The sequence below is a fragment of the Eschscholzia californica genome, unplaced genomic scaffold (assembly GCF_041429995.1).
Source record: "Eschscholzia californica isolate CP2 unplaced genomic scaffold, dmEscCali1.0.p SCAF_2, whole genome shotgun sequence".
NCBI lineage: Eukaryota > Viridiplantae > Streptophyta > Magnoliopsida > Ranunculales > Papaveraceae > Eschscholzia > Eschscholzia californica.
This window is the reverse complement of record NW_028238309.1, coordinates 61087138-61372712: the sequence shown is the minus strand read 5'-3', so window position 1 is coordinate 61372712 and position 285575 is coordinate 61087138. Positions and strand designations below refer to the sequence as shown.

General features: G+C 36.4%; 26 protein-coding genes, 1 long non-coding RNA gene and 4 pseudogenes across 38 annotated transcripts in view; 20 read left to right on the top strand and 11 right to left on the bottom strand.

Moving 5' to 3' along the window:
* Window positions 1–1239, bottom strand: part of LOC147559920 (mogroside I-E synthase-like) — a 1853-nt pseudogene extending 614 nt beyond the window's left edge. Inside the window, exons 1-2 of the transcript XR_015234683.1 lie at window positions 472–1239; window positions 1–371 (exon numbers count right to left, since the gene is read on the bottom strand). The exon at window positions 1–371 is cut by the window's left edge and continues 614 nt beyond it. The product of XR_015234683.1 is annotated as a mogroside I-E synthase-like (transcript). The remainder of the gene's footprint in view (window positions 372–471) is intronic.
* Window positions 1240–8606: 7367 nt separating this feature from the next.
* On the top strand, window positions 8607–11213 carry LOC147559919 (F-box/kelch-repeat protein At3g06240-like). The gene has a single exon (XM_086661877.1). It carries the CDS (start codon window positions 9688–9690, stop codon window positions 11008–11010), a length of 1323 nt encoding a protein of 440 aa, XP_086518003.1. The 5' UTR covers window positions 8607–9687; the 3' UTR covers window positions 11011–11213.
* Window positions 11214–12379: 1166 nt separating this feature from the next.
* On the bottom strand, window positions 12380–17744 carry LOC147559918 (mogroside I-E synthase-like). The gene is made up of 4 exons (XM_086661876.1): window positions 17367–17744; window positions 17171–17286; window positions 13269–16209; window positions 12380–13183 (listed from the first exon to the last, which is right to left on the bottom strand). Exons 3-4 carry the CDS (start codon window positions 13944–13946, stop codon window positions 12443–12445), a joined length of 1419 nt encoding a protein of 472 aa, XP_086518002.1. The 5' UTR covers window positions 13947–16209; window positions 17171–17286; window positions 17367–17744; the 3' UTR covers window positions 12380–12442.
* A 7681-nt stretch (window positions 17745–25425) lies between these two features.
* Window positions 25426–26963, top strand: LOC147559917 (F-box/kelch-repeat protein At3g06240-like). The gene has a single exon (XM_086661875.1). It carries the CDS (start codon window positions 25426–25428, stop codon window positions 26758–26760), a length of 1335 nt encoding a protein of 444 aa, XP_086518001.1. The 3' UTR covers window positions 26761–26963.
* Window positions 26964–27800: 837 nt separating this feature from the next.
* Window positions 27801–29893, bottom strand: LOC147559916 (mogroside I-E synthase-like). The gene is made up of 2 exons (XM_086661873.1): window positions 28864–29893; window positions 27801–28778 (listed from the first exon to the last, which is right to left on the bottom strand). Exons 1-2 carry the CDS (start codon window positions 29536–29538, stop codon window positions 28038–28040), a joined length of 1416 nt encoding a protein of 471 aa, XP_086517999.1. The 5' UTR covers window positions 29539–29893; the 3' UTR covers window positions 27801–28037.
* An 11963-nt stretch (window positions 29894–41856) lies between these two features.
* Window positions 41857–43080, top strand: LOC147559915 (F-box/kelch-repeat protein At3g06240-like). Its single transcript, XM_086659233.1, has one exon. The coding sequence runs from the start codon at window positions 41857–41859 to the stop codon at window positions 43078–43080; it is 1224 nt and encodes a 407-aa protein (XP_086515359.1).
* A 7593-nt stretch (window positions 43081–50673) lies between these two features.
* Window positions 50674–55227, top strand: LOC147559914 (uncharacterized). Its single transcript, XM_086661872.1, has 5 exons — window positions 50674–51001; window positions 53081–53182; window positions 53850–53991; window positions 54065–54114; window positions 54713–55227. The coding sequence occupies exons 1-5, from the start codon at window positions 50915–50917 to the stop codon at window positions 54926–54928; spliced, it is 597 nt and encodes a 198-aa protein (XP_086517998.1). The 5' UTR covers window positions 50674–50914; the 3' UTR covers window positions 54929–55227.
* A 747-nt stretch (window positions 55228–55974) lies between these two features.
* On the top strand, window positions 55975–72312 carry LOC147559912 (beta-glucosidase 4-like). 2 transcript variants are annotated; one of them, XM_086661871.1, is made up of 13 exons: window positions 55975–56117; window positions 56544–56610; window positions 56722–56780; window positions 56937–57012; window positions 57275–57349; window positions 57445–57532; window positions 57672–57897; window positions 57972–58090; window positions 58380–58615; window positions 69976–70010; window positions 70097–70199; window positions 71670–71775; window positions 71875–72312. In XM_086661871.1, the coding sequence occupies exons 1-13, from the start codon at window positions 56043–56045 to the stop codon at window positions 72092–72094; spliced, it is 1485 nt and encodes a 494-aa protein (XP_086517997.1). In that variant the 5' UTR covers window positions 55975–56042; the 3' UTR covers window positions 72095–72312. The 2 variants fall into 2 exon arrangements, with proteins under 2 accessions (XP_086517997.1, XP_086517996.1); XM_086661870.1 differs by lacking the exons at window positions 69976–70010; window positions 70097–70199; window positions 71670–71775; window positions 71875–72312 and adding exons at window positions 58699–58733; window positions 58816–58918; window positions 59257–59362; window positions 59460–59919.
* LOC147559913 (beta-glucosidase 4-like) lies at window positions 67292–68800 on the top strand (annotated as a pseudogene). Its single transcript, XR_015235391.1, has 6 exons — window positions 67292–67419; window positions 67824–67890; window positions 67999–68057; window positions 68194–68269; window positions 68531–68604; window positions 68700–68800. The product of XR_015235391.1 is annotated as a beta-glucosidase 4-like (transcript).
* Window positions 72313–73023: 711 nt separating the features above from the next.
* On the bottom strand, window positions 73024–99622 carry LOC147559910 (putative UDP-N-acetylglucosamine--peptide N-acetylglucosaminyltransferase SEC). 2 transcript variants are annotated; one of them, XR_015234682.1, is made up of 30 exons: window positions 99221–99622; window positions 96821–96966; window positions 96419–96517; window positions 96208–96258; window positions 95747–95863; window positions 95616–95672; window positions 93702–93821; window positions 93322–93384; window positions 93154–93232; window positions 92204–92313; window positions 92064–92117; window positions 91881–91948; window positions 91693–91795; window positions 91188–91390; window positions 90990–91086; window positions 90134–90205; window positions 89960–90036; window positions 89755–89868; window positions 89591–89675; window positions 89215–89382; window positions 88505–88615; window positions 88331–88417; window positions 87611–87738; window positions 87427–87509; window positions 86814–86919; window positions 86566–86712; window positions 85151–85271; window positions 84736–84868; window positions 78525–78758; window positions 73024–73212 (listed from the first exon to the last, which is right to left on the bottom strand). XR_015234682.1 is itself a non-coding variant. In XM_086661866.1 (28 exons), exons 1-28 carry the CDS (start codon window positions 99402–99404, stop codon window positions 84755–84757), a joined length of 2964 nt encoding a protein of 987 aa, XP_086517992.1. In that variant the 5' UTR covers window positions 99405–99622; the 3' UTR covers window positions 84360–84754. The 2 variants fall into 2 exon arrangements, 1 of the variants encoding a protein (XP_086517992.1); XM_086661866.1 differs by lacking the exons at window positions 73024–73212; window positions 78525–78758 and having other exon boundaries at window positions 84360–84868.
* On the top strand, window positions 73457–83377 carry LOC147559911 (beta-glucosidase 4-like). 3 transcript variants are annotated; one of them, XM_086661869.1, is made up of 13 exons: window positions 73457–73642; window positions 79849–79915; window positions 80023–80081; window positions 80219–80294; window positions 80554–80628; window positions 80725–80812; window positions 81001–81226; window positions 81331–81449; window positions 81764–82005; window positions 82084–82118; window positions 82216–82318; window positions 82687–82792; window positions 82892–83377. In XM_086661869.1, the coding sequence occupies exons 2-13, from the start codon at window positions 79873–79875 to the stop codon at window positions 83112–83114; spliced, it is 1395 nt and encodes a 464-aa protein (XP_086517995.1). In that variant the 5' UTR covers window positions 73457–73642; window positions 79849–79872; the 3' UTR covers window positions 83115–83377. The 3 variants fall into 3 exon arrangements, with proteins under 3 accessions (XP_086517995.1, XP_086517994.1, XP_086517993.1); XM_086661868.1 differs by having other exon boundaries at window positions 73457–74678; XM_086661867.1 differs by lacking the exon at window positions 73457–73642 and adding an exon at window positions 79295–79432.
* Window positions 99623–111436: 11814 nt separating the features above from the next.
* LOC147559909 (peptidyl-prolyl cis-trans isomerase FKBP62-like) lies at window positions 111437–115038 on the top strand. Its single transcript, XM_086661865.1, has 12 exons — window positions 111437–111915; window positions 112011–112097; window positions 112359–112619; window positions 112717–112791; window positions 112891–112971; window positions 113262–113453; window positions 113548–113810; window positions 113915–114037; window positions 114129–114275; window positions 114380–114507; window positions 114591–114711; window positions 114809–115038. Exons 1-12 carry the CDS (start codon window positions 111735–111737, stop codon window positions 114866–114868), a joined length of 1719 nt encoding a protein of 572 aa, XP_086517991.1. The 5' UTR covers window positions 111437–111734; the 3' UTR covers window positions 114869–115038.
* Window positions 115039–120194: 5156 nt separating this feature from the next.
* On the top strand, window positions 120195–120506 carry LOC147559908 (uncharacterized). Its single transcript, XR_015234681.1, has 2 exons — window positions 120195–120263; window positions 120361–120506. It is a non-coding gene; the product is annotated as an uncharacterized LOC147559908 (long non-coding RNA).
* Window positions 120507–123257: 2751 nt separating this feature from the next.
* Window positions 123258–131348, bottom strand: LOC147559906 (protein JINGUBANG-like; annotated as a pseudogene).
* Window positions 124034–126710, top strand: LOC147559907 (uncharacterized). Its single transcript, XM_086661864.1, has 3 exons — window positions 124034–124317; window positions 125467–126288; window positions 126396–126710. Exons 1-3 carry the CDS (start codon window positions 124308–124310, stop codon window positions 126428–126430), a joined length of 867 nt encoding a protein of 288 aa, XP_086517990.1. The 5' UTR covers window positions 124034–124307; the 3' UTR covers window positions 126431–126710.
* Window positions 131349–136122: 4774 nt separating the features above from the next.
* On the top strand, window positions 136123–139960 carry LOC147559905 (peptidyl-prolyl cis-trans isomerase FKBP62-like). 4 transcript variants are annotated; one of them, XR_015234680.1, is made up of 4 exons: window positions 136216–136640; window positions 136737–136824; window positions 136907–137651; window positions 139691–139960. XR_015234680.1 is itself a non-coding variant. In XM_086661861.1 (3 exons), exons 2-3 carry the CDS (start codon window positions 136418–136420, stop codon window positions 136976–136978), a joined length of 465 nt encoding a protein of 154 aa, XP_086517987.1. In that variant the 5' UTR covers window positions 136123–136175; window positions 136380–136417; the 3' UTR covers window positions 136979–137112. The 4 variants fall into 4 exon arrangements, 3 of the variants coding, with proteins under 3 accessions (XP_086517987.1, XP_086517988.1, XP_086517989.1); XM_086661861.1 differs by lacking the exon at window positions 139691–139960 and adding an exon at window positions 136123–136175 and having other exon boundaries at window positions 136380–136640; window positions 136737–137112; XM_086661862.1 differs by lacking the exon at window positions 139691–139960 and having other exon boundaries at window positions 136737–136811; window positions 136907–137721.
* A 19812-nt stretch (window positions 139961–159772) lies between these two features.
* On the top strand, window positions 159773–171135 carry LOC147559904 (amidophosphoribosyltransferase 1, chloroplastic pseudogene; annotated as a pseudogene).
* Window positions 171136–175261: 4126 nt separating this feature from the next.
* Window positions 175262–176553, top strand: LOC147559903 (uncharacterized). Its single transcript, XM_086661860.1, has one exon. The coding sequence runs from the start codon at window positions 175362–175364 to the stop codon at window positions 176397–176399; it is 1038 nt and encodes a 345-aa protein (XP_086517986.1). The 5' UTR covers window positions 175262–175361; the 3' UTR covers window positions 176400–176553.
* Window positions 176554–187985: 11432 nt separating this feature from the next.
* On the top strand, window positions 187986–197282 carry LOC147559902 (signal peptide peptidase-like 2). Its single transcript, XM_086661858.1, has 13 exons — window positions 187986–188361; window positions 188695–188853; window positions 189513–189624; window positions 189776–189895; window positions 190573–190730; window positions 192111–192287; window positions 193304–193495; window positions 193845–193898; window positions 193973–194065; window positions 194148–194290; window positions 194901–194971; window positions 196615–196698; window positions 196814–197282. Exons 1-13 carry the CDS (start codon window positions 188224–188226, stop codon window positions 196915–196917), a joined length of 1605 nt encoding a protein of 534 aa, XP_086517984.1. The 5' UTR covers window positions 187986–188223; the 3' UTR covers window positions 196918–197282.
* A 1994-nt stretch (window positions 197283–199276) lies between these two features.
* Window positions 199277–204787, top strand: LOC147559901 (protein NRT1/ PTR FAMILY 4.2-like). The gene is made up of 6 exons (XM_086661857.1): window positions 199277–199519; window positions 200841–200952; window positions 202095–202312; window positions 202558–202962; window positions 203080–203174; window positions 203942–204787. The coding sequence occupies exons 1-6, from the start codon at window positions 199517–199519 to the stop codon at window positions 204678–204680; spliced, it is 1572 nt and encodes a 523-aa protein (XP_086517983.1). The 5' UTR covers window positions 199277–199516; the 3' UTR covers window positions 204681–204787.
* Window positions 204788–207714: 2927 nt separating this feature from the next.
* Window positions 207715–209764, top strand: LOC147559900 (pirin-like protein). The gene is made up of 7 exons (XM_086661856.1): window positions 207715–207932; window positions 208032–208081; window positions 208173–208211; window positions 208467–208495; window positions 208582–208644; window positions 208973–209076; window positions 209227–209764. The coding sequence occupies exons 1-7, from the start codon at window positions 207823–207825 to the stop codon at window positions 209708–209710; spliced, it is 879 nt and encodes a 292-aa protein (XP_086517982.1). The 5' UTR covers window positions 207715–207822; the 3' UTR covers window positions 209711–209764.
* Window positions 209765–210331: 567 nt separating this feature from the next.
* Window positions 210332–213960, bottom strand: NS2 (asparaginyl-tRNA synthetase 2). Its single transcript, XM_086661855.1, has 8 exons — window positions 213177–213960; window positions 212719–212955; window positions 211883–212464; window positions 211574–211759; window positions 211435–211499; window positions 211206–211335; window positions 211048–211106; window positions 210332–210757 (listed from the first exon to the last, which is right to left on the bottom strand). The coding sequence occupies exons 1-8, from the start codon at window positions 213597–213599 to the stop codon at window positions 210574–210576; spliced, it is 1866 nt and encodes a 621-aa protein (XP_086517981.1). The 5' UTR covers window positions 213600–213960; the 3' UTR covers window positions 210332–210573.
* Window positions 213961–214971: 1011 nt separating this feature from the next.
* LOC147559898 (disease resistance protein RPP8-like) lies at window positions 214972–220934 on the bottom strand. The gene is made up of 3 exons (XM_086661859.1): window positions 220656–220934; window positions 215888–218701; window positions 214972–215454 (listed from the first exon to the last, which is right to left on the bottom strand). Exons 1-3 carry the CDS (start codon window positions 220684–220686, stop codon window positions 215384–215386), a joined length of 2916 nt encoding a protein of 971 aa, XP_086517985.1. The 5' UTR covers window positions 220687–220934; the 3' UTR covers window positions 214972–215383.
* Window positions 220935–226188: 5254 nt separating this feature from the next.
* LOC147559897 (Lactoylglutathione lyase / glyoxalase I family protein) lies at window positions 226189–227750 on the top strand. The gene is made up of 2 exons (XM_086661854.1): window positions 226189–226671; window positions 227240–227750. The coding sequence occupies exons 1-2, from the start codon at window positions 226367–226369 to the stop codon at window positions 227454–227456; spliced, it is 522 nt and encodes a 173-aa protein (XP_086517980.1). The 5' UTR covers window positions 226189–226366; the 3' UTR covers window positions 227457–227750.
* Window positions 227751–230613: 2863 nt separating this feature from the next.
* LOC147559896 (putative lipid-transfer protein DIR1) lies at window positions 230614–230928 on the bottom strand. The gene has a single exon (XM_086659229.1). The coding sequence runs from the start codon at window positions 230926–230928 to the stop codon at window positions 230614–230616; it is 315 nt and encodes a 104-aa protein (XP_086515355.1).
* Window positions 230929–234137: 3209 nt separating this feature from the next.
* Window positions 234138–237668, top strand: LOC147559895 (prolyl 4-hydroxylase 1-like). The gene is made up of 11 exons (XM_086659228.1): window positions 234138–234146; window positions 234237–234327; window positions 234424–234476; window positions 234685–234750; window positions 234954–235028; window positions 235223–235297; window positions 235494–235564; window positions 235655–235706; window positions 235837–235929; window positions 236675–236767; window positions 237382–237668. The coding sequence occupies exons 1-11, from the start codon at window positions 234138–234140 to the stop codon at window positions 237538–237540; spliced, it is 837 nt and encodes a 278-aa protein (XP_086515354.1). The 3' UTR covers window positions 237541–237668.
* A 2142-nt stretch (window positions 237669–239810) lies between these two features.
* Window positions 239811–241840, bottom strand: LOC147559894 ((S)-N-methylcoclaurine 3'-hydroxylase isozyme 2-like). The gene is made up of 2 exons (XM_086657925.1): window positions 240892–241840; window positions 239811–240621 (listed from the first exon to the last, which is right to left on the bottom strand). The coding sequence occupies exons 1-2, from the start codon at window positions 241750–241752 to the stop codon at window positions 240016–240018; spliced, it is 1467 nt and encodes a 488-aa protein (XP_086514051.1). The 5' UTR covers window positions 241753–241840; the 3' UTR covers window positions 239811–240015.
* Window positions 241841–256084: 14244 nt separating this feature from the next.
* On the top strand, window positions 256085–259636 carry LOC147559893 (uncharacterized). Its single transcript, XM_086659227.1, has 6 exons — window positions 256085–256682; window positions 256782–256862; window positions 257223–257998; window positions 258143–259132; window positions 259279–259337; window positions 259601–259636. The coding sequence occupies exons 1-6, from the start codon at window positions 256576–256578 to the stop codon at window positions 259634–259636; spliced, it is 2049 nt and encodes a 682-aa protein (XP_086515353.1). The 5' UTR covers window positions 256085–256575.
* Window positions 259637–263239: 3603 nt separating this feature from the next.
* Window positions 263240–267271, bottom strand: LOC147559892 (uncharacterized). Its single transcript, XM_086659226.1, has 12 exons — window positions 267188–267271; window positions 266710–266796; window positions 266494–266580; window positions 266278–266364; window positions 266065–266148; window positions 265849–265935; window positions 265633–265719; window positions 265417–265503; window positions 265187–265273; window positions 264283–265095; window positions 264060–264197; window positions 263240–263758 (listed from the first exon to the last, which is right to left on the bottom strand). Exons 1-12 carry the CDS (start codon window positions 267269–267271, stop codon window positions 263240–263242), a joined length of 2247 nt encoding a protein of 748 aa, XP_086515352.1.
* A 2679-nt stretch (window positions 267272–269950) lies between these two features.
* Window positions 269951–274842, top strand: LOC147559891 (uncharacterized). 2 transcript variants are annotated; one of them, XM_086657923.1, is made up of 13 exons: window positions 269951–270414; window positions 270573–270713; window positions 271105–271191; window positions 271321–271407; window positions 271537–271623; window positions 271753–271836; window positions 271964–272050; window positions 272180–272266; window positions 272396–272482; window positions 272626–272712; window positions 272804–273616; window positions 273702–273839; window positions 274141–274842. In XM_086657923.1, the coding sequence occupies exons 2-13, from the start codon at window positions 270573–270575 to the stop codon at window positions 274657–274659; spliced, it is 2304 nt and encodes a 767-aa protein (XP_086514049.1). In that variant the 5' UTR covers window positions 269951–270414; the 3' UTR covers window positions 274660–274842. The 2 variants fall into 2 exon arrangements, with proteins under 2 accessions (XP_086514049.1, XP_086514050.1); XM_086657924.1 differs by lacking the exon at window positions 271537–271623 and having other exon boundaries at window positions 269966–270414.
* Window positions 274843–278423: 3581 nt separating this feature from the next.
* LOC147559890 (uncharacterized) lies at window positions 278424–281996 on the bottom strand. 2 transcript variants are annotated; one of them, XM_086657922.1, is made up of 5 exons: window positions 281699–281996; window positions 281217–281324; window positions 281037–281117; window positions 279901–280676; window positions 278424–279756 (listed from the first exon to the last, which is right to left on the bottom strand). In XM_086657922.1, exons 2-5 carry the CDS (start codon window positions 281321–281323, stop codon window positions 278717–278719), a joined length of 2004 nt encoding a protein of 667 aa, XP_086514048.1. In that variant the 5' UTR covers window position 281324; window positions 281699–281996; the 3' UTR covers window positions 278424–278716. The 2 variants fall into 2 exon arrangements, with proteins under 2 accessions (XP_086514048.1, XP_086514047.1); XM_086657921.1 differs by having other exon boundaries at window positions 281217–281996.
* Between the last annotated feature and the right edge of the window lie 3579 nt (window positions 281997–285575).

The window sequence follows — 285575 nt, the reverse complement described above, 5'->3', positions numbered from 1 at the left end:
TCCAATTGTTTACACCATCTAACTACTAATCCTTTTTCGCCCGTCTCTTCTATAAAGTTGCTTAGGAGTTTATCTTCCTCAGAAGCTCTAACTACCCAGAGGAAATAATAGTTGCTTTCTTTAAGACCCCAAGCTAGTTCTGCCATTTGATCTTTTCCTAGATCAGCTATGCTCCCAAATGATACATAAACAACTGACTCGTCCTCTTTCGTGTCTAGCCATTTCATGATGCAAGTGTCTGATTTTGGCTTAAAGAGATGAAGCCCGTAATCGTTGTCACTTTCCACACGGTTGTCTAGATACATCGATGGTACGGTTGGTCCAATCGTGATCATTTTTGTTGTTGTTTGGCTCGCCATCCAATTCACTACCTGTTTGAAAAAAAAAAATTGTATCAAGAGTTATATACATCCATAGTAAGACTCTAATAAACACACCCATCCACAAACTAGTCTATCTATCTCATATTACCTCATCCTCTAGCTTATAAAATGAGTTAACAAGGAGCCAATCTGCTTCGTCGATGTTCGAGAATTGATTCAAGACTAGGCTTAATATAGATGGGTAAGAATCTATTTTGTAAACGAAAGACGGCAAATCATGAGGTTGAAGCAAAGGCAAACCGGGAAGTGATATAGTTGGGTCTTGTATAGGTGTGGGTAATATTCCTTTAACTACATTGTAATAGATAGCATTGACAGAGTTTGATTGAGTACAAAATATAGCTGAAATTAATCCAAGTTGTTTAGATAAACTCATAGCCCATGGAATAACAGAGTCATATATGAGACACTTTAGGGTACTCAGATTTGTTTAGCTTCTCAATTAGTTGTTGTAAGTTTTTGGAACCAACTATTCGAAACCGTTCCATATACTCGTCGCTCCCTTGTGGTAAACCACCATCATCACAACCATCGGAGAAGTGTTGAATTGAGATATCGGGTCCGAAGAAGGAGTCGATGATGTCGATTGTCGGGACCGGGGCCTTGGATGGATTTGGTAGTGAAAGTGGTGGTAGCAAGTGTGACTTTGAGTCCTTTGGAGGCTAAACGTTTAGAGAATTGGAGCATTGGGTTTATATGACCTTGAACAGGAAAAGGAAGTACTAAGACATGACCCCCTCTTTTCAATTCTCTATCTTCTTCTTTACCCATTTCTTGGAATTAGCTTTTGGATCTCTCTCTCTTATCTTTCTTCCCTACATGTGTTCACAACAAGCTATATTTATAGATAAGATTATAGTACAATGGATCTAGAGTCAAGGAGGGACTATAATGTAAGGTTACTGAGTTGGCTCGGCTGAGAATATCTATTTTAACCGGTTTCTAAACACTTCATCTTAATCTTTTCATTGGGACCATCCGCAATACAAACAAATTAACAAGAGACTTCTACCGATCCATCAAATCAAGATAGGTACCTCCTAATTAATGCATGCCATGTTCTTTTTTCACCGTATTTTCTTCGTATTTGTTTTCGGCTTTGGGTTGTCCATCTAAGGTAGAGGTCTATTTATACTCACTTCAGACCAAAAAAAAATAATTGTATACTTAAATTTATAGAGGACATTGAAATAACGTTATGTGAACTACATCTATAAATGGACGATGCTACATGTGAAGGAGATGTTCTTCGACCAAAGATGCAATGGAAGCAATTTGTCGGATAGGACAATTGATGAATTAGATCATCAAATACGGATGATTTAGGGGTCGTTGTGTTTAGCTAGAATCAACTACGATCGTCGGATTGCGAAGCTATTCGCGACTAACTTCGTCTGGATCCTACATCTGATTACACAAAGAGTGTCAACTTGATCGGAAGATATGACTAGAGGGACGAGACATATATACATATGTGCAAGACCTATGAATATGTCCCAAAGGCCTAAAAGAAAGTTAGTGCAAAAGACCCGAAAGAAGGGTATTTAGGTTGGGCACCAAATGAGTTGTTTTGGAGCCCAAAATGGGACGACCATGCTTGACCGTGTGCCCCTATAGGGGCCGGCTAGATCTGCTCAAGTTTGCCATGATATGGTCGGCCAAGGTAAAGAAAACAAGGAAATAGCAACTAGTTGTCTGAGATTCCGCTACCAATATTGGGAGACCACACAACCCAACAACATGAACCGTCCAAACTATCTGCGTACCTCGCGGCTCAAAATTATTATTATTATTATTATTCATATAACATAGACAGTCATCGTAAGCCGGACATAAATCATTTTTGTATCAAACGCACCCCATAATTTTAGTGATACATTGTAAACTGTTAGAGATATAAATGGAGTTTGAGTTAGAGAGAAGAGAGGTTAGTGTAATAAGAGTGTAAGAATATAGTTTGAGTTAGAGAGAAGAAAGGTTAGTGTAATGAGAGTGTAAGAATAAGTCGACCAGGGTTATAATGGTCTTTTCCTCTTTTTCATTTTCTGTTATAATGAGTGAGAAAGGTTGTTACTTGGATAACAAACTTTCTCTCTCTATAACAACCTTCGTCTTCTTCCATTCTACTTGTATATAAGGAGAATCTCTCTCTTTGATCATTAATAAGAAACTACAACTTCTCTCTCTACCAATCTTTCACTTCTCACATGGTATCAGAGCGTCTGGGTTTTCAATTTGCTTCCGCATCTATAATCTAGAGAGAAACAATCGAAATTCATGGCGTCGTCTTCATCATCTTCACAACCTTTAACATTCAATATTACTAATTTCATCTCAATTAAACTCGATGAAAACAATTTTCTGGTTTGGCGTGACCAATTTGAATCTATTTTGATCAGTAATGATCTGATAGGATATGTTGATGGATCGATTTCGCAACCTGAAACTTCTATTATCGATTCAGAAGGAAGAGAGGTTATTAATCCAGCCTTTCAAGCTTGGAGAAAATATGATCATTATGTAAAATCGTGTTTGAAAGCTACTTTCTCGGATTCAATTTCAGCTGATGTTCTAGGGCTTCCTACTTCACACAAGATCTGGAGCTATCTAAATGAGGTTTATGCTGAGGAATTTGAAGCAAAACAGGACTTTCTTCGAAGGCAAATTCAGAATATTCAGAGAGGTAATGCTTCTATCAATGATTATCTTCGAAGAATTAAATCATTAGCTGATTCTTTAGCTTCGGTTAATGATAAAGTTTCTGAGAAAGAGATGATTCGTATTATTTTAGCTGGATTAGGCAAAAAGTTCAGTCAATTTGTTATAGCTATTGATAATAGAACAGATAGAATTCATCTTCCTGAGTTAAGATCAAAGCTGCTTCATCATGAACAATGGCTTCTTTCTCAAGAAACTGTTGAACAAACAGCTTATTATGTTAATCAAAGTACCACACGAAATCAAAAACCTTTTAGACAAGGTTCATATCAATCCAAATCAAATCAGAAACACAAATCTGATTCTGTGCAGACGAAAAGTCTTAAAAATCAGAATGAGATTCAACAATCTACATCAAATTCACAACAACAACAGACTAGACATCCACTTATGAATAAGAAGGCAGTAAATTTTGATTTCACTTCCATTCCTTGTGGTATTTGTCATAAATGGGGTCACTTAGCAAGTAAGTGCAGATTCAGATATACACCATCAACACCTCTGAATTCTCCAAACTTTGCTGGTCTTCATATTGAAGATAATACCAATTCTTCCTTACCAAGTATGGAAGATAATACAGAATCATCTCAAGAGGAGTGTAATGTTGCTATTGAAGAGTGTCATATGGCTGCTACTACTGTTCCTTCTTCCAAAATCTGGCTTGCTGATTCAGGAGCTTCAAGCCATATGACAAATGATTCTAAGGTACTGGCTCAAACTTCTCCTTATCTTGGTCATGAGTCAGTTATGGTAGGAAGTGGCTCTTCAATCCCTCTAGTGTGTACTGGTAATGCAACATTGAATACTTCAGATCATGATTTTGATTTACAGAATATACTAGTGGTTCCTCATTTAAAGAAAAATTTACTCTCTATTGCAAAATTCACCAAGGATAATGATTGTTCTGTTGAGATTTTCCCTTGGGGATATAGCATCAAGGATCTCTTATCTAGGGATATCCTTACAGAAGGTCCAATGATCAATAATCTTTATCCTATTGAATGTCAATCTGAAGATGTACCATTGGGACTTACTGCTGTCTTATCAGCTTCTCCCTCCTTATGGCATAAGAGACTTGGTCACACTGCTAGAGGTGTATTGGAGAAACTAAATTCAAAAGGGCTTATTCAATTGGACTCCACAGACTTTGTGAAAGTCTGTCACTCTTGTCAACTAGGCAAGAGCAAGTGTCAGCCCTTCTCTCTATCCACTAGTAGTTCTTCTTTTCCACTTGAGATGATCCACTGTGATGTCTGGGGTCCAGCACCAGTGGAGACAGTTAATGGAACAAGATATTATATACTATTTGTTGATGATTTTAGCAAGTATTTTTGGATATATCCTATGAGGCAAAGATCAGAGAGTGTGGATTGCTTTAAACAATTCAAAATTACATATGAGAAACTCTTATCTACTTCTATTAAGATGTTTCAAAGTGATGGGGCACCTGAACTCTCTAAAGGTGAATTCAAGAAGTATTTGGATGAGAATGGGATTTTGTTAAGGTGTTCTTGTCCTTATACCCCTCAGCAAAATGGTACTGCTGAGAGGAAGAACAGACAGATTACTGAAGTTGGTAATACCTTCTCATTTCAAGCTTCTCTTCCAAAATCATATTGGTTTGATGCTTTTGAGGCTGCTGCTTATGTGATCAATAGGCTACCTTCCAAGGTTCTTGATCAAAAGTCTCCTTATGTGGTACTTTTCTCTACTCATCCTGATTACTCTTTTCTAAAAGTATTTGGTTGCACCTGCTATCCTCATTTAGCATCAACTAGACAAGATAAACTATCTCCCAAATCTGTAAAGTGTGTATTTTTGGGTTATAGCTTGATTCACAAAGGGTATAAGTGTCTTGATCCTTCTACTTCTAGAATTTATATCTCAAGACATGTGACATTTGATGAGGAATCATTTCCTTTTGCTGAGCAACTTGTTTCAACTCATTCTAAACAACCATCTCTTAAGTCAGCACAGGTTGTTCTACCCTTTGTTACTACTGAGTTCCCTATCTCATCTTCACCAATTCCTCAAAATCAGCCTCAGGGACATTCTCCTTCACCTTTTTCAAATTCAATACATCATATAGGTGAGAGTAGCACCACTAATCCTTCTGCTATTGCTAACCCTGCTCCTATACATCCTATGACAACCAGATCAAGGACTGGTGTTCTAAGGCCTAGACACTTAGAAGATTTTGTCACCTATCATTCTGTGTGTCATCCTTTGCCTCAGTGCTTTCTAGCTTTACTTGAAATACCCACAGACCCTACTTGCTTTACTCAAGCTTCAAAATCTCCTGAGTGGATGCAAGCAATGAAAGATGAAATTGAAGCTTTACATCATAACAACACTTGGTCTTTAGTTCCAAAGCAAGATTCTATGAACATCTTGGGTTGTAAGTGGGTTTTTAAGACAAAACTCAAGTCAGATGGTAGTATAGAAAGGTACAAGGCTCGACTTGTAGCCAAAGGGTTTCATCAATTAGATGGTCTTGACTATTCTGAAACCTTTAGCCCAGTTGTGAAATTTTCCACCATTAGAGTTGTTCTCACCATTGCTGTCACAAATCAATGGTCTATAAAACAGCTAGATGTATCAAATGCATTTTTGCATGGTGTATTAGATGAGGATGTCTTTATGGTACAACCTCCTGGGTTTGCAGAACATCTAAGAAGGATTGGGTATGTCATCTTCACAAGTCCTTATATGGCCTAAAGCAGGCTCCAAGAGCCTGGTACACAAGATTTGCTAATTTCTTGCTTGATTATGGATTTCAAAAGAGTGCCACAGACCACTCAATGTTTGTGTTTCAGGCCACAGGTGTAACTTTGGTCTTACTTCTCTATGTAGATGATATAATCCTAACTGGATCATCTACTGACTTGATTAATTCTTTAATAATGTCTCTACATAGTGAGTTTGCCATGAAAGATTTGGGAACACTTCATTACTTTCTCGGAATTGAAGTTACAGGCAGCTCCTCTTCTGAGTTGTTACTTACTCAAAATAAGTATACTTTAGAGCTTCTTCAGAAAGCAGAGCTTCTTGAGTCTAAACCAATTGCTACCCCAATTCCATTTGGGAAGAGACTCTCTCAGGCTGATGGTGTTCTCTTAGATGATCCTACTCATTATAGGAGTCTTGTGGGTGGTCTTCAGTACCTCACAATGACTAGACCTGATATAGCTTTTGGAGTGAACTATGTAGCACAATTTTTGAAGGAACCAAGAGATGTTCATCTCCAAATGGTTAAGAGGATTTTCAGATACATAAAAGGAACTCTTGGTTCTGGTATTTCAGTCAAGTCAGGGGATATTACTTCTCTCACTGCTTATTGTGATTCAGATTGGGCAGGTTGCCCTGATTCCAGAAGATCTACATGTGGCTACTGTGTTTTTCTTGGTAGTACATTGGTGGCATGGTGTTCTAAGAAACAGCCTACTGTAGCTCGATCAAGTACAGAAGCTGAATACAAGGCTCTAGCTGTGGCTACATCTGAGCTATTGTGGTTATCATATGTTTTGGCTGAATTGGGTATTTCTGTTTCCAAACCATTTGTGCTGAAATGTGATAACTTAGGGGCTCGTCACTTGGCTACAAACCCAGTCTTTCATGCTCGCACGAAGCATGTGGAGATAGATTACCACTTTGTTAGAGATCTGGTTTCTTCTGGTGCTCTTCGACTTGATTTTGTTCCATCTCATCATCAACTTGCAGATGTGTTTACTAAAGGCTTGTCTAACCCTCTGTTCCTCTCTCTCATTAACAACCTGATGAAGATCACTCCTTCTTCAGCTTGAGGGGGAGTGTTAGAGATATAAATGGAGTTTGAGTTAGAGAGAAGAGAGGTTAGTGTAATAAGAGTGTAAGAATATAGTTTGAGTTAGAGAGAAGAGAGGTTAGTGTAATGAGAGTGTAAGAATAAGTCGACCAGGGTTATAATGGTCTTTTCCTCTTTTTCATTTTCTGTTATAATGAGTGAGAAAGGTTGTTACTTGGATAACAAACTTTCTCTCTCTATAACAACCTTCGTCTTCTTCCATTCTACTTGTATATAAGGAGAATCTCTCTCTTTGATCATTAATAAGAAACTACAACTTCTCTCTCTACCAATCTTTCACTTCTCACATAAACCAAGGAAAGTAGGATTCCCATACATGATATAGAAGACATGTACAGTTTTTGATGACTTCATTACCTACGTATTTTCTGTTTAAGAAAAAATTAAAGATTGATTTCGGAGTGTTTCGTAAAGAAGATAGAGATACCAATCCATCACGTGAGACCGATATCTTATGAAGCTATTTTGTGTGGTAATGGATGTTTCATGTTTGACATTTTCATTTTATTTTGTTTTGGAGTTCAACAATGTGTTTGTGTTTTTATTTGAAATTACATAGGCAATGATGTCATCACTCCTTTCGGGTGCTCCTTAACTAACACCAAATTGTATATGGATTGACATTTTCACTATAATTTATTACACGCCCAGTCGGGCTCACAAGAAAACTGATTGTTGGTGCCCGGACTTGATTCCCCCCACTATATGTCATTAGTCGTATTATAAATGTTCTACGTGGTATATATTGGTAATATCATATTATTGTATGTCTAAGGTATCATTTTAATATGTTCTATGTTAAAGTGGACTAAGAGTTACATAAATTTTGAATATAACGAGTGTTTCTAATATTAATTTTACAGGAAATTCATGTTTTTATTTTTTTCCTGTCAAAAAGACATTATCTTTTTCTTCTTTTAGACTTCATGAAAACTTTAGAAATAGACTTCAAGGGCAACTTTCATGTTGCTTACAGACCTCTTGTATTAAGGGTTCACGAAAATTTTCAATTTCTATACACCCCCTATCGTAGTGCCAGTTCTCACATTTATATTTAAAAAAGTTCAGAGTTTTGGCTAAACTACATCATTGTATCCATATTTATCTTTTATACAAAATAGACATTATCGGGTTTAATACTAATAGGAATCATTGTGAATGTTAATATACGAATTAAACCTTAAAATAGTGAAGAGACTCGAACACACAACCTCATGGGTAAAAACCTTTTGCCTTACCAACTGGACTGCTAAAGTGTTGGGTTGAAAAGCTTAAAGCAATGTATAAGTCAGATGGGAAGACTCGGGCTACATCGTAAAAAAGCCAACACAAGGTAGAAGTTACAAGTGGGAAGACCCGGGATGCAGCCCGGCTTAGCCCACCTATAGCTCCGCCCCTGTTTACACTGCTTTGCAATAAGGTCAGTTTGTCTTTTCTCTATATTAGATAATTTACAAAAATGCCACAGGGATCTGAAGTCTGTAAAAAGTTGATAAATCTTTTTTAACCAAAGGCCAAATTTTTTAGAGAGTTTTGGCCAAATTTATCTTAATTTTAGCGTAGCACTCTAAACTAACTTTTTTGTAAGAGAAAGGGCAAACTTGGGTTATGACACTGGGTAAGATCGCGTCAGGAGTAATACACTTCGCTGTGTCTTGTGTAGTATGATTGAGAACTAGTACGACTGTATGACTTTTAGTTTACCAGTAGTAGCCGACACTACGAGCTTCAGAAGACTAGAATGATTCTCACTCTCCACTTTTGGTAATTCTGCAAAGATGTACTCTGCTTCTTCAAGACTAACACATTTGATGTACGATTTCAGGTTGGACCTCTTCTAACAGTCGACCACCTAAGACAGTAAATCTAGCCACTTTTGTTTGGATTCTTTTAGCTTCACTCTTTTCTTCATGTAATTCGATCGTCATTGGCTAAGTATTGGAGGATAGTGGTCAACCAGTATCAAAAGAGTCTTTTAGGACTAAAGGAATTTTTCCTTATGACAGGCCATTGGCTAAGTAAAGGAATATTCATCATGAGCATGATAGGAACCTTTGAGCTGGTTGATGATAGGTTTTATAGTTTGAAGTAGTGATGCTTGCTTTCACTTGGAAATGACTCACCACTAACCTTTCCTCCCAATTTGCTGCACATAAAATTTGTGTCTGTCAACACAACTTTTAAATGTACTAGGATTTTTAGAAACTCTAGGTTTAGCATTGTGAGGCTTACTATACTTGGATCAGTGTACATCCACTTAGAAATTATCATGATATAAACTGATTTCCTTTTTCTTTTGTGATTTCTAAATCAATTGACAAAATTATGCATATGAAATGGAAAATAATATTTTGACCTTAATTTGGTACATAAATTCTACATAAATGCATATATCTTAGCCAATTGTCCACAAAATTATTTCTATTAATGACACTTGTGTGTTACCTCGTAGCTATCGCATTATGTTGTTTTTTACCTACTAATTAAGTGGCCATGCTTTCTTATCAACGAGCGGCCCAAGGTTTTGCTAGTCCTGAAGTAAAGAGTTTTATTGGGATTGTTGAAATCTTTGATGTGGTTGTAAGTAGAATCAAATAGATTTCTTCCGCATCTCATGGATTATTACATTAATTACATAATGCTCAAGCAAATACGGAGAGTTGATGAAATCCTAGACTATAAAAATTGTGAACCCTAACTCTCTCGCATTGCAAATAGTAGTAGAGCAAAAGGAGCGGCGCGATGAAGTTTTTGTGTCATATTCCTGAAGATATGATTGCCAACATCCTCTCCAGGTTACCAGTAAAACCTATACTGCGATTCAGGTGTGTATGTAAGTTCTGGTCAAATCTAACAACAGATCCCAATTTTATTAAAATGCATCTTGATCAAGCTATTAAAAACAATAAGTTTAGTCTATTCATTAATCCTTTTAACTATGGGCCTCTAGGCGAAATAGCTTGTGTAGATGAGGACCCATCATCATCATTAGCACAAGAATTACCTTCACCATCATCATTCTCATCGCCATCACCATTAATATCGCCATTGCCATTACTTTTGCCGTCACCGTCGTTATCACAATCCCAATCACAATCACAATTACCTATTTCAGTTTCATCCATATCCTCACAACCATATTTCCAAGTGGACCTACCAACATCACATGTGGAAGCTATAGAAATAGATTACCCATTTAAGTACTCAAGAAGCAATGTTGAACTTTTAGGTTCTTGTAATGGGTTGGTCTGTATAAAGTGGTATAAGGGAGAATATCTTTGTGTTTGGAATCCATTTACAAATGAATATAAAGAAATACCAAAACAACTACCAACTCAATTTCCTCGTGATTCTCGTATCCATGGGATAAATGCATATGGGTTTGGTTGTGATTGCAATAACAAAAATTACAAGATAGTAAGGATCATAACCTCTGAGTCAGAAGAATATGATTCTGAAGTTCATGTCTATACATTCGAATCAGATTGTTGGACCATTATTCAGCCGACTCCGTTCGGAACTCAAGAAAGACTGAGGGGTATGCTTGTCAAAGGGGTCCTTCATTTTCTATCTAAACACACCAATGTCATATTTTCTTTTGACATTATAAGTGAGATATTCTATGAAACGCCAATACCATACCTCTTGGAGGACCCCTTTGCCACTGAAATTGGTGTGCTCCAAGGGGATCTTTCTCTAGTTGGACATTGTTATCAAATTCGTGTTGACGTATGGATAATGAAAGATTACGGGGAAAAAATTTCTTGGTTTAAAATATTCTCTATTAATCAACCAAGCGTTCTTCGTTCATTAAATTATCGGAGGCCGATACAGATTTGCAAGAACGGCGAGATTCTAATTGAGGTTATATTTCAAGAAGAAGATGATTATGGTTTAGTTTTATATGACCCAAAGACTGAAAGTGGTAGATTGATTAAGATGTGTGGCAGTACGGATGGATGGAATGATGTACAAGATTACGTGGGAACCCTGGTTTCACTTAAATCGGGTACTTATTGTGGGGGAAGAAGAAGCAAACGAAGCAATCGAGGAAGTGGGAAATAAAGTAGAAATCTATCATGGTTATGCGAGTGAAGCACAGCTAAAGGGGAAAGCTTTGAGCAATATAAAGATGCGAAGAAGCAAAAGAAATGATGTCCTTGGCTTGCTACTATTTCATTGCCATAAGGTATCTTTTTTCTTTTAAGAGTTTGCCATAATGTATCTAAATAACCAAAAGGTAAATTCTAGCTAGCACCAATTTCTCATGTGTCTACTTTTTCTCTTTCAAATTTGAGTATTTTTTTTTTTGTTTTTTTTTTTTGATGAAGAGAGTATTTTTTTTTTGTTGAACTTTCAAATTCGAGTACTTTGATGCAAAAATTGGGTTATTCTTAGTTGGATGTAATTACACTTGAAAACTTTTGATGGAGGCTCCACCATGATAAGCCGGAAGAATGGCAAAAAGACCGTAATCGGAACATATATAAAATTCCTTCCTTTGTTTTATTTAACATAACTAGAAAGTGAGTGATGCTAGAGAAAAGGAGAAAGTAGACAGACTCTAGTCAATGATTCTATGTGACTTGCAGTGATTTGCGACTTAGTAGATCAAAATCATCGTAACCACAAAACATAACCTTAGACTCTACCTAGTTTTTCTACTTTAGTGTTAAATGCGCTTTTAACAAAAAAAATTGTGTGAGAGTGAAAAAATGAGTGCGTTGGACATAAATGGTGGCCTTTGAGCAATAGATTTATTTAGGCCGCCGCTTTTGTGGCATCCGAACTAAGTTCGGAGGATAAATACTAGGTCACTTAGATTTGACACAAGAAGTAACCTTCTTTTGAGTTCAAAGGTCATTTGTTTGTTTTATCCCTAATCTTCATATCCCTATATTTGGAGAGAGAGGGGTGAGGTAGAGAGGAAGGAGAAGGAGAGAGAAATTATGGTGGTGGTGGTGGTCGGAAGTAATGTTGAAGATTAGTGGTGATGGTCTTTATCTTCTGTGATGAAGGTCACAGCGATAGGTGACCACCCGACCGTGTGCTTTGACTGATTTTGAAGAAAGAAAGATAATAATAGGAGAAAAATACATTCGAAATAAATACCTATAGTTAAAAAGATTATGTCATGGTCTTGGGGAAATAATTTTGAGGTACAAAATTTTGAGTGGAATTTTTTATTTCTCTGTTGCGTCCCTCCATCCCTACCACCATTCTTTTTTCACTCGGGTAATATTTGAAGGCAAACTGTCATTACAAGTAACTTTTAATTTTTTCCCAAATCAATATAATTTTCTTCTTTTCAACACAACCCGACACTTCCTCCCGCCACCATCATTTCTCTCTCTCCCTTCATTTCTCTCCTTGCGCTTCTCTCTCTCACCTTTCCACTCTCTATCCGTTCTGGCCAGGCGAAGAAGAGGAACCATTAAACTAGAGAAGATAGATATAGTCATAAAGCAACCAAAAAAACAGATAAGAACTAGTATTTTTAGGTGTATAAAATTCCAGACACAAACTGATCAATATTGTTATCAGAGCTTCCACCTTCATCAACTGCTTCCTTAGCCAACTCTTTCCACTTCACAGCATTTTTCTTTATCTCTTCTCTTCTCTCTCCTTCCATAACTTTCTTTAAGCATCTCATTACTTCCTCTTTCCTCACCGCCGCCCCATTCTCTTCGTCAACTCTACTTGCTCTTACTCCTACTCCCCACACATCCTCGACGAACTTCGCATTTGTCGTTTGATCTGTCCATTGTTCCATTACTACCATTGGCACACCTAAACTCAATGCTTCAAGTGTTGAGTTCCATCCACAATGTGTTATGAAACAACCTACTGCTTTATGTGCCAATACCTCCAATTGTTTACACCATCTAACTACTAATCCTTTTTCGCCCGTCTCTTCTATAAAGTTGCTTGGGAGTTTATCTTCCTCAGAAGCTCTAACTACCCAGAGGAAATAATAGTTGCTTTCTTTAAGACCCCAAGCGAGTTCTGCCATTTGATCTTTTCCTAAATCAGCTATGCTCCCAAATGATACATAAACAACTGACTCGTCCTCTTTCGTGTCTAGCCATTTCATGATGCAAGTGTCTGATTTGGGCTTAAAGAGATGAAGCCCGTAATCGTTATCACCTTCCACACGGTTGTCTAAGTACATCGATGGTACCGTTGGTCCAATCGTGATCATTTTTGTTGTTGTTTGGCTAGTCATCCAATTCACTATCTGTTGAAAAAAAAAGTATAAAGAGTTATATATATCCATAGTAACTCTAACCCATCCACAAACTAGTCTATCTATCTCATATTACCTCATCCTCTAGCTTATAAAATGAGTTAACAAGGAGCCAATCTGCTTCGTCGATGTTCGAGAATTGATTCAAGACTAGGCTTAATATAGATGGGTAAGAATCGATTTTGTAAACGAAAGACGGCAAATCATGAGGTTGAAGCAAAGGCAAACCGGGAAGTGATATAGTTGGGTCTTGTATAGGTGTGGGTAATATTCCTTTAACTACATTGTAATAGATAGCATTGACAGAGTTCGATTGAGTACAAAATATAGCTGAAATCAATCCAAGTTGTTTAGATAAACTCATAGCCCATGGAATAACAGAGTCATATATGAGACACTTGATAGGGTACTCAGATTTGTTTAGCTTCTCAATTAGTTGTTGTAAGTTTTCGGAACCAACTATTCGAAACCGTTCCATATACTCGTCGCTCCCTTGCGGTAAACCACCATCATCACAACCATCGGAGAAGTGTTGAATTGAGATATCGGGTCCCAAGAAGGAGTCGATGATGTCGGGACCCGGGCCTTGGATGGATTTGGTAGTGAAAGTGGTGGTAGCAAGTGTGACTTTGAGTCCTTTGGAGGCTAAACGTTTAGAGAATTGGAGCATTGGGTTTATATGACCTTGAACAGGAAAAGGAAGTACTAAGACATGACCCCCTCTTTTCAATTCTCTATCTTCTTCTTTACCCATTTCTTGGAATTAGGTTTTGGATCTCTCTATCTTATCTTTCTTCCCTACATGTTTCACAACAAGCTATTTATAGATAGATTATAGAACAATGGATCTAGAGTCAAGGAGGGACTATAATGTAAGGTTACTGAGTTGACTCGTCTGAGAATATCTATTTTAACCGGTTTCTAAAGTACACCACACTTCATCTTAATCTTTTCATTGGGACCATCCGCAATACAAACAAATTAACAAGAGACTTCTACCGATCCATCAAAATCAAGATTGGTACCTCCTAATTAATGCCTGCCATGTTCTTTTTTCACCGTATTTTCTTGATATTTGTTTTCCGCTTTGGGTTGTCCATCTAAGGTAGAGGTCTATTTATTTATACTCACTTGAGACCAAAAGATATAATTGTATACTTAAATTTATTGAGGACATTGAAATAATGTTATGTGAACTACATCTATAAATGGATGATGCTACATGTGAAGGAGATGTTCTTCGACCAAAGATGCAATGCAAGCGATTTGTCGGATAGGACAATTGATGAATTAGATCATCAAATCCGGATGATTTAGGGGTCGTAGTGTTTAGCTAGAATCAACTACGATTGTCGAATCGCGAAGCTATTCGCGGCTAATTTCGTCCGGATCCTACATCTGGTTACACAAAAAGTGTCAACTTGATCGGAAGATATAACTAGAGGGACAAGACATATATACATGTGCAAGACCCATAAATATGTCCCAAAGGCCTAAAAGAAATTTAGTGCAAAAGACCCGAAAGAAAGGTATTTGGGTTGGGCACCAAATGAGTTGTTTTGGAGCCCAAAATGGGACGACCATGCTTGACCGTGTGCCCCTAACCCAAGTTGGCCATGATATGGTCGGCCAAGGTAAAGAAAACAAGGAAATAACGTCTCCAGGATATTCAATCCCTTCATCCTACTGACTTATTACTAGAAGCGGAGAGTTCAATTCAAGAAGAATTAATTCATTTAGAGGAAGTGGAAACGATGAAGGCAGAACAAAGGGCAAAATCCAACTGGACTCGTAATGGTGATAGAAACACCCGTGCTTTCCATGTGGCAATGACTTCTAGGAGACAAAAGAATCAAATTCACCAACTGACTCTAAATTCGGGGGAAACTACGACTAATCAGGAAGTTATTGCTAATGAACTCATCAACTTCTTTCAGAATTTGCTCCAGGTTGAACCTGTGACTCAACCACCGATCGAAATCTTGAATGCATTTAAGGTCTTATCGGCAGAAGCCCTCCACGACATCTCAAGGACTCCAACCCAGGAGGAAATCAAGGCAGTTGTGATGAATATGGGTTCTCTCAAAAGTCCAGGCCCAGACGGTCTTTGCTGTTTCTATTTCCAACACAATTGGGCGATAATGGGGCAAGACCTCACAAGCTATATTCAGAATATCTTTCGCTCAGGTTGTATCGATCCTTCTCTTAACTGCACAACTCTTGCCCTGATCCCTAAGGTCAGAAATCCGAGTTTCGCTTCGGAATTCAGGCCTATAGCCCTTTGCAATACGATCTACAAATTCATCACTAAGATTATTGAAAATAGATTGAGACCCTATTTAGAAGATTGCATTTTATGGACGCAAAATGCGTTTGTCCCTGATAGGCAGATTATGGATAACATAATTATCGCCCAGGAACTTATTCATTCTATGCGAAAATCGAAAACAAAAAAGGGAGCCTTTTGCCTTAAGATGGACATGGCAAAGGCTTACGATAGAGTCAACTGGGACTTCCTCCTTTTAGTTTTGAAGGCAATTGGCCTAGCTGGTCCAATTCTGGACCTTATCATGTCATGTATTACTTCTCCTACTTTTAAAGTAAAGGTCAACGGTCAACTTTATGGGAATTTCACTTCCTCTAGAGGACTGAGGCAAGGGTGTCCACTATCACCCTACCTCTTTATTCTTACCTCCCAGGCACTCTCTCTCCTCATTTCTCATTATGAAGTGAATAATAAGTACATAGGATATCAAATTAACAAAAATAACCCTACTATATCTCATCTCCTGTTTGCAGACGATTTAATCCTTTTTGGTGCTGCATCAACTCAAAATCTGGAATCAATTATGGAATTAATGACGCAATATTCCAACTTCTCGGGTCAGTCAGTGAATTTTGATAAGTCCTCTCTCTTCTTTAGTACTGGTGTCCCTCATCATATCCAGAATGAATATATTACCACGTTAAATGCTCCAAAGATGACGAATCAAGCTAAGTATTTGGGAGCATTAATCCTAAAACCAGGAAACAGGATACATAGTCATGATTGGCTACTGGAAAAATATCAAAAAAATTTATCGGGATGGAAACAAAAGCTCATATCTCAAGCTGGAAGAACAGTTCTTATTAAATCAGTGCTTAATGCGTATTGTACATATCCTTTCAGTTACCAATTAGTTCCGAAACATACCCATAAATAACTCGAGCAAATGGAACGAAATTTCTGGTGGGGTCATTCTACAGAAGACAGGAAATTGCATTTTGTAAGATGAGAAATAATTTGTAGTCCTAAACATCAAGGTGGTCTTGGCATTCGAACATTATCAGAAGTAAATGAAAGTCTCATAGCCAAAATGACATGGAAACTCATAAGTAATAGTTCAGCTATGTGGTGCAAATTACTCAGATCAAAATACTTAAAGAATGAAGACTTTTGGAACTCTACAACTACTTATTCAGCATCACCAATCTGGCTTTCAATTTTGAAAACCAAGGAAACAATGAAGACAAATGTATTGTGGGTAGTAGGAGATGGATCCACTATCAAGATAGAAACAGACCCATGGATTCCACAAATTGAAGATCACAAACCTAGGATGCTATTACCTCTACCACAAAGTATTAATTTTGTTAGAGATCTCATGCTTCACAATCCAAAAAGATGGAACCTAACACTCATTACTACTTATTTTACCCAAGAATCAGTTAATGCTATCAAAGACATAAACATTCATGACAATTTCAACCTCGACACTTTGATATGGAAACCCACAGAACAAGGTAAGTTTAACACAAAATCTTATTATACTCAAATTAAATCAATCCCCACTATGGCAGATGACATTAGATTATTTCCTTGGAAAAAGTTTTGGATTCAAAATTATATGAACCCCAAAATACAAGTTTTTATCTGGAGATTGGTTCACGATGGGTTACCTGTTCTTAGTAATATTGGCAAAAGAGTCGCAGGAATACCTCAAACATGTAAACTTTGTGATCAAGATGACATCGAATCAGCTGCTCATTTGTTTGGAGAATGTCCAAAATTGAAAGAACTCATCAACATCACTCAACATCAAGATCTCATCAACCTGTCAACAGATCCGGTTAGAAATCTTAAGGAAATACTCGAAAAGGGTAGTATAGCTACGTATACATGGAAGATATATACCTATTTGTTATGGGATTGGTGGAAACAGAGAAATGATGTGGTTATAAATAACCAGACCTTAGATCTAAAAAGATGCTGGTTATCAATCAAAATGGAGTTTAGGTTTTGTTCTTTTCCCTTACCAATTTTTACTAACCCTAAGTTTGTGCAGGATGAAGAATGGATAGCACCATTTCCAGGTAAAATAAAAATCAATGTCGATGGAGCTTTTAAAGAGACGCAGGCAGCAGCGGCGGCAGTGGCAAGAGATTCGACCGGAGTGATTATTCAGGCGAAAACACAGGTCTTTGAACCAAAATCGCCATTACATAGCGAACTTGTCGGCTTCAAGTTAGGGTTTCAACTTGGAGAAGAGATGGGTTTGGAAAATTATGTTATAGAAGGAGATTCTAGGGTTATGGTGCTTCTTATATCGGACGATACACAGACTGCCCCGTGGCGATTACTGGGTAAAATTGAAGATCTACGTGCTAAATATAGAACCACACGTGTCACCGTCCAATATTGCCACCGAAATTCAAACCAAGCTGCTCATTACCATGCAGTTTCAGCTTTAACCCCTTGAGTTATTCCTTTTGTGGCGTGTTAATCATTTTTACGTTAACTCTACTTTGATCCTTTTACTTTCTTTATTTCTGTTCTATGGATCAGGTTGTACTCGGTTTATTCCATTTAATAGAATGGTTTGTCCTCAAAAAAAAAAAAAAAAAAAAAAACTAGTTGTCTGAGATTCCGCTACCGTCCAAACTATCTGCCTACCTCGCGGCTCAAAATCATTATTATTATTATTCATATAACATAGACAGTCGTCCACCACCCTTTGGTGTAACGGATGGACACCCCTCTTAAGACCATGAGGTCGTGGGATCGAATCTCGGTGGAAGCAGTTGCCATCAAGATTTATCCTATGTAATTTAGGCTATGAATAATGTAATAATTTGTCGGGCTTTAGGCCTCTTCGTTGTCGGGCTTTAGGCCTCTTTCATTCTCAGTTTAAAGTAGGCGGTTATCGTGCTCATTACATCTCCATGATGCATCAATGCCTTGTAACGACTAACGTAGACCGTAGTCGAATTCTCAAAAAAAAAAAAACATAGACAGTCATTTAAGCCGAACATAAATCATTTTTCTATCAAACGCACCTCATAATTTTAGTGATACATTGTAAACCAAGGAAAGTAGGATTCCCATACATGATATAGAAGACATGTACAGTTTTTGATGACTTCATTACCTACGTGTTTTCTGTTTAAGAAAAAATTAAAGATTGATTTTGGAGTGTTTCGTAAAGAAGGTAGAGATACCAATCCATCACGTGAGACCGATATCTTATGAAGCTATTTTGTGTGGTCATCAGTGGCGTGGCCGAGAATTCGGGGGCCCTGTGCGACAAAATATTGGGGGCCCTTTGTCCAATAATGATAGAAAACAAATTTCTTTTCCAAATATAATGCATTTAGAAAAAATCCAAATAAATTAAGCTAGAAATTTTTTTCTTATCTCAGATGAATCTAAGTTGTCTATATCTTTTCTCCCTAAAATTTCTTTAAGCAAAAAATCGTACACATAGAACTAAATTTATTCAATGAAAAAAATTAACAATAAGTATCATACTTCACAATTAGTCTTTAAACAAAACTAGTGATTTATCTATGATTAATAGTTGTTATTACTATTACTCGTCCGGGAGAATAATGCGTTGAGATAATAAACAAAAAAAATTGATAAGGGGGGAGTGTATCGAACTCGAGACATACTTGTTGTGCAAAATATTAACTAACTAAGCTACAATGCGCTTTTTGAATCATTTTATATTTTCTTGTTTTTTTTTTTTTTTTTGAATGGGGTGATTGAATTATAACGAAAAGAGGGACAAAATATGTACAAGCCAAAGCGGCACAACCGACAAAATATTTTCTTGTTATTAGACTTAATTAAGATTTAGGGGACTTATAGTCTTTAAGAAAGGAGGAGTGTAAGAAAAAGAAAGATGACATGAAAGAGAGGAAAAAAAATTGAAACATTATATATCTAGTTTTGTTCTTTTAGTTTTACCGCCATCTAACGCATCTAAATAAACATGTTTATGAAATAATAATGACATATCGTTAGAGTCATGGTGGAACCAACTTACCGCATATCTACCTAAAATATCTGTGGGGGCTAACAAAATATTAATATTGGGCCTTATGACATCATGGCCCAAACCAAGTCTTGTTGCCCCATAAAACACAAAAACAAAGAAAAAGAACATAAAATTGTAGTCCAAGGGACTCGAACACAGGATCTTCATAGCATGGGGCAAGGCACAAGCCATCGGAGCTAACCTGCTAACATATATTACATTGGCTTTTAAATTATTATATATAGGTTACTCAATTTGAATTCAGATATGGGGCCCTTGGGAAGAGGGGGGCCGGTGCGACCGCACCGGTTGCACCCCCTCACCCACGCCCCTGGTGGTCATGGATGTTTCATGTTTGACAATTTCATTTTATTTTGTTTTCGAGTTCAACAATGTGTTTGTGTTTTTATTTGAAATTACATAGGCAATGATGTCATCACTCCTTTCCGATGCTCCTTAACTAACACTAAATTGTATATGGATTAACATTTTCACTATAATTTATTACACGCCCAGTCGGGCTCACAAGAAAACTGATTGTTGGTGCCCGGACTTGATTCCCACCACTATATGTCATTAGAGCATTTCCAATGGGACACTCTAATAAACACTCTAAAAATTTAGTTGTCAAGTGTCAAATAAAGATTCTCTTTCCTAGTGTCAATATAGAGACACTCTACATTTGTTTGGTCTCCAATGGAGATCTCTAAAATCTCTTACTTAGTACACATGTCCCTCTTCAATTCAATAGATAAAAAGTAGTTGAAAAGCAAAGTTTTCTATTGGTTGCAATAATAAAGTAACACTTAGAGAGTCTCAAGTAGACACTCTCATTTTAGAGATTCTCTCTCTAGACACTCTATAATAAATGTGTCCAACTCATAATAGAGTGTGCAACAAAGTGTTCCATTGGAGATGATTTTTTAACAAAAACTCCAAAGAGTCATATGTGGCACTCTAAGTGTTAGAGATTGAGTGTCCCATTGGAGATGCTCTTAGTCATATTATACCTGTTCTACGTGGTATATTGGTAATATCATATTATTGTATGTCTAAGGTATCATTTTAATATGTTCTCTGTCAAAGTGGACTAAGAGTTACATAAATTTTGAATATAACGAGTGTTTCTGATATTAATTTTACAGGAAATTCATGTTTTTTCTTTGTCGAAAAGACATTATCTTTTTCTTTTTTAGACTTCATGAAAACTTCAGAAATAGACTTCAAGGACAATTTTAAAAGCCCCCTCATTTTTAATACCTTGAATAACCTTTGTATCTGGGGAAATTACCAAGAAATCTTGAGATTTAGAATTGTCCAAACTTTCTAAGTTCAGAGAAACAAAAACGAGTGAAAGTGGAAGCTAGCCGATTTTTGTATCTAGGGTTTCTATCGATTTTTGCCTATCAAATCGTCAATTTAGTTTAGGTTTAGCTTTTTGAATCTCAGTATTTGGTGTGTGAGTTGATTTTTATGGTTTTCAATTAGTTTTTGAGAAAGAAATCTAGAGGAGAAAGTACAAATTGATTAATTATGGGACGATTTTGCTAGGGTTTTTACATTGTTTTCTTCCTAATTGGACTCTTAGACAATAATGGAAGGAGAATCTACTATTATTTCGATGTATAATTTTACTTCTTAGTTATTTGTTTTGTTAGGTTTATGTTGAGATTGCGAAGCTTTGCAGAACTTTGCAATTCCGTTTGCACTGCTGCAATCTGGTTTGCCTTGCAATGACTTTGCAAAGCTTTGCATTCTGTTTGCATTACTTTGCAATAATTTTGCAATCTGATTTGCACTCAGCGGCGGAGACAGGAATCCATATCTATCTTTTATACAAAATAGACATTATTGGGTTTAATACTAATAGGAATCATTATGGATGTTAATATACTTTATTGCTAGTTAGGGAACTAGTTTAAAATAGAGGAGAAATATACACAAGAATTAAACCTTAAAATAGTGAAGAATTTTATTTATGTTATAGTTGTTGATGTTAATAGTTGTGGATGTTTTATACGAACTAGTTAAAAAGAAATTGCTAGTAAGGGGACTCGAACACACAACCTCATGGGTAAAAACCTTTTGACTTACCAACTGGACTGCTAAAGTGTTTGGTTAAAAAGCTTAAAGCAATGTATAAGTCAGCTAGGAAGACTCGGGCTACATCGTAAAAAAGTCAACACAAGGTAGAAGTTACAGGTGGGAAGACCCGGACTGCAGCCGGCTTAGCCCACCTATAGCTCCGGCCTTATTTGCACCGCTTTGCAATAAGGTCAGTTTGTCTTTTCTCTATATTAGATAATTTACAAAAATGTCACAGGGAGCTGAAGTCTATAAAAAGTTGATAAATCTTTTTTAACCAAAGGCCAAATTTTTTAGAGAGTTTTGGACAAATTCATCTTAATTTTATCGTAGCACTCTAGACTGTTATAACTAAAAGTCGCGGAAACTATCGAACCTACCCAGAAATTGATCCGATTATGAAGATTAATCGAAAAGCTAAGCCAAAATCAAATATGCGAACAGAATTTAACGAGGTTCGGCTTTAAAGCCTACGTCCTCGGGCGAACAAGAAATCTTTATTGAAGGATAGATGAAGACGACTCACACAACCCGCAAGTTCGTCCCAAGATGGTACCGTATAGTAATAACCTTCTATACTAAATCTTCGACGACCGAGAAATTTAACACCGCTCAAAAACTATGAAAAATTTCTCTCACTCTTGCTCTCTCTCTAGCTCTCTAAAGAAGAGTTGTTGTTGAGTAGTTGTGTTGATGATGATTAGAAGCACTCAAGACCACCTATTTATATAATAATATAAGCCGACCTAACCTCCTCAAATCAAACCGCCTAAGCTACAAATTGGGAACCAATTGAAACCGCCTACTTGGAAACCGCCTTTAATTTGAGCCAATTTGCAAAACCGCCATTAATCAATGCCAATTGCAAAACCGCCTCCAACTCCAAGAAACCGCCACTTACAATTCTCCACCTCGTACACAATTTGATGTACTTCAAATTTTGGACGAACACCAGGATACTCCTTGTAAGATATATCTGCTTCTTGTAACTTCATCCGACTGCGCCATATGACCATGACTGCCTACGTACCCTTTTACAGGATCAAGCCTACCGTAGTTCTACCAATCCTTCACAAAAAGATAACCTTGTCGCCATTACGCCCTTTCGGGCAACTTATCACGAGCCGATTTGTAGCAATTCCAGACAATGCTGAAACTTGCTACATGTTACCACTTTAGTCAACATGTCCGCGGGATTCTCATCTGTGTGTACCTTCATAAGAGAAACATCACCTTCCTCTATGACATCTCGTACAAAGTGATACCTGACATCAATATGCTTAGTACGAGCATGATGAACCTGATTCTTCGCCAAGTGGATTGCACTTTGACTATCACACCATACATCTACGCACTCCTGCTTAATCCCCAGATCGTCCAGAAGACCCCACAACCACAATGCTTCCTTCACACCCTCGGCCATAGCCATATACTCGGCCTCCGTAGTAGATAACGCAACTGTAGATTGTAACATCGATCGCCAACTAACTGGAGCACCATGTACCCTAAATACATAACCAGTAGTAGATCGCCTTCTATCTAGATCGCCAGCATAATCTGAGTCAACATAACCGCTTACCTGACATGTGTCTCCACCAAAGCACAAACCCGTATCAGTAGTACCCTTCAAGTACCTCAAGACCCACTTCACAGCTTCCCAATGTGTCTTCCCCGGGTTTGCCATAAACCTACTAACCACACTGACCGCCTGTGAAATATCTGGACGAGTACACACCATAGCGTACATCAAACTGCCAACTGCACTAGCATACGGTACACGATCCATTTGATCCTTCTCCACCGTAGTAGTGGGAGATTGTTTTCCCGAGAGCCTGAAGTGTGGTGCCAAAGGTGTTGACACCGCCTTCGCATTCTGCATCCCGAATCGAGAAACTAATCGTTCGATGTAACCTTTCTGATTCAAGTACAGTTTCTTACTTGACCGCTCTCTCTTAATCTCCATTCCCAGTATCTTCTTTGCAGCGCCCATGTCTTTCATCTCAAACTCTTGACTGAGTTGAGATTTCAACTTATCTATCTCCACCATGCTTCGAGAAGCAATAAGCATGTCATCCACATACAAAAGGAGATAAATAAAGTCACCTTCGCGAAGTTTCTTGATGTATACACAACAATCATAGTCACTTCTGCGAAAACCATGCTTTAGCATGAAAAAATCAAATCGTTTGTACCATTGGCGAGGGGATTGTTTTAATCCGTAAAGAGATTTCCTCAAACGACATACTTGATTTTCTTTACCCTCAACGTTGTATCCCTCAGGTTGAGCCATATAAATTTCTTCTTCCAAATCTCCGTGCAAGAAGGCGGTTTTAACATCGAGTTGTTCCAGCTCAAGATCCCTGTGAGCAACAATACTCAATAGCACCCGAATAGAAGTATGTTTCACGACCGGTGAGAAAATCTCATTGTAGTCGACCCCTTCTTTCTGTGCATAACCCTTGACCACTAGTCTTGCCTTATACCTTGTACCCTTGATTTCGGAAGAATCCTCTTTCTTCTTGTACACCCATTTACAACCAATAACAGACTTACCTTCGGGCAATGGGACAACCTCCCATGTCTGGTTCTTGTGAAGAGACTTCATCTCTTCTTGCATAGCAACCAACCAACTCTCTCTTTCCTCCGCGGTAATAGCTTGTTTGAAGGTGACCGGCTCGTCATCTTCCACCGAGAGTGCATATTCAACCAGATTTGCCTGCCCGTAATACCTAAGAGGTTTGTAAGAGAAAGGGCAAACTTGGGTTATGACACTGGGTAAGATCGCGTCAGGAGTAATACACTTCGCAGTGTCTTGTGTAGTATGATTGAGAACTAGTATGACTGTATGACTTTTTTAGTTTACCAGTAGTAGCCGACACTGAGAGCTCTTAGAATGATTCTCACCCTCCACTTTTGGTAATTCTGCAAAGATGTACTCTGCTTCTTCAAGACTAACACATTTGATGTACGATTTCAGGTTGGACCTCTTCTAACAGCCAACCACCTAAGACAGTAAATCTAGCCACTTTTGTTGGGATTCTTTTAGCTTCACTCCTTTCTTCATGTAATTCGTCATTGGCTAAGTATTGGACGATAGTGGTCAACCAGTATTAAAAGAGTCTTTTAGGACTAAAGGAATTTTTCCTCATGACAGGCCATTGGCTAAGTAAAGGAATATTCATCATGAGCTGGTTGATGATAGGTTTCATAGTTTGAAGTAGTGATGCTTGCTTTCACTTGGAAATGACTCACCACCAACCTTTCTTCCCAATTTGCTGCACTTATCATTTGGCAACAAACCTTACAAATGTACTGGGATTTTTAGAAACTCTAGGTTTAGCATTGTGAGGCTTACTATACTTGGATCAGTGTACATCCACTTTGAAATTATCATGGTATAAACTGATTTCCTTTTTCTTTTGTCATTTCTAAATCAATTGACAAAATTATGCATATGAAATGGAAAATAATATTTTGACCTTAATTTGGTACATAAATTCTACATAAATGCATATATCTTAGCCAATTGTCCACAAAATTATTTCTATTAATGACACTTGTGTGTTACCTCGTAGCTATCGCATTATGTTGTTTTTTACCTACTAAGTGGCCATGCTTTCTTATCAACGAGCGGCCCAAGGTTTTGCTAGTCCTGAAGCAAAGAGATTTATTGGGATTGTTGAAATCTTTGATGTGGTTGTAAGTAGAATCAAATAGATTTCTTCCGCATCTCATGGATTATTACATTAATTACATAATGCTCAAGCAAATACGGAGAGTTGATGAAATCCTAGACTATAAAAATTGTGAACCCTAACTCTCTCGCATTGCAAATAGTAGTAGAGCAAAATGAGCGGCGCGATGAAGTTTTTGTGTCATATTCCTGAAGATATCATTGCCAACATCCTCTCCAGGTTACCAGTAAAACCTATACTGCGATTCAGGTGTGTATGTAAGTTCTGGTCAAATCTAACAACAGATCCCAATTTTATTAAAATGCATCTTGATCAAGCTATTAAAAACAATAACTTTAGTCTATTCATTAATCCTTTTAACTATGGGCCTCTAGGCGAAATAGCTTGTGTAGATGAGGACCCATCATCGTCATTAGCACAAGAATTACCTTCACCATCATCATTCTCATCACCATCACCATTAATGTCGCCATTGCCATTACTTTTGCCGTCACCGTCGTTATCACAATCCCAATCACAATCACAATTACCTATTTCAGTTTCATCCATATCCTCACAACCATATTTCCAAGTGGACCTACCAACATCACATGTGGAAGCTATAGAAATAGATTACCCATTTAAGTACTCAAGAAGCAATGTTGAACTTTTAGGTTCTTGTAATGGGTTGGTCTGTATAAAGTGGTATAAGGGAGAATATCTTTGTGTATGGAATCCATTTACAAATGAATATAAAGAAATACCAAAACAACTACCAACTCAATTTCCTCGTGATTCTCGTATCCATGGGATAAATGCATATGGGTTTGGTTGTGATTGCAATAACAAAAATTACAAGATAGTAAGGATCATAACCTCTGAGTCAGAAGAATATGATTCTGAAGTTCATGTCTATACATTCGAATCAGATTGTTGGACCATTATTGAGCCGACTCCGTTCGGAACTCAAGAAAGACTGAGGGGTATGCTTGTCAAAGGGGTCCTTCATTTTCTATCTAAACACACCAATGTCATATTTTCTTTTGACATTATAAGTGAGATATTCTATGAAACGCCAATACCATACCTCTTGGAGGACCCCTTTGCCACTGAAATTGGTGTGCTCCAAGGGGATCTTTCTCTAGTTGGACACTGTTATCAAATTCGTGTTGACGTATGGATAATGGAAGATTATGGGGAAAAAATTTCTTGGATTAAAATATTCTCTATTAATCAACCAAGCGTTCTTCGTTCATTAAATTATCGGAGGCCGATACAGATTTGCAAGAACGGCGAGATTCTAATTGAGGTTATATTTCAAGAAGAAGATGATTATGGTTTAGTTTTATATGACCCAAAGACTGAAAGTGGTAGATTGATTAAGATGTGTGGCAATACGGATGGATGGAATGATGTACAAGATTATGTGGGAACCCTGGTTTCACTTAAATCGGGTACTTATTGTGGGGGAAGAAGAAGCAAACGAAGCAATCGAGAAAGTCGGAAATAAAGTAGAAATTTATCATGGTTATGCGAGTGAAGCACCGCTAAAGGGGAAAGCTTTGAGCAATATAAAGATGCGAAGAAGCAAAAGAAATGATGTCCTTGGCTTGCTACTATTTCATTGCCATAATGTATCTTTTCTCTTTTAAGAGTTTGCCATAATGTATCTAAATAACCAAAAGGTAAATTCTAGCTAGCACAAATTTCTCATGTGTTTACTTTTTCTCTTTCAAATTTGAGTACTTTGATGCAAAAATTGGGTTATTCTTAGTTGGATGTAATTACACTTGAAAACTTTTGATGGAGGCTCCACCATGATAAGCCGGAATAATGGCAGAAAGGCCGTAATCGTAACATATATAAAATTCCTTCCTTTGTTTTATTTAACATAACTAGAAAGTGAGTGATGCTAAGAAAAGGAGAAAGTAGACAGACTCTAGTCAATGATCCTATGCGACTTGGAGTGATTTGCGACTTAGTAGATCAAAATCATCGTAACCACAAAACATAACCTTAGTGTTAAATGTGCTTTTAACAAAAAAAATTGTGTTAAGTGCGCTTTTAACAAAAAAAATTGTGTGAGAGTGAAAAAATGAGTGCGTTGGACATAAATGGTGGGCTTTGAGCAATAGATTTATTTAGGCCGCCGCTTTTGTGGCATCCGAACTAAGTTCTTAGGATAAATACTAGGTCACTTAGATTTGACACAAGAAGGAACCTTCTTTTGAGTTCAAAGGTCATTTGTTTGTTTTACCCGTAATCTTCATATCCCTATATTTGGAGAGAGAGGGGTGAGGTAGAGAGGAAGGAGAAGGAGAGAGAAATTATGGTGGTGGTGGTGGTGGGAAGTAATGTTGAAGATTAGTGGTGATGGTCTTTATCTTCTGTGATGAAGGTCACAGCGATAGGTGACCACCGGACCGTGTGCTTGGGGAAATAATTTTGAGGTACAAAATTTTGAGTGGAATTTTTTATTTATCTGTTGCGTCCCTCGATCCCTACCACCATTCTTTTTTCACTGGGGTAATATTTGAAGGCAAACTGTCATTACGAGTAACTTTTAATTTTTTTCCCAAATCAATATATTTTTCTTCTTTTCAACACAACCCGACACTTCCTCCCACCACCATCATTTCTCTCTCTCCCTTCATTTTTCTCTCCTTATGCTTCTCTCTCTCACCTTTCCACTCTCTATCCGTTCCGGCCAGGCGAAGAAGAGGAACCATTAAACTAGAGAAGATTAGTCATAAAGCAACCCAAAAAAACAGATAAGAACTAGTATTTTTAGGTGTATAAAATTCCAGACACAAACTGATCAATATTGTGATCAGAGCTTCCACCTTCATCAACTGCTTCCTTAGCCAACTCTTTCCACTTCACAGCATTTTTCTTTATCTCTTCTCTTCTCTTTCCTTCCATAACTTCCTTTAAACATCTCATTACTTCCTCTCTCCTCACCGCTGCCCCATTCTCATCGTCAACTCTACTTGCTCTTACTCCTACTCCCCACACATCCTCGACGAACTTCGCATTTGTCGTTTGATCTGTCCATTGTTCCATTACTACCATTGGCACACCTAAACTCAATGCTTCAAGTGTTGAGTTCCATCCACAATGTGTTATGAAACAACCTACTGCTTTATGTGCCAATACCTCCAATTGTTTACACCATCTAACTACTAATCCTTTTTCGCCCGTCTCTTCTATAAAGTTGCTTGGGAGTTTATCTTCCTCAGAAGCTCTAACTACCCAGAGGAAATAATAGTTGCTTTCTTTAAGACCCCAAGCTAGTTCTGCCATTTGATCTTTTCCTAAATCAGCTATGCTCCCAAATGATACATAAACAACTGAATTGTCCTCTTTCGTGTCTAGCCATTTCATGATGCAAGTGTCTGATTTGGGCTTAAAGAGATGAAACCCGTAATCGTTATCACCTTCCACACGGTTGTCTAAGTACATCGATGGTACCGTTGGTCCAATCGTGATCATTTTTGTTGTTGTTTGGCTAGCCATCCAATTCACTATCTGTTGAAAAAAAAAGTATAAAGAGTTAAATATATCCATAGTAACTCTAACCCATCCACAAACTAGTCTATCTATCTCATATTACCTCATCCTCTAGCTTATAAAATGAGTTAACAAGGAGCCAATCTGCTTCGTCGATGTTTGAGAATTGATTCAAGACTATGCTCAATATAGACGGGTAAGAATCGATTTTGTAAACGAAAGACGGCAAATCATGAGGTTGAAGCAAAGGCAAACCGGGAAGCGATACAGTTGGGCCTTGTATAGGTGTGGGTAATATTTCATTATGCACATTGTAATAGATAGCATTGACAGAGGTTGATTGAGTACAAAATATAGCTGAAATCAATCCAAGTTGTTTAGATAAACTCATAGCCCATGGAATAACAGAGTCATATATGAGACACTTGATAGGATACTCAGATTTGTTTAGCTTCTCAATTAGTTGTTGTAAGTTTTTGGAACCAACTATTCGAAACCGTTCCATATACTCATCGCCCGCTTGTTGTAAACCACCATCATCACAACCATCGGAGAAGTGTTGAATTGAGATATCGGGTCCGAAGGAGTCGATGATGTCGGGACCGGGGCCTTGGATGGATTTGGTAGTGAAAGTGGTGGTAGCAAGTGTGACTTTGAGTCCTTTGGAGGCTAAACGTTTAGAGAATTGGAGCATTGGGTTTATATGACCTTGAACAGGAAAAGGAAGTACTAAGACATGACCCCCTCTTTTCAATTCTCTATCTTCTTCCTTACCCATTTCTTGGAATTAGCTTTTGGATCTCTCTCTCTCTCTCTTATCTTTCTTCCCTACATGTGTTCACAACAAGCTATATTTATAGATAAGATTATAGTACAATGGATCTATAGGTAACTGAGTTGACTCAGCTGACAATGTCCATTTTAGCCGGTTTCTAAAGTACACCACACTTTTCCATGCCAGCTTGTATTATATATATAAACAAAATACTAACAAGAGGCTTCTCCCACCGATCCCCATCTAGACAGGAACCTCCTAATTAATGCTTGCCATGTTTCTTTTTACCTTATTGTCTTGGTCCTTGTGTTCGGCCTCGGCCCTCGGGTGATCCATTTAAGTTAGATGTCTATTATATCGCCCACTTCTAATTCAAAAACAGATAGAAAATTAGATTCTTAAGCTTATAAAGGATAACAAAAAGAGTAAAGGACAAATTATCAAAAGGGATTTTGCGAGTGTTTTTGCTAAATTTTTAGGTAAATGCATTGTCAAATCTCATCGCGAGAACTCTTACTAAACAAAAAAAATCGATTTAAAATAGTTGGAGCAGAAAAAACATGAAATTGTTTCTTCTAATTGTCTTAAACTCCGTAGACGATTTAACATTTTATTTGAACTATTCTTAGGGGCTTAATACTTTTTTTTTTTTTTTTTGAACTTTAGGGGCTTAATACATGTGAGAATAGTTTCACATGGAGAACTGACACTCCAACAACTAAGAATATAATTTGTAGGTCATTTTTATTCACTGTCAATTAGTTTTGAATTGGATAATTACAAACTTAACATGCTATTAGAGCTATGTCCACGCGAGATAGGTTTATAAGTCACATGTACTTCTAGTCACCAGAAAAAGAAAAGAAGACCTATATTGAGTTTAAAAAACGACACACGTGAGGAGACGTGTATGTAAGAATATTGATTTTAATTATTTTTTGAAGTGACATTCTGCGAACGACAACTCCAAATTATCAAGACTCTGCGGAGGACACTGAGAACGACAGATCATAATGGTGACACGCAACACATGAAAGTAGGACTCCCCCATAATAATATACTGTATATAATATGATGTATACAAGACATGTACAGTCAGTTTTAGATGACTTCATTGCCTACGTAATTTCTGTTTAAGAAAAATTAAAGATTGATTTTGGAGTGTTTCCTAAAGAAGATAGAGATACCAATGCCATCACGTGAGACAGAGATCTTATGGAACTATTTTGTGTGGTTTGAAGGCCATGGATGATTGACATTTTAATTTTATTTGAAATTACATAGGCACTGATGTCATCACTCTTTTGGGGTCCTCCTTAACCAAACCCAAATGTTATATGCATTAATGTTTTCAGTATAATTTATTGTTTGCTCAGTCCGGCTCACGATAAAACTGATCGTTGGTGCCCGACCTGATTCCCACTATTTTCGTCAGTCGCTATGAGTTATACTGGTAATATCATATTATTGTACGTTTAAGGTAGGGGTGTGCAAAAATAGACCGAACCAATCCAAACTGGTCCAGTCGGCTTTCAAACCAAACCAAACAACGAGTTGTTTGGTACGGTTCTAAATTTTCAAAAACCAACTGGTTTGGTTCGGTAAGTGGATGCACTTTTTAGGAACCATTAAAACCAAACCAAACCAGTCAAGTTCAATTATTATATATAATTATATATTTACATAATTTTTTCTAAAATACATCTATCATATCTCTATAATTTCATACAAATACATATCTTTCATCAAGTAACTACTACCCATACAAAACAACATCACTACTACAATATAATGTTACTAGCTAGTAATAGATTAAAACAATTCATGTATCATTAATGTTACTAGCTACTATATAATATTTTGGCGGGTGACCTGCGTATGTCTTTCATGTTTCAAATGTTTTTTCGATGCATTATGTTAGTTTGATTGTTTTTCCAGGTTTTTCAAGAGTGTTGTCTTAATTTTATACGTCAATGTATGAAGAAAGTAACTCAATTCGCTGATTTTCATGGAGAACAAATTGTGTTTTATGGATGGTTTGGTATCTAGTAGTACAGGGCCGTGCCTGAGAATTTCGGGGCCCCGTGCGAAATTTGGTTCTGGGCTTGTCGTACAATAAAAAATTGTGAACAAAATGCAAGATAGTTGCGCAGTAGATAGATGAAAACTACAGAAGAATCCAAATGTATTTTGAAGAAAATAATCGTAAAAAAATTTTACTTTTTTAATATCATTTTATAAGAGATCTAGTCTAAAGATCCACTATCACTTGTGATTTGTGAGCAAAAAATACATATATTATTCTATCTTAAATTATACTTATAACTACATTTAACGTAATGAAATTCTAAATTTTCATAGAATGTTTGGATCTTAACATAAAACCATATTGAATACTGAGTTTCCAACTTATCTAACATGACTAGGTGTGAACGAAGGATTTTAGCAAGCATATCAACGTTAAAACGATAGAAACGAAATTATATCTTATTACAATGTAAAGTTTAGAATCTAAAGGTGATTTTTCGAACATGGAATCTTTCGTATCATGATTTTCACACACACACACATATATATATAGACCTATTGTTGAAATTTTACAAAAAACTCCACTATTTCTTAAAATCACTTTAGAAGATTAAAAAATGCACCTAAAATGACAAAAAAAAAAGTGCAACGGAGCAATAACAGAGGTTGATTTAATGATATTGCTCTTAATAACCTCATAAAAATAAAAGAATTTAAACCACCTTTGATGGTGGTGAGACTCGAACATGTATCACTTGTGTGAAACTTGCAGAGTTTACCAGGGGAGCTAGCATGCGTTATATGTATCTCAAGCCATCCACACCTATATAACATCTTTAGTCTTTTTGGAAAGTGGGCCCCTTGGTGGTGGGGGACCCAGTGCGGGCGCCCTGCCCGCACCCCCCACCACACGGCCCTGTAGTAGTATCCAAACCGTTTATGATGGTTTGGTTAGTAACGGAACCAAACTCTGACCGGTTTGGTAACGGTTTGAAAAATCACTAACCAAACCATGAGTGGTTTGGTAACGGATGACACCAAAATATCGGATACCGAACCAACAAACACCCCTAGTTTAAGGTATCATTTTAATATGTTCCACGTCATAGTGGAATAAGAGCTACATAAATTTTGAATATAATGTGTGTTTTTACATTAATTTTATAAGAGGACACACTTGAGGTATGGCCCTGGGTAAGATCACGTCACGAGTAATACACTTCCCAATGTCTAGTGTAGTATGAGGAATATTCTGGACCAGAAGAGTCTCTAGCAACGGTTTGTGAGATTAAATTTTTCTCTATGCCAGGCCATTTTAATAGGAATAAAGGAATATTCTGGACTCTTCAGTCTGAATGGAAAAGCCAAGATTTGAAAAGGCATTCACATGCTTGTTCCTAAGCCGATGTACCTTTGCTATGTTCGTTTCTTCAAAGCAAGCTTGCAACTCCTTAGCATAGACAAGAAAGCCGTGGCGGATCTAGGATTTCGTTCAACGTAGGCTAAAACCGAAGTTAAACATTTTCAAGCAGAAATATTTTGTCAAATAAAAAAATTATTGAAAAATCACGTTTTTATCTCTACAAACCACTTTCTCTTGTTTTTTGTTACTACTTTTAATAGTTTTTGGTAAAATTTATTTTCTCTTTACCGTAACCTTCAATTGATAATAATTTTGTTTCATCTGAACCCCCAATCAAGAGTTTTATCTCTCTTTTTCTCTCTAGAGTAGAGAAAAAGAACAATGGAGAGAGAAGGGAGACACGAAGAGAAAGAAAAAAAAGACAAAAAAGAAAACATTGTAAGTGATGTGACTCATGAGATCCGTCAAATCGCTCGGATTGAGGGAGGCAAGACCCGAACATGTGCCACAACGCCAGTAAGTTCATTGTTCCGACATTCAACCAGTTGAGCTGCTCGTGCGATGTGCAATTGTATTAGACAGTTAACTATACATATGTTCAAGGTGGTCTAAAGTCTCATTTTCAGACATATTTTCAAAAGAGAGGGTAGCTAGCCCTATACTAGATCTGCCGCTGCAAGAAAGACAACCGTTTTTAAAGTCACGACCATGATTGGTACCTTTGAGCTGGTTGATGATAGGTTCGGATGCTAATTGGATCTCTAACTTGTGAACTCCCATCTCCTTAGCAAGGAAGATTATGTCATTTAGTCCCTCATATTTTGTTTCATTGTTTATAGCTTTGAATCTGCATTTAGTTGCTCTTTTGGACTAAGTTCCCTTTTGGGAAGGTGAGGACGTCAATGCCTAGTTCGAGCCCTATTTATGTTGTTGGGACCGTCTTCTTGATGGTGTTAGCTTTAGCTGACTACGATGATCATCGAGGCAAAGTAGTTTCGTTTGGGCTTGGACCAAAGTATTATGAGTGAACTCTCAACAAAAATGTGAGATAGAGGACCTGAAGGAGAAGGATCAAATGGTGAAGGCCTGAAGGAGAAGGATCAAATGGTGAAGGATGGTTTTGGCTTAACTGAATTAACTGTCTCTTGAACTGAGTTGGTGTGTGAATAGTGCGAGACCTGAGTTAAGCTACATTGAAGAAGTCTAAAGGCACTCCACTCACACACACGGCTCACACGTTTTAGTTAATTAGATTAGTCTGTTAAGTGTTTGTTAAATGTAACTAACAAGTTAGTTAAGATTACTTTCTCTCTCTATAATCATTCTCTATCTCTCTTTGCCTTCGAACTGAATGTATAAATAGAGATGATAAACTTCTTAATAAATCAGTTTTACTTTCATGGTATCAGAGTCCTAAGTGTTTTCGATCGAAATTGAAAAACCCTAAATTGGGACGAGAGTGAAAGTAATCATAAGAGTTGGATTGTCTGTCATCAAAGAATCAGCAAACCAATCTCTTCTCAAACGAAATTAAAATTGAATCATCTGTTATCAAAGAATCAGTCATTAATTAGGAATTTAATCAGCAAATCACCAAGAAAGAAGAGGATTCATCTTCTGTATCACAGAATCAGAGAAAGAAATCACTCATGATGGAATTCGCAAGCCCTAATTCAGGTCAGATCTCCCATAATGCTAACATTACCAATTTAATTTCCACTAGATTAGATGGATCGAATTTTCTAATTTGGAAAGATCAAATTGAAAATGCTCTCATGGGTAATGACCTAATATGTTATATTGATGGAACCTTAGAAGAGCCACCTCAATTGACTGTCATTGAAGGTAAGGATGTGGTTAATCCAGCCTTTCTTCAATGGAGGAAGAATGATAGCTTTGTAAAGGCTTGTATTAAGGCTACTATAAATCAGTCCATTGCTTCAGATATATTAGGATTGAAAACTGCTAGAGAGATTTGGAAATACCTAGAACTCATCTATCTTCAAGAATTTGAAGCCAAAAAGTCCTCTCTCAGGAACAAGCTTCAAAACATAAAGAAAGGGTCTTCCTCTATCTCTGAGTTCTTGAGTAAAATAAAGAATCTTGCTGATTCTTTGGTAGCAGTTAATGATCGAGTTAGTGACTCAGAGTTATCTAGGATTGCATTACAAGGTTTAGGAAAAGAATACTCTCAATTTGTGATAGCAATCCAAAATAGAGATGCAGTTCTTAATTTTGCAGAACTTAGAAGTAGACTCATACACCATGAACATTGGCTAAAGGAACAAGAAATCTCTGCAGAAACTGAGTCCTATTTTGTAAAAAAAATTCCAATTAAAAGTGGTTTGAGATCACCATTTCAAAACAAAAGAATGGTGAGTCAAAATCAACCATTTGATGGGAATTACCCAAGAACCCAAAATAGGCAACCTGTGAGGTCTAATGTTTCACAACAAAAAAACCCTTTCTTTGATTACACAACTGTTCCCTGTGGAATTTGCTACAAGTGGGGACACACAACAAGACAGTGTAAAATGAGGTTCAAGGACTTCTCAGAAGGAACCTCAAGCAAACCACTCCAAAGGAATTTTGCTAACTTACATTTACAAGAAATTAAAGAGAGATAGAGAATGATTATAGAGAGAGAAAGTAATCTTAACTAACTTGTTAGTTACATTTAACAAACACTTAACAGACTAATCTAATTAACTAAAACGTGTGAGCCGTGTGTGTGAGTGGAGTGCCTTTAGACTTCTTCAATGTAGCTTAACTCAGGTCTCGCACTATTCACACACCAACTCAGTTCAAGAGACAGTTAATTCAGTTAAGCCAAAACCATCCTTCACCATTTGATCCTTCTCCTTCAGGCCTTCACCATTTGATCCTTCTCCTTCAGGTCCTCTATCCTATGCATCTAAGATCAGATTCTTTGAAGTGTTTTCAACATTTTCAAAGACACTATGAAAAGCTTCTCTCAGCCACAATAAAATGCTTTCAAAGTGATGGAGCTCCTGAATTAGCAAAAGGGGAATTTCAATCACACTTAAACAAATGTGGTATTCTATTCAGATGATCTTGTCCTTATACCCCAGAGCAAAATGGGAAAGCTGAGAGGAAGAATAGACAAATAACATCCATGGGTAACACCTTGCTGTTTCAAGCTTCTATGCCAAAGAGCTTCTAGTTCCATGCCTTTGACACAGCTTCTTATATTATCAATCGAACTCCTAGCAAGGTTATCCTATCAAACTCCTTATGAGGTCTTATTTCATAAGAGTCCAAACTACTCTATGATAAAAGTGTTTGGGTCAGCATACTATCCTTACCTAGGTGATATTAGACATGATAAACTAAGTCCTAGGTCTGCTAAGTGTGTCTTTATAGGTTATAGTCCATCTCATAAAGGTTACAAATGCCTTGACATCTCTTCTCAAAAGGAGTATGTCTCAAGACATGTAATTTTTGATGAATCATGTTTTCCATTTGCTGAGATCACAACCACTACCTCAGCTGCACCATTAGAACCCTCATCAACCTACCAAATATTGCCCTTACCATCTCTTTCCCAAAGTCCATTGTTATCAATTCCTTCTTATCATACAGAATACTCCCAAACTGATCAGGAGGTCTCTTCTGCTGTCCCTTCTTCTCTGCCATCCACTTCCACTTCCACACCCTCCTTTCATATAGATGACCAGCCCTCCACATCTGTTCCAACTCCAACCTCACCCTCTGATGTGGTAACCTCTCCTATTACAAACAGACACCCTATGCAAACTAGACTCAAAAGTGGCATCACTAAACCAAAAGGGATTCCAGACCATGTGTCTCATTTTACTATCCCTCATTCCCTTCCCATCTCATATATAGCTGATGTGTCCTCTATTATTGAACCAAAAACTTATAAGGAGGCTATCAAAGATGAGAATTGGATGCTGGCTATGCAGTCAGAATATGATGCACTTATTCACAATAACACTTGGACCCTCACACCCAAGGAGTCTTCTATGAATATTCTTGGGTGTAAGTGGGTGTTTAAGGTTAAATATAAGTCTGATGGTACTTTAGAAAGGTACAACGCAAGGTTGGTGGCTTTGGGTTATAACCAGCAAGAAGGACTTGATTACCAAGAGACTTTTAGTCTAGTAGTGAAGATTCAAACAATCAGGGTTGCTTTAACCATGGCAGTCACTCATGGGTGGTCTATCCAGCAGCTTGATGTATCAAATGCCTTCCTTCATGGAGACTTGAATGAGAAGGTGTATATGAAACAACCTCCTGGGTTTGAGGATCCTCATAACCCTGATTGGGTTTGTCTTCTAAATAAGTCCCTCTATGGGTTGAAACAGGCCCCAAGAGCCTGGTTCACAAGGATAGCCTCTTATCTTCTCCAATGGGGTTTCCTACAGAGTACCTCAGATACTTCCATGTTCATCTTTCACTCAGGTGATCACATTTTAATTTTTCTCCTCTATGTGGATGATATCATCCTAACTAGTTCTAGTAACAATCTTATGAAGCAACTTATTGGTGATTTGGGCAAGGAATTTGCCATGAAACAGTTAGGCCAACTTAGTTATTTTCTAGGCATAGAGGTTCAGCATTTCACTTCTACCTCCACACTTCACCTCACTCAGACAAAGTACATAATTGATCTACTTCATAGAGCTGACCTCCTTGATAGCAAGCCTAGCCTTATCCCTGTTTCTCATGGAAAGTGGGTCTCAAAATTAGATGGTGAATCTATTGATAACCCACTGTTCTTCAGGAGCATTGTTGGAGGCCTTCAATATGCCACCATGACAAGGCCAGATATCACTTTTGCAGTTAACTATCTAGCTCAATTTATGCATGATCCTAGAACACCACATCTAGTACTTCTCAAAAAGGTCTTAAGGTACCTCAAGGGCACCATTGGTGCTGGCACTTTCATTTCCTCAGGAGACTTGTCAATTCTGTCTGGGTATTCAGACTCAGACTGGGGGAGTTGTCCAGATTCGAGAAGATCAACCAGTGGGTATTGTATTTTTCTTGGGTCTTCTTTAATATCATGGTCCTCCAAGAAGCAAAGTGTGGTCTCTCGATCCTCTACAGAAGCTGAGTATAGGGCTTTGTCACTTGCCACATCTGAGTTGCTTTGGGTCTCTTATCTCTTGAAGGAATTACATGTTCAGCTTCATCTTCCTATGTATCTTCACTGTGATAATATGGGAGCACAGTACCTGGCTTCTAACCCAGTCCTCCATTCTAGAACTAAACATGTGGACATTGATTTTCACTTTCTCAGAGACTTGGTAATGCAAAATACTTTGAAGATTCAATTTGTCTCCTCGGAAGAAAATCTGGCTGACATCTTCACCAAAGGTCTTTTACATTCCAGCTTGGTCTTCATTAGGGACAAACTCATGGTTGTTCCTTCCTCTCCCCATGAGTTTGAGGGGGGCTGTGAGATAGAGGACCTGAAGGAGAAGGATCAAATGGTGAAGGCCTGAAGGAGAAGGATCAAATGGTGAAGGATGGTTTTGGCTTAACTGAATTAACTGTCTCTTGAACTGAGTTGGTGTGTGAATAGTGCGAGACCTGAGTTAAGCTACATTGAAGAAGTCTAAAGGCACTCCACTCACACACACGGCTCACACGTTTTAGTTAATTAGATTAGTCTGTTAAGTGTTTGTTAAATGTAACTAACAAGTTAGTTAAGATTACTTTCTCTCTCTATAATCATTCTCTATCTCTCTTTGCCTTCGAACTGAATGTATAAATAGAGATGATAAACTTCTTAATAAATCAGTTTTACTTTCAAAAAACAACCAATATTTGAGTTTAATGATGGTTTGGGGCTGGTAGGAGATGTCGTGGTCACTTAACTCTACAACTAACTTATATACTCGTCGAAAGAATTTTGACCGTGAAAGACGATTTTATTGAGAAAGTTGTGATCGCCACAATCGAATGACAGTAAGACTAAAGTTTGAGCTTCCAAGTTGAACGTCTTTGATATTGTCCAAGAGGCCAGGGATGTTCAAATTGGACTTGGTTTTGTTTGGCATTGCTTTATTTCCTCTTTTTGTCACCGAGTAGCCAAGGAACTTACTTGAAGACAAACCCAAAAAAATAGATAAGACTTGAAACCTAATCCATCTAAGTGTTTTTTTGATGTTCTTAAAGGTAAAGACATAAAACCTAATCCACCTAATAGCCAAGAAACCTAAGATACATTGTTTGAAGTAGTGATGCTTGCTTTTCACTTGGAAATGACTCACCACCAACCTTTCCTCCCAGTTTGCTGCACTTATCAACTGTCAACAAACCTTAAAAATGTACTGGAATTTTTAGAAACTCTAGGTTTAGTGTCATAATTTTATGCATTGTGAGGCAGTGGTGAGGCCAAGATTCTTTTGATGGGAGGCATATTTAAGTCGAAAGAAATATTATATTTTATCTATCATCGTGATTTCTCCTAAATTCTTGTTTTTGTTATTTTCTTGTTAATTACTACGAAACTTCTCGAGTTGTGATGATGATTCATTTATAGTATTTTGCTTAAAATATCTCTACATGACTGTTTCGGAGCCAAACATATATGTAGATTTTGTTTATGAAGAATAAAATGAAAGTAAAAGGTTTACTGTGTCGCATACCTTTAACTAAATTGTTGATTGTTCTTACCGATATCTTTTTCATGGATCAAAAAATTGAAACATTATTAAAAAGAATATTAACAAACATCAATCATAAGCATATAGAAACATAACACTATTACTTCAAAAATAATAATAAATTAAAATTATTTAAAGTTAATCTATAAGAAACTAATCAGTAAAATATTTTGCAACTTACAGATAAAAATACTTTAATTTTGAATGAAACAAAATAAAGAAATTATGACCTTCAATTTAATTTCTTTTGATGTCACGGCCCAAGAAAAAGATGAGATTGTCGCGACTTCATAAACAACATGATTAGCTACCTCAATTTATAACTTATGTGTCCTTGTTTGTTTCCTATTTGCGTTGGAATAAAATTTAAATTAGTATATGACGGTGGAGTGAGAAGCTAATTTCGATTAAAATTGAGACACTTAACTTTAGTTAGAACAGAATAACAGTAGGGTGGATAACTGGATGGGCAGTTTTCTATCTTGTTTGATATCGGTCGCGGCTTTGGGGCATAAAGAGTAATCTTCAGAGAATAAATTTTTTAGGGAATCCATGTTTTTATGTACATTCTCGATGGAATATTATTTTTAACCCAAAAATTAACTTGATCGAACATTGCCCCCTAATCTTCATCTTCTTCTCTATCACCACCACAACTTCCTACCACCACCATTTTGACCACCATTGTCTCCTCTTCTTTCTTCTCTCTCCTCTCTTCTCCTCTCTCACTTACTGTTACCCTCCCTTCTCCTCTCTCACTTGCTGTTATTCTTTCTCTCTCGGTCTCTCCCTCTCTTTCTCTCATTATCTCTCTTTATTGCTCTCACTATTCATGTCTCTCGATCTCTCACTGTTTTCTCTCAATCTCTCATTGTTTATTGATCGACCTCTCATTGTTGTTTTCTCTCTCACTCACTCTCTCTCTCTCTCTCTCTCCCTCTCAAACAGACACTGATCCAACGAAGGAAATTGTTCCCTTCGCCAGAACCAGACCTCGAGAAACGTTTTTGGCGAAGGGTGTGGTTTCGAGGATTTCGTGACCGTGGTCACGAAAACATTTTGTGGCCACAAAACGTTTTGTGGCCCTGGCCATTTCATTGCCACAAAATGTTTCGCGGCCACGAACTCTGTTATCTCCACAGACAGATCTATACATACTGCAAGAGAAAGAGGATGAGATAGAGACTGAGAGAAAGAGAGATAAAGATTGCGAGAGAAAAAAAGAGAAACTAATCCACATAGAGACATGTCTACACCGAGAGAGATGGGAATGATCTACAAAGAAAGAGAGAAAGATAGATCTAGAGTGAGAATGGCAAAGAGATAGTCAATGAGAGAGAAAGAGATAGCGACAACGAGAGAGAGATAATGTGGGATAATGGGAGGGAGAGAGAGAGAGATAGTAAGTAAGAGAACCAGAGAAAGAGAGAGAGAGAGAGAGAGAGTAACTGATGGGCTGGCAAATTTGTCGGATTATTAACTGGGTGGGTTATTAGTAATGAGCTGGCAAATTAAATGACTAAAGTGTACTTAAAGGACACGCTACCTCCTTCAAGACTCAGAGAACTGTTACTGTATGCATTTACCATTTTTACCTGCCACACTCACATTTCCATCGACTTCAACAAAAGTTACCTTAGATGTGAGTGTATATAACAAAAATGTTAAGTTCATTTAAAATTTCCCCTACAAGAACTCACACATGGGCCCGTAGGGGTACGTGCCCTCATGGGCCCCTATGTGGGCTCCATAGGGGCTTGCCCCTGATGAGGCTTACTGTACTTGGACCAATGTATATTCACATGGAAATTATCATTGTATAAACCTTTTTTTTTTTGATTTCTAAATCTATCAATTGACAAAATTATGCATATGAAATGGAAAATAATATTGACCTTAATTTGGTACATAAATTCTACTTAAATGCATATATCTTAGCCAAATGTCCACTAATGACACTTGTGGGTGTTACCTCGTAGCTATCGCATTATGTTGTTTTTTACCTTCTTAGTGGTCATGCTTTCCTATCAACTTAAACGAGCGCCCCTAGGTTTTGCTAATTCTCAAGTAAAGAATTTCATTGGGATTATTGAAATCTTTGATGTGGTTGTAAGTAGAATCAAATAGATTTCTTCCGCATCTCATGGATTATTAGATTATTTACATAAGCGCTCAAGCAAATATGGAGAGTAGATGAAATCCTAGACTATAAATATTGTGAACCCTAACTCTTTCGCATTGCAAAAGTAGTAGAGCAAAATGAGCGGCGCGATGAAGTTTTTGTGTCACATTCCTGAAGATATCATTGCCAACATCCTCTCCAGGTTACCAGTAAAATCTATACTGCGATTCAGGTGTGTATGTAAATTCTGGTCGAATTTAACAACATATCTGAATTTTATTGAAATGCATCTTAATCGAGCTATTAAAAACAATAATTTTAGTTTATTGATTAATCACAAATATTGGCCTCCCAAAGGCTACCTAGTTTGTGTAGATGAAGACCCGTCATCATCATTAGCACATGAATTACCATTATCATCAATATTCTCATTACAATCACCAGTAACTTTCCCAGTGGACCTACCAACATCCCATGTGGAAGCTAAAGAAATAGATTACCCATTTAAGTACTCAACAAGGGGAGTTGATAATTTAGGTTCTTGTAATGGGTTGGTTTGTATAAGTTTGTCTTATGGGGAATACATTTGTGTTTGGAATCCATTCACAAATGAATATAAAGAAATACCAAAACAACTGCCAACTGAATTTCCTCCTGATTCCGATATCCATGGGATAAATGCATATGGGTTTGGTTGTGATTGCAATAACAAAAATTACAAGATAGTAAGGATAATAACCTATGAGTCACAAGAACATGATTCCGAAGTTCATGTCTATACATTCGAATCAGATTGTTGGACCATTGTTCCATCGACTCCGTTCGAAACTCAAGAAAGGTTGAGGGGTATGCTTGTCAAAGGGGTCCTTTATTTTCTATCTAAACACACCAATTTCATATTTTATTTTGACATTGTAAGTGAGAGATTCAATGAAATGGCCATACCATTACCATACCTCTTGGAGGACCCTTTTGCCACTGAAATTGGTGTGCTCCAAGGGGATCTTTGTCTAGTTGGACATTGTTTTCAAATTCGTGTTGACTTATGGATAATGAAAGTTTATGGGAATAAATTTTCTTGGACTAAAATGTTCTCTATTGATCAACCAAGCGTTCTTCGTTCATTAAATTATCGGAGGCCAATACAAATTTGCAAGAACGGCTCGATTCTATTTGAGGTTATATTTGAAGAAGAAGATGATTATGGTTTAGTTTTATATGACCCAAAGACTGAGAGTGCTAGATTGATTAAGATGCGTGGCAGTACGGATGGATGGTATGATGTACAAGATTATGTGGGAAGCCTGGTTTCACTTAATTCAGGTACTTATTGTGGGGGCAGAAGAAGCAAACGAAACAAACGAAGTGATTAAGAAAGTGGGAAATAAAGTAGAAATATATCATGGTTATGCGAGTGAAGCACCGCCAAAGGGGAAAACTTTGAACAATATAAAGATGAGATGAAGCAAAAGAAATGATGTCCTAGGTTTGCTACTATTTCTTTGCCATAATGTATCTTTTTTTTTTTTATCGAACTTGCCATAATGTATCTTTTTTTTTATCGAACTTGCCATAATGTATCTGGATAACCATTAGTATAAGAGTTAATTCCTATATGGCCCCCTACTTTGTGACCAGCTTCCTTTATGGCCTCCTTTTTTTTTCGTAAATTCAAATATGGCCACCTATTTTCAAGTAAATGTCATTACTACCCTTCTTAATTCTAAATTTAAAACATTAAAAAAAAGTTATTTCCACCTCACCCATCTCTCTCTCCACCTCATCTCTCCCTACACCTCACCCCTCTCTCTCTCTCTCCAATTCACCTCTCTCTCTCTCTCTCTCTCCAACTCACCTCTCTCTCTCTCTAACTCACCTCTCTCTCTCCAACTCACTCCTCTCTTCTCCGGCAAGGTGGAGAGATTTTAGAGAGAGAGAGAGATAGGAGAGAGTTTTTTAAAGAGAGGGAGTTTTTAGAGAGAGAGTGGAGAGATTTAAAAAAAAAAAATTTAGAGAGAGATAGGAGAGAGAATTTCTTTTTTTAGGTTTGAAGGTGGCCGGCCGGAAAATTTTCCGGCCGGCCACCTTGCCGGAAAAGAAAGGGGTGAGTTGGAGAGAGAGAGGTGAGTTGGAGAGAGAGAGGTGAATTGGAGAGAGAGAGAGAGGGGTGAGGTGTAGGGAGAGATGAGGTGGAGAGAGAGAGAGGTGAGGTGGAAATAACATTTTTTTTTAATGTTTTAAATTTAGAATTAAGAAGGATAGTAATGACATTTACCTGAAAATAGGGGGCTATATTTGAATTTACGAAAAAAAGGGGGCCATAAAGGAAGCTGGTCACAAAGTAGGGGGTCATATAGGAATTAACTCTTAGTATAAATTCTAGCTAACACCAATTTGTGAGGTACCTACTTTTTCTCTTTCAAAATTGAGTATTTTGATGCAAACATTGTGTGATTCTTAGTTGGATGTAATTTCAGTTGAAAACTTTTGATGGAGGCTCGGCCATGATAAGCCAAAAAGGGTGTAATCAGAAGATATATAGAATTCTTCTTTGGTGTTATTTAAGATGACCAACTCACCAAAATGGCCCCCTAAAGATGACCAGCTTCTATTTTGGCCCCTTTTTTAAATTTTCTGTTAGTCAACTTTAACAGTCAACATAACTTTTACATTTTTACCCTTCTTTACTTATTCATAGGAGATAAGGTCACCGTCGATGGCCGACCGATAGCTCTCCGGCGACCCCATCACCTGATAAAAGAAAAAAACTTATTTTCTTCTTGTTCTTCCACTAAACAACCACCGCCATCAAATCTCTTCTTCCTTTCTCTTTTATTCTAGCCTCTCTATCTCTTACATACTCTCTGTCTCTCTCTCTTATTTATCCTCCCAAAACCCAGATCTGGAATTCATCAGACTATGCTTTAACCACGAAATGTTCAAGATTGGTGAAAGAACAAACAATTAGATTTTATATAATGAGGCTTTCGTTACTATGCTTATCTGTTGGCGTATTACTCTGACTCTTGAAAACACCTAAAATATAGCTGCTTACGTATCTTCTTCTCACTTCTTTTTCTTATATCTGCCAGATGGGGTTGGATCACTATCAATTCTTTATATTTTCCTTCCATTAATGAACAAAGACTATTTACATATTTTATTCTAATCAGTTAAAAGAAGCTTCACTCATACTGATCTTCAATTTTGACCAATACCCATTTAAGATTTCGTTTTCTGTTTTCCTTTTCATGGATCTAAATCTTGTAACATTTCCAAAATTTCAAATCATGTGTCTGGATCTTTATTTTCTTATTGATTTGTATTTGATTGACGAGTACAGAGAGATAAAGAGAGAAATAGGAGATTCGTTTCAGGCAGGCAAGAAACCGTGAGTTGGTAAGTCCGGTGTGATTTCGTTGTGGTTTAGTTTATTGGTAGAGAGAGGTGGGAAATTTTTTGATTTCTCTGGTTGTGATTTTTGAATAGTTTATTTTCAATATCACTTGGACTAAATAGAAAACTTATCTTGGGAGTTTTAATTTTCACTCAAACATGCATTAATACATGAACTGAAATTTGATAAAACATATATAATTCACTATTATTTAGTACTATTATGAAAAGGTGGGGTTTTAGTAAGAGGGCAAGAAAGTAATATTGAAAAATGAAAAGTTAAATATGACAGAAATTCCAAAAAGGTGGGGGTTTCAGTAATTATAAATAAAAAGTGGGGGTTTCAGTAATGTGCATTATGAAAAGGTGGGGGTTTCAGTAATTGTCCCTAAATTACATGATCCAATCTCTACAAATCTAAGGTTCTGCATCTTAAAAATCATGCTCAGTGTACAAACCTGACAGCTTTATATCACCTTCACTAGAAATAGATGTGGTACTCCTATCCTTACCTTTGGATCGCAAGGAAAACTTCCCAGATTTCTGTGGCAGAAAATGATAAGATCCAACATTAGCTAAGTTGGGGTTATCGATGTGCGGGCATGAAGGTTGAGCTTGTGAGTTGCATTTGCCATCTGATGTGGGATTAACATCTCTATCATGATGATCGAGTACAGAAAACATTGTGGATCTATAGGAACTTATAAGCTTAAGATCTTTTCTTTTCACCTGTTGGTTCTTTATTGTCCCCACAAATCATAGATCTGAGAATGAGAGAGAAGAGGTGATAAAGATAGGAGAGAGTGGAAGAAGAAAAGAGAAAGGAAGAAGAAAAAGAAAATAAGTTTTTTTTCTTTTATCAGGTCATGGGGTCGCCGGCGAGCTATCGGTCGGCCATCGACGGTGACCTCATCTCCTATGAATAAATAAAGGATATGAAGGAATGGTTTTGACAAAGAAGGGTAAAAATGTAAAAGTTATGTTGACTGTTAAAGTTGATTAACAGAAAATTTAAAAAGGGGGCCAAAATAGAAGATGGTCATCTTTAGGGGGCCATTTTGGTGAGTTGGTCATCTTTAGGGGGCCAAAATAGAATTAACCCAAAAAAAAAATAAGCTGATTCCGAATAGAAATTCTATGTGATTTGTCGTGATCTACTACTCAGTGGATCAAAATCATTGTAATCATGAATCATAAGCCGCATAAGATCTACCTAGGTATGCTTAGTTTTTCTATTTTAGTGTTAAAGGGCATAAAATTGGTTACGGATTTTTTTACTAGAACTTCAAAGTTCCGAAATTTGAAGTTTCGAGAACTTTCAAAAAAATTTGTGAGTGCCCAAACTTTAAAGTCTTAGAACTCTAATGTTCTTGTTCCAGAACTTCCAAGAACTTTGGTTAAAAATTAATGGGTCCATTTCAAATTTACGTCGTTCAAATTGATGGTTCATGCTACACGTTTTTAAGATCAAAAGTAAAAAAATTTGTTGTTTACCCATCATTTTCAGCTTCACCACCACCACCACTTCCGACCAATAACAACAATGAATTGCTCGAATTACATACACACATGTTTGTCACATTTTTCTTGACGCTATTATAGTAGCACAAATAAGTTATGTAATATGTCTCACACCCGCGCACCTACAGACATTACGGTAGGAGAATAGAATGTAGAAAAAATTAGGGGTGAGTAAAAACTGAACCAATCGGCCAAACCAAACCAAGTCGAACCGCACCGATCGGTGTTTGGGCCGAACCGATCACCGTTCGACTCGGCTCGGCCAAAAAATCGAATAACCCAAATCGGTTTCGTTTGACCTCGGCTTGGGTTTCTATAAACCGCTCAAACCGAACCGATCGATCCTAAAGAAAAAAGAAAGAATAATTCTGTAAAGTTAATAATAATTCTAAAGTTAGAAAGTGTTAAACGAAAAAAGAAAAAAAAAATTAGAAAAATCCTAATCAAGTCTTCCAAGTCCACTGTCCGTTCTCCTTACTAGTTGTTGTTGTCAGCTTTTTCAACCGCAACCTATTCAACTTGCTTGAAAGGTTTTAGAGGTAAGTCTTCACTGATTTTCTATGTACCACAACCTATACTTAGTTAGTTACTTAAAATTTTAGATTTTGCATTCGCACTTATATATTTTTTATTATTATAGTGGAAAATTACGATGAATTTTTAATTTTTAATTCTTATTTTCGGGTATATGTAATGGTTGAAAAGTACGATGAATTCTTAATTTTTATTTTCGGTATATGCAATGAAATGAATAACATTAGTTTACCATATTCTCTAAATTGTGTTCGGTTAAACCGATCAATCGAACTCAACCGAGTCGAACCATGTCGGTCGACCGAATGATCAGCTCGACTTCGGCCGACGATTTAATCAAACTGCCGCTTATTGGTTCGACTTCGGCTCAAGCCAAAATCGAAAAAACTGACCGTTGCTCACCTCTAGAAAAAACTAAAAACTTAGGGTGAGTAAATCTCAACCACAAGATTTTAAAGACTTTAGGGGGGGGGTAGTGGAGCAAGACTTTCGCGGACTCTTGAGAGTCCGCGAAAGTCTGAGGCATTCAAATCCAGACATTTGAGAGTCCACGAAAGTCTGAGGCATTCAAATCCAGACATTTGAGAGTCCACGAAAGTCTGAGGCATTCAAATCCAGACATTTGAGAGTCTATGAAAGTCCGAGGCATTCGATTGTAGACAAAATATGTCCCAGACTTTGGTGGACTTCATAGTTTGATGAATTTGTGAAGGATTTGGGACAAATTTGGAAGCCAAAATGTCTTTCAAAAAACAAGAGACATTTGAAGTCCATCATGTGATCAAAAAACAATAATAGTATTAAAATAATAAATGTCTACCAAATGTCCACAAATATTCACAGATGTTTACGAAAGTCGAAAAATATATTTTTGAAATGTTAGTATAAATATATTATTTCATGTGATTAAACAATAATAATAATATTAAAATAATAAATGTCTACCAAATGTCCATCGATGTCCACAAATATTCACAGATGTCTACGAAAGTCGAAAAATATATTTTTGAAATGTTAGTATAAACATATTATTTCATGTGATTAAACAATAATAATAATATTAAAATAGTAAATGTCTACCAAATGTCCATCAATGTCCACAATATTTACAGATGTCTACGAAAGTCGAAAAATATATTTTTGAAATGTTAGTATAAATATATTATTTCATGTAATTAAAAAATAATAATAATATTAAAATAATAAATATCTACCAAATGTCCATCAATGTCCACAAATATTTACAGATGTCTACGAAAGTCGAAAAATATATTTTTGAAATGTTAGTATAAATATATTATTTCATGTAATTAAAAAATAATAATAATATTAAAATAATAAATATCTACCAAATGTCCATCAATGTCCACAAATATTCACAGATGTTTACGAAAGTCGAAAAATATATTTTTGAAATGTTAGTATTAATATATTATTTCATGTGATTAAATAATAATAATAATATTAAAATAATAAATGTCTACCAAATGTCCATCAATGTCCACAAATATTCACAGATGTCTACAAAAGTCGAAAAATATATTAGATGTCTACAAAAGTCGAAAAATATATTTTTGATTAGCACAAATATAATATGCATTACACATTTTGTCAATGGACTCAAGATCTTAAAATGTCCCCAGGACATTTTGTCTATAGATCAAATGTCTTGAAATGTCTATAAAGACATTTTGTCTACAAACTCTCAATGTCTTGAAAATGTCTATGAACACATGTTGTCTATAATAACTCATCCGAAATGTCTTGAAATGTCTACGGGACATTTTGTCTATGAAAGTCTGTGAAAGTCCCGCTCCACTACCCCCCCCCCCCCCCCTAATCTAAAGGTAATGAATGAAGTATAGTTCTATCATCCATATATATAAAGAGACTAAAACTTTATACGAGAATCATTTATATAACAAAGATAAATAAACCTCTATCCTTTACACCTCATCATCATTTCATACCATGAAATGAAATTGGTTTTGAAAGAAAGATTAGCGGAATAAAGAAAAAAATTCTTGGAGTTTGAGATAGGATTACTCGACCACAACATTGGTTCGGTGAGGAAGTGGGGAGATGTGACAGAGAGAGAAAGAGAGAGAGGGAGAACTGGAAGGGATAATTGAGTTATTTTTACCACAAAAATTTGTTATGTATACCTATTTAGGTGGAACTTTGAAATGGACAAATTGTTTAGTAAAGTAGTCGTCAAAAATCCTCAAAGGTTGTGGGTCCCAATTTTAGGTTAAAAGTTCTAGATTTCTCATAAAAATGAATAACCCGCCACTTAGAAGTTTTAAAATAAAGATTTGAAACAATAACGTTGAACCTTAAAGTTCTCTAAGAAAGTTTTGAACTAATAACGTTGAACTTCAAAGTTCTTAAAAAGTTCTGAACCAATAAAATTTGATAAAGGTAATTTTGACAAAAAAAAAAGAGGGGAGTCTGAAGAAAATTGATTCCGTTAATAAAAATGGGGCCTTTAGCAATACATTTATTTCGGGGATGCGCCTTTGAGGCACTGAAACTGTATTCTGGGGATAAAGACTTAGTCAATTAGATTTGACCTAGGAGGCAATCTATCTAGAGTCCAAAATTGACTTGTTTGTTTTTACCCCTTAATATTCGTTTCCCTTTTTTTTAGAGTGAGGAAGAGAGAGAAACGATGGCAGTGATGGTGGTGGTCTGGAGTGGCAACAGTGGTTGGAGGTAGTGTTGCAGATGAAGACCTGTGGTGGTGATCTTTATTCCAACAAAAAAAATTTGTTGACGAAGAGTTAAATACTTTTATATATGAGATTTCCTTTTACGATTGTGCACAAAATCAATTATTTTCTCTGATGAAGCTGGTGACAGGTGGTCGCCTGCCACGACAAGAAAAAAAAAAAACTAAATGGTAGGAGAAGAATACTTTTGAAAGAAAAGATAAATATATCTATTGGACATTGCTCTGGAAAAACAAAAAAATACAGGGTACAAAATTTTGAGTGACATTTTTCGGATTTTTTTGTTTCTCTTTTGCTTCCTCTTAATCCCCACCACCATTCTTTCTCCAATCTGGTAACGGTTGCTGACAAATGACTATTGGCACTGACTTTTAAAAAATAAATCAATATCTTTTCTCTTCTAACCACCTCCACCGGTTTTTTTCTGTTGAAAGAACCTCCATCGCTTCCTCGGTTCCTCCCACCATCATTTTTTCTCTCTCCTCCTTTAACTTTCTCACCCCTGCCCTTCTCTCTATCTGTGCCAGCTATCCTCTTCTCCAGAAAATGACTATTGGTTGAGAACTATCTACTCGAACCAGATCAGTTTTCCAAATGTGCAGACGCCCGCTCGTGAAAATTCATCGTGGCGAGCGGATAGTGCATGCCTCAGGCCTCGGCCTTCGGGCTAGTTTACTAGCCCATCGGACTCGGGCGTTCCCGACGGGTTTGGTTTCTACCTCCACTTCCCCCAGGAATCTCAATTGGATCTGGGCTTATATATGTTTGGGAACATGGGCTTCTGTCATCAATCACTACTAGATAGAAATACTCTCTCTCTCTCTCTCTAAACCTTCAAACCTCGAACCTCTCTCTCCCTGTTCTCTTCTCTTTCTCTCTCCTTCCAGTCTCCCCCCAAACAATTAGGCATATTCTTTCCCCCCCAAATCACATTCCCTTCATTAATCCTTAAGAGTCTCATCTATTTCTGAATAGAACTTCCTTCTTTTCCAATTTAATTTCTAATCTATAAATTTCTACCACTATGGGGAAAAATCAAGCTTACAAAGCCATGCAAAAGGCCAGATTAGGGTCGAGCTCAGCTGGTCCAGATGAAGTAGAAGACGGCATGGTTTGTACCCTTTCATACTATCTTCTTCTATATTCAAATTCTCTACTTGATTTCATTTGCTTGTACCTCTTCTAGGTTGTTTCCGGAATTTTTCTTCTCTCTTTGTATTCGGGTAGAATTAAAAAAAAAAAAAAAAAAATTTTGAACTTTATAAGCCCTTTGGTCGATTATGTGTTTATTCATGGAAATTGTTACTTGGGTAAGTTTGATTTTGTGAAAAGGTGTTGGATATTATGTATTTTCATAATGATTTATGATGTTTCTGGTGCCCTAATTGACAATATGACATTACATGAATTAGCTTTACTTAAGGGTGTTCGTTTGGCATTACTTGTAAATGGTGTATTTTGATATGTACTACGACATTTGTTTTTGTATCGTATAGGATTCTCTTGGTTAAACCTGAACTCCATTAATAATTTTTTTGTGTGTTAAAACTTAGAACAATAAGCTCCAAGTCTGAAATTATTATTCTGTACATACTTTAATAACACTTGTAAGTGTGTAGCACTTATTAGGTGCGAAACAAAACACTCTAAAGCTAGTTACCCGCACTTAAAAAGTGGAAAAGACTTATAATTGCAGGAAACAAACGACAATTTAGTATTACAATAATTTAAGTTAAAAAAAATCTCGTACTCATCCAACCGTTTTTAACAGATTGAGCTCTCTTTCAAGTTTCACATCCTCTTGTAGTATTTGAGGTGGAGTAAGATATGGAATTTAGCTATTCACTGAAATTTCAATCACTGGGAGGTTGGGGAGGTTGGGGAGATAGGGAAGTTCGTGGGGATTTTGGATGGAGTATCCTTGTCAGTAGAGGATGATCGTAGGTTTTGTAATGTAGTCCGGAGGGGATTTTCTTGGTTAAGTCTTATTCTGAGACTTTAGATCTAAATAGGGGAAAGTTGCACGACTTAGCAGTAAATTTATTTAGACATTATAATTTCTATGAAGATTTGCACTTTCATTTGGATGGCTAGATTGTAAAGAATTCCCACAATAAATAGCCTTAAGAAAAGAGGAGCTGTGTTGGTCAATAGGTGTATATTGTGCAAATGCAATGAGGTGTTGGTTGGGGACCTTCTTATATGCTGAGTTCTTAATTGGCCTACTCGGTGGTTCTTTCAAAACTCGTTCGCAAAGGAACGTGGATCTTCTTTTGTGGGAAGGGGAGCGCATCTCTCAGGGTAGGCTGATTTGGAGACTCATTCCACATTTGATATCTGGCCTATTAGGTAAGCTGATTTGAGGACTGAGCATAAATCCATCTTCAAGCGCGAAGTGACCTTTTGATATACTGTACTAAATTCGTGATCAACTCAAATTGAAAGTGCTACGTTGTTGTATTTTTTGTGAAAGAGTCGCAACCTGTCTGGGAGGTCCTCATTGTTCTAACTTCTAAGGTGATATCCCTCAGTATGTTGCTGTATCTATATTTTCTTCCCTTGCTTGGTGGCGTCTTGGTTGTCGTATTCTTTCTTGGACATAAATTTGGGTTTCCCATTTTTATTTTTTCCGCTTTTGAAAAATAGTACATTTTATTTTAGAATACTATTGGAGAAAATGCAAAACTCAACCAAGATACGAAGGCGTTTCTGGAAGCTATTGACTTGGGGCTGTAAGATACTTTATTCTATTGGAGAAAATGCAAAACTCGACCAAGATACAAAATAAATCCTTTAAGAACATCATCTTAAATTGGAATCCCTTGGTCATTGCCCGTTGGTTCATACAGCATAATTAATCTTGTGTTTCTTGGTGTTTTTGTTTCTTGGTGTTTTTGTTTCTCGGTTGATCTCATTCTTTGGAACACCTTGTTTTGTATATGATGAATGTGATTTAACTCTCGTTTTAACTCTCGTTTTAACTCTCGTTTTAACTCTCGTTTATACTGTTTAGCAGTTTAGATTTTGATGCATATCTTACTACTCTTTTGTGTTCTAAGACAAAAATAATCTGTTGGGAACGCTTATTTACTCGGCTATTGTATGGGACATTTGCTACTTTTAGTAGCATGTATTAGATGTTGTATTATGGTGGTATTTCCTGGACTTTTATTGACGAGGACCGTCTCAGGTTGATGGTTCATTTCATTCACCAGAGTGGCATGCTGCTCGTTTGGCCAGCCTCAAAACTTCTCACACAATAACCTGGGAAGAGTTCAAGAAGAAACAGAAGGTAACCCACTCCCCTTAATATTAACTAGTTATTGCTTAATCATCAGTCTACTTGTATACCCTCGTCTCTTTATTTAGTCTTCCTCATTTGTTATTTTCTAAATCCTCCCTGTGCATTGCCCATATTACCATATAATGTTTGTCGTTTACTGGTGATAAGTTTAGCATGGCTATAGTTGAAGTGTCAAACTTAGAAGGTGTGTTTTAGCAACAAAATTTGGTTACTTTTCTTTTGTATTTCGGGGAAACTCGTTGTGTTGCTCGGACCCAGATCATTAACACGAATCAAGAAGAGGGAAGTATAAGACATGTATTGGTAATGAAGTGGAATGGCTAAATTTGAAGTAGCCCATGGCTTGTAGAAGTGATGTTCTTTTTTACTTGAAATGAAAATGATTGGGTCTTGCCATCTCATTTTATCTTTTACTGGAATTTAAAGTCTGAGAAGATGTTTCTATCAAATGGATGGCTCATTGGTTTAAACCAACTTGATAAGACCCTCACCTCTAAAGAGACCGAGGGTTCAATTACTCCACAAAAGAAGAGATCTCAAACTTGTTGAGAAAGAAAATAAAGGAATCAAAACTGAACCACTGTTTGTTTAGCTACAGTTTTACTATTTAACCATGTGGTGTATCCTGTATTATTGGATGAGTTTATTTTTGTAGGAAGATGAGCTGAAAAAAGGGGAGCTGGAAGCTGACAAAGATAAGATGATGAGAGAGTACAGGGCTCAGTTAGATGCTGAAAGGGCAACTAAACTTGCCCAGGGGAGAAACCACTCCACCGGTAAAGCTAGCCGTAAGAAAGGTAAGCATGCAATCACAGAGTCTATAGTTTTAGTTGCTTCTGTCTCCCTGACCGAGACGTATAATACATGCAGATAGGAAGGATAGGGATGTAAAGAAAAGGAGCACCAACAAAAAACGAAAGGTATCTCCAGCACCCAGTAAACATATTCTGCTTTCATCTTCAATTTCCATTTCCTTTCTCCTCCGTGTGGTACTTGCAAGTTGCAATGTCCTGCCATGTAACATGGATATTCCATTTCAATATTTTCTGCTGATAAGAGTATTTGTATCCTACGTTCGGACATATACTTGTTGGTTACTAGAATTCACTTCTATAGGAATAAATAATGTGAGATTTTTGTATGTACATACTTGCAGAAAAGTGTGACAGGTCTGATGATTATAAAATATAACTCTAGGTTAATGTCATTTCTGTATTACTTAAAACGAGTCAATGGTTGATTCAAAAGAAAAAAAAAAGTTGGTAGTAAACATAATGGATATTTATGTGCCAGGCTGTGGCCCCGTATTAGGATATATAGGGTGTTGTAAACCGAGATATAGAACAGGTGTTATGATACGTAGGAAAGTAATCGCTAAAATTTCTATAATGATATAAAATGTTCTTCATAGTTGTCATATAACATTTTGGGCGTGTCCATATGGACCGTGCTTGGAGACAGGAAATGATTCCTTTCGGAAGCATCTTATGTTTGGTCTCACTTTTGATTTATATCCAGCGATCGAGAAGGAAATCCTCTGATTCAAGTTCGTCAAGTTCATCCTCAGAGTCATCTAGCAGCGATGATGAAGAAAGGGAAGAAAGGAGATCGAAGTCGAGGTCAAAGAGATCGAGAAAGGAAAGAAGACACAGATCAAGAAAGAAAGAATCTCATGACAGTGAAGAGTCTGATGGTCCTGTGCCACTTTCCAAGTTCTTTGGCAATGGAAAGTGAATGATTTTCATTCGTATAGCAACTGCCGAGAGACTCCCTTTGGGCGATTTCCTTTCTTTCTCCTACGAAAAGAATTTGTGTCTCTCTGTCTCCCTTTTTCCCCTTCAGAGTTGAACAACATTAGTTTGTATTCTTTTTCTTCTTTGTTTCTTGAAAGCCTAGAATAGAAGTTAGGTATTATGTGAAATTTGAAATTACTATTAAATGTTATCAAATATTATGTCAAGTCTCTGTAGAAAGATATTCTCTGTTTGGATGGTGAAAAATTCTAAAAAAAAAAAAAGGAAGTTAGTCCCTAATAGGATGTAGTAGTCCTATACGCGAGTTTGATTCCACCTGGGTGGTCTTGGGCATCAGTCATTCTAAAAACTAGCTCAGGAAGTGTGGTTTTTCCTCACACTAATAAACTCACCCTATCTCCCCCTCCACAACCGATGTGGGGTTATCCTAACGATCCCCTGTATCTTGCACTCTGGTACCAATGTTGGGTGGCCGGGCGAACTCTTGAAAACAACATGAAGGTTCTGAGTTATGGGTCCATTTGGTTTGAACTTGTGACCTTTAAGGGAGGAGTCACAGTGTGGTCACTACAGAGGAGATCTTAACATCAAAACAGATTCCATCGGCTGGATTGCATCTAATTTACCAAAACAAGGGCTCTGACAGTTCTAGCTACGATGCACATGTGCGCCTCTAATGAGCCCTAAATGCCCACGTATCACTCAAAGCATTGTACCAATTCTTACTCAACACTTAAGTATAAGTGAGGACTCCGTGTAGGACTAACTTAACTAGCTTTTATATTACAAGTTATAACTCAAAACTTTGAAGATTAATTTCTCACCCACACGACCCCATTGATGATTATTAGGACACAATAAATCAAGTTTGCTTCAACTTTAGTTACAAGAATAAGTAAACTAAGAGTGAAAATAAAGAATATCATAATAATAATAATTAAAGAAAACCAAATTGAAACAGTGAAAAAAACTGTTACTAGCTAGCAGCCTAGCAGTATAAATAGAAACAACTTAGCACTTCAATCCACAAACCAAAATTTCCCTAGTCATCATCATCATCAATCTCTAAACCATTTTTTGTAATTCTCTGAATAATGTCGTCGAAAGAAGTCACTCGTGACGATTTCCCACCCAAATTTTTATTTGGTGTCGCTAGTTCTTCTTACCAGGTAAACTGCTCTATCTATCATAGACATGGGCCAAAATACTGTCATTTTCTCAGTCCATTGCCGATTAGTTTTGTGTTGGATGCTTTCGTAAGACTTAATATGGTTTCAATACTGGCTAGGCTAACAGGTGATAGGCCTAACAGCTGCTTGTGTTTCCCCTCACCCAACAAAAATACATATTTTAGATTCAAAACAGCGACACACGTAAGAAACATACTTGTGCATGAGAATAGTCTGACACGGACAAAGGCCAATCTTATTACCAAGTATATGATATCTAGGTCCTCTCTTTTCGATATCAATTGGTTTTTAGTAGGAAGATAGAATGTTCAAAATTTGAGACATATTAAAACTCTGTATTTTCGTACATAATATTTTTCTAGTATAGTTAGGTATAACAAACCAACTTTATATAATTCCTTCCAGGTCGAAGGGGCTAGAGATACAAGAAAGTTTGAAAATATTTGGGATGTTTTTACACATCAATCACCTAGTAAGTTATTTCTCATTACATAGTCTATTATAGACAATTTTTGTTTCCAGTTCCATATATTTGGAATTGATGGAATTCAAGTGTTAGTTAACATTTCAATCTTGTATTTAGGCAAGATTATAGATGGAAGCAACGGAGATGAGGCAGTTGATCAATATCATCATTTCTTGGTATTTATAAGACTTTTATTCTTTTTTCACATATATATATATATATATATATATATATATATATATATGGTTTAATACGAGTCCTCCAGAAAATCTTTCACTGTGCTTAAGTACAGTAAATGAACACCGATCTTCTGAACTTCTTATATAATGTAGGAAGACGTGCAAATTATGTCCCGTTTAGGGTTTAAAGCTTACCGCTTTTCTCTATCTTGGTCTCGTATTTTACCAGGTATATTCTAACACTTATCCTTCGAGTAATGCTGGGGAGCAAGAAACTGAAGCAGAAATCATATGGACTTGTCTTGATTCGTAATTCAGTGGATTGGAATCATCGAAAGCACGAATCACGACAAGTCACGTAAAATATCTGCTTAGAGTTGTCTTGTTTGCTTTGTTTTAGTTCTCTAGCATTATTCATATCCTTTTGACAAACTAACACCTCGAAAAACTTGTTTCTACTACTTACCAAATATTTCAATTAATGTCCATAGATGGTTTGGTCTCAAAACTAAATGATGATGGCATTGCTTACTACAAAAATCTCATTAAGGCTATACGTGATCATGGTGATTATGTTTCTCTTTTCTTCCCATTTTCGATTTTTTCGACTCTTTAAGGCTTATTAGTATCTCATTAAGGCTTATTTTATACATCTTTACAGATATGGTGCCGGTTGTAACACTATATCATTGGGATCTCCCTAGCATTCTTGAACAAAAGTACAAGGGTTTTTTGGGTGAAGAATTTGTGTAAGTTTCTTAGAACTTACTATAAATTCTATATCAAAAGGTATACATTACATAAAGCTTAGAGATTAAGTCAAATGAGTCTATATTGGTGTTTTGTTTGGTTAATAAGTTTTTGTTTTCTATGTACGGACGGATCCAGAAATGACTTTGCGATCTATGCTGATACTTGCTTTGAGAAATTGGGCCACGATGTAAAACACTGGATTACATTTAATGAACCGATTAACACTGTGTTAAAAGGATATGGTACAGGACAACACGCTCCTGGAAGAAGTGAACATTACCTTACAGAACCCTATATAGCAGCACACAACTTACTTAAAGCTCACGCAAAAGCTTTTTCTATATACAAGAATAAATATAAGGTAGTAATAGTATTACATTTTGATAAAAAATAAAAAATACTTATAATATTGCTATTAATGTGTGTACTATATAGGCATCACAAGGTGGCGAAATAGGTATATCACCTAATTTGGAGTGGGCAGAGCCTTATTCTCAATCAGATTTGATGGATGTAAAAGCTACCAATCGATTTCTCCAATTTCAGATTGGCTGGTATTTCTTTTTGCACTTACATGATCCCTAGTAGTACTAGCAATATTTGGAGGGTGCCTCTATATGCGCCCTATCTTTTTGCTCATGGTCCGCCCCTCTCGTGGCACTCCCCGTGGGCCTGGAGTCCGTTTTTGTTTCAGCCGAGCACGGATTAGCCCAAGTCTGAGTGCCCTCGGATTGCCCGGTTGGGCAACCCACTTATATGTTGTTGAATTGTCAGTGTCAATCAACATTTGTAAAACAGATAGAATGGCATTTAGATTTCTAAAATTATTCTGATTTGGCAAAGGTTCTTGGATCCAATATTTTTCGGAGACTATCCTGCAGTCATGCGTGAGAGATTACTAGATCGGCTACCAAAATTCACTGAATCGGAGAAAGAGTTGCTGAAGAATTCGGTGGACTTTGTGGGGATTAACCAGTATACGGCAAGATATGTTGAATACAAATTTGATCCAGGATTCATAGATCCAACCCGTTTGTACCCAAATTTTTTCTACCGAGAAGCGGAGATAACACTTGATGGTAAGTCAGTTACCGAAATCCTCGACTTTCTATCTTTCATCATAAGCTATTTTTTTCCCGTCTCATTCTCGTTATCTTTTCAGTTAAAAATTCAGAAGGAAAAGATATTGGGAAACAGGTATCTTGTCATTTATGCTCTCCATGAACAAATGCATATTTTCTTTCTAAACTCGTGGATAAATTTATCTCATCACTTGCAGACGGACCTCGAGTGGCTCTATTCAGTACCTTCGGGCATGCGAAAATCCATAAATTATGTAAAAGAAACCTACAACAACCCATCTATATATATTACAGAGAACGGTATGAAACATTACACCTTTAATGATTTAATACATGAATTTAACGCTGATAAACCACATCCTTAATTAAAACATCTAATTTATTTACTTTTAGTCTTTTACAAATGAGAAGACAAAAAAGCGTAGTTTTCCACAAAAATTTACAACACCTTTGGCAGTATGCAAAATGAGTCTCGAATTCTAAGCGTCACCAAAAGTTCACATGATCACTTTTACTTAAATCTATGAACGCATCCAGATCTGAACTGTTCATTATGAATATTGTCAAAGTTTTTCAAGGAAAAAAAAAGGTGCATTGGCTGAATAGGCTTACTAACCCTAGTACTTGTGGATACTTAGGAATGGGTTACAAAACCATTTCCCACTCAAGAGAAATAAAGCTACATGACCAAGAAAGAGTTGATTACTATAAGGCCTACCTTGCAGAAGTAGCAAAGGCTGTCAAGTGAGCTTCCAACAATACCTATGGTTTTCCATTACATAAATTAAATGAACATATTAATCGAAAAAGTTACATAAACCTTGAACATATTCATTCATAGGGATGGAGCGGATGTGAAGGGTTATTTTGCATGGTCATACTGTGACAACTTCGAGTGGAACATGGGCTACACGGCTCGTTTTGGTTTGGTTTTCATCGACTATATGGATGGTAAGCTCAGCCGCCACATAAAGGATTCAGCCAAATGGTTCTCTCATTTCCTGAAACCGGGTGAAAACAAATCCTCAGAAGATAACGTAAAACCCTCTATCGGGTTTTAGAATCCTTTTACTCCATCATTACCTGAAATACTCATTCTGGTGGTTAAGCTCTCCTATCCTTTGGAAAGCCAACCATGGATGACAATATTATACGTGTTTGTGTGTGTATCCTAACGAATAAGATCCGGTAGTTGTTACCTAGCTTGTTATATGTTATTGTAACAAAGTTGATCGTGCAAATCAAATCATAAATATGTAATATTTACGTCACGTCGTATATATATCATTTCATTTCCGGTTTGCTCTTCTTTTTCCTATATCTTCTTGTACTTTTTTTTTCTGAATGGTTGTGATATTGGATCTGCTGGGTATAAAACTCTGACTCCTTACAATAAGCTCAGTCCAATCATATTAGACAGACCATGGGCTAGCTCTCAGCTCTGTTCCGATGGGTTAATTCCAATTTGACTCTCAATATGTGACCTAAGGGAAATATTTGGCTTTTATGTGTTAGACGACCAAATTTGGCGGTAAGAACATAATTTCGTTAGTCAAACTTATCAGTAACAATTCCCACTGGAATATTTGCCTGTAACTACTTTAGACATTGGCTATAAAATCTCCCACAGAAGTTTGTGACTCGTAAGCTTTACTAATATGTTTGTCTTGGGGGGGGACGAATTGGAATGTCATATTGAAATCAAAATTTCCAGTTACTCACAAATTCGGAGTCTAATTGGAACTAACCCTTTTCTTAACAGGTTTTCTCATAATTCATCTTCATAATTCTAACCTCACATTGGAAGGATTTCCTCAAATTTGTAAACACTAAATCCCATATTTTGCAACTCTAATCCCCAATACAAACTTCCTCTACCACAACAAACAATACCATCTGATTTTCCATAAGAAAAGGTCGGTTTTCTTCCCCGCGAAAAAAATCGCTTCATACAACCTCTATATTTCAAGATGTGTTGTCTGGCTTGTAGATTGTTGGTTCAAACCATTGAGTCTCTTTGCGAGACTTGAAACTGTGAGAATAGTCCCACATGGGAGAATGGGTAACCAGCAACCAAGAATATAAAGTATAGGTCCTCTCCACTCATTGCCAATTGGTTTTGAGTTGGATGACCACAAACTTAACAGAAACCACAACATCTCATCAAGAAGCCACGCTCTTCAACCACTGAGAAACATAATGGTTTTTAGCGTACCAAATTATGCTGTTACCTGTCGGATCGCATCTACTGTACCAAAACAAGAGGCTCTCAAGCTCCTAGCTAAGATGCACATGTGCGCCTCTAATGCGCCTTAAACGCACATGCACCATGCAAAGCACTAGTTTCCATCTTCCCAATTATAACTCAAACTTTGAAGATTAATGTCTCATTCATAAGGAATCTGTGCAAACCTTAACTTGAAATTCAAGCTCTCGACAACAGTACACGTCTTGAGCTGTTTAGACGAGTTACATTTCTTGAGCTATTTAGACGAGTGGATCGCACTCAAATCAGCAAAAAAAAGTCTTCAGATTTTGGGTCTGGTTCATGCCGAAATTAAAATGCGCCTTCTATTCTCGTATCAAAGCAAGAGAATTTGGGCAGGTCTCATTGCTCTGAAATCTGTCTGATGACTTAAATTTTAGTTTACACTCAACTTAATCATATTAAGCTCCTTCAATACTTCAAACATAGGTATCTCGTTCGTCCAAAATCGGATTTGAGTAAGTTTAGCTCTAAACTCAAGAGATCGACAAAAAGAACTGACCAGTATGAATAATGTAAGTCATCAAATGATTGTAGTTTATGACTTTTGTTAGCCAATGCTGATATATACTTATATAGAGAAGCCCCCATGCGGTGATGGGTTCTAGCCTTCTAGGTGTTGAGAAAAATAACCACTCCTTATAGGTGATCAGTCTACTTAGAGTTTTTCTCTAATGCGGAAAACCAGGATCTTGGATGAAATGGTGAATAAATCAAACATAACCACGAAGCAAATGAAGGATAATGACACACAAGATTTATAGAGGTTCGGAGCAAGTCCTACGTCCTCTTTAGCCGCACCGAGCAAATCCACTATGAATATGAAGTTACAACTTACCCGAGTTACCGTACACAAAGTCTAGTGCACTCCCCGGTTACAAATCTCACTACAACTCTCACCCTCTCACACTTACAACTCTCTTGATCTCACACTCTTTCTTTTACCTCTCACTTACAGAGAACTTCAAAGAATGGGATGATGATGTTGAGAATGGGTATGGCTATTTATAGCCTTCTTACCCGTAAGATCAGATTGCAAAGCTTTAAATGCTTGGCAACAAAAGTCTTCATCATTTAATGCATGGGAAAGAAAATCTTCCTCAAATCCAGGGAATGGATGGATTTTCTTCTTCCATCTGTTTTGTGCATGTGAATTTCAAACCCTAGGCTCATAGCCTTTGATTTTTAACCCTGACAATTAATGGGAAGTTGTATTCTACTTGACCTCACCATATAACAATCTCCCACTTGGGGTCAAATAAACCTGTGACTTGGAGTTGTAGAATATCTACTTCTCTTTCAACTTGGATTGGTGCTAACGTAACCTTCTTGATGCGGCTATCCGGCTCTCTCAGACCGAGAGACCTACTGAAGCCTTGCAGAGCTTCAGCTTCTCAATTGTGACCCCTTTGGTTAACATGTCTGCTGGATTCTTCGAACCAAGAATCTTTTCAAGTAGTAGTTCACCATCTTCCAGAAGCGAACGAATGAAATGGTAGCGAATATCTATATGCTTTGTCCTTGCATGATAGACTGAGTTCTTGGCGAGATGAATAGCACTCTGACTATCACTGTACAAAATACTATTCTTCCTCTCATGCCCCAACTCTGCTAATAAACCTTTTAACCATATCATTTCCTTACTTGCTTCTGTCACTGCTACATACTCTGCTTCTGTTGTTGATAATGTCACCAGCTTCTGTAACCGTGAGTTCCAACTCACTGCAGTCGATCCCAAGGTATAAACATACCCTGTCGTACTTCGTCTTTTATCAAGGTCACCTGCGAAGTCTGCATCTACATATCCGTTTAAAACAGAATTTCCCCGTCCATAGCATAAAGGTACATTAATGGAACCTCTCAAGTACCTGAGAATCCACTTCACCGCTTCCCAGTGTTGCTTACCTGGATTGCTAGAATACCTGCTCACTACTCCCACTGCATGGGCAATATCTGGTCTTGTGCACACCATAGCGTACATAAGACTCCCAATGGCTGATGCATATGGCACACTTGCCATAAATTCTTTTTCCACATCTGTCACAGGACTCTGCAACTTGGAAAGCTTGAAATGACTTCCAAGTGGCATGCCGACTGGTTTGGCACCTTCCATATTGAACCTCTTCAGAACCCGTTCAATATATTCAGCTTGACTAAGCATAAGTGTACCCTTAGACTTGTCCCTGCTGATTCTCATGCCAAGAATTTGTCGAGCTTCACCAAGATCTTTCATGGCAAATTTACCTGCCAACTGACCCTTCAAGTTCTTGATTTCCTGTAGAGATGTTCCAGCCACTAACATATCATCAACATATAGTAACAAAATGATGTAACCAGAATCAAACCTTCGAACATAGCAACAATGATCTGCGTTACATCTAGAGTAGTTGTTCCTGAGCATGAAGTTATCGAACTTCTTGTACCATTGCCTCGGGGCTTGTTTCAAACCATACAAGCTCTTTTGAAGCTTGCATACCATCTCCTCCTTCCCTTCTATAACGAATCCAGCTAGCTGCTTCATGTAAATTTCTTCATCAAGGTCTCCATGAAGAAATGCTGTCTTTACATCTAGCTGTTCAAGGAAGAGATTTTCTGAAGCCACTAGACCGAGTACCACTCTGATTGTTGTCATCTTCACAACTGGGGAGAATATTTCAGTGTAGTCGATACCTGGTTTCTGCTGAAACCCCTTGACTACTAATCTCGCTTTGTAGCGAATGTCACCATTTGCTTCAGACTTTCTCCGATAAACCCACTTGTTCTCCAATGCCTTCTTACCTCTTGGTAATTTTGCCAACACCCATGTGTCGTTCTGAACAAGAGAGTACATCTCGTCTTTCATGGCAAGCTCCCACTTGCTTGAGTCCTCATCCTGTAGTGCTTCATCAAAATGTTCTGGCTCACCATCATCTGTCAGTAACAAATGATCCATCACATTAGCATATTTTGGATTCGGCTTTGGTACACGTGATGATCTCCTTGGGACGAACACCGTAGATGTCTCGGTCTGAACACCTGACTGGTCCTGTGGAGCTGGGGAAGAAACTCCCACTGCTTGTGGAGTGTCTCCCTGTTGCATCTGAGATTCCTCTTCACCTGGAGCCTCTGCTTCTTCCACCACTCTACTTGTCATCCCTGTAGTATTACCCATGTCAACATATTTTTCTTTGTCGACTTGAGTAATTGATCTTTCACCTATGACTTGTGTTGCATCCTTGTCCTTGTATAATACATCTTCATTGAAGGTTACATCCCTGCTCCGGATTGCCTTGTGACTTTCATAGTCCCACAATTTATATCCAAATGCATCACCTCCATAACCAATGAAAATGCATTTCTTTGCTTGTGGCCCTATCTTTTTCCTTTCTGTAGGATTAAGATGAACATAAGCAACACATCCGAAAACTTTCAGATAAGAGAGGTTTACCTTCTTGCCGGTCCAAACCTCTTCTGGAATCCTCATATCTAATGGACTGCTGGGTGTCCGATTGATTAAATAAGCAGCCGTTTCTAAAGCTTGTGCCCAAAAAGCTTCAGGCAACCCGCATTGCAGTCTCATGCACCTTGCTCGTGCATTTAGTGTCCAATTCATACGCTCAGCTACTCCATTCTCCTGTGGTGTCCCTGGGAGCGTCCTCTCCATACGTATCCCATTAGTAGCACAGAGCTGTAAGAATTCCTTCTTGTCATACTCACCACCATTATCTGACCTTATACATTTTAGCTTCAGACCAGTTTCTGTTTCAACCAATGCCTTCCATTTCTGAAATGCATCAAACACATCAGATTTATGTTTCAGAAAATAAATCCATACCTTTCTCGAGTGGTCATCGATGAAGGTAACAAAGTATTGAGCACCACCATGAGAAGGGACATCAGCTGGTCCCCATACATCTGTATGAACCAAGTCCAACTTTTCTTTTCTTAAGCTTTTGCCGCCTCTGTTGAAACTCACCCGCTTTTGCTTTCCCAGAACACATTCTTCACAAAAGTCCATTTCTACAGATTTTACCTCCGGCAAATGACCCGCCGAATGCAGAATCTTCATGTTCTTCTCACTCATATGTCCCAACCTTTTGTGCCATAATCTGACATCTTCAACACTGCTAGCCACTGCTAGAGTAGGTCTTTCTGAAGCTCGGTAGAGAGTACCATTTCGAAGTCCTCGAGCTAATACCATAGCTCCTTTGGTCACTTTCCAATTTGTCTTAGAAAAGTGAACCTCACAGTCGTCGTCACAAACTTGGCCCACAGAAACCAAGTTCCTCGTCAAATTTGGAACATGTCGCACATCTTTCAGCTTCCACGTCGAACCATTGACTTTCACGTTCACATCACCTACACCGATGATATCACATGCTTCACCATCACCAAGGAAGACTTGGCCAAAGTTCCCTTCCTTGTAAGAGGTCATGATCCCCTTATTTCCTGTAGCATGGAAAGAAGCTCCTGAGTCTACTATCCAAGACTCGTTCATACCGTCCTCGGAGAGTAATAGGAAACTCTCGGTGATCACATTGTTGTCATTAACAATGAAGACTGCATCGTCCTCTGTAGCTGCAACTACATGGACCTCTTGATCACCCCTGTTTCCCGTATTGTTAGCACCCTTTCTTTCTGGACAGTCTTTCTTCATGTGCCCTTCTTTATTACATGTCCAACACACACCTCTAGGTCTAGATTTTGATCTCCCCCTAGATTTACCTCTAAATTTACCTTTAGATTTATCTGAATTTTTATTAAAATTCCTGCCTCTTTCATATTGCATGCTTAAGACGGATCCTGAAGAAGAGCTAGAAGCGGTGTAGCCTCGTTCTAGTCTCCTCTCTTCTTCACCAAGTATCATAGCCGTTACATTTTCCAGCATTAGTTTTTCACTACCCGCCGAGTTGCTTATAGACGTCACAGCCGTATCCCAACTCGACGGTAATGATGATAACAACCTTAATGCTTTAACCTCATCCGAAAATGTAATGTCAACCTTAGAAAGTTGGGAAATAATTGATTTAAACTTTCCAAGGTGAGCAGATACTGTCTCGCCTTCATTCATTTTTAAATTAAATAATTGTTCACACAACATAATTTTACCTGAGGCTGACGACTTCTGATAGAGTCTCTCCAAAGTGTCCATTAAGTCCTTTGTTGTAGATATTTCTTCGACATTGTTGTAAACTTCCTCCGTAAGACACCTACGGATCACGCCAACACACTTGCGGTCAAGAATAGCCCATTCTTCATCATCGAGTTTACCCTTCTTATCCACTCCATGTAATGGAGCATGAAGATCTCTCTCATATAAATAATCCTCCATCTGTGATTTCCAATATGAGAAATTTTTACCGTTGAAAACCCGAACCCTTGCAACGTTATCTGATTTATCATCCATAGTTCCAACACCGATATAAACACTATTCACGGCGAAAACACTATTCACGCCGGAAAACACTATTCACGTCAAAAACACTATTCACGTGAATAGTAACTCCGTCCACCGACAACAGAAAAATTCAGCAATTCCTAACCCGGAAGCTCTGATACCAGTTGTTGAGAAAAATAACCACTCCTTATAGGTGATCAGTCTACTTAGAGTTTTTCTCTAATGCGGAAAACCAGGATCTTGGATGAAATGGTGAATAAATCAAACATAACCACGAAGCAAATGAAGGATAATGACACACAAGATTTATAGAGGTTCAGAGCAAGTCCTACGTCCTCTTTAGCCGCACCGAGCAAATCCACTATGAATATGAAGTTACAACTTACCCGAGTTACCGTACACAAAGTCTAGTGCACTCCCCGGTTACAACTCTCACCCTCTCACACTTACAACTCTCACCCTCTCACACTTACAACTCTCTTGATCTCACACTCTTTCTTTTACCTCTCACTTACAGAGAACTTCAAAGAATGGGATGATGATGTTGAGAATGGGTATGGCTATTTATAGCCTTCTTACCCGTAAGATCAGATTGCAAAGCTTTAAATGCTTGGCAACAAAAGTCTTCATCATTTAATGCATGGGAAAGAAAATCTTCCTCAAATCCAGGGAATGGATGGATTTTCTTCTTCCATCTGTTTTGTGCATGTGAATTTCAAACCCTAGGCTCATAGCCTTTGATTTTTAACCCTGACAATTAATGGGAAGTTGTATTCTACTTGACCCCACCATATAACACTAGGTCCAGACACACGCTCCCCTACCCCTCAGGCCACACGGCCCCATTGATGATCAGGACACAACAAATCAAGTTTGCTTCAACTTTAGTTACAAGAATAAGTAAACTAAGAGTGAAGATAAAGAATATCATAATAATTACAGAAAACCAAATTGAAACAGTAAAAAAGAACAGTTACTAGCTAGCAGTATAAATGGAAACAAGTTAGCACTTCAATCAACAAATCAAAATTTCCCTCATCATAATCATCAATCTCTAAACCATTTTCTTTAATTTCTTGAATAATGTCGTCGAAAGAAGTCACTCGTGAGGATTTCCCACCCAAATTCTTATTTGGTGTCGCTAGTTCTTCTTACCAGGTAAACTACTCTATCTATCATGGACACGGGCTAAAATACTCATTCCACTGCCAATTAGTTTTGTGTTGGATACTTTCAAAAGGCTTAACATGGTTTTAAAACTGGCTAGGCTAACACGTGATAGGCCTAACAGCTGCTTGTGTTTCACGTTACCCAACAAAAAAGCATATTTTAGATTGAAAATAGCCACACACGTAAGGAAACGTACTTGTGCATGAGAATAGTCTGACATGGACAAAGACCGGTCTTATAACAAGGTATATGATATGTAGGTCCTCTCTATTCATTATCAATTGGTTTTTAGTGGGAATGTAAAATGTTCAAAATTTGACACATTCTAAAACTCTGTATTTTCGTACATAATACATAGGTATATTAAACCAACTTTGTATAATTCCTTCCAGGTCGAAGGGGCTAGAGATACAAGAAAGTTTGAAAATATTTGGGATGTTTTTACACATCAATCACCTAGTAAGTTATTTCTCATTACATAGTCTATTATAGACGATTTTTCGTTTCCATATATTTGACATTGGTGGAAGTCAAGTACTAGTTAAACATTTTGATCTTGTATTATAGGCAAGATTGTAGATGGAAGCAACGGAGATGTCGCAGTTGATCAATATCATCATTTCTTGGTAATTATATGACTTATTCTTCTTCACACATATATATATATATATATATGGTTTAATGCGAGTACTCCACAAAATCTTTCAGTATGCTTCAGTACAGTAAATGAACACCAATTTCTGAACTTCTTATATAATGCAGGAAGACGTGCAAATTATGTCAGGTTTAGGGTTTAAAGCTTACCGCTTTTCTCTATCTTGGTCTCGTATTTTACCTGGTATATTCTAATACTCTTATCCTTCGAGTAATGCTAGGGAGCAAGAAACTAGGCAGAAATCATATGGGCTTGTCGTGATCCGCAATTCAGTGGATTGAAATCATCGAAAGCACGAACCACGGCAAGTCACGTAAAATATCTGCCTAGAGCTGTCTGCATGCTTTGTTTTTGTTCTCTAGCATTATTCATATCCTTTTTATACACTAACACCTCAAGAACTTGTTTCTACTACTTACCAACTATTTCAATTAATGTCCCTAGATGGTATGGTCTCTAAACTAATGATGATGGTATTGCTTACTACAAAAATCTCATTAAGGCTATACATGATCATGGTGATTATGTTTCTCTTTTCTTCCCATTTTCGATTTCCGGACTCTTTAAGGTGTATTAGTATCTCATGGTGTATATATCTTATACATCTTTACAGATATGGTGCCTGTGGTAACACTATATCATTGGGATCTCCCTAGCATATTTGAACGAAAGTACAACGGTTTTTTGGGTGAAGAATTTGTGGAAGTGTCTTAGAACTTACTATAAATTCTATATCAAAAGGTATACTTTATACATTACATAAAGCAAAAGATATTAACTCAAATTAGTCTATCTTGGTGTTTTGTTTGGATGTTGATTTTGAATATAGAGTATATATTACTCCACCTTTTGTTGTAAATCAATATTAATAAGTTTGTTTTCTATGTATGGACGGATCCAGAAATGACTTCGCGATCTATGCTGATACTTGCTTTGAGAAATTGGGCCATGAAGTAAAACACTGGATTACATTTAATGAACCGGTTAACACTGTGCTAAAAGGATATGGTACGGGACAACACGCTCCTGGAAGAAGCGTACATTACCTTACATCGCTGCACACAACTTACTTAAAGCTCACGCAAAAGCTTTTTCTATATACAAGAATAAATATAAGGTTATTACATTTTGATAAAAATAAAATACCTATGATATTGATATTAATAATATTATCATTAACTTAATTTATATTTATGTGGGTACTATATAGGCATCACAAGGTGGTGAAATAGGTATATCACCTAATCTGGAGTGGGCAGAGCCATATAATGAATCAGATCCGATGGATGTAAAAGCTGCTAATCTATTTCTCCAATTTCAGATCGGCTGGTACTTCTTTTTGCCCTATCTTTTTCCTCATGGTCCGCCACTCTCGTGGCATTCCCCGTGGGCCTGGTCTGAGTCTGTGTTTCTTTCAGCCCAGCACGCATTAGACTCAGTCTGAGTGCCCTCGGATTGCCCAGTTCGTTGAGCAACCCACTTATATGTTGTTGAATTGTCACAAAGTCAATCATCATTTGTAAAACACATAAAATGACGACATTTAGATTTCTAAAATTCTTCTGATTTGGTGAAGGTTCTTGGATCCACTATTTATCGGAGATTATCCCACAGTCATGCGTGAGAGATTAAAACATCGGCTACCAAAATTCACTGAACCGGAGAAAAAGTTACTAAAGAATTCAGTGGACTTTGTGGGGATTAACCAATATACAGCAAGATATGTCAAAAACAAATATGATCCAGAATCTATGGATCAAACGCGTTTGTACCCAAATTTTTTTTACTATGAAGCGGAGATAGCACTTGATGGTAAGTCAGTTACCGAACTTCTCAACTTTCTATTTGTCAGTATAAGCTATTTTTTCTCATTCTGGTTAGCTTTTCAGTTAAAAATTCAGAAGGAAAAGATATTGGCAAACAGGTACCTTGTCAATTTATGCTCTCCATGAACAAATGCACACTTTCTTACTAAAGTACTTGTGGATAAGTTTATCTCATCACTTGCAGACGGACCTCGAGTGGCTCTACTCTGTACCTTCGGGCATGCAAAAATCCATAAATTATGTAAAAGAAACCTACAACAACCCTTCTATATATATTACAGAGAACGGTATGAAACATTACACCTTTAATGATTTAATACATGAATTTACCGTTGATAACCCACATTTTATTTAGGGTTAATTCCGTTTTGGCCCCCGATTTGTGACCAACTGGCCGTTTTGGCCCCCATAAGTGTCCGGCAGTTCGTTTTGGCCCCAAAAAATTCCTAAATGGCCCCAAATTTTTTCAACCTCCCAATTTTACCCTCATGGCATTTCTGTAATTATCTTTTTTTTTCTTTTTCTTTGTCCACCTCATCTAACAATCACCACATCACCTGTCCACCTCACCCTTCTTCTCCGGCGAAATGTTGCCGGCCGGAATAAAAAATTCCGGCCGGCCACCTTTACCCAAAAAAAAAAAAATTTCTTCATCTTCTTCATTTCTCTCTCTTCTTCATCTCCTTCTTTCTCTCTCTTCTTCTTCTCCTTCTTTCTCTCTCTTCTTCTTCTTTATCTCTCTTCTTCTTCTTTCTCTCTTCTTCCTCTTTCTCTCTAACCCCTCTCTATAACTCCGGCGAAGGGGCGGAGCCCCTTCGCCGGAGAACCAGACCTTGAAGGTCTGGTTGTAGAAACCAGACCTTCAAGGTCTGGTTGTAGAAACCAGACCTTCAAGGTCTGGTTGTAGAACCAGACTCGGTCTGGTTTCTACAACCAGTCCCGATCTGGTTTCTAAAACCAGACCGGGACTGGTTGTAGAAACCAGATCTCGGTCTGGTTGGAAACCAGACCGAGTCTGGTTCTACAACCAGACCTTCAAGGTCTGGTTCAGAGCCCCTTCGCCGGAGTTATAGAGAGAGAAGAGAGAGGGGTTAGAGAGAAAGAGGAAGAAGAGAGAAAGAGGAAGAAGAGAGAAAGAAGAAGAAGAGAGAGAAAGAAGGAGATGAAGAAGAGAGAGAAATGAAGAAGATGAAGAAAAAAAAAATTTTTTTTTTTTTTTTTTGGGTAAAGGTGGCCGGCCGGAATTTTTTATTCCGGCCGGCAACCTTTCGCCGGAGAAGAAGGGTGAGGTGGACAGGTGATGTGGTGATTGTTAGATGAGGTGGACAAAGAAAAAGAAAAAAAAGATAATTACAGAAATGCCATGGGGGTAAAATTGGGAGGTTGAAAAAATTTGGGGCCATTTAGGAATTTTTTGGGGCCAAAACGAACTGCCGGACACTTATGGGGGCCAAAACGGCCAGTTGGTCACAAATCGGGGGCCAAAACGGAATTAACCCTTTTATTTAAAACATCAAATTTGTACATAAATAGTATTACTTTTACAAATGAGAAGACAAAACCGTAGTTTTCCACACAAAAAAGTTTCAACACCTTTGACAGTATTCAAAATGAATCTCAAACTCTAAGCGCCACCAGAATTTCACATGATCATTTCTGTGAACGCACCAAGATCTGTACTGTTCAAAGTTTTTCGAGAAAAAAAAAAGTGCATAAGTATAATAGGCTCACCAACCCCGATACTTGTGGATTCTTAGGAATGGGTCACAAAACCATTTCCAACTCAAGAGAAATAAAGCTACATGACCAAGAAAGAGTTGATTACTATAAGGCCTACCTTGCAGAAGTAGCAAAGGCTGTCAAGTGAGTTTCCAACAATACTTATGGTTTCCATAATATAATTTAATGAACCTATTAATTAAAAATCTTACATACGTAAACGTTGAATATATTCGTTCATAGGGATGGAGCGGATGTAAAGGGTTATTTTGCATGGTCATACTGTGACAACTTCGAGTGGAACATGGGCTACACGGCTCGTTTTGGTTTGGTTTTCGTCGACTATACGGATCGTAATCTCAGCCGCCACAAAAAAGATTCAGCCAAATGGTTCTTTCATTTCCTGAAACCCGATGAAAACAAATCCTCGGAAGAAAACGTAAAACCCTCTGTTGGGTTGTAGAATCCTTACACTCGACCATTACCTAAAATACACATTCGGGTTGTTAAGTTCTCCTATCCTTTGGAAATCTTACCAGGAATGACAATATTCGTAGGTGTGTCTATGTATATATTGTAATGAAAGACCAGCTAGTTGTTACCTAGCTTGTGATATGTTATCGTAATAAAGTTTTTTTTTTTTTTATGAACAAATTATCGTAATAAAGTTGATCGCGCAAATCGAATCTCACTCTTTACGTCGCGTCATATACATATCATTTCATTTCTGTTTTGCTCTTCCAATATCTTCTTGTATTTTGGTATCTGAATGGTTGTGATGTTGGATCTGCTCGGTATAAAGCTCTGATTCCTTTACAATATGCTCAGTCCAATCATCAACTAGACAGACCATGGGCCAGCTCTGTTCCATTTGGTAATATGATGGTCATCAATGAGAAAGAAAAATGCGTTTGTGACTAGTAAGCTTTACTAATATGATCGTCTTGCGAAACAAATTAGAATGTCAAGGCAGATATTGAAATCAAAGTTTCCAGTTACTCACAAATTGGGAGTCGAATTGGAACGAACCGCTCTCCATAATTGGAAGGAATTCCTCAAATTTGTAAACACTAAACCCCAATTTTGCAACACTAATCCCCAATTCAAAATTCCTCTACCACAACAAACAACAAAATTCCTCTACCACAACAACAAGCTATTTGACATGGTTACCCTTTGTCGTGTCAGATAAGCAGGTAATTGTATGACACTCGAGACTGGTATGGCCTTTTCCCCCCCTCGACATATCTGATAAGCGGTGAAGTTGTTGAAACCCACCGACCATACCCGAACATGTATCTATGTTACATGGCTTTTGCAAGATCTTTGACTTGATAATGGAAAAGACTAACAGAACTAAACCAAAGTTGTTATGATGACAGGACAATAAACTTGACGAAACTGTTCAATAACGAAAAGAAACAGATAAAAGTTTCCGACTTTAGTTACTTAATAAACACTGGAGTTCATAACTCTTAATCTAAAAATAAGTATATAAAAGTATTGCTACTCCAAAACCATGGAACTAAAAACCACTACATACTAATGGATTCTACCTAAATTGCGTGGAGTAAAAGACTTCTGTTAGTGAAGCTTAATGATGATGATGGTGTTACTAAAGTGTAAAGATAATAAAATTGTTAAAACAAAGTGTGGGTGCCTTGGTTATACTATTGAGTGCCTAAGAATATGTAAAAGTCTGCCTATAGTCTAAATGGTTGTTAGAGAGTTAGTTAAGAAGTTGTTAATCTAACAACTCTCTAACTAACTATCGCTTTCTCTCTCTAAACTCTTTAAATAGAGTTAAGTAGTTGTAATCTGATTTGATCGATTTCACAATCAATAAAGTTGTGCTTTTTCTTTATCTTCTCTGATAATCTTCATCTTCTTCATTTCTAATTCATCATCTTCTTCATCCTTCCGCCATTAATATGATTCAAGCTAATCTTTACATGGTATCAGAGCTTGTGTAAACAACAAATTCATCTTCAATTCAACGAAATCGAGTCAAGTAAGTTCTAATCTTCAAGTTCTTATCTCTTACTCATTCATACTCTAATGGAATCATCAAGTTCTTCATTGCAAAATTCAAGTTCAAACACTAATGTTTCAATATCAAATTTATCAAATTTTATATCTGAAAAGCTAGATGGATCAAACTATTTGTTATGGAAAGATCAATTTGAGACTATTCTCTTAAGTACTGATCTCTTAGGTTATGTTGATGGATCAATTTTATCACCAAATAAATTTATAGTTGAAAATGGTGAAGAAACTTTAAATCCATCTTATCTTACTTGGAGAAAAACAGACAGTTTTGTCAAGGCTTGTATGAAAGCTACCTTCACTCGAGCTGTATCATCTGATGTCTTAGGGCTTGATTCAGCCAGAGAAATTTGGAAATTCCTTGAAATGATGTACATTGAAGAGTATGAAGCTAAGATTGCTTCTTTGAAGGAGCAACTTCAAAATGTCAAGAGAGGAGATCTATCTGTTAGTAATTACTTAAGGAAGATAAAGAATATCTCTGATTCTTTGACTGCTGTGAGTAATAAGGTACCTGAATCCGAGCTATGTCGAATAGCTTTAAAAGGATTAGGAAAAGAGTTTAAACAATTTGTTATTGCTACACATCAAAGAGAGTCAAAATTATCCTTTCCTGAGTTAAGAACTCGAATCATTCATCATGAACAATGGTTAAGTTCTCAAGAGAATGATGAAGTAAATGAGTCTGCTTACTTAACTAGGAAAACACAATTTAAACAGCAAGTAAAACCAAATCAAGTTGGTCAAAATCAATTGAGGTATTCACAACCTCAACAACAAAGGTATTATGCAAATCAAGAGCAACAAAATTTCTCAAACAGCAACAAGTACAATAACTATAACAGCAATCAGTATAGCAATTATAATAGCATTCAAAAGTCAAATAATAGCATTCAAAAGAGCTCTCAACCAGGAGAAAGAGCAAATGATTTCGATTTTTCTAGCATTCCTTGTGGAATTTGCAGAAAATGGGGCCATGCTGCTTCTAGGTGCAGATACAGGTATGCTCCTGATGATAATTATAAACTTTATAATAGCAATAATCCAAATAATAATCATAATAGTGCAAGCATTCCTCATAATAGCATAAATAAGAATTTTCATAGCAAAGATAGACCAAACTTTGCTGGTCTGCATCTATATGAAGAAGGGGATCCTTCTCATTCTCACTTTTATCATGAAGAAGAGAAACTAAGTGAAGAAGAAGCATATGATGCTCAATTTGGTCAATTTGATCAATCTCTGGACAAAAATGAATATGAAGAAGCTCTAATGGTTTCAGTGGTTAATGAGAAAAATGAATCTATTTCAGCAATTTGGTTAGCTGACACAGGGGCTACAAGTCATATGACCTATGATGCAAATTCTATCACAAATGAAAGAAGTTATTCAGGCTCCAACTCAGTCATGGTTGGAAGTGGAACATGTATACCAATTTCTAGTACAGGTGATACCAAACTTACCACTGATAATCATATATTTGATCTCAAAAATGTGTTAGTTGTTCCAAATATCAAAAGGAACTTACTCTCTATCTCAAAATTCACAAGAGACAATCAATGCTTGGTTCAATTCTCACCTTGGGGCTATAAAGTTTTGGATATTTGGTCAGATAAGGTTTTTAGTGAAGGTCCAGTGATAAATGATCTATATCCTATCTCATTTGAAGTTCAAAAACCCCATGAAGCTCATCTTTCAGAAGTAAGTACTTCTTCTTCTATCTGGCACAGTAGATTGGGCCACACTTCTGATTCTGTACTTCACTTATTAGCCAGAAACAAGGTTATAGACTTACATTTTGAACCTCAGCTTGGATTATGTCATTATTGTCAACTATCTAAAAGTAAATCACTTCCTTTTGCTAATTCTCAAAGTTATACATCAACTCCCCTCTACTTAATTCACTCAGATATTTGGGGACCAGCACCAATTTCATCATCAAGAGGAGAAAGGTATTATATTCTCTTTCTTGATGACTATAGTAGACATCTATGGGTTTATCCACTCAAGACAAGATCAGATAGCATTTCTTGTTTCAAGCACTTTAAAGCTCTATCTGAAAATCTTCTAAATACTCAAATCAAATACTTTCAATCTGATGGTGCTCCTGAATTAGCTAAAGGAGACTTCAAAGTTTTCCTTGATCAAAGTGGTATTCTATTTCGAAGCTCTTGCCCTTATACACCACAACAAAATGGCAAGGCTGAAAGAAGAAATAGACAAATCACAGAAGTTGGAAATGCCTTACTGTTTCAATCTCATCTTCCAAAAGAATACTGGTATGAAGCTTTCTCTACTGCTGTCTTCATTATAAATAGATTACCAACTAAATTGCTAAAAGGTTCTTGTCCTCATGAGGTCTTATTTCAAAAACAACCAGACTACACTCAGCTAAGAGTCTTTGGAAGTCTATGCTATCCTTACTTGGGTAATACTAGACCAAATAAGCTTTGTCCAAAATCTGCTGCTTGTGCATTTGTTGGTTATAGCCTTCATCATAAAGGTTATAAATGCTTAGAGATTGAAAGTGGGAAGATAATAATCTCAAGACATGTTGTGTTTGATGAAAATGTTTTTCCATTTTCATCACTTCAAAACTCTAAAACATCTTCTGGTCCTTCTTCCAAAATGCTAGAACTACCACACCACATTCAGTTTAGTCCTGTACCTGCTCCAAGTATTACACCTGCTCCAAATAGTGTACCTGCTCAAAGTCCTGCACCACTTCAAAGTCCTGCTCAAAACCACTCACCTATTCATACTTCACCCTCTCCTGCACAACAAATTGTTTCCTCACAGTCTATTCACCCTATGAGAACTCGACTAAGAGATGGTATATTAAAACCAAAGTTTATCCCTGATCACATAGCACATTATAGCAGCTGTCATCCTCTTCCTCTCACATATGTGGCTTTACTTAACCAACCAGCTGAACCTACTACATACAAACAAGCATCTAAAGATCCTAATTGGTGTAAGGCAATGCAGGATGAATATGATGCCTTAATTAACAATCATACTTGGGTCTTGATTCCAAGTTCACCATCTATGAACATTTTGGGTTGCAAATGGGTTTATAGAATCAAATATAAGGCTGATGGTACTGTTGAGAGGTACAAAGCCAGATTAGTGGCTAAAGGTTTCCATCAAATGGATGGTCTTGATTATTCAGAGACTTTCAGTCCAGTAGTTAAAGCTACTACCATTAGAATTGTGCTAACAGTTGCTGTTTCAAATCATTGGAGCATCCTTCAACTTGATGTTTCAAATGCATTCCTTCATGGACTCTTAGAAGAAGATGTGTTTATGTCTCAACCACCTGGTTTTATTGATACTACAACTCCATCCTATGTGTGTAAGCTTCAAAGGAGTCTCTATGGCTTAAAACAAGCTCCTAGAGCTTGGTTTACCAGATTTGCTTCATTTTTATACAGTTTGGGATTCAAAAAGAGCTCTCATGATCACTCTATGTTTGTGAGAAATCAAGGTTCTTCTATTATCATTCTCTTACTCTATGTTGATGATATAGTCCTTACAGGTACTCACTCCTCTGACTTGACCTCTCTTATTAACACTCTAAAGTCTGAATTCCCAATGAAAGAGCTTGGTTCTCTCAATTTCTTCTTGGGTATTGAAGTGAATCGAAATTCTCTCAATGAGCTTCTTCTTACTCAGAGAAAGTATGCACTTGAATTACTACAAAAGGCAAATCTATTGGATTCAAATCCTAGCATCACACCTGTTTCAGGGGGCAATAGATTATCTAAGTATGATGGTGATCTTCTTTCTGATCCAACCATCTATAGAACATTAGTTGGGGGTCTTCAATACCTAACTATGACCCGCCCTGACATCTCTTTTGGTGTTAACTATGCTGCCCAATTTATGCAGAATCCTAGCTTTCTACATCTCCAATTGGTTAAGAAAATCTTAAGATATGTCAAGGGTACAGTTGGTTATGGGATTTCTATCACTCAAGGCAATTTGACAAACTTGGTGGGATACTCAGATTCTGATTGGGCTGGATGCCCTGATACAAGACGCTCCACCACTGGTTATTGTATTGCGCTAGGAAATTCTCTGGTTTCATGGTGCTCAAAGAAGCAACCTACTGTTGCTAAGTCATCCACAGAGGCTGAATATAAAGCTTTATCTATAGCTGCTGCTGAAATGCAATGGATCTCTTTTGTTCTTGCAGAGCTAAAAATATCAATTACCAAGCCTTTTGTTCTGTATTGTGACAATCTTGGTGCCAAAAATATTGCTGCAAATCCTATTTGTCATGCTCGAACAAAGCACATTGAGGTGGATTACCATTTTGTTCGAGATTTGGTAGCTTCTGGTTCTATTATCATCAAACACATTCCAACTGCTGAGCAACCAGCTGACTTGCTTACTAAAGGATTAGCTCGAGCTCTCTTTGTTCCTCTTCGAGACAAACTGATGTCTCTGACTGGTTCATCAGTTTGAGGGGGCATGTTAGTGAAGCTTAATGATGATGATGGTGTTACTAAAGTGTAAAGATAATAAAATTGTTAAAACAAAGTGTGGGTGCCTTGGTTATACTATTGAGTGCCTAAGAATATGTAAAAGTCTGCCTATAGTCTAAATGGTTGTTAGAGAGTTAGTTAAGAAGTTGTTAATCTAACAACTCTCTAACTAACTATCGCTTTCTCTCTCTAAACTCTTTAAATAGAGTTAAGTAGTTGTAATCTGATTTGATCGATTTCACAATCAATAAAGTTGTGCTTTTTCTTTATCTTCTCTGATAATCTTCATCTTCTTCATTTCTAATTCATCATCTTCTTCATCCTTCCGCCATTAATATGATTCAAGCTAATCTTTACAACTTCTTTAAACAAATCTTATATTTCCTTCCTACATAATAACAACATATGGTGCTTTCTCTAGCCACTCAGAGTAGACTGGACTGGACCGGACCGGACCGGACTGACTTCTTTAAACAAACTAAGGAGATTTTACCTGTCTCAACTTCTCCTCGACAACTATATCTTCGACTTCTTATATTTCTCTTGTTTTCCTTTTTTATCTACAAATCCGCATATTATCTTTCTCCACCTCTATGTCAGCTCTCTCCTTATCTGTTGTATGGACATTCGTCGTCATCCTCTGTTACTTTGAAGTGTCGGGGTGCCTCACCTGAGCAGTGCAGATTCCACATCTTGAAGTATGATCTCTCCAGATTCCGCACCTACGTAGATTGTTTATTTTAAGGTTAGTTCAATTGAATACACCAAAGACGATATTGTCAGTAGATTTGAGTTGACAAACCCGCTATTTGGTTCCGTTTTTCCATTATAAAAAAAGGATTAAAAACTACTAGCAAAGGTGTAGTTTATCATAAAGCGTTAATAAATCAATATCGTAACTTGGACACACACTCCCCTGCCGGCCTGCCCCTCAGGCCACACGGCCCCATTGATGATCAGGACACAATAAATCAAGTTTGCTTCAACTTTAGTTACAAGAATAAGTAAACTAAGAGTGAAGATAAAGAATATCATAATAATAATTACAGAAAACCAAATTGAAACAGTAAAAAAGAACAGTTACTAGCTAGCAGTATAAATGGAAACAAGTTAGCACTTCAATCAACAAACCAAAATTTCCCTCATCATCATCATCAATCTCTAAACAATTTTCTTTAATTTCCTGAATAATGTCGTCGAAAGAAGTCACTCGTGAGGATTTCCCACCCAAATTCTTATTTGGTGTCGCTAGTTCTTCTTACCAGGTAAACTACTCTATCTATCATGGACACGGGCTAAAATACTCATTCCACTGCCAATTAGTTTTGTGTTGGATACTTTCAAAAGGCTTAACATGGTTTCAAAACTGGCTAGGCTAACACGTGATAGGCCTAACAGCTGCTTGTGTTTCACGTTACCCAACAAAAAAAACATATTTTAGATTGAAAATAGCCACACACGTAAGGAAACGTACTTGTGCATGAGAATAGTCTGACATGGACAAAGACTTGTCTTATTACCAAGTATAAGACATCTAGGCCCCGCGGTTCATTATCAATTGGTTTTTGGTAGGAATTTAGAATGTTCAAAATTTGACACATACTAAAACTCTGTATTTTCGTGCATAATATTTTCTAGTATACGTAGGTCTATTAAACCAACTTTATATAATTCCTTCCAGGTCGAAGGGGCTAGAGATACAAGAATGTTTGAAAATATTTGGGATGTCCTTACACGTCAATCACCTAGTAAGTTATTTCTCATTACATAGTCTATTATAGACTATTTCCGCTTCCATATATTTGACATTTGTGGAATTCAAGTACTAGTTAAACATTTCGATCTTGCATTATAGGCAAGATTGTAGATGGAAGCAACGGAGATGTTGCAGTTGATCAATATCATCGTTTCTTGGTAATTATATGACTTATTCTTCTTCACGTATATATATATATATATATATGGTTTAATATGAGTACTCCACAAAATCTTTAACTATGCTTAAGTACAGTAAATGAACACCGATTTTCTGAACTTCTTATATAATGCAGGAAGACGTGCAAATCATGTCAGGTTTAGGGTTTAAAGCTTACCGCTTTTCTCTATCTTGGTCTCGTATTTTACCTGGTATATTCTAATACTTATCCTTCGAGTAATGCTAGGGAGCAAGAAACTAGGCAGAAATCATATGGGCTTGTCGTGATCCGCAATTCAGTGGATTGAAATCATCGAAAGCACGAATCACGGCAAGTCACGTAAAATATCTGTCTAGAGCTGTCTGCATGCTTTGTTTTTGTTCTCTAGCATTCGTCATATCCTTTTTATACACTAACACCTCGAGAACTTGTTTGTACTACTTACCAACTATTTCAATTAATGTCCCTAGATGGTATGGTCTCTAAACTAAATGATGATGGTATTGCTTACTACAAAAATCTCATTAAGGCTATACATGATCATGGTGATTATGTTTCTCTTTTCTTCTCATTTTGGATTCTTTCCACTCTTTAAGGCTTATTAGTATCTCATGGTATCTAAATTTTATACATCTTTACAGATATGGTGCCGGTCGTAACACTATATCATTGGGATCTCCCTAGCATATTTGAACAAAAGTATAAGGGTTTTTTGGGTGAAGAATTTGTGTAAGTTTCTTAAAACTTACTATAAATTCTATATCAAAAGGTATACTTTATACATCACATAAAGCATAGAGAATAATTCAAATCAATCTAAGTTGGTGTTTTATTTGGTTATTGGTTTTGAATACTACTCCACCTTTTGTTGTGCATCAATATTAATAAGTTTGTTTTCTATGTATGGATGGATCCAGAAATGACTTCGCCATCTATGCTGATACTTGCTTTGAGAAACTGGGCCACGATGTAAAACACTGGATTACATTTAATGAACCGATTAACACTGTGTTAAAAGGATATGGTACAGGACAACACGCTCCTGGAAGAAGTGAAAATTACTGTACAGAACCCTATATCGCTGCACACAACTTACTTAAAGCTCACGCAAAAGCTTTTTCCATATACAAGAACAAATATAAGGTATTACATTTTGATTAAAATAAAACAGACATACTTATAAAATTATTGCGCTATTAATAATATTATCATTAACTTAGTTATATATTTATCTGTCTACTATATAGGCATCACAAGGTGGTGAAATAGGTATATCACCTAATTTGGAGTGGGCAGAGCCTTATTCTCAATCAGATTTGATGGATGTAAAAGCTGCTAATCGATTTCTCCAATTTCAGATTGGCTGGTATTTCTTTACGCCTTACATGATCTCCTCTCTTGGCACTCTCGGTGCGCCTGGTCTGAGTCCGTGTTTGTTTCAGCCCAGCACAGATTAGCCCAAGTCTGACTGCCCTCAAACTGCCTAGTTCATTAGGCAACCCACTTTTTTTTTTATTTGAATTCGTGAGCGGGTTATAGGTCCCGACCCTTAAGAAGGAAAAATACAATGAAAGAGAAGGCAAATAGAATGTTGTTGTTGAATTGTCACAAAGTCATTCAACATTTGTAAAGCAGATATAGTGACATTTAGATTTCTAAAATTATTCTAATTTGGTGAAGGTTCTTGGATCCAATATTTTTCGGAGACTACCCTCTAGTCATGCGTGAGAGATTATTTGATCGACTGCCAAGATTCACTGAATTGGAGAAGGAGATGCTAAAGAATTCAGTGGACTTTGTGGGCATTAACCAATATACCGCCAGATATGTAAAATTCAAATCTGATATATTTGATCCACCAGTAGATAAAACGCGTTTGTACCCAGAATATTTCTACGATGAAGCGGAGATAGTACTTGATGGTAAGTCAGTTACCATACTTCTCGACTTTCTATTTGTCATTATAAACTATTTTTTTCTCATTCTGGTTATCTTTTCAGTTAAAAATTTAGAAGGAAGATATATTGGCAAACAGGTAGGTACCTTGTCAATTTATGCTCTCCAGTCTCCATGAACAAATGCACATTTTCTTTCTAAAGTACTTGTGGATAAGTTTATCTCATCACTTGCAGACGGACCTCGAGTGGCTCTATTCTGTACCTTCGGGCATGCGAAATTCCATAAATTATGTAAAAGAAACATACAACAACCCTCCTATATATATTACAGAGAACGGTATGAAACATTACACCTTTAATGATTTGAATTTACCGTTGATAATTAACCACATTATATTTAAAAATTAATTTTGTACATAAATAGTATTACTTTTACAAATGAGAAGTCAAAAGCGTAGTTTTCCACACAAAAAAATTTTAACGCCTTTGACCGTATTCAAAATGAATCTCAAACTCTAAGCGCCACTTTAACAAAAAAAAAAAACTCTAAGCGCCACCAGACCTTCACATGATCATTTTTACTTAAATCTATGAACGCACTTAGATCTGATCTGTTCATTATGAACATTGTCAAAGTTTTTCGAGAAAAAAAAAAGGTGCATAAGCATAATAGGCTCACTAACCCCAATACCTGTGGATACTAAGGAATGGGTCACAAAACCATTTCCCACTCAAGAGAAATAATGCTACATGACCAAGAAAGAGTTGATTACTATAAAGCCTACCTTGCAGAAGTAGCAAAGGCTGTCAAGTGAGTTTCCAACAATACCTATGGTTTCCATAATTTAATTTAATGAACCTATTAATCGAAAAACTTACATACTTAAACGTTGAATATATTCGTTCATAGGGATGGAGCGGATGTGAAGGGTTATTTTGCATGGTCATACTGTGACAACTTTGAGTGGAACATGGGCTACACGGCTCGTTTTGGTTTGGTTTTCGTCGACTACACGGATGGTAAGCTCAGCCGTCACATAAAGGATTCAGCCAAATGGTTCTCTCATTTCCTCCTGAAATCGGATGAGAAAATTTCCTCAGACGATAACGTAAAACCCTCTATTGGGTTTTAGAATCCTTTTACTCGATCATTACCTAAAATACTCATTCGGGTGGTTATGCTCTCCTATCCTTTGGAAAGCCAACCACAGATGACAATATTATACGTGTGTGTGTATCCCACCAAATAAGATCCGCTAGTTGTTACCTGGCTTGTTATATGTTATTGTAATAAAGTCGATCGTGCAAATCGAATCATAAATATGTATTCTTTTCCTATATCTTCTTGTATTATTTTTTCTGTATGGTTATGATATTGGATCTGCTGGGTATAAAACTCTGACTCGTTTACAATAAGCTCAGTCCAATCATCAATTAGACAGACCATGGGCTAGTTCTGTTCCGATGGGTTAATTCCTATTGGACTCCCAATATGTGACCAAGGGAAACATTTGGCTCAATTTGGCACTAAGAACATAATTTCATTAGTCAAACTTATCAGTAACAATTCTAACTGGAATATTTGCCTGTAACAACTTTAGACATGGCCTATAAAATCTCCCACAGAAGTTTGTGACTCGTAATAATCTTTACTAATATGATTGTCTTGGGGGACAGTTACTCACAACTTCGGAGTCTAATTGGAATTAACCTTTTTGCTTTCTCTTATTTCTCTACAACCATCTCTATTTCTAAATTTGTTCTCTTTCTTTCATCTTCATAATTCTAACCTCACATTGGAAGTATTTAACCCCATTACAAATTTCCCCTACCACAACAAACAATACCATCTGATTTCCCGTGTGAAAATGTCTGTTTTCTTCCCCGCAAAAAAAATCGCTTCATACAAACTCTATATTTTAAGATGTGTTGTCTGGCTTGTATATTGTGGGTTCAAACCATTGAATCTCTTTGCGAGACTTGAGACCACAACATCTCATCAAGAAACCAAGCTCTTCAGCCACTGAGAAACATAATGGCTTTCGATGTACCAAATTATGCTGTTATCATCCCCATCAATAATTTCATAAGGGTAAATACCTGCAAGCTATTTGACATGGTTACCTTTTTTAGGATTCTTGTCGTATCAGATACGCGGGTGTATGACACTCGAGACTGGTATGGCCGTTTCCCCCCTCGACATATATGATAAGCGGTAAACTTGTTGACACCCACCGACTACCCGAACGTGTATCCATGTTACATGGCTTTTGCAAGATATTTGACTTGATAATGGAAAAGAGTAACAGAACTAAGCCCAAAGTTGATATGACGACATGACAATAAACTTGACGCAACTGTTCAATAACGAAAAGAAATAGATAGAAATTTCCGACTTCAGTTTACTTAATAAACACTAAAGTTCATAACTGTTAAATCTAAAAATAAGTGTATAAAAGTATTACTACTCCCAAACCATAGAACTAAAAACCACTACATACTAATGGATTCTACCTAAATTGTGTGGAGTAAAAGACCTGAAACAAATCTTATATTTCCCTCCTACATAATAACATATTGTGTTTCTCTAGCCACTCGGAGTAGACTGGACTGGACTGGACCGGACTGACTTCTTTAAACAAACTAGGGAGATTTTACCTGTCTCAACTTCTCCACCACAACTATATCTTCGACTTCTTATATTTCTCTTGTTTTCCTTTTTTATCTACAAATCCGCATATTATCTTTCTCCACCTCTATGTCAGCTCTCTCCTTATCTGTTGTATGGGCATTCGTCGTCATCCTCTGTTACTTTGAAGTGTCGGGGTGCCTCACCTGAGCAGTGCAAATTCCACATCTTGAAGTATGATCTCTCCAGATTCCTCACCTACGAAGATTGTTTATTTTAAGGTTAGTTCAATTGAATACACCAAAGACGATATTGTAAGTAGATTTGAGTTGACAAACCCGCTATTTGGTTCCATTTTTCCATTATAAAAAAAAAAGATCAAAAACTACTAGCAAAGGTGTAGTTTATCATAAAGCGTTAATAGATCAATATGGTAACTTGGAAGTGTCATTAATGTAGACAACACTAAATAAGGAAATCAACTCTATAAGCATGAAAGTGAAAAAACTGATATAATATTTCGTGATTGGGAGAACTTACCCATCTTGTAGTGTCAAATAAAGGGCAACTCAAACGGGCTGCTTTTAATTTGTTAGTAAGAGCCTGGAGCTTTGGACGATCCAGTGCCAGTGATACTGCCTTCTCCTCGTACTCCTCCATACTTTTGGAAAACCAAGAGATCGAAGTAAGAAAGAAACATACATATTTATTTATATATATATGCCGCAATTATGCTTTAGTGCAATAATACAGTGCAGAGTTATTAACCAAGGTCGCCTCATAAAGTTCAAGTGACTAAAGTCTCTACAGCATCTCAGCAAATGAAGTAGTATCAAACGATTTTGTTGAACTACCTTTGACGTGAGTGCAGAGCCCACAATCCCAACAGTGAGTTATTGAGATAGAGGAAGTTTGCTAAGCTGTTAACTTGTTGGGGAAAGATAAGGCTGTGTCCTGCCGGATTCCCTATCAGTTTCTACACTGATGCTGGGACATCATCAAGGAAGACTTTATAAGTACCGTTCAAGAGTTTTGGGATACCGGGTCTATTGATTCGAGATTCAATGAAACCTTCCTAGTACTTACTCGAAAGAAGGAAGGGGCAGGTCAACTGAATGATCTTAGGCCTATTGGTCTTATAGGGGTTCGGGCTAAAACCCTCTCCTTGAGATTGGTGAAAGTTCTAGAGGCGATTATTACTCCCTCTCAAGGGGTTTTTGTGGCCGGTAGACAGTTATTTAGATGGGATCTTGGTGGCCAATGAGATTATAGACTCCCGGGCTCAATCTCTCAAACCAGGTATCATGTTGAAAGTAGACTTCAAACGGACTAGGATAGTGTCTTGGGATTCCTGTTCGAGGTTATGTCGAAGATGCCCTTTAGGTACAAACGATATACATGGGTTCATAATATGATTTCCTAGGTCTCTTTCTTGGTCTATGTTAATGGGCCTCCTATTAATAGATTTTAATAGCTCTGAAGGGAATCTTCAAGGGACCCTTTGGTCTTTCTACTGGTTGGGGAAATTTTGAGCTTTCTAGTACCGAAGCCAGAATTTATGGGGTCAGATTAAGGGTTTCTCAGTAAATAGCAATGGTATTTCTATTTCTCACCTCCACTTCGCGGATAACACATTTTTCTTATTGGATGATTCTCAAGAGAGTAAAGACTACATAGACTATGAAAGACGCTGTGCCTTGGTTTGAGGATATGTTTATGTAGATTCAATTTATAGTTGAGAGCTATTATGTCTGCAACAATTTAGTTCTCTCACTTCTACTTTTGTGTATACTCATTTTTTTAATAAAGTCTTAATTCGCCATCTCGAAAAGAAACAGCAACACCCTTCTACTGACTCAACTCAGATGTTGGGGATGGCGGAGTATCATGACCCATGTTCTAAATGGGTGAACAAAGTTAAACCTTTGCGATGTAACTAGATAAAACAAACTTACCTGCTAACAATCATCTCTTCCCCAACGCCAGTGGCCAGACATAGAGAACCAGCAACTCTGGTTGCCATCTTTTCCAGGGGCAGAGTCACCATTGGTAAACCAGCCCATAGAATATCTGTACCAGTCGTGTGAGCATTGCATAATGGCCTACCCAGCAAAAAAACATTTCAAGAAGTTTGGAACATAATCTACTTTCAATTTCAGAAATAACAACAAGAAGAGAGCAAATAGTCATGCAAACTACTTACGTATCAAGGAATAAATCTGCTAAAGCACTACGCCTGATGTGTTCACTTTTCATGGCAACATCCGTAAAAATAATCTGGTCCGGTTGCACACCCATAGCAGCAGCATCTGGAGGCGATATAGACATCAGTATTAAAGAGATGAAATACAAGGGGAAATGGATCATCAAGAATGAGATTATATGCCTCAGCTAGGTGATCAGTCTGGTATGAAAGGTGGGGGCCTTCGGTAGCCCGTATTTTGTAAGATGCTCTCTCCAGTATTTCCGCGAGCACCTTTCAATTTGGCGCCTTGTCAAGTGCCAATGAATTTTGGTGTTCGGTCATTCAGATAAGTATATCCAATATTCTAGCAATAAATTTTCTTTAGAACAATATAACGTATATCAAATATCATTTATCTGTTGCTCTAATTTACTATATCACATATAGCGTACATCAACACAATATGAGGTATGAATAACATATATGTAATATGGGCGCCCCACCACGCCCTGCCCCCTAATTTCATACTTAGTCACACCTGCCCCAACCACACACTGCCCCTAGTGCATCAAAATCAAATAAGTAATACAGCTATAGCTCCAATAACATAAGCAATGGAACTAACACATACATGCACGAAGTCTCATCTCGCCTGCAGCTGGGAATCTGAGAAGCCAAAGTGCACTATTTGGAACACGCTTAAGAATATTGCACCTGCAAATACGAGTTTGATAACAATGAGGCGTGCAAATTTGTAAGAGGTTAAATTTAGTCCAACTTCAGATAAAAAAGTTGACACAAAGAAGCCAGAGTACCAAGTGGTGAAGATTGCTGGGTCCATCTTGTATAACTGGTTGAAGCATGCAAAAATAAACTTGTCCTCGGGTAATCCATAATCAGATCGCTTGTGCCGACAAACCGGATCTAGTACATCGCGGTTTTTCTGCAAAAGAAGACACCAAGTATAAGATGCATCCACAGATACTAAACATTAATCAGGACCACACTTTATGATAGGACATGATATTTTTCACTTTAGCTATTGAAGTGATGAAGTTTTCCAGTTCTAGTTAGAAGTGTGAACTGCTGTGCTGTACGAGGCTATTAGCAGGTTGAGCTGAATGTATACCATCATGGAATTGTTAACAGACAGAGGTGAGCGAGAAAGATCAAAATACAATCGACCAATGTACACAATGAAGAGAGTGCAGGTGCTATCTTCCACAAGAGGACTCGGACCTTTAAGATGCAAAATCTTGTAGGTTGAAAACTTTAAAAGAGGAAGCCCAAACAAGAGATACTTGAGGCAGATTATAGATATGCCCAAGTGATAGAAATTTTGGCTAAAAATTTTATAAAGAATTGAATGGAAGGAAAAGAATTTAGTGAAAACCAAATTGGTGGGATAAGTTGCATGATTACAGGATAATGATGACTCAACTGCACACAGTATATAAAGATTAAATGCTCTGCTTCTTTAGTCAGTTACATGATAATGACGATTCAACTGAGAAGGGAGTTTCACAACTAAATACCTGCTTATAGTCATTTACAAAGTAACAATGAGGCAGATGAACAAGATTTTCGGAATATATATGTTTGTAACGAGTAGGAGAGACGAACTGCAACCAAAGAAGTAATGTGTGAGGTCAGACTGAAACTTTTATGCTTTCAAAAAACAGCATGGATGATTAGGATATGGACTCCACCTCATCAGTAACTAAATAATCTACGTATTTTGCACCAGTAGTTCCAGGGAATCCCATGTATGAAACCTGAATGGGTGCAGGCTGCATTGCAAATATTTCATTTCTTGCACCCTGTGGAATTAAAGAAAGCACAAAATAAGTTTGAACCGATGAATATGATGTCTAACATCTTTGTAAAACCAAAACAACTTGTATAGTTATGCTTCACGTGAGACTGTTAAATGATTAAGGTCTTCTTGCATGTCATCTTAGTCCTAATAAGATCTCAGTTGAAACTTAAAAAAAGGAAGAAATTAACTTATAGAATTTATGTGTTTGTGGTTTTTATTGCATTCATTTCAATCATTTACGAATTTTGCTGCATAAAGACCACGCAGTTCGTTCTTATCAGCCACTTCGTTCGAGTTGATATAAAGGAGAGACTTTGGAGTGTACATTGCCATGATACATTGGTAATAGGGGCACGGACCTCCAAACGATAATGATCAATGACCATAGTCTCAAAGATCAGCAGCAATACAATTCTTGATGACTTTGGGGTTGTCGTCCAGGGTTCCTTTTATGGCTTTCGAGGCAGCTGCGATGTCGCATATTGTTTCCAATGTGCTCATTTAATCGTCATGACTTATCCATGTATTATGATGTAATGCTGAATACACATGGAATGCACTTATGGGGTACTGATCCATCAAAAAGCAAATAAGAAATACCTTTGTGTAACCATTAAGGTTAACTAGGACCTGTATCTTATCATCATTAATTAATCTGGCAATCATGTCAGAAGGCATAGCAGATACATCCACAAAGTGCTCAGCCTCAGATTGGATCCGCTGCCTCCACTCAGTGCCATCATTCCTACTTAAAGCATAACACAATACCTGCAAAATAAATCGCGAATCCCCTAACGTCAGGTGAAAGTCTCTACAGTCCTTCAAATTATGACCTTATAGAGAGTAGACCTTTATTAATAAAATATAAACCAACAAGGAATAAGCAAGAGCCTTACACTACTTGAAGGATTAGATAAATGAATAGAAAATAACAAACAAACAACAAGAAACAGGGCAGTCTTCAGTTTTCGCATACCTCAACATTTTCTCTATTGTGCATGCCAAATACTGAACCCATAAGATGTGATAGGGGATGATTGCCAAAATCGCTGCTCACATAGCTAGACAAAGAAAAAAAGCAATTTCTGTGAATATTAAGACAATGAAAATATATGCAAGGATTTGGATGAAACAACTTGCCCAACTCTTAGCCGTCCATTCCTGTCGCTCTTTACTGGAACTCGAGGGGGGTAACTGAATGGAGGAAGCCCAAAGCGGGAGGCAATCAAAGAGCAGTGGGCAGCGTATTTGCGACTACAATAACCAAACAAAGTTATTAAATTATAGGTTTGAAATAATGTTTATGCCCTTTTGATTTTCCAAAAAACAAGATAAAAAAAAATACCTGATTTCAAGTGCAAGTTTAGGATCAATAGGATATGCAATAGCATGGAAGGGTTGTACACTTGGAAGAACAGACATCTAAAGTTGCCATGACAACCGAACGCATTAGACAGCCTTAAATAGTTTGATTCAAAACCAGATAAATAAAGACAATATCCAGAGATAGATCTTTAACCTCTATCTGTCTTGTTATAATCACTTCGACTTCCCTGAACTTGCTCTCTCGGTCCTCCCAATTACAGAGGCACTGAAGAAATATCACCAATACATATAAATAGTTGCGAATTGAATCTTACATAATAGTATAATACAAAATTATCATCTACTTGTAGACCATGCGATCTACTAAAGAGATCTAAGGCCGGTTTTCTCATCGTAAATAAATAGCTGGAGGCTTGAAAGTCTTCCAAATTATCATCGTAAATAAATGTAATTTGTTCAAACACAAAAGAAATAAATAGCCATTATTGAGGTAGATGACACATACAGGTCGAACTTATGTAGGCACTCTATATCAAAGCATTCTGATTTTCTAAGAACAAAATCGCTTAATTTAGCGACTGCTATGCACTGTAGTTTATAAGTTTTGTTAATAATGTCTTCCACATGCTCATAGGGGTGGTACTAAATAAAGTGCATGTTAGAAGGGCAGATGAAATAATAGTTCTGCAGAATCAAGCGGATTCACAACTAGACACATTGCAACCTTTTCTGGACATTGATGCATCATAAAGTCGCCACAAAATACTAATCATGATCAATGTAGATCACTTGTTGGTCACTCTAGGAGAAACAGAAAACCACTCACATTAAGTGTAACTAACTAATGGTCTCTTTTTATATGTTATGCTGACAAGATGAACAAGGCTCTCCACACATATGGTGGAATCTTCTGAAGAATTGAACAGACAAGACGCTAGAGAAAACCATACAAACAGATATTAACTGATAACTAATATAAACCAAGATATTTTTTGGGAGAAAGGGCCGAAAGTTGTATTTTGGAACAAAATGTGTTACTCAGTTTATACCTGCAAAGTATGTAGAAGATTACAAGTTGCTTCTGGAAAATCAGGGCGCAGAATCAATGCTTGGTTGTAGCTCTTTATTGCTGCCTCAACATGTCCACTGCAAATCATCCCCAATAGTGGTGAACAAAAAGAATTTCTAATTGCACACCCAACAATAGGCAATATAGATTTGCATAATGAAAAAGAAAATGAACCTACCTATCTTTATAAGCTGAAGCGAGATTTGCATGAGCTTCAGCCATAGTTGGCCGTATAGTGGCTGCCCTTATATAATCCTGAATAGCCTCACTAACTCTACCGATCTCCTTGAATGTATTGCCCCTATTTACAAGAACATCAGCTGCCAAAGGATCTATTCGTAGAACTTCACTGTAGCACGATATTGCATCAGTATAATTTCCCTGCCATTCAGAAATAACGAAGAAGTTCTGAATTTCAGATAAAAGACATCTTGTAGATAATAAAATCAAGGAATTAAATTTCGAAATTCCATTTCCGTGCTTATCGAAATTTCCGTCGAAACCGGAATTTAACTGCCTCTCAACAATGCCTTGTCCATGAAACAAATTTTGAAATACTTCGGTCGAGATGGCCAAAATATTTCCATGTCTACTGAAATTTCCTTCCTTCAATAAAATACCATGTGCTACTTATTTACAAGATAGTAAATGAAAAAAACACTAGAATTGAGACATGCTGTAACCTGCTGTTTGTATATTATAGCCAGATTGCTGAAAGGAGCTGAAATGCCGGTGGTTACAGCTAATGTTGCCTTGTAACATGTCGCAGCAGCACTAGCCATATTCCTACATGTGTAAGAGTTCTTGTAAAGCGGATACTCAAGAAATAGTTACGTAAATCATAAAACAAAGACATATATGGAAACCATACCATTCCATATACATATTCCCAAGGTTGGTAAGAGCTTGGGGGTGGTTTGGCAGGAGAGTGAGGCATGACTTCATAAACGAACAAAACATGATTAGAAAACAAACGTTACAATACACGCGAAAGCAGAAAGGTTAAACCAACAGAACAAAAAGTACAAGAACGATTTGTGGAACATTAACTCACCCGGTAGCAATTAATGGCTTCTTCAACTCTGCCAACATCTTTAAGCGCATTACCCTAATTGTAGGTTATAAAGAAATAAAAGTGTTACTTTTAAATGGTATTTACAATGAAAAATTATATGTGAAGTAAAAGGGACCAACCAAGTGGTAGTATGCCTCAGCAGAACGTGGATCACATGTAATTGCTTGTTTGAAATGGATAATTGCCAAATCCAGCTGACCTTGTTCATAGTATGTATTACCTAGATTCCCTGCAATGCATGATACCTTAATTTAAATCCCTAAAAAACCATTTAATTCCAGCTGAGGTTAGCATGGTTCAAACTATTTTTTGCACCTCATACAATAAGTGTTCAAAATAGACCAACGGATCAATTTGAGCACTATGCTTGGGAAAGAGTCGAATATTAGCCACAACTATTAAACTAGCTCGACCTATAAATATTGATTAGTGTTCCAGCCCCTGTCACACACGGACCAATTACAGCTGTGAGTATTCAGGGGAAAAACACTCAACCTTATAGTAAAACATCGTATTTAAGTGCAATTTCAACGAAGTCAGTAATTGACCTAAATCTTGCACCGACGACTAAATCTAGATTGTACAATACTGGATTTAGATGAATAAAATTTTCGAGACAATAACATAATGTATTAATGTGAATCAAGAAAGTCATGTGAAGACCAATTCAACCCCTACAAATTCAGTCTGAACTCAAACGTACATTTTTTTTTGAAAGTTTGAATGAATATATTGAAACAAAGAAAACTGTACAAAGAAAAAAGCAAAAAACTTTGGTTTCATTAGTTGAACTTGATTTACTTCAACTACTCTATGGTTATTCCAGTGAGTTAAACATCAACCTGACCAAGATACAAAATGCTGCCTTGAGAAGAACCATGGACAATTTCTAAACCTCAACGACTTTTATTAACATGTAACTTTCGTCTTCGCTAGGATATACAGTAGTGGGCAGTGGCCATGCATTGATCCAAACCAGCCTCCTAGAGGTATTGTCTGAATCATAATGGAATTTGCACCATCATATGATTAAAAGGGCATGATTAAGAGTGATGATAATATTACTCACCATAGGCCACTGCATAGTCTGGGCGAGCCTGAATAGCACGCTGATAACACGTAACAGCATCTTGAGGCATTCCCAATGCCTGGAAAAATGCAAAATAACAATCTTGTTTCTCTCCAGATACCATATCATTAGTCACAATCCCTACCAGTCGCAATAATCAGAGCTTACCTTATAAACATTTCCTAGGTTTAGATAAGCATCAGCAAATGTTGGCTTGAACTTCACTGCTTCCTGAAAACAAATGCAAGTAAGCAAACCTGTTAAGTGGATAACATATCATGGAAAGAACCAACTAACGAACTTCCAAAAAGTATCAGGCACAAATATATGCATAATACTAAAAATTCACACATGTAATTGTTAAGGCCGCGGCATGAACAAGAATTGTAACAAGCAAAGGAACATATAAAACGAGTATATGTAATAAAATTTATCAATTACCAAAAATCCTTGGCCATAAAACATATTTAGGCATGATTTCTTTTTTTTTTTTTTGAAAATTTATATATTTATGCATGATGCGGGTGACCAGATTGAACAGCATGTACCTTGTAATATTGCACGGCTCTGTTAAGATCACCTGCTTCCATGAAAAGACCAGCAAGGTTCGACCACGCAATGGCAAAATTTGGCTGGATACGGATAGCCTCAACGTAACAATTGTACGCCTGTGTAAATTTAGAAGCCTTCAATTGAACATATAAAATATAATATCCGACACTGTCCTAGAAATCCGAAGGAGACACTCGAGGTAACCATGCTTAAATTTCACAGGTTATGAACATTGAGGCCGAAATTGTAACCGAAAAAAAGGACTGCTCTTCATGTCCATTACACCATTTTATGACCTAGGATACCAATTATTAGCCCTGACTCAAATTTTTGACAATGCTTAAAAGTTTCTTTTTAATGTGTATAACAAACATACAAAATTTTAGAGTACTATAAAATATAAATTACCAGCAAAATGCCAGAAGTTTTAAGATAGCATGCACTCTGGCGTAATGAACGATTATGAACTAATTCCAGATTAAATTGACCCGGATACATACTACTACGAACAGAAAAAGCTTAAATATTCGAAACAGAAGTTGTGAATTATTACAATTCCAGAAACAACTTAGCCATGCGAAACAAGATGATACCAAGATATGTCGCAATGCTAAAACTCGTATGCCATATATCGACCAACTTACTGATCTTTTTTATGTTGCTTTTTTCTTAACCTAATTTAACATGGATGTTCCTGTTCTTTTGGAAAAAATGGATTCTCCTATTCAATATGTTTTATTTTAAATTTGGCATCCAATATGATTTATTTCAAATTTGGATGCCAAGATACTTGTGGCACACTTTCGAATGATCTTGTCAAGAACTGATATTCACTTCAGTTGAGTAAATGTTAGATGATGGAGATCTTGTGCGTACACCACAACGCTGTTATGCCCATAATATAATATAGTACTCTACAATGTTTACAAAGCGTTTTTTTTTTCGCCTCAATGCGGGTTTTCTTTGAAAATGTGAGGTGATGCCTTTAAAAGGTAAAGATGCGTAGCTTCAATTTCATATATTTTAAGATAGTAAAAGTATTTTATTCTATTAATAGTACATTAATATATTTTAGTGAATTTGTTTGTAGCACTGCAGAAAATTTATTTCTTAATAGTAAAGTTAAAGGATACGAATGCTTTTAGTCACTTCTACCATTTTGAGTTTTGACAAGCTCCAGAATTTAAATAAAAAGTTAGTACAAAACCTAGGCGTAAGTTCTGATATGGTACACTTATATTTTACGTCGAGGCATACGCATCTTATGCGCCTTTTTCAAAATATTGGTACTCTAGATTAATGTCTTTTTCATATAATGTGATAACGATTGATACTTCACCCAACGCTAAGAAATACAAGTAAAAAAGAAAGACTCAATAGTAAGGCAAGATAATTATGTAACTGTTGTACCCCCTTCTGACATTTTCCTTGACATTGTGTCGGATACCTTGTAGGGGTCCATGTTCGATGTCTTAGACAGTGGTTGAGGCACCTCAACGCTTGGCATCAGCCTCTTGACACGTATCGACATACACCTCTTTGGCCAATAAAGAAGTGCATGGTGATATACCGTGAGGCTCAAGCCTCATTAAGGTATACACCTCATACAAATGGGCTTGTTATAGTAGAAACTCTTTTGATCAAAAGTCTAAAACCAAAATCATTTCGATTCAGAAAATACTAGATCAAAAAATTTTCTTAAGTTTATAGTTTGTTTAAAGTATACATATATATCCTATTGTAAATGAGTTTTGAATCTAAGAAGTTGGACCACTTGGTCTTTTGTTTCCTTACATATATTAGCAGTAAGCAGGGCTAGAAGCATTTTAGACGTGATTCATCACTCAAACTTCTTCGTGCACCATAGATGCCCAATATAATCGACAGGACCAATGGCTAAGGTGACTTACCTCTTGCACTGAACCCTGTGCTTTCATCAGATTGCCAAGGTTGCTGTGAGCATCAACCTATCCCAAAACCATATCAATAACAATAGGATCAAGGATTTAACGAAGGAGAACAATTTCAAGCAAGAAAATACCAAACGAGGATTTAATTCAAGAGCCTGGCGACAACAATGGGTTGCCTCACTGCGTCTTCCTTTCCGCATGTACGCACTAGCTAAGTTGGACCAGGCATCACTGAAGTTGGGGCGTAACTGCAAACAAGTAGAAGGATAGTTCAACTAAAGATCCTAATGGATTCATGTTCGTACATCATTAGCAAAAGGCATATTAAATACCAGTAACATGTGAAGTGTCGTACTTCTTCTCAAAGAACAACTTAAAAGGTCTTGAAAGGTATGCATCATTACATGAAACTATGCAGAACAATTGGCAACTAGGCCTGACTGGACGTTTTCAAATTGAGAAACTCTAATTTAGGAGAAGAATGTAAGAAGTCGTCTCTTATTGAAAAATGTTTAGCGCTATTTAGACAAGGAGTAAGTAAGATTCTATGGAAAGTTTTTCACCAACTAAAATCAGGTTATTAGAAACGCACCTCAATGGCAACTAAATAATACTGGATTGCAAGATCAATATTGCCTTTCTCCTGTAGCAAGAAATGAAAGAATTAACTCGTCTACAATCCACGAGGATAATAAAGCTCGAATGTGAAAGGATAAAGAACCAAAACAACAGCTTGACAGAGGTGGCAAACCAGATAATTGTACCAATGTATGTAATCGTGATTTTCCACAATTAGAACTCACCTTCCAAGCATTTGCCATGTTTCCGTAGCATTCTGCAAAGTGTGGGTCAATTCTTATGGCTTCTTCGTTCTTCGCAATGCACATATCAAAATCATGCAACTGGAAAGCAAAACTTCTATTATCAGCCAGACTCAAAATTGTTATCAACCAATGGATAACTTAAATCAAAGATGCACCCAAATAGGGGTATAGGGTGCTTTAGGAATAACATAAGATAGATACTAAGCTTAAGTGTCACATGAAACTGAAAACTGGACAAGGCTACTGAGAACTATGAAACATTTCTTACAGAAGATAACAAGAGCTATGAACATATAGAGAAGAAAGAAGAGGGAGATTACGAAATACACGCCACGGAAGTTAACGAACTGCTGGTAGTAACATCAAAAACAAGTAATCAACCTGATAATGAATTGCACCCAAAAGAAGAAGGTTATCAGTGCGTCCAGGATTTCTCTCGTAAACAATGTTACTGTGCTCCAAAGCCTGTTTGTAGTTCCCAGCCTTGTATTTTTTATGTGCAAGGGCCAATAGTGTCTCTTCATCAACTGTAGCACCAAACAAAATTCCTTTAGAAAAAAAAATGTACCTAAGGCATACTGCAGCAACTACACAAATGTTGGTCAACATGTTTAAAGTGGCAGGATCTATGATCTGTCTGTTGAACAAGCAAGTTCTGGCCAATGGAAAATCAAGTATATAAATGCAGATCAAGTCATTGCAATCCAAAACTTAAGCAAGGTAGAAGAAAGCTGACTAATGCTGGTGAAAATAAGGACAAAAATCAGCAAAACCAGAAGAATTAACTCCAGGCTGACATGCTTCCGTAATATGCAAGAGCAAATACTGGGTTCAAAAAATTGAACAAAATACCGATTACCGAGTATCAAACGTGGATACGTTTAACCTTGTCAAGCAAAGTTCCTTTATATGATTCGGGTACACATCAGACACGTTATTTTACTTGTAGCAACTAGCAATTATGTGCATTTCAAAATAAACTAAAAACTGTAACATTTTTGCAGTCCATGGATATTGGGTTAGCCTACCATGGCCTAGCTGGACTGGGCGGGGGCTTGCATAAGATGGGACTCGCCCAATATGGGTCGTATCCTAGAACAGGTTCAGGCCTGCCAATGGCCTAAATTGAACTACAACGGCTGACATATTAAGCCTGTCAGTGAACAACCGAATCTGTATCCAAAATAACCAAAAATTTGGATATCGAATAAGGATACTGATACTTTTATGGGATATCTTAAACGGATGCAAATACTGGTATATCCATGTCCCAAAATATCTGATCCGAATAAATATTATATAAATATATATATAATTATTAAACACATATAATATATTAGATAGATATCTAGTACGTATATTTCACTTCATACAGCCAAAATTGCATCAGATCGTGGAAAGTAAGGGTATAAAACTCAATTAAAGAGGTTCTTACTTGAAATCATACATCGAGGATTTAGCCTTATACGCAATGAAGTAATAAATCAATAATTTTCCATAAGAAGGATTTTAGATTTTCGTATACACATGTCATGCTAGGTTGTTTTTTTTCAACGTTTACCAAACAATAAAAATTTCATACAAGGGTATATCCAAAAACCTTCAGATACCAATAACTAATGTGTTGCCCGCACGAATATCAGATATATCTGAAAGATTTGAGTACTACACTATTTGTTCAATTAAGTATCTGTTGACACCCCTACGAAAAAGGGGGCGATAGCGATTGGATAGAGAGAGAGATACAGAGACATCAAAAAAGGGGGGGACCGGGGGAGAGAGATAAAAAGGAAGAGAGTTGAGAGGGGAAACTTGAGAAGACAACTTCAATAATGGAACTTCTAAATGGTACGCGTTTTTCTTCTTTTAGCATGATTCCTCCATCAGTATAGCTTCTGAGATCAAGAGGGTGGAGATAGAGAGGGAGAAAGAGATAGATCCAGTAGTATTGATCATTATCGCCTTCCTCATTTGGTCTCATTCTAGTATGGAGAAATGGAGTTACCGAGCTTAGAAGGAGAAGAGGAATGGAATTACCGAGCTTAAGATCAAACACTAATTAAGAATCCTGAGAAACAACGGAGACTATTGCTTAGCAGACCACATGTTGGGGTTGTTATTAGCCAGAACTACTTGACTTGGGACCTACGTCAGTACACACGAGGAAAGCCAATTATCCTTAAAAGTATTTCATTGCCCCATCTACATAACTTTTCACTCTTTTATGACCATTTGTCCATTTCAATACTACCCTCCCTATTAAACCTTTTGGTCTTCCTCGGCTTTCTATTTCTACTTCTCTCCACAAGGAGCAAGCAATGGAATGACGAAATACTAGTGCAAAATCTTCTTACGACCTCGACAAGATCCATTATTTTGTAAACAAGGATAGAAAACCACTAAACCAGCACAAAAAGGAAGTCCTTTTAGGTTTCTGCCATAAACAGTTATAGAACATGATACGTAAAACAGCCAAATTATGAAAATAGGAAAAAGGAAAATTATAATAAACTAAAATGTGAATGATAATCTGTATTTAACATTAATAAGAACATTCAATACAAACATTTTAAGCTGTCTAAGGAGGCAAGCATTTTTGCGATCGTTTTCAACAACAAACAAATTTCATTCAGCAGATACAATCACAACGGAAATCGAATCTCCTCGATAAAAATCTCATCTTTAACAACTCATCACATGCATAACTCCAAACAAAATTTTAAACCCTAATCATCAAATTTTTTAGCTTGGCAAAGAATTAAAATTGAGTTGTAGAATAACCTTCATGAGTACTAGATTCCTGAGACGGTTCCGATTTCACAACAAAGACAGCATCGGGATCCGATTCAAACAAAACCCTAGAAAGTCCATTGATACCAGAGATATGTTGTTGTTGATGACGATGCTGTTGCAGCTGCTGCAGTTGTTGCTGCTGTAAGCGAATATCACTCTGCAGTGACAACATAATTCAAAGAAGAAACGATGAATCTACCGAATAAGGTAAAATCGAAGAAGATCAGATCGAGAAATATCAACCAAAAACGTTAACTCCAGCACTTTCTCTCTCATAACAGATTTAAAATTTTCGAGGAATTTTGTGATTCTTCCTCGAAAACCCTAAAATTCTCAGTTTTTTTGCCTCTCTCTTGTAAAAGAGTAAAGATTTTGATCAGAATTTCCCAATTTCTAGCTCAGATTGTTCTTTGTATCTAAAAAGTGCATATGCGTTAAATGTCGAACAATTTTATAAATTTAAGCCATCCTGACCGTTGATTTTTTTTTTTGAGATATAAGTTGACAGGAACGTCAACACGTGTCGTAAATGAAGAGTTTCCATCTTAGAAAAAGATTGTACATGGTTGTTGCCTGTTGGTGGGAAAGATGAAATTACACGGGAAAAGGAAGATGATTCTTCAATGACCAATGGCACCCCTTTTTACTAACCCACTCCCAATTCTCTTAAACCATTGCAAATTCAAATTCATGTGTTGAGTTTGGGTGATTGGCATTTGATTAAATATATTGTTTACCATCTCAAGCAGGCCTGGTAACATAGACTGTTTCATCAATCCAAAAAATTAATATAATTTGATTGGGTATCATTGGATGACTTCGGTCGCAGGGATGGGTGGGTAGAGGTTTTAACTCATGTCTGTCCAGCAAAACTTGACGGGTTGGACGGGTCGTGCTCGAGACGAACGTGAACGTCCATGATCCTTGTTGAGTTCGGGTGCCCGCGGACGGGTTCAAGCTCATGGGCATGATTCCCCCTACTCTCAGACTTGTGTTAAGCTCGTGACAAGTTCTAGGTCAAGCTTGTGTTTTAAAGGTACTGGGATGAAGTTGCTGCTCTACAAGGTGTTCACGCCACCAGATAGTTGTAGACGGTGAGAAGTCTACGGGTCGGAAGTCAGAAGGTCGGTAGCGGAAATGTCTTCTGGAATTCCAAACGTCGAGTTCTTGATTGATGGGCACCAGCAACGTGTGAAAGAAACCTGCAAAAGAAGGTGAACAGACACAAACAAACCCGTGAAGGCTTGGGGGGACATCGGGATGGTGCCTGCCAAGGGCCCTCCGACGGTCAAGTCAGCAAAGTATTACAATGAATAATAAATGAAAAGCCAAGGGTATAACCATTGATGTATAATCAGAGATTGGCTAGGCTCGTAGAGTGACCGGAGTTCGAATCTACGGGAGTGAAATGATCAGAAGTATGAGAGTAGATGTTACCAGTAGCGTCGAGCAAGAAGAAGGTTGTGATCTCCTCGAAGACGTCTGGAAGCGTCGAGCAGGAAGCGTCGAGCAGGAAGCGTCGAGCAGGAAGCGTCGAGCAAGGATAAGCTTTAAAACCCTTGAGGCGTCTAGTGGTGTCGACGACCAGAACCAGGTGAACTTGTATGCAAAATGTCTCAAGGACAGTCGAAGAACAGAGAGCGAGTGGAGAAGAAGAAGTAGTATGAGTTGTTTTGCTCTGCTTTCGGTGATTGAGAAATGAAAGTGCTCCTCTTTATATAGGCTTGAGGAGTGATCTGTTGGGGGGAGTAAAGGCTTGACCGTTACAGAGTAAATGCATGGCAAGATACCTGGGATGTGTTGACGTGTGCACGAGTTGTACATGCACAACGGTTGTGCATGTTCTCTGGTAATGACTCTCACCGTGCATGTACATGGTCTCATTATTTATGTGAGATGTTACCATGTTATGCCTTTCATTAATGGGGGAATATTCGTTGTTGGAGTTACGATGACCAAGTCTGATATCTTTGTCATTATGGATATATTTGACTTGTAGAGGATCTCTTCATTAAGTAATCTCTTACATGTGGTATGTGGAGATATAGACGTGTCGAGCGCCAGACGTGTGGAGATTCGGGCGTGTGGAGCTTTGTGCACGTGGAAACTCTTTACACGTGATTGGGCCTTGACACGAGTTTTAGGGTCTAGGACGAGTGCCCATTAAGAGACTTCTGGGCCGGGCCCAAACAAGGACAAGCGAGCCGGGTTGGGCTTGACGTCTCGATGGACATTTTACCGTCGAGGGCCCAGGTGTAGTTTTTGGTCACACACAATAGTTAAGGTTGAGCTCTATCACGATTCAACAAAAACTTATAGTACGTTGTTTGGAGGCCTCGTGTTCTACAAACTTTGGATAGAGTCTTCGCCATATGAAAGAGTCATATAGAAGATTTGTCTTTTTTAAGAGTTAGTAAAAAACTTTGCCCAGAGGTCCATATAGGTAGAGGAAAATGCTAATAGGAAGAAAATATGGAAGGGAGGGGAAAAATGAGAGGTTGAGGGTTTGTAGAGTGAGAGAGCTTGTGCGCATTTGAGAGTGAAAGAGTTGTGAGGATTATAGTGCTCAAGTGTGAAATGGGAACAATCAGAGATTGAATGAGATGTTTTGTAGAGTAACCCTGTGATGGGCCTAAAAGGTTACCCTAAATAGGTCACCACCCGCAAGTATACGGGCGTCAAGTAATAATTCCGGTAAGGCCGGTTCGTTCCTCAGAGACTAGTTAAACCTATTCTAAAATTAGGAAGTAATAAGATTGTAAAATGATTTGGTTTTTGGTTTTTAAAATAAAATTACGGGAATGAAAATGAACTCAAATGGGGAGAGGAGTCTAGGGTTTAGGATTCCACCACATAAAATCACTTTTAGAAACAAATACTTAAAATGGTTAATTCTCTTTTTTATAACTCAGAATTTCGGATAATGAACTATCCTAATTCCGGGAGATGTTTTCGTTAAAACCGAATAAAACATGACAATGTAATCATTTTATTTTAAATAAATAAATCTCTAAACTACTATTTATCAATTAATAAGTATGAACCGTCAAATGATTTAACATAAGCACGATGCATCAAATCGAAAAGTATAAATAGTGAAAAGAAAGTCTATTTATCAAACTAAAACGAATTAAACTATGAAGCATTAATCAAGAGTTAATCAATAAAAATTATATCTCTAAAAGATCAAAAATGGGTTTCATCGTAAAACCCTAGATGGAGAGTCTTAGCTAATCATGATCAAAATTAAAATTAAATAGGAGAGAAAGAGGAGAAGAATAACTAAACTTTTTTATCGCAGGAAAATATTTTCCTTCTGTGAACCAAACACTCCCCTGGAGAAAATGATTTTCCAGCAAAGGTCTTAATCCAAACAGTGTCTTCTTCTTCAACACAATTTCTCTCTCTACTGGTTCTCCTTTATTTTATTTCAAAACCAGAAGACTAACACCAACAAATCATGATTATATTAGATGAAAAACAGAAAATAATCCTCTCTACAATTCTCTCTATTTCCACTCTGTTTTATCTCTCTCTCACAAAAAAGGAAAACAGAAGAAGAAGATAGATAATAATGGTGAAGAACAATGGTCTCTGTTCTTTATAAATTCCACTCTCTCTCTCTACAAGATTTTCTTCTCTGAAAAATGTATATTCTGTTCTTCTCCTTCTCTTCTCTTTATAATTTTCTTGAAGCTCCTAGAGAAGGAAGAAGAACAAAATTTTTAATTGATAATTTCAGCCCCCAAAAGATGAGATAATCCTTCACTCTGTTTTCTGTCTTCTTATATAAGAGATAAAGCCAACCAAATCAATCTCTCTCCCTCTCTAAACTACTCTCTCTCTCTGTTACTCTAGCTCTCGGGAGATGATCAGTCCCTTGCGCGCCACGTGTCTCTGAAGCTAATGACTTTGACCAAAACTTTGACTTAGACTATCTTTCTCATCCGGACTCCGATTCGACTTCCGCTTTCGCCTACGGGTCCGTCTTGAACTCTACTTTCATCCGAGCATCATTCTTGACCTTGAATTCAGAATCAACAAATTACCAAAATACCCCTAGTTTGCATTTCTCCGACTTTTATCCGTTTTGCACACATAACTCTGAAAAAGGTACCTGAGTAGAAAAAGAGGTAATTCATGAGAGTAACTTGCCCTAGATAGACTAACTCATCCAATTCAAGAGACTCAAATGGGACATTTTCATGTCTCATCAAACATCCCCAAACTTAGATTTTGCTAGTCCTCGAGCAAAACAGAAAAATAAAACTAAACCTAATTCACCACTTTCGTAGGGAATCACGATTGCACTTAGCACGTGCAACAAGCCGTTAAACCTCTAGGTTACCCTAGAGGACGAGTTTTGTCTCGTGAGGGTTTGCAGTGAATATACCCACAAAATTCAAAAATTTCAAAAATGCAGAAGGGTCTAAATATGACATGGACTAAAAATATTTATCCGGTAGATTTTCGGAAGTTAATAGAAATGAAGCCCAAGTCGACCAAACCATACAGACGCTAAAAATCCCTTCACTAGTAATCAAAACCTAAAGTGCACATGACCAGCCAATATGAGTATCATTTCGGTTCCAAACAGACAAGACCTCGGTTACCTTCTCAATACATTTCGCCTCGACTACTGCCTCACGGTCATACACTCAAAAATTTAAGTTCCTCAGAAATGGTTCGCTCAATGTGCGAGTATGAGTATGAAGGAAAACTCAACACATTACAAAAGACGGACTGAATTTTTTTTGGTAAACGATTGATCTCATAGAAAGGAAACAACCACTAATACGGAATGGGGAAGCTAACCAACTCTTCTCACCTGATCAACTATCTAACAATGCTTCCTAGAGGTTAATAGACTATAATGATGATGTCACTAGAACTCCTGAGAACTCGACGTCTTCAAATCTTCAAAAACTACTTCAAGGGATAAACACTTAAACAAAACTACATAAACATTTTTTTCTTTTTCTTTTTCGTTTTTTTTTTTTTTTTTTTTTTGGTAATACAACTCAAAATACACATCTTACTTTCTCAACAATTTCCTTAGGTATAATTTTCTCCACTTTGCTTCATGTCTTATTCTCAGGGCTCTAAATGATGGATGAGATCTATTTTCCTCTAGTTGACATTGCTTTCAAGTTTCTCAGACTACAAGAGAAAGGTTTACTTCCTGATGACATCCCTAGTGGTTGTAAAATTTGAACTCAAGAGATCAAATGAGTTCTTCTTTCACTATTGCGAGGTTGAGTAGCTCTTCATTCTACTCAGAATTAGCTCAGAAGAGATCACTCAAAACAACAAGAAAGGCTCAGAATCTCACATGGGTTAAGTCTCCACTAATGATCGATTAAGTTCTCTCAGAAAAGTCTACTCTTCACCTATCTAACACTCACATGGCTAGTGCACAGACAACCTCAAGACTCGAAATTCGTGGAAAAACCTTTAGCAAAAGTGTAGTACAACCAACTAGACTCTATGACCATTAACAAGCAAAAACAACTAGACTCACATTTTCAATCCAAAAATTTAAAGTTTTGAAAAATTTTAAACCCTTTTGAATTTTTGAAATAAGGACGTAGCAAAAATTTCAATCCCCTATCCCCAAACTTAAACCGAACATTGTCCTCAATGTTCTGAAGACTATGCAAAAATAACAGGATGAAGGGAGAGATATTACCTGATTCGGAAGTCCTAAGCGTGGGTTGCCTCCCAGAAAGCGCTAAGTTTAACGTCTTCAGCCAGACGAAACAGATGATTCGAAAAAATAAAAAGGATTAACCTACTGGATTACAGATATGTGATTAACTGTAAACCAATATTCGATACATCTGTGGGTCCACCCAAAACACAAATTTTTCAGTAAACGATAGTCTCACATTTTTGTGAATTGCAGAGAGTGCATGTGAGACTATTAAAGATGAGGGGCAATCCCCAAACTTAGTGGATGCACAGTCCACTAAGTAACTATAAATACTTGGACCAATGACTAGAAAGTCATCAAAAGGATCGACATAACAATGAAGGGTCAATATATCCGTCGAAGGCAGAAAGTCATCTGCAAGCTTAGTGGATAGAATATCCACTACTTCCATAGACGTTCCCGAGGAGACATCTGAAGTGTCCCAAAAGGGGTCAACAACCGAGTCTGAGATCATGTGAACGGTCAAACTAGACTCTAAGGGTAAGGCAACAGGCTCGGGGACCAAGTCAAGGTCCATGGTTTCCTTAGGTAAACAGTCTGACAAACTATCTAACATGTCTCTACTGTCATCAATGTCCTCAAATACATCTGGAGTCTCGCAGTCATTCATAATATCATGCCTTCCTAGAATTTCATCTAAGGCTGACTCCTTACAAATCTCAAATGTCGGAAAGTTCAGAATAGTGTCATTCCCAAACTTGCTCATAGCGCCGTCATTCTGGATATCAACGTCTAATACAGTCCTATCATGGTGAGATGACATAGGTGGAGGAAGCAAGACAACAAGGTCATCAGACCTTTCAGGCTCTAGGATATTATCAGTAAATTCATCGACATTTAACTTAGTACTAGGGTTAGACGTATTAACCTCGTCATCGTACCTAGTACCTTCCTGAGTTTGGGGTGGTGAACCCCCTTCCTCGTCGGCGAATAACTGTGACTTAAACATTTTCATCTGTTGAGCCAAGGACTCAGTATCCTGCTGCATTTGAGTCGTAAATTGTGACATAATCTCAATAAGACGACTCTCGGACTCTGATCGAGATCTATCTTCAAGAGTCTCCTCATAATAAGGCTCACTAGTGTAATTAAATGAAGACTCTTGATAAAAACTCTCACCGTACATATTAGGATCATACCTGTCTCTAAAGTCATTGGTCTCAGAATAGTGTGGACTATAAGGTCTCTCATATATATTTGGCGTCGGACCATATCCATCGCTAATCGGACCATCTCTACACATTTGCTGATAATCTCCTAATGTCATATGAGATCGATCAGGCTCATATGGTCTACTCCACTCACTAATCGGACTGTTTCTAGACATTCGTTTATAATCCTGAAATGTCATACCCGGTCGGTTAGGCTCGTCTCTACACATCTGTTGGTACTCTCCTAGGGTCATACCAATTCGGTTAGGCTCAACTAGCCTATTCCCCTCGTTAAGTCGTTGACAATCTCTTAGAGTCGTACCACGTTGGTTAAGCCAGTCTTTACGCAACTGTTGGTATTCTCTTAAGGTTATATCAGTTCGGTTGATGACGGGTCCCTTTAGATCAAGGTCATCATCATCAACAGGGTACGTCCAACCATTAGAAAAATGCGCCATGATGATCAGGCACGATCACAAGATGGGAATTGACACTTGCAAAAACTACACTCGATTCCTTTTTATTGGTCTTTTTTTTTTTAACACGAAAACCGAGGAAGCACTAATAAGATCTTATAAAAAGTACCCACTAACAGGGGATTCGTGGGTGATTAGAAAAATTACCTCCCGTTCAAGACGGGCGACGACCTTTGTAGACGACCCGGGCCACTCTTCCCTCAAGTGTTCGAACCCGAGGCTTCGTTGGATTTTCGGTTACAATTTATAAAAGCCCTCCAATTTAGGGTCAAAACAAAAGAAAGTACTAAAAAGTCTAAGTCTCTCCTCACCAAAATAAATACAAAAAAATAAAAACAGTAAATTTCTTCTTTTGAGGTCCTCCTCCTTGTTGCGCCTCCTCTTCAGCTCCTTAGTGTTCTGCACACCAAAAATAGAGAAGCAAGTCAAAGTATCCAAAATTCAAAACTTACCAAAAATAAAAACTTTCCAAAATTAGAATAAATTTAAAACATAGTCCCCGGCAGCGGCGCCAAAAACTTGATGAGCCTAGAAAGTTTCCTAAATAGGTCCACACCCGCAAGTGCACGGGTGTCAAGTTGTAAAATTCCGGTAAGACCGGTTCGTTCCTCAGAGACTAAGTCAAATTTCAATTCTAATCTTAAAACTATTATGTCTTCAAAATAGTGGTTTGATTGGTAATATTTTTTTTCAAATAATAAAAAGATAAATAGCAATTAAAAATTAAATAATACTAAAGTTGATATTCAGATAAAGGGAATCTATGAGAAGGGAGAATCTAGGGTTTCAGGATCCACTTTAGCAAATATGACATCTGACTTATGCAATTTAGATTTTATTCTTTTATAACTCAAGGAAGAATAACCAACCTCGGATGATCTTTACTTTTCAGGACACTTACTTTAAAACTTTCAATTTCGGTACATAAAATCACGGGTACTCTAACTATTAGATATCAAACGTAAGCATGATACATTAAAGACCTAAAGCCTAAATATGAACCATCAAACATAAGTATAACTAATGAAAGGGGTTATCGTAAAAGATACGCGAAGAAATCAAAATATTTAAGTACTTAAAAGAGATTAAGTCAGAAAATCAGATAAAACTAAAGCTTAACCTTAATCCTAGATCGGGAAAGTTAGTTACTCATGATAGATGAGAGTATTATAATGATTAAAGAGAAGGAAAAGAATAACACTAAAGAAAGGAAAGGAATCGGAGAAGAAAACACCTTTTTTCGCCTTTTTTTCCTTCTGCGCAGCCAAACAGAACCTTAGGGAAAATTATTTTCTCGTCTTCCCGGAAACGATTTCCAGGTGAGAAAATAATTTTCCTTCCCTGGTTTTACTCTTTCCTTCTCTGTTTTCTCTTTCTTTCTCTTTCAATCTTCTCTCTTTCTCTCTCTAATGAACACAGAAACTCTCTCTTAATCTTTATAACCGAATATGATAAAGAAAGAAGAAGAAAAAGATGAAATTAATGGAGTTTATAAACCTCTTTCTCTCTCTACAAACAATAGCTTTCTCTCTCTCTTATTTCAATATAAACCTCCCTCTGTCACTAAGAGAAGAATAAAGAAGAAGAATTAAAAGAAAACAGAAAAGAAAACTCTTTCTCTCACTTTCTCTCTCTAGCTCTCGATTTCTCACTGTTAATGGCCGAGCTCCTCCCTTTCTTTCTAAAACCTCCTTTTCTTCCTGTCTCTCTCTAGCTCTCTTTCAATCTGACCTTCTCTCTCTCACAAAGAGAATGATTAGAAGAAGAAAGAGAAACAAAAACAGAAAATAATCAACTCTCTCTCTAGCTCTCGGTTGTACAGTGTTTTAATGGCCGAGATGTTTCCTTCTCTCTCTCTTAACCTGTTTTCTCTGTTAATCCGTGAGAAGAGATCTTCTTTTCTCTCTCTAACTGTTTTCTCACTTCTGTTTCTTTCTTCTTAAATCACTCTCTCTCTCTCTCTACTATATCCGAAAGGATCAGAGAAAATAATGAAGAAGTAAAAGAAAACTATAAATATCAAACACAATTTCTTATTCAACTTTCTGTTACACCTAAATAGGTCACCACCCGCAAGTATACGGGCGTCAAGTAATAATTCCGGTAAGGCCGGTTCGTTCCTCAGAGACTAGTTAAACCTATTCTAAAATTAGGAAGTAATAAGATTGTAAAATGATTTGGTTTTTGGTTTTTAAAATAAAATTACGGGAATGAAAATGAACTCAAATGATAAGGTTACCCTAAATAGGTCACCACCCGCAAGTATACGGGCGTCAAGTAATAATTCCGGTAAGGCCGGTTCGTTCCTCAGAGACTAGTTAAACCTATTCTAAAATTAGGAAGTAATAAGATTGTAAAATGATTTGGTTTTTGGTTTTTAAAATAAAATTACGGGAATGAAAATGAACTCAAATGGGGAGAGGAGTCTAGGGTTTAGGATTCCACCACATAAAATCACTTTTAGAAACAAATACTTAAAATGGTTAATTCTCTTTTTTATAACTCAGAATTTCGGATAATGAACTATCCTAATTCCGGGAGATGTTTTCGTTAAAACCGAATAAAACATGACAATGTAATCATTTTATTTTAAATAAATAAATCTCTAAACTACTATTTATCAATTAATAAGTATGAACCGTCAAATGATTTAACATAAGCACGATGCATCAAATCGAAAAGTATAAATAGTGAAAAGAAAGTCTATTTATCAAACTAAAACGAATTAAACTATGAAGCATTAATCAAGAGTTAATCAATAAAAATTATATCTCTAAAAGATCAAAAATGGGTTTCATCGTAAAACCCTAGATGGAGAGTCTTAGCTAATCATGATCAAAATTAAAATTAAATAGGAGAGAAAGAGGAGAAGAATAACTAAACTTTTTTATCGCAGGAAAATATTTTCCTTCTGTGAACCAAACACTCCCCTGGAGAAAATGATTTTCCAGCAAAGGTCTTAATCCAAACAGTGTCTTCTTCTTCAACACAATTTCTCTCTCTACTGGTTCTCCTTTATTTTATTTCAAAACCAGAAGACTAACACCAACAAATCATGATTATATTAGATGAAAAACAGAAAATAATCCTCTCTACAATTCTCTCTATTTCCACTCTGTTTTATCTCTCTCTCACAAAAAGGAAAACAGAAGAAGAAGATAGATAATAATGGTGAAGAACAATGGTCTCTGTTCTTTATAAATTCCACTCTCTCTCTCTACAAGATTTTCTTCTCTGAAAAATGTATATTCTGTTCTTCTCCTTCTCTTCTCTTTATAATTTTCTTGAAGCTCCTAGAGAAGGAAGAAGAACAAAATTTTTAATTGATAATTTCAGCCCCCAAAAGATGAGATAATCCTTCACTCTGTTTTCTGTCTTCTTATATAAGAGATAAAGCCAACCAAATCAATCTCTCTCCCTCTCTAAACTACTCTCTCTCTCTGTTACTCTAGCTCTCGGGAGATGATCAGTCCCTTGCGCGCCACGTGTCTCTGAAGCTAATGACTTTGACCAAAACTTTGACTTAGACTATCTTTCTCATCCGGACTCCGATTCGACTTCCGCTTTCGCCTACGGGTCCGTCTTGAACTCTACTTTCATCCGAGCATCATTCTTGACCTTGAATTCAGAATCAACAAATTACCAAAATACCCCTAGTTTGCATTTCTCCGACTTTTATCCGTTTTGCACACATAACTCTGAAAAAGGTACCTGAGTAGAAAAAGAGGTAATTCATGAGAGTAACTTGCCCTAGATAGACTAACTCATCCAATTCAAGAGACTCAAATGGGACATTTTCATGTCTCATCACCCTGTCTATGTAGTGGTTCAGAGAATTGTCATTTAATAAAGATAAGCTGGTCTTACAAAACTTTAGTAAGTAATTATCGTATGGAAGACCAAACCACTACTTCGAGGTGGTTTGGAGGCTTCAAGATAAGCTTATAGGCACTACATGAGAAATACATTATAGCATGACTCTTGTAACTACTAAGATGGTGTTACGTTAGTGAGCCCAGCAACGAACAAGCTACCTTTTTGGATGGGAGCTAGCTAGATTCCGCAGTCTTTGTTCGAATGAAGCTGGTGGACTACGCATATTAAAATTGTAGCCGATTGATGGGAGTCGAGAACAAAGCACGTCAACCATCTTTAGATGTAAATCATTTTGGCTTGTTGTTTTTTGTTTGGACGAAGCTCATGCGCTACACACATAAAGTGCATCCATTTGATAGGCATGGTGCGCTAGTAGGCATTGGATGTGAATCCTTAAGGCTTCATTTCCCAATCGAAGCTCGCAGGTGGGTGTTTGTCATATGTCTATTCCATCTTTCTATCTCTAATCTTCACCATCTTTTTTGATAAAAGGTCGTCGATCAACCACTTTTTTCTACGACCTTCAAAACATAAAAAAGTAACAAATTATTTCTCGTTTCTTTTCTTTTTATTTATTTTCTCTCTTTACTCTCTCCAACGAAGAAGACGAATCCTCGTTGTTGGTAGTCTGGTGAACCAGAACGATCACAATCTGGATGCCAGAACGTGAAGGTCGTTTGGTGAACCAGACCACCCCCTTTGCCAGAGAATAGAGAGGGCGAAGAGAAGAAGAAGATAGAGGAAGGTATGAAATTGTGGAAAAAAGCGATGAAATTGAGTAGAAAAGGAGTGATGAGGTGAATTTAAATGCATGAAGGTTTTTTTTAAATTAATTACATTTTTGTTTCGGTATTGTTGAAAATAATTGTTTTTTTTTTTTTTTTCCGTTCTTGGAGGGCCAAATCGACCGGTCCGACACTTATGGAATCCGAAAGGATGAGTTTGTCTAAAATTGGGGGCCTTAACTAAATTAACCCAAATGGAATAAAATAATCTACATCTCAATCCTATTTGGGAAGGATGTCTCTAGAACCATCTTGACCCTTCAATAAGAGTACTCTCTCCCTCTCTGATCTCCAAAACCCTTTCAACACTGAGGAACTCTCTAGAACAAACTCACCCCCCAATCTCCTTGTTTTCTCCCCCCATATAAATCCGTCACTCTCTCTTTCAACCTGCAAATTCATCTCGCGTTGTTTCCAATCAGAACTGTCCACATTAATCCTCTCTCTGAAGAAACTCTTTCTTTATTTCTTTCACATCTTTGATTTCGATTAGCATCCGCCATGGACGAGGACTTTGATATCCCAGCAGCTGAAGGCATGGAAGAAGACTTTGATTTTCCAGATGAGAGCCCTTTACTAAAGGTAGGAGAAGAAAAAGAGATAGGGAATCAAGGGTTGAAGAAGAAACTTCTTAAGGAAGGTCAGGGTTATGAAACTCCTGACAACGGCGATGAAGTTGAAGGTATTTTATGAATCTGTCTCTTTTAATCAACTTTTCTGTACAATTACGTTAATGGGTTTGTTAATTTTTTTTCATGGTTGATTTTAATTTTGCAGTTCATTATACTGGCACTTTGCTTGATGGGACTCAATTTGATTCCAGCCGTGACAGAGGAACCCCATTTAAGTTCAAGCTTGGTCAAGGTATGATTTTTAATTTCATCATCTTTACTAGTTTCTATATCTAGAAACCCTTTTTATAGATGTTTGGAGCATGGGTTTTTCTCCTAGATGATTAGAGTAGCAAATTGATTTCATATGGATCATGATATTGAGGGTTTACATAGCTTCATAAATGTGTTTGATTTCTCTTCTCAAAGACTGTTAATTTGGGTTTTAGCTTTCCAACTTCTTAAAAATTTGGAGATTTTGTATTTTGGCATTAATCTTCTCTTGTTGCGACAGGCCAAGTTATCAAAGGATGGGATCTTGGTATTAAGACCATGAAGAAAGGAGAGAATGCAATCTTCACCATTCCTGCAGAGTTGGCTTATGGTGAGTCTGGTTCTCCACCAACTATTCCACCCAATGCCACTCTCCAGTTCGACGTCGAGCTTCTCTCCTGGTCTAGTGTGAAAGACATTTGCAAAGATGGAGGAATTTTCAAGAAGATTCTTACTGAAGGAGAGAAATGGGAAAATCCTAAAGATCTTGATGAAGTGTTTGGTATGTTCTTACCATTACCAATTTATGGATGAATTAGTGTTTGAAATATTGGTCACTGGATTGATAATTCTCTTTGTTTTTTTTTCTGTCAAAACAGTTAAGTACGAAGCTCGATTAGAAGATGGAAGTATTGTGTCCCAATCTGATGGAATTGAATTCACTGTGAAGGATGGTATGTCTGATAGGTTATCGCTGGTGAAATACTGCTTTTTTTTTTCTTTATCAGACTTGATCAAATTCCTAATTGGGGGGGTTCTTTACTTGTGAACAGGTTATTTCTGTCCTGCTTTGGCAAAGGCTGTCAAAACTATGAAGAAAAAGGAAAAGGTTCTTCTAACTGTCAAGTCACAATGTAAGTTTTTTCTTTCTAATTAGGTCTTCAAACCAAGGAATTAAATTTTGAAATATTTTGCTCGAAGTGACTGCAATTTTCCATTTCCATGCCTACCGATCAAACCGAAAATTTACTCAGTTTCTCTTAATGCCTTGTCAAGAAAAAAATCAAAATATTTTAGTCGAAATAACTGAAATATTTCCATTTCCATACCTACCTAACGAAATTTTTACCAAAAAATACCTTGCTTTAAACATGTGCTAGCGAATCGGGTCTCCGATGTTCTGATCTTAATTGTGTGTTTATAGATGGATTTGGGGAGAAGGGTAGGCCAGCTTCTGGTGGAGAAGGAGCTGTTCCACCAAATGCTGTACTTCTGATAACTCTTGAGCTGATCTCATGGAAGATTGTATCGGAGGTAGTTGGCGAAAAGGTCATCAAGAATATCATTAAAGAAGGGGAGGGATATGAGCGCCCTAATGATGGATCTGTAGTCAAAGGTAACTATAGTGAATTAGTGATCTTGTTTGTTATTGATTTATCCTGGAGGTTGAAGAAAGGTATTGTCATTTAACATCATATCTTATAATGCAGTGAAATTAACTGGTAAGTTGCAAGATGGAACAATATTCTTGAAGAAGGGTCATGATGAGGAAGAATTCGAGTTCAAGACAGACGAAGAACAAGTTATCGAAGGACTAGATAAAGCTGTTATGACAATGAAAAAGGGTGAGGTTGCATTGATAACAATTGCTCCAGAGTATGCCTTTGGTTCTTCAGAGACCCAGCAAGAACTAGCTATTGTACCTCCTGGCTCAACTGTGAATTACGAAGTCGAACTTGTATCTTTTGTTAAGGTGGGCATGCGTTCATACTTCAGTCACTCATTTTGCACTAAGAGCCCCAAGTGACCAAATTCTATTTACCTAAGAAGTGCTAAGGATATTTATTTGATCTGCAGGATAAAGAGTCTTGGGACATGAACAATCAAGAGAAGATTGAAGCTGCTGGGACAAAGAAGGAAGAAGGTAACATTTTGTTCAAAGCAGGTAAATATGCCAGAGCCTCGAAGAGATACGAAAAGGTAACATGTCTGTTCAATAGTCGAATCGAAAGAAGTTTATCTGATGTTTCTGATCTTTCCACTGATCTTGGTAATTTGTTATTGTAACTAGGCCGCTAAGTTCATTGACTACGAGTCTTCTTTCAGCGAGGAAGAGAAAAAACAGGCTAAGGTTTTGAAGGTCAGTTGCAACCTCAATAATGCAGCTTGCAAGCTGAAACTTAAGAACTACAAAGAGGCTGAGAAGCTGTGCACCAAGGTAATCTAACTTCAGCCATTTCATATTCATCTTTTTCCTGTTGTGAGGAGTTCGTAGTACATTGAGGTAGCGGTTATTATAAGGAGCATTATGTTTGATAACAGGTGTTGGAAATTGAGAGTGTGAATGTAAAAGCGTTGTATAGGCGGGCACAAGCATATATCAACCAGGCTGATTTTGATCTAGCTGAACTGGATATTAAGAAAGCACTTGAGATTGATCCGAATAATAGGTTTACATTCTTTTCACACCAATATATACAGAAGGTCGTGCCATTAGTACAAACCTGTGATTGGTTTTCTGTGTTGGGTACAGGGAAGTGAAACTGGAGTACAAGGTATTGAAAGAGAAAGTGAAGGAGTACAACAAGAAGGATGCCAAGTTTTACGGGAACATATTTTCAAAGTTGAGCAAGTTAGACCATGTCGATTCAAACGTAAGTTGCTGCTGTCGAAAACCCTTCAGCGCGTTAGTGTTCTTATATGAATGTTGGTTCTAAGTTGTGTTCTCTGTTGGATTGTGTTTATCTGCAGGGAGCTGCTGCTGGGAAGAAGTCAGACGCCGAACCAATGAGCATTGATAGCAAAGCATGATAATGTTACATGGCTTGGATTATGAGGTGGATATTGATGAGAAGTGTCTAGGTTTTCTGTTTGTCTAAAAGTGGATAGATATGGATGGATATATCTCTTTTGGGTTTCTTTGTTTTCTGTAGAAGAGCAAAGTAGATTATAAAAGTTAAGATTACAAGTGTCTTCTTAAATCATCTGTGTTTTAAGCGTAATCTTTAATGTTTGAAAATACAAATATGGATTAGGGTTTCTATTCTTGGGATTGACAATCCACTGAAAGCATGTAACAAGTGACATGAATGTCCTTAGGGTTTAATATAGATGCTCTGCAAAATTGGTTTGGTCCTCCCTCGTCTGAAGACTTCAACTATTCTAGTGCGCTGGATTCCTTTGTGCATGGGCCTCATGGTCCTCGGAATTCAGGTCATGGGCCCACGGATTCCTTTGTCCATGGGCATCGGAATCCAGGTTATCGGCTTTAGAATTGGGGCCACTACTTTGAAAACCCAAGCCAGTGCACTCGGATGCCTTTGTCCATGGGCCTTGGAATTCAGGTCGGTCTCATGACTAGCTAGTGGTGGGCTGGGACTCCTTTGTCCATAGGTAGCAAACTGAGCTAAGAGAGCTAGTGGGGCGCGACAAACTGTGAGAGGGGATGCCCTAAGAGGGGGATGCCCCCATTTTCATCTTCGCCCTGTCGAAGCGGAAGTAGGTCACATAGTTTATTGAGAAATCCAGAGTCATGAAGATTGCAGGATCTTCACCCAAGAATTTGGTGTCGAAGCAGAAGTAGGTCACATAATTTATTGAGAAATCCAGAGTCACGAGGATTGCGGGTTCACAAATGAATAGGTTTAACGCTGGTCTAGGTTTGGAGTGTCAATTAATGGTATATTGTATAGATGGTTTGGCCGAATAAAGAGGACTAGCGTATAGAACTTGCATGGCCGTAGCTGACTTCTTTCCAGAGAACAGGGAAGGGAAGGAAGTTGTTCTCATTCTTCATCACTTAAGCTGTGAGTGTCTTTTTTTATACAGGTGGGGTTCATAAGTTGGTTAAATTTGAAGCATTAAATGTTCAATTCCGACGGATCATGTAAGTTTTTTCTATCATACTTTACGTATGTCTCGTTAAAAAAGTACAACCCGGACATGTGTTACTAAATGAGTTGCAAAATAGAAGTAAATGAGTAAGTTAAGATGTTGGTGAGAACTGAAAACGAAAGGGAGTGTGCCACAACTAAAGGAAGTGTGCAACATACAAAATAAGAAATATTTAGAGGCTATTGCTTTTGGGATAGGAAATCGAAGTAATAATTAAGGGTGGTAATCTCGTATGTCTCATGATGATTTTGCTCTCCCCATATCCCAACATACCTAAGATCCCTTCTTCCGAGTTTAATGGTCTAGTTTTGTTTTCAATAAGTACAATTATAATTTTTTTCGTTGAAAGCAATTATAATTAGATTATTGACAAAATTGCAACATTAGTCGGCCTGTACTCATCCTTGTAGTGTGGAATTATGATGAAGATTAACTGAGTTTTGTTTTTATTTTGAGAAAAAATGTTTTTTTTTTTTTAATTTTGATATAAAGATTAAATGAGTAAGACCGAAAAACTTACACATATCCATCCTATTTTTTCTCCGCACTTACTGCAATGCAAATCTATAGTATAACCAGATGGGAAGGTAGAAATATCGATGTAATCCCCGTGTAAACATGAAGAGAGAATTCGGATTTGAATCTTATTTATCATCTTTAAACGTATAGATTTTTAATTTTCATATCTATCATGTGTGGTTAATTCGCCAAACCTAACAAGGTAAGCACACTATTATGAGAGTCCACCGCTTGCCTATACCTGAAAAGACCTCTTATCATGTACAGGTGAAGCGGATTTTCTGTTTGATTTTTCTTATTAATTAGAGACAAGAAACAAAAACCAGAGTAAATCTTATTGGCAGCCTATGATTCCTTTCAGTTTTGAGTGTTACAAAGAACAGGATATATATACATATCCTGTTATGTAATAGCTAGCTTTCTTCACATGCTATTAGAGAATGCTTGCTTGGGGAATAGGATGGAGTGATATTTTAATTTGAGTGGGGAAGAGGATGGAGTGATGTTAGAGAAACCCAGGATATTTTAATTTGATTGGAGAATGTTATTAGAGAGACCTTTTTTTTTGTTGAAACATGTTATAAGAGAGACCTAGGATATATATATATACTTGCTTGGGGAATAGGGTGGATGTTATTTTAATTTGATTAGAAATCTCCATTCCATTGTTATGTAATCTCCTGGGTTTTAAACATAGTGCATCATCCTATTAAATTCTATTGGTTCCATGGGTTTACGGTAGTAGGTGAACACTTGGTTTTATATGTAGATTGCAGTCATCAGCTACTGCGAACACCTATGACTGCCTGCAGGTATAGAACTTGCATGGCGTTGATTTCTTTTCGAGAGAATATGGAAGAGAAGAGACGAACGTAGCTTCTCTCTCTTATGTTTTCTCACTCTTCATCACTTAAACAGTGACCAGAGTATCTTTTTTCTTCATATAGGTGGCGTCTCTAAGTTGGTTAAATTTGAATTTTATTATTTCTTGATAGCAAGGAGTATAGCAATACTCAATTTCAATCGATCATGTAAGTTTTCTCTATCATACATTGTGTTAACGAAGTACAACTCCGACATGTGATCATATATATACAAATGTTGTGGCTTACTTTCTTACGTATAATCTCACCAAAGATGCAATCAAAGTAATAATTAAGGCTTTATATGCCCATGATGATTTTGCTCTTCGGTGCATCTACTTAAAGACGAGCCATGACCGTTTTTCATGAAGAAACCTTGCACTTTGGCATCAGTAAAACCATTGATCTCGGAAGTGGGGATAGATATGATAAATCAAGCAGTTAAAGATGTATTAGATTTTATTAAAATAATTTGTTTGAAGCAAAATATAATATATTGTTGTTTGGACTAAACGGAAGCTTTCAAGGTGACCTATATGTGAACAATATATAATCTTAAATGGACAACTATTCGATGTGGACAAGTAGAAAAATTAGAATTTTTATGGACAACCGTTTTTAAGGGGACATTATCACTCTGTGATTTTTCTTTCATGTGCTCAGGACAAGTATTTTCTTAAGACCAGTCACATAGTCCTTCATTTAGGAACCATCCAGACATTTAGGAACCATCCAGACATTTAGGAACCATCGAGACCCGCTATTCTAGTTCGACATGATAGATGGTTTCCCTTAAGACTGCAATTGCATGTGTCAACAGTCAACATGTTCGTATCAGGGGCGTGGGTGAGGGGGTGCGAGTGTTGCGATCGCACTGGGCCCCCCTTTCTCTAAGGTCCCCTCCAAAATGAAATTTTCCGCCCAAATCAACGTCAAAAACAATTTTGAACATTTCTGAACAATCTTTGGTTTGCTCTCGACAATTTTGTAAATTCTGAACAAATATTAGTTTGTCTCAACAATTTGTAAATTTTTGAACAAATTCGTTCTTGCTTAGACATTGTTTTGCCAAAGACTACTTATTAAAAACACCTTATAAAGGGCATGTTTGGCTTAAAATTGGTTCTTATTAACCAATTTATTAAAATGGCCTCGTAGAAACGATGAGTTTTCTAAACAACCCCCTTAATTTTTTATTTTTTATTTTTTTTTTTTTCTGATTTTCCGATGACTTGTATGTTGGACTTCAAAATTGTATTTCTACACATTTTTCATAGTAAACATGTTATTAGAAAGAAAACTTTATCTTCATCTTTTCTAGATTGCTTGTTGTACGTCAAAATTACCATGAAATTTCTAAACTATAACTAATTTTTTTTTGAGAATTTGCTTTTTTGATTCTAGCCTACTCGTATACTGGAATTCTTTCATTATCTGTAACAAAAAAGTGCCCCCACATAAAAATTTATGGCTCGCCACTGACTGGTGCTGCTCATGTTTTTTTTTTTTTTTTTTTTTTTTTTTTTTTTTTTTTTTTATAGTTTGTCTGCTTTCAAGAACCTCGTCTCTCCTATCCAATTTCTTCATTACCATTTTCTTTGATATCATTGGTGCTCTATGAGGTAACCTGTTAGAATCTTGTAGTTTTTAAGCTGAGATTTTTGTCATATTTCTCTAATGTATTGTGGTACAAGCATTGCTTAATGTATCTATCCTATTCTAATCAGGAGTTTGATCTTGGTTACGCTGTGCCTTTGGGCTTATATAGAGCAGCACTCAACTTTGGGATTTCTTTGGGTGTTGTTTTTCCGTGGGGTAGTGGATTCAGGAACAAGTCATCACCTATACCTGAGAGATTTTTCTTAGGGGGCCATTCATCTCCTGTTTGCACCTTGGGGGGGGGGGGCCTACCACATTGTTGGGGTTCAAGTCTAGAGGACTAGGCCCAACGGAGCCAAGAGCATCTCCAATGCAACACTCAACAAAAACTCAATTAATCCAATGTGTCAAGTATCTCAATATTTATTGTTGCCAAGTCATATTGAGACTCTAGTTGAGTGTTGCATTGGAGAGTGTTTTTTGTCAAAAACTCAAGTAATCCTATGTGTCAAATTGAGTTTTGTAAGTCGAGTGTTGCATTGGAGATGCTCCAAGAAGGGTAATTCCTGAGAAACCTGGCGATGAATATTCAACTGCTTCTCCTGGAAGAGATGTACTTGGCGGAGACCTTGCCATTACAGCATTTGCAGACCTTTCTTTTGATCTCCCATTGAAGGTTTTCAGAGAAGCTGGAATCCATGGTCATCTTTTTGCTTGTGCTGGAAACCTCAATAAATTATCGGATCTAGCATATCGAGATTTCTCTAGTCAGATATTCAAGGACTCATTCCGAAGTTCTGCAGGGCTTGGTGTCATTGTTCCAACAAAACTACTCCGTGTGGAGATGCGTAATCTATTATGATAATCCCACATTCAATTTTGCAAGAAGTTCACTTTCCTCAACAGTTTGATATACTATGGCTAAAAAACTCACTTGCTGTTTGCAGATTAACAACATGAGCATGATCATGGGAAGACAGGCGTGCAGTTTAGCTTTTCATCTTCATTATAGAATCGATCTTCATGCTCGCTACGAAACCCCTTTCTCTAGTGAACTAGTGAAGTAGTTTCCACCATTTGACAACTGAGGATTCGCTACCCATTTTTGGTATCCCATCAATTTATATGTCTAGACATTTATACGTTTAGTACTATCTATTTTAATTTTCCATTCACAATTTGAAGTTTTGAAAATCGAGGTTTAGTACCCTGAGACAGTTATTCTTGCCAAAGTGGAAAAACGAGTTCTGCTTTGAACCATAAACAAGGACGCCAAGTATTACGGGAACATATTTTCGAAGTTGAGCAAGTTAGACCATGTCGATTCAAACGTAAGTTGCTGCTAACGAAAACCTTTGAATGCGTTAGCGTACGTAAATAAATGTTGGTTCTAAGTTGTGTTCTCTGTTGTATTGTGTTTGTCTGCAGGGAGCTGCTGCTGGGAAGAAGACAGACGCTGAACCAATGAGCTTTGATAGCAAAGAATACTAATATTACATGGGTTGGTTTATGAGGTGGATATTATTGATGAGAAGTGTTTACGTTTTCCATTTGTCTAACTAAGGTCTTTGAAACATAAGTGGGTAGATGGATGGATACGTCTCTTTTGGGTTTCTTTGTTTCCTTTAGAAGAACTAATGGTGTGTTTGGTTGCAGGATTCCTATCAAAAGTTGAATATGGTAGGATTCAAGAATCCTTGGTCTATTTGGCTACCGAGAATCCTAGGGCTCTTCAATCTTAAGAATTCCTAATTCCAAAATTTGTATTGGACTAGGATTTGCTAGGATTTTGGATTAATAAATCTAGATTTCAAACTTAAAATCAACACACCATAAGTAGATTATAAAAGCCAAGAATTTGCAAGTGTCTTAAATCATCTATGTTTTAAGCCTAATCTGTGATGTTGTGAAAGTAGGACTCACGAATAAGGATGTCGGTTTTTATTCTTGTGATTGACAATCCACTGAAAGCATGTGATAAGTGACATGGATTCCTTAGGGTTTTCTGTACATGCTCTGCAAAATTGATTTGGTCCGCCCTCATTCTTAGAGTTTGAATATGGGACCTTTCTCCATGGGCTTTACAATTCCGGCCAGTCTGAATACTCAGAGCCAAGGCGTTTGGATTCCTTCGTCCACGGGCCTCGGAATTCAGATCATGGGCCTTAGAATTTGGGCCACTTTTAAAACTTGAGCTAGTGCGCTCGGATTCCTTTGTCCATGGGCTTTGGAGTTCAGGTCGGTCTCAAGACTCGAGCCAGTGTTGTGTTGGTACTCCTTTGTCCATAGGTCCAAACTGAGCTAAGAGAGGTTTAGACAAAATTTTGGAGGGCCTATCCGGGGCCAGTGTACCAGTTCTTAGTTTTCTTTGTTGGATAAGTCGGACAAACTGTGAGGGGGGATACCCCCATTTTCATATTCATCCAAGAATTTAGTATCGAAGCAAAAGTCATTCACCTAGTTTATAGAGAAAGCCAAATCCAGACTGGGGATTCATATAAGAGGAGGAGTTACACAAATGAATAAATTTAGGGTTATTTCCCTAATGGCCCCCAACTTTGTGACCAGCTTCCCGCCTGGCCCCCTACTTTACGAGAAATACCCATATGGCCTCCTTCCGTTATAACACCGTTACTCTCTCTCTTCCATTTCTTTTCTCTCTCCTCCAACATGTTTTCTCTCTCTGCCACCTCGTTAAAACCAGCCAACTCATCATCTTCTCCGGGAAGGCGACCTTCAAACCTAAAAAAAATTTTTATTTCATCTCTCCTCTCTCTCTCTCTCTCAAATTTTTTTTTTTTTTGACCTCCTTTCTCTCTCTCTCTAAACTGCGGCGAAGGGGGTTACCCTTCGCCGGAGTTCGGAAGACCTTAAAGGTTTGCCCGAGCAGACCTTGAGCAGATCTGGAAGGTCTGCTCGGGCAGACCTTTAAGGTCTCCCGAACTCCGGCGAAGGGTAACCCCTTCGCCGGAGTTTAGAGAGAGAGAGAGAGAGGAGGTAAAAAAAAAAAAAAAAATTTTGAGAGAGAGAGAGAGAGAGGAGAGATGAAATAATTTTTTTTTTTTAGGTTTGAAAGTCGCCGGCCGGAAAATTGGTCGGTCGGCGACCCTCCCGGAGAAGATGATGAGTTGGCTGGTTTTAACGAGGTGGCAGAGAGAGAAAACATGTTGGAAGAGAGAGAAAAGAAATGGAAGAGAGAGAGTAACGGTGTTATAACGGAAGGGGGCCATATGGGTATTTCTCGTAAAGTAGAGGGCCAGGCGGGAAGCTGGTCACAAAGTTGGGGGCCATTAGGGAAATAACCCATAAATTTAATGCTGGTATAGGTAGGGGTGGGAAAAGGATCCGGAAGACCGCTATCCGACCCGTTCGACCGAGATAAAAAGTGTCCATGAACACCCGATGGTCATAACGGTCAGTGTCCACCGGCCCGAAAGAATTGGCGGACGGTCACGGTCAAAATTCTATGTCGAAGGACCGACCGCTGACCGACCGGTACGAGTGACCGAATAGGTTGACCGACTAAACTGTCCTCATTTTTAGAAGTTGACCGTTGAATTTTATAGACATATGAATATATGATGATCGTTGGCTATAGTCATATAGTCCTCTGGAAGACCAAACATTAGTGCATGGCTTAATTATATCTTGTCAAATGATGATCAACTGTGTTTTTTTTTTTTTTTTATATTTACTTTTGATTTCTTGGGCTAAACATCTTTATTTGTAAGTAATTTTGTTTGTGGTAATAAAAATAAAGTTCTGAATTAAGTAAATTTGTTGGAAAGTCCGGACCGAGACCGTCCGGTGTCCGACTGGACCGGTAAAATAAACGGTCTTGGACGGTCAATGGACAAAGAATTCTTGAGAGTGACCGTCCGAGTCCGCCCGAGTAAATAGGTGGTCGCCAACAGTTTATGTCCGAGTCGACCGGTTCGATGAAGTTAGAGTCCGATACCGACCGGTCCGAACCGATTCCCACCCCTAGGTATAGGGCTTGGAATGTCAGTGTTATTAACTTGGTTAGGCTGAACAAAGCCTGGATTAGTGTATAGAACTTGCATGGCAGAAGTTGATTTCTTTGGAGAGAATATGGAAGGAGAAACGCTGTGTAGAGCGACTTTCAAAAGCCAGATCAAAAGCGATCCAATCGGAGTCCGACACGTGGCGAGAGAAGTTGCATTCACGTGCTGTTCTCAAATTATAAATAACTTTTACGTAAGTCCTCAACTTCACCGCGTTCCTGTTTAGGTCCAGATTATTTCCCTATACCCTTCAAATAAGGAATGAATACTCCAAAAAAATCCTTACTCATCAAGAATCAATCAACAACTTGTTCTCTTACTCTCTGTGATTAGTTTCTTTCTCTCTCTACTTTGAGTGTTTTCTTCCATAGGTACCCACCAAACTCTCAAATTTGTATCAAGACCTCCATTATAAAGCAAAAATCCACCACCAACACTGTATAATGAAGCTTGTAAACATTTTACAGGTCCTTCATGCCACTCATAAATCCAACATTACTAATTTCACCATTTTTCTCTCTCTAATATATCAATACTCTTATCAGTCGAACCACTACAAAAAAAATTACCCATTCAACATGAACATAAAACAGACATATTATAAGCTTTAACTTCACAAATTAACTTCCAATTTCCATTCTACATCAATTTCCCAACCCATTATATACCCATCTGACCCACCTCCATAAAAAAATTTCCCATCTTCACAAACAATCACTGAATTTAAAGATGTAAGATGGGCTTATACATTTTAAGTGTGCTCTATGCAAAATAGAGCAAGTACAAGGCCCATACCTAAATGTCCCATACAATCAAGGCCCATAAAGGAGTGGGCTTAAGAAAACTCAATCCAAGATATCTATAAGCTTGAGAGGACACTTGTCTTATGTCTACACCTAATGGCTTGTTGTTTGACACATAAGAGGACACTTGTCTTGTGTCTACACTTAATGGCTTGTTGGTTGACACATAAGAGGACACTTGTCTTGTGTCTACACCAAATGGCTTGTTGTTTGACACATTAGAGGACACTTGTCTTGTGTCTACACCAAGTGGCTTCTTGTTTGACACATTAAGGGACACTTGCCACCCATGTAGCTTCTTATACAAACTCTATGATGGATTAGAGACTTGTATAAATAGAGATGGAGTTTAGAGAAAGAAAGCTAGGGGCTCTTGCTCTAGAAAGTCTAGTTCTTGTCCATCACTTAGAGAGCTAGAGAAGAGAAAGAGAAAAGAGTCTTCTTCATCTCTACTTACTTTACTCCATCTCATATAGAAGCAAGAAGGTTAAAGATTGAAAGAAGAGAAGAAAGTTGAAGATAAAGATTAAATAAACCATCTACTACAATGGAGAAAGGTACATATATTTTTTATCTTGATTTTTCTTTATTTCTACTCATGTATCTTGTAACAAGCATGAGATTCAAAGATCAAGGGATTAGTGTTTCTATTGGTTGGTGTGATGAAACCAACATGAAAGTGCTAACATGTGGTATCAGAGCCCATGGTTGATGAATCTCATGTTTGTTCTTTAAAGGAGAGTAGTTATTTATATAGATTTATAGTCTCATGCATGATTTAGATATGATCTTATTTAGAGAGATGTTAGTATACAAGCATGAGTTACTATTATGTATAAGAAGTTCATGCATGTGTATATTATGGTTATTTATGGAAAATACATCTCTATAATTTTTTCCGGTGATCGGAGAAAGGTTTTCCGGTAGACCCTTAATTGCTTGTAGAGATTTGCAATTAAGTGTTAATATATGTATTCATGTATTATTTTCTTCATTGGAGAAAGGTGGATGCAAGTTATGTCATAGTAGTTCATTATTTTATTACTTTGAAATTAAGTAATATGATAAAAATTTGTGAAAATATGAATAAGGTTAAACCAATGTTTGGTAATTATTGGTTGCATGGTGAGAACTAATTAATGGTCATAGTTCTTACATACTTGCTACTACTCCTATGAACATGGATACATAATTAAAGAAACATGAGTATGTGTGATTAATTAAATACCTTAGTGTTTGTATTTAGTATGACTCATGATTTATTTAAATATAATGAGATCTTAGTGAACAATAAATTATGTGTTTAACCATTATGAAAGATTGCCAAAGCAATCTATGGAGTAGAGAAACACATATGTTATAGTTCATTATAGTCTTATGCATGAAATGTTGACATCATTAATTAATTGGTCGATTATTATTGTCTTATGATTTATCCAAAGATGAATTACAATAATTAATCGGTGTATTGTATGACTTAACCAACTTGGTTTGTGTTGCCCAAAGGTGACAAACCTTTTTGTGGTTAGATGATACAATAAATGAATGATTAATGATGATCACTTGTGCTGTTTGCACGTATGTCATAATTTAGTCCCAAAGGATAAATTATGATGGTGCTATTTTTGTTTATAGGATAATTTGCTATCGATCCTAATATTTTTTATTAGTTGCTTATAATATAATGTGATGGTTGATGTTTGCAGTTTCAGCTCCTATATCACTTCATTCGCAAGCTGCATCTGTTCCCATGCTCACAGGCTCAAACTTTTCTGAATGGAGTGAACATGTCAGATTCACCTTAGGTGTTCTTGACTTGGATCGCTCATTATTATATGATAAACCCACTGCTCTTACTGTCTCTAGTAGTGTGGATGAAAAGAACTTGTTTGAGGCCTGGGAGAGATCGAACAGATTAAGCCTAATGTTTATGCGAATGACAATTGCGAGCAACATAAAGTCTTCTCTTCCTCAAATTGATGATGCTAAGGAATTCATCAAGGCAATTGAGGAAAGATTTCGTGCTGCTGATAAGTCTTTAGCGGGCACATTAATGGCTCAACTAACTAACATGAAGTTTAATGGTACTAAGGGAATGCAAGAGCATATTATAGAAATGACAAGCATTGCAGCAAAGTTGAAAGGACTTGGTATGAACGTGGATGAACCTTTCATTGTTCGCTTTATTTTGAACTCCTTGCCTCCTCAGTATGGTACATTCCAAATGAATTATGATTCACTGAAAGAACAATGGAATGTAAATGAACTCTCAAGTATGTTAGTTCAAGAGGAGACAAGGCTTAAGCAACAAGAAAGTTTTTCAGTTCATATGGTCTCTCAAGAAGTAAAGAAAAATAAATGGAAGCCAAAGAAAGGAAAGAAAATTAATTCACCAAAGTATGATGGACCTGCTCAAGTATCTCAGGGCCATATTCAGAAGAAGGTTAAATGGAAATGTCATTTCTGTAGAAAGAAAGGACATTTTCTAGCTGACTGTCCAAAACGTAAGGCTTGGTTTGAAAAGAAAGGTGAGCTTTTAGCTCTAACAAATTTCGAATCAAATCTTATTGAAGTTCCTTCTAATACTTGGTGGATTGATACTGGCGCTAATATTCATATTTCCAAAATAATGCAGGGATTCCTTACAAGCAGAACCCCAAGTCCGACTGAGCGTTTTATTTTAATGGGAAACGAGTCCCCTTCTGAAGTTTTGCTATAGGCACTTATCATTTGGTTTTAAAAACTGGTTACATTTTGGACTTGGCTGATACTCTTTTTGTTCCTTCGATGTCTCGAAATTTGATATCTATGTTTCAATTAGATCTTTTGGGATACTTTTTGAATTTAGGTAACCAGCGTTTTGATCTTGTTAAAAACTCTTCGGTTGTGGGTTCTGGTATTGTAAGTGGTAAACTTTATAAAATAAGTCTTGATGATCAGTTTGCAAAAACTCTTTTAACCCTGCATTATAATGTTAATTTTGGAATTAAACGTAACAGGATTAAAGAAAATTCTGCTAACTTGTGGCATAAAAGATTGGGACATGTCTCGAAAGAAAGAATGGAAAGATTAGTGAAGGATGGGATTCTTATGAACCTAGACTTCACTGATTTTGGGACATGTGTTGATTGTATAAAAGGAAAAACAACAACACACACCAAGAAAGGAGCCACAAGAAGCAGAAATCTTCTTGAGATCATTCATACCGATATTTGTGGACCTTTCTCCACTTCTTCTATTAGTGGAGAAAAATATTTTATCACCTTTATAGATGATTTTTCACGTTATGGATACATATATTTGTTGCATGATAAATCTCAAGCGGTAAGTGTAGCTGAGGTATTTATCACTGAAGTTGAACGACAACTAGAAAGAAAAGTGAAAATCATCAGATCGGATAGGGGTGGTGAATATTATGGCAGATACGATGAATCGGGTCAACATCCCGGTCCATTTGCCAAACTCCTTGAAAAGCTTGGCATTTGTGCACAATATTCAATGCCTGGAACGCCGCAGCAGAATGGTGTTGCTGAAAGGCGTAATCGAACCTTAATGGATATGGTTAGGAGCATGATATCTAGTTCCACTCTACCCGTTATGTTGTGGGGAGATGCTCTTAAGACGGCTGTATATGTCTTAAACCGAGTTCCTAGTAAGTCAGTTCCCAAAACTCCATTTGAGTTGTGGACTGGAAGGAAACCCAGTTTGAGACATTTACATGTTTGGGGTTGCGCAGCGGAAGCTAGGATTTATAACCCAAATGAAAAGAAGTTGGATTCAAGAACAGTCAGTGGATTCTTTATTGGATACCCTGATAAATCCAAAGGGTATAGATTTTATTGTCCTAACCATACAACTCGAATTGTTGAAACTGGTAATGCTAGATTCCTGGAGGATTTTGAGACTAGTGGGAGTCCTGAACCACGAAATGTGGTTATTGAAGAAGTAAGGGTAACAGTTCCTATTCCCTTACACTCTGAGAAGATTGTTGTTCCTATTGGGAATCATCACACTGATGATGCTGAACAACAAATGACTGATCCACAACCTCATAATCCATTAGAGGTACGCAGGTCTCAGAGAATAAGAAAGCCTGCTATCTCGCCTGATTATTTGGTGTACCTTCAGGAATCTGAATACGACATTGGAACGAGTAAAGAAGACCCAGTTTCATTTTCACAAGCGATTGAAAGTGATGATTCTTCTAAGTGGATTGATGCAATAAATGAAGAGTTGAAATCGATGAAACAGAACAAAGTTTGGGATCTAGTTCAATTGCCTGAAGGGTGTAAGAAAATCGGGTGTAAATGGGTCTTTAAGACTAAACTCGACTCTAAGGGCAAAATTGAACGATATAAGGCCAGACTTGTTGCAAAGGGTTTCACTCAGAAAGAGGGCATCGATTATCATGATACATTTTCACCTGTATCTAGAAAGGATTCACTTAGAATCATTATGGCTTTGGTGGCTCATTATGATCTAGAGCTTCATCAAATGGATGTGAAAACAGCTTTTCTAAATGGGAGTTTAGATGAAGAGGTCTACATGGAGCAGCCAGAAGGCTACTCAGAAGCAGGGATGGAACATATGGTGTGTAAGCTTAATAAATCAATATATGGACTTAAGCAAGCCTCCCGACAATGGTTCCTTAAGTTTAATGATACCATTACAGCTTTCGGATTTAAAGAAAACATTGTTGACCAATGTATATACCAGAAGGCTAGTGGGAGTAAGTTCATATATTTGGTTTTATACGTGGATGATATTCTTCTTGCCACTAATGATCTTGGTTTATTGTATGACACCAAGAAATTTCTCTCTATGAACTTTGAAATGAAAGACATGGATGAGGCAAACTTTGTTATCGGAATTGAAATTTTCCGAGATCGCAAACAAGGTTTATTAGGATTGTCTCAGAAGAAGTATATCGAAAGAGTTCTAGAGAGATTTGGCATGAAAGAGTGTTCACCAATCGAAACACCAATAATGAAAGGGGATAAGTTCAATCTCATGCAATGCCCACAAAATGATCTTGAAAAGAAAGGAATGGGAAATATTCCTTATGCCTCTGCCGTAGGGAGCCTTATGTATGCTCAGATTTGTACCCGTCCTGATATTAGCTTTATAGTGGGTATGCTTGGACGTTACCAAAGTAATCCAGGAATGGCTCACTGGAAAGCTGCAAAGAGGGTGATGCGGTACTTGCAAGGAACCAAAGATTATAAGCTTATTTTCAGAAGAACTGATAATCTGGAAGTAAAGGGTTACTCAGACTCTGATTTTGCTGGATGTGCTGATAGCAGAAAGTCTACTTCAGGATATGTGTTTCTTTTAGCAGGTGGAGCCATATCCTGGAGAAGCATTAAGCAAAGCATATATGCGTCGTGCACGATGGAGGCTGAGTTCGTGGCATGTTATGAAGCCACGATTCATGCTTTATGGCTGCGGAATTTTATTTCAGGGCTTGGAACCGTCGACTCTATAGACAAGCCGCTGAGAATTTATTGTAATAACAACGCCGCAGTATACTTCTCTAAGAATGATAAGTATTCGAGCTCAAGGGGAAGCAAACACCTCGAACTCAAATATCTTATCGTTAAAGAGGAGGTTCGGAAACATACAGTGATTATAGAACATGTTAGTACTATGCTTATGGTAGCTGATCCATTAACTAAGGGTTTGAACACTAAGACATTTAAGGAACATGTTGCAACAATGGGTCTTAGTAATCCTTATAATGATATGGATTGAATAAGCATGAAGTTTCTATAAACACTTTTGAGATCTCGTGATATTATGTTTCTATATTCTTGTTTACTCATATATGCACATAATTGAAAATGAGTTGAAAAGCAACAAGAATAGTCTTAGCAAGATAGAAATTGTCTTGATAAGATTTCTAGCTGAATTGAAGCAAATCTAGTTATGTATATAGATTTGTAACTATACTCCTAATGATGATCATGATAGGTGGGTTGTTGTGTTGTGGTACATGGAAGGAAACGTGTCGTTTTAAGACGTGTAACCGCCATGACTCGCATTAGCAACTTTCTTATTGATGATATTATGATGTACTAGATATGGATTGAGATGTTTGTTAAAAATGCGCGCATGTCTGTCTTAAGCCCTTAATCGAGTCTTTCGAAAAACCAATTTTATTAAAAATAAATCTATTTTGTTTTGCCTTAGATTGTATGGGCCAAGTGGGAGAATGTAAGATGGGCTTATACATTTTAAGTGTGCTCTATGCAAAATAGAGCAAGTACAAGGCCCATACCTAAATGTCCCATACAATCAAGGCCCATAAAGGAGTGGGCTTAAGAAAACTCAATCCAAGATATCTATAAGCTTGAGAGGACACTTGTCTTATGTCTACACCTAATGGCTTGTTGTTTGACACATAAGAGGACACTTGTCTTGTGTCTACACTTAATGGCTTGTTGGTTGACACATAAGAGGACACTTGTCTTGTGTCTACACCAAATGGCTTGTTGTTTGACACATTAGAGGACACTTGTCTTGTGTCTACACCAAGTGGCTTCTTGTTTGACACATTAAGGGACACTTGCCACCCATGTAGCTTCTTATACAAACTCTATGATGGATTAGAGACTTGTATAATAGAGATGGAGTTTAGAGAAAGAAAGCTAGGGGCTCTTGCTCTAGAAAGTCTAGTTCTTGTCCATCACTTAGAGAGCTAGAGAAGAGAAAGAGAAAAGAGTCTTCTTCATCTCTACTTACTTTACTCCATCTCATATAGAAGCAAGAAGGTTAAAGATTGAAAGAAGAGAAGAAAGTTGAAGATAAAGATTAAATAAACCATCTACTACAATGGAGAAAGGTACATATATTTTTTATCTTGATTTTTCTTTATTTCTACTCATGTATCTTGTAACAAGCATGAGATTCAAAGATCAAGGGATTAGTGTTTCTATTGGTTGGTGTGATGAAACCAACATGAAAGTGCTAACAAAAGAAACATCTTTATGACCTTCTAATACTCTCTTTAAAAAATGAGAGTTTTTTCCTTCATTATAACTCCAAATCTTGATTTTTCCATCGGCAGATGCTGAATAAAGATTACCCTTTTCTGCAACTAACCCATTAATGGCATCATCATGAGCTTTAGTAGATTCTAAACACTTCAAATCAGATACCCTCCATATTTTTAGGGTTTTATCCCATGACCCAGAGTAAATTAATCCATTATAAACAGCTAAACAAGAAATACTATCAGCATGTTCAATCCATAATCTTTTATGGTTTTTGTTTGAACATAATTACTTTGTTTCATAAACTTACCTAAGTAATCTTTAGCAGATGGTAATGTTGAAACAAGTTTGAATAAATTCTCTGAACTTCTTGATACTTTCCAAACCCTAATTCTACTATCTTGATGTGCAGTAAAAACTTTGTCCCCAACTGTCGCAAGAGTTTTAACAGTTTCATCCCCATGACCAACTTTAGCAAAATTTTTAAGGTCTGGTTGTTGCCATACTATTATATCTTTACCTTGTGAAGCAATTAGAACAAATTCACCACATAAAGCTAAACAAGAAACTGATTCTAGATGACTAGATAGAACTGCTTATAAAGATCTATAAAATCCAGAAGTGGGTAGTTTTGAAAATTGTTTTTTAACATCATTGAACATAAAATGACTTGAATTTTGGGGACTTTCATCAAATTCACTACTGTTGTTGTTTGGGCGTGGAAGGGTTTCCATTTAATAGGGAAATAATCTGGATCGTTCAGATTTTAAACTGGGGACCTAAATAGAAACGCAGTGAAGTTTAGGACTTAAGTATAAATTATTTATAATTTTGAGAACGGCACGTGAATGCAACTTCTCTCGCCACGTGTCGGACTCCGATTGAATCGCTTTTGATCTGGCTTTTGAAAGTCACTCTACACAGCATTTCTCATATGGTAGAGAACAGATGAACTTAGCTTTTGATTTTCATCACTTAAACCGTGACCACGTGAGTGCCTTTTTTCTTCATATATGTGGAATGTGGGGTACCTAAGTTGGTTAAATTTTTTTTTTTTGAGAATTAAGTTGGTTAAATTTGAATTTTATTATTTCTTGATAGCAAGGAGTATAGCATAAGTATTCAATCCCAGAGGATCATGTAAGTTTTCTTTATCATACATTGCTTATGTCTCATTAAAGAAGTACAACTTGGACATGTGATCTCTATGACGGAGACTCTGCACACACACCAATATATATATATATATATATATATATATATATATATATATATATATATATATATAGTATTGTTAGTGTTATTAATGAGTTGTAAAAATAGAAGTAAATGAATAAGTTAAGATGTTGGTGAGAACTGAAAATGAATTCTGATTATGAGTACCATCCAACATCTTTATTTTGACGTTAAAGAACTCGGATAAAGCAACATGGGTCGGACATGTACTCCCTATCTTTGTAGTCTTAAATCATGATAAAGCAAGCCAAATAAAACAAGGATGAAGCTTTGTGTTTATTTTGATATAAAGATTAATCGAAAAAGACTGAAATTTTTTCCATCCTATTTTTTCTCGCACTTACTGCAACGCAAATCTACAGTAATAACGAGAAAAAATTGTAACCCTTGTGTAAACATTAACCTATACTTTTAGGAAGGAGAAAAAAATTTAGATTTTTTTTTATCATCTTTAAACATATAGATTTTTAATTTTCTTATTTATCATGTGTAGTTAATTCGCCAAATCTAAAGGTAAACACACTATTATGACAGTCCACGACTTACGTGTACCTAAAACGGCCTCTTACCATGTATTGGTGAAGGGGTTTGACATAATGATGAGGTGGATGCCTTTTATAAGTAAAAAAATGGATGAAAATTTTGTTTTAATCTGAGTCGTTCAATTTGAACGGTTTAGATTTGAGTCATCTGTTTTTTCACTTATGAAAGGCATCCACCTCATCATTATGTCAAACCCCTTGTCAACCTCCTTGGGAAAATAGCATTTCCCTATTTTAATATGATCACAAACCTCTATTCCATTGTTATGGAATAGCTATCTTCACATGCTTGTCCACTTACCTCCTGGGTTTTAAACGTAGGGCATCATCCTATTAAACTCTATTTGTAAGAAATCTCTTATGAACTCGATTTTATTTTCAAACACTTAATCTCAATTACATTTGTTCACTATTCATACAAGTAATGAGATATTAAGAGAGAGGAAGAGAAAAAACTGTTATGAAAAGTTAGTTATGAAACTAACTTTTCTTGTTACAGGTCGTTGAAGTTCTGAGGTTGCCTTTATCAGTTTGAGTCTACTCGTGGCTGGGCTTTGACTTGTCTTATGTTACTTCAACTGGGCTTGACTGTGTTGTGGGCTTGACTGGAAAACAAGTTGACTAGTCATTAACTAGTCAACATTGACCTAAGTACATACGAGGAAATGTTTCCCCTAATTCCTCATTCTCCGTCTCTTCGAAACCCTGGTTTCACACTATTGGTTCCATGCGTTTATGGTAGTACGTTAACACTTGGTTTTATATATAAATTACAGTCACAAACTACTGCGAACACCTATGGCTGGTTGCAGTTATAGAGGAATGATTGACATTATTATAAAATGATGATTGCATCCTAACAAATGAATAATCCATATGCAACTAGTACTCGGATCTGCAAATGCTGGAGTACTGCTTCTAAATAACATATTAACTTGAGAGCTATAACTTGTTTGACAAGTGTGGTCCGTAATATGGAAGTTTGAAGGTTTAAAACAAACACTTATACACGTATAACAAGTGTTGGAATCGACTTTCCAGCAGGAGCGTTTTTTGCCCTTTTGACAAGGTTCCCTTTGTCGAAATAACTCAAATAACGTACCGTTGCGTTCGTCTCGTCGAGGGCTTGAATTTCAAGCTTTGGTTTGCTCAAAACCGATTCCGTATGAATAAGATATTAATTTTCGAAGTTTGGGTTTAAATATGGAAATATGTGAAATATTTAAGGAAAGTCCCGTATCGGGTAAGTTAAAGGAATATGTAGGGTTTATAATAAGCTGCTCTCCCATACTATAGTATGAATGAAATAAAGGTCCAACGATTTGCGTGGTTTGCAAACCACGCAAACCACGCATGCGCACGCGCGTGGGCGAATGGGCGCTTTAGAGGCGCTCGCACGCACTTTGCACTTCGCTAGGAGCATAGAAGCCTTTGTTTTATTTTAAATACCAAAGGCAATCCGACGGACAAGATTAAATCTACATCCGACAGACCAGATTAAACCCGTGGATCAGTATCTCCTTTCTTCAAGAGGGTTGTGACTTTTCCCCCCAAAAGTGAGGGTTGTGACTTTTCCCTCCAAATGTGACTGTTAACAAACAGTCACCTCTCACCTTTAAATAAGCCATGAAACCAGACTTCCAAATTCACTTCGAATTAAGAGAATTTAAGGCATTCAAGAGTTTTCAATACTTACTGACGTTCGAAAGAGTTTTCAGATCTAAGTACCTCCGATCCGAAAAGGTAATCCGTTGTATCCAGGGAGACAAATCGCCTATACTGTTGGTGCAATAAACAGGGCGAATTATTGTCTTAAGGAAAGAGATCACTCGCCTCGGTTCTAACTAATATAATTTCTGTTCTTTATCCTCTTTCTTATTTTATTAGTTAAAGATACAATTTGTATCTGAAATTTAAAAACAGAGTACTAACCTTTTGTTTTTCATTTAAGGAATTTTAGTTAAAATACTGACTGTTTATCTCTAAAAAATTTCAGAAGGATATTATCATTGTTTAAAAGAAACAAGACGATAATATAGTATACAGATTAAACAACAACAAGTACAATGGTGTATGTGTTATACTTAATAATCCTACATTTTCGAATGATTGAATAAATTCTTGTTGAGTAGGTTTGGAAGGACTTTGTTTGCAAATAAGTTTCTGATTGAAACACATGCTTTTAAATCTGATTTTTCAATAGTATTTTATTTATATTTCAACTACAGACTTTTAAATCTGATTTTTCAACAGTAGTTATTTCTTCTTTAATTACGGACTTCTAAATCTGATTCTTCAACAAAAAATTTTCCTATGAATTTTTAAATCCAAATTTTCTACAACAGTGTTTAATGGTCATTTTCTGAGTTAATTTTTGCCCTCTTTGCTTTTTGGTTTTCTAGTACCATCCTTTGTTCTAGTAACCATAGGATGAAGAGAAGAAGATGGAGGAATAGAGGAAGATGGAGGAAGAGGCGGAGGAAGAGATATAGGTGGAGGAAGAGAGGATGAGTAAGGAAGAGATGAAGGTGGAGGAAGAGATGAAGATGGAGGAAAAGATGATGTGGGAGAAAGAGATAATGGTGTAGGAACAAGAGGAAATGAAGTTGAAGATGGAACCTCTGAAGAAGAAGTGACAGAGGAAAAAGGAAAAGAACTTTCATCAAATATCACATTAGTAGAGATCACAATCTTGTTGGTCAGAGGATTAAAGCACTTGTAACCTTTATGTTTAGGACTATAGCCCAGAAATATGTGAATAGAGGATCGATATTGAAACTTGTGTTGGCTACATGGTCTGAGACAAGGATAACAACAACAACCAAAGACTTTAAGAAACTCATAGTTAGGCTTAACATGGAAAAGAGCTTTTAGAGGAGAAACTCCTTGAAGAACAGGAGTAGGTAGTCTATTTATCAAATAGACAGCAACATCAAAAGCAAAATCCCATAAAGTTAAGGGTAAATTAGCATGAGCCAGAAGAGCTAGGCCAGTGTCAACAATATGCCTATGTTTTCTTTCAATCATACCATTTTGAGCATGTTCATGTGGACAAGTAATTCTATGACCAATAACATTAGCTTCCAGATACTTTGAAACATTTCTAAGCTCCCCACCCCAATCAGATTGGATAAACTTGATCTTGAGATTGGTTATATTCTCTACATGAGCTTTGAACAAAAGAAAAGTAGAGAAAACATCTGATTTCTGAGTAATTGGGAAAATCCAAGTATATCTAGTGTAAGTGTCTAAAAAAGTCACATAATACTTGTAACCATTCAAAGAAGGATAAGGAGAAGGCCCCCATACATCAGAATGAACAATCTCCAAAAGGGAAGAAACATGAGAATTAGTAGACTTATGTGGTAAAGAGTGACTCTTGGCCACTTGACAGGAATTACAAATGTGAGGAAGCATAGAGATAAGTTGCAGATTATTGGACTGAATAATATGTTTCAAGAAAGCTGGATATCCCAATCTAGAGTGCCAATCTGCAGCCAATTCTGTAGAAAATGCTGAAGATGGAGAAGGCTTACTTGGTTGCTGAGATTGTGTCTTGGTTTGAAGAGAGAGTTGATAAAGGCCATCCTCACAAGGACCATGTAGAAGCTCCTTATCAGTGTGAAGATCTTTGATGTTGAAAAAGTGAGGAAAGAATTGAAAATAGCAATTTTTATCTTTAATGTTGTTTCATTTACATCATCAGCAGCTGGATCATTTGATTTATTATACAGTTCAAGTGTGTCCGAGTGGCTTGGATCTAGACAAAGCGCAGCTTCGCAGTCACGAAGAGTTAGAAGAGAAGTTTTGATTTTGTATTTTGCCGTTAATCTTCTCTTGTTGTGACAGGCCAAGTTATCAAAGGATGGGATCTTGGTATTAAGACCATGAAGAAAGGAGAGAATGCAATCTTCACCATTCCTGCCGAGTTGGCTTATGGTGAGTCTGGTTCTCCACCAACTATTCCGCCCAATGCCACTCTCCAGTTCGACGTTGAGCTTCTCTCCTGGTCTAGTGTGAAAGCCATTTGTAAAGATGGAGGAATTTTCAAGAAGATTCTTACTGAAGGAGAGAAATGGGAAAATCCTAAAGGTCTTGATGAAGTGTTTGGTATGTTCTTAACATTTGCCAATTTATAGATGAATTAGTGCTTGAAATATTGGCCACTGGATTGATATTTCTCTTTGTTTTTTTCTGTCAAAACAGTTGAGTACAAAGCTTCATTAGAAGATGGAAGTATTGTGTCCCAATCTGATGGAGTAGTACTCACTGTGAAGGATGGTATATCTGGAAGGTTCTTGCTGGTGAAATGGTGCTTTTTTTTCTTTATCAGACTTGATCAATTTCCTAATTGGGGGTTCTTTACTCGTGAACAGGTTATTTCTGTCCTGCTTTGGCTAAGGCTGTCAAAACTATGGAAAACTGGTTTGGTCCCACCTCACTCTTAGCTTTCGAATATGGGACCTTTCTCCATGGGCCTTAGAATCCCGGCCTGTCTGAAGACTCGAGCCAGTGCGTTCGGATTCCTTCGTCCATGGGCCTCGGAATTCAGGTCATGGGCCTTAGAATTCGGGGCATTTTGAAAACTCGAGCCAGTGCGCTCGGATGCCTTTGTCCATGGGCCTTAGAATTCAGGTCGTCCTCAGGACTCTGAGGCAGTGGTGTGCTGGGACTCCTTTGTCCATAGGTCGCAATCTGAGAGAGAGGTTTGGACAAAATTTTGGAATGCCTATAGGCCCCAATGACCGAATCTGGGGCCAGTGTAGCAGTTCTTTGTTTTCTTTGTTGGATAAGTCGACAAGCTGTGAGAGGGGGATGCCTCTATTTTCATATTCATCCAAGAATTTAGTGTCGAAGCACAAGTCATTCACCTAGTTTATAGAGAAATCCAGAGTCAGGAGGATTGAGGATTCATATAACAGGAGGTACACAAATGAATAAATTTAATGCTGGCCTGGGGTTTGGAACGTCACAATGCTATTAACTTGGTTAGGCTGAACAAAGCCTGGACTAGTGTATAGAACTTGCATGGCCGAAGTTGATTTCTTTCGAGAGAATATGGAAGAGAAGGGACGAACTTAGCTTTTCCCTCTTCTGCTTTCTCATTCTTCGTCACAAACCGTGAGTATCTTTTTTCTTCATACATGTGGAGTCCCTAAGTTGGTTAAATTTGAATTTTATTATTTCTTGGTAGCAAGGAGTACAGCATGCTTCAACAAAAAAAAAAGGAGTACAACATTAAATATTCAATCCCGACTGATCATGTAATGGTGTGTTTGGTTGCAGGATTCCTAAGTAGGATTCCTATCAAAAGTGGGATTTGGTAGGAATCATGAATCCGTGGTCTGTTTGGCTACCAAGAATCCTAGGACTCTTGAATCTTAAGGATTCCTAATTCCAAAATTTGTATTGGACCAAAATCCCACCCTACCCCCTAGGATTTGCTAGGATTTTGGATTAATAAACCTAAATTTCAAACTTAAAATCAAAAAAAAATTATTTCCCTTCTACAAAATCATTATTTTTTTTCAAAAATCATTACTTTTTTTTAAAAATCATTGTTTTTTTTCAAAAATCATTATTTTTTTTTAAATCATTATTTTTTTTTAAAATCATTATATATTTTTTTTTAAATCATTTTTTTTTCAAAAATCATTTTTTTTTCCAAAAATCATTAATTTTTCAAAAATCATTATTTTTTTTCAAAAATCACTATATTTTTTGTGGAAGGAATAACTATTTTTGAAAAGATAATGATTTTTGAAAAAAATAAATTTTCGAAAGATTTTTGTAAAAATAATGATTTTGAAAAAATTAATAATTTTCGAAAAAATAATATTTTTAAAATAATTATTTTGTAGAAAGAAATAACTATTTTTGAAATTTTCGTGAAAAAATAGGTTTTATGAAATTTCAGTTACCGGGAGACAATTTTTGGATGAGATTTTGTTTTTGAGATATTATTCATGAATTTGAAGGATATTATTTTAATTAGAATATTATTTTGTAAGAATCCAAATATTATTGACAAACAAACCAAAGGATTTTAAACGAAGGAATCAAGAATCATAGAATTCTTATTGGTTACCAAACAAACCAAAAGAAACCATTTGGATTCATGAATCCGACAACCAAACGCACTATAAGTTTTGTCTATCAGACATTGCTTATGCCTCACTAACGAAGTACAACTCGGAAATGTGATCTCTATGACTAAGACTCAATATATATATACACACGGTTTTGTTAGTTTTACTAAATGAGTTGCAAAATAGAAGTAAATGAATAAGTTAAGATGTTGGTGAGAACTGAAAAAGAAAAGAAGTGTGCCACAACTCAGTGATCCCTATATGCCAGCCCCATGATGATTTTGCTCTTCTGCGTATGGAATATCAACCACAACATTCTTTTGTCGAATGGAGAAAGAAAAATACTCGCACATATATATACATTTTTTGTCATAACTTTCTCAGCTTTGTGTTCTACACTAGTCAGGCAGCCTAAAGATTAACTGAATAAGACCGAAAACTTACACTTATGATTTATCTATCCTATTTAGTCCTCCCACTGCAATGTAAGTTTACACGTATAATAAGTTGAAATATTACTGTAACCATGTGTAAACATTAAGCCTACACGTATAATAAATTGAAAGAATTTAGACGTGGATTTGATTTCTCATCTTTAAACATAGACTTTTAATTTTCATATTTATCATGTCGGGTTAATTCGCCAAATCTAACAAGGTAAGCACACTGTTAGGCTTACCTATACCTAACAAGGCCTCTTATCATGTACGAGTGAAGTGGATTTTCTGTTTGATTTTTCTTGTACATCTTATTAGAGACAAGAAATAAAGACCGAGTAAACCCTATTGGCTCTCTAGCCTATAATTCCTTTCAGTTTTGACATTGAGTGTTACAACAATATAGAAATATATACATATAATGTATATATGGCCTTAGAGAATGCTTGCTTGGAGATTAGGATGGAATGATATTTTAATTTGATTAGAAACCTCCATTCCATTGTTATGTAATAGCTTTCTTCACATGCTTGTCCACTTACCTCCTTGGTTTTAAACATAGTGCATCATCCTACTAAACACTATTGGTTCCATGCGTTTATGGTAGTAGGTTAATACTTGGTTTTATATGTAGATTACAATCAGGAGCTACTGCGAACACCTATGGCTCTGGCTGCAGTTATAGAGGATTGCTCGACATTATTATAAAGTGATGATTGCATCCTAACAAATGAGCGATCTATATGCAAATGCTCTAGTACTGCTCGAGTCCAGCTTCTAAATAACATATTAATGTGAGAGCTATAACTTGTTGTCAAGTGTAGTGTTATTTTTAAGAATCCTAATTTTTAAATGATTGAATAAATTCTGGTTGAGTGGGAAAGTTTTTGGAAGGACTTTTAAATCTGATTTTCAACAACAGATTTTTAAATCTGATTTTTTAGCAGTAGTTTATTTCTACTTCCATTACTAACTTCTAAATCTGATTCTTCAACAGAAATTTTTCTTGTGGTTTTTAAATTCGAATTCTCTACAACAGTTTTTAAAGGTCAACTTCTGAGTTAATCTAAGCCTTTAATACATTGGCTACAAAAGAGGATAGTCCAAGGAGTATGCCTTTATAGCTAGTTTGACTGGAATAAATGCTGAATTTAATTTATTTATTTCAATACTAACCCTTAGATCTTCAGTTTCAAACGATTGGTAATTGTTAGATCTTTGGGCAATTAGATTTTCAGTGCGGCTATAAATACGACTCGTATACTCAGTAGATCAAGAACAAAGCTTGCTTTTTCAGTTCCTAATATAGAACAGTTGAATCTTAGGAGACTTCGTTCGGATACTGCAATACATAATTCACTGGTAGCAGGGGCGTTTTAAGTCTCCTCTATAAGTGTCCGTCTATGGGGCGCGTTAAGAGCGAGAAAGGACCAAGAACAATTTGCCTGAGCACCTACAGAACACCCCTTTGTTGATTATTGAAAATTGGGAAAGAGATTTACTTTTTAAATTTGAGAGCACCTCAAACAATCTAACGAGATAATTACAATTTCTGAGTCATTAGGGGGCTGACTCCAATTGCATGTGTCAACAAGTCCGCACATGTGTTCGTCATTTGTCCTTTAACTCGTGGCATGCCCTCTACCATGATCAAATTTGGGTTGGGTTTGTTATTTGGTTTTAAAATGACTTATTATTTCGTGACTCATGTAAGTTTTCCCTATCATGCATTGTGTACGCCTAATAAAAGAAGTGTAACTCGAATGTAATTTCTATAACAGAGAGATGTTGTTCTGTTCCGATTTTTCACGGTTTATATATATGCATATCTTTATTTTGCTAATGTTTCTCAATGAATTACAAAATAGACGTAGATGAACAAGTTTTAAGATGTTGGTGAGAACTGAGAACTAAAAGAAGTATGACACTAATTAATGATCCTAGTTATTAGTAGTATATATTATCGACCCCTCTACCTAAGTTCAAATCTATTATTTGAAGTTGGATATAGGGGTTAAATAAATTGGACACACCACTAGTGAGATTGCTTAAGCCACCATTATTGGGATGGGCTACTAATTATCCAACCAAGAATAGTGTTCATCAACCGGAAAGATAGACTTATTTATCTTACTTGTCTTAATCTCTTTAGTTGATCCACAGTTATCTATCCAACCAATAATAGTTTTCATCCAAACCATACTTATTTAATTTTCGAAAGTCTTTATACATTATATATATATATATATATTATATATAAATAATAATATTTTCTGTAAAATATTAGCAAGAAGTTTCTAAAACAAAATATATTTATACGACCAACTTAAGCTAATTAAGAGAAATAATTAAAACAAAGTAAATATTTGAATAAAAATTTATATAAATTACTAGGTATAACCCATGCCTCCGGCACGAAGAAAATCAAATTTAAGAATATATATATATATATATACATGTAAAGATTGTTGAAAAGGGGGCTTTTAAACCAAATTTGAGTTTGGGCCCAATATAAAAGTGTGGGTTTGAGTAAATGGTTTACCAAACTAGAAGGGGTAAAAAAAGTAAAAGCCTCGTGAAATTAATTAAAAGGGTGTAGAGAGTTATTTTCTTAGTCAAGTTCAAGAACAATCTAGAGAGAGAAAGTAAAAGGAGAATAGTATACAAGAAACTTGAAGAAGAAGACATAGATCTAGTATGAATATTGTGTTTAAGGTAAGAACTAACTTCAATATCTAGTTTAATATTGTGACAAAACTTTGTGTCTCTTGTTTTATGAGATTGTGTAGATCTAAAGAAGCTTTATTATATGAAAGTATGTTGATGTGAATCTTTTGAGTTTATTTGAGTGTATTGAAGTATCTATACCTCTAATCTCCAACAAATTGGTATCAGAGCCATATTAGTTTATCAATTCAAGCTTTTTCAACATTTTTGAGATCTAGGGTTTGTGAAATTTTTGGGGATCTTTTAAGAAAATGTCAAATATGATACAACCTCAAATACCTAGGTTAACTAAAGAGAACTATGAACATTGGTGTATTCAAATGAGTGTATTATTGGGATCTCAAGATTTGTGGGATATTGTTCAAAATGGTTATGTAGAACCAACTCAAGAAGAAGAGAGTTTTATGAATGATGTACAAAAGTGTGTTCTTAAAGACTCAAGAAAGATGGATAAAAAAGCCTTATTTCTTATCTATCAAGGAATTGATGGTCCTACATTTGAAAAAGTGTCCGAAGCAAAATCATCGAAAGAGGCTTGGAATATTCTCAAGAATTCATTTAGAGGAGTTGATAAAGTGGTAAAGGTTCGTCTCCAAATTTTGCGTGGTGAATTTGAAAGATTGAGTATGAATGAAGGAGAACTTGTCTCCGATTATGTTTCAAGAGTATTGTCTAATGTTAACGAAATGAAAAGGTGTGGTGAAAAATGTGATGATGTTCGGGTGATGGAGAAGATTTTACGGTCTTTGACACCTAAATTTGATAATGTGGTTATTGTCGTTGAAGAATCAAAAGATTTGGAATCCATGACGGTAGATGAATTGATGGGAACATTGCAAATCCATGAACAAAGGGTGAATAGAAATGTCGCAACCTCTTCAAATTGTTCGGTTGATCAAGTACTTCAAGCAAAACTCACTTTAGAAGAAAAACAATATACACTCCAAAAAGAAAGAGGCTATGAGAGTTATGGTAGAGGTTATGATAATGGTAGAAGAGGCTTTGGAAACCAAAGAGGAAGAAATTTTTTTAATAGAGGAAGAACAAATGAACCAAGAGGTAGAGGAAACTTTACTAGACCTTATAATAGCCAAGGTAGAGACAAAAGGGATATTGAATGCTATAATTGTCACAAGCTCGGGCATTATAGTAATGAATGTTGGTATAAAAATGAAGTTAAGGAAGAATCAAACCTTGTTGAAGATGAAGTAGAAATTAATGTTGATCCTACATTGTTATTTTCTTGTGATGGTCTTGACGAATCACAAACAAACACTTGGTATTTCGACACCGGTGCAAGTAATCATATTTGTGGAAAAAGAGAATTGTTTGTTGAAGTGAATGAAAGTGTGAAAGGGTGTGTAAAGTTCGGTGACTCCTCAAAGATACCGGTGCTAGGGAAAGGTAATAGCCTCATTCGACTAAAAAATGGAAAACATAACTATATTTCCGATGTCTATTATGTTCCCGCAATGAAAAATAATATTTTGAGTTTGGGACAACTTTTAGAAAAAGGTTATGATATAAGATTGAAGGATCTTCATCTCACATTAAGAGATAGAAGTGGAACTTTAATTGCTAAGGTAAAGATGGCAAAGAATAGATTATTTCCCTTGAACATTCAACATGGTGATGCAAAATGCTTAAACTCTATTGTGAAAGATGAATCTTGGTTGTGGCACTTGAGACTTGGGCATCTAAACTTTGATGGGATGAAGACCTTGGCAAGCAAGAATATGGTAAGGGGTTTACCATGTATTGATCACCCAAAGAAAGTGTGTGAAGGGTGTATCTTTGGCAAGCATCATCGCACAAGTTTTTCTAAAGAAGGGAGGTGGAGAGCATCTAATATATTGGAGCTTGTGCATACCGATGTTTGTGGTCCATTGAAGCCAATGACAAATGGAGGTAACAATTACTTTCTCACTTTTATTGATGATTTTAGTAGAAAAACATGGGTTTATTTCTTAAAAAATAAATCCGAAGTATTTGAGGCATTTAAAGAGTTCAAGAACATGGTTGAGAAACAAAGTGGTTTTATGATAAAGAAACTAAGGTCCGATAGAGGTGGAGAATATACCTCAAGAGCATTTGATATGTTTAGTAGAGAACATGGGATTGTTCATGAACTTACTCTGTCATACACACCACAACTAAATGGAGTTGCCGAAAGGAAAAATCGCACCATATTAGACATGGCAAGAAGCATGTTAAAAGAAAAAAGTTTGCCTAGAGAATTTTGGGGTGAAGCCGTTGCATGTGCCGTATACTTGTTAAATAGATGTCCCACTAAAAGTGTCTATATGAAGACCCCACAAGAGGCATGGGGTTATTACAAGCCTAGTGTATCTCATTTAAAGATATTTGGATGTATTGCTTATGCAAAGATACCGGAAGCAAGAAGAACAAAACTTGATGACAAAGGTGAGAAATGTATCTTTCTTGGGTATAATGAGCAAATGAAATGTTACAAGTTGTTTAATCCAATTGTCAATAAAGTTCTATTTAGTAGGGATGTGGTATTTGAAGAAGATTTGGCATGGGAATGGAAAGGAAAAGAAATTGTTCAAGTTGAACTTAGACTTGAAGGAGAAGAAGAAGAAGATGTGCCACCAAGAGAATTTCAAAGAGACCCACAAACACCATCGTCCTCATCTCCATCATCCTCATCATCGGGGGGAAGTTCTAATGAAGGGCCAATGAAAACAAGAAGTTTGAGAGAGATATATGAAGTTGTGGATAATGAAGAAGAATTAAACTTGTGTTGTTTTCTCATGGATTGTGATCCTATTAGTTATGAAGAAGCCATCCAAGAAGAAAAATGGGAAAATGCTATGAATGAAGAAATTAATGCAATTGAAAAAAATGATACTTGGGAATTGACAAATTTGCCAAAAGGATACAAACCTATTGGTGTGAAGTGGGTGTATAAGACAAAGAAGAATGCAAGTGGAGAAGCCCAAAGATACAAAGCAAGACTTGTAGCTAAAGGTTACAAGCAAAGAGCCGGCATTGATTATAGTGAGGTATTTGCTCCCGTTGCTCGTATGGAAACAATTAGATTGTTAATCTCTATAGCGGCTCAATATTCATGGAAAATTTATCAACTTGATGTCAAGTCGGCATTCTTGAATGGTATCCTTGAGGAGGAGATATATGTTGAACAACCTTTAGGGTATGTTAGAAAGGGCAAAGAAGATAAAGTTTATAAGTTGAAGAAGGCCCTTTATGGGTTAAAGCAAGCTCCACGTGCATGGAATGCAAGAATTGATAAGTATTTTCAAGAAAATGGATTTGAAAAGTGTCCTCATGAGCACACTTTATATATCAAAGTGAAAGAAGGTGGAGGTATGTTATTTGTTTGTCTCTATGTTGATGATTTGATATTCACCGGTAATGATTCAAGACTATTTGATGAGTTCAAGAAGAGCATGCTTAAGGAATTTGATATGACCGATATTGGGTTGATGGGTCATTTCCTTGGTATTGAAGTAAAGCAAATGGAAAATGGCATATTTATTTCTCAAAGTGGATATGCTAAGGAAGTTCTTAAAAGGTTTAAAATGGAGTCATGTAATCCGGTAAACACCCCTCTTGAAAGTGGAGTGGAGTTGAGAAAATGCTCAAGAAGAAGTGATGTCGATCCTACATATTTCAAAAGTTTGATTGGAAGTCTACGTTATCTTACATGTACAAGACCGGATATTCTTTATGGAGTTGGGCTAGTGAGTAGGTACATGGAGACACCGGATGAATCTCATCTTAATGTTGCAAAGAGGCTCCTTCGATATATTAAAGGTACGCTCAATGATGGTTTATTTTTCTCTTGTGAACAAGATTTTAAGCTTATCGGTTATTCCGATAGTGATTGGGGTAGAGACTTAGATGAAAGAAAGAGTACATCGGGGTTTGTATTTTTTATGGGTTACACGGCATTTACTTGGTCTTCTAAAAAACAACCCATTGTGACTTTATCTACTTGTGAGGCGGAATATGTAGCCGCTAGCTCCATGGTTTGTCATGCAATTTGGTTAAGAAATATGTTGAAGCATCTTCAATGCCCTCAAGTTGGTCCAACCGAAGTGTTCCTTGATAACAAATCGGCTATTGCTTTAGCCAAGAATCCCGTTTGTCATGAAAGAAGCAAGCACATTGATACACGCTACCATTTTATTCGTGAACATGTTAAGGAAGGTGATATTGAAGTGATGTATTGCAAGTCTCAAGATCAAATAGCGGATATATTTACGAAGCCCTTGAAGCATGATGTCTTTGAGAGATTGAAGTGGATGTTAGGTATGAGAAGCTATGGAAATTTGGTTTAAGGGGGGATGTTGAAAAGGGGGCTTTTAAACCAAATTTGAGTTTGGGCCCAATATAAAAGTGTGGGTTTGAGTAAATGGTTTACCAAACTAGAAGGGGTAAAAAAGTAAAAGCCTCATGAAATTAATTAAAAGGGTGTAGAGAGTTATTTTCTTAGTCAAGTTCAAGAACAATCTAGAGAGAGAAAGTAAAAGGAGAATAGTATACAAGAAACTTGAAGAAGAAGACATAGATCTAGTATGAATATTGTGTTTAAGGTAAGAACTAACTTCAATATCTAGTTTAATATTGTGACAAAACTTTGTGTCTCTTGTTTTATGAGATTGTGTAGATCTAAAGAAGCTTTATTATATGAAAGTATGTTGATGTGAATCTTTTGAGTTTATTTGAGTGTATTGAAGTATCTATACCTCTAATCTCCAACAAAGATCTCTAACAAAATTTGGAATTTTACATCGTGTAATGCAAGTTTACATCAAATTACATCATTTGAGTTTGTTGGTAATGTTAGTGCGCAATCCTGATACAAAGAAGAGAAGACGAAGATCTCTTCCACTTCACCATTGTTATCACAATCATCTGTTACCAACCATCTTTTCTTCCATCTCTTTTTCTGTCTCACATGGCTCTCTATCTCCTCACCACCATTCTCCTCTTTGCCACAGTCAAAGGAAGAGAGACGCGTGTCCACTTCTGATTCCAAGTAGTTACATTAGGTTTTGTGTAGTAATCGATTTCTGCAAATTCCAAACAGATGAATCACATGTGAATAGAAAGAAAAAGAGATACAAAATTCCTTGTCAGGTTATTTTCCAATCACATAAAGCAAGGAATATAACTGAGCTAATGAGGGGATCTTTGAAATTAAAATATAACATTTAAGTTATCTGCAATTTAATTAAAAGAGAATCAAAGTCATAAAAACACTTAAACCTCATACATGAACAACTAGACTAATTAAAATCATGGAATACCTCTATTATAACGAACTACTTTCACAAATTAATCAACATCAAGCACAATGTGGAGATAACTAAAATGTAAACCCTAAATAAAGGAGTATGCCTAATAAAAATCCTAATAGCTACAAATCCAGGTAGTACATTCACGAACCTCTTGTTTTCACTTAATGCTATCCTCCGAGTCCTATTCATAAACCAAAAGTTAAAAAGTTCGGAGACCAAATAGACATAAACTAGTAACTACCCTTTTGTATTCTCCTCACTATTTCATACACTCCAATATTCAATAAGTAACCTTAGTTTTTTTTTTGTTGAAATAATAAGTGACCTTAGTTGGTATATTCTTGGGCTAGCGGAATGCGATTACAGAATTTGAAATACTTATTGTTTTCATTTTTTATCATTTTATGCTGAGTTTGTCGGAAAAGAATTCATTAATCTATGGATGTAGAAGTAGAGTTTAATTTTTTGTGGTAAAAGAATGTAATTAGGCTGAAAATATTCTTGCTCTGAGACTCTAACACCAAATCCATAGTTAACATGCTCATTTAGATTTATCTAATATAAGAAATCTTATCTAATTCAAATCTGGTCTGTTTAACACCTTAAGTCTAATAAATGACGTTAAGTATTAATATATGGTCATAGAAGGGTCCCAAATAAAACTTCACACGCCACGAAATTGGCTGCAACCACAGGATCACTCAACTCCAATGGTAGAAACACCATCAAAAGTTGCAGCAGGCTTGGGTTGCACAACCTTCCCCGCTATGTGGAGGTGAATCTTCACAACAATAACCTTAATTTGGAATAATAGCGCGCCTATCTAAATGAAGTTAAATCCTGCTTATCACAAATTAAGGAAAGGAGAACTCTTCTATAGAGGGGGAGGAAGGACGAGAATCCCAACTTTCATCTAAAAAGGGAGAAAGTGTTAGAAATATTGTCTTTGAATACAAACAAATAAGAGGGATGGAGATTAGAGGCTTGAAACGTGTACTAGGTACACTTTCCTTAAAGCAATATTTGCCCCCTCTCATCGAGATTACTTGAAGGTTACTAGGCAAATTGCTTCCCAAGATATGACAAGCCTTTGTGAAATTGCATCAAGTAATTAATGAAGATTTCACGATAGGAGCATAAGAACATTAAGATATGGCAAAGATATTTGTTGACATAAAAACTAATATATTAGTTTCTTCTCTCTCAAAGTTCTCTACACTTTGATTTATGTTGATTACTAAATCAGATATGATAAACACTTATTTATAGAAATCAAAAGACATCTATAATGGAAAGTTGTATCTTCTCCAAAAGATAATTATTAGTTATTAAACTTGAATTCAACTATTAATGTGAATAGTCACAATTATTTACAAAACTCTTTCAACTTTGAATTCAAACTATTATTGTCAATAATCACAATTATTTACTTTTAACTTATAATTAGTATAGTAGTAATTTTATTAATATTGTCCAAAAATTCCAACAATCCCCCACTTGGACAATTATAATAAAACACCTTTGCCAAATATGATTAAAGTAGTATTTATGCATAAAGTATGGTATCTTTCGATTTGAACCATACCTTAGTGTAAGTGCACAAAGTTTTATCGAAATCCCAGGTAGCTTGTAGCTTTGAACCAGTTATTCCTTGTGATAAAACCGGTTACACCACACACACAATACAGTTTGTTCTTTTGCTCCACACATTTCTCGCTTAGCACTTATATGGCCATGTGCTTCTTGGTTTCATGAACTCTCCTTAGATAAACTCTAAATCTAATGAGAGGCGGCACCACCTCTAAGTTCACATAGTTGAAGTTCTTCCAGTATCTTTGCTACTTTAGAGATACTTGTCTTTGACTAAACTTCATTAAGAGTTTTAAACTCAACCTCAGTCCGTAGCAACCAACACTTATCATCCTAGATAGGGTTAGATAATAATTTAAGTGTTGAAAGTAGTCCCTTATCAATGACTTGTTGTTACCCATTGAATCTAAGACTAGTCATTTCCTAGTGTTAGATTGGGTTGCCGTCAATGGTGACTTCTATGTGAAGAGTTTCAACCCCATCTCTCTAGATGTTAAAGTTTAAACATATCTCTCGTCAGAGATTTGATAAACAATGTTTACGTTTTGCAAAATGTGACACTATTAATTCCATCTTGAATTAAGTATTTCACGTACACATCTTCAGTTTTGTTTTGTACTTCACCATATGTACATATTCAAGTAACTTCATTACTATTAATAAGTTATTCTCAAAAGTTTTTACATATTTTCAAATTAATATTGGATTCTAGGTTCTAAGAATCTAATTATATTCAACACATTTTGAATACATAATTTTTTTCTTTTTCTAAATCTCATTTAGAATCGAGAGAAAATGTTGATCTTCTATCAACATGTAACAACAATCCTCTTGATATTAAATTGGTCACTCTAATGTCAAAATTGTTACCACTTTGTTGTGAATAATTTTTTTTTTTTTTTTTTTTTTTTTTTAAATCTCATAAGAATCATCAACTCAATATAGGCATATATTATCTCTTTCAAATATCATTTCATGAAGATAAATTACCCCCACTATTTTGAATTATAAGTTGGTTATTTTAATGTAATCCTCGTCGATTTACAAATATATTAACCCCCACTATTTCATCTATGCGTACTTATATCAACTCATATTATGTGATTCTTCTCAAGAAATCAAAATTATATATATATATATATATATATATATATATATATATATTTTTTTTTTTTTTGTTTGTCAACATGAGCCACTGTTTCCTCAAAGTTGAACATTATATCATATCATCTTACAACTGACATCATCAACAATTTGATCCACAACATATCATAGAAAATTTGATGTAATGCAACACTGCCTACCAATTAACTAATTCATTTATCTTTACCCTTAGACCAACAAAATTAGGTTCCAAATTTACTACATGGAAACCTTTACAAATTTATAAAGAAATAAGTAGGCGAGACATCTCATGTCCATCAAAATTTAGTGGCAAAGGCATTATAATGAATAGAATATATATTTTAACTTGTTCATAATAAGACTGTATATTGAAGATGTTATTGTATGTAATATCACAATATATTTACATACAATGTCCAAAATCTTTGTCCGTAGCACATTAGATAACGACAGTGCAAATAATGATTTGTAACGGACTTACGGGTAATAAGCGATTAGACAGGATTATTCAAAATCTATTATCGCAGATAAACTATGTATATTCTAGAGCATAAATTGCAATTGAAGTTCAAGTCTCATTGAATATGCTTTTTCCGCCAAAATTAACAAGATAACTTATATCTCCTAAGTCCTAACATACATGTAAGGATGTAACAGTGACCTTTTGTTTTGTACAATTTTAATAGATATACCGCATTGTCAAATAATAAATAGATGATACTATGACTATGATATGCATTGGCGATAGATACAACTTATCTCCAAATATTAATCAACAGAATTCCAGACATATTGTGCATACCAAACCACTAATAAATGGAATGATATTCACATCCAACAATCACAACCTTTGAGCAAAATATTTTATGAACAGTAGAAACATACCTTTTAAATTGATGGCTATCTCATGCAAATAACCATGATAGTAACCCTTACAAAATTTACTTGCATTGACGGCATCAGTGTGGAAGGACACCAAGTTTCAACCGAGCAGGCATTTAATTTACAGAGAGAAACTTGGCCTGTAATCCTTCTTCATTGAAGAATCTTTACTCTCCCTCGAGAGGAGAGAAACTTGGTATGATCCTTCCTTCATGCATCAAAAAAGTTAATCACCAAATTATTGTTAAATAAATTTACGGGTGACATGTTCTATTTGAAGCTTCATCCTTCAAATCATTTAATATGACCCCTTTTTTTTTCACTGTTCACGTTCCCGCCATTTCATAAACATTCTCTTCTTTTATCTCTTAATTCACATATATGCAATACTTGCCATATCAGTCTCTATCTCCGTATACATAACTATTGCTTTAAGATTGTTAGAAATATTGTCTTTGAATACAAACAAATAAGAGGGATGGAGATTAGAGGCTTGAAACGTGTACTAGGTACACTTTCCTTAAAGCAATATTTGCCCCCTCTCATCGAGATTACTTGAAGGTTACTAGGCAAATTGCTTCCCAAGATATGACAAGCCTTTGTGAAATTGCATCAAGTAATTAATGAAGATTTCACGATAGGAGCATAAGAACATTAAGATATGACAAAGATATTTGTTGACATAAAAACTAATATATTAGTTTCTTCTCTCTCAAAGTTCTCTACACTTTGATTTATGTTGATTACTAAATCAGATATGATAAACACTTATTTATAGAAATCAAAAGACATCTATAATGGAAAGTTGTATCTTCTCCAAAAGATAATTATTAGTTATTAAACTTGAATTCAACTATTAATGTGAATAGTCACAATTATTTACAAAACTCTTTCAACTTTGAATTCAAACTATTATTGTCAATAGTCACAATTATTTACTTTTAACTTATAATTAGTATAGTAGTAATTTTATTAATATTGTCCAAAAATTCCAACAGAAAGGACAGGAGTCCGAAGTGCAAGTAGAAGCGAAGCTAAAATTACAAGTTCAACCAATGTTTAGGAATCCGCTTTCCTCTTAGAAAGTGGTTCAGGGCATTGCCTCCATGCAAACGCCTCAAGGAGTAAAATGAAAACAAAAATATCTCCTCATTTATATAGATATAGATCATGACATAGTTTTTAAAAACTCCGAACTTATCTATGTTTTTCGAGTTGTAAAAAGTCCGATTTAAAAAAACAAAAACATAAACACTTGAAAGTCTTTCCTAATGTTTCTACCTTGTCATACTCTATTTTTAATTTTTCTCTTAAATTTCAGAAGAATCATTTTTTACTACGCTACCACATTTGTTCTTTAAAATTGTGTCCCAGTGAGTGAGGCGTTCATCTTCAACTCTTCAAGGTGTCGTCCACCTGACAAGTTGACAACTGAATTGTGTATGCATCATTTGAGCATTCTAATGCTATGATTTATTTCAGCCTTTTGGTGTATAAGAAGAATCCTGAGAAACATTTTTATGGTTTACATAAAGAAGAGTTAGTACTGATGTTGGAATGAAATAGTAATGCTGAAGAGGTGACTTCATTCCACATTTAGCTACATGTTCATAAAACCACTCGCATATCCAATTAGAAAGGAACTCTATTTGTTTGCTTAATTTTATTGGATTAACATGAATGTAAAAATTAAGAGACATGAAAACAAAGAAGAAAATGACATTATTTTGACTGTTAAATTGTAAAGAGGGAATGGGCGGGACATCCAAAATTGGGCCGGAAAAGAGAGCCCAATCCACTGGTACGCAAAAATTGGTTCCCAGTCCAACGGGTCAGAGAGGCAGCCGAAATTACCGTTGCCCCCGTCAATCTCACTCAAATTTACGATACATGCCACTCAAATTTTGGGCGCGAAAGAGAGAGATTGTCTGAAAAAGCGGGATCTCGGGAGTGACGTGCGTCAGGCGAAATGACCGTTGCAGCTGGCCAGTCACATCTCCCCTTAATTTCTCTCTCACGCCTAATCTAATTAAATCCAAAACAAATCTTCTCTCAAAACCATCTCCAAACCGTTCCCTCTCCCTGGAATTTCCCTTTCCCAAACAGTTTCCTTCCCCAAACCACTTCCCTTTCCCAAACCGGTGCAAAGAAGGCGAATCATCATCTTGTTTCACCTGGTTTAAGTTCGAAAATCTTAGTTATCTCTCTCTTCTAACAAACAAAATCAAAGGAAGGTTTTTTATCTCTCTCTTCATCCTGCGAAACCACTGGTGTTCATAAATTTTTAGGAAGATGGTGAAACCTAATACGCCCAAACAACAAACAAAGAAAATAAGCCTTGAAGAGCCAAGATCTACCAGATCGAAAGCGGTTACGGAGGAACAAGCTACAAGAAGAATGAGCCCTAGGAAAAGGGCAAGTAACTGAAAATGTTTAGTTTTTTCTGTTTCACAAATTATTTGTTATTACTACATAATAAAATTTCTAGAAAATTTTTGTGTTTCAGAAATTATTTTGGTAGATTGATCTGTTTCTTTAAGTTCTTATCTAGAAACAGAGAAATTTCTAGAAAAATTTTCAGTGTACTGGTAGGACTAAAATGATTTCCTAGGGTTTCTATCTGTTTCTTCATCATGAAAGTTCCTGTAGATAGATCTCTTTCTTCATCATGAAAATTTTTGTGTTTCAGAAATTATTTTTGTAGATTGATCTGTTTCTTTAAGTTCTTATCTAGGAACAGAGAAATTTCTAGAAAAATTTTCAGTGTACTGGTAGGACTAAAATGATTTCCTAGGGTTTCTATCTGTTTCTTCATCATGAAAGTTCCTGTAGATAGATCTCTTCCTGTAGATAGATCTGTTTGATAAGGTTGTATATTATAAACTGTATAATTCCTAGAAAATTTTACAGTGTACAGGTAGGACAAAATATCAATGGTAAACCAGTTGATTTCATGAAAACTTAATGCAAGACAAAATATTAGCAGTAAACCAGTTGGTTTTCTGTACACTGCATGTTAAAAATGATTAAGTATTCCTACAAAAATTTTCTATAAACTTTCATTTTATAAACAGAAATATTCCTAGAAAAAATTTCAGTGTATAGGACGGACCAAATATTACTAGTATAAGAAAAATAGTAGCAGTAAACCAGTTGATTTCATGGAAACTGGATGCTAAACATGGACAAGTCTTATGTGACTGGTTTGTAATATGTGTTTCTGTAATATGAGTGGTTTGTAATCTATGCTCTTATAATGTGATGGCCTTGTAATCTATGCTTTTATAATGTGAGTGGTTTGTAATCTATGCTTTTATAATGTTGAATATTATAGAGAAAATAACAACTAGGAAATTAGACCGTTTACTGGTATAAGAAAATAGTGACAGTAAACCAGTTGATTTCATGGAAACTGGATGCCAAACATGGACAAGTCTTATGTGAGTTGTTTGTAAGATGTGTTTCTATAATATGAGTGGTTTGTAAACTCTGCTCTTATAATGTGATGGGTTTGTAATCTATGATTTTATAATGTGAGTTGTTTGTAATCTATGCTTTTATAATGTTGAATATTATAGAGAAAATAACAACTAGGAAATTAGACAGTTTACTGGTATAAGAAAAAAGTAGCAGTAAACCAGTTGAACACCTGTGAAGTGGACGGTTACTATCATTTACTAACAAGTATGTAAGACAGTGACTATTGGAAAAATTCAACACTTCCTTATGCGAGTGTTTTTTTTTAATTTTTTCAGGCCTCCGTTGATGAAAGTTCGGCAGTTGTGAAACCATCTAAAGCAAAGAGGAAAATGCCAAAGGATAAAGCAGAAGAAAGGCAGACAAAAAAGTCCAAGCTATCTGTACAGGAAGCTGGTTCTGGTAGTGAGGCCAGAATAATCCAACATGGACTGGTTGGCTCTCCCAGTGAGCACAAGAATGTACCAGATAATTTGGCGACGAGATTGACAAAAGTGTACAAGTATTCCTTGAAGAATACATGGACACAGCTGAAGATAACTTATCCAAAGTTGACACAGAGACAGAAGGATTTGTTGGAAGAGAGTCCATTCAACAACTTGATCCAAGCGTTTGTGAGTGACAAGATTGACGTGGACCACCCACCTAGACCAAACAGAGCTGTTTTTGACCTTCTGTGCCTGTATTCAACTTCAACTGAAACTATCAATCTCGCCGGGAAAGCATTAAAGGTAAAGCCTCAAGATATTTCGCTCATTCTTGGAATGCCGTTGGGAGGGAAGGTGACAGATGTCTTCCCAAGCACAAAAGTCATGAAGGAACCACAAAAAGAGTTTTGTGTGAAGTACTTTGGAGAGGTGCCTCCCAAAGTTTCATGCATTAAAATAGGTAAGGCATTGAGAATGGCACTTGGAGATGAGGATGAAATGGATGCAATTAGGTTGATTATTATGTGTATTGCTGCAAATATTCTATTTCCAACAACATCGGGTTACTCGGTTTCCACACAGATTCTGATTTACTTAGAATCAATGAAAACCATTAAGGATTACAATTGGCCAGTTGCGGTGCACCAATTCATGATTGACCACATCAATCGGCACCCGAACGACCCAATAAAAGCTTCAGGCTGCCTGTTAATCCTCCCTGTAAGTATGTTTAAATTTATTTGAATTATAACTTACCATTGAAGTTCCTTACTCATTCTACAGAAATTTGTTTGTGTTATTTAAAGATCTGGTTCTGCGAGCATACTACATGTTACGAAAGAGAGGAGAAATACAAAGAAGAAATACCAAGGATTTTAAGGTGGTCTCTTAGCAAAATAGAGGAAACCTTTGTTGAAAAGCTACAAAGTCTGATAGAAGAACAGGTATAACATGCCATTTATATAATAGAAAGAATTTTGGTTTCTAGAAAACTGACTTGTTTCTCCTAAAATTATTGATTTTTTGTAAACTTGCTGATGTATTAAACATTCTTTGGTTTAATAGGAACTAACTGACTTGTTTTCTCTTTCAGGTGAGCGAAGAATATGTTATCCCCCTAAGCGAAGAAGAAGCAAAGGTGTTGAAGACAACAGAAACTGGGGGCAACGAAAGTGAGATGCTTCTCCTGCTTGAACAACAGAAGGAAACAACTGCCCAGCTCGAGACAGAAATAGATAAACTTAAGCTCGAAAATGAAGAGCTTAGGAAAGAACTGGCAGAAGCTGTTGATGAGAGGGACGAAGCATACAAAGCTTATTCTGAACTACTGGCTGAGGGAATGGTTCAAGAAAACAAGGACATTGGACTGGAGGAGAGCAATTTCATGCCTGCAGAAGAGAGCAGTTTAGTGCCTGCAAAGAAAGCACCAGCAAAACAACAGACGGGTCAGAAGAAAAAAGGAAAGGGAATTGGAGAAAAAGAAATAGAGAAGAAAGAAAAGGTAAAGGGTAAACATAGTAAGGAGGTTTTAGGAAAGGAGATTACAGGAAAGAAAGTTTCAGGAAAAGAGGTTTTAGACAAGCAAGTTTCGGGAAAGGGACAAAAAGAAAAGGAGAAGAAAGATAAGCTCAATGCTAAAGAGAGCAATGAAGAAAAAACAGAGAGTGAAGAAGAAGATACGGATGAGGTTATCTTTCTTATCTTCTTCTTCCTCATCCGTATCTTCCTCATCCGTATCTTCCTCACCCTGTACTTCCTCATCTTCTTCTTCCTCATCCGTATCTTCTTCTTCACTCTCTGTTTTTTCTTCATTGCTCTCTTTAGCATTGAGCTTATCTTTCTTCTCCTTTTCTTTTTGTCCCTTTCCCGAAACTTGCTTGTCTAAAACCTCTTTTCCTGAAACTTTCTTTCCTGTAATCTCCTTTCCTAAAACCTCCTTACTATGTTTACCCTTTACCTTTTCTTTCTTCTCTATTTCTTTTTCTCCAATTCCCTTTCCTTTTTTCTTCTGACCCGTCTGTTGTTTTGCTGGTGCTTTCTTTGCAGGCACTAAACTGCTCTCTTCTGCAGGCATGAAATTGCTCTCCTCCAGTCCAATGTCCTTGTTTTCTTGAACCATTCCCTCAGCCAGTAGTTCAGAATAAGCTTTGTATGCTTCGTCCCTCTCATCAACAGCTTCTGCCAGTTCTTTCCTAAGCTCTTCATTTTCGAGCTTAAGTTTATCTATTTCTGTCTCGAGCTGGGCAGTTGTTTCCTTCTGTTGTTCAAGCAGGAGAAGCATCTCACTTTCGTTGCCCCCAGTTTCTGTTGTCTTCAACACCTTTGCTTCTTCTTCGCTTAGGGGGATAACATATTCTTCGCTCACCTGAAAGAGAAAACAAGTCAGTTAGTTCCTATTAAACCAAAGAATGTTTAATACATCAGCAAGTTTACAAAAAATCAATAATTTTAGGAGAAACAAGTCAGTTTTCTAGAAACCAAAATTCTTTCTATTATATAAATGGCATGTTATACCTGTTCTTCTATCAGACTTTGTAGCTTTTCAACAAAGGTTTCCTCTATTTTGCTAAGAGACCACCTTAAAATCCTTGGTATTTCTTCTTTGTATTTCTCCTCTCTTTCGTAACATGTAGTATGCTCGCAGAACCAGATCTTTAAATAACACAAACAAATTTCTGTAGAATGAGTAAGGAACTTCAATGGTAAGTTATAATTCAAATAAATTTAAACATACTTACAGGGAGGATTAACAGGCAGCCTGAAGCTTTTATTGGGTCGTTCGGGTGCCGATTGATGTGGTCAATCATGAATTGGTGCACCGCAACTGGCCAATTGTAATCCTTAATGGTTTTCATTGATTCTAAGTAAATCAGAATCTGTGTGGAAACCGAGTAACCCGATGTTGTTGGAAATAGAATATTTGCAGCAATACACATAATAATCAACCTAATTGCATCCATTTCATCCTCATCTCCAAGTGCCATTCTCAATGCCTTACCTATTTTAATGCATGAAACTTTGGGAGGCACCTCTCCAAAGTACTTCACACAAAACTCTTTTTGTGGTTCCTTCATGACTTTTGTGCTTGGGAAGACATCTGTCACCTTCCCTCCCAACGGCATTCCAAGAATGAGCGAAATATCTTGAGGCTTTACCTTTAATGCTTTCCCGGCGAGATTGATAGTTTCAGTTGAAGTTGAATACAGGCACAGAAGGTCAAAAACAGCTCTGTTTGGTCTAGGTGGGTGGTCCACGTCAATCTTGTCACTCACAAACGCTTGGATCAAGTTGTTGAATGGACTCTCTTCCAACAAATCCTTCTGTCTCTGTGTCAACTTTGGATAAGTTATCTTCAGCTGTGTCCATGTATTCTTCAAGGAATACTTGTACACTTTTGTCAATCTCGTCGCCAAATTATCTGGTACATTCTTGTGCTCACTGGGAGAGCCAACCAGTCCATGTTGGATTATTCTGGCCTCACTACCAGAACCAGCTTCCTGTACAGATAGCTTGGACTTTTTTGTCTGCCTTTCTTCTGCTTTATCCTTTGGCATTTTCCTCTTTGCTTTTGATGGTTTCACAACTGCCGAACTTTCATCAACGGAGGCCTGAAAAAATTAAAAAAAAACACTCGCATAAGGAAGTGTTGAATTTTTCCAATAGTCACTGTCTTACATACTTGTTAGTAAATGATAGTAACCGTCCACTTCACAGGTGTTCAACTGGTTTACTGCTACTTTTTTCTTATACCAGTAAACTGTCTAATTTCCTAGTTGTTATTTTCTCTATAATATTCAACATTATAAAAGCATAGATTACAAACAACTCACATTATAAAATCATAGATTACAAACCCATCACATTATAAGAGCAGAGTTTACAAACCACTCATATTATAGAAACACATCTTACAAACAACTCACATAAGACTTGTCCATGTTTGGCATCCAGTTTCCATGAAATCAACTAGTTTACTGTCACTATTTTCTTATACCAGTAAACGGTCTAATTTCCTAGTTGTTATTTTCTCTATAATATTCAACATTATAAAAGCATAGATTACAAACCACTCACATTATAAAAGCATAGATTACAAGGCCATCACATTATAAGAGCATAGATTACAAACCACTCATATTACAGAAACACATATTACAAACCAGTCACATAAGACTTGTCCATGTTTAGCATCCAGTTTCCATGAAATCAACTGGTTTACTGCTACTATTTTTCTTATACTAGTAATATTTGGTCCGTCCTATACACTGAAATTTTTTCTAGGAATATTTCTGTTTATAAAATGAAAGTTTATAGAAAATTTTTGTAGGAATACTTAATCATTTTTAACATGCAGTGTACAGAAAACCAACTGGTTTACTGCTAATATTTTGTCTTGCATTAAGTTTTCATGAAATCAACTGGTTTACCATTGATATTTTGTCCTACCTGTACACTGTAAAATTTTCTAGGAATTATACAGTTTATAATATACAACCTTATCAAACAGATCTATCTACAGGAAGAGATCTATCTACAGGAACTTTCATGATGAAGAAACAGATAGAAACCCTAGGAAATCATTTTAGTCCTACCAGTACACTGAAAATTTTTCTAGAAATTTCTCTGTTCCTAGATAAGAACTTAAAGAAACAGATCAATCTACAAAAATAATTTCTGAAACACAAAAATTTTCATGATGAAGAAAGAGATCTATCTACAGGAACTTTCATGATGAAGAAACAGATAGAAACCCTAGGAAATCATTTTAGTCCTACCAGTACACTGAAAATTTTTCTAGAAATTTCTCTGTTTCTAGATAAGAACTTAAAGAAACAGATCAATCTACCAAAATAATTTCTGAAACACAAAAATTTTCTAGAAATTTTATTATGTAGTAATAACAAATAATTTGTGAAACAGAAAAAACTAAACATTTTCAGTTACTTACCCTTTTCCTAGGGCTCATTCTTCTTGTAGCTTGTTCCTCCGTAACCGCTTTCGATCTGGTAGATCTTGGCTCTTCAAGGCTTATTTTCTTTGTTTGTTGTTTGGGCGTATTAAGTTTCACCATCTTCCTAAAAATTTATGAACACCAGTGGTTTCGCAGGATGAAGAGAGAGATAAAAAACCTTCCTTTGATTTTGTTTGTTAGAAGAGAGAGATAACTAAGATTTTCGAACTTAAACCAGGTGAAACAAGATGATGATTCGCCTTCTTTGCACCGGTTTGGGAAAGGGAAGTGGTTTGGGGAAGGAAACTGTTTGGGAAAGGGAAATTCCAGGGAGAGGGAACGGTTTGGAGATGGTTTTGAGAGAAGATTTGTTTTGGATTTAATTAGATTAGGCGTGAGAGAGAAATTAAGGGGAGATGTGACTGGCCAGCTGCAACGGTCATTTCGCCTGACGCACGTCACTCCCGAGATCCCGCTTTTTCAGACAATCTCTCTCTTTCGCGCCCAAAATTTGAGTGGCATGTATCGTAAATTTGAGTGAGATTGACGGGGGCAACGGTAATTTCGGCTGCCTCTCTGACCCGTTGGACTGGAAACCAATTTTTGCGTACCAGTGGATTGGGCTCTCTTTTCCGGCCCAATTTTGGATGTCCCGCCCATTCCCTCTTTTAAGAATTGTAAAACTGGACATTAATTACATACTATATTTCATACAACATAGAGTGCAAAGTTGGACAAACAAGCGCACATTGAGCACTAAGTTCTTCTAAAGCTGAAAATATCTTGTTCTCTAATAAAGAAACATCTAAGAAAAATAAACTATAAGTCATCGTCATCCTTCGAGGTTGTGTTGTGTCTCCACTCTCCAACTGGAGATAGTTTGCCATTCATAGCAACAAGCTTAGTCTCGAAAACCAGTGTTCCTCCACCTATAATTGATCGTGACTTTAAATCCAAAACTATACGTGAAGAAACTCGAAGCGAAATGTAAACTAGTTAATAAAACAAAGCCCAACAAGGCTCCATGTTTTTGAGCACCCTAAATACTTGTGTGGGTAAAGGTGGTACTTGCACTTGTCTCGTTACGCATCCATATATATCCTTTCATCTACAACAACAACAATAACTAATTTTGCAATCAGGGGCGTAGGAGAAGATGCGCCACAAGTGTGATGAAATGGGAACCCCACTCAGACAATAGGTTTGCTTGAAAGAGTTGAGGCCCCGTCAGACGTACTTATAACACGATTTAAATTTGAGAGCTCCTTACACAATCTAAAGAGACACAATTCTTAAGTCGTAGGTGACTGATTGCAATTGCATGTGTCAAGAGGTTCATATATGTGTTTGTATTTTGGCACTAACTCGTGGCATGCCCTCCACAATGATCAAATTTTCGTCTGGGTTCTTAAGTCAGTTTTAAAATGGATTAAATTATTTCCGGATAGCCAGGAATGATTATATCATCCGATATTCAAACCCAACGGTTCATTTAAGTTTTCTCTATCATACAATGTGTATGCCACATAAAAAAATATAACTCTGACATGTTATCCATATGATAGATACTGTTATGTTAAAATTTTCACTTGTTTATATGTATATACTCCATTTTGTTAATGTTGCTAAATGAGTTGCAAAATAGAATCAAATGAACAAGTTAGAAGATGTTGGTGAGAACTGAAAATCAAAGTTAGTATACCACAACTCAATGGTTTTAACTAGAAATAGTACATGTAATATATATTATTACCATCAATGACTCTACATGAGTTAGATTTGATGAAAAAACTAAAACAAATCGACCGATTTTTTCACAAGATAACACTACTCCATATTTCCAAAGATTAGTAAAGGTTGGCAGGGGCGGCCCAGACCCAAAGCAACCAAAGCGGCTGCTTTGGGCCTCACTTTTTGAAGGGTCCCAAAGTACAATTTCATTAAAGACGCCTGTAGAAAAAAAGAAAGAATAAAGAAAGCCCAACAAAACCCAAGGCCAACCCGTGCACTTTGTTGCAAAGCGCGGGTCCCACAAGGCTAATCGCTTTTGGCTATTCTCCATATAAATTTACTTTCTTGTTACTACTAAATGTGCCTTTCTTTCTCAATATAAATTTTTACTCTCTTTTTCTTTTGTACTCGTGGGTTGCACACACATCTCTCTACATTTGGTAATGGTTCTATCTCGTACAATTTATTTTTTTTTTCTTTTTTTTTTATTTATTATATTTAATGTTATTATTTCTATCACATTGTTGAAGAACATTGATTTTTTTGATTTTACAACTAGGTCTCAACAAACAACAATCACATTATTTGATCCTCTCATCTTGGGATCCCCCCTACCTCTTATCAGGGCGGCCCTACATAGGGGTCCGTGGGGGCACGTGCCCCCAAGAACCCAAAGTTAAAAGTGTTCTAGTGGACTCAAACTTAAAGTGTTCTTAGTAACGTATCGTTGTCAAATATAGTCAAACACATGTATTTGATATAAAACAATGTTTGGCTTCTTGGTCGAAGGATGGTATACCAAACTTGTTTGACCTATATCTTTATAGTCAACATTTGATCTTTTGAGTTATTTCTTTCTCCGTATTACTTTTATGTGATCTGTTGGTCTTTGATTTTTCCAAAATCAAATCTTCTCTCATTTTTATCTCTCCTTAGAGCATCTCCAATGCAACACTCAAACTCTAAATCTTAGAGTGCCACATAGGATTTCTAGAATTTCTCTTCAAAATTCATCTCGAGTTCAACACTTAACTTGGATCTCTAAAATGAGGTGGCGGTAGATATTTTAGAGATCTTTAAGAGGACACTCCAAATTTAGAGTGTCCTCTTAAGGATCTCTAAGTGGCACGCACATAAGCAAATCAATTAATTTTACACTAAAATATAGGTTTTCAGAGTTTCTCTTCAGTGTTGCATTAGAGAAAGCTTTCCAATAAAGTATCTTTAAATAGCCAAAGAGGAAACAAACCATTTCGAGATCCATTTTTCACACTTCACACATAAGATTTTTAGAACTTTTCTTGAGTCTTGCACTGGAGATGTTGTTAGCCTCTTTAACAAACATAAAATTAGGAGGATTATGTTTTAGGTAAAAAAGAATCTCATGTTCTTTTACGTATTTTTTTTATGTAATTTAAATAGTAAGACTAATTAAATATATTGATATTATTAAAATAAGGGTTATTTCCCTAATGGCCCCCTACTTTGTGACCAGCTTCCCGCCTGGCCCCCTACTTTACGAGAAATACCCATATGGCCCCCTATTTCCGTTAACTTTAACTTTCCGTCACTCTCTCTCCTCCATCTCTTTTTCTCTCTCTGCCATGTCACGCCACATCATCTGTTATGCCACTTCATCACCTTCTCCGGCAAGGTCGCCGGCTGGCCAAATTTCCGGCCGGCGACCTTCAAACTAAAAAAAAAATATATATATATTTTTTTTTCTTTCTCTCCTCTCTCTCTCTAAGAACTCCGGCGAAGGAACCCTTCGCCGGAGTTCGTCTGTTCGTGAGAACAGATCTGTTCTCATTTGTTCTCACGAACAGACCTCTGTTCGTGAGAACAGATCTGTTCTCACGAACAGTCCTCTGTTCGTGAGAACAGACGAACTCCGGCGAAGGGTTCCTTCGCCGGAGTTCTTAGAGAGAGAGAGAGGAGAGAAAGAAAAAAAAAATATATATTTTTTTTTTTTAGTTTGAAGGTCGCCGGCCGGAAATTTAGTCGGCCGGCGACCTTGCCGGAGAAGGTGATGAAGTGGCGTAACAGATGATGTGGCGTGACATGGCAGAGAGAGAAAAAGAGATGGAGGAGAGAGAGTGACGAAAAGTTAAAGTTAACGGAAATAGGGGGCCATATGGGTATTTCTCGTAAAGTTGGGGGCCAGGCGGGAAGCTGGTCACAAAGTAGGGGGCCATTAGGGAAATAACCCTTAAAATAATTCACAAGTTAGCAACATGCAATTGGTTGAGAACGTCGCCATAACATATATGGTTACTAATATGAACACCACAAGGGTTACTAACATGAACACCACATAAATTTTGGACAATTTATTTATAACACAATAATTTATGTAATTTTGACGGATGTTGGTAATGTAACTTGACAACCAACTATCCATCCATCATGATATTTTTTTGGGTTATTTTCCTAATGGCCCCCTACTTTGTGACCAGCTTCCTGCCTAGCCCCCTACTTTAAGAGAAATACCCATATGGCCCCCTTCCGTTATAACACCGTCACTCTCTCTCCTCCATCATGTTTTCTCTCTCTGCCAAGTCATGCCACATCATCTGTTACGCCACCTCATCACCTTCTCCGGCGAGAGTCGCCGGCCGGCGACTTCAAACATAAAAAAAAAATTTCTCTCTTCCTCTCTCTCTCTAAAAAAAAATTTTTTTTTTTCTTTCTTCTCTCTCTCTCTCTAGAACTGAGTTCTAGAGAGAGAGAGGGGACCTTCAACAACTCTGTTGAAGGTCGACCGGACCTTCAACAGCTCTGTTGAAGGTCGACCGGACCTTCAACAGCTCTGTTGAATGTCGACCGAACCTTCAACAGCTCTGTTGAATGTCGACCGAACCTTCAACAGTCTGTTGAAGGTCCCCTCTCTCTCTCTAGAACTCAGTTCTAGAGAGAGAGAGAAGAAAGAAGAAAAAAAAATTAGAGAGAGAGAGGAAGAGAGAAATTTTTTATTTTTTTTTATGTTTGAAGTCGCCGGCGACTCTCGCCAGAGAAGGTGATGAGGTGGCGTAACAGATGATGTGGCATGACTTGGCAGAGAGAGAAAACATGGTGGAGGAGAGAGAGTGACGGTGTTATAACGGAAGGGGGCCATATGGGTATTTCTCGTAAAGTAGGGGGCTAGGCAGGAAGCTGGTCACAAAGTAGGGGGCCATTAGAGAAATAACCCTATTTTTTTCACTATTCATTATAACTAAAATGTGACCCCATAACCAAAATTTTCTGTGTCCGCCACTGCCTCTTATATGGTATCTTCTTAAATTTATTTATGTGAATCTTATTTTCTTCACTACAATAAATAAGTATTCATAGTTCCTTGATAATTGTTATATTTGATTGTTGACTATACACAATGTCACAAGAGAGATTGAACGAGTTAGCTATGTTACAAATTGAACAAGATATGACGGAAGAATTGAGTTATGAACGAAAAATTAGTAATTTTGCATCTCAAAAGGCAAGAAGAATATTTTTTAAACATATTTAGCTCATCTATATATATATATATGTAAATTAGATCTTCTTATATAGTATATAGTTCAAATTTATGCTTTTAGTTATGTTTTGATACTAGCTTATCTGTTATAGCAAAAAAGTTAACTTTTTATAGCTAGTGTAAAAAAGACCCCACAATTTTCTTCGCTTTAGGACTCCCAACTACTTGGGCCGCCCCTGATGGTTGGATTCCAAGATTAAAAGTGGTTGGATGGAATGGTAAGTTTAGTAAAACAACTCTCTAGTATATTTGAATGGATTTGCCTTATGGTTGCATGATTTGATTAACCAAGTTTACTACTTTACTCTGATTATCTGATAATCTTAAAAATAATTTGTTTTTTCTTCAAATATAATCTATTGAATAGAAAGTTAGAAACCAACTCAGTGACTCAAGATCAATTTCTAGGTCAGAAATGGCTTAACTTCATCCACTAAGTTATATTAGCTCTTTTAGTCTTTCAGTTGAATGGGTTTGCCATGTGATTGATCTGAATATTTGATTGACCTAGTTTACTCTCATAATCTTAAAAATAGCTTGTTTTTTCTTCATCTATTGAATTGGAAGTTAGGAACAAACTCGCTATCCATATCTAGGTCAGGAACAAACTCACAATCCATTTTTAGGTCAGGGTTATCCACTAACAAATTGATTCCGAGTTTTCGTAGTAATGCCTGTGTTATAAACTTATAATTTAAGTGATTGCCTATGTTTTGTGACAATAAGATGCAAAACTTTACTTTGACAACAAAAATTGCCTTTAAATGTTACTTTCGACTATTATTTATTTATTATCGTAAGAAAAATTTAATTATAGAAATTTTAGTTTAGTCCTCTATAGTTTCAAATCCCGACTCCACACTTAATTGGATGCATTTTGGTATATTAGGATTGAAAACAACAATGCCGCTAACAACCTTTGGTTGGAGTAGTAAGAGGTATAGTCTTCCACCATAGAGGTCAAAGATTTGAACAATTAAAAAAATAGCAATGCCAAAGGTTTAATGGTAAAATTTGGCTTTAAATATTAAATTTGAAATAATAGAAAGTAAAAAAATTGGAGAAGGAATGCAGTACTTTGACTCTTTGTATTTAATTGGGCTAAATACTATAGCTGAAAATATCCTATTACCTAATAAAAAGACATCTAAGAAAAAACTACAAGTCATCATCATATTCAGTGGTTGCGTCTGCACCTGGGGATGGTTTGCCATTCACTCATCACTGCAACAAGCTCGAAAATGAGTGTTGCTTCATCTGTTATTGTTCGCTGACTTCAGAATCCAAAACCATACATAAAGCAACACGAAACGAATGCAAACTAGTTAACAAAACTATGGCTCCAAGTATTCGTGTGCGTCAAGGTGCTAGTAGTACCTCTCTCGACCAACCTAAGCACTTGCACATAAATATATATCTTTACGTCTATAACAATGACAACAACAAGCACAATGGTTGCAATCACAGCTGTGGGGGAGGGGTGCCACAAGTGTGACGAAGCCGGCCCCCCTTACCTCTCAAACAACAACCTCACACATAAATTTTGAAAGTCCACACCACTGAAAAGAATGAATTGTAACTATGTTGGTTAGCACCTTGTTGCATGTACAACCAGAAGGTCGTGAGTTCAATACTCCTGCCTATCAAAAAATTTTCCCGTATAGCCAATTAGGAGTAACTTAATGTTGGAATCGGTACTTAGCTCAAAAAGAGCTGGACCGGTTTTTCCTTAATTTGAGGTACCTATATTCATCGGAATCTCGAGCAAGACGTCTAGTTGGATTCGTCTCGTCGAGCTCTTGAATTTAGACTCAAATTTTGTCCAAATCCGATTCCGTATGAGTGAGTTATTACAAAATTCGTTTAGTATGGGTACCATTAACTCAAAACCGGGACTTTGAGTTAGTACCACATTTATGAAGGAGGAAACATTTTATTTCCTTATATAGAACCTTCCATATATTTATGGTATGTTCTTTAGAATAGAAAGGTGACTCACGTGGTTTGCACCACGCAAACCGCGCACGCGCGGCGTGGGCGAATGGGCGAATGGGCGCACGTACGCATCGTCGCGAGGAGCGATTGGATTTTACGATCATAGATATGATCTGACGGTCAGGATATTTGGCGCTCTTTAAGATAGATCCGTTAAGATCTGACGGTCAACATGGCACCCGAAAACCAACAGACAAATATGACTGTTGGGAAGCATCCATTCTTTTCTAAGGCACCTGTCTGAAGTGTCACCAATACTTCTATAAATACCAAACAGAATCCAGCAAACAATATACGAAAATTTTAGCATTCACAGTTACATAGCATTTAGAGTTTAAGAAGTCGATTCATCTGTCGTTCTTACTACTTGCTCTAAGTTCGCACGCTTTCAGGAAACGTAGTACTCTTAGTCGTCATACTGAAAGGTACAGCCGTTGTATCCTGGGAGACAAACACCTTACTGGTTTTAGTACTAATACCAGGGTGTTCACTGTCTTAAGGAAAGAGACAACTCGACTCGGCTTTCTCTCTCTAATCTTTTATTTAATCCTTGTTTTTAAATGATATTGTTTTTCTTTTAATCTATTTGAGATACAATATTAATTCTTTTTTTTAGAAATAAAATTATCTCTGAATCTATTTCAGAAAGACACTCTAAAGTGTATCCCTGTTTTATTAAACAGGAAGATCAGATTCTTGGTTTTTCATAATACAAGAAGAACAACACTTAATTGGTATATATCTAGACTAGCGATTACGGAATTGAAGTTCAATACTTATTGTTTTCATTTTTTATGTTGCGTTTCTTGGATAACGATTCACCGATGTTTGGATTTAGAAGTACATTAACTTGTTTGGTAAAAGGAATATAATTTGGCTGGCGAAGTTCTTGTTTTAAATACCCTAGAACACCAAATAGACATTTAACTTGCTCACCTAGATTTATCTAATATAAAAAATGTTATCTAATTCACAGTTAGTTTTACACCTCTAAGTAACCAATGTTACATATTATATTATCGCACAAGGGCTCCAAATAAAATATCGCTCGAGACCTCCTATTTCTCATGATGCAGGGGCACCCGGCGTGGAGGCTTTTTCCATGACTAAACCGGACCATGGGCCATCCGGCCATGGAGAGTAGCTTTAGGAAGTCCCAATTTTAGTATGATTATTAGAGAATTTAGGTTTAGGAAATTATGTTATTTTAGTATTTCCAATAATTGGAAAGGTCCAGATTTGAGTCTAGTTATTTAGGTAGTTGCAGTATTTTATTTATTTAGGAAAGTCTAATTCAAGTCTATCTAGGAAAGTCCAGAATCCTATAAAAGGATATCTAGTTTGTCCATTATTCCCATGTTGAAGAGAAAACCCAATCAAGTTTAATCGAGTTTACAGTTATTTAGAGTTATTTAATCGTTATTTTATCGTTCTTCGTATTAGTTTATTTTATTCTTAAATTCCGTTGCGTTCTACATCATGTGGTATTCAGAGCCACCAAAGTTTTTGGCTAATGATTCTGGAAATTTTTTTCCAGAACAGTTACATCAGTATCAATCGTATTATATTCGTCAAGATGATTATATTCAATCAAATTATACTCATCAAGAGATAACGAATCAATGCTCATGTTCATCATGTTTATATGCGAATAACGACTCGTACAATTATCATTGTAATCCGGGAGAAATCGAACGAGAAACCCCTCCACAACCGTATTCATCATCACCATCACCATCACCACCACCACCCCCACCATTGTCTTATACAGCTTCACATCCATATTCTTCTTATACACCACCTCCGTACTCTTATTATTCACAACCGTTTTCACCACCTCTACCTTCATACACTTATTATTCACCACAATCACCACCACCACCGCAACCTTCGTACTCTTATTTTACACCGGCACCGTATTCACCACCTCTTATACAACCGTATTCACCTCCACCACCAACACAATCATCTTCTCTTTCCTATTCACCACCACAACAACCACAACCGTCTTTTTTCGAAACAGTTCCATCGCTAATACCCGATTTAGTTAAGGTTCAACATGTAGTGAACGACATCAAAACAATAATACGTCAACCATATTCATCGTCTATTTTATCTTTCAATAAGGAAGAAGAAAGAGAAGAACACAAAGAAGTTGAAGAAGACGCTCACAACGATGTTCAAGTCGACGAAGAAGAAGAACAAGAAGAAAAAGAAGCGTACGAAGAAGTTGAAGCTATAGGTATTTACGCAATTACGTCATCACAAACTACGAAAGGTGAATTATTTTTGGTTGATTTTAACACTAAGTTGAAAAACAAAAACATCACTACCCGCATCAAAGTGGACACAAATTCTAGGGTCTTCAAAAACATTACTTGTAATAATCCGAACCCTAGAACTACTCTTCAAACACTTCTTAAATCTTCGCATGCATTGAAGAGTAGTAATAAAAAGGTGTTCTTAACTAGTGACATTTGGAATCGTTACTGTTCATGAAAATATCCTCAAATCCGTCGCCGAAGTTGGATTAGTCGCAGAAGTTTTCACCAAATCGAAACTCAATGAACTTGTCGGCGATTATGCAATCGGTCATGCCACCACCAGTTCTTCTATGCTAAAAAACGTTCAATCCCTTATTGCTGGTTACCCATTAAGATCTGTTGGAGTTGCCCACAATGGTAATTTAGTCAATTATCCTAAACTCAGAGATATGCTTGAAGAAAATGGTTCAAATTTTTATACTAGTTATAGTACTGAAGCTTGTGTTTTTGCTTGTGAAACTTGTGCACTTGATCTTATTGAAGCAACATATGAGAGAGAAGTTCACCCATGTGAGGTTATTGTTATTGATAATGATGGTATTCAAACTCTTTCCATACCTCACTTTCAACCAAAAACTTCCATCGTATTTGATCGATCTATTTATAAATCAAGGAGAGTATTCAGTGAGATTTTAGCAACAAAAACTCCTGTTGATTGTGACGTTGTTATTGTTGTACCTGATTTTGAGGTTCTTGCTGCTCTTGGGCATGCATCAAAAGTTGGAGTTCCATTTGAACAAGGTTTAATTAGGTCACATTATGTTGGTATAACTTTTATAGAACCATCTCAGAGAATTAGGGATTTTGAAGTAAATTTGAAATTAGCCCTAGTTCAAGCTGTTTTGGAAGGGAAGAGAGTTGTGGTTGATGATTCAATTGTGAGAGGAACGGCTTCTTCTAAGATTGTTAGGTTATTGAATGAATCAGGTGCAAAAGAAGTTCATATGAGAATTGTTAATCCATCCATGGTTGCTTGTTATTATGGAGTCGATACACCTACTTCGGAAGAGTTGAATGCAATTAAGTTAAGTGTTGCGGATATTAGGCAGTTTATCGGTCCGATTCACTTGCTTTTGATAGTTGGAAGAGTTTGCTAACAGAAGATTCGTCTAAATTCTGTTATGCTTGCTTTACCCGAAAATATTCTGTTTCACCACCTAGCACAGAGATTAAAGCAAAGAAGGTTAGGGATTTCGTCGTGATGGTTTGGAAGACGACACTCAAGGTTAATTTTCCCATAGAGGGGAATGTGGTGCTTATGATATTTTTCACAGACCTACAGGATGACGGGAGATGTAGAAAATTATTGGACCTATATTCTCTAAGATCGATTTTCCGAGGATCTTTGCAACGTTGGATTCGGTATGAAGTTGGTGTTTTGGTCCTTATTCTTCTTCGAAATTCCGGCAAATCTCGAACAAAGTGGGAATTACGGATCGCCATAACAGAGTTCACCGTTTGCTGGTGCATTACGTTATTTTCTTCATCAAACGGTTCGGGACGAACCTCTTGGGAGAAGGGGATGCTGATGCAGGGGCACCCGGCGTGGAGGCTTTTTCCATGACTAAACCGGACCATGGGCCATCCGGCCATGGAGAGTAGCTTTAGGAAGTCCCAATTTTAGTATGATTATTAGAGAATTTAGGTTTAGGAAATTATGTTATTTTAATATTTCCAATAATTGGAAAGGTCCAGATTTGAGTCTAGTTATTTATGAAGTTGCAGTATTTTATTTATTTAGGAAAGTCTAATTCAAGTCTATCTAGGAAAGTCCAGAATCCTATAAAAGGATATCTAGTTTGTCCATTATTCCCATGTTGAAGAGAAAACCCAATCAAGTTTAATCGAGTTTACAGTTAATTAGAGTTATTTAATCATTATTTTATCGTTCTTCGTATTAGTTTATTTTATTCTTAAATTCTGTTGCGTTCTACATCATCTCAGCCTTGCGACTGGGTGCAATAGCAGGAACAACATCAAAATCCGCAGCAAGATTGGGCTGCAACCTTCGGTACTATTTGGAGGTGAATCTTCACAACTATAACCTTCGGAACAATAGCCTATCTTAATGGAGTTTAAACCCTAGCATTTATCGAAAGCAACGTGTATCTCAATCACATATTAAGGAAAGGACTACTCTTCGATAAAAGGGGAGGAAGGACGAAAAATCCCGACTTTCATCTAAAAAAGAAGAAAGGACAAGATGCTTATATGCAAATACAAGTATAAGAACAAGTACAAGAGGAGCTAAAATTATAAGTTCAACTAGTGGTGTCAAATGAGTCGGGTTGCCCGAACCTGGTCCAGTACATTACTTTGACGGGCCAGGTCGGCCTGTGGGTTTGCCTGATGGGCATTTACTTGATGCAAACAAATTTTTTTTATCAAATAAATAATTTTTCCCGGTAGAAAAACAAAAAAGTTTGAGGGTGTTTGATTTTTACACTTCCTAAAAGTGTTTCATCTATTAAATGTGCAACATTGAATTTAGGTTATTTGTTTTTCCCTCAATCAGAAAAACTCACTTCTAAGTGGTGACAAAATACGCAAAAAAAAAAAAAATTCCAATTGGAACTAATCTAATTGCACTTTTTGTGTCTGATATCTTCATGGAAATAAGTATTTCTACCGTTTGGTACGAACTATAATTCTATGAAAATATAAAAGAAATAAAAGAATTTCCACCACCGTTCGATACGAACTATAATTCCATGGCTTTAATTCATTTTCATGAAATAGTCCACTTTGAATTACTTACTCACCCCATCGGAATTAGATACCGTGGAAAGTCAAAAATCAAAATAAAATTATTTTAATATATTCAGATACTTGAAACCTAAAATTTATCTTCATATATGTTTAAAATTATATTTTTACCCTTTTGTTATATCAAATTGACATTTTACCATTATGTTGTCAAAATGAATTTTTACCTTCCTATAATACCAAAATAACATTTTCACCCTTATGTGGTCTGAATGACATACTTACCTTTATCTTGTAAAAATAGTTTGTCTACACTTTTATATTAAAATGGAATTTTTACTCTTTTATATTAGTAAAATCTCTTTTTGATCTATACTTTGTCAAAATTACATTTTTATCTTGTTTTGTTTACAACTTGACATTCTTACTCTTAAGTTAGCAAAGTGACACAAGTATAAATAATTTTGACAACATAAGGGTAGAAATGTAATTTTAACAATATAAGGATGAGAATGTAATTTTAGCAACATAAAGGTAAAAATGTCATTTTGACAACATAAAGAGTAAATAAAAGCTCTTAATTGAATATTATATTCGTAATAATTAGTTGTCAACCAATTAACAAAATTTGTAATTCCACGGAACAATAAATGACAACCAAATGAAAGAACTTTTATTTCCACGGAATAAATTTTATGGAAAATTTTCTATGGAAACCTTTTACTTCCACGAAAGTGTTTCCCTGATATCAAACACAACTAAAAAATAAAAACCTAAAATCTTAATAAAATCACTGATAAATACAATTTTCTTTACGATTTTAGCAAAGATTTCTCCCTTTCGTCATTCCTTTTCACCTAAGCCTATCCCCTAAGTTGTTTTCTTCACCCTACCTTAACTCATCACAAAACTACCTCAAGTACCAACTCTATGATGCAATTTGATTCCCTATTATAAACCTTAATATTTTTTTTTCCTCAATGTATGTTTCGTATTTATAAGTCCTATCATAAATTGAAAAATATGTTATCTAGATCGATTTAAATGCATATCCTCAGATTATATTTGGTGCAGTCTTGAATGATAAACAAGAGAAAGAGTAATGAATCTAACCTTTAGGGCTTCCAAGAGACAAACACAGGAAGGCCAAGCAAAGACTTTAACTTCTCCAGCCCCCGATGCCGTGACCCAGACTTGTACACAACAAACACAATCTGTTTAGTGCATCACGTAGACACGTACCCCTCACCCCCAATTTTCCCAACCAAATTTGACCCACCTTAGATCTCCTATTAATGTATCATAATCCAAATCTGTCCTTGTTAAATTGTTGGACTCGAATCTCTTTGTAATTTTGAGATTTTTTCCCAAGTAAACTCCCACTAGATAATGTAATTTAATCACTTATTAGCAAATCAACGTCACATGTTCAACTCACGGTAGAGGTGAAATCTATCATTTATTTATTTTTTGGAATAAATCTATCATTTATTGATATGTGTTAAAGAGTATGAATAAAATAAAAGTAAGACGTTCCTGTGATAGTCTTAAGAGTCTCAAAATGAAGTTTAGGGTCCAAAATATCTTTACTACAGGTAGTTATCGGGTTTGTTCAATTCATGTGTTTATTCATTACGTATCCATACTATATTGAATCTAATGATTTTTAGAATTCATACAAAAGAAATCATTGAAAATGAACTGGTGATTTTTTTGCCCTTCATATTGTGATTGACTTCCCTATTCAAATTTTAGCCTTTCTTTTTAATATTTAATATTTAATATTTTGATGACTGGATTTTAGTTTTTGCTTTCCAACATACTCCCAATATCTTCATCAAAAAAAAAAACATACTCCCAATAATTTATTTTCAAATATAAAAATTAGAAAGTGTGAAAAGAAAGAATTATCCTTCATGTCTTTCTCTCTCTCTTCACAATGAAACTTTTTATTTTTGTTGTCAAATATTAAAAATTTATTCACTCATATGTTTTTTTTCCAAGTTCATCTCCTCCAATAATTTGAGAGTTTGGTTTTTTTTTTTTTTTTTTTTTTTGTTAAGGAATTTGAGAGTTTGGTACCCTTTATACATTGATGCAATTGATACCATAACTCTTGGCATACATCGTCCATCATTTTCAACTCATGCCGAATTTTTTCAACTTCCTTCTACTAAATCACTATCTAGGTACCCGTCTCCTCTTAATATTTGTTTTTATAATTTGAAAAATATAATTTGATCTTTATCAACGACCGTCCTAGAAATTAGTTTAGATTTTCCAATGGGATTAAAAAATTTCATACAAAGTATTATAATTTAGCCCAAGTTGTGAAGACAATTGACCGCTTTTGATAACTTACTGTTCGTCCAAATATCCTTTATTTTGTTCTACGCCTTCAGGGCCGGCCCTAGCCCAAAACCACCAAAGCGGTGGCTTTGGGCCTCCAACTTCGAAGGGCCTCCGAATGAAGTTTTATGACTTACTTTACCAGTGTTTTACAATAATTAGCACAAATGACAGATTAGCTCATTGGTCTAGACAGTTATTTGAATCCAAACTGAGGTTCGAGTTCCAGCAAGTGCGTTTTTATTTTATAATTTTTTATAAAGCCTTATAAGAAATTATTAGGGGCCCAAATTTATAAACGACTTCGGGCCTCACAAATGGGAGGGCCGGCCCTGTACGCCTTATACATGAAATGACAAAATTTATAATCGGTTTGTGATTATCAGGTGATCTCTACAGTGACTCTGCTGCAAATGTGCAAGGGTACATGAACATTTAATGCAAACTAATTTATTATGTTTTGCACTTTTGTGTCGATAATTCATTATATTATAACATAACATGATTATTAAGTCAAATATACATGACCACATATTAAAAGAAGTTAAGAGGCTCATATCCTTGATTACATTATCTTAAATCAATTTTCATATGTTCTTTTTTGAGAAATGGACTACGATCTACGTTAGTCACATTGATACATCATGAAGATGTGATAAACACAATAATTGTTTAAGTTAAACTAATAACAAAAGAGGATTAAAGTGTAACTATGGACTCCACCATATCCAAGAATCGAATCTAAAACTTCTAGAAATTTAGAGTTTATATCAACACTATCAATCACTTGGACAACAAAATGTTAGACGATTTCGTTGAAGTGAAATTTTATTTTACTATATCTCAACGTGTTAGGAAAAACTTCGTTAACAAAATCCAATGGCTAAGATAGTGTTTGATGGGTTTGACCTGGTTGACTCGTATTCAAACGTTTATCATTACTAGTTCAACCTCTCACATAATTAAAGTGATTAGTGATCATAATTATTATTTTTTATAATTGTTAGTATTTGAGTATCCTTTCTAGTTTATTAAATTAAGAGAGAGAAAGCACAATGATAATCTAAAAAAATGAAGTTAGGTTAACTTCATAATGCTATAAATAATAGAGTACTTCTTAATTGTTATATTTGAGTATCGTTTTCTAGTTTCTTCAGACAAACAAATCTAGAGAGAGAAAGAGAGAAATAAACTTTTACCAGTAGATTATAATTAATGGAGGTATTTGGAAGAACAAAAAGAGTTACAGATCCATTAGATGATAAAGTTAGGGCTTCCATTTGCAGTGATCACCATGATCATCAACTAAAGAGCTATGTTAGTAGTGGAAGTGAACATGAAGCTGATGATAATAATAATAATTCACCTTGTCTTTCTCATCTCATTCATGAATTTCTAGAGAGAGAAAATCAAAACAACAACGATAATGATGATAATGATCATCATCAATTAAACGAAGACGATTATTTATCAGATTCTGATATCAACATTAGTAAGTTTCTCTCTCTAAACGAACCGATTGATCTAATTCAAGATCTTCTAAATCCAAAACGAAACTCATCATCATCAGATTCTTCATTTCGATTTTATCTTCAATCTCAAGTTTCAAAAGCGATGAATTTATTTTCTTGTTTTAGATCAACCAGAGAAATTTTCAGGCGAAAAATTATGATTTTTCTAAGAGAATTAGGGTATAATGCTGGAATTTGTAAAACAAAATGGGAGAAATCAAAATCCGGTGGACTTAGTGCCGGAAACTACGAATTCATCGATGTGATTATCAAATCAGACGAATCTTCAGTTATTAATCAAAGGTATTTCATAGATACAGATTTTTCTGACGAATTTGAAATTGCTAGACCGACTGATCAATACGAGAAGCTATTAAAGATTTTACCTAGGGTTTATATTGGGAAATCTGAAGAACTAAAACAAATTGTGAAGATGATTTCTGAAGCAGCAAAGAGATCTTTAAAAAGTAGAGACCTTTATTTATCTCCGTGGAGGAAAAATCGTTATATGCAGATGAAATGGTTTGGTCCGTACCGGCGAACAGTGGGTCAGATTCCGGCATCAATGTCGTCGTCGTTGTTGACACCGTCGTCAAGTTCATTAGGGTTTGATCAGTTTCCTGCTAAATGCCAGTCAATTGGGTTTAAGGTTGTTGTCACTAATAGTAGCCATTATTACGGTTTTAGTAACGGTAGTAGTAACGGCCGATTTATTATTTCTGCGGCGACTCGTACGAGATAAGTCAAGAAGAAAAACAAAATTATTAATATTTTAATATAAATAGATAAATAAATAAATAAATAAATTGTTTGATTTTATTTTTGTTGTCAAGATGTGGACATTTGTGAGAGTAATGGGAAATCATATGCGGTGAAAGACAGTGTTGACAGCTCAATTTGGAATTTGGAGGAGTAGATAAGGTTAGGGAAAGGGAAATGTGGGATCCACATAAGTGAATTTCTATGATATCCAAATTGACGTTGGGACACCACAATTATTTTTAGATAGGACTAATGTTTGGGCACAAGGGCTTTACCCAAAAATCTTTTAAGTCCATCACTTGAACTATAATTTGAGGGAATTTGGGTCCAGATCTATTTTTTTAAATCAAATAGATAAATTATATTTTATTTAATAGGAGATACTTATATATTTTGTTTGATTTAAAAATTGAATATTTATATTTTATTTAGTTAAAAATCTGAATGTTATACACAAATCAGTTGCAAATTACAAAAATGTTAAAAAACTTAAAAATAATTAGAAAAGAAAATGAACAATCTTCTTTTGAGTTAGAGTCTTACTCAAGTTACGACTTTAATGGACTGGTCAAGAAAATCAATCTAAAATTAGCATAAGATAATTGTAATTTATCACGAGAACTACAAAAAAAAAAATGTAAACGATCTTACATATATCAATAATTTTATACCTAAAACTCCTCAGTTATAGTTTGCACGAGATCATACATGTTAGTAAGATTTTGTTTATTTAGTTGGGGAGAGAATGAGTGATGGACAATGTTTGATAGTGTTATTCTTTATGTTGTTGAAATGTGTATTAATAGCCCTTAACAAAGAGTTAATTCTTATTTGGCCCCCTACTTTGTGACCAACTTTAAATATGGGCCTTAAATTTCTATAAATTCAAATATAGCTCCAATTTTCAGACAAATGTCATAACTACCCCTCCTATTAATGTATTTTCAAAATAAAATAAAATAAAAAAATTTAAATTCCACCTCACTTCCCCCTCCACCACTCATCTCTCTCCACGTCACCTCTCTCCCCAACTCACCTCTCTTCTCCGATGAAGGTTGCCGGCCGGAAAATTTTCCGGCCGGCGAACTTAAAAGAATTTTTTTTGTTCACTCATCTCTCTCTCTAAAAATTCCGGCGGAGGGGGTTTCCCTTCGCCGAAATTTTTTGAGAGAGAGATGACTGAAAAAAAAAATTAGGTTTAAAGGTCGCCGGCCGGAAAATGTTTCGGCCGGCGACCTTCATCGGAGAAGAGAGTGGTGGCTTGGAGAGAGAGAGAGAGGTGAGTTGGAGAGAGGTGAGTTGGAGAGAGGTGACGTGGAGAGAGAGGAGTGGTGGAGAGGGAAGTAATGTGGAATTTAAATTTTCTTTTTTATTTTATTTTGAAAATACATTAATAGGAGGGGTAGTTATGACATTTGTGTGAAAATAGGAGACCATATTTGAATTTACAGAAATTTGAGGGTCATATTTGAAGCTGGTCACAAAGTAGGGAGCCAAATAAGAATTAACTCAAAAAAAATGTGTATTAATCTATTATACAAAACAGATACTTGTGACTAGGACAAAATAAATGTCCCTAGATTATGACTAGATTGCCACATACTCCTAGATGATGACTGGACAGCCACGCATACATATGACCAAGAAAAGTCTTATCTTTTAATCTGATCCGTCTATTCTTCATTCATGTACTCTCATCTTTAATCTGGTTCGTATATTCTTCATTCATGTTCATTGTTTCCCTTCATAACTTCTTTACCTTTAATTAAAATTATACCAAACTCTTCACCTCCCACGTCAATCCCTCTCCCACTACTCAAACTTCATCCCCCTCAACCTCTTTTTTTTCCCACCAACTTTCTTCAAACAAAGTCTATTAAGTGTGCCAATAAGTTTTTTTTTTTGATGAAGGGTGTGCCAATAAGTTAGGATTGAAATTTATAAAGCTGGGAATATTGCTGGTTGGTTTGGGTTTAGGTATTCCAGTTTGAATTTTTTCGATTGAAGGTCATTGCTGAATTTTTCAATCATTGCTGAATTGTTTTATGGTTTGATGAAAATACTTCTTATGATGATGTTTGAAACTAAGATGGTCCTTGTTGAATTATATAATATGGTCTTGATCAATCCGGATTCAAATTAGGTGCAGTAGTAGGCACCAATTCCAAGAGAGTTGTTGGTGTATCCTTTATAGGAAACTTCATTGGATTTTCCTTCACTGACTATATATATATTGGTTGGGATACTTACTAATGGGTTCTTGTTTTTTTTATAGGAAAATTTCTTTGGTTTTTTCCTTCACTGACTATATTGATATAGTTAACAATGAGTTTCTTTTGTTTTTCCTCTGTCCATAGTCAAAATTAGAGAAGTAGTATGCACATTCTCAATTGAGTTATTCCTTTATTTACCGTCTTCTCTATAAACAAATTTTTTTTCTTTATTTTATTTGATTTTCTTTGTTTTTTTCTTGTTCAATGTGGAAACTGTTCAATACGGTGACATCAGGTTGTATTTTCGGGATTTCATTATGTTAGCTTATATGTCTTGGGTAATTACTTTCTATGAAGTTGGTGTTTAAATTAAAAAAAATAGTATTAATTAGGTATTGGGTAATTACTTTGATCCCTAAGTTTTTTTTATTGCCGTCATGTTCTTGGTTTCCACCAGTGGCGGACCCTGAAAAAATTCTTTGTGGGGGTACTTTTAGTATAATAAGTTGTAAGCGTCTAAAAATCTTGATGTGTCATCCGAGCGAATTTTCTCTATACATTACCGTCACATTATAAGCCGACTCAACTACTATTGATATACGACTTGTGTTGGTTGTAACCAATATAGATAAGTAGTCTTATGCACATCCGAATAATATAAAGAAGTTAAGAAAACATAGATGGCCTACTCATTTTAGAAAAATAGTTAAAAAATAACATTAGGTAGAAATTAACATTAGTCTATATATATATACTATGTGTCCACCGCGTCCTACAGACGCGGTAGATTCCTTTTGACTAACACCTTCGATAAAGGAACATCGAGATTAATTCCTTCTTAGTGGTGCACGAATATCGTGACGGTGCATATACCGAGACGTTTGTGCGTCTCAGAATTTATCTCTACACCAATCCAACATTATACAGGGACCTATAATTCGCATTTGCTATGCGAATCACAACTCTCTGCCTAATCCTAAATGGTCTAGAGATGATTTTCGAGACGCACAAATAAATAATATGACTAGGACATAAATAATCCAACTAGGACATAAATAATATGACTAGGACATAAATAATTCTACTAGGACATAAATAGTCTGTTTCTCAATATGAATTCAACTTCCTCCCAATCGATTTGTTTCAACTTCCATAACTCCTCAAATTCTTTGCAATTCCTCTCCATCCTCTCCCTCTCACTGTCGTTCATTAATTCTACTTACTCAATATTTTCCAGTTTTCCATCTTATCTCTTTCATCTAACCCTCAATCTTTACCTCTTCCTCCTCCACTATGAATTTCTCTGTAAAGTTTTTCTATTTCAATTCCAATGTACTTACTACTGCCTTCCTTTTCCATTTTCAGTTCAATTCTATGAAGTTTTCACCACATCTTTCTATCACCCTAGCCTAATCCAGGTATTTTCATATTTCTCACACAACGTGTTTGTGAAAATTCCTCACACAATTGTATTTAATTTTCTTAAAGTTTGTTTTTTTATTACCTTTACTGCTTTACTCTTTTATGTCCCTGGTGAAATCCGTTTTTGGAAGATTAACACAACTAATCTACCATGAAAATTATTAGTTAGTAAGTGTATTTGTTCGCGATTTCTTTGAATTGTCTTTCATAGACTTATATTCCAGCACACTGAATTATTTGTTAGTAGTGTTGATCTCGAGGGAAATGACATTAAAAGTCATGAAGTAGTTGATGTTTCTGAAAGCATGAAAAAGTTTTATAAGATAGACTTTTGGCAGCTATATAGAGGTAAATTTTTTTGTTTCAGTTTAAATACTTCAGAATATCATCTCTTCCTGTTACCATCTTGATGACAGAATATCATATTCATGGCACAAAATTCTATTTTTCATTGTGCTTTAAGTTTGTTTATATTTCTTTTCTACAGTTTAGTTCGGAATCGAACAATCCTTCAACTCAAGGTACTTATTTCCTCTTTATACTCCTAATTCATAAAGCCTGCAATATTGTATATGCGTGAACATATATTAAATTTGCATCTGATGTATTCAATGAACAAATCTTTAATAAAACATATTCGTAAAATTTATATATGTAAACTTGTATAGTTTCTCTATTCGAACAAAATCATCGAATATATAATTATATAAACTTGTTTTTTTTGGATCAAATTTGTAATATAGATAGTTTGTATATAATTAATAAAAGAAATGAAGTACAACAGAGAAGAATTATTATGATTTAAAGATCTCCCTCGACAATTAGAGAACAAAGGGAGCTTCCAGAGATTTGCATAGAGGTATTCATATTTGCTTCGAGGCATTATGCTTAACTAGACTCTTTAGTCTTTCTCACCTTTAACGAAATTGTTCTTTTGTATCAGTCTTTCAAACACATTGATGACTCAAGCAGATATTATAGATAAAACTAAACTAAATGCAAAATAACCACAAAAGACAGATACTCCATTTCCGAAGCTATAATATATCGTTTCATTAAGTGAATTTTGCCTGATCTGGTTTGACACTTCTAAAACTAAATTTTCATGTCGAAATGAGCTCATGTCGATCAAAATATGCATTGTAATGAAAGGTATAAAATTCTTACATTAGGCATGTGGGTGGGTATATCTCTGTTAGGATGTGGAGTAAAGAGTCAGAGTTGTTGTACATTTTGAGAAATCACTTTATTGAGTTTATTTAATGTTTTTTGCTAAGTTGTAATCGGGTAATTGTTTAGATATCAAAAGGCATCCTCAAGTACTTCTATACGAACCCAGCTAGAAGCTGTTGGTACTAAATTGATAGGTGAACATGTTTTAATTTCCGTAGTGTGTTACTGTCCAATTCCTTTCCTTTTTTCGTTGATTATCAAAATTGTTATCTGATGAATGTATTCTTCCTCTTCGTCAAATAATTCGCAGGTAGCAACTAAGGCGACACCTGATGATGCTGACAATGATGAGTGGTTTGTCGTAAAAATAATTCTTTATGCTACAAAATCAAAACAGTAAGTCATCTACTATCAAATTAGCAAATTTTATTTAACCTTCCATGAAAAAAACCCGTTTTTCTTGTTAAGTTTTTTCCCTTGGTTTTAAAAATTTGATCAACTTCTTCTCCAGAATTATAGTTTTTAACAAAGAACTAGATGATTTGGGTTGGTGCTTATTTCGAATAAAACGATGCAAATTTATTCCATCTTATTTCTTCAGTTTAAGTACATCATACATGTTTTAGATTATGGTTCCTTGGTTTCTAATATCAGGCCACACAAACCAACATTTTCGCATATTATTTCTTGTCCAAAGCGAAATGATGTTTCCGGCACCGGATTTCCTGAACTGTCACTCATGTTTGGTGCTCTGCCCCAACACCTTTGCTTTATACAAACCAATGGCAGTTAGTCCTCATCATAGGGAATATACATATATCTGAATATCCTTTAGGGAAACTAAAATATTTACAAAGTAATGCTCGTCATATCCACCTCCAAAGTGTCTACATCATTGCATTTTTTTTTTGTGTCACTTTGTAATGTATCTGATTTTTCAGAAACAAGCACGAAGAGTGAGTTGCTTCCTCCTTCAATCATGAAGCTTTGCATTGCAACTATTGGCTTATAACCTTGCATATTAGAGTGTTGCATTTCATCATTTCTTTATTTTCTCTTCTTGAGTAAATATTAAAAATATTTTATAATTTTTTCTTTCCGAACTAAAATGAGATAGTATCATCGTCTATATTTTTATAATTTTTTCTTTCCGGATCATAAGGTGGCTTCACTACCATATAGACATCGCAAGTAACCTCTTATCTGTAAGTGTGATGCCAATTAATTGAAATCTTCGGTTTGTCTCTTATAATGCGCTATGTATTTATGTTTTTGGTGGGCATCATTTTTGCCAATGTGTTACCAGATAAACTTATAATCTTGATTTTGAAATAAACTGTTTAGCATATTCAACTAGGTTTTCTGAAGAATGTGCAAATCCTTTCAAAACCAGTATCAAATTTAGGAACAAAAGCTTTTCTAAATTTATTGCCCGTGCGGATCATCATTTTACTCATTATTTCCAACCGAAATTAACAGTTTCCCATCTTCTTACGAAGAACTATGTATTTTGCAGGTGATTGGGATGATAATACTCATAATATAGGCGAGAGGGAAGGAGTGTTGAACTGCAAAGGTTCGTTTAGAGGAGTAAGATTTTGAACGAACATGGACATTACGGTGAAGATTTTAGGGGAATGTTTTGGATGACTTTTAAAACTTATTTTTTTTCCTCAGTGAATGGTGTTTCAATATAAATTTTTTTTAATTTTTTTGCAGGTGAAGACTATGTAATCTTGAATTTACCCGAATATTACTCTGATAATATTTTACATTTTACACGGGTTTTGATTATTATTTTTGCAAGCCTAATTATTCGTGAGCGTTACGTTTCATTTATATAGGCCATTACTTGGTTAAAAGAAACTTAATTCATTTTTTTTTAAGAAAATGGATTATATTTCGTATATCTACTTTTTCAAGTTGCGTAAACGGCATTTCCCCGCCCGTAGGGCGGGGATTATGCCTAGTAGTATTTACAAGGGGTATTATAGTTTGCTTCGAGGTGCAAATACCTAGAAAATATTGATGGTGTCTTAACTCCCATTTTCAGCCAGCTCACCTTTTGAAAATGCCCTACATGGCTACATATATTGACAATCTCCAATTGTGTGGCCATAGTGAAGCCATGCAATTCTCATTTTAATCCACAAGTCAAATGTTTTGTGAGAGGGAAAAATAAAGGATTTTTGAATTTAAGGTTCAAAAATAGGGGGTAATGAGTTATATATCCACTCCTAAATTAATAAATAAAATAAAACCAAAATAAATCGAAAATGTAAAATAAGTCCAAAAATTAACTATTTGGTGGGTCCCATGCATCAATCCTTTAATTACGGGGGATGAGATATTGAGATTTAAGTCCAAAATCGCATGATCAACGAGTCTAGAGACCAAAGATAATCTGAAATAGAAAATAAATCCACTCAAAGTAAATTACATTTCTATCCTCTTATTATCTTTTACTGCCTAACCTATCCTAAGTTAAAAAAAAACAACCCAAAATAAAAGATACCATAATATATAGAGATTCATTACATTTATTTCTTCAAAAACAAACTTTCTTTCCCCGGAAAAATTTGCCTTTTTCGTTTAGCATAACAAAAAAAAATTAGTCTTTTCTGTTTCAGAAAATAACCAAAAAAAAAGTTGCCTTTTCCTCAAATATCAAATCAAAGAGAGAGAGAGAGAGAGATAAACTCTTATCTTAAACACGCCCAAAATAAACCTAACAGAGAGGGAGCATCGAGTAGGAGAGAGGGAGAATCCATTGTTGGTTTCGTTCATCATCATCAACAGTAAAGAGTAAGTTATTTTGGTTTTCATCATTTTTGTTGTTCTTTCAACTTTGTTTATGATTTAGATTGATTTCTACAACACAAAACGAATTAGGTTTTGATTTTTACAACTTTAACTATGATTTATTTTTCTGAAATTGATTATTTAATAAGAAATTTCTAGGGTTTAGTTGTTTCGAAGTGGTTTAATGGAAGTTATTTTCAAAACCCTAAATCAGTTCAGAGTATGTTTCTTTTTTGCATGCAACAAAAAATTTGTATTGTAACCTTGTCTCTGTTGTTGTGTAATTTCTTTGAAGAAATGGTTTCTGCTTAAATTTTTTATTTTAGACCGACAATTTAGGATTCTATCTAATTTAGGATTTTGTATTGTAGACTTTCAAGCATAGTGTTAGATCCAGAATATAGTTACTTTCAATAAAACTTAATATTTTGTCTAGCATTATTAAGTTTCTTATAAAACTTTATCAATAGTTACCTGTCAAACCTGATTTTTTGACAACCATAGAACATTACATGGTGTAATATGCGAAAAAATGAGAGAATAAATTGGATTGTAAAAACAATGTCATTTTTTTGTCTAGCATTTTTTATGTTTATCATAGAACCTTGAAACGGTTACTGTTCAAAACTGGTTTCATAAGAAAAATGACTTGTTTGACTAGCATTTTTTTTAGTTTCTTATAGAAACGCATAAATGGTTACAACCCAAAGATGTTGAATTGGTTTGTTGTTTGAACTTTGACAGGCCTGATTGTAGGTTGTATGTGATTTTGCACATGGAAGAACTTTATATCGAATCGAACTATAAACATTTTCCTAACGAGATGCCAAAAGATGATTGGCCAAAACTAGCGCAAAGGAAAAGGGGTGAACTAACTTGGTTGTTGCTGCATGAATCGAAGGATATATGGAGAAAAAAATGTTTAAGTACTTTAACTTGTATTTTGTAACGGACTATGTGATAAAACGTAGCAAACATGTTTATGTTTTAACTTGTTTGAAAAACATAAACATGTTTGCTACGTTTTATCACATAGTCCGTTACAAAATACAAGTTAAAGTACTTAAACATTTTTAGGTAGAGAATAAAAGCATGTTGCCTGTGGAATTAGCCACTTAATAACTTTAAATCAGAATCAAACAAATAGATAAGGTTTTAGGTAGAGAATAAAAGCATAACTTTGGCCCTTTATGACAATTACTTGTTAGTACAAGATTGACACATGTTGCCTGTGGAATTAGCCACTTAATAACTTTAAATCAGAATCAACTTAAGCTAAAAGTTAAAGAGATATTAACACATTGTTTTAGGTTATCTGGTCCATTTTAACATAATTTAGTTTGAGAAACATCTAGAAAAAGATTTTGTTTTTGTTCACCACAAAAAAATATTTATGTCAAGATATGTAAACATAAAATACAAATTTTGTCGACAAAAAGAAAAAATGTGTAAACATAAAATACTAATATTTTACTTTATTTTGGTTAAAGTAAAAGACTATAGTAGAGTATATTAAATATGCTAGTAGTAGAAAAATGGAGAAAAATGGTGAGAAGGTAAGAGCTACAAAACTAAAACTACTAACAATTTGGTTAACACAAATATCCAAGCAAAATGGTTTCATAAAAAACAATTTTGATTTACAAGGGTTGTGTAATGAAATCATCAAGTTATGAGGATCCTATGAAGAATGCACAATGCATGCACCATGTAAGAGATGAATACCAAACATATTTCTTGTCAAAGTTTCAATTGACAAGGGGAGAGGCGGAGTTTTTGGAGATGGACATTCCACTGGATTAAGTTTATCAAATTCAATCGGTTACGAGTAGAACTATCTATCAAGTCACATAGTTTTATTGTTAAACAATACCATTTTTTGACAAAAAGAACAACCGCCGGTTATTTTTTTAATCAAGAAAAAGTAACAAACAAAAGTCTAGTTGGGGTGACAATGAATCTTTATACAAGCAAAACATAGAAGTGAATTTGTTCTCCAAGAGAGTTGAATCTTATACTAATAGGGAAAGAATATTTATTATATATACCAGTCCTAGGTAAAGCCATTAAGTTGTGGCATACTGTGTTTGATTTTCAGTTCTCACCAACATCTTGTAACTTGTTCATTTGATTTTATTTTGCAACTCATTTAGCAACATTAACAAAATCAAGTATATAATATAGACAGTGAAAATTTTAACAGAACAATATCTATCATATGGATAACATGTGAGAGTTATACTTCTTTTATGAGGCGTACACAATGTATGATAGAGAAAACTTAAATGAACATTTGGGTTTGAATATCGCATGATATATTCTTTCTTGGCTATTAAGAAATAATTTAATCCATTTTAAAACTGACTTTAAAACCCGAACGAAAATTTGGTCATTGTAGAGGGCATGCCACAAGGTAATACGAAAAGACAAAAACATATATGAACCTATTGACACAAGCAATTGCAATCAGTCCCCTACGACTCAAGAATTGTGTCTCTTTAGATTGTTTAAGGAGCTCTCAAATTTAAATCGTGCTGTAAGTATGTTTGACGGGGCCTCAACTCTTTCAAGCAAACCCATTTGTCAGAGTGGGGTTCCAGTTTCATCACACTTGTGGCGCATCTTCTCTTATGCATCTGATTGCAACACTTGTTATTGGCGTTGTTGTAGATGCAATGATATATCTGGATGCATAATGACACATGTGCAAGTAGCACCTTTAATCACGCAAGTACTTCGAGTGCTCGAAAACATGGAGCATTGTTGGCATTGTTTTATTAATTAGTCTACATTTTGCTTCGTGTTGGTTTACAGTTTTGGATTTAAAGTCACGAACAATTATAGGTAGAGTAATACTCGTTTTCGTGACTAAGTTTTTTTTTTTTGTTGAACGTGACTAAGCTTGTTGCAATGGATTTAAAGTTTTTTGAGCTTACCCCCTCACCACTAATTAGTAATTGAGTTTACCTCCTTCAGTAATTGGTAATTGAACTTACCCCCTTAAAGTAAGAACATGTTCGACATCCGATAATACAATCATAAATTAAATAATATACAAACAAAATCGATCTTTAATAATCAAAATTTTTACCAACTCAAACAATAAAGTAAGGTGGAATAACTACTAGGAATCATATTGAAGGATAAATTCTCTTGGTAGTCACATTTATTTTCACATATGCGGATACGCCAAACACAACTTTTGTGTGTTTTGTTAAAAATAGTAGATCTAAGGGAGTAAGCCCAATTACCTATTATTGAAGGGGGCAAACTCAATTCTCAATTAGTGACAATGGGTAAGCTCAAAAAACCCTCTAGATAATTAGTTCCCTCCAGTAAATAGTTGGGAGTAGGGGTGAGAATCGGTCGGGCTTGGACGTCCGCAAACTTTTTTCCCGAAACTCAGACAGATCAGGCTCGAAAATCTTAAGCCACTAGTGACCGTCGAACTTATCGGACGACCACTTTTCCAAATTTCAGTGTCCGCATCCCATTAGAGCCCACGAGCCTGATCGGACTTTGGCGGACATGGGTGGTCGGGCCGCGGGTTTTTTTTCTAGGGTTTATTTTTGGGAAAAAATATACGGGAAGTTTTATAGGGCCTCCCTGATTTTGTTAAAAGGCCTCCCCATGAACCATTTCACATGGTAAATTATCATTGAGGGGACCCTTTTAACAAAAATGAGTCAGTCCCTGATTATGTATATTGGGCCTCCCTGATTATGTATATTGGGGTCCTGTCTAAATAACCTAAATATTTCATGCAAGGTATTTTTGTCATAAACAACGCATGTGGTTGATACATGAACCATTTAACTGATATTTAACGAAAAAAATCAAGAATGAGGATCAACGTTATACATATTTTTATTTTTATTTTGGAGGTGCAGCCCTAATATCGCTAAATAACTGGGTCGATGTCTAAATAACCCAAAACTCAAGGTGGCAATAGACTTGTTCCGTCAGAAGCGATTGACAGGTCACGAGAAGTCAATCTCCTAATCTGGGCGCCAATGTTTTTTACCCGGGCGCCTTTGAACTGTTTCCGCTTGTCAACTAACTTTCTCCGCATACCGGCTAATTGTTTCCGCTTATCGACGAACGTCCTGAAAGCGCAAAGTTCAGAAGTCATCACTAAAACATCTCTCTCTACCCATCTCTCTCTTCGCCGGCGAAGAGGAATCGGAGAGCGTCATGGCGTCATCTCCGACTATACTTTGCTTCATTTCATTCCTTATCTTAATCTCTTTCTCGTTTAATTCCGCCGACGATGTATCTCATGACGATATATTCGCCCCCAGATCTCCTTCCTGCAACAACAAATTTCAGCTGGTATTTTCTTACTTTTTCGATTTTATTCAGAGTTTTAGGTATCTGATTACAACAACTGATGATTGAGATTCTGAAATTTATCCTTAATTATGTTTCAGTACTCCGAATTTTTAGGTTTAGGGTTTCCAATTTGGGTTTTTTGATTTATAGTAAATTGGACTCTGTTTGAATTATCTAACATGATCTTGAAATTATAAATGCGTTAAGAGGGCAAATGAGGGGCACGTTATTTGTTGTGCCAACCAATTTATTTTATGTAGGAGTACCATTTTCTCTACATTGTTACATTTTGACGAGTAAATTAAGTTGAACCGCTTTGAATCTCATTTTCAGGTTAAGGTGATGACCTGGGTTAATAATACCAAAAGTGAAAGTTTAGTTGGTTTAAGTGCTAGATTTGGTGCTTCCTTGCCAAGTCATGCGGAGAATGCTGTCAGGCTTCCTGGCGTATTTGCAAATCCCTTAAACTGCTGTACTACTTCTTCGTCGAAGGTAATCTTTCTCACTGTCTCTTACAGTGAGTTCTTGAAAACTACATAGAGTTCAAATTTCAGCTGTATATTAGTAGGCTCAATGCATCATGTTTTGGTCTCTGGGGTTCTAGAGTCTAGACTTAGGTTGAAGGTTCATTACAAGTGGAAACATGTTATAAAAGGTTAGTGATGTGATATAAAGTTGAAGGATTGAGGCAACAATTTAAATAAGGCTGGTGTGGAGAAGGTTTATACCCATATTAATCAAAACATATTTAGTGCATTAAGTTGATTTCGGCTATATATTGGTTAATATATCTCCATCGCGGTGGTGATCTCCGCTTTATATTGTCGTAAGAACCGAGTACTTTTTTTCCTTGTCTTTTGAGGTATTACCTTTTATAACGAATCAGGAATATGAATGTTATGGAACAAAATACTTTGCAGAAATTTATGACCGCTGGGTTGTTTTGTTTAAGATTTACAAAATGATAATATAGGCTTCACGGCACGCTCGTACATTATGAAACTATAGTGGTGTTATTGAATTAAATATCTCTTACTTCTATGAAATCCCCTATATTTTGACCCTTCTTCAAATGCTCTGTCAGTCATTTCTGGTTTGACTTGCTTAATGATTAACCGGTGATTCGTGTTTGAATCAATCTACTGTCTCAGCTATCCAATTCTATTGCCTTGTCTATGCGTGGAGATTGCGCCTTTACAGTTAAGGCACAAGTGGCCGAGTCAGGTGGTGCATCTGCTTTATTGGTGATAAATGACAATGAAGGTATTCTCATACTCTAACTTAAAATGGTTTAGACTTTCTGGTAAGAAGCTTATGTTTAATTAGCTTTTCTTCAGTAAAATTGTCTTCTAGGATGCTATTAATCTCTTGATTAAAGCACTGAAACAGTACCCTTTCTTTACTTCTGTGGCAGATCTTTATAAAATGGTTTGTTCGGAAAATGATACTTCTCTAAACATTTCGATTCCTGTTGTTATGATCCCAAAGTCGGGAGGGGAGGTCATTAAGGAATCAATGTTAGCTGGAGGTCTTGGTAAGTTGGTGGTCATCTTAAACCTTGATCTTTTTACATGCTATTATATGCTTATGTTCATATAAGTTTTGTGGTTCCTCAAAATCCAAAAACTCTTGCTCTCAGTGGTTGGAGACACCTCAATTTGGATTGAGCCACAGAAACTTCCTGTTTATTGTAAGCTGGTGGCTAGATTATAACTTAATTGTCTAACGTGGAACTCTTCCTGCTCATGCAATTGCGAGCCTCAACTTGTTTTATTGGTTAAAAAGAAAAAAAAAGGGCATTTAGATAAAAATAGTTCAGATTTATAGGCTCAGTGTAAACTCGAAAGGCAGGTTGAGAAATGCATATGTGGACCACAGGACAATCTCTTGGTTCTTGTCAATTACGGAGTGGGTTTTGTTTTGCTCTCTTCTTATTTGATATGGTTAAAAATCTATGTTTACTAAAGAGGAAAGCAGATAAGCAAGAACTAGAACAGCAAATGAGCACAATGATACTTACCACCCGTTAAATTTCATGGTTTCTTTAATTACTTTTCAGCAGAGAAATATAAGCAAGGATTTGAGTTGCATTTTAGTTCTATAGTCTATGTAACATTCCTTTATTGCTCACAAAAGTCCAACTATTAGATTTTTGTATCTAGTTTCAGGAAAGACATAGGGTTAACATAATATGGTTGACCTTTCATGTAGTGGAACTTCTATTGTACTCTCCAAATCGCCCGGTTGTAGACTTGTCAGTGTTCGTGTTATGGCTGATGGCTGTTGGGACCATTGTATGTGCTTCTCTCTGGCCAGAGTTCATTGCATCTGAACAACATGACGAGAGTTATAATCAGCTGACACCAAAGGTTTAAAGTTACACTTTTTTTCAATATTTTTTCCTTTTCATAAAGCTCTTTAACATTTAGAAAACTACAAATGTTTGTTGATCGTAGAAAGTCACTTGTGTGATGATCTGAACTTTCTTAACATATGATTTTCTTAATATTTATACAACTCTCTAACTTCCAACTTTTATATTATTGTGTGGCCTCTACTTTTTGGAACTTTTCATAAATTTATACATTTATTTTCTTTTTATACATGTCGAAATGTGGAGGATATTAAACCCACTTTTCGTTTATGCTTTCAACTGATCTCATTCAGTCATTCCTTTGGCTGAACATATTAATAGTATTTATTTGCTATGACTGTTGATACGATATATCTTTCCTTGTGGGTCCTTCTCTTGACATATTTATTTATTGAAGTTTACATCAACTACTTAGCAATTTTAAGAGTCAGAGGTTCCTTTACATCAACTACGGAGCGATCCGCGTACCAGGTAACCTTGGTGTTGATACGATAGTCAAAGACATTGAGCCGCTGATAATACCTACAGTTCTGGACAGGCGTGAACACATTACACACACAAAGAGAGAATGTTTTTTTATTGAATATGATTTATCATATGGGAAACTTATAAATTAGGATAAAGATACATCAAGTAATACTGATGACTATAGTACCGTGGAGGAATAAACTAGTAGCAAGGTTATTATTAGTTAGATTGGTGGTAATCTCTGGCTTAACACTGAAATATTGGGCTCATGAATGTAAGATAATTAGGAGAGATCGAGGACATAGTTGCACTCATTAATTGGAAAATCTATGCATCTGCTTCTCCCTCTCATAGTTTCGTTCTTTGTTGCTTGGGCCTTGGGGACATGGCAGATTGGCAGTGCAACTTACTGGAAACTTTAAAAAATTATTACATGTCAGACGTCAGTACCCCTGGACGACTGCTCTTTTTGACAAGCTTCTTCCACAGGTTGGGATTCATGAAAGTGGAATCATCTGTCAACAAATGCAGGAGTTAAAAGATCCCTGTTTTTATCCAAGGGTCCACATACAGTTTGGTTGCATGTAAAATATGGAAAAACAATGAATAATTATTCATTTATGATTTATTTACTCGTACTATTTTGAAGATGTTCCTTTGTTTGGGCTAAAAAGAAAGTAAAATCACACACATCTTTGACCTCTCAAACTTGCAAAGATTTCTAGTAATAAGTTATTTAGCTTGTGACGATGGACACTGGGGTGGGCTGGTTGTTACCTGGTATTGTGCCATGTGTTTGTGTTCTTTATGGATCCTTATCATTTTAGTCCATTCTTTTCAGTTACTCTGAGTATGAGATAGATAGCGATGTAATTCTGAAGATTTGTTACTTTTGCTTGTTCGGTAGGACTCTTCCAGTGCTGAAGCAGTTAAAGATGATCCTAAAGAGGTTCTTGACATCAATGCAAGGGGTGCTGTAGTTTTTGTTATATCAGCATCTGTGGTTCTGTTGCTACTGTACTTCTTTATGTCATCTTGGCTAGTTTGGTTGCTAATTGTACTCTTCTGCATTGGTGGTACTGAGGTAGTGTGTTTTTCCAGACTTCCCATTCAAAGTGTTATTACTAAAATAGGCATTTTATTACTTCCTAGTAGATTGAGTAGTGGTATGTTTTGGCTGCAGTTATGGCTGTCAGACGTTGTCTTCTTTGGTTTATGCATGTAATGTAGAGAGAGAGGGAGGGCCAAAAAACATTTGATCTTCTGGTCCTTTAAAAGTCCGAGATTCGTTGAAGTTCGCATAAGAATTCTTCTGAATTCCAGTTAAAGTTAGTAATTTTCAACGACAATGAACCTCCATTGCAGCATATGAGTTTACATCAAGTAGTCTAAAACTCATTTGCTATGAGCAGTGTAAAAGATTCAAGGCGCTTAATAATGTAAAGCAGTATGTGTATGACACACTTAACATCCAGTAATAATTAGTCGTGCAACTTCAGTATAATAGGGCTACTAATGAAGTGAGCATACCTGTAATGTGAAAACAAGGGTCATATGGATACGTTAGACTAGCAAGTACACTTGATTTCTTCTTGTTGTACGTAATAGTTTTATTGTTTTGAAGGATATGTATTATAGTAAAGAAAGGTCTGAAATCCACAAGTTAGTCAAGTATATGTTCGCATTCGAAGTTCACATGTTTTGTGTATAATGTAGCAATGGTAGATCAAAGTAAATAATTGCGAGTGAAAAACCTAATAATAAGACAAGAAAGTGACGCAGCGCCTCTACATCTATGTACTTGTGTGATCACCACATCTAATACCACACATTGGTGTCATATACCGATACCAGAACTTCTGTCCATGTTACATATGATGTATCCAAATTGTCCATGTTACATATGATATATCCACATTGTCCATGTTACTGGGATCCGTGCATTGAAGTCAACTGACAGACTATGAGCATTTTCCGAAGTGAACATACCTTTTTTTTATTAGGGGTTAGTAATTGTTGGGAACCGTGTACACTGAATTTAGTATGCAGTAGAATTGCTATATGTCTGTGTTACGCTCATTTGAAGTTTTCCATTTTCAGGGTATGCATGCTTGCATTGTAACTGTGATTTCAAGGATATTCAGAAAGTCTGGTTATAAGACTGTAAATCTTCCTATTCTTGGAGAGGTTTCTGCCCTGTCTATTGCTGTGTTGCCTTTTTGTTTAGCATTTGCCATCTTTTGGGCTGCAAATCAGCACAAATCATATGCCTGGATCGGCCAAGACATTCTTGTAAGTTGCATATGGTTATGCATATTACTGTAATTCTTCTTTTACCTTACTTGCTCAGTGGTCAGTACACAGTAAATGACTATGCATGGCAGTAGGAACCTTCTCTCTGTGCTTGGATCTAAATTTGAACTGTTTTTGTTATGTATCTGCTAAAATGGGATTGGGGATTGTTGATGTCTCTGAATTCTTCTGGTTTACCTCTTTAATTTTTTTTTCAGGAAAGAGCTTTTAGGCCAATATATACTAAAAAGCTAATCTGTAAACTCAGTATATAAGTATATTTACTTGTGACATTTTCTGAACTTCTGTATTCAAGTATATTTACTAATTACAAACTTTTTGTTTACAGGGTATCTGTTTGATGATAACTGTACTGCAAATGGCTCGACTACCAAATATTAAGGTACAAGAAATACAGATTCTGCTTTGTTGCTCTTACCATTTTTTCTCACCTTTTGTCTTTTTGTTGTTGCTTAGGTTGCTTCAGCACTGCTTTCATGTGCATTTGTTTACGATATATTTTGGGTCTTTTTATCGCCACTTCTATTCCACGAGAGTGTAATGATTGCGGTAAGTATTTAGTCCTTATATTTTTGGTTGTACAATAAACAGTTGGGAATTACGCTCACGTATTTGTGTCTTTGTTATATAGGTTGCTCGAGGTGATAATAGTGGTGGTGAAGCCATTCCCATGCTTTTGAGAATCCCTAGATTTTTTGACCCATGGGGTGGATATGATATGATTGGCTTTGGGGATATTCTCTTCCCTGGTCTGCTCGTTGCTTTCGCTTTCAGGTATTGTTGTGGCTTCTACTGGGAACTTATCAATGGATTAGTTTAACGGAGAGCTATTTATATTTAGAATGGGAAATTGATAGACATCAAGTTTATACATTAGACATTATTAACTAAATTGAGTTATCCTCTTCAATGGGGATCTCATAGTCTACGAGTATTGAGAACTAAGAATGCAATATAGAGTTTCACAGACCTGCTATTTTATTTTCCGGGGTTTCTATATATATGCAGTCTTTTTTTTTCACCTAAGTTTTTTTTATGTGAACTTCCCTGGTTAAGCTTACTTGTATAATCTACAGAGTAGTGGAGACTGTTGCAACATACCTAGAATTATAAAGAAATATTAAGCAGGCCTTTGAATAAAGGGGATCACTTCTAATTTGAAATGTATGGGCCCCACTATCCTGTTTATTGTAACTAGTGGGCTGATAGTCTATGAAGACGGTCGATGGTGATCGTGCCTGTTTATTGTAACTCAATCTGTATCTTGAGTTGTTTGCCTGTCGATGTTACAGTTTACACTTGATGCTGGTAATCTGGTTTCTAATCATGTATAGTCCTTGTATTCTTAATTTTCTTATTATTATTTATGGGCTTGGAAATGCAGATATGACAGATTAAATAAGAAGGGTTGCCTGAATGGGTATTTTATTTGGTCTACCATTGGCTATGGCTTCGGTGGGTCTCTATATCTTTATTTCTATAATCCACATTCCTTTCTTATTCAGTTATATACTCATTTCTGTGGTGTGCAATGCTTTTGTATGTTCAAAAGACAGTTGACTGAATTAGAAACACGTAAAAGTTGTGGATAGTATCAATGTCAGTTGACTGATAAATATGTCTGTTTCTAAGTTAGATTGGGTCTTCCTAACTTCAATTGCCTTTGTAGGTAGTTGTTGATTACGATTTTCACCGACTATGTTTTCTTCTTGCTAGCTATCAGATAATTAGACATCTACGACAATGTCAATCTTTTACATCCAAAATACAAGTTTCTTATACTTCTAGTCCATATCACGAAGGAACCATTAAGGAATTAGGCCAACTACATGGTTCCTGATGGTAAACCAACAAACCAACAAGCATCAAGTGCACTGAGATTTGTTCAAGGAATGAAATTTCGATTTCGATGGAAATTTCGGTCGGTCCAAAAGTGGACACGTTTCGTGGAAACGTTTCGGTCTGTGTGGAAATTTTACAAATTTGCGGAATAATAAAACAGTTCTAAAACAATTAGTTTAGGGGATAAATTGAGTTATTTAACTCTATTAGTACTAAAACAGTTAAGTTAAGTGTTTATCTACAATTAAACAGTTAGTTTAGGGGGTACATTGAATTATTTATCAGATGTAAACCTAAAACAGTTAGTTTAGGGTCCAATCTGCTATAATAGTAATAGTTAGGGGGCTAACCAGAAATAAAATATAACATACTTGTTTTGTAGTAAAAATTGTTTTCCCCTTAAATACAACCCTTAGTCCCTATTTCTAAGACTTCTCGACCGAAACCGACTGTTCCCTCTTCCTCTCTCTCTCTAAAATCGAAATCTGAAGTTAAAGATCACCTAAAGAAGAGAAGAATATCTTGAAGAACAAAAGATTTGAGAAGAAGTAGTCAAGAAAGATGAAACAAATTAACAAAAAGGTAGAAGATAAATGACTAAGGTATTATATGAGTTATGATTATAGAATCTTTCGAAACCCTAAACCTAAATCTCTGTTTCGAAATTTCGTATCAGATTTCGGTGGAAATTTCGTTTCGGTGATGTGAATTTAGGACATGTTTCGGTCATTTCGATCGAAATATGTCGACATTTTATTCCTTGGATTTGTTCTTTTGATAATATTACTCATTAATTTTTGGCACCCATGCTTAGATATATTGTGAAATGTGAATATTACGTATAGTAATACAAATACAAGATGCAACTGCTTAATGCTTAGGATAAGGAATCGAAGATTAAAGGGTAAAGGCTTATGCTAAGTAAGTACAATAAACTTCTCAAGTCGAACTTATGCCATTCACCCTTGGTAGAGATACTTTGCTATGTTAGATGGAGAAGACCTATATCATCCTCATAATAAATGACGAAAGACTGCTTATTCAGAAATGGACATTCACGATTTTGAAAATGGTCTTGCTGGGGCTAGACTTGCAGATAGAGGCTGGTTGAACCTTATAAGCTTCTTTAACTATTTATGACTTCTTCAAGTCATATACGACAGCTCCTTATTATCCTAACACTCGTATTGAGGCTTGTCCTGTAAGGTAATGGTCATGTATCTTTTGCTGACAATTGCTTATTTTCGTCCCTGCAGGCCTAGTTCTTACATACATCGGTTTATATTTAATGGATGGTCATGGTCAACCTGCACTACTCTATCTGGTTCCTTGTACTTTAGGTAAATTTGAACATGATATACTGTTTTTTCTGCAAAAATGTCTCTCAGCCTGCTAAGACGGTGAAACTTAATGTTTATCAATTCATGAGGTTTTTCTTTTTTCTTCATTTGTCAGGGCTTATTGTTGTATTGGGTTGGGTAAGAGGGGAGCTAAAACACCTCTGGAACTATGGGGTCGATAATGCATCATCTGCTCGAGAACCATTAGCAGAAGCTTGAAGCAAAAAGATAACAAGCGACCTTTCCGAATTTGCAGAAGCTAACAGCAAGACAAATCAAAACTTTGGATCAGTATATATCTATATATAGAGAGATACATTTGGCAATATAGAAACTGAAACGTTGAGGTTTGTCGTATCCGCTCAAACTGGCTATGTCTTCTAATGTATTTTGTATTTCTCTATAGCTTCACATTGCTACATATACTAATACCTCAATAATTCCCAATCAATTGTATTAAGAATTTGGGAAATTGGGATGTAAATTTTTTTCTTTCAGAAGTTGATGTTCATGATTAGACCTAATGCCACTTTGTTACCTGAATATTGGGCCGAAAAGTAATAGAATTTCGGATTAGTATGCAAGTTATTGTCTCTTAAAGTTTAACCAGCCTGAGATGTACATAGAATGCAGCAGCATAAATCTAAATCCAATTTTTAGACATTCTGTATGCGTCAGTGTTGTTGTAATCGCACTATCAGTCGATTAAAATCATGAGATAGAAACCTAGTCTTATATAAAATGAACGTCGATTTTATTGGGAGGATATTTTACAAATAAGTAACAACACCTAAAGGTAGTTTAAGCCGAAAGAAATGGAGAAGTAGTTGCAAAAGTGTCTACAAAAAAACATTGATCTAAAAAAAATAATATAATTTTAAATTCATATGATTTTCTTAACGCGCTAGCAAAAGTGATCTACCTCGCCTTAAAATGGAAACCTAATGTTATACAAAAGGTTACAATATATTATTATAATTAGGCCGTGGCTTTGGGGAATAAAAGAAAATCTCGGGGGAATAAAAATTTAGCTAATAAATATTGAATTAAAGACATATTTGTTTTTGGTCCAAAAATTGACTTGGTGTTTGATTGCCTCCTAATCTTCATCTCCTCTCTTCTTTCTTTGTATATATATACATATTGTTAACATATTTATGAAACTTTTTGACATTTGTTATTGTGGTGAAGGTTGTTAGTTAGATTGGTGAAGCAATATGGAGTGAGGGAATAGGCATAGAATGCACAAAATTGATAGGTAGGGCTGGAATAGAACGATGGCATAATCATCTCTCTCAGAAATGGGGATTTGTAGGAGAGAGCACTTGGCTGGAAATGGAGATTTGATGAAGCACTGGATTTGTCCGACTCATCTAGGTCAATGTTGGGCCCCCAAAACAATGATAGTTTGCTGAACGTGAGGTAGGTGAAGAGGGTTGATTGGCTGAGATGGAGAATAGACCATCCGAATTGTTAGTTGATCCAATATGGCTTTTAATAATTTCAATACTAATTAGGGTTTTGGGTTGTTCTTGATGATCAGCAGCCTTAACAAAATTTACCCTAGCTAGCTTGGAATTGTTAGTATTTTAGTTTTAAATGTTTTTAATTTCTTTATTTTCTGTTTAAAATGTTTCAAACTTTAATAAAAGTGGAGGTCGCAATGGTAGTCGGAATAGTGGTGATAGGAAGTTGTGGTGGTGAAGGTGATAAAAAAGATGAAGATTAAGGGCCAATATTTGATCTAGCGACTTTTCGGACTAAACTAAAATATGCCCCGGAGAATGTAAAAAAAAAAATTGAATTCCCTAGAGAATTTATTCCCCCGAGATTATTCTTTATTCCCCAAAGCCGCGGCCTATAATTATTGTTGTTAGGAGAATTACATGAAAACATCACTAGTGTCATTGCCATCTTTGTTGTTTTTTTCTTCCTTGATAAAAACGTGTAGAAATGTCTTTCACCTATTAGAGGAACTTCTCTAATTTTAAAACTAAAAAAACGTAGCAATGTCCATCTATTTCTTTTTGTTGAAAAATGTCCATCTAACTAGAAAACCCACATATTTTTATGTTTAACATCGAGAACTTCTCAAATTTCATCATCCAATGCCCACTACGTTTTGATTAATAAGGTTTCTGAAATAAACAAAAAGAACGAACATGAGCTATACAGGTCTGTTGTTAACAATTCTTTGAAGTGTAAAGAATATCATGACGAAGGAATATGAGTTGGCTCCAGAAATATTCTGGAAACGAATCATTAACTTTACCAACACTAGAGTTCATGAGTCAAGAGTTTGCCCAATAGACGTCTTTATAATCATGTGAAAAGAATAATCGTTTCATTCTGCCTAATCAATTGGATTGGACTATCATTTCTTTTTTAGTTAAAAATGGAAATTATGAATGGTATAACCTGTGCCAAACAGGTACATATTGTCATATTGAGACAAATCCTTGTAGTAAAGGTAAGAGAATAAATGGCCAAATCACCATTTATATTTTGTACATAAATGTAGTTCTAACAAATTTCTTTAGTTGGTTTTATATTTGACTAGTTTGAATTAGTTTTAAATGAACAATGGAATAACATCAAACATTTGTGTGAGATACCCTTTCTCCTTTCTTATGATTCTTGTCCATATTGGGATCCTTCTTATCTCTGCATTTATAACAAACCCTAACTTCATGTATGTAATTGTATTTACAAATTCACAATTCCCTCTTCATTTCACCTTAACCTTCTTCTTCAACTCTTCATTTTTGAACTTGGGATTATACAAACAAACCAGTGAGAGTCCCTTGTGAATGACCTCATGGTAAGTTTCATCATATCTTGAATCTTTATGTGCTTTCAATTATTTTTTCCTAGACCCATACCACTATTCTCTAATGTGACAAAAATCTATATCATACTTTTCTCCTACCATTATTCTGATTTTTATGGCCAAGAAGTACACATCTTCCATTGGAAAGTTCGATTTTAGAAAACAAGGAGTTCTAATCTGCACAGTTCATTGATAATTAAACATTGTTACGTTTTAAAAGTTTATTTACGACAGTCACATATATGCAGGATTACAAATAAATAATTGTTTTTTCATGTTCTTCAAAAACTCACCCAATTTAAGATAACAAGGAAGATGCAAATCTTATTGTCTAGTCATGATAAGAAAAGAGGGAAAGATTAAAAAAAATTACTTCTACAATTTACTTGGTAAGTTTCAATAGAAATCGAAGTCCAAATTTTCCATTAGGTTTATTACCATTTGGTCTATTGGTTGGACATTCACTCTGCATATCGAAGATGGTCAAGTTCAAATCCTATAGAAGTGGAAATCCACGATTTACTAAAGTTGGGTACAAATAAAGTAGAAGTAGGAATAAATAGATTTCATGTCTCATAAGATGGTCTTAAGGGTTTTTATATAACCCTTAGAACCTAAGTTGTCTTTGAAATAATTGTTCCTAATATATCAATGCCATGTAACAATGTAACGACTCTTGAATCCATATAGTCAAAAAAAAAAAATTGACATATGTCGGAATGGATAATTAAGTTTGGGCTTTCCCCTTTACCATTTACTTGCATGAGATATTTGAGTAAATTAGCCAGAAGTTAGGTACTTGAATTTGAATACTAATTTTAAAGTTGTTCGATGGGCAGTTTCTGTTAACACCTAACTTCATTTATTTTTGAGAAATCGACTACGATCTATGTTAGTCTTTACAAGGCATTGATACATCATGAAGATGGGATAAGCACGATAACCACCTAAGTTAAACCAATAATGAAGAGGCTTAAAGCTCGATAAATACATTATTTATACCTTTAATAACTCAAATTCAATAAATAACCATGAATTTCATCCGCCTCTTGGTATCAAACCTAAGACCTCCAGGATTTTGGAGTTTATGTCAACACTATCAACCATTTTTTTTGTTGAGAGTACTATCAACCACTTGGGCAACCAAATGTTGAAACTCATTTTCATTTTAACAGTGCATATTTTATAGATTAGTGGTTGACTTTCATTTCCTCTTCTTTTTACAATTTAGACCTAACAAACTATTGCAATTTATTTTCAGTACGTTGAACAAACAAGTTGCCTTTGAATAACCTTTGATATTTATTTTCAGGACCTTGAAATTACAGAAATCGAAGAGAGTGAAGAATTTGTAGACTCGAAAGGGAGAAAAATTGGAGAAATTGCAAAGCATAATGGGGTCACTGGTGCTGCAATTGTATGTGGTAAGCTTACTTTTGGCTCAGACTTGAATGGGTTCGCAGCTTTAGACATCCAAAATGTTCTCTGGAGAATAAATACTTGGTCAATTATATTTGACTTAGAAGACAACTTTGTTTTAAGTCTAAAAGTCGTTTTGTTTAGCTTTTACTCTTAATCTTTATCCACGGACCACCACCACCACTTCTATCTCCTCCTCCCTCTCTCACTCTTCTCTTATTGTTTCGTCAAAGGCTCTCTTTCATTGGAGAGGGGGGGGGGGGGGGGGGGGGGGGGGGGGGGAGTGATTTAGACGCAACGGAAAGTAAAGGAGATAATAAACTAAAAGGAAGAACGATTAAAATAACTGTAAATACTTAAATTTTGATTAACTTTGATTGGTTTTTCTCTTCAATGTATGAAATAAAGACAGACTGAACCTCCTTTTATAGGCACTTAGACTTTCCTAGATAGGCTCAAGCTGGACTTTCCTAAATATCGAAAATACTTAAATAATGCAACTTCCTAAACCTAGATTCAATAAGAATCTTAGTAAACTTGATCTCTTTCTAAAATCCTAATAGCATGGCCGAATGGCCTAAGTGGTGGAGCCGGCCGTGAGGCCCATGGACGGTGTATCCGGCCCGACCGTATCTGCATCAGGGAGGGAGGGAGGGAGGGAGAGAGAGAGTAGTGGTGCTAGGTGTCGGAAGTGACAGGGGTGATCAGAAGTAAGGTTGAAGATGAAGATTAGGGGGTAAAAAAAATGAATAAAGTGATCTTTGGACTCAAAACAAAGTTTCCCCTAAGTGTGTTTAAATGTGATTAACAGTGTTAAAATTGACCCCAATTGACTTAATCTCGTAGTTCCATTTTCACCCCCAAATTGACATGCTTGTAATTTACCCCTTAATCTTCGTCTTCGTCATCTTCTTCACCTCTACAACCACCGATCACCACACAATTTGTCCCTCGTCTCTCTCTCCTCACAGTCCCGGCGAAAGAAAATGTTCCCTTATTCAAAATCCCTTTTGTCTCGGACGGAAGAGATAGGGGTTAGGATTTTTCGATAAAACCTTTTTTTTTTAACAAACTAGAAATATCTGGAAAACCCCACTCCTTTCAACAAATAAAGTCTAATTGTTGTTTGTTTAAATGTGATTAACAGTTGTGGAAGTCCTAGAAAACATGGTGTTCTTATCAAATGCAACCAACTTTGTGACTTACTTTGTTTCTTCAATGCATTACCCAAGTGCTGAAGCTTCAAACATGGTCACTAATTTTATGGGCACATCTTTCTTGCTCACTATTGTTGGAGGTTTTATAAGTGACTCTTTCTTTACAAGGTTTATCACCTTCCTTCTCTCTGCTTCAATTGAGCTCCTGGTAAGATTTCCAATCTCTTTGTGACTATGTCATTCACCATTTGTCTTTGTTCATAAGTTAAACCCTTACATTAGAGATGTAAGCGGAGTGTGAAAATTTAGCAAAACACACGCATGTACAAATATACAAACGTCTCGCAACCTACATTAGGTACGTGGGTTGGGAAAACCTACGTTAGTACTTGTGTTTGTCTGTATGCGTAGCATTGTTCATTAAAGAAGGTTTGACGTATGTATATTTTGCAGGGACTAATTATGTTGACAATCCAAGCAAATAATGCAAAATTTAGACCAGAGATGGGGAAAAGGCCTTCGCCTTCGCAGGCGGCCGTTCTTTTCACTGGGCTCTATGCCATGGCTGCCGGTGTTGGTGGGATAAAATCGTCGTTACAAGCGCACGGTGCAGACCAACTTGACTCAAGCAACAAAAGACATATATCAAGCTTCTTCAATTGGTATTTCTTCTCACTTTGCACAGGAGGACTTTTGTCATGTACCATTATGGTTTGGGTTGCAGACAACAAAGGTTGGGAATGGAGTTTTAGTATTTCATCTGCAGCTCTCAGTTTGGCTATCCTTATTTTCTCAAGTGGATTCCCAATTTATAGATTTAGACTTCCTAGTGGAAGCCCCTTCATAAGGATTTTCAAGGTAAATTATCTTATTATGAAGGGGATCACTAAAACATTTATTCAAAAATTTAAATTTAGGATCAATAGATTAGTCGAAGTAGGCGCAAATTGGCCTTATGATGATGATTTTGTGCAGGTAATTGTGTATGCTGTATGGAATCGGGAAGAGACACTGCCCGAAATGATGAATTTTAACCAAGTGGGGGAAGTAAGGTCTTACAAGAAGTTTAAGTAAGTATTAAATCCTTTCATCACATTGTTTTACGTTTGATTATTCTTCCGGTACTCTTATAAATGTTTATAGCATCTCCTATGCAACACTCAATCTTAGAAACTCCGAGTGCCACGTAAGACTTTTAGAGTTTTTTCTTAAAAATCATCTCCAATGCAACACTCTATTTGGAGCTCTAAGACGACGTGTCGAGGGTGGAATAGAGATATCTCAAGAGGACAGTCTAGAAATAGAGTGTCCTCTTGAGATATCTCTAATTGTCCAACTCATCAATATTTGATTTTCAACCAATAGAAATCAAGTCTTCTATATTTTCTAAAATAACTAATTATTTATTTACAAAAATAACTATGCCACATAAGTAAATACGATAAGCTTAGAGTTTTGCATTGGAGACAAAAAAAAAATTTGAGGATCTCTATTAACGCCACGTAAGAGTGAGAATCTCAATTGGAACTTGACACATATGATGAATAGAGATTTTTTTGAGTTTTGCATTGGAGATGCTCTTAGGCCCATAGTTAATTATTGTAAGATTATCAATCGCGTAAAGTCATCTAGGTTATTGATATCTCAAAATTCTCTCGGCTCTCCCATACTTGCTTGTTTTCTTTCATGAATCTCAAAACATGAACTAGGCAAGCAACGCCTCTGAAGTAATTTTGAAGTATCAATAGTCTTTACGGATGAATAGTCTTTACGGATCTTCGAAAAGAAAAGAGTGTTTATAGTTGATTTTCTTAATCAATCTCAAAAAAATGTGCAGGTTCCTCAATAAAGCCCTAGTAGAGGAAACAGTTAGTGTGGACCAAGTGATTGAAACCAAGACTTTTTTGGGCCTTTTACCAATCTTTGCAAGCACAATCATGATGAGTTGTTGTTTAGCCCAACTTCAAACTTTCTCAGTCCATCAAGGAGTCATAATGAATAGAAAAATCATCCAAAATTTTGAACTTCCTCCCCCATCTTTAGCAATATTTCCATTATTTTTCATGCTTCTTTCAATCCCCCTATATGAACATGTGGTAGCTAAATTAGTTAAGAAGAAACTATCAACCCGTAAGGGTAGTATATTTCCACCCCTGAAACGGATTGGTTTAGGCCTTCTATTAGCATCCGGGTCGATGGCTATTGCTGCAGCTGTTGAGGTTAAGAGACGTAATTACGATGGTCGATTGTCGATTTTCTGGTTAGGGTTGCAGTATTTACTACTTGGAGTTTCAGACATGTTTACTTTAGGAGGAATGCTTGAATTCTTCTATTCTGAGGCACCTGAAAGCATGAGAAGTATGTCTACTGCATTAGCTTGGTGTTCAACTTCCATGGGGTACTTCCTTAGCTCTATACTTGTCACAGTTGCTAACGCAGTGAGTCGACGAGCAGGAAACCAGTGGTTGGGTGGAAATAACTTGAATAATAACCGTTTGGATCTTTTCTATACTCTTCTTTGTGTTCTTAATTTTGTAAATTTCCTCAATTATTTGTATTGGGCTAAGAAGTATTAGGGTTTAAATATTGGAGGACTAATGTATTTAAATGCCTTTATGTATTAATTTTACACTTTGAGTGCGACTCATTTTGAACCGAAGCCTAAAGAAGTTATGTTTATATTTGTGCTTCTGTTTTTTATGTTTGTATCTTATACTTCTTATTGCAGTCTTATACATATTTTTTATATTACGAAGAGATATTGTAAAGTCTAGGTTATCGAAAGGGTGATTTTTATCATATGATGAAAGGGTTTGTGTTGACACTTAATACCCCAATAGAGACGGGGACCGAAAATTGATTTATTTTCATACAAATTAAGGTTTGGATTTTATATATACAAATATTGATAAAAAAATAAATCCACATTGTTTCAATATGATTTTGAACCTCAATCACCTAACTTATTAATAAGAGAAAAGAAAAATGAAGATGGAGAACAATGGTGGAGACATCATTGGATAGTATAGTGGATATTGACTAGAAGAAGTTTCTAGAAGTTGACATAAAAGATTAGTGGATTGTATCCTATATCACTATATGCTATGGATGGTAAGATACCTTACAAGATGATAAAATATCATATGGTTAACACAAAAGAATAGAACGCTTTGAATCCGACTATATGCCATCGTCAACTACTTTATTTCGTTTCACAACCACTAATAATAAGCAACTAAATTGGTGGTCTTTCTCAAAATGTCAAACTCTATTCACTTTTTTTTTTTTTGTTGAAAGAACTCTATTCACTTTATCCAAAACCTTATGTTGTGTTCAACCTCTTTTACGCATCTAAAATTGACTTTATTTACGTTTATTTGAATAAATTGAAGTCCTAAAAAAACAAATAGTAGAAAACTTCTCTAAAGTTAAGATGAAATTTGAAATGAATATCTAATTAACACGATGTACTAGAGATGAAGATAACCGTACAACCCTAGATAATATAAAATATTATAAGTTCAACTAACTCTAACTATAGTTAGAAATCACCATTATCACTAACCAAAATTAAGTTGAAGTTGTGCTAAATGTCCAAATCTAACAATTTCAACTTAAATTCTAGAAGAATTACAAATCTAAGATGATCCTCACAAATAAATAAGTATGCCCACTTAATAAAAGAAAAATCTTTTCCAACTAAGAAGAACCACTTTCATCAAAGAAAAGCTAAGAAGGACCTCCAAAATGGGCCAAAAAGTGGCTTTTCAAAAACTCTAAACACCATAAGAGAAATGTCTACTACTAGTAGTGCTTGCAGGTGGATACAACATTAAGTCATCAACTAGCTTGTGAGTGACACTATAATTATGAACCCAAATGTGTATCACCTTTTTTTATTGCTGAAGAAAAGAACAATAAAGAAAGCCTTTGACCTACTACAATTCATTCTATATTAGAGTCAAAAATCCTTTGTTACTTAAGTGGCCCATTTTGATTTATTTGTTTTTTATATTGCAGCAATAATAAATTACAGTTGGTTATTTATTTTTATTTTCTTTTAAAAATTGGTAAAATTTCAACTAACCATGAACTATCTTGTACCATTTTTAAAACAGGATTTCATGTTTTTTTTTTTTTGTCAAAAAGACAAATTATCTTTTTGTCTTTTTAAGCGTCATATATAGTTTGGAAATAGTCTTGAAGGACAATTCTAAAAGCACTCTCATTTCTAATGTCGAAATTGCCTTTAGAATCTTAGCTTGCCAAGCTTTGCAAACTGGTTTGTAAAGCTTTGCAATCTGGTTTGCAGAGCTTTGCATTCCAGTTTGCATTGCTTTGTAATCTGGTTTGTCTTGCAATGACTTTGCATACGCTTTGCAAAGCTTTGCAATCTGGTTTGCAGAGCTTTGCAAATTAGTTTGCACTACTTTGCAATTTGGTTTGTCTTGCAAAGCTTTGCAATCTGGTTGCAATAACGTTAGTTTTGTCTTTTTTCTATATTATATAATTTACAAAAAATGTCATTGAGAGTTGAAGCCTACAAAAAGTTGATAAATATTTTTTGACTCAATTTTTTTAGGGTGTTTTGACCAAATTTTCCTTTTTAAAAACCCTAAAAAATAAGAAACTGATGAAAATTAATAAGACATATTAGATTAGATGGATCATTTGGATTAGTGAACGACAAACTGACAATTTATTATGCGGTTTTCTTTTTTTTTTATATATTTTTTTTTGCATAGTTTTATGAGATTAATGCAACACTATTTGTTAATTTTTTTTTTTTTTTCATTCCAAGTCTTAATAGTAGCTGTTCAACAAAAAAAAAAAGAAGTCTTAATAGTAGCTTGCTTTCATAAGAAGAAAATCATATGTACCCTGGTTATAATTGGAGACCATCATTTTGTAGAGAATAGTAGACCAAACTGTCATAGTGACCCTTTACTCCACAATGATTTAAATAACAAAATAAAAAGATAAAAAATATGAATGAAAATCCAACTAATTGATTTGTAAATATATCTTAGGCGGATTGTTTCAACAGTCCATATAACATCACATGATTTACAAACTTCTTCCAAATAAAGTTCACACCAATAAGGTTTACAAGTTAACACCTTTTATTCTTACTTGGACATCTTACGTCACGAATAATGGCAGAATCTAAAATATGTGCAAATTATTTTTCTTCGGGATAACTTGGACATCTTACATCACGAGTCTTTGCGGCTTGTAAATGAGACATGGTCAAATTGAGTACAAATTCAATAATTTAGGTCAAACTATAAACCATATTCACATTTGTTATATTGGCAAAAAAAAAAGGAAAAAAATTCTTTTCCTTGTCTCCTTGATCCCTTTTCATATGTGAATCAGATCTTTATTAGGTCATGCTTGAGAACTTTTTCTCGATCCTTGACTAATAAGTTCTCTCAACCAACTTTCGGTTTTGACTTTCACATTTAGTAAATTCGTCAATGTGAGAGATGGAAGGATTCAAATGGTAATAAGGCTTTGTTGAGGGAGGTAATTCAAAATGCTAAACTAGAAAGGGATGTAAAACAAAAATAGAGATGTTAGAAAGAAAGTGTGTCATAAAACAGACACAAAAACAAGTATTATATAAGAGATGGGCATAGGGAGATGATTCAATCAAACACAAAAAATAAAGTGTGAGAAATTTTTTTGTGTTATTGTTTTGGTGAATAAGGCAATATGTCTCAAGGAGTAGATCAAATTAATAGACCAAGATTAGTGGTGAAGAAAATTTTAGCCAAACCTCAATATGAAGGCCAAGGTGCTGTTGTTAGAAGAAGCATTGGAAGGTATTTTACTTCTTCTCCATGTTTCTCTTTCTCTTCTCATTATATATATGCATGGGTAGCTATTTGATGTGGAATATTTCCTTTTGATTGGGTTTTCAGGATGGAAATGAAGTATTTGGATCCATTTCTCTTGTTAGATGAATTCTCTGGTCTCACTCTCTTTCTCTCTCAATCATAGATTGACATTTTTTTTACAAGTTAATTGTAGTTAACATTGTATGGGGCTTGGTGATTTTGCAGTTTCACCTCCTGCTGGGTTTCCTGACCATCCCCACAGAGGTTTGTTCCTCTAAAATCTTTGTTTGAGAGAGAAAGTTCATCTGCTCACATGGTATATCTTTTTCAACCCTGAATTGTGGGGTGGCAGAATCCCGACAGGTTTAAGTGGACGAATATGATTATAGAGTGAAATAGATCACATTTTCCTATCTAAACCATGTCCGTTCACCTAAACTGGTCATAATTCTGCCTACCATGGGGGTCAAGGAGAATAATATTTTTATTCTAACTTTTAAGATTCTTTTAACTTTTCAGGTTTTGAAACTGTTACATACATGTTGCAAGTAAGTTTTTAAGTGAAATATTTATGGTAGTGTTATTTCAAATTGAACTTGTTGAGAGTTGAAGTGATGGTAGTTTGTAATTTCAGGGTGCTTTCACTCATCAAGATTTTGCAGGAAACAGTGGTACTATTAGAACTGGTGATGTGCAGGTACCAATCTCAAATTAAAAAACACAATTGGGAAAATTTTATTTCCCCCCATTATGTTATCTTAAACCTCTTGAAACGACTAGAGTGTCGAACAAAAATGTAAGATATGGGTTTGACATCAGGTCGAGGGTTGATGTGGTCGGCCCAAATTAAACAGACATGTGTGAAAGAGAGGATGCTAGGGTGAGCTAGACCGACCACATGACAGCGCCCATCCTGATGTCGACCTAGATCTTCGGACCAAGTATCAACTTTCGAAGAAGAATACCCATCTTATGTTAGGTTTAGTATCAAATTTTTTATATTTTCCCTATACTGTTATATACAGTGGATGACAGCAGGTAGAGGGATAATTCATTCAGAAATGCCTGCTGGTGAAGGCATTCAGAAAGGTTTACAGCTTTGGATCAACCTATCTTCTACAAATAAAATGTAACAAATCCCTATCTGCACATTATGATCATTTCAATGAATTACTAGTGTAATGCTATTATGGCAAGGTATCAAGAAGTACGAAGAGAAGATATAAATACTTCTCTTTGTCCAAGTAAGACTATTCTCACAGTTTGAATTTTACCACAGGATTGAACCGAGGTACCAAGAAGTACGAAGAGAAGATATAAAGACGGTCGAGAGAGACGGTGTTAGAGCTCGAATTATTGCCGGAGAATCAATGGGTGTTAGATCACAAGTATACACCATGACACCAACAATGTATCTTCATTTCACTCTTTCACCAGGTTCTGAGTTGCATCAGAGTATACCGGAATCATGGAACTCCTTCATTTATATCATCAATGGTGAAGGAACTTTTGGTTCTTTCAGTTCTACTACAGTTGGAGCTCATGTTGCCTTGATTTTAGGTCATGGAGATGGACTTAGTGTCTGGAATAAATCAGATGATCTTCTAAACTTTGTATTGATTGGTGGGGAGCCCCTTAATGAACCTGTGGTACAATATGGACCTTTTGTTATGAATTCACAAGAAGAAATCGACCAAACGATCGAAGATTTTCAGTTTTGTCAAAACGGATTCGAAATGGCTAAGTACTGGAAATCTCAGTAACTGTATAAGAAAGAAAAACACAATGGTTTCAGTTCAAATTACTTACTTATCTTACACTCTATTTATAGCACTGTCTTTGATTTAAGCACCCTCTAGACCACAACCCTAGTTTCAAATGGTAAAATGTTTTCCCTCTGCACCGACTTGCCCTAGACCACCCCCAGGCTTCTCTATCTTGGCCTAGTAAATATGTAAGACAAGGTATGGAAGGTATTCCTAAGCAATGTGGGACTATTTGCCTCACAAACGAAACTTCCATTTCGCACCATGATCCTAGAGACGTCTATAGTGACGATTTCATTCATCATAACAAGAAGACTACCCTCACAAAGTTCAAATTACTCTAATTGCTTTGTCGCCTTTTGTACTTACAAGCGGGGTGTAAACGAAGCGTAAATGTAAGAGGGTCATGTAACTTTTTCTATATGTTACAAGGAAAACACATAAAACCACTAAACAGGAAGAAAGTTCAAACTCTAAGTACATTAAGACCAGATACCAACTAAATCCATCATTAAATTAAGAATGAATTCTAATCTTCGAAATTCAAACTCATTGTACAATATTGTTAATGGAGATATGAAGTATGACTAGGGTTTGCACCTCAGACAAAGGAAAACATAAAGAAAAAAACGGACGATTTAATTCATTCAAATAATCTTTCTTTCAGTTTGTACAATAGTTATACATTGATTTACATTTATCACTCAATACAATAATAATATCGTGTATTAAAAACATATGAAAATAGTTCTTATATGCAGATTTACAGGACCTTCATATATAAAGATTCATTTCTCACCAATAGCAATGACAAGCTCCAACCAGTAGAGTTTGCTCAATAAGTTTGGATCAGGGACAGTTTAGTAATTAGCATAGCCGTAACTTCTAGGAAAGGGGATAATATCTCTAATGTCAGTAAGACCAGTAGAGAAGAGAACCAGTTGATCGAACCCAAGACTGAAACCAGAGCTTTTAACTGTCCCATGCCTTCGGAGATCTAAATACCACTCGTACTGTCTCTTTGGTAAATTGAGTTCTTTAATCCTGTACACAGTCAAAAGCAATATATTGCAGCATGAGTGAATAAAGTTAGAAAATTTCTGCTTTTAACCGTTATGAAATCTCACCAGCTAATGTGGTCAAGAGTAGGAAAGGTGCTACATATGGTTTCAAGTTTCAAATATTTTGTTTTTGTGTCGTTGCCTACCGGAGAGAAATAGTTTTGGTTTCGTCTTGGTGTGATTTTGTACGAAATGTCTTAGTTTTGCAACCAACAACGAAAAGACTCCAAGGTTGGATGGAATTCGTATTGAGATGGAGAAAAATATCGTTACCTTTTGTTGATGAAGTTTATACGCTCCTCCTTCTGGCTACCTCTAATCAAAGTTCCAGCCTATAAACAAAAGCCCGATAATTTTTAAACATAATTACAAAATTACGCCCATGGTAATTTATTTGTTCTTTTCTTTTGTCTCAAAACTTGCAACCTTACCTTAGGTATAACTACATCAATGGAGGCAACAGTTTTCCCGTCATCATTTAGGCGCATGAAGAACGGCTTAAGTTCTTTTGGGTAGTTGTAAATTATAACAGGGCTTTTGTAAATCTCGTCGGCTAAATAACTGCAAATTGATAATAAGAAAAGGTAAATACAAAAATATCGAAATATTTAGTTGCTCATTTACGTATCTAATATAGTTATTGAGCCATGATACATTTACCTTTCGTGTTCTTCTGTTAAAGCTACACCCCATTCAACTCCTGTTTCAAATTTTTTATCTGTAACCTGTTGAGATTGGACAACTCAAGTTAATTTTGATCATTACTAATGTCTTTGGAAACTTAGGTTTTAATTTTTACCTTCCTAAGAAGCTGTACTGCATCTCTATACGTGATCTTCGCAAATGATCTTGATATAACGAATTGAAGGTTGTCATTGAGGGTTTTGTCGATTCGTTTTGACGCAAACTTCAAATCTTCAGCACATTTTTCTAAGACCCATTGACAGATAAACTTCAAGTAGTCTTCCGCACAATTCATTACATCCTGAAAGCATACCAAAAAGAATTGCAAATATCAGAGAGAGACAGAGAGAGAGGAAAGAAAGTATAATTCCTCGAAAGACCCAGAGTGGGAAACTACTGAAACAACTAAAATCATATCTAGTACCTCCAAATCGGCAAAAGCTAATGCAACCTCAACCATCCACGTCTCTGCAAGATGCTTTGTCGAGTGAGATTTCTCTGCTGAGAATGCGGGTCCAGTTGTGTAAACACTTCCAAGGGAACTTGCATAAGTCTCGAGGTGAAGCTGACTCGAAACCGTCAGATACATTGGGCTTTGAAAGAAATCTTTAGAGAAATCCAAGTTTCCAGCCACAGGTAAATTTCCCTTCTGTGTTTTTTCACGCGCTTCTAATTGTGAAGCAAGTTCATTGGCCTTCTTAAGATCTTGAACTGCAAGTGCCAGTGATTCCCTATTGCTCTCAGTTCTCTTTAGCTCTTCGATTCTGTCGTTTTTCTCCTTAATAGCAGCCTTAACCACATCAAGGTTAATATTATCCTTCGCGACCTTAGATTTCTCTATCTTATCTTCTTTCCCGAAAATAGTTGTGACCTGAAACTTCTCACTAAGGCCTTTTGAATCGGTGCTTGTGATAACGGGCATGTGGACATGAAGGAACCCGTGGGTTTGGAGGAAAGTATGAGTTCCATGAGTCAGAGCATTGCGGATTCGGGTAACAGATGCTACCTGCAAGATGGGCAGAGTATAAACTATAAGATTTCACCTTATATCATATAGTATTACCACTTAATTCTTAAGTATAGGATAGAAAAATCACCTTTGCTGATTTTACATGTTGAAGAAAAATAAGATAGCATGATAAAAAGAACGATTATTACATCACAAAAATAAAATCTTCAATGTATGAAGTACGAAGAGACGTTGGGATATCATGTTTTAGATAAAGTGAATAAAAGAGAGTAATTTGATAAAGGAGTTACCGTATTTGTCCGAGGTCGGAAGTGGGAATACCCTCGAAGAACATCCAGAGATAATCTGGTCTTTGACAATGGATATTTAGCAGAATCAACAGTCCCGACATGCATAATTTTCTCCACCACGAGCTCTATATCACGCTTTCCTGGTATTGATGCCTTCTTTAGCGTGCCTTCAACCAGTAACGAAGTTCCGGTGGGTGTGAACCGGATGAGAGTATCTCTTGACGAATCTAATACAATCTGAAAACATCAAGAGTCAGACAAAGACAAACATTTTGAAATCTGACTCAAGACAGTTCATACCAGTCAAATTTCAGATCTGACTACGAAATAAAACAAATACCACTAAGGTCTGAGTATTTGAAATGAAAACCTTCGATCTCATCAACTTTGATAAACATTTTAGCAAACAGATTGTAAGAATTATCAAGAAACACTGAATAATCAAAAAAAGTTAATACCTGAAGACTTGGAATACAAGACCCATCACTAATTTGCAAGTAAGCAATTGAAGGTATAGGTTTAGCTGGAATTGATTCCAATTTTCCACTTCCAGGGCTATTACTTGAATTCAAAACCTTCAAAAATGCACGAAAAAATGGAATTCTAGATTGAATAAGTTCTACACAGGTGACTTCTTTTTGCCCTTTCATTGATGTTGATGGGGCTGATGGTGGTGGTGGTGGTGATGATGAAGATTCAACTTCCTTTTTTACTTCTTTGGATGATTTAACCCATCCTCCAATTACAACCCTCTCTCCAATTAATCCCAAACCTCCATCTTCACGACCCACAATTGTTTTCAGAAGAACCCTTTTTGAGTATTTATATTGAGCTAGTACTACCTGGTTTTCCCCTCCGGCTTGACCTTCTTCAGATGTCATTGTTGAAAAAAACTAGTAAAAGAGATGGAAACAGAGTATTTGAGAGTCTGGGTAGTTGTTGTTTTTGTTGGTGATGATGAATTGATGATGATTTAGTTTGGTTGTGTGGGTTGTTTTTATATGGGGAGAAGATTTTAGAGAGAGGGTTTAAGGAGGAGAATTGGATGAGAGATGATGCTTTACTTGGGAAAGGTTTTTTAACAAGAGATTCATTTGATTATGGGGGAGGAGTTTGGCGGGAAAGAGAAGGAATTGTTTTGAAGTTGGGTATCTTTGAGAGAGAGAGAGAGAGAAGTGGAATTGGGTTTGGAATTCTTGACCGTTTGGTTTTGAGAAAACGACTAATGGAAAAGAAATACTACTATAAAATTAAGGTTAATTTGACAGCTATTAGCACTTCACTCCCAAAATAAAAAAAATATTATGGTGTTAACCCCTTATTGACTATTTTCCGTCATTTTCTCGTTAAATGGTTGTCATTTTCTCGTTAAATGATTGCTAATCCTCCATCTTATCCAACGGTGAACAATTTACAATTCTAATGAATGAATTTGTACTTGCGTTTAAAGACGCCTCCCCAAAATGCTATAAGGGCATCCCGTTGTTGTTTGACCATAATCAACACCCGACACCTATAGGCACTCCCGACTCGAACTTACCAGTCCGAGGCTCAAAGCTTTGCTTCGGACTGGCCCAGTCCGAAACAGGGGACAGTCCAGTCTAGTGGTCTCAGGCTAGCCCAAGCCGAGGCCATCCTTTAGACTTCGGACTGGTTAGTCCGAAAGAAGATAGAGAAAGTAGATCTAGGGTTTCTTCATTAATGGTTTGGATCTTCATTAATGGTGGGGTTCTTCACTACACTTGAAATTGGACAGTAGATCTAGGATTTCTTCATCACACTTCCGAAATTGGACAACAGATCTAGGGTTCTTCATTACACTTTCAAAATTGGCTGACAAAATCTAGAGTTTTCATTTTGTGTTTAAGTAGGTTTAAGATAGAGAAAGTAGAGAGAGAAGGAAACCGAGAAAAGATTGAAAATGGGTTTAGAGTTTAGGTTTTAATCTTGTGTTTAATATTTTTGAGATTAATGGATTTTAGTTGGTTGATTTTAGATTTCGGATTGGTTTTTAGATTGAAAGTAGAGAGAAAAAGAAGAAAAAGCGGAGAAGAGGGAGGTCTCCTGAGCACCCCCTATAGGTGTTTTGGGAGACGACTGCACAGGGGAGGCCCCTACAGTAGTTTTTGGAGGCGCCTATAGACGCTCCCTACCTTATTTAATTTAATGATCAAAACTCAAAAACATGGCTTTATGCAAATGGGAAGATGAAATTAAGGTTGCATATTGTTGGGGTAGTCTTAATCACCTGTATTGGTAAAATATACTGTATTTATATTATTCATATTAAAAAAACTAAATTTATTACATAAGAAAATATTACAAATTACCAACAAAACATACAAGCAAATAAAGAAAAAAAGCCAAAACAATAACAACTTCTTGAAGCATCACTTCACTTGAGCACAACCTAACTAGATTCACCCTTTTTTTTTTTTGTTGCAAACTAAATTCACTCTTTTTTTTTTTTGCAAACTAGATTCACTCTCAAACAACAACAAGCTTGTGAGACTTGTACAAATATATAATTAGGTACTATTTGATGAAAAGGCGCAAGCAGAGATTATTTATGTACACACACCCTAAAATCAACCATCATTACGACAATATTTAAACGCTCATACATTTCAAGCAACCTCCATACGTAATTGTGTGGGTAGTCTGGCTACTGGGGATTGAAACCACGCCAATCGTAAATACGAGATAACATCGAAACATCTTGTGGATATTTAGCATCTGCATTTAGAGAAAAAGGAAGGAATATCATGAGCTCAATTAAGCCTTGCCTAAGTGATAAGGAAAAAAAAGGACTATTTAGTGTTTAATGAGACATAGAAAATATGGTTGTGGCAAGTGATGTTATAAATTGAATGGGTTCTAAAAGTCCACACAGAGAGAGCGAAGTTTTACGATTAATTAAGTAAATAATATTTAGGTCATCTACACTAATCGCCCATTAGTCTCACACGGGATAAGCCCAACTGCCTCGAGTGCTCGTGCCACTCAACAAAAAGGCATGTGTTAGGCTCAAAGAACATCACAACACGAGGGTTGCATACTAAGCAGATGGGGCGGGGAGCCAGGGTCAAACCCAATATATCACATCCAAGTAACTCGATCGAGTTTTCACTAATATATAATATAGACAAGAAGAAAGAAAGTGCATTACCTTCATTGGAGTATAGTTCGGATAGAGTTCTGTAGAGATCACTGATATTCAATTTCCTAAATCCTGTATTCACAAATGGTATGTGTTTGATCTTCTTCCAATCATCTCCAACATTCTCTTTAACTCTATCAGTGAATTCATCTGGCATCATAAACAACTTCAACTCTTCGATTTTGCTCAAATGTTTCAATCCATCAGGAAGCATTTTCAAACGCCCACAACCTCCAATTACTAAACATTTCAGGCTAATCAATGCTCCTTCTTCCACAACCCATTCTTCTAATCCATCCAATGCACATAATTGCAGAACTTGTAGCTTAGGAAACCCACCTTTCGAACATACCAATTTTTCTCCGACATATGAATCAAATAATAGTTCAAGAATTTTTAAGTTTGGCAATTTCTCTAGTACCTCCATAGGGTCATACTCGAGTTGTGACCTTGACAAAGTCAACTTATTCAAATTTGGTGGGAAAACATCGGCCATGCAAGGTGGTTTCGATAAGATACCATCTAAGAGTAACTTGTAGAGGAACTTATGGTTTAAGAGCGGCAACAAGTTCGGGATTTCTTTGCTGCAATGCAACTCCAACATCCGAAGATTGTACAATTTCTTGATAGACTCGGATGTCTCATACTGGTATTGAGCTAGAGATCCTATTATTACTAGGTTTCTAAGTGCTCTTAGTTGCCCTAACCCACCACCTTCCATCCAACTACCTGAAGTCATCCTCAATGTTTGAAGATTTTTCAAATTATCAATACCTAGACCATGAGTACCTACGATTTTACCGTTGATTGAGATGCACGGAAATCCATGGACATTTAGATGTCTAAGTTGGGTTAAGCTCCAAATTGAACTACTCGGAATTGTTTCATGGTTAGTAGTTTTGATATCTAGACATTGTAGATTTACAAGTCTAGAAATGAAGCTTGGAATCCTATCAAGATAAGTTTTCTTCAAACTCAAGTATTTTAGATGTATAAGGTCACCTATTTCCTCTGGTAATGAAGTAACGAGTTGACCGTCGAGTATGTCGAGTTCCAAAACTCGTAGTAACTTGAGACTTGCACATAGAGATTGGTAGAAGGGTTTACCTTGAACTGTGATTCTGTAACACATCAAAGAACGAATAGACCTTGTGTTGCCGAATAGAGAACCCCAATGCTCCACCTTGTCAATGGGAAAATGACCTTCATGAATAGCAAGTCGACGAATCTTCTTTGGGTTTGCTATGCCTACACCATTGCTCTTGTAAACTTCAAAAAATTGTTCTTCTCTAGCCTCTGAGATGGCAAGGTCACGAAGTAAGTCGTGGATTCGACATGCTTTTACTGTTCCATCGGATTTCCTTCTTGCCACTTGGATCATACTTCTTTGAATTAGTTCCTCCATGTAATCCTCTGCGACGTCTTCCATCGTTTGTTCTCCTCGACTTTGTATAAATCCCTCTGCTATCCAATAATGAAACAGTTTTGATGCACGGATTTCACGATGTTCGGGGAAATGACCCATATAAAGAAAGCACGACTTCAAATAATAGGGCAAGTCATAGTAGCTCGAAGCTAAGATCCCCAAACACGAGCCAGAACCCGTTCCATGAGTACTTAATTGCCAACTTACACTGTTATATACTTTAGACCATGCAATCTGTGTCTTACTTTTCCTCGATAATAGTCCTCCTAGCACCACAATTGCTAATGGCAATCCTCCACATTTTGCCACCATCTTTCTTCCGAGGTCTTCCAATTCAATAGAGAAACTATCCTCTTCAGGCCGTCCTAATGGAAAGATTTTCTTGATGAAAAGTTCCCAACTTTCCACTTCATTTAGACAACGCAGTTCGTGGAGTCTTTTAGAGGGATCTACATGTAAGGATACATCTTTGTTGCGAGTTGTGATCAATACTCTGCTTCCGTTCTCCTCGTCAGGGAAAGCGGTGCTTAAATCGTTCCAAGCTTCTACACTCCATACATCATCTACCACAATCAAGTACTTACTACTTTCCAAACACTTCCGAAGCTTCTTCCTCAATTCCTCCTCTGATTCCTGATCTTTACAAGTCACCTTCAAACTGTTCAATATGCCCAGCAATAGCTCCTTCGTTTCGTATCTTAGTGATACATGGACCCAAGCAAAGCAATTAAACGATCTTCTTATTTCATTGCTTTGATAAACTTTTTTAGCTAAAGTAGTCTTACCAAGACCACCCATACCCACAATCGAAACAACGACCCGACGTGGCTCACCACCCATTAGCAGAGACTTAACTTCTCTTATGCTATCATCATTACCCACCACATTAGATGATTCCTCGACTATAGGAGGTCTCTTTTCCTCAAACATCCGATTCCTAACCGAAGATTCTCCAGCCGAGTCTAATCTTTCAATACCGAATTTAGACCTATTCAAAGTAATTTCCTCTATCCTTGTATTGATGTCTTGTATTTGATAAGCAAGCTCATGTAGAATAGGTAACTTTTGTGTGCAAGTGACACACCTAGTGAAGTATCCCAAAAACCCACGTTCTTTTCTTCTTCTTTTGTAGTTTTGGCAATTGATCTTGACCATGAATTCATCGATAACATCCTCGGCAAGAAAGGTAACTTCTCGGATTTGTGTGACCCAAAGATTAATCCTTGCGTTTTCCCTTCGATTAACTTCAGCAGCTTTTATGAAGACAAGCATCCAATCAAGCTTATCTTTAAGTGACCTTACTTGTCTATCCACACCAAAGATTAAATCTACTTCTTCAAATAAAATATCACTCAGTTTTTGTAAGAAGTAAACAACAACAGCTTCTGCCATTTTCTCTGCAATCAAGAACAACAAGGAGTCAAGTACACTATAAATACAAGAAACATATAATAGTGATTACTTTTTTTCCGTGCTATACTTTATTCTTTTATCTATATTGTTGCTATCAAAGAATAATATTCAAAAAATGGTTGGTTAGTGCTTGACTCCAAAAGTTAGAAGCTTAATCTTTCTTTAAATTTATTTGTAGTTGGTCAGTCAATGGATTATTATTTTTCTAATACGACTTGCACGATCTAACCGTTCGTACAAAATTGAATAAGACGGATAAGTGGTTGAAGATAGATGCTTTGATCACTTAAGCATTTTGTCCATAATTTGGGTGGATAATCATATGCAATGTTCATCCATTATGAGTATCCACCCAACTTTAATTTGTCTATTAAACTTGTGAAATGATGATAAATGTACTTATACAACTTATCCAGTATAACAGTTTTGATAAACGGAGTAAAAGTTCCCTAATAGTCCCCAACTTTTAACCTACGTTAGTGGAGGTCTAAATTTCTTATTCCCCTATGTTAGCCTGATGGCTGCTAAACAACTACGTAACGAAGAAAAAAAATTACGACGGGTAATCTATAAAGGAGAATAGAACTTCTAAATAAGAAAAATAGTGAATATAAGGGGCGAAGATCAATTAATAACTACCGAGGGTGTGAACGCAATTACCGATTAGAGTTTAGGAGGTAAAGTGAAAACCCCTTTAAACATTTACTAGAGTGTCTAGTACGTTTTCTAACCATTAGTATCAGGCCACAAGGGTCAGAGATTAGGGCTGGAATCAGGCGGGTATGGACGTCCACGGACACTTGAAGCATTGGGTCGGCGGGTCAGGCTCCAAACTTAAATGGATATTTAGGGTAAACGGATTAATCAGGCAGACACTTTTGAAATTTGCCTTGCCCGTCCAAGCCCATTAAGAAACTCGGGTAATTCGGGTATGAGCAGGCGGGTACGGGTCAAGCCCATGACCTAAAAAAATTGTTGTTGCCTCTCTATTTACAAAGCCTCCAAACACCTTTCCTAATTTTAAAGAGGCAATGTGCGACTATAATTAGAAGTTATTTGTGTTTTTCCTAATGAGAATTTTATCCCTCATTAAAAACTAAAGAAAAATCTCATGGAGTTGTGATAATATAAACTTATCCCACTCTTTGCCTCCTCAAAGCGAACCAAACCTTACTTCACTAACCCACTAGGAATTCGCTTGGGTCATTGCAAAGCAATACATTGGATTTCGTTGTTTGAGTGGTTGCTCTTCAGCATATTGTGTACCATCTCAACTGGGCTTAGCAACATAGATTGTTGTGCTTCATCAACCAAAAAAGTTGATGTAATTTGGTTGGGTATCATCTGGTGACGACGCTAAGTGGGTGCGCGGGCATGGGTGGGTGTGCGAGTAAAGGTTTTAACTCATGACCGTCCACAAAAACTTGACAGGCTGGGCGGGTTTGGCCCGAGACGGGCGCGGGCATCCATGATCTTCGTTGAGCTCGGGTGCTCGGGAGCGGGTTCGGGCCCATGAACATAATTCCCACCCTTAGGTCAGATCCTACAACCCGAAACCCTTAGACCTTGACTAGCTCGCGGGTGAAACTCTACTGAATTAAGTCAACGGTCAGTCATTCCCTCCCAGAAAAGATCTAGAGGAGTGACGTATCCGACAAGGTTCGCGTCGTAGTGCCGCTGCGGCATCGCCACTGTGCTTTCAGGAATCACTACCATCCTCTCTACCCTTTCTCTGACTCTCTCTACCCTTTTCCTCACTTTCTCTCTCTAAAACAGGTAACATATTTATGAGAAAATTGCTAAGAAAAGAACAATTACTAAGAGAGATGTTCAATTTGATGACCCAAATTTGAGTTCAAAATTAAAGTAACCCCTTAAATTGAAGACTAATTGAAACTCAAAAATAAGATTAAAGAAGTGATTAGAAAAAAAAATCACCTTGATGACGTTTGTTTTTGTGGAGATTCATTTGTCAAATTCATACCCCATTGCCTTGATCAACTCCCAATTGACAATCAGCAACTCCCTTTTGGGTTTTCCGATTTGGAGAAAGAATTAACAAAATCTAAAGACTTCCAAGGATAGGAACTCAAAGAGAAGAAAACTAGAAGACCCCAATTGGCCAATTATTAGGAGAGATTTAGACATACGATCTCATAGAAGTGGACTCTTTAATGTTTGGGTCATTGATACAAGAGCTTTTGTAGTTTACCCCAATTTAATAAGGGTTCATTCCTATTTGGTCCCCTAGTTTCTGTAAATTCAAATTTGGCTCCCTATTTTCATGTACATGTCATAACTACCCCTCCATTAATATATTTTTAAAATAAATTTAGTTAGTAAATATCTCTCTCCACCTCACTTCTACCACACATCCACCTCACATCCCTCTCCACCTCACCTCTTTCTTCTCCGACGAAGGTTGCCGGTCGGAAAATTTTCAGGCCGGCGACCTTCAACATAAATAAAAAAAAAAATTTAACTCTCCTCTTTCTCTCTCTAAAAAAAATCCTCCCTTCTCTCTCTAAATATTCCGGTCTGGTTTCAAACTAGACCGGGATTAAACAACCAGACCTTCAAGATCTGGTTTTTCCGGCGTAGGAGAACCCCCTTCGCCGGAATATTTAGAGAGAGAAGGGAGGATTTTTTTTTTAGAGAGAGAAAGAGGAGAGTTTAAGGAGAACCCCCTTCGCCGGAATCATAACATAATCAGACTAACTACAAGAAGCCATGACACCCTAATACATCAAGATAAATCTATAACATTAAAAAGAAACTTATGACCAATAAAACTTTAAATCTATAATACGATTTCTTTGAAAACTTAATCAAAGAAGCAAAAAGAGTAAAAAGAGTAAAAAGAACAAAAATCTTACCTGAACGGTCTAATTCTAAATACCTACTAAGTTGTGGTTAAATCAAACTATTTGTAAATACTAAAAAATGTATCAACAAATAGCCAGCTCTGAAAATAGCTCTTAGTAGCTCTATAAATACCACGGTGTCTCTTTTTCTTCATCTTCAACCTGTCAAGTTCAATGGATTTAGTTTAACAAAAAAAAAAAAAAAAAGTTCAATGGATCTATGTTAATAATGTATATGATTTATCTTTTTCAAACAATAAAAGTAAAAAAAGTAGAAAGGGAAGGGGAAAACCTTCACAAGTCCAAAGTGACAAGTGGATTTTGGCTTTTTCATGTCGAATATAGGTTACGGTAAGTGGGGTTGGTGGTTGAAGTGGTGACTATGAATATGAGGAGGTAAAAAAGAAACTTTAAGAAAAGAATTGGGTTTTTTAAATAAACTGGTCCCCTTAATTAATCTTTGGAAGAAAATTCCTATAATCTTTGGAACAAAATTCCTATGCCCCAAAGCAGCAGCCACATAAAAGAAGAAGAAATGACAACAAAAACAAAAAAAAGAAGCAAAAAAATGCTACTCCACACCTTTGGTTTCTATTTCATCTTTTAGAATCTTCTTTTAATAGATAAAATAAGAAAGAAGAGCAACAAGCCACAATGAGACTTGGAAAAACTTTTTCTTTCTTGAGTTCAAAGGAAAAAAATCAAAAAGAAAACAAAAGCTCAGTTGTTGTCTGTTGAAAATTAGTAAAGAAAAAGTTACTAAAAGACAACAAGGATACAATACATAATTAAGAGGAGGGGATTCACTTAACCAAATGGATGGAAAACTTGGATGATTTTAAACCAATGAGTCTCATCATAGTTGCAAGACATGCCTTGTTGTAATTCTGCCCAATGGTTTTTTTTTTTTGTTGAAAGGAACAGAAACAGCTAAACAATGCTCTGAAATTCTAAAACATCGATCTAAATACGTGATTCCGCCTAATTAGTTGATTCTTCAACTTAGAGGAAAAAAATGAATGGGATGAGTGAAAGAGACAAGTAGGGATGAAGAAAAATCTCCAAAACATTTTTAAAAAGTTTGAGAGAACATGAGAGGAATCGGTAGAAAAAACATACTTATAAAAGTAGAAGCTCCGGAACCTTTTCCGGAGACACAAATTGACAATTTGCATAATATTTGATCGCCGACTATGCATCCAGAAATTAGCAAGACAATCATAGTCCGTTTTCACGGAACAAAAAAGAATGGCTAAAATATCATAGACGGCCACGGTCCATACCTCCTTTAGTGGCTAGACACTTACTGGTGGTGTGTCTAGAATGTATGAAGAAATTTGCGTTTTGTGGGTTTTTTATTCTGAACTTTCTCTGTTTCTATCTATAAAATTTAAAAACACTCCAATCTTCTTTTCTCTTTCTATGAACATCAATCATTCTCTCCTAAAATTTGATATTTTGTTATTTGTTCTTCTCTTTTTCATCTCCATTCTCATCATCGTCTTCTTTCACGCTTTTATGAGCAGGGAAAATTTGGCCAAAAATAGTAGGCGCCTACAGAACCCAAAGTACGAGTCGTTTATGATAGAGATTAGAGAGGCACTTGGAGGCGTCTATAGTGTAAATGAGGTGGCTTTTACTTTTCCCCAATGTTCAACATGTAGACCGAAATTTTATACACAAGGTTTTTGCTATTCACACGCCGCTTTTCTTTTTCAAATTTTGGTCGACTACCACCACCAACACGACCTACCGGATCACCATCACTATCAACCAAACCACCACCGACCACACCACCACTATCGACTAGACACCACAACCACCACGGTACATACCACCCCCTTCTCCTTGTCTTTCTCTTCTTCTCCTTCACCGATGCTAGAATTTTGTGTTTTCTTCGTGGACTTGGTTCAAAGAAATTTATAGTGAATCTTGATGAAGATTAATAGGCTCCTTTTTTACAACAAGATCCAATCTAAAAACACCCAACCCAAGGAGGAATCACCCTTACACCCTGAAAAGTTAAGGATTAGATTTACCTTTATCTCCTAAAGATTGACTAATTCATCAATATGCCCCTTCTAAAGATGGGGAGCTATATAAGGCTCCCTAAACTACTCCGTTTTAAAGATTTTTTAGACATATTTTGGTTTCCATTTTTGTCATTTTTCTTATGGCCACGGCTTTGGGGAATAAAGAAAATTCTCCGGGGAATAACTTCTCGAGAGAATCCAGATTTTTTTGAAAATTCTCCGGAGAATAAAGTTTTATGGAGAATACAGAATACATTTTTTTGAAAGTTCTCCTCTATTTCATCTGTTCTCTCTGCCACTTCATCTTTTCGACACCTCATCATCTTCTCCGGCGAAAGTCGCCGGCCAGCCAATTTTCCGGCCGGCGACCTTCAAACATAAAAAAAAAAATTTATTATTATTTTCTCTCTCCTCTCTCTCTAATTTTTTTTTTTCTTTTCTCTCTCTAGAACAGATCTGGAGAGAGAAGGTATGTTCTCACGAACGCCTGTGAACACATTGGGCCTGGGACGAGGCAACATACATTGGAATAAGGAGCAAATACTAAGGTGTGTTCTCACGAGTGTGATGCATTACCCCTGTTGTATGTATGATATTTCTCTGTTATATATATGACGTTGTTAGATGCCTTCTCCATCAAATATTATTTATCTTATACTATAAAAGTGTGAGACAGATTTTTAGCTATTACTTGTACAAATTAAGTCGGATGCAATTCCAACAAAAAAAAAAAGTCGGATGCACATACCAAAATTATGGTTTTTTTTTTTTCAAAAATATGCAGACGTCATCAAGAGTATTGACACTACATTAAACCTTGGATCAGAATATTTTAACATCAACAGTTAATAATCGAGTACCGACGATGACCTTAGAAATCAATTATCCTGTGTTAGCTGTTGTAAGTTAGTAAGAGATCGAACAAATTATAACCTTTCAGATCACTTCTTATTTCTATCATATCCACTAGTAAACAGAAAAAGGCTGATCTTTGTGATATTATTTTAGGTCTATATTTGTATTCGATGAAGTTAGATAATGACAAGAGGGCCAAATACGTCCAAAATGGTTAATGATCTCCTGGACAGAACAGTAGAGTCCTATACCCTATTCTGCTGTCAGACGGTAGAAAAGCGTGAATTTTGAATAAAAGGAACAAACCTGATACATTTACTGTTATACCCTTCACTTTTTTCATTAATCTGTGATCAAGCCCTACGATTCATGACCCAACCGTTTATCCCCAATTACGACTCTCTTTTTATATTATAAGAAATTCAACCTCCACTCTCTCACCAGAGTGATGTGAAAACGTCTCACTTGAGCGTGAAACACATTGAGAGAGAATATGTTCAAATAAGATTTAAAACATTAGTGGAACGACTGGGAGAGAAAGCAAATAGAGAAATAAAATTTTGTCTATTTATAAGTATGAGGTGGTTCTATAGACGCCCTTTATTTTTAGCACCCCTTCAAAGTAAAAATTAAATTACTTTTGTTTGATCCACCTTTCAAAAGTAATTTTACATGGCGCCATTAGATTTCTCTATAAAATTCTCCGAAGAATCGAAGAAAAAGCAAGAAAGAAAATTTTAATAAGCTCACCGTTTTTCATTCTATACACTCACGTTAAAGGAATTCTTGTGTTAGCATCAAATGAGATGCGAGTGTATAAAATAAAAATGGTGAGTGCATATAACATTTCCCAAACAAGAAATAATGGGAGACACTTCTTTCATAAGATCAACTCCAACCTCAATCTGCTTTAGGGCAAATTTTTTTTTTTTCATCTAAAATTTTCAGCCTAAAAAATTCAGCTCCAAACCCAGTTTCCTTTGTAGCCGAAAATTTGAATTTTTCTTTTTTCTACCTATCCGACAACCATGTCAAATTTCTCATTATCTATCTATAAATGCAATTCTCTTTTTCTACAAACTTATCAAACTCCATCTTCTTCTTTCTCTACCAATTCATCAAACTTCATTTTCCATATTCTTTTCTATACCTTCAATCTTTCTCTACAATGATTCTCGATTCTACTTTATTGAACTTGATGTTTGAAGACGATGAATGAGCTCGACAAGGGGAGGATGACGATCTCAGAATGTGTGAGTAGTAATCATCCTTGGATTGTAGAATCACATCCAACGACTGGATGTAATCCCCAGATGACTTCAGCCGACCTTAATCCTTGGATCGGCTGAAGTGGTCGGTTGGAGCTCAGTCCAAGTCGGCGGAGGTTGGAGTTGCTCTAAGAGCGCTTTAGATTTTCCCTTTGACAAAAATATAGGGGCGCCATTAGAATTTCTCATAACGGGAATATGGAAGTTTGTCCATTATTGACGTCGGAAGTACAATCGTCTTTGTCTGAACCAATAAACTATCAGGATTTTGGTTACCTACGTTAAATTCTTTGTCAATAATGAAACAGACAATACTGCCCTTGCGATATTCTAGTAATCATGGTTCGATAACCAGTCATTACTTATAATGTTTCAGGATCAATACGTCATTTTAATTACAAAATGGTACTCTCGTGAATAAATTTAATAACGAAGGGTATTTTCATTCCATGAAGAGCATTAACCCTGTATGTCGAGAAACGTTTTCGTTTCTTGGACTCTATAAATAAGTACTCAACCTTCATTCATTTCTGCACCAATTACTTTCTCTAGCTATTCCGTCTTCTGCAAGTTTCCTTTCTTTCATTTTCTCTCTCTTAGGGTTTCTGTCTAGCTCATCATCTGAAACAATGGAGCAAGTGACCGCCGATCTTCTTAACGGTTCTGATGTCTTTACTGAAACTGCTGATAACAACAATGACAGTTCTAAGACTGTTAGCTTCATCTCTTTGAAGCCACAGATTGTTATCGGAGGTTCAAAAGCTGCTGATGCTATTTCGTTTTACAAATCTGCTTTTGGTGCTGAAGAACTGAAACGTGATCTTCATCCTAAACGCAAAGCTGAACAAGAACTACCTATCATTCTCTCTGCTGAACTCAAAATTGGTTCCTCTGTTTTTCAAGTTTGTGATCAAGTTGATGGATCTGTTGCTCCGTAAGTTCTTTTTCTTCTTCTTTCACTTCATTTTGCTTCAGATCTCTCTTCTTTCACCTTTTTCAGTAATTATTAAGATGATCTACTAGATTTAGTCTCATTTATCACTGTTATTAGTTCAGATTTCTGTATATTACTCTGTTTTCTTCTAATCTTTTACAAAATGCTCTTTAGAATATATTCTTAGCTTCTTTTTTAAGTACTCTTTCTCACTCTAAACTGCCATTATTTTGCTTCAGAAACTCTGTTTTGTAGACTTTATCATCATTTTTACCTATATCATAAATTTGACATCTAAAAGCTTGAAATCTCTTGGTTTGTTCATAGAAGTAGTTAAAAGATCTGTAACTTTTCATCTTTGAGAAGATGATCTTTGTTATTTGGAATCATCTTCAGGTGTTTTTGTTTCATTTGAAATTTTTTGATCCATTATTTTAGTTAGTTATCCAAACAGTCCTTAACCTGGACTTTTTTCTTTTATCCATACTGTCTTTTACCTTTTTAATGATCGATTCGTTTTGTTTGCTACTGTGAACTAACGACCGTTAACTTTTAACGTTGAAACTAGGGTACAAGGAAGCGGGTACACTTTCTGCTTGGAGACTAACGACGTTGACGGTGCCGTTAAGAATGCCGTTAACGCTGGAGGAATTCTCGATGGAGGAGAGATCGTTGAAGGAGAGAATGCGTGCTGTGGCTCTCGTGTTGCTAAGATCAATGATGGATATGGTAACGTTTTCCTCATCTGCTCTAACGGGAAGAAGGTTATTGACGTGGATGCTTAAGATCCGTTAGATCTATCAGTTTCTCTCTCTAACATTAGACTAGTATTTTTACTTTCAGTAGTAGTCTTTTATTTTTCAAAGAAGTTTCTCTCTCTTTAGGAAGGAATGAATGAATGAACTCTCACAGTAGTGATTGAGTCAGTTTGATGGAGTTTTTTAGTAACTTTTTGGTGGGATGTATATTTTGGAAGGTCTGGTCTGGTATTGGAGAAATTAGAACAAAATCTGACTGACATTTGTGGGGGATTCTAAGTATGGATTTAGTTTTATAATCAAAATAGACTTGTTGGTTTATGATCTTATTCAGTTTTTAATGATCTTATTTTGATTAAAGTTTGGAAGTTTCTGGTTTGATTATATCTTTTTCTTTAGCTTGTTTAATGATAAATGTTATGATAATGTTGTGCTTTTATTCTATAATCCACTGAAAAACAATTCTGATGCACATGGAACATTTAGGGAACAACATTTCTGTCCAAATGTTGGAATGTTCATTAATTCCATAGTTTGTTTAGGGTTTTTTTTTCTCTAATTCTCTAGGGGTATCTGTTCAGATATAGAGATATCTTGAAATAGGTTGACATCTTGAACTAGGTAGGGTTGGACTTGTAAAATCATATGATCTGTTCACTTTATCATTTGTCATTTGGGCATATGGTGGAGAGTGGAAACTCTCATTTTTATAGTGTTTATCTAGCATTCTAGCTAGTACTTTATAGTAAATGTGTTTATCTAGTCCTTTGAATTAAGATCAAGTAGTTGTTTAATTTTTATAGTCATGTTGAGTTCTTATAAAAATCCGAACTATAAAAAGACAAACCAATTAGGGGAGCGTCTATAGGTGTCTGCAAATTATTCTTTTCCTTCTTCACGCGCCCAGTCCGAGGGAACACGAACAGCGCCCAGTCCGAGGGCACCCAAACTGTATCTAGTCCATGCGGAGCTTGAACAGCACTGACCCAGGCCAGTTTGATTTAAACTGCTCAATCCTAGTCCTATATGCCAATAATTCCATCATAACACCACAATCTGGCCCTCTATTTAAGCAACCAAACACACTCTTAGCTACCAGCACATCTGCATAGTCCGTGGCGAGCTTGAGCAGCATGAACCCAGGCCAGTTTGAGGCCCTTGAACTGCTCTATCTAAGGCCTATATGTCAATAATTCCATCATAACACCACAATTGGGCCCTCTGTTTAAGCAACCAAACAGACACTTAGCTACCAGCACATCGAAACCTATATGTTACGACGCACGGGGAATCAATCCGTTTGAGTTTCATGTTGAAAACAAAGCTTGGTATCATCAGTGGGGTAGTATTTCCTTTTAGTAATTTAGATTTGAACTCTCTAAATGAAGGGTTGGGTTTACTTCCATGGGATTGTGTTTGTTTTTTTTTTTGTCTAATTGAGGGTTTGATAGTTCATTTATACAGTACCAGTTAGACTTGGGCCCAAGTGTCTAAAGCAGAGACAACCTTGTGCGATCATGGACTACTGGATTCGAAGCCAAATGAGTTGGCTCTAATATCATCATAATACAGAAAGAAGATATTCAACCCACAGAATTTTTGAAGCAACAACTAAGGCCTTGTACTCCCCTTCGACAGAGGATCACGCCAATGCTAGTTGTTTCTTAGATGTCCATGATGAAAGAGTATTACCCCAAAACACACACAAGTCACAAACCATTGGTTGAGTGACGCGTGTCAGGGTATCCAACCCAATCAGTATTAGAGTAAGCAACCCAATGCCAAAACCCAATGCCAAAACCCAATGTAATGCCAGAACCCGATGTTCTTCTCTCATTGGACTTCCCTCGTACTAAATCAATGTTTCTATCTCTCGATCCCATTTTCTCTTTAATTCACTGCTAGTGAATGGTAATTGAAAGAGCATTTTCCTTTGACAACAAATTTTCATCTTCTATTTTTCTACTTTCCCCTTTTTTTGTGGTGGCTTAACAAAGAATGGAACCAAGTCTAAGAGAATGGTTTCTCTTCATCAAAAAAAAATTCTAAGAGAATGGTTGAGGGGATTAAAAAAAGCAGGGGTGTCTATATAATTTCCAAACTCAAACCGTAGGTGTTAGAATTTAGAAATGTTAAATGCACTCTCCACCTTTTTTTATATGCACTCACTCTATTGTAACTATAATGTTTCACAGAGAAGGCCAGTAAAGAATAGGAAGTTTACATAAAGCCCAAAATTCGCTATAATATTTCTTAGAGCATATCCATGGAAGGGTCAATTTTTGAAAAATATTGAGTGCGAGATTTTTGAAGTCTTCGCTAAAAATTCATCTCCAATAGGAGACTACTTGAACCATAATATTGGTCCTTAAAAAAAAAAAAGAACCATAATATTGGGGTAGAAATTAGGATAGTGTTCTTTTGATGATATATACTTGTTCAACGACATACACAAACGAAGTGTTTAGAGACTCACATAAAACCTAGAATAACTATCGTGACCTCTATTTTTTCATATAGGGCAAAAAACAACTAGAGATCTTCAAATAAAACTTGACACATAGGGCGAATGAAGTCCTTTTTTTTTTTTTAAGTTTTAGAACGGATATGCTCTTACCCTGATGTTTCTCAATTCAAGTTTGTTTCAAATCATTCTAACATGTGGAGTTAGAATTGAGATACCAATAGAATTTTTTGTTGACGAGGCTCTTCTTATATCAAATATATAGTGAGCTAACTCACGAAACTCTTCTGCGTGTCAAAATGTGTGAATATTGTCATCCTTAATAATGAGGCGTGTCACCGGTTGAATCATTCAACCTTACATGTCCATATAAATTACATATAGCTAGAACAGAAAGAATATTTAAAAACAACACTGAAAACAAGGAGGAGATTAAACATTATTATAACTTCATTTACTTAGAATATCACAAGAAACTACTTCAAACCACTAGTGACCAGACAAAGATCATAAAGCAAGAAACCCTAATTACAAAAACAAATCCACCAAACATGTGCCATCTCTAGCTAGCTATAGTGCTTGTTTGGTGAAGAATTGCTCAAAAGACACACACAACAAAAAACACACAATAGTAGTACTTGAGGACTTAAAAACATGAAACAAGTTAGATAGTAAACACAATTAAGGAGACATATATAAAATGATGATTAGCTTAATTAATTAGCAAGTAGAAGAGGGAGTTAGATTGCATTTGACAGGAAGTTGCATAGCAAGATCTGGATCAATCCCAAGTGAAGGCAACATGAAGCTATTCTTATAAGAACATAGACAAGTCAAGTCAGCTTTCGATAGAGCCGTGCAGCATTCCGGCGAAGGATCGACAACGGGGGTTGTCGATTTTGTGACTGCTGGTTTACAAGTCATTAAATCATCTTGGCTCATGTTACATAGTGTCATACCACCAACTTGATTGGTTCCAATTACTGCAACTAAAACTAGTGACACAATAGCTAGCTTTGTTAGGGCAATCTCCATCTTAATTTATTTGATCTCTCTCTCTCTCTCTCTCTCTCTGCAACTCTAGAATTATATTTCTTTGTATATGTTTGATTACAATCTAGGGTTCCAATTTATAAGGGCATGCATGAATGGTGAACCACTAGTATGGAGCCCGTGAATGTACATTGGCTGTTATTTTGATGGGTCACGGGTCTTCTTGTAGTTTAATTTGTTGTCAACATCTTTTTACTTTTTTTGTCAAAAGATGTTGATAGAAAAATTTGAGCCACAAAATTGATCAATGTATGACAGGGTGGAATATTCTTTTGGGCCCACTTGTTATATCATCTTTGGATGATGTCGGGTTGATACAATATATGTGACTCCGATTTTGCATTATTGGTCATCTAGTCCTAACTTGTCAACATTTTATAGAGATATAAATTGATTATAGAATCCCTTCAACACACAAAACTTGACAGTCATATGATTGCACTTGTCAAGTTGTCCGCTCTAAAAGGGGAGTCCAAAGTGCAATATTAGAAAAAGTGAGTCTAAGCAGAAACTCAATTATACGAAAGGAGGTCCGAACAACATATCTCCCTGGAAAACAAGAACGGAGAAGCATCACCCTTCTTAGAAGCTTTAAGATATTACAACAATGGTAGATTTAGAAAGAGAGATACAAGAGAGAGAGAGAGGGGTATTTCTGTCCAAGTTTGTGTGCTTGAACTACGTGTGTGGAAACTAACAGGAATCTCACTGATACTCTGTTAGTTGAGGGCTAATCCTAAAGTCCCCTACTTTTTCCGGGACCAGAGTACCCGGACCAAGTTATTAGGCGGTCGAACCCAAGCCCATATCTAATTTCATGGAATAAGCTCAGCCCACCAGTTCCATGAAAACATATTAAAAACTGAACAAATAGTTTCAATTTAATGCATTTTAAGTTTCAGCTTATTTAATTGCTTTTGAGTTACAAAAGTTTAAGTTAATTTAAAGTAAGTTACTGGGAGAAAGAAGATTTAACCAAGTAAGTTTACATCAATATCCAAATTTGCATTCTAATACTAACATGTATTGTTAAGACTTGGAAAATCTTGATTATGATTAATTAGAAAATATAAGGATTAGCTTTAGAGGAGGAAAATAGGATCAACCTGAATTACCTTTCATGGCCAAAGGTAAGTATTTTGTATTATATTTTGTTTATCACATATATAGTGAACCTAAATGATAGAAAATAGGGTTCATCTTACTTATATTCGAAAACTTATAGTTAAAAACATTTTATTATTTGCATTTCTTACAATAGTTAAGAATCGTTTTCAAGGATTTGCAGTATTTTAGACATTTTTGTGTGATTTAATCGTAAATAGTACTGTAACAACAACGTAGAAATAGTTGTTATGATCCACATCGCGATAACAATGAGTCACTCAGGTCAAATATAGAACGAGTTAGGTTGTTTTGAGAAATTGATAACTTTATGTTTTGTCGGATAGTTCACGGAATTTGAGTGTATTGGAAAAACTAAGATATAGTATTAAATGAGTATATAAACAACTGAATAAAAGAAAAACAAAAACATTTATCATCCTACTTATTTTTACATTCATTTATAAAAGGTTTAAAATTTGTCATTAACTTTTAATAGGGCCTGTCAAATTCCAATTGAACTGTAGAATAAGAGGTGAAACTTGGTTGTATGTTAGTCATGGTTGTCAAAATTTGATAATGTCACCACATTTTTGGAGTAGTGTATTTACTCCAAAATTCCAAAAGTCACAAATTTGTCCGAAGTGAAATCTATGATTTATAGAACTTGAATTATTCAAGATATAAATAACGATCCATAAAGTAATCCGTACAACCTTTAGGTATGATCAACGTATTCCACACATGAAAATGAATGAATAGAAAATCATGTTATTTCTACAAAAAAGAAAAGTAGGAAAGTCCGTTTCATGAAAATAATGTTCATTGGTTATTATCCTGTATTTATGACGGTTAATGTGTTTATTCAGTTTTTATTTAGTATTTATGACGGTTAATGTGTTTATTCAGTTTTTATTTATATCTTCGCATTGAATTACTACTACTACCTCTGAATTGAATTTGTGACGTTCTAATTTTTAAATTAAGTATCTAACCACTGCATCAAAATTCTTCATAAAAAAAAAACCACTTTCCTTAATAAAAAAAAAAACCACTGCATCAAAAGACCTAGACTCTTCTATCATTACTTTTCTGGCCCTCATTGAAAAAAATTCTTCTTTTTTTGACCAATTTATTCTCCAGATTCCCATAACTCCCTCCAGTGAACAAATAATAAACCTTTCTATCTCTACTTGTTGTTACACAGGCATATCTGCAGGGAGGATCATTTTTGTTCTTCTTACTTTTATCACTGTTGGAACCATACTATGTACCTCTCTCTCTCTCTCTCTCTCTCTCTCTCTCTCTCTCTCTCTCTCTCTCTCTCTCTGACTTTAAACCTTTTATGTTTTCATTTTCAAATTTTTGTCTAAAAGTTTACTTGTAATTTGCTTCTGAAGTTTAAGTCATTTAGGATTAGTGAATCACCATATACTAGGGTTTGAATTTTGAGTAGTCATTTGAGGACATTTTCACATGTTTGGAAATTTTAAACCTTGCCATGTTTTTGTAATGTTTTATGTTTTTAAAGGTGTTATGCTAGTTGAATTTTGCCTTCTTATCTACAATTGCTTTATGAAATTGTTCAATTTTGTAGATCAAACCCTAACCTAGGGTTTAAGTCACAGAGGGCCATTTGTGGGCCGATTTTAGAGAATAGTCCCACATGGAAAAATAGTAATTGAGGAACCAAGAATATTTTGTGAAGCTACTCTCCACTCACTCCCAATTGATTGAATTGGATGACCAGAAATTTAACGGAAACCAACTAGCGAAAATGTAGCAGAATTATGTTCAAGGGTTATTTAGAGTTCTAAAGAGGGTATCTAAAATTTTCTAGCCTTACTAGCAATTGTTTTTGTAACCAACATATGGCTGCCTAAATGCATGGTTAAAACCTCTGTAAACACATTGACACATTGAGCTGAGGCTTAAATCCCACTTCCTCTTATCCCTCCCTTCATCTGAGACAATGTTGGAGCTGAAATCTATATTGGCTTGCGTCGGACGTCTAACCGGACTTTGTCCAGCATGATCTTGCAAGGGCAATAACAATAAAGTTCCGTATAAAAGTTTTCTTAAGTTGTATGACTTGGGTAACTAAAAAAATGATTTGAGATCTGACTATGCATAGCTTCTAAAATAACAAAAAGAGCCTATGACAAGACAAATATAAAACAAGATAGTTTTGTGTAACAATCCAACTAGAACTAATATTGGGATCTGCAGGTGCTTTATTTCAGTTGGCATTTATACAAAGATTGGAAGAGTCGTCAGGTAGATTTCTTTATATTCCAAATACGTATTTTTGTTATTTTAGATTAATTTTTTTTTTGTAATGCTTCATATTGTCATATGTGTTATTTTTATCAGGCCTTCGTCGTCGAGCCAATGAGGAAGGGACTGACATACTCCGAACTGAGTTTGTATGTTCTTGCTGGCTACTTTATGTCGACAAACTGGTTCTTCGTTCCGATTATAGTATTTCTGTTACATCCGGTTTATGTCATTGAGTTCCTAACATAGAAGAATAGTAAAGTAAAAAAACGCAAGATTTCTTGATTGACTAGCAAAGCTCTACTTGAATTTTAACTAACACATTTGTCTTGTACTCTAATTCTTTTGCTAATGTAGGTCAAATCTGAAATAATCAGCTGGTCACCAATTATTATTGTCTTTCGTAATTTTATGAGTGAGAAGGTACGATCGGTGGACATTTGCTTATGTCAAAATTATCTCTTTTGTGTCCTGCTTTGGTTTGATAATGCAATACTTGATTGTATAGTTCTGCATATGAAATATTAGTATCAAGAACTTAAAGGATTTCAATATTGGATCATTTCTCTTATGCCTTGACATTATTGATTAGGTAGCGTCGTAATGAAACTTGATGACCCTTGCAGGAATGTGATTATATAAGGGAACTTGCTGAGCCTCGACTCGAGGCATCATCTGTGATCGACAGGAACACCGGGAAGGCATGTATTCCTAACTTAGATGGGTTTGGGTGGTATTGGGTTGTTCACGAATATGAATCTGATTCATGTAAATTCACCTTGAACTGTCTAGGATCTTGAAACTTAGGGATCTAAGTAAACTAGCATCAATTTTACACCAAGCTGCATATTTGGGCCTTAGTATCTGATTTGTCTTTTACGTTATTTGTTTTCAGTCAGTTAAGAATGAAGTTAGGACAAGTTATGGTATGTGGTTGAATCCTGAGGAGTGGAAGCATCCTATTGTACAGGTTTGTTTTATGTCGTATCTTTTCAGTTTCTTCGTAATATTCCTCTTTCAGCCCTCTAACTTCATTTCATTATCTCTTCTGAACCGACCGTTTCTTGTATTATGATCAGATTGAATATAAGGGAGTTAACAATTAACCGATTTGATTTTCGAAGTATGATTAGATTTATTGTCTGTCTCTTGGGTTTTCTACACAGGCAATCGAAAAACGAATAGCTGTTTATTCCCGTGTGCCGATAGAACATGGAGAACCCATGCACGTTTTGAGGTTGAGCTCCTAAATTATTCTTGTGAATTTCTCTTAATAATCTCAAAAGACTAGTTTGTTCCATTATCAAAGCTAATATCTCCTAAACAGGTACGAAAAGAAACAATATTACATGCCACACTATGACTATTTCGGTAAGCATGTAAGTTCTTGTCTCTACTTGTTCTAATGTTGTATACTTTTTCTTCAGATCTTCGTAACCATGCCAAATACAGTTTATTTAGGTTCTAGCTTGATCTTGTTTTAAGAAATTGATTTTATTTTGGGTGCAGCTTGATAAATATCAGCCCGGAGGTCAGCGTATCGCAACGATGCTCATGTATCTGAATGACAATGTCGAAGGGGGAGAAACATACTTTCCTGAGGTTCGTATATACATGTCTGACTTAAATGGGTCCAAAGTAGTACCGAATCAGACATTTTCATCTATTCAACTCCGACAAGCCAGAAACTGAAAAAACACACAAGTCCAAATCTGTAACGCCCCAAGCCTTAGCAGTTATCAATATTGTCTTCGCTTTAACCACCTCACACAGGTAAGGGGTTTTGTTCTTGGCGAAGGCACCACAAGCCTACCCAAAAGGACTGGGCTATAGGTGTACGCTCAAGCTTAGTAATACCGAGGCCTTTTGGGTAGGCATGTGGTGCCTTCGCCAAGAACAAAACCCCGTACCTGTGTGAGGTGGTTAAAGCGGGGACAATATCGATATCTGCTAAGGCTTGGGGCGTTACAAAGTGGTATCAGAGCCGAGGACGGCTCTTCGCTGAGGGTGGGGGATTGTAATAGTCCCACATTGCTCGCAAGAGTGTCCAGAGACTAGGCTATAGGTGGACGCTCAAGCTTAGTAAGTACTGAGGCCTTTTGGGTAGGCTTGTGGTGCCTTCGCCAAGAACAAAATCCCGTACCTGTGTTAGGTGGTCAAAGCGGGGACAATATCGATAACTGCTAAGGCTTGGGGCGTTACAAAATCTGACTAAACGCAAATCAGACCGCGAGCCAGATTTCTTATTCTATTTCTTCTTAAAAATGATTCATCAAATTTGCAGCATACAAATTTTATCAGAGCATGTTGTTGATTATGTTAGGCTGTGAATTGAACTTGATTTCAGGCTGGAAATGAAAATTGTAGCTGTGGCGGGGAGACGGCAGTAGGAATATCTGTAAAACCAATTAAAGGAGATGCAGTGCTTTTCTGGGGCGTGGTTTGTTCTTCATTCCTTCCTTTACTGAGATATTTCTGAGCAGGGGTGTAAATGGATACTTAATTGTTACCTAGAAGTCTAAAACTGACCGAGTCAGATCTGAAATCAGAGTCGAGATCTACGTTGATTTGTGTTAGATTTCATAATGTTTATTTTTGTCCAACTCCTGATGTCTGAAACATCTAAATAGACAAATCAGTTTGGGACAGCGAGAAAAAAAAAAAACAAACACCACCTTTGTACGAGTCTTTCTTCATCTATATGGGACTATTCTCGCACCACTACGCCAGATTGAATCTGGACATGGGTACATTGGTATCGAAGTTTGGAACCGAGGAGTGGCGAGGACCAGAATTAGGTCGCAAAACGTACTTTGATATTTTTCGTTATTTTGGATATTCTTGTGACTTAGAACCGGCCAAATATTAGCAGACTTATCTGTTATAGCTTGTGGATGCTTCTGAATAGAACTGAAACCGGAACTAGCCCATTGACACCCTTGGATAGTTGGATTCGAGAAAAAGAGAAAACCATTCTAGGATGTTTTAGTGTTTCTTTCGTGCTTAATTTTTTTTTTCGGACAGTGATAGCAGCTTGTTATTATTTGGTTTCAGGGATTCGATGGGAAATCAGATCCAAAGAGCTTACATGGAGGATGTGATGTATTGGAAGGGGTTAAGTGGACTGCTACAAAATGGCTGACACAAAAACCTTACCATTTATATGTTGAGGATGATTATCTAAAAGAACATAACATCACTATAGATCCTTAATTTATATTATGACCAATCTATCACGCCATCACTTAACAAGGTCGAAAAATTATGTATTACTGAGACTACAATATATTTGATCGATTTATTGTATAAGAAATAAAGGAGCTTAAACTTTGCTCATTCAATTACTTTTCAGAAAGACAAAAATTTGATTTTTAGAGATATTGTGCAACAACCCCTTCTATCTGATCGAAAATGATTTCTTGATCCTGAAATCGATGTTTAGGTAAGAATTTAGAGATCAACAATGCTACTTGGCTTTAGCAATTTTCTTTATTCTGACTATTATTTGTCATTTGATTCAGGGAAAAGATACTTAATACAACAGAATTAGTGACTTGGATTTGCAAAAATGCATTTCATGCACAGTGTCCCAATCATCTCTGATACACTCACAAAAGATTGATACCATGTTCTTTGTCGGTGATATTATATGTAGTTTGTCGTGATTCGCGCCTAATATATCAAAATCATTAGAAATATGCAAGTGCAACTTGCGAAAATATTGTTTAACTTTAGTAGTTCTTATTTGATCTCCAAATTGTATACTTACCCACTAAATCTGATTTGGTAAAGAAGAAAATAACCACTTAAATATGTTATTCAAGTAAAAGGCCAGAGTACATACACCTTCAAGCTAAAAAAATCTTGTCAAGTCAACCACCCAAGTAAGTTAAGGGATTTAGAGACCATGCAAGTTAATGGAATGATATTGTTTATGTCTGTAAGTTATTATTACACAAGATATGAATTGATAATGTAGCCACAAATATAACTATAATAAAGTCTTAACGGAAAATCAAATGATATTGCTAAGGCTGGTTTCTTTTTTGCATAATTGTTAAGACCTTTTGTTGCACAGTTTTTCGTGGATTCCAGTAGATAACATATAATTGAGATGAGTTATGTACTTTTTGTTGTTATGCAGGATATAAATGGAGTTTTGAGAAGATATGAAATATTCTTGATGAAGATTTAGGGTCATCATGTTGGTTTTTTTTTGTTGAGGAATTTAGTAGATATTGAAGTGCACATTTTTACATGTTTGGTATCTTTGAAAACAATTTAAATGTTTTTATAGTGTCTTACATTTTGAGATCTTTTCTTTTAATAATAATTAATATTGATTCAATTGAATGGATATGAATTTTGTTGCTTTTAGCGTTTTTGAAAGAATAAACGTTAAGGGTTAGGTCTGCCAATAAAAACAGGTTGAAAAAAAATTAGAACATTAGTGACGGTAAAGCCGTAAGTAATGTATTATTAGCAGCGGTGACCAAAGCGTAGGTAATATGTAGTTCAACAGCTCTTTGGTTTTTCTTACGACTAAAATTTAGGGAGTCGTTGGGGACATTTAAAATTTAAAAACGGAATTCTATCAAAAAACTGTTGCTAATGTTCAACACATCAGCGACGGTGCTAAAACCGTTGTTAATTCGTTGGTAATAGTATCACCTACGCCACTTTAGCGACGAACATAATTGCGTCCGTAATAGTTTTACTTGCTTTTAGTGACGATTTCAGACCGACACTAATACCCAATTTTTCTTTGTGTGCAGTAAGTGGCATAAGATTTTTTCCAGAGCCTGTTTGATTTCTCTATTCTCTGGCATCTTTTTTTGTCATCTTTTTTTTCTCTGTATAATAGCCAATATCATTAGGAGATCTAGGTGTTGTATAGTCTAACATGATTTTACTTGGTTGTGGTACCAAGAGTAAATGAGAGGGAATCAATTGAAAACTTCAACTTAATTATTTTTTTAAATGAAAACCGTTGATCCAAGCGTACTTTTGTAGTTATAAAAAAGGCATAGACAATGTTGTGTCCATGTGTTGGAACAAGTTGTACTTAAAATAAAGAAATTTATTTATGTTTTCTTTTTAATACAAGATTACACTGCAAATAGTTTTTTCAGCTTGGAGGTTAGCGACGGCTTCGTGGCAATGTCTGGGTTTTATCACTAGGAAGCTTATGTTTTATGCAAATATGATATACCACACAAACTAATTGATCCAAACAAAGTAACAAACTTATTTTATTTAAAAAACAATCGTATTAATATTGAAAAGCTACGTCAACATAAAGGCCAAGTATTTTACCGACACGATACAACAATTAACAGATAGTTTTAATCTTCACTTATGGTATTTTTCTAATAAAACAAGTCTAACGTTAACTTTAATTTGTCGTATTATAGATCTAACTTATTAGAGTATTATAGATCTAACTTATTGGAGTACTAATCAAAATTGAAAAGGTAAACATAGAAGAAACCAACAATATTATTGTTTATCATTTCTAAACAACTTGGTTGTTAAATCACGAATCCCCTGAAACCTCGAAACCTTAAGAACTATAAAATCTCTAAACAAAATAAAGAAAACCAAGATTTAGCAAGAGAGAAGAGTCACACCAAAGAAAAGTCAAATCTCACATCGACCACCATCCACTTAAAACATTAATGAAGAACATCAAGCCATTGATTTAGGAACAATTGAAAGAGGTGGTTCTTTTTGAAGTGTCAAACCAAACTTCTCCTCCATGATCAAGCGGCTGGGATCCATCCCATTTGGTAGAACCCACTCAAAATTATGCACCATTGTTGCTATTAACAAGCTTATAAATTGATTAGCTAATGGTATACCAGGGCATATTCTCCTCCCACCTCCAAAGGGTATCAACTCAAAATCAGTTCCTTTAAAGTCAACCTTTGATTCCAAGAATCTCTCTGGTGAAAAAGTCAACGGGTCAGTCCAGTTCTTGGGATCTCTTCCGATGGCCCAAGCGTTGACCATGACCTGGCAATTCTTGGGAATTGTGTAGTTGAGAACTTCACACGTGTCGAGTGCTAGACGAGGGAGTAGGAATGGAGTTGGTGGGTGGAGTCTTAGGGTTTCTTTAACCGTAGCTTGAAGGTAAGGAAGATTGCGGAAATCAGATTCTTTTACTGGTCTCTCGCCCAGGACAGTTTGAAGTTCTGATCGAATCTTGGCCGTTACTTGTGGATTCCTGGTTAATTCAGTTATTGCCCACTCTGTTGTTGATGCACTTGTTTCTGTTCCAGCACCAAATAGATCCTGTACAAAACCAAGATAGTCATCACCCCGGGCAAGTAGAAACTTTTGTGTAGTTCCTTTGTCAATGCTAAAGGGTTCGAAATTTGGAGCTGACCATGGGCCGAAATTGATGTGGCCGGCCCCAATTGACCAGACGGAGAGAGAAATGGTTTGACCACATCACCTTTCAGCCTGTGGTCGGCCTCACACTTCAGACCATTTAGCATTTATGTTGTTTTATGGAGTATATATAAAGAGAGAGATAAAGAGAGAGGGAAAATGAGAACTAACCATAAACAAGGAATTGATTTGATCATCATTAAGTCCAGCATCAAGACAAATATCAACAAAATCATTCTTCCTTTCATAACCTGCAAGTTTCATAGCTGATTTCCTTTCATTAAGCATAGCTCCCCACACATTATAAATCCCTTGAAGACAATCTAAAACTTCTTTTCTATGCCCAAACAGATCAAATCTACCCAAAATTGGAAAATAATCAGCTGGATTTGTTGAATTCCCAAGTTCTAACATCTTCCATAAATGTTCTTTCATCTCTGTACTTCCACTACTTTCATCTCCTAATTTAAACACATTTTGTGAAAATATCAAGTTCCCAAATATATTCACTAATGTGCCAAAAATCACTTCAACTATCTTCACTTGTTCACCTTGTTTTCCCTTCAAATACTCCACCATTTCTAAACACTTACTCTCTCTAACATGAGCTTGACTCTCTATCATCTTTTGTGTAAATATTTCAGTTCTACAAATTTTTCTTAGATTCTTCCAACTATCATTACATTGTGCCCAAACAATAGAATTTTCGATATTGTTTTTTACTCGAAAACTTTGGAAAACGTAACGACCGGAGAAGATCCGATCGTGGGTTTTTATGATTTCGGCAGCTGCCGTAGGTGTTGAGGCTACAACAACAGTTTCACTACCTAACCGAAGCGTAAAAAGATCTCCATAGATTTTCGCTAGTTCGGCGAATTGTGAGTGTGGCCTGTCACTTAGTTGGAGAAGGTTTCCTACTATTGGCCATGGTTTTGGACCTGGTGGAAGATTTTTGTGATGGGTGCCGCCGAAAATGAGGTAAAGAATGGATGAAATAAGTACTGCAACAAGTGCTACTGTGACAACCTCCATTTTCTCTCCGTACAAAGAATGGAAACCTAATCTAGGGTTTGGATGTGGGTCTGTTTTGAATCATGCTTAGTTGCTTACCATTATATATATAGCAAAACAAAATTGTGGTGTAGTTAAGTAAGAAGAATCTTGGGTAGTGGAAAACTGGATCTTGAAGATTAATTAGTTGCCCAAAAACTATAAAAACAAAAATTATAAAATAGTAGTATTGAATTATTTTATTTTTGTTGAGAGGCTTGGAGCTCGTGGGAGAAAATTTTCTTTGAACTCTCATGTGGATTGACCTCAATTTCATAATTAAAAAGCTCTTGGTTGGTGGAAGGCTATAATTAAGACATGATGTAATTGTGGTTGTTTGCTGGCTCTTGAAATTTTTGGTGAAAGATCCAAAATATGGGTCTTAGAAACACAATAATTGTATTATTAAAACAAGCTAGGTTAAAAGTCCAAAAAAATACAGATTCTCACATTCACCAAACAAATCTTTTTTGCATACACTATTTTTTGGAGTTCACCAAGCAAATCTTATTGCATTAAATATAACGTAAATAACTCTATACATTTTACTGTTTAACTTCACGTAATTTGATTTGTTGCATATAAATCAAAGGGAAATTTGATGAAAACTCATTAACGATACATTTGTATATTTGTTTGAGGAAAAACAAATATTCAAAAAATCCATTTAGATATTTTCGACAGGACATTCTAACATTCTATCTTAACTATTTTTATAATAAATGTTGCCGCACTATTTTAGAGATTTAAGTAGAGTTGACTTTGGAAACGGATCTGTAATATATAATCTAGAAAGTTCAATGTAGTATTCTAAATTTTAGAGTTTGAGTGTTGTTATGGAGATGCTTTGGGATCTCTATTGATGGAGATATGACCACCTATGACGAAAAGAGAGAGAGAACCTCTACATTATCTTCCTTGCAGATCCTAACTAAAAAGGAAGAGAGGTGTACCAATTAGCATCAGAGAGAGAGAGCAGGTAAACACATTCCAAATACCTAAAACATTGGAATTAATTTTAGTCAAATAACAATGACGCGGAGCTTCTTTTTGCACTACGTCCGGAACCAACTAATCAATAATATGTATATGTAAAACATAAGATTTTCAATCCTAGCAGCATAATGCGGCAAACAAATTCCCAATTTAAAGTGAGTAAATAGAATTTCAACATACAATTATGTAGAAAGTCGTATTCGGTGAAAGTCGTACTTGGCAGAAATTGTGGTCGGTAAAAGTCGTGTTCAATATAATTCGTATGTACGACTCGGAAGGAGATATTTCTTATCATTGGACATCGCCCTATAACATAGGACTCAAAAGGCCAAAATATGTAATTTTGGCCCTTATAAAAAGAAATTTGATCCTCGCATCTTGTTTACACTTGACAAACAAAAATAATAATTTCATAAGAAGAAAATAGGTGAAACCACACTACTCCTTAAAAGGTCGTCAAGAAACTGTCCCTAATAGCCAAAAACGTCCAAAATAAGTATTTAGAAATTGTGGGACGTCATAGTTGGTGGTATCATAAACAGGGACGGATCCAGGATTTCGACCTAGGGAGTGCGAAATTATATACCAAAACATTTTTTTTCAAATAAAAGGATGAATAAAATACTTATATTCATTAATGATATTAATACATCAAGGATTACAAACCCTATTGACCTCTCCAAGAATTCATTTTTTGGAATGTTCTCATAATCGACTCATTGTCAAGCTCAATAAAAATTTCTTTTTCAATAACTAAACTATCAATTAACTACAGATTGCTCACCCTATTTCTTAAGCGTGTCTTCAGGGCTTTGGTCGCTTTGGCCCCAAGTTTAGAAGGGGGCCAATGCACTAATAGTAAGTACGTATTAGAGCAGGTCTAGTTTGAACATCAACGAAGTTGTAGCAAAGCGGTTTAATGTTTGTTAGTTGTCTTCCCAACATCGGGTTCAGATCCCCAACCCCATTTTATCAACTATTTTTTTTTAAGAAAATGAACTAGTTATGAATAAATCATTATATACTTGGGAAGGTGTACGTCGAAGTGACAGAGATTAAAATGTCCAACTTCTACTGAATCATTTTTTAAAGATTTGTTACATTATACAATGTGAAACTCTTATGGAGCCCAAATATTGTGAGCCGCTTTGGACCTCTTAAAAACTAAGGTCGGTCTTGCGTGTCTTGACTAACCTCAAAAAACTGTTTCAACAGAGGCAGTTGCAAACAACAAATTTGTATACTATTTTGATAAATTTAATGGAATTGATATAGCATATATTATATGAATACATGATCTTTTGCTACGACCAGAATCATACGAACTACCCCGTAGTCGAAATTTGAAGCAAAAGTCATTTGCAACGTCACTATTGGTTACAAGTTACTTGTCAATTTGTCATAGCTAAAACCTATTTGCTACGGTTCCCGACTTTCTCCAGTTTCCGCAACCGTAACCATTTGTCACTCCGATTACTTCATCCACAAACCCTTTTGTATTATTTCAATAGCGGTACGCTCTAAAAAAAAGTAAAGGATAAGCTTGCATTCTTAGAAGCGGTAGCTTCCCGCCTCCTTCGGTGAGAAGTTCCCTTCCCAATGGAAGGTCTGCTCGGCAAATGTACAAAGTGGACCCCTATATTGTAAGTGTAAGGGGGGTCGCATACCTGCTAGACGTAGCCGCCGGTTGGCTGACCCCCCATGGCGCCGTAGCAAAAGCTCTTGAATTATCTCACGACTACTAACAATTTTTTTTTTAGGATTCAAGGGGGTGAGTATATATACTTGGGACAAATTCGAGATGATTTTCCAGTCACCATAAATACAAGGGACGTTTTCCCCCAAATCATCAGTCAGTATAGGGACTATAAATGGGGACAATTAAGTGCATGGTTCTGAGTTCAACAAAAAAAAAAAAAAAAAAGTGCATGGTTCTGCCAGAGATTATTACTGTGGGTGAATTGAAAGAAGTTTTTTTTTTCTTATCCCCAACAAGTATTTATGACAATAATTGGAGCCAATTGTTTCTCTCACTACTAGGTACTGGGAAAGGGTACACGTATATGTAATGATTTTTTAAGGTCAACAGTTGGTAGCCCAAGTGGTCCAAGGTGTTGACATAAACTCCAGGATCCCCTGGAGGTCCCAGGTTCAAATCTCATAGAAGGTGGAATCTTTGGTTATTTGAAATGAGATTATTACGGTATTAATAATAATGTAGATGTGCTTTAGGCCATAGTTTAGATGGGCTATAGGCCCGGTTTCTTTGAGTTTGTATGGGTAGTAATCGAGCTTATCACATCTATGATGTATCAATACCAATTGTAATGGAATTATCAAAAAAAAAAAAATGATTTTTTAAGTATATAGCTTCTTATCATTCTTTTCTGTATACAATTATCATACAGTAGAATTTTTAGATCTCAAACAGAGAGATAGAAGTTGCTATATATTCATTATAAACCAACCTAAAAGCACAAATAAAACTTTAAACAAGAATTAGGTATAAAAGTATTTCTTTATTTTTCTGCGAGTCACTAAGTTCTACGTCTTAAAGCATTTTCTTCCTCCCAATTGTCTCCATACGTAAATCAACAGTGCTACATGTACTTCAAATGTATTAACTTAAATCTCGACGAATTATGTGATATTTTTCTAAGTTGAAGTCCTCATTAGAGGATAAGAAGTAACAAGAAGAGACGAGGGAGAGACTCGGTTGAGTCTCTGTGAGATAGAAAGAGAGAGAGAAAACCGAGTATGAGAAGAGAGGGAAAGTTGAGATTCAAACTCAATTCTCTATTATCAAATCAAATGTTGTTACAAAGGTATATATAGGTTTGTTTACATAAGATTTACATAAGATTAAGTAAAAGATACATCAAGATATTATGGCCAATTAGTTAATTGATTAGTTCCACCGGGTGTAAGTGTGGTGTAGCCGAGAGTTGCTTGACTCGAGTTGACTCTAATCGTTGATACTCCCCCTCAAGTTGGAGCGGAGATCGAAGATAAGCCCAACTTGCCAATTAATCGTTGAAAAGTGTCAGATCCCAACGGTTTTGTAAAGACATCCGCCAGTTGCTCCGTTGTTGGTGTATATCGTGTCGTAATTAGTTTGTTTTTGATCTTCTCACGAACCAGGTGACAATCGATTTCGATGTGTTTCGTTCTTTCGTGAAAGACCGGGTTGTCTGCAATATGTAGAGCAGCCTTGTTGTCTCAATAGACGATCATTGGAGCAGGATGAGAAATACCGAGGTCTTGAAGGAGAAATTTGATCCATTGTAATTCGCAAGTGAGAGATGCCAAGGCACGGTATTCGGCCTCCGCAGAGGATCTAGCGACCGTAGATTGTTTCTTGGATTTCCAAGAGAGGGGACTATCGCCAAGAAAAGTGATGTAACCAGTGGTGGATCGTCGGGTAGTGGGGCAACCAGCCCAGTCGGAATCACTGAAACCCGAAACATGTAGAGAACTCGTGGATGATAAAAAAATTCCTTTACCAAAAGAACCTTTGAGATAACGTAATACTTTGTGAGCGGCGTCGAGATGTGTACTACGTGGAGATTGCATAAATTGACTGAGAGTGTTGACTGCATAAGTAATGTCGGGTCGAGTGACTGTGAGGTAAATCAGACGACCAATGAGACGTCTATATATAGTGGGATCAGGAAGTAAATCACCACCAGTGGAATTGAGGCGAAGTTTCTGGTCCATAGGAAAAGCGGAAGGACGGGAAGCAGTGAGACCAGAATCTTCGAGAATATCAAGTGAATAACGACGTTGACACAAAAATATGCCATGAGTGGAACGGGAAACTTCGATACCAAGGAAGTACTGTAGTCGGCCGAGATCCTTGAGAGAGAAGGTGGTATCGAGAAAAGATTTCAACTTTGAAATAGCTGTAGTATCGTTGCCTGTGATGATTATATCATCGACATAAACTAGAACATAAACTACAGTGGAACCTTTGGAATAGGTGAATAAGGAATAATCTGCAAAAGATTGAGAAAAACCATGAGATAGTAAAGCAGAAGAGAATTTGGCAAACCACTGGCGCGAAGCCTGCTTTAAACCATAAAGGGACTTGTTTAGTTTACAAACACGTTGCTCCCCCTTACTAGAAAAACCGGGTGGTGGTTTCATAAAAACCTCTTCGTCGAGGTCACCTTGGAGGAAGGCATTATTGACGTCAAGTTGGTGGAGGGACCAACCCTTGACGGCGGCAATGGACAATAACACACGGACTGTAACCAATTTTGCAACCGGCGCGAAGGTGTCCGTGTAATCTAATCCCTCAATCTGGGTGTAACCTTTGGCCACAAGGCGTGCCTTATATCTTTCGATGGAACCATCGGAGCGATGTTTGATTTTATAGACCCATTTACAGCCAATGGGTCTCTTTCCAGGAGGAAGATCAACAAGAGACCAAGTATGATTAGATTCCAAGGCAGCAATTTCCTTAGACATTGCCTCACGCCAATGAGAAGAGGTCATTGCTTGGGAAAACGAGCGAGGTTCCGTTTGAGAGAGAACGGAAGTGAGAAATATTTTGTGATCGTGTGAAAAGTTGTCAAAAGAGATGTGATTAATTAACGGATATGTGATAGAAGAGGAAGAGTCCGGCGTCGGTAAAGCATTACAGTGATAGTCATGAAGGCGTGTTGGAACACGACGTAACCGGGCTGGACGAGAGTTATGTAATGGGACGGTTATCTCACTGTTGGAGGCAGGAGAGGTGCCTATAGAGGCGGAAGGAGGAGTTGATTGGTCGTCAGGGACCAGGGGAGCTGAGGTGCCCGTAGGAGAAGTGGTGGTCGTGGTGCCTGAAGAATCAGGGGGGCTGTTAGGTGATGCCGATGGGTCAATTACCGGTGTGCCTGTAGAGGAAACAGGAACAGTGACCGGTGTGCCTGTAGAGGAAACAGGGACAATGGGAGAAGATGGAACCGGACTGTGTAAGTGTGGTACCGAAGTTGGAGTTGACGTCGAGTCATGAGGAGAATGAAAAGAGCCGTCATCATGAATATTGATGAAAGAACGAGAGGAATTTGTAGAAGGTGGAAGAAGGGTACTCATGGGAAAACGATCCTCTCGAAAGATAACGTCGCGAGATACGATGATTTTCTTGGAGGAAAAACAAAAAATCTTATAGCCTTTCTGGCCGTGTGGGTATCCAATGAATATGCCGGGAATGGAACGTGGATCCATTTTTGTTTTCGGGGACGGATGACGAGCATAGCAGAGACAACCAAACACTCTTAGATGAGTCAGAGATGGGGGGGAACCGAGTAATTTTTCATGTGGTGATAACCCATGAAGTAAAGGTGAAGGTAATTTATTAATTATATATACTGCAGTTAGTACGCATTCAACCCAAAATTCGAGGGGTAGATGTGCTTGTAATCTAAGAGATCTGGCCACCTCTAATATGTGTCGGTGTTTACGTTCTACCACCCCATTCTGTTGGGGTGTGTAGGGACATGATCTTTGATGTAAAATACCATTAGTATGTAGCCAATTTTGAACGTCATTATTTAAAAATTCGGTTCCATTATCGGAACGAAGTGTTTGAATTTTCGGAAATAGTACGCTACCATTCCCCGAATGAAGAGAAGAGATGTCAGTACTAAATTGTGTACGGACATAATTAAGAAAATTAGAAAGATATTTTTTGGTATTTGATTTGTGAGATAAAAGAAAAACCCACGTACATCGCGAGAAATCATCGACAAGCGTAAGAAAATAACGATTGCCGGAAAAGGAGGGAACAGAGAACGGTCCCCATAAATCTGCATGAACTAATTCAAAAGGTTTTGAAGAAGTACTAGTACTAATAGGAAATGGCAAACGAGTCTGTTTAGATAACGGACAAATATCACACGGAATTTTATTATTCAAATTCAAAGAAACATAAGGAAATTTGCTAGATAAGAATTTTAAACGAGATAAGCTAGGGTGACCTAAACGACAATGCCATAAATCCGAGACGGAATTACAAGTACGAAAAGCAGAAAATAAAATTTTGGGTTCCGTGTGAAGAAAATAGAGACCATCCTTGGGATCACCATGTCCAATCCTCTTGCCCGTCACTGGGTCCTGAAAGGTACACAAAAAAGAATTGAATGTAACGTCACAAGCAAGTGAACGAGAAATTTCCGATACGGAAATTAAATGAAATTTAAAGGAAGGAATGTGGAGAACATTGTGAAGATAAAAATTATTAGTGAAGTAGATACTACCAATATTAAGAACTTGTATCCTTGAATCATCCGGAAGTCGAACAAAATAATCCGGAGGTGCTCGGTTATAAGTAGAAAACAAAGACAAATCTGAACAAATGTGTTTAGAAGCGCCCGAGTCAATGACCCAAGGCGAAGAGGTAGTAGACATACCCGTGAGGTTCACACTAGCATCCTGGCCGAGCTTGATTGTTGCTGTTGGAGTCGAAGGAGGTGGTGTAGGAGGGGTGCCTGCAGACTGTTTCGGCTGAGCCAGAAGATTGCAAATGTGGTTGTACTGTTCGGGTGTAAAAGAAGTCGCTAAAGGCGCCGCATTAGGGTTCCCGATAGGCTGAACCGAGGCAGCAGTGGCTTGATTTCGGTGACGATCAGGGAAGCCATGAAGCTTGTAACAGGTGGAGATGAAGTGACCATGGACACGGCAGTGATCACAGAATGGACGTTGCCTCTTGGTTCGTTGTTTCTCGAATCGTTCGGGACGATCCGAATGATGAAAGGAACCACGGTTTGCATTGTTAACAGCAAGGACAGCAGCTTCGGGATTCATGGAGGAGTCGTTACTTAAGTTCTGTTGCACTTCTTCTTGTTTAACCAAGCTGTGGATACGAAGGAGGGAAGGGAATGGATCCATAATAAGAATCTGACTTCGAATCGCAGAGAAACGATCGTGTAAACCTTGGAGAAACTCCATTGAATGATCTTGATTGTAGCGTTCGAAGATTGACTTACCATGTCCACACATACATGGTTCGATAGCAATAAGTGAGTTAAGTTCGTCTTGAATGGATTTCAAACGCGTGAAGTAAGCCGATACGTCAGAACCTTCTTGTTTCAAACAAGAAATGGCACGCTTGAGTTGGAAGATTTTGGGAGCGTTTGTGTGATGGAAACGTTCATGAAGATTTCTCCATATTTCTGCAGCGCTTTCATCATACAAAATTGATTGACGAATGTCCGGTTCAACGGAGTTCAGAAGCCAACTAGTGACTAAGTCATTGCAACGTTCCCATGATTCCAATTCGGTGGGAGAAGATGGACGAGGAATAGTCCCATCAACAAAGACGAACTTGCTTTTGGCGCGAAGAGCCATCTTCATGGCACGAGACCATGAAGGATAATTGTCGCCGGAAAGCAAAGGAGTGATCAAAATGGTTGTTGGAGAGTCGGAATGATGAACATCAAACATGGTGGTGGCGGTTTGGTGAGGGGTGACAGTGGAGCCCGAGATGTCGGATGAACTCATAGCTTAAAAAAAAATCGTGATTTGCTCTAATACCATAAGAAGTAACAAGAAGAGATGAGGGAGAGACTCGGTTGAGTCTCTGTGAGATAGAAAGAGAGAGAGAAAACCGAGTATGAGAAGAGAGGGAAAGTTGAGATTCAAACTCAATTCTCTATTATCAAATCCAATGTTGTTACAAAGGTATATATAGGTTTGTTTACATAAGATTTACATAAGATTAAGTAAAAGATACATCAAGATATTATGGCCAATTAGTTAATTGACTAGTTCCACCGGGTGTAAGTGTGGTGTAGCCGAGAGTTGCTTGACTCGAGTTGACTCTAATCGTTGATAGAGGATGACCAAACAAAGAGTTTTTTTAAAGGCCCCTCACAGTCGGCTATATATAGAAAAACAATAATAATCTCAACAGAAAAAAAAAAAACAATAATAAGTTGACTGGTCAATCGTTATTGACTTCAGGTATCTATGGGCACTTCTTTGACTGATTTTATTTTTCTCGCCTACCCATGTTTGAAGATGAAAGAGGCCAAAAAGAGAACACTGAAAAAACATTAGATTTAGAAGTTGAGAGAGAATAATAAGTTCATAGAGAGAGAGAGAGTTTTAAAGGAGAGAGATGTATTTGGTGAAAGAACCTTGGGGTCAAAGAAGAGAATATTTCTGGTTTTTGGAGAACTCACAACAATTGCAACTTCTTATATATGGAAGTTACTTCCCTGGTAGAAAATGAGAATTAGGTGCTGTTTGTTTTTTTACTTTTTCAGATTTCAGATGTTTGTTTTAGAATTCAAGAAAATCTGAAAACCAATCTGAATTCGTCCATGATCTGAATTCGGCTGAAAAATACCCCACAAATTTCAGACTTCAAAACAAGTCTGAAATGAGGGTTGAACTTCTTAAAAGTGTCCAATGACATTTATACCCCTTAAATTTAGGAAAGTCTTTCTGACTAAAATATTTCACCCACCACCATTGCCACCACCGGCGAACCACCACTGCCACCACCGGCGAACCACCACTGCCATTACCGGCGAACCACCACCACCACCATTACCGGCAAACCACCACCACCACCAATACCGACAAACCACCACCACCACCACCATCATGGGCGAACCACCACTGTCATTACCACCACCATCATGGGCGAACCACCACTGTCATTATCACCACCACAAATGATAAACAACAAGAATCTTTTAACTTCTTTGGCAAAAAAAATTTCAACTTTGGTTCATAAATAAACCCTAGATTCAAGATAAAAGATTCAGAAATTAATGAATACAGAAAAACTAAACCCTAAAAGAAATGATTACTGGAGAAACCTTGATAAATCTGGCTAGGATTTAAACAAAACTAAACCCTAAACCTAAGTAGATCTGCATCTAATTTGATTAGCTTTGAACAAGTAAATCCTTGTAATGTTTAGCTTCTGATCTTCTTCTTCAAAAGAGAGAGACACCTTCTGATGTTCTAGAGAAAGAGAGATACAGAGAATTCGTTGGGGGTGGAGAGAGAAATGGCAGCCATTGAAAAGAGAAAGAAGGCAGGAAAGGAAAGAGATAAAGAGAAATAGCTGTTAGGGTTTTCTTTGGTTAAAAAAGAATATGATAAGGGTTGTTTGGTTCACAAGATTATTAAGGGTATAACAGTAAAAAATTCAGTTCAGATTTAATGAATTCAGATGTACAAAACAAACATCTAACTGGTAAGATAATTAAGCCAATTCAGATTCAGCTAATTCAGTTCAGCCAATTCAGATTCAGCTAATTCAGATTCAGACCCTTTTAATAAAACAAACAACACCTTAATGTAGTTTTTCACATACAAAGATGATCACATCAAAATTGTTAATACTCCATAATTTATAGTCCCATTAGAATTAGAATTTTCAACACCAAGGTAGTATTTAATGTTTACATGAATGAGTACACATATTTCATAGATATTGAAGCATATTTACCAATATGTCAACTTAGACACTTAGTTGTCAATGGCATATTTAGTATTTGATGCAAGTATTCTTTTAAAACACAGATGTAGTCCCATGCTTTCATACCAGATCCGGGCGATGCAAGTACTTTAGCATCGATTACTTAACGAATCAAAAAAGTAGTTTTCGTTGTTCTCCATAGTTCAATTGGAGCTCTCTGATTTACTCGTTAAAACCAAGTTTTTTTTCATACTCGAAACAAAATAGCTTGACTATATTTCGAGTTGTCACTCTATTTGTTTCGTCAAATAAAAACAAAGTTTCAGGTTGTATTCAGACCATAATGCTATTTTCTCTAATTATTAGAGAGATCGACAACATACTGCCTAACAATAAATGTTCATTCTTCGGACATAACCGTGATAGACGTTAAGTGGATTAAGTTGAAGCAATAATAAATTATATTTCCTTAAGACATTTTACACCCTTGTAGTCGTTCTAACAGTTGGGTATGTCTCCTACGATCCAACAACTTTCTTGACTTCTTTCTGACTTGATTTCGAGATAACTCTTAGCTTCTATCTTGGTTTCGAGATAACTCATGACTTCGATTTTGACTTCTAGGATGCTCCGGTCTCTAAGTTCTAGATTCAATACGATGCTTTTGCTTTTAGATTCTAGATACAGTAGAAAGCATTTGATTCCATATTATAGATGTACTGGTCTACTGGAATGCTCTCGATTTCGTATTCTAGACATACTAAAATGCTTTCGATTTAGAAGAGAAGGCACACATTGAATGCTTAACATATTTAGAAGAGAAGGAGGACGGAATGAAATTCTTCTTACATTCCCACTGAGGTGCTATTCTAGACACACTAAAATGCGCATGACTTTCTCCACGGAGCTGAAATTCTTAACACACAAGAATATAGAACTCTTAGTTGAATGCACTGGAGAAAACATAATTAGATTTGGAGTTCATTTGGGTCTATTTATAGGTTTCAAACGGGTATAGAACGAAGAGGTGCATCTGTTGGCTATAGGGAGGAGTTTAGGTGGTTGGGGGAGTAATTTGGTGGCTTTTCAGGCATAGCAAGTGGCGGCAACAATTAGGACCGCTAGATCTGGAGAAAACTCACGTATTAAACGCGATTCTTTGGATCTAGAGGCGATTCTGAAAGTGTTCCAAAGATAAATGATCTTTGGGCATTAAATCAAGAAGCAAACAATGGGAAGAACGCGATCCATATGATCCTAGCATATGTCTGGAAGTGTCCTAAAGACACAAAAAAGGATCTGCTAGGATTATTTGGGGGCGTTCAGTTATTGCAAAAACGACCCTCAACCATCTTACCTTTTGTCTATACTTCAACAAACTTCATCAAAATTTCTAACTTGAATATTTCATTCATCCATAATCGTATCTGAGTGATTTTTGACTCTAAACTAAGATTTCGATCAAACGAACACATTGGAGTATCATTTTTCTGTGTTTGACTAGTCAAATCGGTCCAAAATTGACTCCTATTTCAACAGTATAGTCCCAAACACAAAATTGAAAGAGAGAAGTGGAGAGTAAGAGAAAGAGAGAAGTGTTAGGAAAAACAACCTAATTAACTTGTTCAGGAATATGAAGATAAACGATGTGAAAGTAAAAGTAGAGACACAAAGATTATTTAACATGGCAAAAAACTCCTCCAAACTAGAAGGTAAAAAACCACGGGACCTAGTCCAGAAATCTTCCACTATAATTAAATAATGGGTTACACAACTCTTCACCAAAACTATGGTGGATAAACTGAACAAAGAAACAAAGAAATAGATATTTCCTACTCCTTAGGATTTGAACAAATCCTAGATTACTAAAGGTTGAAGAAGATACCCACAAACTAAATTGCTTCACAAGATTAATAATCTTCTTTTCTTCAAACCAATATTCTGCTCTTTCAATCTCTCTTGAAAGAACCACTTCAAAAATCTCTCTTTCTCTGACTTCTCTTTGTTCTGGAAGTTGTTGTCATCTCTCTTATCTCTCTCTAACCTGAGAAGATATATCTGAGAGGATTCTCTACTAACTCTCCCAACTGGGAGCTCCCAACCGGGAGGATACTCTCTAACCTGAAAGTATGAATAATTTCTTCCCTCTCATTCCCTATTTATAATGATAAATAAGGAGGTATTCTACTAGAAATAGGATTCCTTTTTAGGCTATAAATAGAAACTTCTATTTCTCCCTAAATAAGGAATAAGGGAAATCCTATTCTAACTAGGACTCCTTTTATATAAGGAGGGACCCCAACAAACTCCCCCTCCCGACTTATGAAAAAGGGCCCACCGTTCCAAGCACAACAATACTACTATGTAGCTTATGCTTCCCGTTGAACAATCTTTTTGCCATCATATCTGAAGTATTGTCTTCTATATGGATTTTCTTGATCTTCAACACTTTTTCTTCAAGAATGTCTTGGATCCACTGATATCTCACATTCCAACTGCATTCAACTCTTATTCACACAAATTCGCTTGAACCATGTGTAACGTGCACTACTGTTTCTCTTCCATATTTCTGAACGATAAATCTAACCTTAGCTCTGGTACCACTTATTAGGAAAAACAACCTAATTAACTTGTTCAGGAATATGAAGATAAACGATGTGAAAGTAAAAGTAGAGACACAAAGATTATTTAACATGGCAAAAAACCCCTCCAAACTAGAAGGTAAAAAACCACGGGACCTAGTCCAGAAATCTTCCACTATAATTAAATAATAGGTTACACAACTCTTCACCAAAACTATGGTGGATAAACTGAACAAAGAAACAAAGAAATAGATATTTCCTACTCCTTTGGATTTGAACAAATCCTAGATTACTAAAGGTTGAAGAAGATACCCACAAACTAAATTGCTTCACAAGATTAATAATCTTCTTTTCTTCAAACCAATATTCTGCTCTTTCAATCTCTCTTGAAAGAACCACTTCAGAAATCTCTCTTTCTCTGACTTCTCTTTGTTCTGGAAGTTGTTGTCATCTCTCTTATCTCTCTCTAACCTGAGAAGATATATCTGAGAGGATTCTCTACTAACTCTCCCAACTGGGAGCTCCCAACCGGGAGGATACTCTCTAACCTGAAAGTATGAATAATTTCTTTCCTCTCATTCCCTATTTATAATGATAAATAAGGAGGTATTCTACTAGAAATAGGATTCCTTTTTAGGCTATAAATAGAAACTTCTATTTCTCCCTAAATAAGGAATAAGGGAAATCCTATTCTAACTAGGACTCCTTTTTATATAAGGAGGGACCCCAACAAGAAGGTAGTACATAGGAGCATTTTTCCAAGAGTAAGAGAGGAAGAGAGAGAGTACAGCTTCCGCTCATGGGTATGGATTAAAGAAGTTGTACTCTCTCTCTTCTTCTATTCTTCTTGATCACCAAAAATCAGCTAACTCCATCTGAGCTAGCTCCCTAATGGTATTTCATTCGGAGAAATTGGTGAAAGGCCCAAAAAACGTTGGGTTAATGTACTATTGCCCCACTCCAAACCGAAATTGAGAGGGAACTCCAAAGTGTCAGTGAAACCTGACATTGTACTGTTTTTTTTTTTTATACCCATCTTGCCCACGGTACAGTAAGCCTTCCCTCTCCTCTTTAATTACCGACTGATTGGATATGTGCATTAAATGCAATCACATCTTCACGCAAGCCTTCCCGCCCCAAATCTTGCAAATTAGATTTCTATCCTAATAATCTTGCGCCATATCCCATCTCCTCTTTCAAATCTTCATGCCCCAAATCTTGCAAATTAAAGATTTCTTCTTTCTCTCTCTACAAATCTTCATTATCCTCTTTCTCTCTGAAATTTCTAGCGCCATTTTCTCTGAAAATTTGGCCTGAAATATTTGGACGAAATTTCCCCTCCCGCCTCTTCTCTTTTAAATTATATCTTCCTCTATTTATACATCAAAAGATCATCAACATTTGAGGAAGGTTTCTTTTTTTATTTTTCAGGTAAGTGATCATATTTCCCACATTGAATTTAAAACTTTTGTTCTTGCCATTAATGACAGGATCATTTAATGTTTCTTAAAACTTATTTTGTTGCCTTGAATGATATCATTCATTACTCTTAAAGTTTTCTTCTGCCATGACTGATTCCAAAACAGAAAGAATAACAGGGTAAAGATGATGAATATTCCTTTAAAGATGATCGTTTTTTTAAGTTGATGATGAATATTCAAATGTTTTTTAAAGTTGATGATGATGAATATTCCTTTACAGTCTCAGAAACCATTTTCTTCGTTTTTTAAAGTTGATGATGATGAATATTCATCTTCCATCACAGTCACTGTAACAGTGTTTTAATTTTACATTTTCTTCTGCAGAATGAATATGGAAGAAATGGTTTCCGAGTTAAATGTACGATCACTTGCTTCCCAATCCATTGGTGGAGCGGAAATATCTAGGAGCAGTTCTGCAACTACTCCATTATGGTGAAATATACTATTTTGGGCCCTCTGTTTTTCTTTTTTGGCTTCCCAATCCATTGGTTTCTCTGTCTAGTAATACACATCTTTTCCTTGATTCTTCAGGTTGCAACGTGAATACCCCAACCCCCACTCTTCAACTATTGAAACATCATCAGCTGTAATGATTCCACAAGAATTGAATCGGTACTAATTTTCTTTCATTCTACACATTCTGTGTGGGAATATGAAAATGTATGGTGCACAGACTAATGTTCTATACAGTTTCTAATGTAGAGCACATAGGTTGTTCTACTGAGCTTCTAAACTATTTTTCGGACATTGCACCAGTATTTTTATGCTTCCTAGACTATCCCGACTGTTATAGACTGCCACTTTTGGTAATATTAAAATGTAAGGTGCACAGACATATTTTCTATACATTGTTTACCTCCCAGTTGTTTGTTCCCTTGTCAACTTTGTAGTTGTAATGTCTTAATGTAGAGAACATACAGTCGTGTTCTGGACATATTTCTGTTCCTTAACTTAAACTTCTCTCCTTTTCAGGTTGCAAACTGATTTCTTCTCTCTCCCATCATCTAATCCTACTCTGGGATCTACTGCTCTAGTTAGAAGAGAACCTCTACTCTCCGAAAGTTGGCCAGAGATTTTTACACATGTTGGCCAGGAATTCCCTGGAGGTGCCATCGTTTTTCGTCATGCTCTTAATAGATACTCGATAAAACATGGTTACAACTATGTTTTCTCCAAGAATGATAGAGATCGTGTCACTTGTGTGTGCAAAAGTTCCAAATGTGGTTGGAAAATTCATGCGGTGGCGCCTCTTAAATCAAGGTCGATGTTTGTCCTGAAAGCATATAACCCAGTTCACACTTGTGAAGACTTCATCACTGGTATACGCAAACCTCGACTATCGACTGAAGCAGTTAGTTTATTAATTGCAGAGGACATTCGAGAAAATCCAACGAAGAGCACAAAGGATATTGTTAGATCTTTTAAGAAGGATTATGGTATTAAACTTAGCTACTACTACTCCTATCATGCTAGAAATGCAGCAATTAGTATAGCATTTGGCGAGGAAGCAGATTCCTATGCTAAACTCAGCTGGTATGTTGATGCACTCTCAAGATCTAACCCTAATAGTCATATTGATCTCGAAGTCGATGAAGAGTCGCATCGGTTTATAAGAATTTTCATTGCTCTTGGAGCTTGCATTGAAGGTTACAAACATTGTAGGCCTTTGATTTTCGTAGATGGTACATTTGCAAAAACCAAGTATAATGGTTGCATTCTTGCCGCAGTTGCGAAAAATGGAAATGATGGTAATCAATGAACCTAAACCTCTGTCTCGTACATTTTGTTATGTACTGGTCACCAGTTTGTGTCCTCTGCATAATCTCGTTTCTGAACATATTTTTTTGGATAGTACATGATATAATTGATGTTGTTATTATTGTACTATGCAGGATTTTTTGTTCTGGCATACGCTGTGGTTGATGTAGAGAACGACCAAAATTGGCTTTGGTTCTTTCGGAATTTGAAGGAATGTATAGATTGTGGTGATTCTCTGACGTTCATGTCCGATAGGCATAATGGTATATTAAATGCTGTTGGGAGCATCTTCCCCTTGGCCAAGCACTCATATTGTGTATGGCATTTGCGTAACAATCTGAATTTACGCGTGAGGAACGGTGCACGAAAGTCTGATTATTTCCAATCGTTGATGTTTAAAGCTGCTCGTGCACTTACTCAGTCAGACTTTAGCAAGTACATTGGAGAACTTTGTGCCATGGGTGGCCCTGGTGTTGAAGCCCTTTTGAACTCCGTGCACCCTGAACATTGGGCTGATGCCTTCTTCCCGGGTAAAAGGTATGGATTAATATGTTCTTCTTTGTCGGAGTCATTCAATTCATGGATTAGAGATGAGAGAGTTCTCCCCATATCTATCATGCTTGATATGTTGCGGATGAAGATAATGAATATGATGAATGAGAGGCGAATTGAATCATCTACATGGGCGTCCTTCTTATGCCCAAAGGTAGACAAAGAAATGCAGCTGAGATACCATGTGGCTTGTAGTTGGACGTGTGTCCAGTCCGGAGAAGCTCAGTACGAGGTATTGTCTATGCCTAGTCATTCTGTTGACTTGTCCCAACGGACTTGCTCGTGTCGTAAATGGCAGGTGGAAGGAATTCCATGCGAGCATGCAATTCTTTGTATAAAAATGAATGGAGGTGATGCATCGTCATTTTTTGATGCCAATGTCACCACAGAAGCATATTGCAAAACTTATGGTCAGTCCGTTAATCCGGTACCTACTTTTGACGAGCCCAAATCTTATGACCCGGACACGATGATACTACCTCCTCTGACAAGGAAACGACCAGGTAGACCTCGTTCTACTCGAATTGAAAGTGCTGGGAACTTTCCCAAGAGACAGAGGGTATGTGGCCGATGTAATCAGCTGGGCAACCACAATCGTGCGTCGTGTAATGAACCACTATAGTGTTGGGTAAATGGTTTTATTTCCGATGCAGAAACTTATTTTCCGGGCACTCTACAATTTATGAAATGCTTGTCCAATTATTGGTTGCGTTTTCAGATTCTGTAGAGAGTCCTATGTCATGTTTAGTTTCTGTTTCTAGGTTAACTTTGGTGCTAGTAAGTTTTTTGTTTTATATGTTTTTGAACAGAAGCTTACATTCTGTTTTGTATTCAGTTTACTTAATGTAATCTTATTTTGTTGTGTACTTTTGAAAATGTAAGCTTCTCTGTGTTGAAGTTACTTAATGAAACCTTCTTTTGTGTGGAGAAGTTTATATAATTTGGATTTCAAGTTTATATTTAGTTTACATTAAAAGTGATGTACACGGTTCTGTGTTGGGTACATTTTTAAATGTACTGCATGAACTCATTCATAACAGGGATCTCATTTCGATTTTTGCAGAGGAACCTACTGATATCATTTGCATCTTAGAAGATTGACATATTAATATGTTTTGTTTACATTAAAAGTGATGTACACGGTTCTGTGTTGGGTACATTTTCAAATGTACTACACACGAACTCATTCATAACTGTATCTGTTCGTTTAGTACATTTGAAAATGTACCCAACACAGAACCGTGTAACTAAATAGAAACTTGAAAGGTTCTATGTTGGGTACCCAACACAGAACCTACTGATATCATTTGCATCTTAGAAGATTGACATCTTAATATGTTTTGTTTACTTTAAAAGTGACGTACACGGTTCTGTGTTGGGTACATTTTTAAATGCTGTGTACATCTCCAAGTGTATAGGACATAAATGTATGTTAGGACTGAAAGGTTCTTCAGTTCATAGAGTATCAAATGCACGATGAAAACGCTCTCAAAGTACGTTTAAGTATTGTCATATAGAGATTGTTGTGATTTTTGTTTTTAAATCATTTCTTTCTGGACAATTAATAATAGAATGTACGGTAAATATTTTGTTTTACTGGAGATTACGCTAATAATCTAACACCAAAATATTTACTGCCGTCTGCAGTATGTGTAATACATGAGTCAACTGTTTGAAGAACGTCACAAAATTGACTACTTATACAATCCTTCAACCAAAAAAAACAGAAATAATACAACAAAAGTCAGCAGAAGCAGAGGAATGTTTCAAAAGAAGAAAGACAATCGAACAACAATCACGCTTCCAAATCAATCCTTTTCCTCCATGCGCCTGCTGACTCTCTCAAAATTTTGTAAGTAATCTCTGTCCTTTTTCTCCTTGCCTGGTCCGCAAATGGTTCTTTCTGGGAGCAGTTACTTGGCATATGTTCATCCTGGCTCTCCATGAAAATCCGTTCTAGATGCAATATAACATAAATCGCGCAGTCCGGTCTGCTTCATAAGATCAAAGTTTCATTATCGAATGTGTTTGATACATTTTTAAATAGTATCGAGGGGAAATGGAACTTACTCTGACCCTTGTTGTGGGCATTCTTCTTCTTTTAGTAAATCTATCTTTTTCTTCAGCCTTCTACGACCGTAATTCTTCTCATTTAATACACCTGCCAAGAGCTCTGCAAACTTCTTTGCATTGCGGTTGCACCTCTCAGTCAAGTCCCGGTCACGTTGGAGAGAGTTAAAGTGGACCCACTCATTTTCGTGGAATTTATAGACTAGGAGTGTCCAGTGATACCCATAGAAAGCATCATCTGTACAGGGTGTGTTTAGTGGCACACATAATGATGAAGTATGGTTCCTCTTAAACTGTTTTTTAATTCTGTCATTCAAATTTGCAGATATAATTTCGGCTTTGTATTTCTGGTTTATCATTGTCTGCAAATACCAATCATTCCTTTTTATAAGTATTTGATAATTATGAAAGAACAATAGAAAGTGTGAAGAAATCTTACTGAGAGGATGGCTGACAAGAATATTATCTCTCGGTTCTTGTTATTTGGGCTGTTATGAAGGTCGTCTGTAAACCAATCAATTATTTGAGAGTCGCACTCCCTATACATCATCAAGTTGTCTAACTCTTCTGCAGTTAGACGGTGTTGTTTATCTTTGTTCCAGACCACGAGCCTGGACAGTACATGTTATAATTTACTAAACATTGAATAATGTACATACCATGTCGAAATGTAAGGTACATATAAAACTTTCCCGGGAGCGTACCTTTTCCAGCCTTTATTCATGAATTCCAACATTAAGGGTCTTTCAACTTGAAGCACATATGGCCAAAGAGCTGCGATGGTCCAGTCACCTAATTTTTCTTTGTCTTCTTTCTTACATTTGATGGGTTCAAAATTGACAATTTCTTTTCCAGTTTGGGCCTTGAAAGTTGCTTTTCGAGCACGGGGATTGTGCTTTACCCTTCTAACAAGCGAAGTTGGAACAGGTTTTGACCCTGGGCTGCCTTTTGTTGCTACTCTCTTTGGAGGAGAGACATGCATAGGTTCTAATTTCCGTTTGTTTTTTCTGATGTTTGTAGAACTTCTTTGACAATAGCTTTACCCATGTCTACTATGTCACAAAAATCACTCTCCGGCGGTGTGGTCCAAACAACTAATTGTGAGCAATTATCTAAGCCTAGATCAAACTTTTGTAGGTGTCCTTCGTCGCTTTCTACATATACAATGTCAAAGTTTGTATTAGTTACATTCTATAATAACACAAAGTTTAGAGATTTCACCAAATTAGATGCGAAACTAACCTATTTGTGAGCAATCATGTTGGTTAAGTTTTTCCTCCCGTTGTTGAATTCTTGCTAGCCAGCCCAAGTGGCTTGACAAATTAAACTCCTGGGTACAACCCTCAAAACCCTCTTCATTTTGGTCCTTCCCCATGCTTTGTTCTGATATGTTATCATTGAAAATGATAAAATGTACTAACTCATATGTACTGCACATGATAAAATGTAGGGTACAGGAAGAATTTTCCTACGCTTTGTTCTGTTACAAAGTTTAGTAATTTTACAAAATTAGACGCGAAACTAACCTAATTGTGAGCAATCATCTTGGTTGAGTTTTTCCTCCCGTATTTGAATTCTTTCTAGCCAGCCTTCTTGGCTTGACAAATTAATCTCTTGGCTACAACCCTCCTCACCGTCCTCATTTTGGTCCTTTCCTATGCTTTGTTCTGTTATGTTATCATTGAAAATGATAGAATGTACTGAACATGATAAAATGTAGGGTACAGGAAGAAATTTCCTACGCTTTGTTCTGTTATGTTATCATTCTATAATAACACAAAGTTTAGTAATTTTACCAAATTAGACGGGAAACTAACCTAATTGTGAGAAATCATCTTGGTTGAGTTTTTCCTCCCGTTTTTGAATTCTTTCTAGCCAGCCTTCTTGGCTTGACAAATTAATCTCTTGGCTACAACCCTCCTCACCGTCCTCATTTTGGTCCTTCCTTATGCTTTGTTCTGTTATGTTATCATTGGAAATGATAAAATGTACTAACTCATATGTACTGAACATGATAAAATGTAGAGTACACTCATAAATTTCCTACGCTTTGTTCTGTTATGTCATCATTCTATAATAACACAAAGTTTAGAGATTTTGCCAAATTAGGCCTGAAACTAACCTAATTGTGAGGAATCATCTTGGTGGAGTGTTCTTCCTAGCCAGCCTTCTTGGCTTGACAAATTAATCTCTTGGCTACAACCCTCCTCACAGTCCTCATTTTGGTCCTTTCCCATGCTTTGTTCTGTTATCATTGAAAATGATAAAATGTACTGAATTCATATGTACTGAACATGATAAAATGTAGGGTACCGGAATAAATTTCCTATCCGCTCATTTCAAATTTTCCTCGTTTATGTCATTCCCTATGCTTTAATCTGTTATGTTCTCATCAAAAATTTTCAAATTGACCATAATATCATAAAGTTTCCGAAGTAAAATTCGAAACTGACCATAACTTTCTAAAAGTAAACATCACTTCATAAAGTTTTAATATCCCAAACTGACCATAATTTTCCAAAGTAAACAAACCAAACCTAGCATTTTCTATCGGGTCTTGACTCTTGTACTACTTAAATATGCTTGTAAATTAAAATAACGGTTCAAATTTAGAGATTGCCTTTGCTTTTACCCTGACTGCTGGTATCAGTGTCTGCATCATCACTTGTTTCTGCTTCACTCTCTTTCTCATCCTTATTTTGACTATCGTTCTCATCTTCTTCCTCGCTATCTTCATCCTCTTTTTTCTTGGACTCCTCAACCTGCTCTGAGTCATCTTCATCTTCTGAGTCCTCTCCTCTGTTGTCTTCCTCCTCTCCTTCGTCGTCTTCCTTGTCTCCGTCGTTTTCCTCCTCTCTGTCGTCTTCCTCCTCATCCACTCTCTCTTCATCAACATCCTGTTGGTTTCCCTTCTGTTGAACACTGTCTGTTGTTTTTTCATTATTAATTGTTTTCAGAGCTTCTTTTGCCGAATCTCTTTCATCACATGCTTCAGCAAGTTGTTCCCTCAGTTTTCTATTTTCTTTTTCCAGCGTATCAATCTTAAGGAGTAACTCTTCAATGCTCTCGTTAGCTGACAACATGACAGACTCCCTCTCATTGGGTGGGCACCACCAAGTCTCACTCACCTGTTTGATATTCCATTTCACAGTATCAAGTTATAACCAATAAAATGCCAGGGAATATAAATCTGGTATTCAAACTTTGAACTAAAATATGAACAGTATACTAAAGTATGCACTGTAAGCTACTATATTTCATTTAAGCTAAAATAGTTCCTATACAAAAAAATATATACAGTAAAAGGAAATATGTACTGAAACTTTCAAAATGTTCTGTAAATTTTTATATGTACTTGGCCAGTAATACGGATAGTCAGTTTGGTGCCCTACACATTCATTCAATTAAGGAAACACTGCTATTGTATACCTGCTCAGGGGTTAGCTCTCTTAGCTTTTCCTCAAATGTTTCATCAATTTCGCGCATCGACCATCTTACTAGTCTGGGCACTTCCTCCTTGTTCTTTTCGTGTCTCTCATAACACGTTGTATGTTCACAGAACCAAATCTGCTTAGGCAATCAAATCTATTTACTGAACTTATATTATCAAAAGAAATAGACATTTGAATATGTATAGAACAGAAAAACTTACTGGCAGGAGTATAAGGCATCCTGAAGCTTTGATTGGGTCGCTGGGGTGCCGATGAATTCGATCCATCATGTACATATGTATTGCTCTCGGCCAAGATACCTCATTTATTGTGTCAATGCTTTCCAAGGAATTTAATAATTGGGGAGGAACAGCATATCCTGATGAGGAAGGAAACAGTAAATTGGCACCGAATGTCATGATTACCAATCTCACGACATCCATGTCATCGGCATCTTTCCTACAGATTACCCTCAGAGCCTCTGTGATCTGAGTACTTGTGATTGGCCCAGCGATCCCACCAAAATACTTCTGACAGAATTCTATCATTGGTGGTTTTAGAGACTTAGCCCTCGGGAATACATCACGAATTTTGCCACCCATCGGCAAACCCATTATCAGACTCACATCTTGTGGAGTAAACTGTAGCTTCTTCCCAACCAAACAAAACTCATCCGAAGATGTCGAGTATAGGCAAAGTAGTTCAAAAATAGCCCTGTTAGGCTTGCTTAAGTGCTCCATGTCTACTTTGTCATTGATGAAAGACATAAACAAGTCTTTGAATGCAGTTGCCTCCATCAACTCTCTTTGCTTTGGGGTCATATTGGCACAAGTACTCTTTAGTAGGTCCAAAATGTTACGAAGCGAGTATTTATAGGATTTTGATAATTTCGCTGTGAGATCTGATGGCCTGTTCTTTAGCTCTGTGAGAATTGACCAGGTGGGCACTTCAGGAACATGAGGTCTAGATGACTCTGTTTTCTTGCTCTTGGCCTTGCCTTTAGATTGCAGTCGGCTGCTTTCAGCAGGGGCTTCCTGGAAAGAATCATATGCACAGGAAATATATTTTTGGACAGTTAACAAATACATGTATAATGACTATACTTGGGTGCTAGGAAGAAATTACTTTGTTACTTTGGTCCAGGCCTGTTTCAGTAACTGTCCCCTTTCCCTTCTTTTTGGCTGGTACTTGGGTGCTTTCGACAGGAACTTCCTGTAAGTGAAAACCATTTTTTGGTTAGTTTATAATTAACTTGTGTGTATCTCTGGAAATAATCATATGCACTGGAAATATATTTTTGTACAGTTAACAAATACATGTATAATGACTATACTTGGGTACTAGAAAGAAATTACTTTGTTACTTCTGTCTAGGCCTGCTTCAGACACTGTTCTCTTCCCCTTCTTTCTGGCTGGTACTTGGGTGCTTTCCACCGGAACTTCCTGTAGTGAAAACCATTTTTGGTTAGCACATTTTTTATATTAACTCAGTGAAATATACAGTAAATAATGATATAAACTGCACATATAATTATGCGCTGGAAATATATTTATGTACAGAGAGGAAATTACCTTAGTACTTGGTTGTGGGGCTGCTTCACTTGCTTTCCCCTTCCCCTTAGTTTTGACTGGTGATTTGCTGCTCTCAACAACAGCTTCCTGTCATTGAAGACCATTTTTTGTTTAGCACATTTTACATTAACTCCATGAAATGTACAGAAAATAATGATATGCACTGGAAATATAATTATGCACAGGAAATATATATATGTACAGTGAGGAAATTACTTTAGTTTTTTGCTGTAGGGCTGCTCCACTGGCTTCCCCCTTCCCCTTAGTTTTGACTGGTGATTTGCTGCTCTCAACAACAGCTTCCTGTCATTGAAGACCATTTTTTGTTTAGCACATTTTACATTAACTCAATGAAATGTACAGGAAATAATGATATGCACTGGAAATATAATTATGCACTGGAAATATATATATGTACAGTGAGGAAATTACTTTAGTTTTTTGCTGTAGGGCTGCTCCACTGGCTTCCCCCTTCCCCTTAGTTTTGCCTTGTGATTTGCTGCTTTCAACAACTTCCTGTCATTGAAGACCCTTTTTCGGTTAGCACATTTTACATTAACTCCATGAAATGTACAGGAAATAATTATATTCATTGGAAATATAATTATGCACTGGAAATATATATATGTACTGTGAGGAAATTACTTTAGTTTTTTGCTGTAGGGCTGCTCCACTGGCTTCCCCCTTCCCCTTAGTTTTGTCTTGTGATTTGCTGCTTTCAACAACAGCTTCCTGTCATTGAAGACCCTTTTTTGGTTAGCACATTTTACATTAACTCCATGAAATGTACAGGAAATAATGATATGCATTGGAAATATAATTATGCACTGGAAATATATATATGTACAGTGAGGAAATTACTTTAGTTTTTTGCTGTAGGGCTGCTCCACTGGCTTCCCCCTTCCCCTTAGTTTTGACTGGTGATTTGCTGCTCTCAACAACAACTTCCTGTCATTGAAGACCATTTTTTGTTTAGCACATTTTACATTAACTCAATGAAATGTACAGGAAATATAATTATGCACTGGAAGTATAATTATGCACTGGAAATATATATATGTACAGTCAGGAAATTACTTTAGTTTTTGGATGTAGGGCTGCTCCACTGGCTTCCCCCTTCCCCTTAGTTTTGCCTTGTGATTTGCTGCTTACAACAACAGCTTCCTGTCATTGAAGACCACTTTTTGGTTAGCACATTTTTACATTAACTCGATTAAATATACAGGAAATAATACTGTTACATTACTAAGTGTCCATTCTACTCGTTGAAGTGTTCAGGAAGAAATCATATGTACTGAAAATATATTTACGTACAGGTAATAAAAACATGTACTTTGACCAAACTGGGGTACGGGTAATGTCAAGGATCCTCTTATACAACCAGAATGCATTTTGGGAATATGTACATGAAATAAATTTATGTACAGGGAATACACTTGTGTACTGAAATGAAATTTGTGGACTACCTTTAAAGAAGTAATGTAATGTCAAATTTTTCATGTAGGGTGCAATGTTTTATGTACTGTAAAATATTGTAAATAAAAGCAAGACTTGCCTTTTCATTTCTGTTGCTTCTTCGGTTTCCCCTCTGATCTTCAATATGATCCGATTTTGACAGAATCTTAGATCTTGTTGTCATTGGTTCAATGATCGTTACCCGTTTCGCCGTCTTTTTTTGTGAGTTAGGGTTTACCATCTGCATGAAGGAAAGGCAAAATAGAAAACCGAAACTCAAAAACAAACTCAAAATCCCTAAAAACATAAACCCTAAAAACAAAAACAAACTCAAAAACCCTAAACTCTGTTTCGAAAAAAACCAAGAACAAGATGTAGAAGTGAAGAGGCTACTCACTGTTCCAATCGAAGATGATTTTGAAAAGATGAAAGAGGATGTTGTTCGATTTTTGGTTCCAAGTGAAGAGGCTACTCACTGTTCCAAAAACCCTAATCTCTGTTACGAAAAACCCTAAACTCTGTTTCGAAAAACCCTAAACTCTTCACTGTTCCAAGTGAAGAGGCTACTCACTGTTCGATTTCGAAGTGAAGAGGCTTCTCGATTTTTGGTTTAGGAGTAAGTTGTTTTGCCCTAATATCACTATGAACAAGATCTTTGAAGAAGAAATTTTGAATAGAGAAGAAAGGTTTTAAGAGAACAAGAGATTTTTTTTGAAGAAGAAAGTGGTTTCTCACCCAAGAACAGGATGAAAGTAAAGAATTTAGTGGGAAGAAGAAAGGTTTTTGGAGAGAGAAAGAAAAAGTGGAAGGCGTGGGTTTGAATTGAGGGATGGGACGGTTGAGTGTAAATCAGGAAGAGGTGCGTCAGACATTTGGGAGAGATTTGGCGCGTTTTTTTTCATTGGTTTTTTCGTTATTTCTCGGAAAGCCTTTGCCCTTTTCGTAATTTGTACTGCCAAACTGACAGAGAGGACCTGCCCCTAAAACTTATTCTGACGCGGGCCTGCATCTTATTGAGGCTTGGTTTTTGGGCGTTTTGCCCAAACCCTCATTTCATTCATTCCATCCCCTTTAAATAGGACTTACCCGACCAATATGTACTCTCTCTTTCTTTCTCTCTCTAGATGTCAATGCACCTAATACATGGTAACCAACATGGAACATGCAACCATAAGACAGAACTAAGGAGTCAGTCCAACAGTTTTGGATGGTTTCATCAGAGAGAGAGATTCAAAGTCTGAAAGTCCCATCACACATGCTTCTGTCTATAATTAATAATTGGTTATAGGTTTTGGTTTGGTGTCTGTGTATAATTGGTTATTGATTTTGGGTTCGTGTCTGTGTATAATTGGTTACTGATTTTGGGTTCTTTAGTCTTTAGATCAACTTCAGACTCAAAAGTTCAATTCCATTATTCTCAAGTTTTTGCCTACCAATAACTAAGTTTCGTTTTGGGTAAATCGAATGATATAAACATAAGATAGAGAACACATGAATACGTGGTCTAGTCAAATTGCCCCCTTCTGCCTTTCATAGATGTACGTCTACTGTTAAAGTCATGAATGATTATATTGTAGAAGGTCAAATAGAAATAGGATGACTTCTTAAGTAGACGAAATTATCGAGTTTAATGCAAGCCACACGTAATTGATTAATTTGACTTTTATCTAATAACAAACAACCAATGAAAGAACTACAATACTAAAATAAGAACTAATTTGATGATCTAAAAAAAAGTAAAAAAAGGAAAAGAAAATTACACAAGGGTTATAGCCTGATCATGATATACCGTCTCTAACATATTTATGTAAGTGTTTGAAGGCAGCTAAACTAGATATTATCTTAACAAAAAAAACTAAACGTAGATATTTTTGGCTTTTGTCCCGAATGTTTTTTTGGCTTTGTTGCGAAATATCTAGAATGTTTCTGGGTACAAAGGTGATAGGGGGACTCCATGGTGTACTCCCCCTAGTGTTATTGGACAACTCAACTATGGAGTATGCCTAGGGAGTCCCTCAATCATTTCAAAGGCAATCAAATCCATTATTTCCAAATATTTTGTAAAAATTTATGAAAAAACGCACCTTTGAAAATGGTTCGTTTTGGGTCATTAGGTCATGAAGAAGCAATACGCAAGATGTACTTTTGAACAAACCTACCGCTATATTTTCGAAATTATTAGGATTTATCTTAAAGATTTTGTCCGTATAAGAAATCCTTCTGTCTATATAGGGGTGGCTATACTTTGTTATTCTCTATTATTGTGTGTTTGATTAGCTACATTCACCCTATTCAACTAAAATGATACAACTTCATACCCACTTATATTGATAAAGAATTTATGTTTCTTAATTTTCTAATATTCTCCACAATTGCTATGCATCCATAAATATGTTAAGAAAATAGTAGTATGCTAGCCCACTCTCCCGGGTGAATCCCAACTGGGTGAGGTGGCCGGTGCAGATTTAGAGAGAGTGACCGAGTGAGGTGATCCCGGTCACTCTCTCTCTAAATCTGCACCGGCCACCTCACCCGGTCGGGATTCACCCCGGAGAGTGCCTGACATAAACGTGCTACTCTGTTTCTCCACAAACCACAGTTGGGAGTTAATATTGTTACCATCCCATCAAAATACACTTCACATAATTGTTATATCTCCAACCACATAAAACTAGAGGGCTTGGGCAAAACGCCCAAAAACCAAGCCTCAATAAGATGCAGGCCCGCGTCAGAATAAGTTTTAGGGGCAGGTCCTCTCTGTCAGTTTGGCAGTACAAATTACGAAAAGGGCAAAGGCTTTCCGAGAAATAACGAAAAAACCAATGAAAAAAAACGCGCCAAATCTCTCCCAAATGTCTGACGCACCTCTTCCTGATTTACACTCAACCGTCCCATCCCTCAATTCAAACCCACGCCTTCCACTTTTTCTTTCTCTCTCCAAAAACCTTTCTTCTTCCCACTAAATTCTTTACTTTCATCCTGTTCTTGGGTGAGAAACCACTTTCTTCTTCAAAAAAAATCTCTTGTTCTCTTAAAACCTTTCTTCTCTATTCAAAATTTCTTCTTCAAAGATCTTGTTCATAGTGATATTAGGGCAAAACAACTTACTCCTAAACCAAAAATCGAGAAGCCTCTTCACTTCGAAATCGAACAGTGAGTAGCCTCTTCACTTGGAACAGTGAAGAGTTTAGGGTTTTTCGAAACAGAGTTTAGGGTTTTTCGTAACAGAGATTAGGGTTTTTGGAACAGTGAGTAGCCTCTTCACTTGGAACCAAAAATCGAACAACATCCTCTTTCATCTTTTCAAAATCATCTTCGATTGGAACAGTGAGTAGCCTCTTCACTTCTACATCTTGTTCTTGGTTTTTTTTTCGTAACAGAGTTTAGGGTTTTTGAGTTTGTTTTTGTTTTTAGGGTTTATGTTTTTAGGGATTTTGAGTTTGTTTTTGAGTTTCGGTTTTCTATTTTGCCTTTCCTTCATGCAGATGGTAAACCCTAACTCACAAAAAAAGACGGCGAAACGGGTAACGATCATTGAACCAATGACAACAAGATCTAAGATTCTGTCAAAATCGGATCATATTGAAGATCAGAGGGGAAACCGAAGAAGCAACAGAAATGAAAAGGCAAGTCTTGCTTTTATTTACAATATTTTACAGTACATAAAACATTGCACCCTACATGAAAAATTTGACATTACATTACTTCTTTAAAGGTAGTCCACAAATTTCATTTCAGTACACAAGTGTATTCCCTGTACATAAATTTATTTCATGTACATATTCCCAAAATGCATTCTGGTTGTATAAGAGGATCCTTGACATTACCCGTACCCCAGTTTGGTCAAAGTACATGTTTTTATTACCTGTACGTAAATATATTTTCAGTACATATGATTTCTTCCTGAACACTTCAACGAGTAGAATGGACACTTAGTAATGTAACAGTATTATTTCCTGTATATTTAATCGAGTTAATGTAAAAATGTGCTAACCAAAAAGTGGTCTTCAATGACAGGAAGCTGTTGTTGTAAGCAGCAAATCACAAGGCAAAACTAAGGGGAAGGGGGAAGCCAGTGGAGCAGCCCTACATCCAAAAACTAAAGTAATTTCCTGACTGTACATATATATATTTCCAGTGCATAATTATACTTCCAGTGCATAATTATATTTCCTGTACATTTCATTGAGTTAATGTAAAATGTGCTAAACAAAAAATGGTCTTCAATGACAGGAAGTTGTTGTTGAGAGCAGCAAATCACCAGTCAAAACTAAGGGGAAGGGGGAAGCCAGTGGAGCAGCCCTACAGCAAAAAACTAAAGTAATTTCCTCACTGTACATATATATATTTCCAGTGCATAATTATATTTCCAATGCATATCATTATTTCCTGTACATTTCATGGAGTTAATGTAAAATGTGCTAACCAAAAAAGGGTCTTCAATGACAGGAAGCTGTTGTTGAAAGCAGCAAATCACAAGACAAAACTAAGGGGAAGGGGGAAGCCAGTGGAGCAGCCCTACAGCAAAAAACTAAAGTAATTTCCTCACAATACATATATATATTTCCAGTGCATAATTATATTTCCAATGAATATAATTATTTCCTGTACATTTCATGGAGTTAATGTAAAATGTGCTAACCGAAAAAGGGTCTTCAATGACAGGAAGTTGTTGAAAGCAGCAAATCACAAGGCAAAACTAAGGGGAAGGGGGAAGCCAGTGGAGCAGCCCTACAGCAAAAAACTAAAGTAATTTCCTCACTGTACATATATATTTCCAGTGCATAATTATATTTCCAGTGCATATCATTATTTCCTGTACATTTCATTGAGTTAATGTAAAATGTGCTAAACAAAAAATGGTCTTCAATGACAGGAAGCTGTTGTTGAGAGCAGCAAATCACCAGTCAAAACTAAGGGGAAGGGGGAAGCCAGTGGAGCAGCCCTACAGCAAAAAACTAAAGTAATTTCCTCACTGTACATATATATATTTCCTGTGCATAATTATATTTCCAGTGCATATCATTATTTTCTGTACATTTCATGGAGTTAATGTAAAATGTGCTAAACAAAAAATGGTCTTCAATGACAGGAAGCTGTTGTTGAGAGCAGCAAATCACCAGTCAAAACTAAGGGGAAGGGGAAAGCAAGTGAAGCAGCCCCACAACCAAGTACTAAGGTAATTTCCTCTCTGTACATAAATATATTTCCAGCGCATAATTATATGTGCAGTTTATATCATTATTTACTGTATATTTCACTGAGTTAATATAAAAAATGTGCTAACCAAAAATGGTTTTCACTACAGGAAGTTCCGGTGGAAAGCACCCAAGTACCAGCCAGAAAGAAGGGGAAGAGAACAGTGTCTGAAGCAGGCCTAGACAGAAGTAACAAAGTAATTTCTTTCTAGTACCCAAGTATAGTCATTATACATGTATTTGTTAACTGTACAAAAATATATTTCCAGTGCATATGATTATTTCCAGAGATACACACAAGTTAATTATAAACTAACCAAAAAATGGTTTTCACTTACAGGAAGTTCCTGTCGAAAGCACCCAAGTACCAGCCAAAAAGAAGGGAAAGGGGACAGTTACTGAAACAGGCCTGGACCAAAGTAACAAAGTAATTTCTTCCTAGCACCCAAGTATAGTCATTATACATGTATTTGTTAACTGTCCAAAAATATATTTCCTGTGCATATGATTCTTTCCAGGAAGCCCCTGCTGAAAGCAGCCGACTGCAATCTAAAGGCAAGGCCAAGAGCAAGAAAACAGAGTCATCTAGACCTCATGTTCCTGAAGTGCCCACCTGGTCAATTCTCACAGAGCTAAAGAACAGGCCATCAGATCTCACAGCGAAATTATCAAAATCCTATAAATACTCGCTTCGTAACATTTTGGACCTACTAAAGAGTACTTGTGCCAATATGACCCCAAAGCAAAGAGAGTTGATGGAGGCAACTGCATTCAAAGACTTGTTTATGTCTTTCATCAATGACAAAGTAGACATGGAGCACTTAAGCAAGCCTAACAGGGCTATTTTTGAACTACTTTGCCTATACTCGACATCTTCGGATGAGTTTTGTTTGGTTGGGAAGAAGCTACAGTTTACTCCACAAGATGTGAGTCTGATAATGGGTTTGCCGATGGGTGGCAAAATTCGTGATGTATTCCCGAGGGCTAAGTCTCTAAAACCACCAATGATAGAATTCTGTCAGAAGTATTTTGGTGGGATCGCTGGGCCAATCACAAGTACTCAGATCACAGAGGCTCTGAGGGTAATCTGTAGGAAAGATGCCGATGACATGGATGTCGTGAGATTGGTAATCATGACATTCGGTGCCAATTTACTGTTTCCTTCCTCATCAGGATATGCTGTTCCTCCCCAATTATTAAATTCCTTGGAAAGCATTGACACAATAAATGAGGTATCTTGGCCGAGAGCAATACATCTGTACATGATGGATCGAATTCATCGGCACCCCAGCGACCCAATCAAAGCTTCAGGATGCCTTATACTCCTGCCAGTAAGTTTTTCTGTTCTATACATATTCAAATGTCTATTTCTTTTGATAATATAAGTTCAGTAAATAGATTTGATTGCCTAAGCAGATTTGGTTCTGTGAACATACAACGTGTTATGAGAGACACGAAAAGAACAAGGAGGAAGTGCCCAGACTAGTAAGATGGTCGATGCGCGAAATTGATGAAACATTTGAGGAAAAGCTAAGAGAGCTAACCCCTGAGCAGGTATACAATAGCAGTGTTTCCTTAATTGAATGAATGTGTAGGGCACCAAACTGACTATCCGTATTACTGGCCAAGTACATATAAAAATTTACAGAACATTTTGAAAGTTTCAGTACATATTTCCTTTTACTGTATATATTTTTTTGTATAGGAACTATTTTAGCTTAAATGAAATATAGTAGCTTACAGTGCATACTTTAGTATACTGTTCATATTTTAGTTCAAAGTTTGAATACCAGATTTATATTCCCTGGCATTTTATTGGTTATAACTTGATACTGTGAAATGGAATATCAAACAGGTGAGTGAGACTTGGTGGTGCCCACCCAATGAGAGGGAGTCTGTCATGTTGTCAGCTAACGAGAGCATTGAAGAGTTACTCCTTAAGATTGATACGCTGGAAAAAGAAAATAGAAAACTGAGGGAACAACTTGCTGAAGCATGTGATGAAAGAGATTCGGCAAAAGAAGCTCTGAAAACAATTAATAATGAAAAAACAACAGACAGTGTTCAACAGAAGGGAAACCAACAGGATGTTGATGAAGAGAGAGTGGATGAGGAGGAAGACGACAGAGAGGAGGAAAACGACGGAGACAAGGAAGACGACGAAGGAGAGGAGGAAGACAACAGAGGAGAGGACTCAGAAGATGAAGATGACTCAGAGCAGGTTGAGGAGTCCAAGAAAAAAGAGGATGAAGATAGCGAGGAAGAAGATGAGAACGATAGTCAAAATAAGGATGAGAAAGAGAGTGAAGCAGAAACAAGTGATGATGCAGACACTGATACCAGCAGTCAGGGTAAAAGCAAAGGCAATCTCTAAATTTGAACCGTTATTTTAATTTACAAGCATATTTAAGTAGTACAAGAGTCAAGACCCGATAGAAAATGCTAGGTTTGGTTTGTTTACTTTGGAAAATTATGGTCAGTTTGGGATATTAAAACTTTATGAAGTGATGTTTACTTTAGAAAGTTATGGTCAGTTTCGAATTTTACTTCGGAAACTTTATGATATTATGGTCAATTTGAAATTTTTTGATGAGAACATAACAGATTAAAGCATAGGGAATGACATAAACGAGGAAAATTTGAAATGAGCGGATAGGAAATTTATTCCGGTACCCTACATTTTATCATGTTCAGTACATATGAATTCAGTACATTTTATCATTTTCAATGATAACAGAACAAAGCATGGTGAAGGACCAAAATGAGGACTGTGAGGAGGGTTGTAGCCAAGAGATTAATTTGTCAAGCCAAGAAGGCTGGCTAGGAAGAACACTCCACCAAGATGATTCCTCACAATTAGGTTAGTTTCAGGCCTAATTTGGCAAAATCTCTAAACTTTGTGTTATTATAGAATGATGACATAACAGAACAAAGCGTAGGAAATTTATGAGTGTACTCTACATTTTATCATGTTCAGTACATATGAGTTAGTACATTTTATCATTTCCAATGATAACATAACAGAACAAAGCATAAGGAAGGACCAAAATGAGGACGGTGAGGAGGGTTGTAGCCAAGAGATTAATTTGTCAAGCCAAGAAGGCTGGCTAGAAAGAATTAAAAAACGGGAGGAAAAACTCAACCAAGATGATTTCTCACAATTAGGTTAGTTTCCCGTCTAATTTGGTAAAATTACTAAACTTTGTGTTATTATAGAATGATAACATAACAGAACAAAGCGTAGGAAATTTCTTCATGTACCCTACATTTTATCATGATCAGTACATTCTATCATTTTCAATGATAACATAACAGAACAAAGCATAGGAAAGGACCAAAATGAGGACGGTGAGGAGGGTTGTAGCCAAGAGATTAATTTGTCAAGCCAAGAAGGCTGGCTAGAAAGAATTCAAATACGGGAGGAAAAACTCAACCAAGATGATTGCTCACAATTAGGTTAGTTTCGCGTCTAATTTGGTAAAATTACTAAACTTTGTAACAGAACAAAGCGTAGGAAAATTCTTCCTGTACCCTACATTTTATCATGTGCAGTACATATGAGTTAGTACATTTTATCATTTTCAATGATAACATATCAGAACAAAGCATGGGGAAGGACCAAAATGAAGAGGGTTTTGAGGGTTGTACCCAGGAGTTTAATTTGTCAAGCCACTTGGGCTGGCTAGCAAGAATTCAACAACGGGAGGAAAAACTTAACCAACATGATTGCTCACAAATAGGTTAGTTTCGCATCTAATTTGGTGAAATCTCTAAACTTTGTGTTATTATAGAATGTAACTAATACAAACTTTGACATTGTATATGTAGAAAGCGACGAAGGACACCTACAAAAGTTTGATCTAGGCTTAGATAATTGCTCACAATTAGTTGTTTGGACCACACCGCCGGAGAGTGATTTTTGTGACATAGTAGACATGGGTAAAGCTATTGTCAAAGAAGTTCTACAAACATCAGAAAAAAACAAACGGAAATTAGAACCTATGCATGTCTCTCCTCCAAAGAGAGTAGCAACAAAAGGCAGCCCAGGGTCAAAACCTGTTCCAACTTCGCTTGTTAGAAGGGTAAAGCACAATCCCCGTGCTCGAAAAGCAACTTTCAAGGCCCAAACTGGAAAAGAAATTGTCAATTTTGAACCCATCAAATGTAAGAAAGAAGACAAAGAAAAATTAGGTGACTAGACCATCGCAGCTCTTTGGCCATATGTGCTTCAAGTTGAAAGACCCTTAATGTTGGAATTCATGAATAAAGGCTGGAAAAGGTACGCTCCCGGGAAAGTTTTATATGTACCTTACATTTCGACATGGTATGTACATTATTCAATGTTTAGTAAATTATAACATGTACTGTCTTGGCTCGTGGTCTGGAACAAAGATAAACAACACCGTCTAACTGCAGAAGAGTTAGACAACTTGATGATGTATAGGGAGTGCGACTCTCAAATAATTGATTGGTTTACAGACGACCTTCATAACAGCCCAAATAACAAGAACCGAGAGATAATATTCTTGTCAGCCATCCTCTCAGTAAGATTTCTTCACACTTTCTATTGTTCTTTCATAATTATCAAATACTTATAAAAAGGAATGATTGGTATTTGCAGACAATGATAAACCAGAAATACAAAGCCGAAATTATATCTGCAAATTTGAATGACAGAATTAAAAAACAGTTTAAGAGGAACCATACTTCATCATTATGTGTGCCACTAAACACACCCTGTACAGATAATGCTTTCTATGGGTATCACTGGACACTCCTAGTCTATAAATTCCACGAAAATGAGTGGGTCCACTTTAACTCTCTCCAACGTGACCGGGACTTGACTGAGAGGTGCAACCGCAATGCAAAGAAGTTTGCAGAGCTCTTGGCAGGTGTATTAAATGAGAAGAATTACGGTCGTAGAAGGCTGAAGAAAAAGATAGATTTACTAAAAGAAGAAGAATGCCCACAACAAGGGTCAGAGTAAGTTCCATTTCCCCTCGATACTATTTAAAAATGTATCAAACACATTCGATAATGAAACTTTGATCTTATGAAGCAGACCGGACTGCGCGATTTATGTTATATTGCATCTAGAACGGATTTTCATGGAGAGCCAGGATGAACATATGCCAAGTAACTGCTCCCAGAAAGAACCATTTGCGGACCAGGCAAGGAGAAAAAGGACAGAGATTACTTACAAAATTTTGAGAGAGTCAGCAGGCGCATGGAGGAAAAGGATTGATTTGGAAGCGTGATTGTTGTTCGATTGTCTTTCTTCTTTTGAAACATTCCTCTGCTTCTGCTGACTTTTGTTGTATTATTTCTGTTTTTTTTGGTTGAAGGATTGTATAAGTAGTCAATTTTGTGACGTTCTTCAAACAGTAGACTCATGTATTACACATACTGCAGACGGCAGTAAATATTTTGGTGTTAGATTATTAGCGTAATCTCCAGTAAAACAAAATATTTACCGTACATTCTATTATTAATTGTCCAGAAAGAAATGATTTAAAAACAAAAATCACAACAATCTCTATATGACAATACTTAAACGTACTTTGAGAGCGTTTTCATCGTGCATTTGATACTCTATGAACTGAAGAACCTTTCAGTCCTAACATACATTTATGTCCTATACACTTGGAGATGTACACAGCATTTAAAAATGTACCCAACACAGAACCGTGTACGTCACTTTTAATGTAAACAAAACATATTAAGATGTCAATCTTCTAAGATGCAAATGATATCAGTAGGTTCTGTGTTGGGTACCCAACATAGAACCTTTCAAGTTTCTATTTAGTTACACGGTTCTGTGTTGGGTACATTTTCAAATGTACTAAACGAACAGATACAGTTATGAATGAGTTCGTGTGTAGTACATTTGAAAATGTACCCAACACAGAACCGTGTACATCACTTTTAATGTAAACAAAACATATTAATATGTCAATCTTCTAAGATGCAAATGATATCAGTAGGTTCCTCTGCAAAAATCGAAATGAGATCCCTGTTATGAATGAGTTCATGCAGTACATTTAAAAATGTACCCAACACAGAACCGTGTACATCACTTTTAATGTAAACTAAATATAAACTTGAAATCCAAATTATATAAACTTCTCCACACAAAAGAAGGTTTCATTAAGTAACTTCAACACAGAGAAGCTTACATTTTCAAAAGTACACAACAAAATAAGATTACATTAAGTAAACTGAATACAAAACAGAATGTAAGCTTCTGTTCAAAAACATATAAAACAAAAAACTTACTAGCACCAAAGTTAACCTAGAAACAGAAACTAAACATGACATAGGACTCTCTACAGAATCTGAAAACGCAACCAATAATTGGACAAGCATTTCATAAATTGTAGAGTGCCCGGAAAATAAGTTTCTGCATCGGAAATAAAACCATTTACCCAACACTATAGTGGTTCATTACACGACGCACGATTGTGGTTTCCCAGCTGATTACATCGGCCACATACCCTCTGTCTCTTGGGAAAGTTCCCAGCACTTTCAATTCGAGTAGAACGAGGTCTACCTGGTCGTTTCCTTGTCAGAGGAGGTAGTATCATCGTGTCCGGGTCATAAGATTTGGGCTCGTCAAAAGTAGGTACCGGATTAACGGACTGACCATAAGTTTTGCAATATGCTTCTGTGGTGACATTGGCATCAAAAAATGACGATGCATCACCTCCATTCATTTTTATACAAAGAATTGCATGCTCGCATGGAATTCCTTCCACCTGCCATTTACGACACGAGCAAGTCCGTTGGGACAAGTCAACAGAATGACTAGGCATAGACAATACCTCGTACTGAGCTTCTCCGGACTGGACACACGTCCAACTACAAGCCACATGGTATCTCAGCTGCATTTCTTTGTCTACCTTTGGGCATAAGAAGGACGCCCATGTAGATGATTCAATTCGCCTCTCATTCATCATATTCATTATCTTCATCCGCAACATATCAAGCATGATAGATATGGGGAGAACTCTCTCATCTCTAATCCATGAATTGAATGACTCCGACAAAGAAGAACATATTAATCCATACCTTTTACCCGGGAAGAAGGCATCAGCCCAATGTTCAGGGTGCACGGAGTTCAAAAGGGCTTCAAAACCAGGGCCACCCATGGCACAAAGTTCTCCAGTGTACTTGCTAAAGTCTGACTGAGTAAGTGCACGAGCAGCTTTAAACATCAACGATTGGAAATAATCAGACTTTCGTGCACCGTTCCTCACGCGTAAATTCAGATTGTTACGCAAATGCCATACACAATATGAGTGCTTGGCCAAGGGGAAGATGCTCCCAACAGCATTTAATATACCATTATGCCTATCGGACATGAACGTCAGAGAATCACCACAATCTATACATTCCTTCAAATTCCGAAAGAACCAAAGCCAATTTTGGTCGTTCTCTACATCAACCACAGCGTATGCCAGAACAAAAAATCCTGCATAGTACAATAATAACAACATCAATTATATCATGTACTATCCAAAAAAATATGTTCAGAAACGAGATTATGCAGAGGACACAAACTGGTGACCAGTACATAACAAAATGTACGAGACAGAGGTTTAGGTTCATTGATTACCATCATTTCCATTTTTCGCAACTGCGGCAAGAATGCAACCATTATACTTGGTTTTTGCAAATGTACCATCTACGAAAATCAAAGGCCTACAATGTTTGTAACCTTCAATGCAAGCTCCAAGAGCAATGAAAATTCTTATAAACCGATGCGACTCTTCATCGACTTCGAGATCAATATGACTATTAGGGTTAGATCTTGAGAGTGCATCAACATACCAGCTGAGTTTAGCATAGGAATCTGCTTCCTCGCCAAATGCTATACTAATTGCTGCATTTCTAGCATGATAGGAGTAGTAGTAGCTAAGTTTAATACCATAATCCTTCTTAAAAGATCTAACAATATCCTTTGTGCTCTTCGTTGGATTTTCTCGAATGTCCTCTGCAATTAATAAACTAACTGCTTCAGTCGATAGTCGAGGTTTGCGTATACCAGTGATGAAGTCTTCACAAGTGTGAACTGGGTTATATGCTTTCAGGACAAACATCGACCTTGATTTAAGAGGCGCCACCGCATGAATTTTCCAACCACATTTGGAACTTTTGCACACACAAGTGACACGATCTCTATCATTCTTGGAGAAAACATAGTTGTAACCATGTTTTATCGAGTATCTATTAAGAGCATGACGAAAAGCGATGGCACCTCCAGGGAATTCCTGGCCAACATGTGTAAAAATCTCTGGCCAACTTTCGGAGAGTAGAGGTTCTCTTCTAACTAGAGCAGTAGATCCCAGAGTAGGATTAGATGATGGGAGAGAGAAGAAATCAGTTTGCAACCTGAAAAGGAGAGAAGTTTAAGTTAAGGAACAGAAATATGTCCAGAACACGACTGTATGTTCTCTACATTAAGACATTACAACTACAAAGTTGACAAGGGAACAAACAACTGGGAGGTAAACAATGTATAGAAAATATGTTTGTGCACCTTACATTTTAATATTACCAAAAGTGGCAGTCTATAACAGTCGGGATAGTCTAGGAAGCATAAAAATACTGGTGCAATGTCCGAAAAATAGTTTAGAAGCTCAGTAGAACAACCTATGTGCTCTACATTAGAAACTGTATAGAACATTAGTCTGTGCACCATACATTTTCATATTCCCACACAGAATGTGTAGAATGAAAGAAAATTAGTACCGATTCAATTCTTGTGGAATCATTACAGCTGATGATGTTTCAATAGTTGAAGAGTGGGGGTTGGGGTATTCACGTTGCAACCTGAAGAATCAAGGAAAAGATGTGTATTACTAGACAGAGAAACCAATGGATTGGGAAGCCAAAAAAGAAAAACAGAGGGCCCAAAATAGTATATTTCACCATAATGGAGTAGTTGCAGAACTGCTCCTAGATATTTCCGCTCCACCAATGGATTGGGAAGCAAGTGATCGTACATTTAACTCGGAAACCATTTCTTCCATATTCATTCTGCAGAAGAAAATGTAAAATTAAAACACTGTTACAGTGACTGTGATGGAAGATGAATATTCATCATCATCAACTTTAAAAAACGAAGAAAATGGTTTCTGAGACTGTAAAGGAATATTCATCATCATCAACTTTAAAAAACATTTGAATATTCATCATCAACTTAAAAAAACGATCATCTTTAAAGGAATATTCATCATCTTTACCCTGTTATTCTTTCTGTTTTGGAATCAGTCATGGCAGAAGAAAACTTTAAGAGTAATGAATGATATCATTCAAGGCAACAAAATAAGTTTTAAGAAACATTAAATGATCCTGTCATTAATGGCAAGAACAAAAGTTTTAAATTCAATGTGGGAAATATGATCACTTACCTGAAAAATAAAAAAAGAAACCTTCCTCAAATGTTGATGATCTTTTGATGTATAAATAGAGGAAGATATAATTTAAAAGAGAAGAGGCGGGAGGGGAAATTTCGTCCAAATATTTCAGGCCAAATTTTCAGAGAAAATGGCGCCAGAAATTTCAGAGAGAAAGAGGATAATGAAGATTTGTAGAGAGAGAAAGAAGAAATCTTTAATTTGCAAGATTTGGGGCATGAAGATTTGAAAGAGGAGATGGGATATGGCGCAAGATTATTAGGATAGAAATCTAATTTGCAAGATTTGGGGCGGGAAGGCTTGCGTGAAGATGTGATTGCATTTAATGCACATATCCAATCAGTCGGTAATTAAAGAGGAGAGGGAAGGCTTACTGTACCGTGGGCATGATGGGTATAAAAAAAAAAAAAAACAGTACAATGTCAGGTTTCACTGACACTTTGGAGTTCCCTCTCAATTTCGGTTTGGAGTGGGGCAATAGTACATTAACCCAACGTTTTTTTGGGCCTTTCACCAATTTCTCCATAAAACTAAGATATGACAAGGAATGCCCATATACATCATAAAGTGGAGAGGAAGTGGGATTTGATAGAGTCAACCATAATGCTGCATATATTTATGTCATATTTGATTCGGGTTTTTGAGGGTGATATGACTTATTCCAATTGGTTGACCCATGTAGAGAGATAAATGGACTTACCAATCGAATACGGTCACATCACCATTCGACCAGTGGTTATCTCCAAAATTCGGCAAAGTGGCATTCTCTTATGGGTATATATTTAGACCCCGAATCCGCGAAATGGCATTCTCTTATGGGAGATGCTAGAGAACCCAAATTTTTTGGGCATTTTAATGCCCAGCTGATGTGGAGTCACTAAAAGACAAGATTTTTTCAAAGTTTGACTACGGTGGGGACCGCTTTTATTTCTAAATGAGGAAATATGTCACCCTCTAAGTACCAATTTCTAAGTCACTCTATCATTTCCCTTCTCTTATATGTATATATTTAGACCCCCTTATAAATCTCCATCACTTGTCTATGCATAAAGTTGCATGAAGTTAGTATATAGTCTCTAACTTTTTAGCCCGCCAGTGAAGGAATGATGATGTGGTTAACTCCAATGGGTTGACCCATATAGAGAGATAAATAGACTAACCAATTGGAGACTATCACATGGGGTAAAATGGTATTAATCTTATATGTATATATTTAAACCCCCTTCAAAATCTAAATCACCTATCCATACATAAAATTAGTACATAGTCTTTAATTTTTGGGTGCTTCTCAAGGCACTGGGTTAAAAGACTGTTAGCGGCGGCTATTTCGTTGACTCGGGTCAACGATCATTGACACAAGTCCTCTATAAGCACCAGTTGTTAACGTGAGTGACGTTCACCTTCGCTTGCTTCTTCCATCTTCTTCTAAAACAAAAGGAAGCCAATGTCCCCATCCTTTCCTTTTTGAATCCCCATTTTCACTCCCATCTGGATCAGGACCTTCCATTAATGGCGTCAATGTTTCTCCAACTGGCCTTAAACTTCCAGATCTCGGGATCAACGGCTGAGGATGATGATGATTTCTACCCATTTGTTGTTTTTTTTTTCCGAAGAAGTCCAGACATCGGAGAAGCACTTCTCGACTGATTCCTTGTTCTTAACCTCGCCGGTGATAACGCTCTCACTACATCTTCTCTTAACGTTGAGAAAAACCCTTGTTTCCTTTCCATTTTCTTCTCCTTCTTGCTATCTATTTAACTCTAACCCTAGTTAGAATTAATTAAGAACCAAATCTTGAAAAACCCAAAAAAAAAACCTTCTTTTTTCTTCCTTTCAGATTGAAGTTAAGGAGAAAAAAGAAATGGTGAAAGACAGATTTCTTATTTCTTTCTGTTACTATTACTACTCATTATCCCTCTTTCTCTCCTTCTTCTTTCTCTTTTCTATCTCTCAGACTCTCAACGACAATGGCCTGTTAGCATGGGTTTCACTGTTGGTGTGTTTACAGTAGAAATTGAACTTAAAAAACCCTAGATTTCGGTTTGACTTGGATGATAAATTGAGAAGAGGGGGAAAGAAAGAGTTGTCCGTTTTGGTCTCTTAGGTCACCGATTACCTAATCCGTGACCATGAAGACTCGGACGGATTGGACCAGTCCGCCCGAGTCGTTCGAACAACTATAATGAGAGATGAATGGAGGCGTTAGGGTTAACGTGAGTTGCACCGGTGCCTACAGAGTTGGACGGTGCTAATAGAAAAAAGAATTGTTAGGCCTGGTGCTAATAGAGCCGCCCGCTAACATCTTTTTGGTCCGGTACCTTTAGAAGCACCCTTTTACAAATAGTATATATCATTCAAGAAGTTCAATGGAAGGAACCATCTCTGACTTCCTCTAATAACCCCTCTTGTTTATTTTTGTGTGATCTTCTTAATTGTTATGGTGGTAGTTCATGGAATTAATTACAATATTTTTGAAACAAAACAGAAGTCTTTTCTATTAAATGTTTGAGCTTAGAACACAAATCCCTTAAAACTAGGAAGAGAAATCCATAAATATTTTAGAGGGAATATAGAGTTATTTAAATAAAATCATGGATACTCTCAATCTTCCTCTCTGTTTCTTTCTCTATCTTGTTTCTTGTATATTTCTATTGTTTTATTTATTTTATTGGAAAAAAGATTTATTGAAGGATATATATACACCTTTTTTTTCAAGAAAATATATACAAACAACCAACAACAGCCAACTCCATCAAGTAAAAAAATAATTCAAGTAAATAGATCGCTATGATTAGGTTAGAAGAAGATTTAGTGCAGATTATATCCAAATAATAAGAATTAAAATAAAAACGACAGAGAATAAAATTTAAAACTAATAAATTGAACATCAAGGCTAATTCAGTAAAAATATAGAACCAACAACTGGTAGTCAAGTCTCACGGTCGATCCCATGGACGTGCAAATCCAGGAATATTGAACTTGAATATAAATAATGTAATTTCTTGTAGGCTTTAGACCATTTAATTCGTCGGGTTTTAAGCCAGTAGTAATTCTACAGTTATCGTGCTTATCAAATCGTATCAATGTATCAATGTCTTTGTAATGACCATCGTAGTCAATATTCAAAAATAAAAATAAAAATACAGGAGCCAATGAGAAGACCTTTGTTTCTAATTAAATGGTTTAGTTTAAGAAAAAGTGAAAATCAGGGTCCGTTTGATACGTGAGAAAACGTGGCTGAGAATGTCGTTTTCTCGAGAAATTCGGAGTTTTAATGTTTGATAGGACCCTTGAGTAAGAAAATCGAATTCTTATGAGAAAAAAAAGTAGGAAAAGGAGCTAGTTTCTTTTCCCACAAAAAAGATGGGAAAGGCCAATTCTCACCCACACATAACACGCTCTCTCTCCTCCCGTAACTTCCTCTCCCTCTCTCTTCTCGTAACTTCCTCTCTCTCTCTCTCTCTCTCTCTACATCAATGAAGATGACCCTTTCTCTTCAAATCACACCATGAACAATGGTTTTTGATAGACTGAAACAATGTGCTCGAATGAAGACTCTTTCATTTTTAAACTATCTCTCTCCTCTCTTCTCTCTCAAGAACACAGTGAAGCACAGGAATTAAGCAAATCAAATATACCATTAAAGCAAGATCTGAACACAAGTGAACACTTCGGTCTCCATCATTATCCTTCTCGATCTAAACACAGTGAACTTGTGAATTCATGAACTCATGAATACAATGAACATCTTGATGCACTAGGGCTTCATCTTCATGAGTTCACAAGTTTAAATGACACCTTGATTTTCATGAATACGAATCGCTACGGCTTCATCTTCATATCCAATTTAGAGATTTTTTATTTAAGTTGC

Coding starts and splice junctions, on each gene's coding strand:
- LOC147559919 (XM_086661877.1), top strand. CDS start 9,688: ATGAAGTTTTTGTGTCATATTCCTGAAGATATGATTGCCAACATCCTC.
- LOC147559918 (XM_086661876.1), bottom strand. CDS start 13,946: ATGGGTAAAGAAGAAGATAGAGAATTGAAAAGAGGGGGTCATGTCTTA. Junction 13,184..13,268: donor TTTATAAGCTAGAGGATGAG/GTAATATGAGAT, acceptor TTTTTTCAACAG/ATAGTGAATTGGATGACTAG.
- LOC147559917 (XM_086661875.1), top strand. CDS start 25,426: ATGAGCGGCGCGATGAAGTTTTTGTGTCATATTCCTGAAGATATCATT.
- LOC147559916 (XM_086661873.1), bottom strand. CDS start 29,538: ATGGGTAAGGAAGAAGATAGAGAATTGAAAAGAGGGGGTCATGTCTTA. Junction 28,779..28,863: donor TTTATAAGCTAGAGGATGAG/GTAATATGAGAT, acceptor TTTTTTCAACAG/ATAGTGAATTGGATGGCTAG.
- LOC147559915 (XM_086659233.1), top strand. CDS start 41,857: ATGAAGTTTTTGTGTCACATTCCTGAAGATATCATTGCCAACATCCTC.
- LOC147559914 (XM_086661872.1), top strand. CDS start 50,915: ATGGGGAAAAATCAAGCTTACAAAGCCATGCAAAAGGCCAGATTAGGG. Junction 51,002..53,080: donor ATGAAGTAGAAGACGGCATG/GTTTGTACCCTT, acceptor GGACCGTCTCAG/GTTGATGGTTCATTTCATTC. Junction 54,115..54,712: donor GCACCAACAAAAAACGAAAG/GTATCTCCAGCA, acceptor ATTTATATCCAG/CGATCGAGAAGGAAATCCTC.
- LOC147559912 (XM_086661871.1), top strand. CDS start 56,043: ATGTCGTCGAAAGAAGTCACTCGTGACGATTTCCCACCCAAATTTTTA. Junction 57,350..57,444: donor TAAGGCTATACGTGATCATG/GTGATTATGTTT, acceptor ACATCTTTACAG/ATATGGTGCCGGTTGTAACA. Junction 58,616..69,975: donor AGCGGAGATAACACTTGATG/GTAAGTCAGTTA, acceptor TTAGCTTTTCAG/TTAAAAATTCAGAAGGAAAA.
- LOC147559911 (XM_086661867.1), top strand. CDS start 79,358: ATGTCGTCGAAAGAAGTCACTCGTGAGGATTTCCCACCCAAATTCTTA. Junction 81,227..81,330: donor TATACAAGAACAAATATAAG/GTATTACATTTT, acceptor TCTACTATATAG/GCATCACAAGGTGGTGAAAT. Junction 82,119..82,215: donor GAAGATATATTGGCAAACAG/GTAGGTACCTTG, acceptor CATCACTTGCAG/ACGGACCTCGAGTGGCTCTA.
- LOC147559910 (XM_086661866.1), bottom strand. CDS start 99,404: ATGTTGTCACTGCAGAGTGATATTCGCTTACAGCAGCAACAACTGCAG. Junction 95,864..96,207: donor ATTATTTAGTTGCCATTGAG/GTGCGTTTCTAA, acceptor ACTTGTTTGCAG/TTACGCCCCAACTTCAGTGA. Junction 84,869..85,150: donor TATTTGACACTACAAGATGG/GTAAGTTCTCCC, acceptor CAATCTTCGTAG/GTGAGGAATCTGGAGAGATC.
- LOC147559909 (XM_086661865.1), top strand. CDS start 111,735: ATGGACGAGGACTTTGATATCCCAGCAGCTGAAGGCATGGAAGAAGAC. Junction 112,098..112,358: donor TAAGTTCAAGCTTGGTCAAG/GTATGATTTTTA, acceptor TTGTTGCGACAG/GCCAAGTTATCAAAGGATGG. Junction 112,792..112,890: donor TGAATTCACTGTGAAGGATG/GTATGTCTGATA, acceptor ACTTGTGAACAG/GTTATTTCTGTCCTGCTTTG.
- LOC147559907 (XM_086661864.1), top strand. Junction 126,289..126,395: donor GGCTTGGTTTGAAAAGAAAG/GTGAGCTTTTAG, acceptor AAAATAATGCAG/GGATTCCTTACAAGCAGAAC.
- LOC147559905 (XM_086661861.1), top strand. CDS start 136,418: ATGAAGAAAGGAGAGAATGCAATCTTCACCATTCCTGCCGAGTTGGCT. Junction 136,641..136,736: donor AGGTCTTGATGAAGTGTTTG/GTATGTTCTTAA, acceptor CTGTCAAAACAG/TTGAGTACAAAGCTTCATTA.
- LOC147559903 (XM_086661860.1), top strand. CDS start 175,362: ATGGAGGTATTTGGAAGAACAAAAAGAGTTACAGATCCATTAGATGAT.
- LOC147559902 (XM_086661858.1), top strand. CDS start 188,224: ATGGCGTCATCTCCGACTATACTTTGCTTCATTTCATTCCTTATCTTA. Junction 194,291..194,900: donor CTCGTTGCTTTCGCTTTCAG/GTATTGTTGTGG, acceptor TTGGAAATGCAG/ATATGACAGATTAAATAAGA. Junction 194,972..196,614: donor TACCATTGGCTATGGCTTCG/GTGGGTCTCTAT, acceptor TCGTCCCTGCAG/GCCTAGTTCTTACATACATC.
- LOC147559901 (XM_086661857.1), top strand. Junction 202,963..203,079: donor CCTTCATAAGGATTTTCAAG/GTAAATTATCTT, acceptor GATTTTGTGCAG/GTAATTGTGTATGCTGTATG. Junction 203,175..203,941: donor AGGTCTTACAAGAAGTTTAA/GTAAGTATTAAA, acceptor AAAAATGTGCAG/GTTCCTCAATAAAGCCCTAG.
- LOC147559900 (XM_086661856.1), top strand. CDS start 207,823: ATGTCTCAAGGAGTAGATCAAATTAATAGACCAAGATTAGTGGTGAAG. Junction 207,933..208,031: donor GTTAGAAGAAGCATTGGAAG/GTATTTTACTTC, acceptor TTGGGTTTTCAG/GATGGAAATGAAGTATTTGG. Junction 208,212..208,466: donor TCCTGACCATCCCCACAGAG/GTTTGTTCCTCT, acceptor TTAACTTTTCAG/GTTTTGAAACTGTTACATAC.
- NS2 (XM_086661855.1), bottom strand. CDS start 213,599: ATGACATCTGAAGAAGGTCAAGCCGGAGGGGAAAACCAGGTAGTACTA. Junction 212,465..212,718: donor TCCGACCTCGGACAAATACG/GTAACTCCTTTA, acceptor CCCATCTTGCAG/GTAGCATCTGTTACCCGAAT. Junction 211,500..211,573: donor CAGTACAGCTTCTTAGGAAG/GTAAAAATTAAA, acceptor CAATCTCAACAG/GTTACAGATAAAAAATTTGA.
- LOC147559898 (XM_086661859.1), bottom strand. CDS start 220,686: ATGAATCTCCACAAAAACAAACGTCATCAAG. Junction 218,702..220,655: donor CAAAAACAAACGTCATCAAG/GTGATTTTTTTT, acceptor TCTTGATTGCAG/AGAAAATGGCAGAAGCTGTT. Junction 215,455..215,887: donor CGAACTATACTCCAATGAAG/GTAATGCACTTT, acceptor CTCTAAATGCAG/ATGCTAAATATCCACAAGAT.
- LOC147559897 (XM_086661854.1), top strand. CDS start 226,367: ATGGAGCAAGTGACCGCCGATCTTCTTAACGGTTCTGATGTCTTTACT. Junction 226,672..227,239: donor GTTGATGGATCTGTTGCTCC/GTAAGTTCTTTT, acceptor CGTTGAAACTAG/GGTACAAGGAAGCGGGTACA.
- LOC147559896 (XM_086659229.1), bottom strand. CDS start 230,928: ATGGAGATTGCCCTAACAAAGCTAGCTATTGTGTCACTAGTTTTAGTT.
- LOC147559895 (XM_086659228.1), top strand. Junction 234,751..234,953: donor GTAATTTTATGAGTGAGAAG/GTACGATCGGTG, acceptor TGACCCTTGCAG/GAATGTGATTATATAAGGGA. Junction 235,565..235,654: donor GAACCCATGCACGTTTTGAG/GTTGAGCTCCTA, acceptor TCTCCTAAACAG/GTACGAAAAGAAACAATATT.
- LOC147559894 (XM_086657925.1), bottom strand. CDS start 241,752: ATGGAGGTTGTCACAGTAGCACTTGTTGCAGTACTTATTTCATCCATT. Junction 240,622..240,891: donor AAATCAATTCCTTGTTTATG/GTTAGTTCTCAT, acceptor GGTTTTGTACAG/GATCTATTTGGTGCTGGAAC.
- LOC147559893 (XM_086659227.1), top strand. CDS start 256,576: ATGAATATGGAAGAAATGGTTTCCGAGTTAAATGTACGATCACTTGCT. Junction 256,683..256,781: donor TCTGCAACTACTCCATTATG/GTGAAATATACT, acceptor TTGATTCTTCAG/GTTGCAACGTGAATACCCCA. Junction 259,133..259,278: donor ACAGAGGGTATGTGGCCGAT/GTAATCAGCTGG, acceptor TTGCGTTTTCAG/ATTCTGTAGAGAGTCCTATG.
- LOC147559892 (XM_086659226.1), bottom strand. CDS start 267,271: ATGACAACAAGATCTAAGATTCTGTCAAAATCGGATCATATTGAAGAT. Junction 265,504..265,632: donor CCCCACAACCAAGTACTAAG/GTAATTTCCTCT, acceptor TTTTCACTACAG/GAAGTTCCGGTGGAAAGCAC. Junction 263,759..264,059: donor GAGAGCTAACCCCTGAGCAG/GTATACAATAGC, acceptor AATATCAAACAG/GTGAGTGAGACTTGGTGGTG.
- LOC147559891 (XM_086657923.1), top strand. CDS start 270,573: ATGGTAAACCCTAACTCACAAAAAAAGACGGCGAAACGGGTAACGATC. Junction 272,051..272,179: donor CCCTACAGCAAAAAACTAAA/GTAATTTCCTCA, acceptor CTTCAATGACAG/GAAGCTGTTGTTGAGAGCAG. Junction 272,713..272,803: donor GCCTGGACCAAAGTAACAAA/GTAATTTCTTCC, acceptor GATTCTTTCCAG/GAAGCCCCTGCTGAAAGCAG.
- LOC147559890 (XM_086657921.1), bottom strand. CDS start 281,323: ATGAATATGGAAGAAATGGTTTCCGAGTTAAATGTACGATCACTTGCT. Junction 281,118..281,216: donor TCTGCAACTACTCCATTATG/GTGAAATATACT, acceptor TTGATTCTTCAG/GTTGCAACGTGAATACCCCA. Junction 279,757..279,900: donor TGCGAAAAATGGAAATGATG/GTAATCAATGAA, acceptor TGTACTATGCAG/GATTTTTTGTTCTGGCATAC.